The sequence below is a fragment of the Schistocerca americana genome, chromosome 3, assembly GCF_021461395.2.
Source record: "Schistocerca americana isolate TAMUIC-IGC-003095 chromosome 3, iqSchAmer2.1, whole genome shotgun sequence".
Lineage (NCBI taxonomy): Eukaryota > Metazoa > Arthropoda > Insecta > Orthoptera > Acrididae > Schistocerca > Schistocerca americana.
In genome coordinates this window covers 124,875,135-125,121,534 of record NC_060121.1, presented here as the reverse complement: position 1 = coordinate 125,121,534, position 246,400 = coordinate 124,875,135, and the positions used below count along the sequence as shown (strand labels likewise).

Sequence of the window (246,400 nt, the reverse complement as noted above, 5' to 3'; positions counted from 1 at the left end):
TCCTTCTCAACGACTGCTTCCTTTTCGTGCCCTTTCCGTACAAATTGTAAATAGCATTTTGCTCCCTGTATTTTATCCCTGCTGCCTTAAGAATTTGAAAGACAGCATTCCAATCAACATCATCAAAAGCTTTCTCTTAAGTCCGCAAATGCTATAAATGTAGGTTTGCCTTTTCTTAACCTATCTTCTAAGATAAGTTGCAGAGTCAGTACTGCCTAGCACGTTCCTACATTTGTCCAGAATTCAAACTGATCTTCCCTGAAGTCAGCTTCTACCAGATGTTTCATTTGGCTGTAAAGAAAGTGTTGGCCTGGCTGGCCCTCCCAAGGCTATCAGTAGTTCTGGATTGGAGAGTAGCTATGAAGGTGGGTCAGGGTCGGATGCACAGAAGCATGTGGATGTGTACCATGTGACTCTCAGCCAATCGCACACCAGTGACATTGTCTTTGTTCTGTGTGGGTTGCGCTGTGTACAGAAATGCTAACTGTTTATTTCATTCAGTGTTCCGTGCTGAGTGCTGACGGCCTCAATAGTGGTCATGAGTGATAGTAAGGAATCATGCCATTATAGTAAGCAATCATGCCAAGTGCTATACAAATAGGCAAGAGGAATAGTGTTCCGTATGTACCAATACTTTGAGGCAATCTTCCGCTGAATCCATGCTAGCACAAGGAGTGCGTCGCGCTGTTGTCAAATGCCAGGAGCAGCAGACAACAGAGAAGTCTGTGGTATTGGTTTGAGGACCATTCAGAGAATATCCAGTGAAGCTAAGACGTCAGTGCGTGTATGCTGAATAAGAGTATCCAACAGCAAAACTAGTTTCACATATCAAAGAAGCTGAAAATTTTAACAGAAGCAAATGGACCATGTTGAGGATACTGAAAGACGTAGGGTTCAGTTATCGGAAAATGAATGATAGTAGAAAATTATTAATGGAACGAAGCGATACTGTAGCTGCAAGAATAGTGTTTTTGAGAATAATGCAAGAGATCAGATAAGCTGGTACATCTTGAATTTATTACTTAGATGAAACTTTTGTTAATCAGAACCACGCAAGGGCTCTGTGCTGGAAAATGAGCGATGGGTATGGTTGTTCAAAAGTTGCTGATCATAAAGGCAGCAGAATTATAGTGCAGATCAGCAGATACTGGCTTTATTCCCCAGGGTAAGCAGATTTTTAAGGCATCAAAGGCTAAGTATCTTGAAGATTACCACTCTGGAATGATGTACAGTGTCTTCAAAAGGTGGTTTACTGAACAGTTATTGCCACATATTGCTTAGGCGTCATAGTCCTGGACAGTGCAAGCATCCACGCAATGCAAGTGAACGAACTCCAAAAAGGCAGACATTTTTGCATAGCTATCATCTGGCAGAATACTTCATAACTCATTGCATACCAGAGCAGAATTACTGGTTCTTGTCAACACAAGCCTACATACAGAGTTTGAGATAGATGAAATTGCAAAGCAGTATGGACACCATATTGTTATATTACCCCTATACCATTGCCTTTACAATCCAGTCGAGCTGGTGTGGGCTCGGGTGAAGGCATATATTGCGGAAAAGAACAATACATTCAAAATTGTAGACATTGAGAGACTTACACACAAGGCAATAGACAGCATCTCAACATCTGCATGGGCAGCTTGCATAAGACACACTGAAAAACTAAAAGGTGAAGATAACAACAAGGAAATTGGCAGAGACATGGTAATGGAACCATTCATCTAAATCTTGCCGAGTCTGATCCCTCTACATCGGACAGTGAAGACGATGGCATGCATTTCTTGCTGTTGAGTAAGTACCAGTTACTGCTACTAATGACTTTGTGTGACTGTGACTGACTGCAGCAGTATAACAAATTGTTAGTAGCTCAAGTTTCATCTTTGACCTCGTAATAATGACATTTTCTTCATAAAGCATATTTAGTTCAATTAAGTACACATACTATAACACTATAGCAGGTTGCACAATGAAAGAAATTAGCTTTTAGTAACACATTAAATGATCGTTATGGTCACAAATTATTAAAACTTGAAAATGCTTTAAATGTATTTGATCACTGTGGGGTGCCTAATGTAAGCAATGCAAAAATTCGTGTTTTCATCGAAACAAATCGTCATTCAAAAGATGGAACATTGACAGTATTTAAAGAAAAAATGGAGCTATGTCATGATTACTGACAAAATAGTCTTGTGTATCATCTTGAGGTTGAAGCTTTCCTGTCTGCTATACAAATAAATTAGTCTTTTGGAAGGGATCGGCCTTAAGCAAAACAAATTGTTTCTTTTTGTGCTATCACCCGGAGACGTCCCATTGAGGTTTCAGCATCATCGCTGGGCTTTCATTTGCTTTGTTATACAATAGGAAAAATATTCGTTACTTATATATAAATTAGTTTTCAAGAAAGCTTTTACAAATCTGAAAACAGCATAAAGTTTTGCATATATGCCTTGTTACACATAGTGGTTTTCCTGTTTTTTTTATGATTTTCGTTACAGCTCTTTTACTTTGTCTGTTGTCTTAAACCTTACAGAACTTAATGTAGAGAAATTATTTATTTCTATATTTTATACGATTGGGAATGTTGATTGAGTTCAACATTAATTAATTCTTTGTGGAAGGTTGTGCGAGTACACGCAAAAGGCCTCTCGTTACTAAGAATGCAGTTCTTAAAGTTCACTGTGGAACGATGTTTATGCTAGCGCACAGTCAGCCGTCTCAGTGCTTGACTTGATGGAAGGAAATTGACAGCATTGCAATGTATCTTCCCTCTCTCTGCACAGAAAGTGCAAGACACTTGCCTTCGTAGCTGCTCTCAATTCTAACAGAATGTCTGATCCTGGGTCATTGTTTCAACTCAGTTCTTAAGTGCTCTGTCAAACTCTTCATGCAGTATCATATCTCCCATCTCATCTTCATCTACACCCCCCCTTCCATTCCTACTATATTGCCCTCAAGTACATCACCCTTGTATAGACCCTATAGTACTCATTCCACCTTTCTGATTTCCCTTCTTTGTTTAGGACTGGTTTTCCATTTGAGCTCTTGATATTCACACAGGTGGTTCTTGTTCCTCCAAAGGTCTCTCTAATTTTCCTGTAGGTGACATCTATCTTACCCCCTAGTGATACACGATTCTACAGCTCTACATTTGTCCTCTAGCCATTCCCGCTTCGGCATTTTGCACTTCCTGTCGGCCTCATTTACTGCATTTTAATATGTTCTCCTTTCATCAGTTAAATTCAATATATCTTGTGTTACCCAAGGATCTACCAGTCTTATTACATACTCAATCCTCTGCTGTCTTCAGTATTTAGTCTCTCAGAACTACCCGTTCTTCTATTGTACTCCTTTCCCCTGTTCTTGTCAACCATTCCCTAATGCTCCCTCTGAAACACTCTAACCTCTGGTTCTGTTGGTTTATCCAGATCCCATCGTAAAATTCCTACCTTTTTGCAGTTTCTTAAGTTTTTATCTACAGTTCATTACAAATTGTGGTCAGAGTTCATATCTGTCCCAGAAAAGTCTTACAATGTAAAACCTGTCTCCAGATCTGTTTTGCATATACTGCCTTTCTCATGATTCTTAACCCAAGTGTTAGTGATGATCAAGTTATGCTCTGTGCAAAATTCTACCAGGCGGCTTCCTCTTTGATTCCTTACCCCCCTCCCAGTCCATATTCACCTACTACTTTTCCTTCTCTTTTGTTACTATCGAATTCTGGCCCCCCTTGACAATTAAATTGTCTGCCTCAACTATCTGAATAATTTATTTTATCTCATCATACAATTTTTCTCTCAGAACTAATTGGCATAAAAACTTGTACTTCTGTGGTAGGCATGGGCTCTGTGTTCCTGTTTTTTGATTCGTTATTAAACCTGCACCTGCGTAACCCTATTTGATTTCGTATTTATAACCCTGTATTCAACTGACCAGAAGTCCTTTTCCTCCTGCCAGCAAACTTCACTAATTCTCACTATATCTAACTTTAAACTATCCACTCCCCTTTTAAAATTTTTCAACATATCTGTCTGATTAAGGGCTCTGATATACCACACTCTAATCCATAGAATGTTGGTTTTGTTTCTCCTGAAACGTAGTCTTCCCCAGTAGTCCCCACCCGGAGATCCAAATGGGGGACTATTTTACCGAAGAGGATGCCTTCATTTAACCATACAGTAAATCCGCATGCCCTTGGGAACAATTACAGATGTAGTGTCCCCCTGCTTTCAGCCATTTGCAGTATCAGCACAGCAATGGTGGTTGATGTTACAAGAGCAGTTCAATCAATTATCCAAACTGTTGCCCCTGCAACTACAGAAAAGCCGGCTGCCCTCCTCAGGAACACCACGTTCTGGCCTCTCAACAGATAGCCCTCCATTGTGGTTGAACCTACAGTGCGGCTATTTGTATTGCTGAGGCATGCAAGCCTACCCACCAGTGGCAAGGTCCTTGGCTCATCATAAACATATGTTAATTTTAAAACGAACAGAGTATTCTTCATTGGAAACTTCCAGTCTCCTGTGTCACCTGTTAAACTGAGTGCTGGCAGTTGATCACAGATTGACAAAAAGTGCAGAGAATTAAACAGAATTATACCACAGGCTTGTAGTGCAGTATGCATGGGACAATAATTCCATGTAATGGGCATGAGTAGGTGGATGCTGCAATTATGTGTGGGTGACCTAGGTTGTGATGGATTTCAGATGTCAGTGGCAGTCAATCCCACTGACTGCTATTCTGCTTAGATGCTAAGCAATCAATCAATCAGTAGTAGAAATGCCTTATTGTTCCTAGCAGTGGAGTCTCTCATGAAAGCATCAGAGGCTTTCCCACCAGTTGTCATTTCCATAATGCTCTCTCAAATACTTTTGTATGTCCACACATGGGATCTGCAGCCTATTTTTTTTAGGTGTGGACTTTATTAAAATGCCACGAAAATATGTAAATTCAGTGTATAACTCTAGTTATATTTGTGTTGAAGTAACATGTTCATAACAGAAACTGAATCTTACAACTGTTGTGAAGACTGCCTATTGACATTATTTTGGTATGAAAGTAGGGGACCAGTATAAGCTACAGGCTCCACATAAATTGAGATGCCAAGTCGTGGTGTAGTGAAATGCACTTATACAGATGGTGGTAGTATCAAGTACACAAGGTATAAAATGATAGTGCATTAGAAGAGCTGTCATTTGTACTCAGGTGATTTGATGTGAAAAGGTGTCAAATATGGCTGGCCGTGCAATGCGAATTAAGACTTTGAATGCAGAATGGTAGCTGGAACTACACACATGGAACACTACATTTTGCGATATTGAGAGATCAACAGTGTGCTGAGTATACCAAATTTCAGGCAGCATCTCACCATGGAGAATGCAGTGGCTAACAGTCTCCACTTAATGACCGAGAGCAGCAGTGTTTGTATAGAATTGTCAATGCTAACAATAGCAGCACTGTGTGAATTAACCACAGAAATCAATGTGAGTTGTAAGACAAACATATTGGTTAGGACAATGCTGCCAAATGTGTTAAAAGGCTATGGCAGCAGATGACCAAATCAAACACCTTTGCTGACAGCAGGACATCACCTGTAGTGAGTCTTATGAGCTATTGACCCTATCGGTTGGACTGTTAGCTGGAAAACTGGTGCTTGGTAATATGTATCCTGATTGTAGTTGGTAAGAGGTGATGTGAGTGTGGTGCAGACCCTCATGAAGCTGTGGATGCAAGTTCTCAACGAAGCACTGAGCAAGCTAGTGGTGTGGGCTGTTAACATGGAATGCACTGAAACCTCTGCTCCAACTGAGCAGATCATTGACTGGAGATTGGTTATGTTCTGCTACTTGGAGGCCATTTGTAGCCATTCGTGGTCCCAATGATGTGCCATGTCACTGTGCAACAATTGTTCTTGATTGGTTTGAAAAACATTCTGGATAAGAGTGAATGATGTGGCCACCCAGATCACACAATATAAATCCTTTTATACATTCATGGGGTGTAATGGAAAGGTCAGTTCATGCAAAAAATCAGAGTGGCAACGCTTTCCGCAATTATGGATGGCTATAGAGGAACCATGGTTTAGTATTTCAACAACTTGTTGAGTTGATGCTCTACGCCAGGCAAAAGGAGGTCCAACATGATGCTGGAAGTTATCCCATGACTTGTTGCCTCTGTATGTTGTTATTGTTGTCATTATTGTCAGATAAGGAAAAGTCTTGGTTGATATAAGAACAAATACGGTAGATTGATCTTGCTTTTTTACAGAACTGTGCCAGAGTGATTTAAGGCAGTGGATTTCCACTTGGAAGGAATGGAGTTCGAATTGCCTTCCAGCCTTCCTAGTTTATTATAGCCTGACTGAAAAGGTTAAGGAGAATGCTGGTACGGTTATTATGAAACACACAGCTGATTACCATCTTCGCCCACCTAGGGCTTGTGTCCCATTAAATACAGGGTTATTACAAATGATTGAAGCGATTTCACAGCTCTACAATAACTTTATTATTTGAGATATTTTCACAATGCTTTGCACACACATACAAAAACTCAAAAAGTTTTTTTAGGCATTCACAAATGTTCGATATGTGCCCCTTTAGTGATTCGGCAGACATCAAGCCGATAATCAAGTTCCTCCCACACTCGGCGCAGCATGTCCCCATCAATGAGTTCGAAAGCATCGTTGATGCGAGCTCGCAGTTCTGGCACGTTTCTTGGTAGAGGAGGTTTAAACACTGAATCTTTCACATAACCCCACAGAAAGAAATCGCATGGGGTTAAGTCGGGAGAGCGTGGAGGCCATGACATGAATTGCTGATCACGATCTCCACCACGACCGATCCATCGGTTTTCCAATCTCCTGTTTAAGAAATGCCGAACATCATGATGGAAGTGCGGTGGAGCACCATCCTGTTGAAAGATGAAGTCGGCGCTGTCGGTCTCCAGTTGTGGCATGAGCCAATTTTCCAGCATCTCCTGATACACGTGTCCTGTAACGTTTTTTTCGCAGAAGAAAAAGGGGCCGCAAACTTTAAACCGTGAGATTGCACAAAAGAAGTTAACTTTTGGTGAATTGCGAATTTGCTGCACGAATGCGTGAGGATTCTCTACCGCCCAGATTCGCACATTGTGTCTGTTCGCTTCACCATTAAGAAAAAATGTTGCTTCATCACTGAAAACAAGTTTCGCACTGAACGCATCCTCCTCCATGAACTGTTGCAACCGCACCAAAAATTCAAAGCGTTTGACTTTGTCATCGGGTGTCAGGGCTTGTAGCAATTGTAAACGGTAAGGCTTCTGCTTTAGCCTTTTCTGCATGATTTTCCAAACCGTCGGCTGTGGTACGTTTAGCTCCCTGCTTGCTTTATTCGTCGACTTCCGCGGGCTATGCGTGAAACTTGCCCGCACGCGTTCAACTGTTTCTTCGCTCACTGCAGGCCGACCCGTTGATTTCCCCTTACAGAGGCATCCAGAAGCTTTAAACTGCGCACACCATCGCCGAATGGAGTTAGCAGTTGGTGGATCTTTGTTGAACTTCGTCCTGAAGTGTCGTTGCACTGTTATGACTGACTGATGTGAGTGCATTTCAAGCACGACACACGCTTTCTCGGCTCCTGTCGCCATTTTGTCTCACTGCGCACTCAAGCGCTCTGGCGGCAGAAACCTGAAGTGCGGCTTCAGCCGAACAAAACTTTATGAGTTTTTCTATGTATCTGTAGTGTGTCGTGACCATATGACAATGAATGGAGCTACAGTGAATTTATGAAATCGCTTCAATTATTTGTAATAGCCCTGTATATCTAGAGTGGAATGTAGTCTCCAGATTTGAAATGAACAACCATTTCGAACAGTACAGTATCTGCCTAGCTGGAAGAATCATGAAACCAATGTCGGAGAACTATGCAGGTAACAGAGCTGTAGTGCATATGCTGACCTCTGTTACAAAATATTTGTTCAAGTGAACATCTACAGCCAAAGAACACATTTATAGAATAAAAATTGTTTCAGTGGCCAGTATTTTTTTAAATTTATTCCATGACGAGTTTTGAAGCTTAAGGATTCATTTCCAGGTACCACCAAAAAATTGTTGTTGTTTTCAGTCCTGAGACTGGTTTGATGCAGCTCTCCATGCTACTCTATCCTGTGCAAGCTTCTTCATCTCCCAGTACATACTGCAACCTACATCCTTCTGAATCTGTTTAGTGTATTCATCTCTTGGTCTCCCTCTACGATTTTTACCCTCCACGCCATCAGAGGCTGCAGGAGGCCTCTAACCTGCTGCCACATACTGACAACACTGAGAAGAGAGACGGAAAAAAGGTCGGATTATCCGAAAAATCTAATATTTATTGCAAAAAATATAAAAATACATTTAGTACAAAAAAATAAACGATTTAATAACCAAAAGACATCTACAGTAATATAAAAAGATGTTTTTCACACAGTGTTAAACAATATATTAACTAAAAAATCTACACACACTATAATATGTATTGGTTTTAACAGGAAAAACGACAAATTACAGTACTGTGCTGTACTTAATAACGTATAAACCATATATATACTGTAAACTAAAAATGTGTATAGCACTGTATATAAAAAGAAATTTTTTACAAAGAAATAAACTACTGTGTGTATAAACTAAGAAATGATTATACTGTATGCATTGTTTTTACAGTATAAACGAAAACAAATTACTTGGAAAAAAGTCAGTGATAAATTTTTGTTTAGCAGATGTTATTCTAGATTTAGCTGCAGTGTCCCTCCATTTTTTATCCACAAAACGTCCATTGGATTTTGCTCGATGTATTGAAGGGCGATGTCAAAAGCGTTTTTTTTTTTTTTTTTTTTTTTTTTTTTCGTCGTTGTGTGAAATCCGGATAGGGGGGTTCGTCTTCGCCCTCAGAGTCCCCATTCACAGTTTCCTGGCTAACAGCGGCAACAATCTGGTCGTCACTGAGCCCTTCAAAAGTGTCACAGTCTTTGTCACATTCTTTGATCCACTCTTTCAACTTCATTGGCAGGGGCGTTCGGCTCCAGAGTTTGTAGATCTTTAACGATTTCCAGTGCGTCGTTGTTTTGCTCATCTTCGGTATGCTCATTTTCAGTCATAACTTGTGGCCAAAGCTTACGCCACGATTTCCGCAGTGTGTCAGGTTTCAGTTCATCCCATGCTGCAGCGACTGTGTAAATAGCATCCTTGATGTTCAGGGATGTCATTGCCTCAAATAAGTTATGACCTCCCTCAGATTTTTCCAGGATTGAGCTGATATACTTTCTGCGATAACGCCTTTTTAACCATTCGATAACGCCCTGATCCATTGGTTGGATGAGTGAGGTCACATTAGGAGGCAGAAAGAGAGCTTTTATGTCCCCTTTCACCAAATCTTCCTCGGATGGATGTGATGGTGCGCTATCCAACAGCAGTAGAGCACGTACAGGCAGATTTTCTTACTTCAAGTCTTTTTCGATCGATGGCACAAACTCTTCGAAAAACCAGGATTTAAAAAGGTTGCAGACCATCAAAGTAGATTTTTGATTGCGGTAATAAACCGTCAAGGAAGGTAAGTTTATATTTTTGAATGCCCTTGGCTGCTTAGATTTGCCACTGACGAACAAGGGGAGCTTGTGGGTACCATCTGCGTTGCTACAATGAATGACTGTTATTCTATCTTTTATAAGTTTCGTCCCCACCACGGATTCATTTGAAGCTGCGAGCGTTTTTGTTGGCAACATTTTAAAGTTCAGCCCTGTCGCGTCGATGTTATACACTTGGCAGGGTAACAGTTCATTTTCTTCTACAATTTCTTGAAACAACAGAAAACTCCTTAGCAGCTGCGGCATCGGCAGATAGTTTTTCACAGGAAATAGAAACAAATCGGACACCATGACGAGTTTTCCAACGATCAATCCAGCCTTCGCTGGCAGCAAATTTACTTTCGGCTTCCAGTTTCTTGTGCAAAACTATCGCTTTTTCTTTGTGAATTGGCCTGGATATTGGAGTTCCTTTCTTTCTTGACAAAACCACATCCACAATGCGTTATCAAGCAGTTCAAGTTTAGGCTTTTTTAATGTTTTGCGATTCTTCAGAGTGTTTTCACCATCAATCGTAACTGTATAGGATTCAATGTCTTTCCGATTCTTCCTCCAATCCTTAATTGTAGTAACAGCTACATTCAGTTCCTTTGCAATTTTTTTGGAGCGATTCTCCTTCGTCCAGTCTTTGTAGCACTGCTAATTTTTCATTTAGTGGAAGAGTTACATGTTTAAGTTTGAATCCAGACATGTTGAAAAACAGACAACTGTACACACAATGAATCTGCAGTAATAAGTACTGTAGAGAACACGGAATAAAGCAAACAACGACGTTTTTTAATCCCAAAAAAGGATAAAACTGCACAATAACGTACAGTATAACAATATGCACAGCGATAGACACCGCAACAATGGCCCGACAGGTGTCCAGTAAGTGACAAGTCGGCACAGGCTCGCAAGCCTGAGCATGGTCGGACTAACCGTAGTGACGGACCATACCAATGTCGGATTAGAGGGGTTCTACTGTACTTCAAAAAAATTTGCATCCTGAAAACAGTACAGAAAAGCTTAATATCAGGTTGGGGCCTACTTCATTCTGAATCTGGACATATGAATGTGCGTTGTAAACCGAATTATGCATTTTAGTATGGTTTACGAAATTCCGATGATCTTGGAGTATCCTATTTTATGAGTCATTTAAGACCTCTTATTACCATATACATACCAACATGCGTGATTCCTACGTCATCGTTGCTGTCCATGCGCACTAACGTCTGTTATCTGATCTCTCTGGCAACTGCTGAAACGAAGCTATTTCTAACAAGTAGCCTGGAAATGTTGCGAACGGCGCTTTGAAAAGCGCTAGCTTCAAAGTAAATTTCCTTTTACGCAAGATGAATTGTGTTACGTGTGCGAAAATGCATTGAATTTCATAAATCACAGAGCGTTTGACTCTCATTTAAAACTTAACGCATTGAGGACTAGCCACTTTGAAGAATTTCGAACTCAGAGGACCAGACACTGTTATTATTTAAAATTATACTGGCATATTTGGGTGATGTATCTTAAAGAGTAACGCACACAAAAAGACCAATATTATATGTCAAAGCATAACTTTTGTTGTAGCTTACTAATCTTAAAGGTCAATATTATATGTGAAAGCTTAACTTTTCTTGTAGCTACACTTTGTACATCAGTTTAAACCATTAACTTTTCCTATTTGTGTGTTCACACTACTTTACAGTGATGTTACTGTTGGCTGACGTCATGTATCCACTGCTCTGGATATCTGCTGTCTCTGGCTGGCGAGATCACGTGCCATGAGCTATGATTGGCTTACAAAACTGCATTTCGATCTCGAGTTCAATCCTTCGGAAACTAACGTGTTGTTCCGAATTTTTACTTTCGTAATATGAATACGAAAGCATGCAGCGTATGTAATACGAAAATATGCAACCTAAAAGTTGCTGCACATCACAGATCTATCAAAAAAAAAAAAAAAAAAAAAAAAAGAAAAAAAATTATCAAGCTTTTACGTTCTGTAAAATTTCTTGCTGGTGTATAAAATCCTTAACATTCAAAGGATTGATGTTTTTACAGCTCTGGGGAAATGTACTGTAGCTTATGTGCATTTTACATCTTGGAAGAAGCGTATTTTTACGTGAGAAAAAGTGCTTTTTTAACTGGGAAGTCCGGGAATTTTTGTTTCCTTGTCCACATACACACCTTGATTCAGATTACAGCCAGAAAGACCTATAGTTTCATGTGAACAGATAGTTACTTGTTTTAAATTACGGTACTACCCAAATTATAATCGGAGCCCTTTGTGTACATAGTAAAAAGTACAACCTAGTTTATGAAACCCTCTTGGGTAGCCATTAAGTAAGTTTGGATCCATATAATGTGCAGACAGTAAACTAATTTAACCGATAGCTAGTTTAACCAGCCAGTATCTTAAGTATTAGTGACATGAAATTACGACTATACAATAACTTGTTTCTATATTTGATTGATTGGCAGGGTGGGTTAGGTCATAATGTACATAATCCGTCGTCAAAGTTTCCGTGTTTGATCTTTGTGAGACAGTTTATTTCACTTCAAATACAAACTTAACCATATGCGACATACAATTTCTACAAAAACAATTTTTTTAGATCTTTTCTGTTACTAACTCTGCGCTCTGAAACTCATTGCTTACATATATGTCAAACTGATTTTGGAATTTTTGTGTATTGGCTGTCTCTTTTGTATAGTGAAAGGTGTATTAAACCACACAGACTGATCCTAAACTGAATTTTCCAGACACTGTCTTCCTGTTCTGAATGCGTTACAATCGTTGCTGAAAGACAATGTATCTCACGTATTCGTCCGTCATAATTAAGCTTCTAGCTATGATTACTAAACGTTAACAATTACATACCGTTTCATAGTTGTTGGACACATTATGTGCCACAATCCTATACCGCGGTAATTGGGCTTCACTGTCATCAGGTTGTTGCTCCACTATAGTATTCTATTTATTCGGCTGCGCTACAACATGCCAGCTGCTACAGTCTGTGCCAATGCGCAGTGACCAATTTCCGTCCAAACCGCTTGGCGATTTCACTCATTCGTTTGTTTGAAAGGAGAGGCCGACATTGTTTGCCTGTTTTTGTTTGGTAAGCTATGCGCTGCAAACACACAATAGAGGTAGACGCCCTACAGTCTTTCTGAAACGATTTTAGAGAAACTATTCGCTAAAAAAAATTCATTTTTGCGTTACTTATACCTTTATACGTCAGATTCATGACGACATGTCCACTATCTCGTTAATGGTCATAATTATGGTGGTATGTACATGTAGGAAAGACACTGCGCGAAATGTTGAATAGCATGCCTTTTTAGACTATTTTATTGCAGTACACTTTAGGATTTTGTAGCTCGTTTATGTAAATCGCCAAGAGGAAGTTGGTAGAAAATTGACACAGTTGGTGGTGGTTTCTTGCTGTGCACTTATTCCTCTCAACAGAAAAGTGTCACAAAATGAGTGTAAAAAATAGACTGTCACAAGGCAGTATTCCAACCATATTGGCCCGAGATGGTGAACTTGACAAATACAAGATTTACCTAAGAATAAATCAGCATAATTTCGATCCATTTGTAGGTACGTACATTTCATTTTTGTTAACACTTACAGTTGATATAAAGTATCTGGTACAATAAATTTTGCTGTAATGTTATTTTTAGAACAAGTGAAAGTGATTTCACCAGTAAAAATGCTCAGATATTTTACTACCAGGCGGAATTACGACAATTTAAAATTCACAATTAGGACTGGAACAATTTTATAAATTTATTGATGTGGCCATTAGTACACACCATCACCATACTTGAAGTGACAAAAATTCGCTACCACTTGAAAACCACGGGAAAACACAGGTTTTCTTAACATGTCGTCTCACAGAAATTCACGCATGTTTTCTCAGCCTGAGAGTCAGGATTGCCAGTTCTGAGTACTGCAGGAAATGGCCTGAAGTCGTGTATCCATTAACACACAGGCAGGACCCGTAGGTTTTCCAAAGTCCGTCAGAAATACCATGGCCTGTCGCTAAAACCCACTTGTGTGTAGCCAGCTACTGGGTTGTGAAAGTCTGAAATAGCAGTTAGGTCATACAGCCCATAGTAAACAACAAATGGCATAAAACAGTGGCGACTTGTATTGCAGCAGGACACTCTCTGCCACGACTCTTGACACAGGGAGGCTTCATCCCCTACTGATGTGGAGTTCACATACAGCACCATGCCTCCCAGTTCTTGGTGAGTAAAGATGGCCACTCTTGTTGAGGAGTCTTCAAGGTTCTCTTTTCACATCCATTCCTTCCCTAACTGGCAGCAGATGCCGTCAGTGTGTGACAGTCGATGGCAGACCAGTCCTTTGCTGCTCTGAGCACAAGCACCCAGAACATTGCCTGAGGTGCCGCCTATGGGACACCAGCTTGGTTACTCCAAAAGCCACCCTCACTTCCACAAGAAATCATCTGAGGCACTTTTTTGGTGAGTTCGACAAGCTGATGGAGAAAGTGCATTAGATTGTTTCTTGCAGTGATGAGGATGGCTTTTGGAGTATCCAATCCGTTTGGTGTACCTCAAGCAACGTTCCATGCACTTGCGCACAGAGCAGTGAAGGATTGGTCTGCCATTGATTGTCACATTCTGACGGCGTCTGCTGCCAGTGAGGGAAGAAATGAATATGAAAAGGGAACCTTGAAGATACCTCAACAAGAGAGGCCATCTTTACTTACCAAGAACTAGGAGGCATTATACCATATGTAAAGTCCACATCAATAGAGGAGAAGCCCTTTTCTGTGAAGGTTCCTGGGGGGGGGGGGGGGGGGCGACAGCAGCATCCTGTTGCAGTATATGTCGCCACCGTTTTGTGCTATTCGTTGTTTACTATGGCCTATATGACCTAACTGTTATTTCAGACTTTCGCAATTGGTCTGCTACCTCATGATGATTTTGGCTTTCTTTATGTTTCCTAGTAGTATGTTGTTTCTCCCACTTTCTTCTGAAGTACAAGATTTTAACTGTAAGTCGCAGCTCCACTCCACTGCACTGCAGTGTATCACATACTGCTAACTGTGAATTAAGAGAGGTACAAAGATGAAACAAAGGCTTGCAAGCCTCTGCACTGGAGCAGAGCATTCTTATTCTCTTACTCTATACAGCTCCCTCAAGTGGCAAGGAAGTTATTCCTTAACACATGACCTGTCATACTGTCCCTTCTCCTTGCTAGTGTCTTCCAGATGTTCCTCTTTTCGCCAATTCTATGAAGAAACTCCACATTTCTTATCTTATTAGTCTAATTTTCAACATCTTTCTGCAGCCCCACATCTCCAATACTTCAATTATCTTGTTTATCCCATGGTCCATTGTTCACTTCCACAGAACTTTGTGCTGAAAAACGTACATTCTCGGAAATGTCTTCCTTAAATTACATCAGTGTTTCATACTAGACTTCTTTTGGCTAGGAATGTCCTCTTTACCTGTATTTAGTCTGTCTTTTATTTCCTCCTCGCTTCTTTGGTCATGTGTTACTTTGCTTTCAAGGTATCAGAATGTCTTTATTTCGTCCGCTTCATGGCCCCCCAACACCGACGTTAAGTTTACCGATAACTTAATTTCTGGTGCTCCTCATTACTTTCGTCTGCCTTCAATTTTATCAGTCCAATCAACAATAGACTGTTCTCTGCATTTGACAGATACTCAGCTCTTTCCTCACTTTCACGGATTATTACAATGTAATCACCGAAATTTATCACTGGTTGCCTTTCATCCTGAATTTCAGTCCCACTCCTGAAACTTTCATTTATTTCCGTCTTTGCTTCTTCGATGGAGGCCTGTAGACTGAACAGCTTGCGTGAAAGACTGCATCATAGCATTTTTAATCTGATCACTTCGTTCTTGGTCTTACATTCTTATCATTCCCTCTTGAGTCCTGCGTACAGTAAATACACTGCTGGAAATGGAAAAAAGAACACATTGACACCGGTGTGTCAGACCCACCATACTTGCTCCGGACACTGCGAGAGGGCTGTACAAGCAATGATCACACGCACGGCACAGCGGACACACCAGGAACCGCGGTGTTGGCCGTCGAATGGCGCTAGCTGCGCAGCATTTGTGCACCGCCGCCGTCAGTGTCAGCCAGTTTGCCGTGGCATACGGAGCTCCATCGCAGTCTTCAACACTGGTAGCATGCCGCGACAGCGTGGACGTGAACCGTATGTGCAGTTGACGGACTTTGAGCGAGGGCGTATAGCGGGCATGCGGGAGGCCGGGTGGACGTACCGCCGAATTGCTCAACACGTGGGGCGTGAGGTCTCCACAGTACATCGATGTTGTCGCCAGTGGTCGGCGGAAAGTGCACGTGCCCGTCGACCTGGGACCGGACCGCAGCGACGCACGGATGCACGCCAAGACCGTAGGATCCTACGCAGTGCCGTAGGGGACCGCACCGCCACTTCCCAGCAAATTAGGGACACTGTTGCTCCTGGGGTATCGGCGAGGACCATTCGCAACCGTCTCCATGAAGCTGGGCTACGGTCCCGCACACCGTTAGGCCGTCTTCCGCTCACGCCCCAACATCGTGCAGCCCGCCTCCAGTGGCGTCGCGACAGGCGTGAATGGAGGGACGAATGGAGACGTGTCGTCTTCAGCGATGAGAGTCGCTTCTGCCTTGGTGCCAATGATGGTCGTATGCGTGTTTGGCGCCGTGCAGGCGAGCGCCACAATCAGGACTGCATACGACCGAGGCACACAGGGCCAACACCCGGCATCATGGTGTGGGGAGCGATCTCCTACACTGGCCGTACACCACTGGTGATCGTCGAGGGGACACTGAATAGTGCACTGTACATCCAAACTGTCATCGAACCCATCGTTCTACCATTCCTAGACCGGCAAGGGAACTTGCTGTTCCAACAGGACAATGCACGTCCGCATGTATCCCGTGCCACCCAACGTGCTCTAGAAGGTGTAAGTCAACTACCCTGGCCAGCAAGATCTCCGGATCTGTCCCCCATTGAGCATGTTTGGGACTGGATGAAGCGTCGTCTCACGCTGTCTGCACGTCCAGCACGAACGCTGGTCCAACTGAGGCGCCAGGTGGAAATGGCATGGCAAGCCGTTCCACAGGACTACATCCAGCATCTCTACGATCGTCTCCATGGGAGAATAGCAGCCTGCATTGCTGCGAAAGGTGGATATACACTGTACTAGTGCCGACATTGTGCATGCTCTGTTGCCTGTGTCTATGTGCCTGTGGTTCTGTCAGTGTGATCATGTGATGTATCTGACCCCAGGAATGTGTCAATAAAGTTTCCCCTTCCTGGGACAATGAATTCACGGTGTTCTTATTTCAATTTCCAGGAGTGTAATATCTGTCTTCCCTATAGCTTACACCTGTTCTCCTGAAGATTTCGAACATCTAGCACGATTTTATGTTGTTAAATGCTTTTCACTGGTTGACAAATCCTTTGAATGTGCCTTGATTTTTCTTGTCGTGTTTCCATTATCAAGTGCAGGCATCAAGGGATCACAAATTTAGCATTGGAGGGCAGCGTGGAGGGTAAAAATCGTAGAGGGATACCAAAAGATGAATACACTAAGCAGATTCAGAAGGATGTAGGTTGCAGTAAGTATTGGGAGATGAAGAAGCTTGCACAGGATAGGGTAGCATGGAGAGCTGTATCAAACCAGTCTCAGGACTGAAAACCACAACAACATAGAAACCAATAATTTCTGGTTTGTTGCTACTTTCATCAGTATACGCAGTGTGGTGCATTGAAGAAAGCGCTAAAACTGCCTTAGATTTTTTTGGAATAAGAGGCAATAGTGCAAGATCCTTAGTAAAACCATAAATACTGGAGCCCACTTCTTTCTTTGGGTTGGGAAGAAGCTCTTCTGGAATTCTCATTTGTTGGATTTTAGAGTTCCAACGTATGTCAACCTGTTTTTCAGCAGTTCCTTACACATTTCAATGGAGGGAAACCGATTGTCTCCTGTGATATTCCTGTTTGTTCTGTACATACTTCTACAAAGAGGAATCACAGACTGTGATGGCTTTTGGAACTTTTTCTCTTCCTCAGATAGTGTTGCTCTATCACTATCTTTCCCCACATAAAAGTAAGCATTATACAGAAATGAAGAATGTGCATCTGTGAGGCGCATGGATTTTGTGCCATATTTAGTAGGTTTCTTGGGCATGAATATTTTGAATCGGCATCTGCCTCTAAATGGGATTAGACTCTCATCAGCACATGCATGAGCCCCAATCGAATATACCACCTGACAATTAGAAATAACGATGTTGAAAATATTGGACACAGCTGCTGCAGGATCATCTCTTTTCCCTTGTTGGCGAGTAGATGCATCATCAAATCTGAGAGCCACCAGTGAAACTTCACATCGTTTTAGAGACATGGTTGCACGAAATATAGGACGTCATTTACAGTCATTTGCGAAAAGTGATACCAAGTTTTCACGTCCAGGCTTGAGAATGGAACATAGAACCATCGAATCAATCACTGCCTCGGTTTCGGTTTTGTCCATATCTTCATAACTGTAGGACGAAGTATTTTGTAATTTATTTCTGATCACTTGTGTGGTATCGATAGCAACGATGCCACGCAATAGTTTCTCAAGTTGGCACTACGAGAGACACAGAAGACAGCGCCCTCTAGCCGGTGCTGTCGAGGTCTACGAGCTCCGCGACTGCTTCGGCCCACTTGATCAGGTGCAGTCAGCGAGGACACTTCGCTCCAGCATCGCACCTACGTACAAAGTTATGTAATCGTTTATCACCTTGTTTCTGCACCAGTAAACCACTTTCTTGCAGTACCGACTTCTATTACCTTTCGCTACGGTCGCAGGTTCGAATCCCGCCAAGAAATGATTTAAGTTCTGCCATATCTCGCAAGAAAAATCGATTTTCCAAAGCCCTTTAATTCTTGTTGGTCTCATCAGGATTACTCGTATCATTTGTAATGTCATAGTCATGTAACAAAGGACACATTGCACTGTCTTCCAAACTGAACATATACAAACATCTGTCAACGTTTGACTGTCTAAGTCCAGTACTTTAGACAAAACTAATCAAATGTTGCACTCCATGTACCAGGAGCTTGTTTCAATCCGTTTTTTAATCTAAAAATTTGATTCCTTTGACCTGTGACACCTCGACGGATGTTTATGTAGGCATTTTCAAGTAGTTCTGCATGCAGAAAAGCATTTTTGACATCCATTTGGCGTGTGTATAGATTTTCTTCAATGAGAATGACACCAGCATTCCCAATGTAGCCAAACATGCAGTAGGAACGTACATTTCATCGTAATTACAACCCTTCCTCTGAACATAGCCTTTTATTACAAGGCTTGCCTTATATCTTGAGCTTATATGTTTCACCAACTTCATTAGGTTTAGCTTTGAAGACCTCTTTGCTGTCAATTGGCTTATTCTTGGTTAGCACTCTATCAGCTCCCATGTCTCATTAAGTTCCCGCGACTTTATTACTTCGTTGTTCGCTTCCCACCATTCGTGTTCATCATTTCTCACATGTATTTCTTCACAGTATTAAGGAACATCATCAATAAATGAGTCACCATACAAGACCAGTACTGCATAACTGTCAAATCATGTTCGCAGATGAGGCTGTAATTTACCGTCTAGTAAGGTCATCCGAAGACCAGTATCAGTTGCAAAGCGATTTAGAAAAGATTGCTGTATGGTGTGGCAGGTGGCAGTTGACGCTAAATAACGAAAAGTGTGAGATGATCCACATGAGTTCCAAAAGAAATCCGTTGGAATTCGATTACTCGATAAATAGTATAATTCTCAAGGCTGTCAATTCAACTAAGTACCTGGGTGTAAAAATTACGAACAACTTCAGTTGGAAAGACCACATAGATAATATTGTGGGGAAGGCGAGCCAAAGGTTGCATTTCATTGGCAGGACACTTAGAAGATGCAACAAGTCCACTAAAGGGACAGCTTACACTACACTCGTTCATCCTCTGTTAGAATATTGCTGCGCGGTGTGGGATCCTTACCAGGCGGGATTGACGGAGGACATCGAAAGGGTGCAAAAAAGGGCAGCTCGTTTTGTATTATCACGTAATAGGGGAGAGAGTGTGGCAGATATGATACGCGAGTTGGGATGGAAGTCATTAAAGCAAAGACGCTTTTCGTCGCAGCGAGATCTATTTACGAAATTTCATTCACCAACTTTCTCTTCCGAATGCGAAAATATTTTGTTGAGCCCAACCTACACAGGTAGGAACCATCATCAAAATAAAATAAGAGAAATCAGAGCTCGAACAGATAGGTTTAGGTGTTCGTTTTTCCCGCGCGCCGTTCGGGAGTGGAATGGTAGGGAGATAGTACGATTGTGGTTCGATGAACCCTCTGCCAAGCACTTAAATGTGAATTGCAGAGTAATCATGTAGATGTAGATGTAAATATCCTGTAAGTATCATATAAGTTTCCTGTTGATTCATCGAAGGGTTTGTACCTTTTCAGGTATATTGACCAAGTTTGGGAAGTATATTGGGTAGAGGTCTCTCATTTCAGGGCACAATGATAGGCAATCAAAGCGCTGGCGAAGGATGTGGTTCAGTTATTGAGTCCGCTGTGATACTGGGTGTTGAAGGGGACACTCCTTTGTAGCTGGTTCTTGGGAGTGGTGGGAGGAAATGGCACGGAGGATCTGTTTGCGGACCAGGTCTGGGTGATAGTGCCTGTCTGTGAAGGCCTTGGTGAGACCCTCAGCATACTGAGCAAGGGAGTTTTTGTCACTGCAGATACGACTTCCTTGGGTAGTCAGGCTATATGGGGGGGGGGGGGGGGATTTTTTGGTGTGAAAGGGATGACAGCTGTCAAAATGCAGGTACTGTTGGAGATTGAGGGGTTTAATGTGGACAAAGGTGCAGATCGAGCCGTCTGAGAGGAGGAGCTCAACATTTAGGAAGGTGGCACGCTGGGTTGGCGGAGGACCACGTGAAGCCAATGGGAGAGAAGGTGTTGAGGCTGTGAAGGAACAAAGGGTGTTTTGGCCGTGAGTCCAGATCAAGAGGATATCATGAACGAACCTGAATGAGACTAGGGGTTTGGTGTTTTGGGAGGCTAGAAAGGTTTCCTCTAGATGGTTCATAAAGTGGTTGGCATAGGAAGGTTCATGCGGGTGCCCACGGCTGTGCCGCGGATTTGTTTATTTACCTTCCTATCAAATGAGAAGTCAATTAAGTTACGTTTCCCTAGCTGCGGGATTTTCCCGCAAGGTACTGCGTAAAACGCGTGTGAGCGCTTGCTCCCCACTCACGCACTGCAAAGATGCCAGACCGTTTTCCTATGGTGCAAACAATGCAGAGCCGCTGCGGACTCTACCTGTCCCGCAGATCGCAACTATTTGCTTAGTTGGAGGAGTACAGAGAAGTCGAATTGGGCAGCTGCGGACTATTAGATGACGGCAGAGCAGTATTTGTATCGTGCACACTGGCAGTAGAACCTGAAGCTAGGTCTTCCTATCTAATTATTGATACGTGCACCAGAAATGTCGGCTGACCGCTCCTAAACCTCAGAGGATGAGCAGCTTATTGTGTTGGTTTCCGAACCGCGCATTTTGTGGAATATGGTTGGCACCGAGTTGAAAAACCAAATGAGAAATGAGTTAATTTGGGCAAAAATCGGAAGAAATAATGAATGAAACAAGTAAGAATAAACGCTTTTTACTATTTCCGGTCACTTCAATGTAACACATTTGTACATATATTTGCACTGAGCCATTAACCATACTTATAATGAGTTGAATGTTGTTGTTATTGTGAGCAGTATTATGAACGACGATTAAAATTCGACCCGTTGTAATAATCAGTGAATCCACTCCTTATACTGAATCCTTCAGTTTTGGTATAACCGCCGACACCTACCAAGGGTATCACATAGTTCTTGGGCAGTTCATTAATTACTGTTACGTTTGCAGTATAAGGCAGTGAATACAGGCATTCCATATCGTCGAGCAAATCTTTGTTTTACTGAAATACAATATAAACCTTCTTCTTCAAGATGTAAGAACGAATAGTTTGCGCTTCCTGAGTGCTCTTCCTAATAACATAGTCCTCCTCCTCTTCCCTAACTTCCATGTGCTTTCGAAGTGCCAAAATTAATAGCTTTTTAGATCGAGGGCTGCTCTGCACATCTGGCCTTTGCTGCCTCCGCTACTACTGTCGTGCCGCACTGCTCTCTCCTACCCACTGACTTGCAACAAACTGTAAAAATAAATTCAAACCTTTCCGATACTTTTTCTCGCTTTCAACCCCCCCCCCCCCCCCACCACACACACACGAAACGTAAAGGGAAAAAGTTTGTTGCTTATCACATTTCTGATATTGGCTTGATAAAAGTCCCGCGTCAGGAGTAAGATTTTAATTTATTGCTTCACAATTACTTACTTCATTGGCCAGAAAGTTTCCAGACGTTATCTACATACACTACTGACGGGAACTACAAAATAATGTTGTTGTACGACACAGGGTTTAGGAGATATTGCATGGTAAATATTGAGTAGGGCGAAAAATCAACTTTTCTTAAGCGCTTAAATATTTCTGTTTCAACAGCACAAAATTTTCACTGAATTAAAAAAAAGGTGTTAAAAGGTAGTTCACATATCACTCTGTCACGTCAAGTTGTCAAATTATAAAAAAAAAACATCGCTTTCATTTTTTACATTTTTACGCGCAGCGCGCCACATCTAGGATTACGTTTCACGCAGTGCCGGCTGGTGTGGCCGTGCGGTTCTGGGCTCTTCAGTCTGGAACCGCGTGACCGCTACGGTCGCAGGTTCGAATCCTGCCTTGGGCATGGATGTGTGTGGTGTCCTTAGGTTAGTTAGGTTTAAGTAGTTCTAAGTTCTAGGGGAATGATGACCACAGATGTTAAGTCCCATAGTGCTCAGAGCCATTTGAACCATTTTGTTTCACGCAGTGTCCTGCGGTCCACGTCGGGCAGCGGAAGATGCGAATGTATTCCGCAGCACGCTGCAATAAGTTTCCGCATCTAGGAAAACGTAGCTTAAAGGTATTTCACATTTACGGTCGCCTGCCATCAGCCACCGCGCCGAGGGTCTACACAGTTTTCTTAAATAATACTGGTCACAAATAATAGTCAGTCATCGGAGGCGTGGTTGGGAAGGGAGTGAGACAGAGTTGTAGCCTCTCCCCGATGCTATTCAATCTGTATATTGAGCAAGCAGTGAAGGAAACAAAAGAAAAATTCAGAGTAGGTATTAAAATCCATGGAGAAGAAATAAAAACTTTGGGGTTTGCCGATGACATTGTAATTCTGTCAGAGACAGAAAAGGACTTCGAAGAGTAGTTGAACGGAATGGACAGTGTCTTGAAAGGAGGGTATTAGATGAACATCAACAAAAGCAAAACGAGGATAATGGAATGTAGTCGAATTAAGTCGGGTGATGCTGAGGGAATTAGATTAGGAAATGAGACACTTAAAGAAGTAAAGGAGTTCTGATATTTGGGGAGCAAAATAACTGATGATGGTCGAATTAGAGAGGATATAAAATGTAGACTGGCAATGGCAAGGAAAGCGTTTCTGAAGAAGAGAAATTTGTTAACATTGAGTATTGATTTAAGTGTCAGGAAGTCGTTTCTGAAAGTAATTGTATGGAGTGTAGACATGTATGGAAGTGAAACCTGGACAATAAATAGCTTAGACAAGAAGAGAATAGAAGCTTTCGAAATGTGGTGCTACAGAAGAATGCTGAAGATTAGATGGGTAGGTCACATAACTAACGATGAGGTATTGAATAAAATTGGGGAGAAGAAGAGTTTGTGGCACAACTTGACTAGAAGAATGGATCAGTTGGTAGGACATGTTCTGAGGCATCATGGGATCACCAATTTAGTACTGGAGGGCAGCGTGGAGGGTAAAAATCGTAGAGGGAGACCAAGAGATGAATACACTAAACAGATTCAGAAGGATGTAGGCTGCAGTAGGTAGTGGGAGATGAAGAAGCTTGCACAGGATAGAGTAGCATGGAGAGCTGCATCAAACCAATCTCAGGACTGAAGACCACAATAACAACAACAACTACTACTACTACAACGGAGGTGTCAGATGAACATACACAATGTTGCTTGGCGGCGTCATTTCGGAGAACACCGAGTAGGGCCAGATATGGTCAAGATCTACAAACCACACAGGAAAAGATGTCCGACCAGTTGCACGTGTTGGAGCTTCTGATGAGTTCAAACAGACAGCTGCAGCCATGGCGTTCTGGTAATCCACCACCTCAGGACCGCACCCAAGTTCAAGTCAGTGCATTGGTCGTCTGTCGGTATCATAGATTGTTTGGGCTGCAGGCTACGAAATGCAGGAGGCTTTTTGATTATCTAGATGGTAAGAGCGTTCCGCAATAAGCGCCGTGGACCGCGGCTTCTCCAATCAGCGCGAACTTTGTATAAAACACCAACTAGCAGTAGTTCCCGGACCACTTGTGCTTCAGAAGACTGCAGAACCACCTGTTCTCGCAGGTCAATCGCCGGTTCAATATAAACTTGTGGGAACATGGCAACGGTTGCACATCATCGACCAATGAGTAGTATGGTAAAGCGGATCCTAGCACACTTTTGATATGAAACTGATATGCTAATTAATTAAATCTCCCTCCCCTGCCCCTGAACCTATTGTTCTGCTAAGTGGGTTATAACCGCATGAGGATTTTTATTTATGACCCCCGGGGATAAGCCACCCTTCTGAGAAATCCCCCATCTCTCACCTTCCCCACATGATGCCGTCATTCCTCAGGGAAAAGACTCGCTTGATCAGATCTCAGCCACTTTTCCCCTCCTGGGAAGCCACTGAGCCCTCCCTTCACCTACAGCCCTTCCTCCACCCTACCCCTCATACCCCTGGAAATAGGCAGGGAAAAGTCTTAGGGTGTGTTGTGGAGGAAGGATTTCATAACACAAAGTTCAAATCAGTGTTAATGATATATTGCTCATATGCTTTATTTAATCACTTTGTGGAAGATGAGGTTCCTCCCTGGTGGGAAATAACTCAATTGAGGTACCTCCACTTTTAAGTCATCACCTGGTGGATACTGGTGCTGTTCGGTCAAAATCCTTACTGCATAGATCCCACAACCCATCGGTTTCCTGGAAATATTGAGGCACTTTTGTTTGATTGCTCACGTATTTGGTGGGAAATATCTCATCAGATTGATTGACTGCGTGAAATATTGCAATTTCCGGGAAAAACACTCATCATATGTCCAAAGCCTTGCATGCACCGATGCATGATTAGACAAGCACCCTCCTCCACCATCACTACCCATATCCAGCGAAGTAAAGCTTCTGATTGCATCTTCACACCAGCCAGTGGGCAGACGTGCTGGCTACCTCACGTATGCCTGTGGATGCAAATCAGGAGAGAGCCAAGCACACAGTGCCAGCTCATACAGCTCGCAGACTAGAAGTGGCGCTAATTTCTTAACAGAGTGTCGGGTTACAGCAACCGTTTACGTTGTTGTACGGACAGGTAACAGGTGGTACGAAGCACTAGTTTTCCGCTGTCATAAACATTGGACATGATGTCCTACTCTGATTAAGTGCTACAGATTGATGGTGGGAATAACATATCACAAAAAACGTCACTAATAAAGGTATTTGTAGAACGTTTATTTCTACAAAGTTCACAAAAAACGCCACCTAACATGAATACCACAAATGGAAACTTTAAAACACACACTCACTAACAGCGCTGAGCAGATATATGGTGCTAGAAAAATAACTCCATTGCTGCACCTTGCTGGGACCGTTATGACAACACATCTGCTTCCCAGAGTGTCTGGAAGCCTTGATCCCACGACCATGGACAACTAGCAAGCGATCCAACTGCCCCAAGCGACATCGATGGGAACTACTGACTGGTGTTCACATCACAAAGAATGAAATGGCCCATCTCAATGTGTATAGACAGATGAAAGCAAATCAAGTAATTAAATTTCAGAAGCACTCGCCACATATAGGGTGTGTTATATGGAAAGATGTTTGAGAACACAAGCACCTTCCTCCATGGGTTGTCCATAACTCACACAATCACAAAGGCAACCAAATGCACACTGAGCAATAGTTAGCTATTCACCTACCCGGAGGACACCTTGAGCATCGCCACATGGACAGTCCAGTGACCACAGAGCAGAAGTCCCCAGCCTTTGATATTTGATGCCTGGGAAACCGCCTCCGCTCTCTCTATAGTGGCTACTTCCTGTTTGTGTGAGAACCAATCTGTCCAAACACACAAAGGGAGTTTTTTTCCCTCTTCAGACTACTGTATGCCGGCCAGGGTGGCCGAGCGGTTCTAGGCGCTACAGTCTGGAACCGCGCGACCGCTACGGTCGCAGGTTCGAATCCTGCCACAGGCATGGGTGTATGCGATGTCCTTAGGTTAGTTAGGCTTAAGTAGTTCTAAGTTCTAGGGGACTGATGACCTCAGAAGTTAAGTCCCATAGTGCTCAGAGCCATTTGAATACTGTATTCCTATTGGCTAACGCTGGCGACAGAGGGAGACCTCGCCCATTTGCGTTGTGAATAAATGGCGGGAAATAGTCCAGTTGCACTACCCTATCAAATTCGTTGTTTCACAATTTACAGGAATGAAATGGGTCGCTTAAAACACTCACCACCACCTCACGATGATCCTTCTTCGTAATGAAACATATTTACAACGTTTGAGAATCATACACGAACATTACGAAAATCAAGTAATTGAATGCCCGACACAAATAGATCGATGCACCAAATGTATCCAAGATCTTGTACGCACCAACGTCTGGTAACACAAGCACCTTCCTCCACCACATCGATTCCTCTAAACGTATCTGGCGATGAAAACCTTCCACACTCGCAATCGCGAAGCATGTGCCACCCGCCGACTGTCGGAGACAGTGACACAGTGGCCGCCCAGCCGTGAACCGATCAGTTGACATGTGGGGAACAGCTGTCCAGCGCTAACACTCGCCGTATTGAATCTTCTCACGCAAGGCGAACGTCCACTTCCGTCACCACTCTACCAACATACTGACTAGTTTACTGTTCAGGCTATCCAGAGGTCTGTGGGGACTTGTGCTCACTGCTATGGGCAAGAGGCGGCCAGGTGCAAATTTTCTCTGTTACTGCCGCTTGTGACAGGTTTAAGCCACGACTTCCAGTCGCCGACCCCCTCGTCACCGCTCCTTCTGGTGCCCGCGGACACTGCGAGACGAGTGGAAACAACTTAGATGTATAGTTCTAACCGCAATTCCATCCCGACATAGAAGGGATTTGCCATATTATAGCATTGCACTATAACTATCATCCCTGAAAGCTGCGTGTCTGTATCTATTTAATTTCTTGATTTATTAAATTTTCTATACCTTTTCATTATGCAAGTGTCTGTCAGAGCATCATATTCCCCACAATAACATAGCAAATGAATACAGCATGAATACCTCATGTATTGTGAGAGGCACCAACATACCTTGCTCATACTGTGGCATTAAGCAGTCAGGCCTGCAAGATGAGCGGTCTGCCAAGCGAGTGGATTTATTCTTATTTTTCGAGTAACATCAACCAGTGATTATGAGTTCTAGTACTCACTATTGAGCTACAAATTATTCTCCTGTTTGATTATTACGCAACGGAAACGGATAACGCACATCTGAATATTAGTAATTTACACAACTCTGATTGTTCACTACGCACTGGCAATACATTTTCTTTCTTACCCAATGGCTTTGATCAACACGTGACCATCGCACTGAATATGAATGGCGCACACATTATAAATTCTGGATTTCATGACTACACACTATTCGAAGAACAAGGCCACCAATCTTTTTCTTTTCACTATCTTTTTTATTCCGATAAATTCTATAACCTAAACACACCATTACATTTTATACAACAATTACACATGAGAAACTCCGCCCAGTGGGCATGGCTTTACATTGGTGATTCTCTATCTTATGGTCTCGTAATTATCTAACACTACAGAGCACCTTTTGGATAGGATGGTGGATCTTTTGCTATATCTCACACTTCGACTCTCACACCAATCATCACGAAAATTTACTCCAGACCGAGCGGTACAAAAAGGAACATGCATAACCCACTGCCTCTGAACCTATATTGCTACTCTCCCATGCAAACCACACATACTTAAATTACATGAAATACATCACACTGGCAACATATAATACATCACAAAGAATGGTCACAACGTTAGAATCCCTTCACTTTCAGCTTTCCCGCTTTAATTAGTATTCATTCCAGTTTCACACGACACTGCCCCACTTCGTAACTTTTCTTTCCTACTACGAACTCTGGAGGATATATGTACGTCTTCCTGTGCAATGTAAGCCAAGTGGCGTTGCTGGATAGACGGCTGACTCACCTTGCTTCTCTCTCAGAGCATAGAGTTTGAATCAAGCGTCACACGGAAACATAAACTAATATTAAGATCATATTCGTCACACACGCGAGTCCTCAACTGATACCTTGAACGAGTACTTCTCTTTATGCTTTGTCTCATGCACAGATTGAGACTCACACAGTACTCCCCACGTGGAAGTGCTCGTCTCTAATTTCAAGTCCTGCACATGCCATTTTTTAAATACTTCCAACTTATAGTGCACATGCCAGTAATTTAAATTAGTATTAGCACTCGCAAGTATTTCAACTTGGTACTAGCACTCGCCAGTATTTCAACTTATTGCTACATGTGGTTTCATTGTGACCATTGGTCACTTCCGAAGATTACTATGATCCCCTTAATATTACCTGCCTGTCATTTAATTCTCCCCCCCCCCCCCCCAAAAAGTTCCTGAAATAGAGAAATAATTATTCCAAACTACTCTTAAGTATTTCACATGCATACCATTCTCTCCACTCTTTTGTCTTTACGGAGCACACCTAAGACAGGTCTTACCAACACAAGATCCAGCGCCAGAGTGCTGAAACATGGCCGTTCTTCAGGTCATCTCGCACCTCCGCCTAGGTGGGGGAGCACCATGCTACCGTATCGGCCAGCCACATTTCAGGCGCTCAAAGCTCAGGTAAATTTAATCTCTTTGGTTCCACCAAAGGTGACCAAAGGACCGTTTCATAGATGATCATATATTGCACATTCACTATCTGCAGTTAGCAGATGACCACACATTCATTCATTTCACAGATCTCACCAAATTGGATGTAGGGATTTATTTTGTGGGAGTGCACATGTGACCAATTAAATAAATAAATTGTCCTTCTTTCCTACACTGGTATCCGGCTTTAGTGTATTAAGTAAAATTGAGTTATTATTACAAAAAATATGTTGTTCTGACAAGAATAATGAAGAATGTTGTACCTATTTTCAATGTCGGGTGGTACTGTACCCTTTCAATTGTCGTATTTATGTAGTTATTTAGGAAATATTTTGCTATTTTTCCAGTAACTTCATTTAAGTTCTGATTACAACTGCTATAAAGAATCATGGTACAAAAGGGGTCAGTTGCATGTGTTAGCTGACACCACCATTAAAAAAAGAATGCCTAAAGATGCTTCTGTCAAGCAGGTATAAATCATTGTTTAAAAAATATTCAGCAACAGTCGGTTGTCATTTAATGTGAGGGCACTTGTGCAAGAATATTAGCATATTTATCTATGAACAAATTTTTATTTGTAATTACTGTGAATGGTCTGAATGTGACAGAATTTTTATAACATTGAACTATTAAAATATTGTTGTAACATATTAGTTTAGTGCGGGAAGTGGTCAAAGTGAGTTAAATGGTGTCCTTACAGCTTAAGGAGGATGTAGTTTTGGTGACGACATCCTTCAGCCAGTGAAAAGCAGATAGTGCCGGAACCCCACCGGAGTCACGTGGCGACAGACACTTTTCAAGTAAAGAGCCCAAAGGAACGATTAGGGCATTTTTCGTTTAGATCTTGAAGAAGCCACTTTTACATTAGCTCTGGAAGAAGGTAGACCTGCATGTAGCAACATACATGATTCAGTCATATAGGTGACTCATTCTGGGCAGTGAACAGCCGCTATGACACTCTTTTTTGATTACATTATGGAACTGAGAATAGACAAAGTATGAGTTTCTACTTGTTATGTCACATGCGTTAATTTGTAAACCACTGTCTTGAAGTCTGAACTATTTTTAGCCGGTGAATTTTCGTGTGTTGCGATTACGAAATGGACTTAGTTTTCATGCGTCTTGGATGACTATTTAGGTTTTGGAGTCTGCTACCATTCTCATAACTCTCTCGACGCAACCTAACTGCATTTAATAAGGATATTTCTGTCTGTATTGTACTTTCCATTTATCTGAGTTTTATTATATGCAATAAATACTATTCAACATAACTCTCTGTCGTCTATATCAATTACACATGTTAGCAAAGAACACTTTTTATTAATTATTCATTTATCACTATTTATTATGTCTGTTTATTTTATTATTTCGCAATACTAGCCAATGCATAGAAAATTTTAGTGCATAATCACAGTTTCAGTGCAGCTAGTTAGGTGCTGGGCATGAAAGTACAGACGTGTGACTCGATCCTATGAGTACATCGAGCTATCCTTTTCTAAACAGGTCTATGCTTAGCCCAATTACTTAAAGTATGAGCAACATCAGGCAGTTTGGAGAGCTGCTTCTCAGCGGTAGCTATTAGGCAATGTCACACACTGCAGCTGTCAATAATTCTAGTATCAGAACGCTGGGTTGCAAGGAGCTGGTAATTCACTTCGGTTTTGCTACTCCTTTCAAGTGAACGTTTGTAGTGGCAGACCATTCCTTGCCTAGCTTAGGAGCAGATTCCCTTTCATATCTTGTGCTTTCGATGGATTTATGTAAGCCCAACACACAAGTGGATCCAACAGTGGTAAATTCAGTGGGATTTTAAACAGTTCCACAGATGTTCGGATGCATCGGGTCAGCAATATACATCAGCAATCTGGTCTACAGATACTGACGCAACTGCATAGTGTAAAGCACATATGATATCACGGCTGCCGGTTTCGCGACGCATCCCTAGAACTGCACCAGATAAAACACTACAAATTAGGGACGCTGCATTCCGATGTCATAGGGCGTAGGGATTACTGAGAATTAAATGCCAGGACCATTCCAGACAAATATCATATTCCACATATTCAAGAATTGATGTATGGTTTGGCCGACGCTGTAGTTTTTACAATCCTGGATTGCTGCAAAGTCTATAACCAGAATCAAGACAGCAGTGATCACGCCTTTCGGCCTTTCTGAGTTCTTGTGCATGCTTTTTGGACCTAAAAATGTGGCTCAGACCCATCAAAGGAGCATAGATCAAGTGCTGAAGGGATCGCCACTTTGTTTTCGGTATCGCGACAACATTTTGGTATACTCGGCTACTGCAGAATCACATGTCAAGCACGTGGCTGAGATATGGCAAAGGATACAAGTCTATGGTGTGGTATTTAACGAATGAATGGTGGATAAAAGTGAACTGACCTTTCTCGGTTGTAGAGTATCACGTGATGGAATCGCCTCAGTGCCGGAAAAGTTCGCTTTGTTGCGTAAGTTGCCACATCCGAGGAATTACCAACAACTGCATTGGCTGTTAGCCATGGGGAATTTTTACTGCTGCCATTTACCTGCAACTGCGGCTATTCGGGCATCTCTAACTGACGCTCTTGTTGACCACTGCACTAAATATTTACTGGAGTGGGCTTCAGAGACGGACAAGGCCTTCCACGCTTTACAGTACAGTCTTGAGCAAGCAGTGTCACCCGTACCAGTCACACCGTTCGCTACGGTGCTTGACGCTATTTAGCGTGCAATTTTTCAAAGAAGCCGCTACCTCAGCAAACGAATTGGAGCGCCTACGACAGGGAATTGTTGACAATTTCGAGAGCCTGAAGCACATCTGTCCTTATGACGAAGGCCGTCCAGTGACAATTTACACCAATCACAAGCCGCTTGTATCGGAATTCCAGAACGCAAGCGATAAGTGCTACCTTGACAGTTCAGGTACACCAAATTTGTGTTCGCGACAGTCCGTCGACGGATGTTCGACGTATTCAGGGTGCTGAAAACATACTGGCTGACTACCTCTTCTGTGTGCGACGTGGTTGCGATCCTGAAGTAAGACGAACTCACCAAGTTACAAGTGGCAAATCGTGAACTGAAACACTAACTGACAGATCAGTCTTCAAGCCTGCGATTCCAGCAGTTAGAAGTGCCAGGTTGTGGTGTCAAGTTATGGTGCAACTTCTCTCGGTAGGCAGCGCGCCGCTGTATCACACCACAGGTTTGAAAGGTAGTGTTCGACAATGCGCGCAGTCTGACAAACACAGTGGCGATGACCACTGTCAAGATGGTAACGGAACATTTCGTGTTGTCGTTGGTTAGGAAAGATGCTCGCAATTGGGCCCACACCATCGCATGCTGAAAGCAGTTCTCATGTGCCATCGAGAAAGTTGGCCTGAAGCGATTCCTCTACACTGTTGGTGTTATGGACGACTTACAAGGCTGATATCGGCGCCTCTGTGGCTAAGATAGTATATGGAGAGCCATCAAGAATCCCAGCAGAGTTTCTTACTTCTGCACTGCTGCCAGACCAAATGGAGGTACAGAGCATTCAGAATCACTTGGCAAAGATTGGACAAACATTGGCTGTGCATCATCGCTCACAACTTGTTTCCTTGCACGATGTGCTGATAGTCTGTACGTCATGCTGTGCACTGAGACCGTGTGGATGCCTCTTCAGCTTATAAGGGACCCTACCAGGTTTGGTGGTGAAGTAAACTCGCATTTCATACTCTGCAAAATGGGAACCCCAGCAAAGGATCAGTGGAAAGACTGAAACTAGTGTGGGAAATGCCGACTCCAGCTTCAGGCGACGAGACGAGAAACACGAGGGGCGGGGTGGCTTGGGGCAACCCTCCCAAATCATGCAGCCAATAGATGACGGACCCAGTCCTGGACAACTCTCGCCAGCCTTGCAGGCAACCACTCCACTCCCCATGTCATCGCAGTCGATGATGGTTCCCACAAGAGACAGAAGAGTTGGCAAGTTCAATTATCTCTTTATTCCCAGTGGTCTGCACTTTACGAGGACGCCTTTTCCATTACCTGCCCCTGTCGCCAAGATTTTAAAAGAAGAAGGGATAGCTACTACTTGCGTGAAAAAAAAAAAGCAAACACAAGGTAACACTTGTGGAAGACGGACATGCGGCGTCGATGCTCACGGACGCCGCCGCTCCATCTTCATGGCATCTCTTCTCGTAATGTCGTGCAGGCACCGTCATCTGTTCAATCTTCTGCGTGTGAATGTATCAAAATTACCTCTTGCCATGAACGACCCAGCCACAGGGAGGATTGTGGTAGATGCTCCGCAAGAAGTTCGAAAAGTATTGGTTGTACTTAGAGTTCTTGACAATAGGACAAAGACAATCGTTTAAATAGTTCCAAAACTCCTTGAGTCCTATGACGACACATCCAAACCAATAATAAATGGCGTGACAGCATTGTTTTTCGTCCTCCTATAACCCTTTCCACCCTGAGAGGAAATCTCTTAAAATTTTATCTGATATATACCAATTACCATACATTATTACGTGTAGAAACAGGTAAAAAAACTGAAAATATTCACATAGTGATAGTTTGTTCAAGAAGTCACCAGCATTATCGTGCTAACCAAAATTCAGACATGAATAAAACGCAAGTAGCATTTCATGGAAGTTTCCAGACACCTTACACAAGTGAAAGATTCTCAGTCTAAAATGATACAGGAATTTCCTTAAACTAATGAAATGTAGGAAAACAGAATGCATTTATCTCGGTAACGCATGGCTTTGTCTTGTCGTTGAAGTTTTAAATGACCTGTTGACCTCTAGTGGTCACAGCATGAAATAAAACAGCTGCCAAACGGAAGCTGGGAGCTCGCATCATCACTGCAGTCTGGAGTGATGCAGAAACGTGATGTAGCTGAAACACGAAAAAATTATAATCGAACCCGCACGATTGTGCGAGCCAGAGTGGAAAGGGATAATAAACAGCGTCCAGATATGGAACGGTGCGCGAATCGACATAAGCGGGCGACATTCGTAAAAAGAGAACCAAAATTTGACGCACAAAATACCATCTCTCTTCCGCCGACCCACAGTGCAGCCGGTGTTCGTCTGTGTCCTGACAGTTGCTGTTCACACATAAAGGCGAATCGGTACGATGGATCCTACAGTCTCTCTCTCGAGCAATCTTTTATTTTCTTTTCCTTTCTTGTTTTTACCGTCACCTACCAGATCGAACGTACGTCTGAACGCTTGGGCCTAGCGTTACGCGCTGACTGCGCGCCACACTACCTTGCAATGAGTGGTAGTATGTCAATTCGACGACATTAGGCGACTAGCGGAGAATTGGGGTGCGAAAGATGTCACTGGCTATTGGTAAGTGAGAAGCAGGGTGAACGTCCCATAGATAACAGATAAAATCTCCCAAAATAGAAAAACGACGCCGCTATCTCAGTAAGCGCCACCGGAGAGTCAAGGGAAGATGGTGTCAGAGCTTGAGGTGCATACCATTGCATAGAGACACTCCTCAATCATGTAGATTGACAATGCCAAGTCCGCCGCATTCTGTAGGAAGAGTGAGGGAGTCGTATCGAACCTCAAATATCATTCCCGCGCTGACAAATGAACCGAACACCGCCATGACGCTATGTGTTTAGGCAGCGGTAGTGTTTGCGCTAGATGTGGAATTCGTGATGCCTGATGGACATTAACAAGTTAGGTCCGCTGATGAAGGTCCAAAACACGGAGTCGATGATCCACACGTCCAGCACAGATACGTTGCAAGTGGCTCTGTTAATTAAGGGTCATCGCGCATTGGATGTCGTCTGTGAAGTCGATAACAAGACAGCTGATTTTATCGTCTGAATGGGGCGACGCTTGCAGGTGTCACCTAGTGCCAATATTCTCCGCCACTGGTTTGTGTATATTTATATGGCTCCTCGAGGCTTCATCATAAGCGGCTAACCAATCCTTGGTTCTGTGGGCATCATGTTCGTCGCGAAAAGGTAACATCAGGTCATCAGCATACGCAGTACACCTAAAAACGATACCACCAAGAGAAAAACCCGTGAGGTGGTGTCACAGACTGTACAACAACCGTTCTAACGCTACACCGTACAGTATCGTTTACAAAGAGCATCCCTGTCTCACAGAGAGGCGAAGGCTGCAAGGCTGTCGACTGTCTCCCGTTAGACATTTAATTATAAGGGTGATGTGTTAGTGATACGTTTTCAGTGCACCTCTGTCTTCAAACGCATGTTATCATATAAAAGAGCTAAATATGCCAAAATAAATACGGCGCTTGGCCTGTCGATTGTAGATATTGCATGTGACGTCAAAAAGACTCCACGTTTGCAGTAATTCTTGTGAGACGAGGGTAAAGGTGCGTTTACATCTGCGTGCCTTGCGCCTGTGCTTACCTGACACGCAAGTAGAGGCACGTGTCTCGTCGTCTGGTTAGTGTATTATTTGTATCCTCAAAGTTGACACTCGGCGCGGTAGCTGCTGGGAGCGACCGTAAAGGCATTTCCCATATACAACCGCTCCCGTCAGACACCGCGCTCCGAGTGTCAACTTTGTTTGCGCACTTTTCAGAGACATGCGTCACTTTGCGTCGGGCATACACCGCCTTGCGTCTTCGAGCAACGGTCGCTTGCGCCAAATGCGCAAGAGAGGTCGCACAGGTGTAAATGCGTCATCTTTCCCTTCTGTTGACAATAAAGTCGAGGTATCTTATATGTGGCTATTGTAATTACATTACATTAGTTTTTACAATAGGGAGCGAATGTAGTGCCATAAAAATCGGTACTAACTAAAATATTGCTCTACGTTTGTCTTTATTTAGACATCTATGGCCCTGGAAGGTATGAAACCATGGATATACAAAAAGAAGGAAGGTGGCATTACAGACTTACGCTGTACGTTGTTTTGAAACCAGAGTGGGTGGGGCTTGCGGCCATTTTAAGTACCCAAAACATAAGCCGACTACTGTTTACGAATGCTTCGTGTTCATTATTTCTGTCGTGTGCGCGCAACAACTGTTTTAAATTCTACAACTTATAGAGGTAACATGAATAACGTGGTATCAGGAAGGCAATTTCGAACGTTTTTCTGTTCTTGAAGGCGTATTTGCACTAGTAATACGACAGATTTGGCCTCGTTAACGAAACTTGTTTTTTTACTGCTATATTTCCGTTAATCAGAATCAGAAGGAGGCGATGTGAAAAGCACGCTTTCATAATTCATTTAACTCCACTTTTACCTTGTATCGATAGCAAATGAAACTGGAGCTCCGAAACCAATGCTTGTTTGCTTACTGGTACTGCTGCTTGTTCCTTGCATTCTCAGCTTTCAACTAGTATGCGCATCATTTTTAATGTTCATGTTTGCAAAAAACTTACCTACGAGTTCTTTGTTAGCCCATAAATGTGTGTAACGAGGAAAGAAGCAAGGGCTGCTGTCGTATCGCGTGCATGTCAACAAAGTGAATGTTTATTGAAATGTTAAAGAAACAGAACGGCATAGAGGTAATACATCCGTGCAGAATAGACTTCTTGTTTTATTAGATTGTCAGTGCCATGTTCTCACTTTGAAATCTTACCTCTGATGTGTCATTCAGTATGGCCAATGATAGCAACTTATAGGGTAAAAAAAAGATATAATTTTTTAAACATCTCCCAGCATTGTGGAATGCTGTAAAATGTGGTTAAGGGGATGGTCCCAAACGCTTAAGGCACCTTAAAATGGATATTTTGCTTTAACGTGTACGTAAGTAACGTTTTAGTAATTATAGCCTAACCTGTAGAAGATGTAGGCCTACCTTTCCAACAATAACTCTGTCATTTTTTCAGGAATAACCGAATATAGCACAATTTGAATGTGTTTCTACCTTGATCATTTGCTTGATTTTGCTTTTGAATTTCATTTTGGGGTTTTCAAAGTATATAAGTCTGTACCACGCTTTGTGATATACCAATAGTTAGTTACTTTGCTTCATGTACCTTGTATCACGTCCGCAATGATATGAGATGAGTCATACATACTGACATCAGTAGTCTTTTTAATATGCCTTCATACTGATTATTTATTAGTTTTTACGTTTTTTAATAAAAGACAGGTAGACATTGTCAGTAATTCCTACCCATCAAATTGCATTACAGTAACAGCACCTGTTTGTGACACAGACAACTTTAATGTGGCGTAATGAATGTCATATTATTCACCTCCACTGTTTTTGTTGGAGCGCAGCGGTTTATTTACAACACACTTCATGACGAAATAACTATACTGTGAAACGGATAGATTACTACTCACACGCCAAGCACAGGGCAGGCACGACGAAAAGAGTGTTCACATAAATTTTCAACCAAAGCCATCTTCAGAAAGGAAGCACAGCGCACATGGTCTCAAACGCTTAAGACCCCTTAAAACGAATATTTTGCTTTAACATGTACGAAAGTAACTTTTTAGTAATGATAGCATGATTCATACAATCATACACACGCACACATGACTGCTGTCTCCGGCTCTTCTAGCCAGGATCTTTTTTATAGGGGGAGGAAATGTGAACAATGAATAATAATCATCGGTGAGAGAATTTGGGGCACCAGATGCTGCCTCATCGACAATCAGCGCGGTTATGTAACTGTGCTGTGCGGGGACGGACCACCGATATACTGTGTGGCTCGAATGTCGGATCGTTTGCGATTTGGAAGGCAACGGAAAGCACAGAAAAGAAGAGAAAGAACAAACACTGGGTAAAGTAAGGCTAATCTAAAGTCAAGGGACAGAAATAAAACCACTACAATGAAGGTAAACAGTGCAACAATAATTCAGGTATACAAAAGAAAAACCACTGGACTCACATTTGGTAGGACGACGGTTCAAACCCGTCTCCGGCCATCCTGATTTAGGTTTTCCCCAAATCGTTTCAGGCAAATACCGGCAGGGATCCTTTGAAAGGACCGACTTCCTTCCTCATCCTTCCCTTATACGGCGGGACAGATGACCTGTCTATCTGGTCCCCTCCCCTAAAATCAATCTACCAACAAAGGAAAATATTGCTTGAATTCCTGAACTTAAGAATGAATGTGATCCCATTAAACTTTAGATTACGATCAGGTCGGTTAGTACACTCGTAAACAAAGCAAGCTGGCATGTTTGATGAAATAACTACGTCTCCACACAATCAAAGTACCCAACACGGTCGACACTGGGCAAGGGTACGGGAGGGTAACGTCATCGGGAAGTGTCACCGCCGTGAACTAAGGGGGTGTGAATTAGGTGAACCTAATTTTGGGCTAGTTAAGATGGCGGACGCCAGTATCAAGTTTGTGGCGTAATGACAACTCCCTCCTTTTTTTTACCACCATGTATGAAACGGTACATTGCAGCGCAGTTTATTCACAGTTCTCTTTCAACCTGGCAACGGCCTTGCCGCAGTGGATACACCGGTTCCCGTGAGATCACCGAAGTTAAGCGCGGTCAGGCGTGGCCGACACTTGGCATGGTGACCATCCAGGCCGCCATGCGCTGTTGCCTTTTTTCGGGGTGCACTCAGGCTCGTCATGCCAATTGAGGAGCTACTCGACCGAATAGTAGCGGCTCCGGTCAAAGAAAACCATCTTTTAACGACCGGGAGAGCGGCGTGCTGACCACACGCCCCTCGTATCCGCATCCTCACCTGAGGATGACACGGTGGTCGGATGGTCCACTTGTGGCCTGAAGACGGAGTGCTCTTGTAACCTACAGATATTTACTGAAGAATGTCACGTTACGAAAAAAAATTACTAAACAGCAGAAGGGCTGACCTTTTGCAGAAAGAAGTCACATACCTACCCAGAAACGTAAACTGTTCTTCTCTACAGTTCTAGCCAAATCAGCGAATGAGAAACATAGGAAACTTGTATGGAATGCAATATTTTGATTAATTAACGTGACAAATAAGTCACCACAACTATAGTTGGGAAAGCCACACAGACGTGATAATAAAACCTCAAAAGCAATAAAACTGTTTTCCAGCACCGAAGAAACCAGTTCCACAATTGTTGCTATATCTTAGCACAAACGCCAAGAATCTGCCACACATTCCATTTTGAAGCAAAAGTAATTACATTTAGAAACATACCCAATTAGAAAGTCGAGTGGAATGGAAGACCATACATGATATACGTAATTTGTTTACATTCTCTTTTCAGCGGAGTAAACTGCAATTATACACATAATCCAACGTATTTCTTCGTGCATGAGTAAGATTCAGCTGTTTTTGTGTTTATTACCCAATAAGTCATGTCTCTTGGTAATTTGCTAATACACGGAAAGATAAATATAATAACTGTTTTGTTAATTAAGTAGAAACATTAATCTTGAGGATTGGTTTCAGTCGCTAGGGGCGCTAGTGTCGTTCCAAATATCAGACGGTAACAACTTTCACAGCTGGAGCAGTGATCTCTATCTACAGACTATAGAGATCACTGACCTAACCAGCAAGTGCCGCAGTGCGACTACCTTGAAATCCATATACCGTGTTTGGAAAGAACCAGAATGATTCTTGAGTGTCTGATCGAGGTCTGGTCGTTCGTCCAAAATGAAAAATGAGGAAATAGCTGTTCAACATGTTTTATGCTGTATAGGTATTAGCATTTACGCAGATATACGTCGACGTTAGCCAGTACCCATCCTTATGAGTGGAAATTCCGGCATATGTAGTGTGCACCAGTGCCGCTACAAAATCCTAATATTTCTTAGGACCTATGTCAATAAATCTATTGAATAATTGATAATTTTACTTTGTTTCTAATTCAACAAACACATGAACATAAATCGCGCTCCAGTACAAATGGAATGTGTGGCAGATTCTTGGCGTTTGTGCTAAGATATAGCATTAATTATTCCAAAGACGTTTATTTGTAAAGATGTGAAGTTTGTGAGTAATAACTAGCCCTTGTGCACAGTGGAACTTCTGTTTCAGCGCGCAGATATGTCATATAATCTCTGGAATGCTGTTCCGTAAAGCGTTGTTTGTAGGTCCAAATTAGAGGCCTGTAAAAGGTATTTGCTGTTGTGGGGGGTGAAAGCAGTCGAAATAAAAAGTTGTGCAACCTTCGGGAAAGCTGAGTGAGTGTTTACTGCCGTTTTCAAATAAGGAAGGTAGTAATTTAAGGGTATTTGATAATCGATTGCATTCACCGCTTAGAAGCCATTTTAAGTTTTTGTAGTTACCGGGTGTCTTTGCTTTCGGAAATAACTCGAATAAACAAGGAAAAGCTACGTGTGTTTACAAGCGTGTAGATAAGTCTTCTTGGCGTTTCAGCATTTCGGCAGTAACAATGAGCTACAGAGAACAGGTGATGAAAGGTGATGTTCACAATATGATGATTGATCCGACAACCGTCAACTCTAGAATATTTATTGGAAATATACCGCCAACTGATGTCTCAAAGCAAGATATAGAAGAAAGGTTTGGGAAGTACGGACCAATTCTTGGTAAGTCTTGACTATTTCGTTTACTGTTGTAAAATTTATGCTTAAAATCATAGTGCTTAAGAAATAGGCCACACAATTATTGAGAACCATAGATCTGGTAGCTGTGGTTTTCTGATCGTGAGAATAAGTCGGATGTAAACTAACACAAAGGCGATGATTGGTCAGAAGCCGTGGCACACCTACACCGTGCTGTAATGCTCTTGGAAGCACGTTTTGCGGCTCTACAACCTTTTTAGCTGAAATCATATTCCTGTAGTTTTACAATGGATAACATTGCACATTAATTACGCATGTGTTGCTAGCTACGTTTTTGTGGTACTTTTCGAGGAAGGTTGTATATTTGAAGGACTGTGTATTATAGTAGGCCAGCAGTTGTAGCTGTGATGCCTACATTGTGCGAATGATGGAACTGCAGTTAGCAGAGCTACAGTCATGGACAGGGTTAGTGGGCTGTGTCATGTCACAAAGTGGTAGCAACTATTCACTGCCACTATAGCAATTTGACAGCAAATTTTATCTCCCACAGAATGGGATCAAGGCTCCAGTTTTTGCCATTAATACAATTACAATTATTTTGATGTAGTTAGTGAATTTTTAAGTGTTTTGAATATCAACCCGCCCTACCCTTATGATAGTGTATTATTAACAACAAAGACGTAATTGATAGTAGCCTATAGCCGTGGCAACTCACATTATTTTATCAGCTTAAGTTATGCATTGGGCCCCCCCTTGCCCAGAAGTCTTAGTTGTGTGACAGACTGATCTGTAGTGCACCCGAACGTCTAGGTTAGGTTGGAAGATAAGTTTGGTTGGGTTGACCGGTAGTGAAGCGTAATGTTTAGATCTGCGCAGTACTGAAAAATTCAACGGGTGTCCGATACATAATTTTTACCATATCTGTGCTTTTAACGTTGTGAAATATCCAGTAGAAAATATGAAAGTGTAGCATTTTTTAACTCAAGATATTTGGCCATTATTTATAGGGATATTGAGACAGCCAAAGAATAAGGATTTCAATATTCTCCCAGCAAAGTTAAAAATGTGCCGAAAACTATTTATAGGGGAATATAGTTTTAAATGTAAACAAACTATGATATTCCAAGAAACACCTACTATTAAAATTTCTAGTTTATCTCCATAAGAATCTTTGGGGGATTATAGACTGTTTGAAAGCGGGGTTTCCAGTTATTAAGGAAAATCTCTGTGCTGAAACTTACTGAAAGGACAGATTTTGAATTTCTTAGAGACACTTATGCAGTTTAGGGGGTACGTGTACTGATCACGAGAAAAATACCTATTTTTGAAGGAAACACGTATTTCTGAAGATATAAGCATATATTTGCACGGAATACCAAAAAAAGTACTTATTTTCATGTGGCTGCAAAGAAAAAAAAAAAAAAAAAAAACCCACAATCAGTTAACTGTGTGCTTTCACCAACTTATTCATGTTGCTGTGACAGTATGCTGCAGACACTTGAATATATTTCTTCACATAGTTCCTTACCCATAGGTAATGCTTACAGTTTCGTACACCCTAACCATGATAGCTATTGTTGGCTTTGCATAATGTTGCATATGGTACATGTCTGTGTTGCTCACAGTTACGTGTCTTGATCAGTGCGCCCAACAACCTAAATTTTCCTGTTGAGGCTGTCTGTTTTTAAGTATCGCATATTACTGTGTGTGCCAAAATGGCGAGAAATTTTCCAGAGTGACTTTGTAATGGAAGATTTATACCATGCTACGGAGAACACCCAAAGCTCTATACAATGGGCTAGGCAACAAGGTCTTTTGAAGAATGATATGGTGTGTGAAAATGGGAATTGTGTTGGGTACAACGAGATGAAGCTGACGAAAACTACAGGGAAAGATGGCGAAATTTGCCGCTGCTCCATTGGCAGGGACTGTAGAAAGAAATGTTAAATCAGGAAAATGTCATTTTTTGCTGGCAGTCATTTAGACATTTCTAAAATTTTGCAACTGTCTTACATGTGGGCTTTCGAACTCAATAAGGAAAAGTTTTTTTGCATTGTATGCGTATATCTTCAGAAATACACATTTCCTTCAAAAATAGGTACTTTTCTCGTGATCAGTGCATGTACCCACTAAACTGGTACAGAATTCAACTTTCTCAGGAGAGCAAATTTAAAGTTTTGCATCTTACTATAAATTATTTATTTTCTGAGTAAATTAGGTAGTGGCAATAACTTGTAAATTTAAACTTTCTATCACAATGTACATATACGCTGTTGAAATGTTTTGATTGCCTTTGAATTAAAACTTTCAAAATAATATTTTTAAAAGTGGGGGACTAAGCTTAAATGAAAGTCGAAAACCTATTAAAAGACACTATTGTTAACCTGTATTTATTCAATTTATTTATTCAAAGAGAAATGAAAATTGAAAAACACGAAATGAAAATTCGGACAATCTCATTATTTTGTTGCTGTCATGATTTCAATAGTCAGTGTGGATCATATTACTCAAATGAGGAGCTACGAGTAATTTTAGTACGTAGAAAAACGTTTTGATGCTGTCCTCCTAGTGACTGATGAGTGGGTAAAATATCATGAGTTGGAGGAAAGAAAAACAGTAAAAAGAGCATTAAAAAAGGAGCAGAGAAGTTATGAAGCAATTAGTTGAAAGCCATTGGTATACACTCATAGATAAAAGTGTGAAACAGAAAACAGGTAGGTGACAGGCCAACAATTTCTTAAGAGGAGGAAGAATGGACAGTGCCGGTAGTTTAGATGACAACATAGGATGTGGCTGTTCTTATGAAAGTACTTTCTAATAAGTTTTGATGCTCATAAAATTTGACTTAAATACATTTAAATTGAATATTTTAATATAACGACTAAAGATATTTTAGGGAAATTGTCAGATTTGCTCTCAATGTGAGAAGAATGATCACAAAAACAAATTTTCATGATCCATTGACATGCATAGGAAAAGTGGAAAAGTGCTTGTCTGGATGGTGATTTATGTAGTTTCTCAGCCAATATTTAACAACTAATTGTTTTACCGTTCCAGTCAATTGCTGTAACTTTTACCTACTTTACGTACATATGTGTGTTGTCTTATATGCTGGTATAAGGAGCAAGTTACTTTCTAGAAAATGGATTCTACATGTGTTTAAAACTTCAGTTTTGTTGTAATATGTAATGGCTAAAAGTGGGGAAATGAGTAACATGGCCAAAACTAGGGAAATGTCATTTCTTTCTCAATAATTTTTGTATGTGTAGAAAACTTGTTCTTCCACAGTTGTAATGTGCAGACCTTGGAGCAATAGATAGCATTTTCTGAAGTAATTTGTATACTTTTTCCCTACACTAAACACACAGGCTATTTGAATTCTTCTTGACATGGCCGTAAGTGATGTCTTGACACTTCATCATAATAATAAACCTGATATAAAGAAACACAAACACCACAATTAGTCAAAAGCTTTAGCACATGTGCTCTGACGGTGTTACGCTTTTGGAAGTAGGTCCTACCTATGTATTAGATACCTAATTACTAAGTTACATTAAATGGAACTTTTAAGATGTTCTAATGTATTAACAGCCGTCAATGTTTTTTCTTACTCGTGCTTTAACTGTGTAGTTTTTATTTAAAAAGTCATGTACAGTCACAGTCCCTGTATGTTGTGCTCTGATTGTCAGGCTGCTAATACGCAGTATAAAAATGACTGAGGCTGCTTCCTGCTTCATAGTGAAGCATGCTTGTGGAACACGATTGAAGAGTGACGAGAATAGATTGTTCTTAACATTTTTTATATAAATTTACAGAAAAAATTGCCTTTGAAGGTTTCTGATGGGACTGTATTTGATACTGTTGAGATACAAATACACATTAGATGTACAGTGGAATTGCTACCGTACTAGGTTGATAATATGGTGCACCTCATGGATTGCTGGTTCAGTTCAGATCTGGCACAGGCCTTGATCAATCTCTCCCCCCCCCCCCCCCCCCCCCCCCCCCATTTGAAATACCTAAATCTACTTGTAAAATTCATGTGCATTTTTTCGTGAATAATACACATCTTCTCATTTATAATGCATACAGAATTGCTGTTTTCGTTTCAAATGTAAATTCTTAATTATCAATATTTTATGAAAAATTATTAATAAATGTTGCTCAAATTAAGAAAATGTAGCAGTTTAATTTTTTTAGGTCAAAACTGAAAAACAAAATACTCATTATTTTGGCTATGTCCTTTGTTTTATATCATAGATGTAGTCTCACATGACCCGGAATGATAAGTGTCATAGAAACATGAAAACAATCATTTTCACAGCATCAGGCACTCCCATACAAATGCTGCATTTTTACATTTCCCGTTGTACAGTTACAGTATGAACCCAACAGAACTGATTTGGAGCCAAGTTACGAGGTTTGTCTTGAGAAATGACAAGACTGTTAAGTTGCCAGACTGGAACTAATGCACACAGGTTTTTCACATGTCACTGCTGAACGCTGATGGGATGTAGAATGGTATATCGTAAAAGAAGAGGAGAAAATACGATGCCTTGGTGGCTTCACGGATTCTGTTGTTGATCAGTTCATTATCAACGTAGCAGATGGCAGCATGGATTCTGTTGTTGATCAGCTCATTATCAATGTAGTAGATGGCAGTTCCAGAGCTGAAATGTATTTCTTGAGTTCAGAGAAGGAAGGACTGAGAGTTAGCAGACGACTGACTGTAATTAATCCCTTCAGTGGTGTCAGTATTTAACAATGCAGTGAAATCCCTGAAGTATGCTTTTGTGTCACACACAGCTGACTCAGAAAAATTACTCTATGTTTAAGTTAGCAATTTCCATCACTCTTCTTTGTAGTTAGAATACTGTTTTAGGTGAGAACAAGAGTGTTTTGTGCTTTCCGTCTGGTCACCTAAGAAGCATGAGCTAGTGTCTTCCTGAAAATAATTTCATTTTCTTTAAAAATTAAAGGATGTTTGAAGCTATATTGTTTCTCTGCTTGTCTCTTTTTACGTCTGAACTGCAACCGCTCACATCAATGCATGTTAATTTGACCAGCTAGCTGGTCCGTGCTGTCAAAATTAGATGTGCCAGTAAATCTGTTGTCCCCCATTATCGCTCAGTCTATGTGCGTGTAACACAACATAAAATGTATCCTTTTGATCATACTTGACTGTACTGGACACAGATCGGCTTCCGCTCTGTGTGAAACTAAATCCAATGAGATTCAGCAAAAGCAGAATAATACGTGGTGTAATGTTCACATCAGATTTATTCTTATGATTAACACAGTGTAACCTTAATATTTTGTACTTTGCAGTATGGCCATAGAGAGTCAGATGTGTTGCGCATAGTTCAAGGTGGGTAACAGAAGCAATAATTTCACCGAGCGAGGTGGCGCAGTGGTTAGCACACTGGACTCGCATTCGGGAGGACGACGGTTCAATCCCGTCTTCGACCATCCTGATTTAGGTTTTCCGTGATTTCCCTAAATCGTTTCAGGCAGATGTCGGGATGGTTCCTTTGAAAGGGCACGGCCGATTTCCTTCCCAATCCTTCCCTAACCCGAGCTTGCGCTCCGTCTCTAATGACCTCGTTGTCGACGGGACGTTAAACACTAACCACCACCACCAATAATTTCATTGTAATGACCGTCACCGTAGGCTCTATTCACTGACTGCTATTGGAGACAGAAATCCTCCTGAAGGCTTGAAATAGAAATCCTCCTATAGGTTTTCTTTGCTTCTATCAAATAGGCATACGACCAAAGAACCAGCAACTTTAGTGAAAATTAGTGAAGTCTGAGCACAGCTTCCTTTGCTGTTGAGCAGCAGTGTGAAATAAATATGAGCTGACGTATTTATCATTTTAGCACATGTTTACTGTTAATATATCTGTAGCGTGCAAGACAATTCACACTACAGGATGACAGATGTCGTGGGAAGCATCCGATTCTACCTGTCTGCTTTAACCTGTGGCATAGTAGTGTTGTGTGTGATGTGATATGGAATGGTGTTTTTAGTTGGTTCATGTTTGTAGACGTCGTGTTGTTTTTGATGGCGCCCTCTGGTGTTGGATGTTGACTTGTTGAGTTTAACATGTGGTATTTGGTTCATTTGAGTGGGTTTACTTAAGTCTGGGTAATCAGTGCTGTAACGTGGATTTGGAAGCTTTTGCTTTGTTTTCAGTGAATGGTTATGTCTTTTTTCTTTTGTTTGTGCATTTGATGTTTTTGTTAGGTCTGATTTACTTTTGTGGTCGTCATTTTCTCTCTCTCTCTCTCTCTCTCTCTCTCTCTCTCTCTCTCTCTCTCTCTCTCTCTCTCTGTGTGTGTGTGTGTGTGTGTGTGTGTGTGTGTGTGTGTGTGTGTATTTTTTTCTGGTATTTTGGCTGTTTTAATTGGTCTAGGGAGTATGGGGATTTTGAGGCTTTTGAGTTGTTAAGGTTTTGGTTTTGGGTGGCATTTTGTGAGTTATGTAGGTGTGTGAAGTTTGTGGTTTCTTTTATTAATATTATTTTTTTAAATTAGTAGTTTGCCACTAAGTATTGTAAGCTGCACTTGAGCTATATAGGTCAACGGAAATGTCAGATTCCACTTTTTGGGGTTGTAATTGTTGGTTTTTTGGCATCGTGGCCTTCGTTTGAGCTATATAGGTCAAGTGAAACATATAATATGTTGGTTTTGTGGCTGTAGTGTCATGTTGTAAGTTGAGATTTTGTTTGGTTGGTGCAGTGTTTCATATTTAGCTTGTTACCACCCTAAACTTCCTGCAGTTGTTCCATTGGTTTCATTTTGTTCTTGGAGTGAGAGGTTTTTGTGTTGTTTTTATTTTTATTTGTGTTTTTTGACATGAGTATGTAGTGACGGCATCATTGCGTTTTGTATGTGCTGGAAGTAGGTGTTTCCGCCATGTTGATGACATCGTAGCTCAAAGCAGACGGGTGGAATTGGAAGCTTCCCTAATGCTATAGTGTACCATGGTCAATCCATCCACAAATGATCCACGTGACTGTTGATCTGCCTGCATATAAGCTGAAATTTCTCCAGTTGGGTTACTTCTGGGTCTTCTATTAATTCTGCAGATATCTCTTAAGGTCCCAAATTGATGAGTAGTACTTTTGAATTAAATGTATGAGGTTGTCTTTTAGCCACCTATTTCTTGTATGTATTAAGTTTCTGTAGGGTTCTTCCTGTAATTCGGCCTACCAACTGCCTACCCTGCAACTAGTTTTATGTGATCATTCAGGTTGAAAGCATTCTGCAGACATACTTCTAGATTAAGTTGTTGCAACTTTCCAGTGTGTAATGAGTAGGGCCCGGATTTTAATGACAAGTCATGTTTTTTTCTGAACTATAGGGTGAATTTTAGAACAATTTATACACAAATCTAGGCATTTTAGTGTTGAAAATGTATTTTGATTGTGCATATAAAGTCATATTTCAACAAATTTTAGTAATAGGTCATATTGCGGCTAACTTTTAATGTAATAGGTCATATTTCCGACAACTTTTGCCAAAAATGCATATACCATTTTCCTCGTATTTTAAGGGACACACGAATAAGAAAATGAATATGTTGCTCACGAGACAATATTTAACATGCTATTATGGAAGATACCTACTTATTTACTTACTTACTTACTCACTCACTCACTGGTCGTACCGGACTCGGAGAGTCCATTACCGCAGCAACGTATTTTCGCCATCTGTCCCTGTCCTGGGCTATTTCCTTCCATTCACCTTCAATACATAGGCTCCTCAAATCAGCCTTCACATTGTCCTCCCATCTACGCCTCGGTCTCCCCACAGGACGTTTTCCTTCTAGGTGCCCTACCAGTACTCTGCGCGCTGCCCCGCCCTCATCCATTCGAGCTACGTGACCCGCCCATCGCAGCCTACGTGATTTAATAATACTGATTATGTCAGGGCTTGAATAGAGTTGGTGAACCTCTTTATTATGCAGTTTTCGCCACTCTCCGAAAATTTTCCTCAAAATTTTGTTTTCAAATGCTCGAAACGGCTTTTCATTTTGCACAGTGAGAGACCAAGTCTTACACCCATACAGCATAACTGGTAGAATAATAGTTTTGTATGTTCTAATCTTTAAATTCCTAGACAATATCCGTGATGAAAGTAATCTATTCAGAGAGAAGTAGCACGCATTTCCTGCCTGTAATCTCTTCATCAATTCTGATTCAATCTCATTTCTCGAAGTGATGTCCGTGCCTAGATACTTAAATGTGTTCACTTTTTCAAACTGTGTGTCTCCAACTCTTAACATTTCCTGATCTACTGCTGTTGGCATTCTAGTAGTAACCAGGTATTTAGTTTTGTCTTCACTTATCCTTAGACCTACATCTTCACTAGCCTTGATTAACGCATTCGCAGTTGCTGTTACCGATTCTTTCCTATCGCTAATGATGTTTAGATCATCTGCATACCCTAACATCTTAATATTTCCATTTAACTCTACACCCTCTGAATTATCTGCTGCCATTCGTACAATATATTCTAGGACTAAATTAAAAAGTAGCGGAGACAGGGCATCTCCCTGCTTAAGTCTGTTCTTTATTACAAATTCTTCTGACTCCAATTTCCCCATGTGTACTCTACCTTTTACGTTTTTCAAACTCGCTTCTATAAGTCTAACATACTTCTTTGGTATTCCAAGTTCCAAAAGAATTCTGTACAATTTTGACCGCAATACTGAATCATATGCTTTTGTAAAATCTATGAAAAGTAATGAACTGGTTAATTGTATTCCCAATTCTTTTCCAAAATCTGACGCAGGGTGAATATTTGGTCTATAGTTGATCTGTTCCTCCGAAAGCCGGCTTGGTAATCCCCCACAATTTCATCTGCATATGGCATAAGCCTGCTTAGCAGAATATTCGAGAAAATTTTGGAACATACTGGTAATAGCGATATCCCTCTATAATTACTACAATCCATTTTGTCACCTTTCTTAAAAATTGGGATCAGAATCGACTCCTGCCACTCTTCAGGTATCATCTCTGAGTTCCATACTTTAGTTATCACTTTGTGAACCACTTCCACCAATTTCTGTCCCCCATTTTTAACTAATTCTGCAGTTATGCAATCTGATCCTGGTGCTTTATGGTTTTTCAATTTGTTGATTGCATCTCTTACTTCCTTTAACGTTGGCTCAGGTATCTGGGGTTCTGCTGTATGTATTTCGTACACCTGCTCATTTCCTGCTTCCTGGTGTACATTTAATAGATGCTCAAAATACGCCCTCCATTTACTTAATATAGCACTGGGGTCTGTCAGTATTCCCCCAGCATCCCCTCGAAGTGCATTTGTCCTAACCTTGAAGCCCTTCCTATACCCATTTATGTCTAGGTAAAGTTCCCTAATGTTCTTTGTTTTACTGTTTGTTTCCATTTTTGTAATTTGATTGTTCAAATAATCCCTCTTCTTTGCCCGTAGCTTACGACCAACTTCCCTTCTCAAGTTCAAGAACTCCTCTCGCGTTCTGTCTCTCATTCTATCCCAATCTAATTGCGCTTTTCTCCTTTCCTCTACCAATTTCTTGCATTCCTCATCAAACCACAGTTTCCTCCTGTTCTGCTTAATTGTACCTATTGTGACTTTCGCTGCCTCTTTGATATTATTCCTCACAGTGATCCACTGTTTATTTACATCCTCGTCTTGATCTTCGTGTGTCCTGAGAGCATCAAACCTATTTGAAATTTCTATCATGTACCTTCTTCTAAAGTTTTCATCATTTAGCTTGTCAGTGTCGAACCTAACAAGTTCTGCATTGTGACACCTTGATGTTTCAGTAGATAGCCGTTGGTGAACTTTGTCAACTACAAGAAAATGATCAGAATCGCAGTCTGCTCCCCTGAAAGTCCTAACATTTTCTATACTAGTGTGCCATCTCTGATCTACAAGAACATGATCAATTTGGTTTCGGGTGTGTCCATCCGGAGAGAAACAAGTTGCTCTATGAATGCCCTTTCTTTTGAAATATGTGCTCTCAACAATCACGTCTTTTGAAACAGCAAAATTAACCACCTTTGTGCCATTATCATTCGAAATGTTATGCAAACTTTCTTTCCCAATTGTAGGCTGGAATGCTTCCTCCTTCCATATCTTCGCATTAAAATCACCTATGATTAATTTTGTATCATACGAGGAGAACTCATCCCACAGTTGATCTAGTTCTTCATAAAAGCCATCTTTAACAACCTCTTCAGTGTCCTCAGTTGGTGCATGTACATTGATTACTACTAGTCTATTCCACCTGCCGGACAACACTATAACTGATAGTCGGTCACTAATGAACCTTATATCTCTGATTGCGTGAAGCACTTTTCTCTGTACTGCGAAACCTGTTCAGAAACTGTGAGCTTCTGCACCTCCATAGAAAAATGTATAGTTACCCCTCTTTATGCTACCCTCCCTCTGCCACCGAGTTTCTTGAATAGCTGTAATGTCTACATCGTATCTATCTAATTCGTCTAATAATGTCTGGAATGTTCCTGGTCTGTTCAAATTCTTAATGTTCCGTGTTCCCAACCTGAAAGTTCCTTTCAGCCTGAATCTCTTCGAAGTAGGTTCCGCCTGGAGATCCGAATGGGAACCTAGTTTACCTCCGGAATATTTTACTTCGAAGGGACCCATGCCCATTAATGTTGCTGATTCTTGATGAATAGATTTGATAGTAAGAGAAGAAGAAACAGGGATGGCTCATCACGCCATCACCTACTCCCCACTGGCTGTCTGCGACTGCTTATTTTTTGTATTCGCAGCTACCGTTCATATCTGAAGGCAGTATCCCCTATCTGCAACCTGGGGACGCGCTGTGCCGTAGTGTAGGGGCCCATGAAGATAAACAGATAAATTAGTACACAGCTTTATTTCTCAGGACTGTAGCAGAAAATCGGTGTACCACAACAGTCGTTTTGTGAACATAAAACATTGTTGTGCAGAGTCGACAATACGCTCTCAGAGCCAACAAAGGCGGCTTTTACTGTAATAATCATCGCAGTCCCACAGGTGTTCCCAGTAACCAGTTTGAATACAGCATTTGCCTTGTTCAACGTGCCTAAAGCAAAGTGCTCCGACAGCATGAAGTTGCGAGGATATGTTCGAGAATTTGAAGAGAAGTTCTTTAGTACTGATGGGAAAATATTATTTTGTAAACTGTGTGAAGTTAAAGTTAGTGCAGAAAAGTGCTTTAATGTGCAACAACACTGTAATACCGCTAAATACAACAGCTGTGCGAAACAAAGTGCTGAAAATAACAGCAGGCAAACGCTATTATTTGAACAAACAGGTCAATCGTCAACCGTGCAACATTCTGCAAGGATTTGTGTGAGATGATGGTGTCCTGCAACATCCCATTGGAAAAGTTGATGAATCCACACTTCGGACGGTTCAGGGAGAAGTACACAACACATCCAGTTCCAGATGAATCTACACTGAGAAAGAACTATTTATCTGTATGCTACAATGATATGCTCAACAAAATACGAATTACTATTGCTGAGCAAAAGATCTGGCTGTCGATAGATGAAACTACGGATATTAGTGGGTGATATATTGCATGTTGTTGGTGGTGTTCTAAAAGTTGATGGCCCTGGAGATATGTTCCTACTAACGTGTGAAGCTCTTGATAGAGTAAACAATTTGACAATTGCTATTTTGTTTGACAACTCCCTGAAGCTACTGTGGCCGGATGGTGTGAAAAGAGACAATGTTCTGCTGCTTGTAACAGATGCTTCTTCATATACTGCTAAAGCAGCCAAAGGGCTTCAGATTCTTTACCCCAGTATGGTGTACGCCACTTGCCTTGCACATGCATTGCACAGAGTTGCCGAAGAGGTGCGATCAAATTACCCTGACGTGGACGAATTAATTTCCTGTGGCAAGAAAATCTATGTGAAGGCTCCGCTACGGGTGCAGAAATTCAAGGAACAAGCACCTCAACGCCCCTCCCACCTAAACCTGTTCTTACATGATAGGGTTCTTGGCTTAATGCTGCTGAGTATTACTGCACGAACTACACCCAAATAAAGACAATCTTCTATGAGCTTGATAGCGATGAATCAAATGCTATCAAAATTGCGAAAGAAGTTTTTATAGATACAGTGTCTCGAAACTTGGCATACATCAACGCCAATTTGTCAGTGATATTAAAAGCCATCAAATGACTGGAAGCTGTTGGCACTCAGCTATGTGAGGCCATGAGTATTGTGCAACATGTGCAGAGTGAGTTGGGTCGAGCTCGTGATCATGTGGCTGACAAAGTGAAAACCAAGTTGCAATGGATATTCTACACTGTGCTAAATTAGTGACAGTCTTTCAGGGAATGCTACAACATTTGAAGATACTGAAACAGAGCTGAACTCCAGTGACCTGGCTGCCTTCAAATACGTAATGGAAAACCTGAAAATGCACCTTGTGATCCAGTGCAACTTTGCAGATACTGAATATTGACATACGGTATTAAATAATGTGAAACGCTTTAAATACTATGTAGAAATAAAAACATTGTTTTACTGTTTCGATAGACGATCTTTTCACTGTACTTTGTGTTTAGAAAATAAAACATTCAGACATTCAAAAAATAGGTGCAAACTAGCCACAAACCCTACAGAAAAAAAGAACTATACTTACATTATTTTGAGAAGTGAATTTTGTATTACTTTATGGTGAATAAAAACTTAAATAAACAAACAAGAATGCTTTAAATAAACTTCTATTAAGTCAAACAATGGAAAATCCAGGATGGAATGTAACAATATGAGAGAAGGAAAGTTGCTACTCACCATATAACAGAGATGCAGAGTCGCGATAGGCACAAGAAAAACATTCACACAGTCCTAGCTTTCGGCCATTAAGGCCTTTGTCAGCTGTAGACACACACACACACACACACACACACACACACACACACACACACACACACTCAGGCAAGCACAACTTGCACACACGTCTGCAGTCTCAGAGAGCTGAAACTACACTGGGAACAGCAGCACCAGTGCATGATGGGAGTGGTGACTGGGTTGGGGTAAGGAGGAGGCTGGGACGGGGAGGGGGAAGGATAGCATGGTAGGAGCGGCGGACAGTGAAATGTTGCAGTTTAGACGGAGGATAGGAGAGAAGGTGCGGAGCGTCGAGGGGGGTAAGTAGCGGAAAGGAGAGAAATAAAAATAAATTAAAAGACTGGGTGTGGCGGTGAAATGACGGCTGTGTAGTGCTGGAATGGGAACAGGGAGAGGGCTGGATGGGTTTGGACAGTGACTAACGAAGGTTGAGGCCAGGAGGGTTATGGGAACATAGGATGTATTGCAGGGAAAGTTCCCACCTGTGTAATTCAGAAAAGCTGGTGTTGGTGGGAAGGATCCATATGGCACAGGCTGTGAAGCAGTCATTGAGATGAGGGGTATCATGTTTGGCAGCGTGTTCAGCTACAGGGTGGTCCACTTGTTTGCCACAGTTTCTCGGTGGGCTGTTCATGCGGACAGACAGCTTGTTGGTTGTCATGCCTACTTAGAATGCAGCACAGTGGTTGCAGCTTAGCTTGTAAATCACATGACTGGTTTCACAGGTAGCCCTGCCTTTGATGGGATAGGTGATATTAGTGTCCGGACTGGAGTAGGTGGTGGTAGGAGGATGTATGGGACAGGTCTTGCATCTAGGTCTATTACAGGGGTATGAGCCATATTTTATTTTATTTTTTAAGGTCATATTTATGTAAGTTTCAGGTCATAAATGCTTGCATATTTCACTGTTTTTTAGGTAATTAAAATCCGGGCCCTAGTAATGAGACAATAATAATAGGCCTTTCCACTTATTTCTGAGCAGTATTTTATGTTTGCTTATGTTGTGTCGACAGCATGTTCATGTGGTCCCTCTGTGTGTCTTGATGCATTTTACCTTAATTCATTTACAGAAAATCTGTTGGTAATTTTCAAGAAAATTTTATGTATATTTTAAAATTTCTTTATAGTATTAGTTATTACCATAATACCATTGTTGGGCACTGCCGGCAGCCCATTCTACTCCCGCCAACTATAGCGAGCAAGACCTCACTGTGTCAGTGTTGATAGTCCACTCCCTGTTGTGAGATCCTTAACCAGTCATAGCTGGCAGCTGATGTGTCATTGCTGTAGTGCCATGCCCCGAGTGGTTAACTCGTATTTCCCTCTTTTTATAGGGTTGGATCTTGTCCAACAATTCTGTTAACAGAACAAATGGTGTAATTTGTAATAGCAGCCACATAGGTAGCAGGACAAATTTCTGCTGTAAGCACGATCATCTATCTGTTGACAGCTAAATCATTAAATATCTTGGAACAGGAATAATGTTAGTTACCACACTTGTGGCCTAAGGGCCTCATATGTCAAATATCAAGCATTTTTATTTGGATTGTAGCAACGGTTTCCGTGTAATCAGAGGTATAACAAGAGTGCAGCCAATATTGGTCCCTGTGGTACACAAGTAGTGGTTATTCTCTATTTTGAAAATGCTGTTTCATTGTGTTATCTCCTCGTATTTTGTTAATGCTACTCTCTGCATTCTTTTAGCTATGTGGGATGGAAACCAGTTACCAACGGCAACTCTGATACCACATTATTTGGGCTTTTCTGTGACAATACTGTGCATTTGCATAATCCTGTCCTCTCCTCATGACGCATATGTCAGTTTTCATATGTCAGTATATGTGACTTTCTACTTGTATTACAAGCAGATCCTGTAGCATTGAAAATGTCTTGGACAAATAAATTACTGGTACTGTTACTTGGTCATTCCATTATTATGTGTTTGGGTCTGATAATGTAGGATTTGTTGGATGTGAGTAGTTTGTGATTCTTTGGCAAAGCTTTATTCGAACAGTATCTGATGTTTTCACCTGTTTCTGCATAGTGCATTACTTTCGTGTGTATTGCTGCTAGTCTCTGTACTGTGTCTTTCAGGGTTTTGCTAACGGATGTCAACACAAAGAAACCAACCAGAATGAAAATTTGGTGTGGGAATGCATGTGAGTCAAATAGCAAAAGATGTGTGAAAATGGTGTTGAATGCTGAATTTAAAAGACATATTTTGATAAATGTAAAGAATAATGCCAGGCTGTCTGATACATATGAAACTGTTCACAGTATGTTCAGTACATAGCTCTGGTGTCAACACTACATTGTATTTATTTAATTTGTTGGCTCTTTTTTTATTTGTTGTTAATATAATAGAAGAATACTGTTGGAATAGAAATCACATACACTTAATTTATCAGTAGGAAGATAAGTCGGAGAGTGAAGTAATGTGAACAATGATAGGATTATTCACATAAGAATTAGCAGTGAACCAAGCCAAAAACAGTAGTTCAAGTATACAAGCTGAAGTTGTGAGCAGAGGCTGAATACAGAGGGAAAGTGTGTGACATTGAATGAATGGGTAACTCAATGTGTAAATAGAGAAGAAAATCTGATAATCATCGGGAATTAAAATGCTGTTCGTAGGGGAAGGAACAGAAGACAGAGTTACGGGAGAATATGCGTTTGGTAATAAGAATGAAAGAAGAGAAGACTTATTGAGTTGTGCATTAATTTCAAGCAAATACTGTTCAAGAATTACAAGAGGAAAAGGTAAACTTGGGAAAGGGCCAGATATACAGAAATATATATTGCAATATGATGAGAGAGACAACAAAGTCAGACATCTTATTCTAAGGTGTATGCCGGAGCAGAGTGATTCAAATCACATTTTAGCAGTGTTGAAGAGTGGGTTGTGTTTTAAGAGAATTGATAGGAAAAGTCAAAGTGTGAAACACTGGAATTCTGAGGTTTTGAGGAATGATGATGTGCTTTGGAAGTTCTCTGCGGCTGTGAATAATGTGATAATGAATACTACGGTAGGCGGTTCAGTTGAAGAGGGAAGAACATTTCTAAAAAGTGCAGTCAGAAGTTGGATAGACCAATATAGGCACAACTGTGAAGAAAACTTTTGTAATGGAAGAAATACTGTAACTGCTAATGAAAGTAGTACAGAAATATTCAGGAAATGACAGGAATACAGTGATAAAAGGTATTAAATAAATATGAAGTGCAGGGAAACCAAGTGAAATGGCTGCATAAAAAATGTGAAGAAATCAAAATGTGGATGGTCATTGGAAGGATTGATGATGCCATAAAGAAGTTAAAACAGCTTCAGTGAAATTAAAAAAAAAAAAAAAAAAAAATACCATCAAAGCACAACCAAAATTTCATCGTTAGCAGAGAGGAGGAGGGGGGGGGGGGGGGGAGAGAGAGAGAGAGAGAGAGAGAGAGAGAGAGAGAGAGAGAGAGAGAGAGAGAGAGCGCAGATGGGTGGAACGAATACGTTGAATGGCAAGGAACTATCTGATAACATGATAGAAGAAGCCATGGGAGTCAATTTTGAAGACAAAGCAGGCCCAATATTGGAGTAACAGTTTGAAAAAGCTTTGGAAGACTTTCTAATAAACTAGGCAGATGGAATAGGTGACGTTCTTTTGGAATTTCTAGTCATTGGATAAAGTGGCAACCAAATTACTGTTCATGTTGGTGTGTAGAATCTGTGAGATTGAGGGCACACCATCTGGGTTTTGCACACATACCTCATGTAGACACTTCTGAAGATAGCAAGGGCAGACAAATGTAAGTATTGTCGCACAATCAGCTCAACAGCTGAGGCATTCAAGTTGCTGACAACAATTACGTACAGAAGTCTGGATCGAAAAAATTGGGGATCTGTTAGATGGTGAACAGGTTGACTTCAGGAAAGATAAAGGCACTAGAGTTGGTTAGTATGTTCTGCTTGACAATGGAAGCAAGACCTGTTGTCCTAAGATCCCAAACAGGAAACCTTCTGTGTCATTGAACAAATTTTCTTCTATTGCTGTGCCCTGTATTGCTTTAGCATGGGTGTATTTACTGTTGTTGATATTGTTGTCATAGAAAACCATGATGATGATTGTCGAACTCGGTGTTAAAATTTAAAATTCTTCTTTCGTAATTTATATGAAGTTAACGTTTCTTGTGTATGTCAGCTGATCCATAGAACTGCACCATGTCTCTACTCAGACGTTTTCTCTGTTGTTGACGTCAGTTCTCCAGAGCAACTACACATTTTTGCACTTTCTGACCCGAAAAGTTTTCTCAAAAACTTGTTCCAATTATTGTTCTCTTCCATCAACACCTTCATGTCATGGTCACTGAATGAAATGAAACGTGGTCAAGGAAGTGTGATTTGTGAAAATTGTGTCACCTGCATGGCCTCGATGATGACATACACTAATGAACATTTTGACGGTCACCTACGTTGATGTCTTTTTGTTTCAGACTGGCAGAGCAAGGCCAAATAACTCTGTTCCTGCCGTTTATGAACTTTGTCTCTTATTGATTTGTTTGGGTGCTGAAAGACTTCCAGACTATCTAAATAATGCAGAAGAATTCAATTTTGAACTCCTGTATTAACTGTTCTTAATAGAAAAACTCAATATTTCTGTTCACAGTAACTTTCACTGTTATAAAAAATATGTTGTTACAACTGACTGATCTGTGCATCATCCTAGTTCAGACAAGATACAATGGACACTTCTTTAGATTTTTACTTGTCACACCTCTTACATTGTTGTCGTGATAACCCTTTTCTCTGTAGCTGCAAAACACCTCCAAGCCGCAACATGAAGGACCAAGTGCCTGCACAGCAGATGGAGATGCTAACTCGCTGTCCCACCTTTTAGATTTGATGCTCTCATGTTTTTCATCACACCTGCACGTACCAAAAACCTCTTCAAATCTTACAAGCATCATTCATCATTGTGAAGGCTCACAAGATGTGATATATTCTTTTTATCAAAACTGACGTGTCACATCTCAAGCTGTAGGGAAAGGTGAATAATATGCCAAGTGTCCAAGAACCAAAAGGAAACCGTAAGACTTGGAAGGCCAAGAATGAAGAATTCTGATTAAAAGTGCTTTGAGACAAGGACACAGCCTTTCTACCAGACTATTCAGCCTGCACATTGTAGAAGCAATGGTGGAAGTAAAAGAAGGGTTCAAGAGTGGAATTAAAATTCGGGGTGAAAAGGTATTGGTGATAAGAATCACTGATGGGTGTGTGATCCCAGTAAAAGCAAGGAGAAATTACAGGATGTGTTGAATGGAGTGAACAGTCTAATGAGTCCCCCCAGGGGGTCCACAACTCTTTTGTGGATATGTGCGTAGCGAGCACGGGGCCCCGAGCTAATGTGGCCCTCCTTCCTTTCCGGCTGCATACCCTCCCTTTCCGCATCCTTCCCCATCCCCCATCTTTGCCCCCCCCCCCCCCCCCCCTCACCACTGGCTCTTTCCTTCCCTTTCTCCCCCTCTAGGAGTATGGTTTGTGCCTACGTCCGGAGACGGACACTCGAAACTGTTACAAATTCCTCGCTTTCTACACTTGCAAGTCTTTGTCCTTCCTCTGTCCTTCTCTTTTCCTTCCCTCTTCTCTTTGCCCTTTTCTCCGCTGCGGCGTTTGAGACCCCTCTTCTTTCCTTTCCCTTTCTCTTTTTTCCTCCCTGTGCATGTCTGAAGGCCAACCCACGAACTTCCATGCGTAGCCGGTGATGGGGTAACGCGTAATTCCCCGCCCCGGGTAGACAGGTAGGACACGTACGTACCCCCTGGTAACGGCCAGGCCCAGGGAGGGGTGATTACCCGAGCTGATACCTTCCGAAATTGCCGATTGGTCCCTCCGTCCGTTTGTCGGGAGGTGTGAACAATCTCCTAAGGCAGGAGTGCCCTCAGAGAGGGCCCCCACAAGGGAGGAGCGCGCCATCGGAGACGCCGGTAATCATGGGGGGATTCTTCCGCAATGGTTTCCTCACCTTCCACTATGTCTGCTCACAAGCGTAAGTTCACTGAGTCTCAGCCACAGACAGTTCGTCCATTGTTGCCACAGTTCCTTGTTGTTTCTCGGTCTGACGAAGGTCACGACTTCTCCACGGTCAACCGTTTCATTATTCAGAAAGGTGTCGACGCAATTGCAGGTCCTGTAAAGTCTTGTTCCAGATTACGGAATGGCACCCTGTTGTTAGAAACAGTCAGTGCCCTCCAGGCACAAAAATTGCTGCGTACCTCACTACTACACACCTTCCCTGTCCGGGTGGAACCGCACCGTACTTTAAATTCCTCGCGTGGAGTCGTTTATACACGCTCCCTCGATGGATTGTCTGACGAAGAAATTCAGCACTACCTGTCTGACCAGGGCGTAACGGCTGTTCGTAGAGTTATGAAAAGGGTTGACACGAACATCATTCCAACCCGCACTGTCTTCTTGACATTTGACAAAGTTCAACTCCCATCGAAAATCAAAGCAGGCTATGAGATAATTTCCGTTCGCCCTTACGTCCCAAACCCTACGCGTTGCTATCGGTGTCAGCGGTTCAATCACACCAGCCAGTCCTGTTCCAATCCGGCCAAATGTGTTACGTGTGGCAAGGATGCCCATGAGGGTGCTTGTCCACTTCCATCCCCTCGCTGCATCAACTGTATGAGTGACCACGCTGCTTCCTCTCGAGATTGCCCCGTTTTTAAGGACGAAAAGCTCATCCAGGAAATCAGAGTGAAGGATAATGTGTCAACCTTTGCTGCTCGAAAATTATTCGCCAGTCGACAGCCCACCGTGCCTCAGACAGGAAAATACAGCACTGTCCTTGCTTCTCCTCGGCCAACAAAGGAGCCGGCCACGCAGACTTGCGACCTCACCTTTAGTGCCACGGTCGTCAGATTGGCCAGCGCAAAGATCGCCCGTTCAACCTCACCACTTTCGCCTGCCCACTCTCTGGCTCACCCTTCGTCGGGTTCTGCTAAATCTCGAGCCCAAAAGTCAGACACCAAGACTTCGAAAAAAGAGCATACTTGTGAAGAGTTTTTACGTACCACAACCTCCCAACCATCGGTTCCTCCTTCATTTAAACATCATACTTCCAAGAAGGCTACAAAGAAACCCAGTTCCTCTCCTTCTCCGCCAAGGCGTGTCCCATCTACGGCACCACCTGGCGGAAATCGCCCTCGGCCGTCTTCTGTGTCGCCGAGGCGCACTGCTGGCGGCCGATCAACCGGCCGATCGCTGGTGGCAGGAGCTACTCCTGAACAACCTATGGATCAGGATCTTCTGCCTTCGGCTGAATGCCATTCCATGCTGTCGGTCGCAAGCTCTGAGCAGTTGTTGAGTTGACAGCAACCTTGGTCACATTTCTCCATTTTCTGTTCACCCTATGTCCGTAATCCACTGGAATATCCGCGGTATTCGAGCCAATCAGGATGAATTGTCGATCCTCTTATGATCCTACTCGCCAGTCATCTTCTCTCTTCAGGGAACAAAGCTGCGTCCCCATGACCGCTTTGTTCTCCCTCATTTTCAGTCCGTCCGATATGATCTCCCCTCTGTTGAAGGCACTCCAGCACGTGGAGGACTCAAGATTCTTCTCCATGATACTATCCATTATCACCCAATCCACTTAAACACTTCCTTCCAAGCTGTCGCTGTCCGTCTTTCCCTTTCCGGATACATGTTCTCTCTTTGTGCTGTATACATTCCATCGTCCACACCAATGGCATGAGCTGATCTCCTTCATCTTCTTGGTCAGCTTCCACCCCCGTATTTGCTGGTTGGGGACTTCAATGCCCACCACCCGCTTTGGGGATCTCCACATCCATGTCCATGTGGGTCACTATTGCTAGACGTCTTCCACGAAGCGGATCTAGTTTGCCTCAACACTGGGGTCCCTACATTTTTGTCTGCCTCCACGACAAATTTATCTCATTTGGACGTTGCGGTTGGCACTGTTCCGCTAGCTCAGCACTTCGAATGGTTCGCCCTTGATGATACACACTCGAGTGACCACTTTCCATGTGTCCTTAGACTGCAGCCTCAACTGCCATATATGCGCCCACGACGCTGGAAGTTTGCCCAAGCTGATTGGACACTTTTTTCGTCTCTAGCGACATTCGATGACCGTCACTTTCCCAGCGTCGACGATGAGGTCACACATATTACCAACGTTATTCTTACAGCTGCGGAACGTTCAATACCATGCACCTCCGAATTGCCCCGGCGCCCCCCAGTTCCTTGGTGGAACGAGGCATGCCGTGATGCACTACATGAGCGGCGACGTGCTCTCCGCGTTTTCCGCCACCATCCTACTTTGGCCAACTGTATCCGCTATAAGCAGTTCCGTGCGCGATGCCGTCATGTCATCCGCGATAGCAAGAAGGCAAGCTGGAAATTCTTTATTAGCTCGTTTAACACCTTCACTCCCTCCTCGGAAGTTTGGAGTCGGCTTCGACGGTTCTCAGGCGCGCCTAGTTTCTCCCCGGTCTCTGGGCTCACTGTCGCGCATGATACATTAGTGGACCCCGTCGCAATTTCTAACTCGTTGGGTCAGCACTTTGCTGAGATTTCGAGCTCTTCAAATTACCCGCCAGCGTTTCTTCCGAAGAAACGTACAGCGGAAGTGCGACCTCTTGCTTTCTCCTCTCAAAATCGCGAAAGCTACAACACTGTTTTCTCCATGCGGGAACTCCAACATGCACTCTCTTCTTCTCGCTCCTCCGCCCCAGGACCGGATGGTATCCACGTCCAAATGTTGCTGGATTTATCAACCCATAGTCTGCGTTACCTCCTTTGCCTTTATAATCGAATTTGGACCGACAGTACTTTTCCCAGACGATGGAGGGAAGCTATCGTCGTTCCTGTTTCGAAACCTGGAAAGGACAAACATCTCCCCTCTAGCTATCGCCCCATTTCTCTCACGAGTAGTGTCTGTAAGGTTTTGGAGCGTATGGTGAATTACCGTTTAGCGTGGTTGCTGGAATCCCGCAGTCTTGTAACACCTGCCCAATGCGGATTCCGAAAGCATCGTTCTGCAGTTGACCATCTTGTTGCTCTCTCCACTTATATCATGAACAATTTTCTCCGGAAACGCCAAACAGTAGCAATATTTTATTATCTGGAGAGAGCATACGATACCTGTTGGAGGACAGGCATCCTCCGCACACTGTTCTCTTGGGGCTTTCGAGGTCGGCTGCCCCTTTTTCTTCGTGAATTTATGGCAGAGCGCACATTTAGGGTGCGGGTGAACACTGCTCTGTCCCGTACTTTCTCCCAAGAAAACGGGGTACCCCAGGGCTCCGTGCTGAGTGTTGTACTGTTTGCCATTGCCATAAATCCAATTATGGATTGTCTCCTTCCTGATGTCTCGGGCTCCCTCTTTGTGGACGTTTTTGCGATCTACTACAGCTCTCAACGGACCAGCCTTCTTGAACGACGTCTTCAAGGATGTCTCGATCGCCTCCACTCTTGGAGCATCGAAACCGGCTTCCGTTTTTCTCCCAGTAAGACCGTTTGTGTTAATTTTTGGCGACGTAAGGAGTTTCTTCCGCCCTCCTTACATCTAGGTCCTGTCAACCTTCCGTTTTCAGACGTTGCTAAATTCTTGGGTCTTATGTTTGACAGAAAACTGTGCTGGTCCTCCCACATTTCCTATCTTTCGGCTCGCTGTTTGCGATCCCTCAACACCCTCCGTGTCCTGAATAGTACCTCCTGGGGAGCGGACCGAGTGGTCCTTCTCCGCCTCTATCGCGCCTTAGTGCGCTCGAAATTGGACTATGGAAGCATAGTCTACTCCTCTGCTCGGCCGTCTATTCTTCGGCGTCTCGACTCTATCCACCACCGTGGATTACGTTTAGTGTCTGGAGCTTTTTACACCAGCCCTGTGGAAAGCCTTTATGCTGAGACTGCTGAACCTCCGCTGTCCAATCGGCGAGCAGACCTTCTGAGTCGTTATGCTAGCCATCTGTCTTCCATGCCTGCTAATCCAGCCCATGACCTTTTTTTCGACACCTCCTTTGATGTAGGGTATGCAGGCCGCCCCTCCTCCCTACTACCACCGGGAGTCCGCTTCCGTCAACTGCTCCATTCTCTTTCCTTCCGCTTTCCTAAAACCTTCTTGACAACTTAGGGTACAGCACCGCCTTGGCTCCGTCCCCGGATCTGCCTGCTCCGTGGCCTTTGTTGATTTCCCAAGGATGGTACCCCTTCACTTGTTTATTGTCGGGCATTTGCTGCTCTATGTGCACAAATGACGGACGCCACATTTATTTACACCGACGGCTCGAAAACATCGTTAGGTGTAGGGAGTGCCTATATTGTTGGCGACACCCCAAATCACTTTCGGCTTCCCGACCAGTGTTCGGTTTATACTGCGGAGCTTTACGCTGTTCTCCAGGCTGTCCACTACATCTGCCGCCATCAGCAGATACAGTATGTTATCTGCTCAGATTCTCTCAGCTCTCTCCTCAGTCTCCAAGCTCTTTATCCTGTGCACCCTCTGGTCCACTGGATTCAGGACTGTCTGTGCTTGCTCCACCTGGGGGGCGTCTCGGTGGCGTTCCTCTGGCTGCCGGGACACGTTGGTATCTGTGGAAATGAGGCGGCCGATATTGCAGCCAAGGCTGCAGTCTCTCTTCTTCGGCCAGCTATTCAATTGATTCCCTTCACTGATCTACGGAGCGTTTTATGTCGTCGTGTTGTTCATTTATGGCACGCACATTGGTCGACACTTCCCCATAATAAATTGCGGAACGTGAAAGCTCTTACTTGTGCTTGGACCTCTTCCTCCCGAACGCGTCGTCGGGAGGAGGTAATTTTAACTAGACTCCGGATAGGGCACTGTCTTTTTAGCCATCGACATCTTTTAAGCGGCGATCCTCCCCCACTCTGTCCCCACTGCTCTCAGCTGTGGACGGTAAGACACCTTTTAATTGAGTGCCCCTATTTTAATCAGTTACGCTCCCGTCTACAGCTATCGCCTGATATATCGTCGATTTTAGCAGATGACACGCGCTCAGCCGACCGCGTTCTCAAGTTTATTAGTGCCAGTGAAATGACGTTAGTCATTTGAAGCTTTTTTTGGGGACAACCAACCGCTTTCTGTAGTGGATTTTTAAGCCTTCCTTCTGCTTTTAGTTTCTTCAATTTTATGACTTTCGTTAACATTGCTGCTGGTTTCCATTTTCGGTTTTTTACTGTTTCCTAAGTCACGGACCGGGCGCTAATGACCATAGCAGTTTTGCGCCCTAAAACCAAAACAAAAAAAAAAGTCTAATGAGTACAGAATATGGATTGGGAGTAAATAAAGACAACAGTAGTGATTAACAGAAATGTGATGGGCTATAAACTAAACATAAAAATTGGGGTCATGAAGTAGACAAACATAAAAACTGAGGTAATGAAGTAGACGAAGTGAAGGAATTCTGTTACCTTCAAAGCAAAATTATGCACGACAAACAGAGCAAGAAAGTTATACAAAGCAGACTCCGAAAGAGAACTTTCCTTTCTAAAAGAATATTACTAGTATCAAACATAGGGCTTAGTTTGATGATGATGATTTGTGGCATCCTCAGCTGCATGAGAGTCAGCGCCCGTACAAAGAAGCAATCTTTAGACGGTCCAGCCGTGCCACTTATTTCGAATAATGATAAAATGAGGAGGACAAAAACAAACACTCAGTCGCTGGGTGGAGAAAATCCCTGACCTGGCCGGGAATTGAACTCGGGACCCCATGATCAAGAGGCAGCAATGCTAGCCACTACACCATGAGCTGCGGACTCCTTAGTTTGAGGAAGAAATGTCTGAGAACGTATGTATGTAGTGAGTGCAGGGCTGTGGGGAAAACTGCAAAACATCTACATTCATACTCAGCAAACCATCTGATGGTGTGTGGCGGAGGGTACCTTGAGTACCTCTATCGGTTCTCCCTTCTATTCCAGTCTCGTATTGTTCATGGAAAGGAGGATTGTCGGTATGCCTGTGTGTGGGCTCTAATCTCTCTGATTTTATCCTCATGGTCTCTTCGCAAGATATATACGTAGGAGGGCGCAATATACTGCTTGACTCCTCGGTGAAGGTATGTTCTCAAAACTTCAACAAAAGCCCGTATCGAGCTGCTGAGCGTCTCTCCTGCAGAGTCTTCCACTGGAGTTTATCTATCATCTCCGTAATGCTTTCGTGATTACTAAATGATCCTGTAACGAAGAGCGCTGTTCTCCGTTGGATCTTCTCTCTTTCTTCTATCAACCCTGTCTGGTACGGGTCCCACACTGCTGAGCAGTATTCAAGCAGTGGGCGAACAAGTGTACTGTAACCTACTTCCTTTGTTTCCGGATTGCATTTCCTTAGGATTCTTCCAATGAATCTCAGTCTGGCATCTGCTTTACCGACAATCAACTTTATTTGATCATTCCATTTTAAATCACTCCTAATGCATACTCCCAGATAATTTATGGAATTAACTGCTTCTAATTGCTGACCTGCTATATTGTAGCTAAATGATATGGGATCTTTCTTTCTATGTATTCACAGCACATTACACTTGTCTACATTGAGATTCAATTGCCATTCACTGCACCATGCGTCAATTCGCTGCAGATCCTCCTGCATTTCAGTACAATTTTCCATTGTTACAACCTCTCGATATACCACAGCATCATCCGCAAAAAGCCTCAGTGAACTTCCGACGTCATCCACAAGGTCATTTATGTATATTGTGAATAGCAACGGTCCTACGACACTCCCCTGCGGCACACCTGAAATCACTCATACTTTGGAAGACTTCTCTCCATAGAGAATGACATGCTGTGTTCTGTTATCTAGGAACTCTTCAATCCAATCACACAAATGGTCTGATAGTCCATAAGCTCTTACTTTGTTCATTAAACGACTGTGGGGAACTGAAGAGGATCAAAGCATTTATGATGTGATGCTGTAGAAGGATGTTGGAAATTAGTTATATAAGATAGGGAATGATGAAGAAATTGATGAAATGTATGACGAGATAAAAGAAATTATTCAGGTAGTGAAGGGAGAGGAAAATTTAATAGTCATGGGTGACTGGAATTCGTCAGTAGGAAAAGGGAGAGAAGGAAACATAGTAGGTGATAATGGATTGGGGGGAAGAAATGAAAGAGGAAGCCGCTTTGTAGAATTTTGCACAGAGCATAACTTAATCATAGCTAACACTTGGTTCAAGAATCATGAAAGAAGGTTGTATACCTGGAAGAATCCTGGAGATACTAAAAGGTATCAGATAGATTACATAATGGTAAGACAGAGATTTAGGAACCAGGTTTTAAATTGTAAGACATTTCCAGGGGCAGATGTGGATTCTGACATCAATCTATTGGTTATGAACTGCAGATTGAAACTGAAGAAACTGCAAAAAGGCAGGAATTTAAGGAGATGAGACCGGGATAAACTGAAAGAACCAGAGGTTGTAGAGAGTTTGAGGGAGAGCATAAGGGAACAATTGAAAGGAATGCGAGAAAGAAATACAGTAGAAGAAGAATGGGTAGCTCTGAGGGATGAAGTAGTGAAGGCAGCAGACGATCAAGTAGGTAAAAAGACAAGGGCTAATAGAAATCCTTGGGTAACAGAAGAAATACTGAATTTAATTGATGAAAGGAGAAAATATAAAAATGCAGTAAATGAAGCAGGCAAAAAGGAATACAAACGTCTCAAAAATGAGATCGACAGGAAGTGCAAAATGGCTAAGCAGGGATGGCTAGAGGACAAATGTAAGGATGTAGAGGCTTGTCTCACTAGGGGTAAGATAGATACTGCCTACAGGAAAATTAAAGAGACCTTTGGAGAGAAGAGAACCACTTGTATGAATATCAAGAGCTCAGATGGCAACCTAGTTCTAAGCAAAGAAGGGAAGGCAGAAAGGTGGAAGGAGTATATAGAGGGTTTATACAAGGGCGATGTACTTGAGGATAATATTATGGAAATGGAAGAGGATGTAGATGAAGATGAAATGGGAGATAAGATACTGCGTGAAGAGTTTGACAGAGCACTGAAAGACCTGAGTCAAAACAAGGCCCTGGGAGTGGACAACATTCCATTAGAACTACTGATGGCCTTGGGAGAGTCAGTCATGACAAAACTATACTATCTGGTGAGCAAGATGTATGAGACAGGCGAAATACCCACAGACTTCAAGAAGAATATAATAATTCCAATCCCAAAGCAAGCAGGTGTTGACAGATGTGAAAATTACTGAACTATCAGTTTAATAAGTCACAGCTGCAAAATACTAACGCGAATTCCTTACGGACGAATGGAAAAACTGGTAGAAGCGGACCTCGGGGAAGATCAGTTTGGATTCCGTAGAAATGTTGGAACACGTGAGGCAATACTAACCTTACGACTTATCTTAGAAGAAAGAATAAGAAAAGGCAAACCTACGTTTCTAGCATTTGTAGACTTAGAGAAAGCTTTTGACAATGTTAACTGGAATACTCTCTTTCAAATTCTGAAGGTGGCAGGGGTAAAATACAGGGAGCGAAAGGCTATTTACAATTTGTACAGAAACCAGATGGCAGTTATAAGAGTCGAGGGACATGAAAGGGAAGCAGTGGTTGGGAAAGGAGTGAGACAGGGTTGTAGCCTCTCCCCGATGTTATTCAATCTGTATATTGAGCAAGCAGTAAAAGAAACAAAAGAAAAATTGGGAGTAGGTATTAAAATCCATGGAGAAGAAATAAAAACTTTGAGGTTCGCTGATGACATTGTAATTCTGTCAGAGACAGCAAAGGACTTGGAAGAGCAGTTGAACGGAATGGACAGTGTCTTGAAAGGAGGATATAAGATGAACATCAACAGAAGCAAAACGAGGATAATGGAATGTAGTCAAATTAAATCGGGTGATGCTGAGGGGATTAGATTGGGAAATGAGACACTTAAAGTAGTAAAGGAGTTTTGCTATTTAGGGAGTAAAATAACTGATGATGGTCGAAGTAGAGAGGATATAAAATGTAGACTGGCAATGGCAAGGAAATCGTTTCTGAAGAAGAGAAATTTGTTAACATCGAGTATAGATTTAAGTGTCAGGAAGTCGTTTCTGAAAGTATTTGTATGGAGTGTAGCCATGTATGGAAGTGAAACATGGATGATAACCAGTTTGGACAAGAAGAGAATAGAAGCTTTCGAAATGTGGTACTACAGAAGAATGCTGAAGATAAGGTGGGTAGATCACGTAACTAATGAGGAGGTATTGAATAGGATTGGGGATAAGAGAAGTTTGTGGCACAACTTGACTAGAAGAAGGGATCGGTTGGTAGGACATGTTTTGAGGCATCAAGGGATCACAAATTTAGCATTGGAGGGCAGCGTGGAGGGTAAAAATCGTAGAGGGAGACCAAGAGATCAATACACTAAGCAGATTCAGAAGGATGTAGGTTGCAGTAGGTACTGGGAGATATATGTGTGGATGGATATGTGTGTGTGTGCGAGTGTATACCCGTCCTTTTTTCCCCCTAAGGTAAGTCTTTCCGCTCCCGGGATTGGAATGACTCCTTACCCTCTCCCTTAAAACCCACTTCCTTTCGTCTTTCCCTCTCCTTCCCTCTTTCCTGATGAGGCAACAGTTTGTTGCGAAAGCTTGAATTTTGTGTGTATGTTTGTGTTTGTTTGTGTGTCTGTCGACCTGCCAGCACTTTCATTTGGTAAGTCACATCATCTTTGTTATATATATATACCTGTCCCTTTTTCCCCCTGAGGTAAGTCTTTCCGTTCCGGGATTGGAATGACTCCTTACCCTCTCCCTTAAAACCCACATCCTTTCGTCTTTCCCTCTCCTTCCTTCTTTCCTGATGAAGCAACCGTGGGTTGCGAAAGCTTGAAATTTGTGTGAGTGTTTGTATATTTTTTATTGTGTCTATCTACCAGCGCTTTCTCGTTTGGTAAGTCATAGCATCTTTTTTAATATATTTTTCCCATGTGGAATGTTTATATATAGTGCTGGTATGTTGATAGACACAATAAAATAAAAAACGCACCAACACACACACACACACACACACACACACACACACACACACACAAATATTCAAGCTTTCGCAACCCATGGTTGCTTCATCAGGAAAGAGGGGAAAGAGAGGGAAAGACGAAAGGATGCGAGTTTTAAGGGAGAGGGTAAGGAGTCATTCCAATCCCGGGAGCGGAAAGACTTACCTTAGGGGGGAAAAAAGGACAGGTATACACTCGCGTGCACACACGCACACACACATCCATCCGCACATATACAGACTCTCTGCCCAACCTCTTTGCATTTACACATCTCTGCCTGTGTCTGTATATGTGCGTGTGTGCGTGTGTGCGTGTGTGTGTGTGTGTGTGTGAAAACTCTACTCTCGCGCGTGCGCGTGCGAGTGTATACCTGTCCCTTTTCCCTCCTAAGGTAAGTCTTTCCGCTCCCGAGATTGGAATGTCTCCCCTCTGCCTTAAAACCCACATCTTTTCGACTTTCCCTCTCCTTTCCTCTTTCCTGATGAAGCAACCATGGGTTGCGAAAGCTTGAATATTTGTGTGTGTGTTTGTCTGTTTTTTTAAATGCAGAAACTGAGTGTGTTGTTATCACTTAGGAAAACAAATGAAACTCTGTATTAAAGAGATGGCAGTTACAGTGATGTGTAACGTAAACAGTGAACTGTAAGATGTCCACTTGGTTGCCAGATGATAAAAAGCAGTTTACTTGGATGCGGTGAATTAGTAGTTACCTGTAACTACCTTTCCATTTCATAAAAAAAGGTTAAGGAACTGTTTTTAAATCTATAACCTAGATGTGAAACCATAACCTATGTGTAAAAATGGACAAATCATGTAATATTTCAGGACACCCACTGAAGATGCCTTGTAAAAAAGGCAAAACGTGTCTGGGTGCATAAATAAAAATAAAAATTTCGATTTGCAGCATGGAAAAAAGGCATTTTCTTTGAAACAACTGCAATTTATTATACACTGTGCTCATAACACATTTCTTGTCAAAAGGTACAGAAAATCAACAGTTAAAGATGGCAGCACAATAATTTAAAAGGCAACAATAAAAATGGGGGAATTAACCAAAAGTCAATGGATGTTTGGGATACAATATCAGACAATACCACTTGACAAATCGGTGTTGGACATACAGAAAATTCTACCTACCGCATGGTTAACAATAGGTAAAGTGTTGAATGTTGGAAGGTTATGTATCTGGAGTGAAATATAACAACCAATGAAGACAAAGAACAAGAAAACGCTTATTTCTGTTGAAACGCGTGAAAAAGGTGGTTTTGAATTTCAAAGAAAGAAATAAAGACTTCAATGTTTGTTGATGACATGAGAACTTGGAAAAGCAATTGAATGGAATAGACAGTGTCTTGTAGGAGTACATACAATGAGATTAAAGTGGAATAAGGGTAATGGAATGTAATTGAATTAAATCACGCTATGCTGAGGGAATCTGATTATGAAATGAAACACTAAAATTTGTAAAAGAGTTTTACTAATGGGCAACAAAAAACTGGTGTTGACCGAAGTAGAGAGGATATAAAATTGTGCTGACTGGCTATAGAAAGCAAAGCATTTTTGAAAAATAGCTGTTTATTAATGTGTAGTATAAACTTAAGTTTTAGGAAATTTTTTCTAAAGGTGTTTATTTGAAGTGTAATGTTACATGGAAGTAAAATGTGAACAATAAGGTGTTCCGACAGGAAGCGAATAGAAGCTTTTGAACTGTGGTGCTGCAGAGGAATGCTGAAGATGAGGTGGTGAGGTTATGTAACTAATTGGGATGTACTGCAGAGAATTGGGGAGAGAGAAAATTTGTGTCACACCTTGAACGGACACATTCTGAGACATTGAGAATTTGTTCATTTTATTTGAAGGAAGTGTCGTGTGTGAAAATTGTAGAGGGAGACCAATAGATGAATACAGTAAACAGGTTCAAATGGATATAGGTTGTAGTAACTATTCAGAGATGAAGAAACTTTCACACAATGACTAGTTGTCGAGCTGCATTGAACCAATCTTCCGACTGAAGATGATTACAGCAACAAGAGGTTATTTTGCTGAAATTTCAATAATTTCAGTACTCATTTGTACAGTGAATCTTAAAGCAACATTACACCAGTTTTTTCACTGCAAAGCTTTTCATGTGGAGTTTAATATGAGAATGTTAAAATAGTTAGTATCGTGTTCCCTGAACCATTTTGCATTATAGATTGTAGTGATGTGGAATGAGTCATTATACAGTCACATTGCAAATTAATTTGTATGTATGGTTACATTCTGAACATTCTTAAATTATTATATCTTTATTTTATTTATTTTTGCGAAATGAAAAAAGATGTTAGTAGTTCCCACCCACCACTTTTTACAAATTACAATAATAGTAATTCTTCTACAGAATAGGAGTTGTCAAGGAGAAACTTTTTCAGAGTGTTACCAAACTTTACTTTGCTGTTTGTCAGACATTTTATATCACTGGGTAAATGATTAAAAAAATTTGTTGCAGCATTGTGAATCCTCTTTTATGCTAAAGGCAACCTTAATGTGGAGTAATGAATGTCATTGTTGCTAATTTATTTTCTCTGCAAAGGCGTAATTATATGAAATTTCTCACACTCATGTTTTATGTTGCTGGTCATAGTTTCTCTATCTGTGATGTTTAAAAGACATTTTATTGTATTTTTTAATTATCCAGTGACCGTCACACAATTGTATAGGATTTGTAATCACAATAAAACAAAAATAGATGGTTCAAATATACATAAAATACAACAGCAATTTATTAAGTGAATGAGACTGGTGTTCAGTTTTGGACATGCGGAAGGAACCTGTACCGGCATGAAATGACTGAGGAAAACCTAGATCAAGATGTCCAGACAGAGCAAACTTCATCCTCCTGAATATGAGATCACTCACTGTCTTAAATAACTGTAGTGCCACATTTGAGTGGCAGAAACGGGAAAGAGGGTGTAATGTCCCTTTGACGATGAGGTTGTTAGAGATGGTGCACAAGCTCAGATTTGGGAGAGGAAATTTGGAGTTCTTTTTTAAAGGAACCTTCCTTTCATTTTAAGTGATGTACAGACCCCTCGGAAGACCTAAATCAATGTGATGAGATGGGGTTTGAACAGCAGTTTTCCCGAATGAGAGGCCATTGTGCTAACCACTACACCGCCTTGCTTGGTAAGATAGAAAGGGAAGAGGCTTGCTAGCAACACACACACACACACACACACACACACACACACACACACACACACACCATCGTGATGACCAGATAGCTATAACACAGTCAGTCAAGAAATAGAAAGCGTGCTTTGTGGGCAGTAAAATGCCCATATAGTGACTTTTCCATCATGTATTTTTCACTCTGTAGCAGAGTGAATGCTGATTGAAATGTTAAAAGGTTGGATTCCTACTGGAGGTCATAATATTCCTAATTCAATAGTAGGTACTACTTGTCTGCTGCGCTGATGTTCTTAGCAGATTAAAACGTTGTGCCAGATCAGGACTCGAATGTGTGATCTTCGCCTTTTGCATGAATGTGCTCTACAAACTGAGCTACCCCAGCATGACTCAAGACTTGTCCTTGCAGCTTTACTTGTGCCAGTATCTCATCTTCCACTATCCAAACTTCATAGAAGTTCTGTGAAACTTGTGAGATTAGCAGTCCTGAAAGAAAGGACATTGCAGAGACATGGCTCAGCCATAGCCTGGGGGGGGGGGGGGGGGGATAATTTCCAGAACAGAATTTTTCACTCTGCAGTGGAGTGTATGCTGATATGAAACCTCCTTGCAGACTAAAACTGTATGTCAAACTGCGACTTGGACCCGGAATGTTTGCTGGATTTGAGTTCTGGTCTGGCGCACAGTTTTAATTTGCCAGGAAGTTTCAAGGACTTTTTGAACTGAATTTATACAACCACTTTGCCCAGGAGGTGTAGATGTTGCAAATGAAAACGAAGATATCCTGTAACTTTTTTACTAAATACCTCCAATGCATAATGACTTTAGGATCCTAAAGGTTTGAGATGCCACTGGTACAAGACTTTATGGAGATAAATCTGTATAAACGATTCCTGTTTCCTGTAAACTCTTGTGCTAGGAAAAAAAAAAGGAAAAGAAAAATGTAAGGCAAGACATGAGTAACTTTTGCAAATATTATTGAAACATTTTACATATATTTTAAGAAACTGTAAAAAACTTGTATTCACAGTTAAAAGAAATACTTGTTCATTATTGCTTGCATTGTTTTTCTATATGGTTTTCTTAAATGGCTTAAGGCAAATGTCAAGTTGATTCCCTTTCAAGGACAGTCAAATTCCATCTCTCCTTACCCAGTCTGAGCTTTTGCTGTCCCCAGTGACCTGGTCATTGACAGCAAACTAAACTCTTCCTTGATTTTTCTATAATACTGCAACTGCAGAGCAGTATACCATATTTCTGCAGGAATGTGGAACAGATACATATCTGACAAATAATTATTGGATGGTGAATTCTGCATGTGGCTGCTGAAAATAATAAAGTGATTTCAGTTTCGAGATTCTGTCATTTTCAGACACACTGAAAGCAAAGTCTCCAAATAAAAGATATCAAAGTTAGAATATCAGAACTTAAAACTGAAATCATAAGGGTAATTACATGTGATGTTATTGACTTCTCTAACATGCTGGAACATAGTTCCAAGCAGTCTGTATCCAAATAATTACGATTGTATTAATATATTCACTCTTTCACACACATTGTGAGCACAAGCCATGTTACAAGCACAATAATAGCAAACAGCTTACATAGAAATAAAAATTTCAACTGCTGTACGTGGCAAAATGAATTGGTCGTGTAGCTTATGTCGTATCACAATTGCACTAAAATGACAAGAATGTAAACACACATGGAGCATGGGAAGGAAAAATGCTTGAACACTCCTTTTTTTGGATTAGATTACCACTCTATCTTCATGTGTAATTGAGGCTGTGTGACAATCTTCCACTAAGTGTTTGCATATTATTCATTTGAACACTTTTGCTACCTTCACTTTTGCTGCATAAACACAGTAAGATTTGCTGTAGACACAGGATTGCCTGCTTTGTCTGTAGGTTAAATCGATAACATTTTTTTGCCAGGTAATGTTGAATATACTTTTAAAGCTGTTGGAGATAGACATATAAAGCATATGTTGACTGAACCACAAATGCTACATTATTTGTATTAGATAATGTAGCATCTACAGCTCATCAGTTTTCAACACTCGCTGTACTGTTAGAGGTGGGCTTTCCTTCCAGCCGTCATCCAAACACAACTTGTGAAGTGCCTGTTCATGGATACTTGCAATGGCCTTTGTATTCAACAGAATTACTCAGTTATGTGAATTCATTGATGCAGTGAAAGATCATACCCAAGGAATGAGAAGCGCTAAAATGAAATCACTCTGTTCACTAGTTTATACTCAGATCCAGTTTGAAAATGTAAAGTAACCTACATGTTGGGGTATTCACTTCAACTAGCTTTCTGACAACAACTCAGTACATTGTGGTGTGCACATTGGATTCGTGTTTAGTGCTTCTGTAGTCAGTACTTTTATAATTAAAGAAAATATTCAGTACAGCCGTAATTTATTATTTTTTGACGTTACAACAATAAGCAATTCTCAAAGAAACTTTCAGAGTGATCTGTATGTCTGGTATTCTTACCTGTTAAGTTAGGACTTTCTAAATATTTCTGAGCTTTTTCAAAGATGCAGTTAAGTTATTTTATAATGCATGCATGCTTTCTGCCTTAATGTTATTGAGCAGTTGTGTATTAGTTGCTGTGTGGTCCTCTTTCTCCATTTGGTGTATATATGCTTTAAAAGTTTGTGGCAGTGGTACTGGACAGCAATAAACATAATTTACTGAAAATTGTTCTTGGTATATATAAAACATTAGCTATACCTGCAGAATTTATATCAACTTATGCTGTAGCTACAGAAGAGATGACAGAGAAACAAACATAAAGTTAACATTAATTCAACATGGGTGCTAACAATATCATTTCTAAGCATATTTTGGAACAAAACTATATGTGATTATTTTCAAGTTAATTACACTTGCATTACAGTCTAGCTAATGAAAAACTCGTATGTTCAATTACTGGAGGTGACATGACATATAGCCAGTATTTCATGGTTTACCACTGTAGTTTTAAATTTAGAACTGGCGTCCATATTCCTTGTGCATGTGTAACTATCCCACAAGGCTCTCTCAGTAGTAAAATTTTGTAACATATAATTCAAATATGTAAATGTTCATATATCTCCAGAAGTGTGTGTGTGTGTGTGTGTGTGTGTGTGTGTGTCCTCTTCAGATATTCACACACACTTCCCTTCAAACCCAAATTCTGAACTTTCTGCATGCTACACATGGTGTTGACTGCCCATTATCATCATTCCTCACAGCTTTACCTGATTCCTGCAAGATTTCAGACATACGGTGCAGCCACACTGAAGTTGTTATTAAAATCATGGCACATATACATTACTAGCTGTTCCCAGCCTTGCATTGCTATGACTAGTCTCAGTAAATGGAAAAGAAATTAAAGAGAGAGAACACATTTCTAATATGTGCGGAAATTGGATATACTATCTCCCTCCTCCTCCCCCACCCCTCTTTTTATCCAGCTCCTCATCCTTCCCCCTCTTTCTGTCCACTACCATCTCTCTCTCTCTCTCTCTCTCTCTCTCTCTCTCTCTCTCTCTCTGTCTGTCTGTCTCACCTCCTCTCCCTTTCCTGTGTCCATCTTCTCCTTCCCCTCTCTCTGCCCAACTTCTTCCACCTCCTCTCTCTATCATCTTCTCTCCACATCCTATCTCCATTCCCTCCAACCTCTGTCCATTTCTTCTTTGCCCTCTCCGTGACCTTGAACCTTATTTATTGTTAATGCACATTCAGATTTTGTAGTGGTATTCTAAACATAAGCCAATAAGGCATATATAAACCTACATGTTTGCTAACAGTGTTTTACTATGCCCATCTGAACGTTAATTGGAGCATTCTGTAAAAATTTAATGTAAATCAGTCAAGAACTTTTGAAGATTTTTGATAATAATGTTTCCCCTTTATATATCACACATGTATTTAAGAAAAAAAAGGTGCAACATTGTCAAAATTTAAAGCAATCGGTGAAGAACATAGAGATTTCAGATTTCTAACACACACATTCACATTTTTGTTGGAATAGATGTTAATGTTCATTTGAACAAAGTCAATAAATCTCAAAGTTTTTCACAGAATGCTTTGCAATTTTGACAAGGTTGCATTTGAATATGTGTGTTTTTATATATCTCCTGAATTACCATATTGTGTGTGTGTGTGTGTGTGGGGGGGGGGGGGGGGGTGTTTGCTTCCCTTATATCAAGTGATTTTATTTTTTTTGTATAAATTGTGACTAAAAATTTTAGTTGCTACCAGGAATTTAACATAAGGACTTTTTGTTAGCAAGATTGTAATATAAATGTAGGTGTTTTGATAGTCATCTGCTATTTTTTATTTTAAATATGCTTGGAAATAGTTGGTATCCATGTTGAATTAATGTTAACCTTATATTTGTTTACTTGTCTGTTCTTCATAGCTATTGCCGAAGAACAGCTCATAGCTCCACTCAGGAAATTTTTTACGCTGTATCTGAATTCCATGGAGATTCCTTAGAAAAGACGAAGGCTGATACCATATCCTGGATTGTCCAATATTAGATTGACTTTCTTTTTTGTTGTGCTCTGTGTTGATTGGATTTCAATTTTGCATTGGCATTTTAGATGTCAGAGGTGGTCTTTGCTCTGGAGAAAACCATGTGCTGCAGTCTACAGGTTTAAAATGACTAGTGAAAACTGCCTGTTAATCATTGTAGCTTATCACTTCAATGGAACTTTCATGAACTGATGACCTGATGGGACTGCAGTATCTCAAGTTTGTAGATGACTCCATTAATAATGTTGGCTTTTCCTTTTGTTATTATTATGAAGGACAAACAGCCACATGCTACCAAGTGAATTAAAACTGGGCACGGCAAGAAAGGAAGTTGTTGTGTAGTTAAAGATGATGGGAAAATATTAATTAGGAAGCCTCATAGGGATTTGAACCTAGTTTCCTGAAGAATAAGTTTAGTGTCTTGAGCAGTGTATCACCTCACACTGTGAGTATGTTGATCATGTTAGCTTTATGTTGGCACTGTTTTTGTTGGAAATTGAAGTACGCTGTGCACATTGACTGTTGGGTTTAGTTCAGCCAGGATAAAAGAAGAAAGTGGTAGTTTTTTCTTCATTTTGGCTTTATGATTATTGGGTGCAAAATGTTTGCATTTATTAGTAAAGAATGACAGGTTTTTGGGGATAGGTTAAGGTGATGTAATGTAGCCGGGAATTTCTGAGGGAGCAAGCTCTCAGTAATAGATTCCTTCATGGCTTTAGAATAATTGGAAACAGAGTGGAAGAGATAAGACATTGATTATAAGGAAGGGGCTGTGGGATGTGGATAGTGGAGGATGAGTATGGTGTTAGGTAAATGTGAAAGGCAAATGACATAAAAGCAATTGACATAAAAGCAATTGAGAGGAAAGAATTGTGAATGGATTATTGGTTGGGATATAAGACAAAGATGAAATTAGAAGAAATTCTCATCAGGTGCAAAAATATTGAAAGGGTAAGAAAACTAGGCATAATGGAAAGTTCACAATGAGCAATTGCATTTTTCCCAAGTTGCCCATGTTAAATATATTTCTTGTAAATAACAAAATATACCCAGTTTTATATTTTCATTTTTACATATATGTTGGTATGTTTTCAGGAATCTCTGTTAACAGGAAGTTTGGCTTTGTGCAATTTGAAAGAGACAGTAGTGCAGCCGAAGCAATCAGAAATGAAAACGGATCATTATTCCGAGGCAGAAAAATTGGTATGCAAGTTTTGATATGCCTCCGGTACTACAGGTAGACGATGTAGTAATATTCAGTAAACTGATACGATGTGATTTTTGTGTATGGTGTGTGGTGTGTGGTGTGTGTAGTATTCTGTCTCACTCCTTTGTCAGCACATGTAGTGTGTGTGTGTGTGTGTGTGTGTGTGTGTGTGTGTGTGTGTGGGCGCGCGCGCGCGAGTGCGTGTGTGCACGTTCGAGCAAAGATCTGGAATGCCTCTAATAATTTCATGCAGAGTTGGGTAAGACATTCCTTGCACCTGTGGGATGCAGAATGGAATAACATTTTAAAATAGTGTAAAATGGTTTATTAGGTCATTAAGTTTTATATACTCTTGGATCAGTCAGTAATCAAGTTTCATTTTCACTTACTTGGCTTAATAATTTTTTGCTTTATAAGCTGAGGCTTAAAACATGTTGCAACATATTTTTGTCCACATAGCTTAAAGCAAAGCTTAATTAGTGACAAAGTGTAGCCTCATGTTATTTATCATCATAGCTTAAAGCAGAGAATAATTGGTAACTGATACTGGAGAGCATAAATTCAATAAAAAATTTTATCATGCAGTCACAGACCCTCAATTGTCAAAAGATGAAAAAAGAATTTAATTGAAAACGGCTGCTGTTAGTGTTAAATCTTAGCTTTTGGTGTTGCTAGTCTGATTAAAGAGAGTTCCAATAGCATTTCGTCCCTAATATTTGGGCAGATTGGGGAGAGTGTGCTGTAAAATTTTTATCATTCGCTAGAGTCACTTAATCTGGTTCTGTTACTACAGTGTTGTCTGTCACATGAAGTGAGTACAATTATTTTTCTCAGAACCTGGACCAAACAAATCTTTTCACATAGCACATCAATAACATTAAGCTGCATGACAAGATGCTATGAAATGTGATTGAAATTACTCTGTTATTTTAAATTACTATATTACCAGTAAAAGAAGAAGGCGAAACAGTTCATTTCCGATGGGTAGCTCTGGTTCCATGCACCTCTCTTTTAACTTGAAGACATTGCAATTTCAGTGAGACTCTAGTTCTCGATAAAAGATTCTCTGGAGCAGTCTATTCATTTGAATTCAGATTGCCACATTACTCACATGGACAGCAGTTACTCAATTGTAGTTTGGCAATTTGATTACTCAGTCGTGGTTTCACCTAAATATTTATTCATTATTATGTGAGAGAAATTAAAAGTCTTTATGATCAAGTTTTGTGTGAAATTAATATGATGATATATTGTACTCATACCTCTAAAAACACTTTTAAACAAGACTACTTTGTTATTAAAAAAAGGATGAGAAACTTGTAACCAACATTAATGAAAACCTCCAACTGTTGGGTGAGTTCCTTAAACAGCCAGTGACACACACTGAACTGAAAACGAGCTTGCAGCAGAAAGAATAAATCCAAACACTGATCATGAGACACAGTCAGAAACAACAGTCTGATTACAAAGCTTATTTGTGGAAATATGGAGGTCTACATAAGCTCAGCAACCTACAGCACTTGTTGCAAGAAATTTGGAACATGGGCAAAATTTGCTGTGACTGGGAAAGCATAATGAAACATTTGCTAAATAAAAAAGGGAAACAGAACTTGTTAAATAACTTTAGAGGCATCTTACTGTAGCAGGGCCATACAAGGTCCTTTCAGTGACACTAGTTTCTGCTGGAGGACCGAGGGGATTGTGCTGGTTTCTGAAAAGGATGATCCTGTGTAGAACAAAAACAGAGCTTCCAGCAACAAGAAGTACATATAATAAAGATTAAGCAAGAAGCTCCCTGACAGCTTGCAATGCTGTTGCCAGCTTTTAACTGTGAAGCACCAACTGCTGCAGGTGAAAAGAGTTGCTGTCTACAGAGCTCTGACAACACTGAGGCATTGTCATACAGACTTTTACAAGATCACATTATGTTGACTGAGGTAAGCTCACAAAGCTGTCTCACCCAGCCCACTGCAACTGTAAGCGATCAGCTTACACTGACTCAATTACAGCTGTATTTATTAATTTCAGGCAGCATATTTTCGTCTTCGTAGGATCACACATTGACATACTTTTAACAAATACTACCTTAAAAGTTAATTTTGTGGGTCAGATTTGGGAAACATTTTAAGAGTGGAAATGAGAGTAAGATAAAGGGTTGGTCCAACTTTTCAATGTGACTTTGTCAAGTTCTTGTGAAGATGTGGAAATGTGAAAGATTGGCAACACTAATATTTAAGTGCAATACAATGCAAGATGTCTGCAATGTTCTGTATTGGTTGTCTGGAATTTAAGCGTGCATTGCAGTATCCAAATTCTTGAAATAAATATGATTCTTTCCTGCTCTCATGACGCCATTGTGATTGTCATGGCCATTTTTCTTCCATGCCTGGCCTCATGTTTCCCAAGGCAGAACTCGATGACGCAGACTAGACCACGCAACCAGCAGATACCATGAACACAGTAAGATTGCTATCGTCTATCTGGCTTGCAGCTATACTGTGACTGTCCACTCCACAATAAATATACATAGATAAAACAAACTTTTAAACAGCAGGCTATACCAACTGATTAATTTAATAAACTTATTATGGCAATTATCATAATTCGTTGATTCAGTAATGCTTGTGGAACATGCCACGTCACCAAAGCGATATGTCGCACTACATTCCTCTTGGAATGTCTCGTGTATGCAACAAAATAGGAGGTGAAGGTCTTGTTTGAGAGCTGTAGAGAAGTAACAAAAAAATTGTAAATCTGATTAGCTGTTTAGCTCCTAATCTTTCTACCAATACACTAATCCAAGTCAGAACTTATATTTGAAATGAAAAGCCCTGAATGTTTTCTAGAACAAATATGTACACTACCAACTGAAGATAAAATGGCCACTCTATATTGTTTTCAGTAGTATTAATGCTTACTGCATCCAGTAATGATCCATAAACAATATTATCTTATAATATGGTGAGAAATGGTGATGGCTTTCGGAGTGCATGCCACTAGTCCCCCCTACTACTATCATAAGCTCAAGAAAGTATTTGGTAATTACTCTTATGCACTGCAATGTAACAGTCTGTTACAGAAAGCAAGGATTTTGTCTTCATTGCAAGGAGCTTGAGGATGGCAATCTCTTATAAAGTTTTGCACTTGCAAATTATTTTTTTTAAATTGCAAACCTCTTTATCAGTCTCTTATACCACAAGAAATCACTACCTGCAACCGTCTGTGTAATGATGGTAAAAGTAAACCTGTGTTCTTTATTCATTTCAACAATGTGTGCTGTGTCTTCAATGGTGAATGAATAATGTGGATTGTGTACACTGTTCAGTCTGTCAACATAAGTCAGATTTGTTTAAAGATTAACCCATGCATGCATTGCCAGTTTATAGTAAGAAGGGTTGTCATCGTGGAAAATACCCTAATGAATTGGCGATACCATGGCAATGAACATTCAGCTATTATCACGAAGTGCATAATGCTGAAAATCTGCCTTGTAGTGATCACCTGTGGTCAGCAGCACTGGAAAATGTAACGACTACCTACAAATTATGGATTGTAGATACTGTGAGGAGAATACACTAGTACTGTGTGCTGCCTTTTTAGAGATAACTGGGAAGGTTGTGTCTACACAGATATTACACATCTGTCTCCGCATAATCAATTCAGCCTCTAGGCACCTATTACATAGTTAGTTGGAACGATTCTTTTATCGAAATGTGGTACAAGTCAGTTCACAAGATATTTATGCGGGATCAGTGTTAACAATAAAAAAAGTTTAAATCCCCCCCCCCCCCCCCATATCAGTTTTTAAATAGAAATTTGTAACTGGAGTAGGAGGAGTTGTCTGGGAGAAATATCTTTAAGTTGGATTTAAAACTTGCTTTCCTACATGTCAGGTGTTTTATGTTGTGATTGAAAATTTTTGTTGCTGCATACTGAACTACTTTCGGAGCCACTGACAGCTTTAATTATTGGTAATGTAGCTCATGTTTCCCTCTAGTGTGGTAGGTATGGACATCACTGCTCTTATCAAATTGTGATGGATTATTTATGACAAATTTCGTTAGTGAATGTATATATTGTGATGATGCAGCTAAAATGCCTAGCTCCTGGAAGAGATACCCACATGATGTCAGTGGGTGATCACTACTTATTATTCTTACTGCTCACTTTTGTGCAATCAGTACTTTCTTTCTAAGTGACGAGTTAACCCAGAAAATTATTCCACGGTACATTATTGTGTGGAAATACGCAGAATGTGTCAGGAGGTTGATTTGTTGTGTCCAAGATTACTAATTATGCGAAGAACAAAAGTAGGTGAACTTAATTGTTGTTAGAAGCTCAGTAATATGCTTCTTCCAGTTGAAGTTTTCATTGATATGTGCAAACAGCACAAAGCACTCCGCTACACATTGTGTGAAGGTGGCTTGCAACAGAACACTTGGAAGGGAACATGGTTATTGGTATTGGGTTCCCATTGCCAATGAGTTCCGAATTTGTATGATGCTTGATGATCATTGTGGAAGAGAGTGGAGGTAGCCAGGTAGCAATACATATCTTAAGTATGCAGTTCCTTTGGTTCAGAAAAGGCACAGGGCAGTCATGTTTTGGTCTGGAATTGTTTAGGAATGTAAAACACCTCTCATCACTACTGAGGATAGTTTGAGGGCTGTGTAGTATCAGAAAAGGGCCCTTAAATCTATTCTTCAATCCTGCATTCAAAATTTCAGCCGTAGGTTCCTTTCAGGACAATAATGCATGAGTACCCGATGCTTAACTTTTGAACTCCTTCCTACAGGAGGCAGAAATGAATGAAATGGAATGGCCAGCTGTCTCTGCCGGTGTGGACCTGATTGAACATTGAAACTTGTTGTGCATTGTTGTAAGAACCTTCCTCACAAACTGAATAATTTCTGAAAGTTGGCCATCGAAGAGTGGGACGCACTTTAGCAGTAGCACCTCAACTATCATGTAGACAGCATGTTCAGGAGGGTCCAAGTTTGTCACAGTACATGACGTGGAGTGATACAGTCTTGAATGTTACCTAGCAGCTAATTTTAATTCCATAGGTGTGCAAAAAATATGCAGTTCCAAACAATTTCATTTTGTTAATTTTGTTTTCATTTCACAGTAAAGTTATTCTTTCATTCCCTGCTCCTCTTGAACGTATAACTATACGTATTCTCAGGTATGCAGATAGAGCTGCTGCTTCCCCCTCCCCCAATTAAAAATAAATTAACTTTCAGGTGACCTACGTGCAGTGGTTGTGGATTGGAGTGAGGAGGAGGGGAATTGATAGAGATCATGCAGTGCACTTGGTGCTGTCCAGTTGTTTTAGGCTTACTCAAAAATGTGGGGATTGTTAGATTTATTTTCTAAAACCCACCCACATCAAAGTGTTATGTTAATGGTGTTGGATCAGCTGTGGAGGAAATTGGAAAAACCTAAAGGTGAAGAAGCTTTTTTTATAAGTGATGTGTTCCAATCCACACGTGTTAACCTTCACCATCAACTTAAAAGCAGTCTCAGTTTAAGAAAATTTGAATTGTATGGTAACGATGCTTTCCCCTTTGTGAGGCGTAACCGTACAGAGCCTCATTGACTTTACCACTTAGCTGCCCTTTCTTTTTCTCCTCTCTGGGAATTTAAATGCAAACCATGTTGAAGCAGGAATCTGCTACCAACTGCTGCAGGAGTGCAGCTGATAGAGGCTCCTGTCTCAGAGGATCTTGTTCTGGTGACAAAGTGCATGCATAGCACTGCTGTTGGCCCATTTTCACCATTGATCTTTTGCTATAGCCTCTTGGCCGCATGCCCAGTCCTTGGCAGGGTCATTCCATACCAACTGATCTAGAGTCCCCACCTAAACATCACAGATTTTCTTGAAATTTGATGTGTTTATTCCAATACTTACCAAATGTAATTGTGCAGTTTCTTAGAAACTATATTTGAGGTGTTGCACTCATTGAAGTGAGGATGATTAAAACATTGTGTGTGTCATTGCAGATCTTTATAATTTTTTTACAAATGATTACGTATTAGATCAGACTGTTCTCTCTGTGAAACTTGCTGCATCAACTCACTGCCAAGTGTAAAAACACACCTCTAAATTGCAGGATTAAATGTTGAATAGTCTGGTTACTATGGCCATTCAAAGTTGAGAAAAATTTTGTCTGCTCAAATATTTTCTGAAGTTCGGCCATTAATTTTTCATAAACAAATAGCTTTAGGAATGTCTCCTTTTGTAAGAATGTAAAGTATTTTATGACAGAGTCATGAAGTCCTGGGCATTACAGTTATTTAGTTTGGAGATATTCTAAGGTAAAGAGTATTCCTAAAAATGCTTCCACCGTATTTTACTCTTTTTTGAAGTCCTGTATCTTCAATTTTTACCGTTAACTGCCATTTGAAACAGCTCCCTTCTTTATGAAAATGTGACCACTTGTCTGTCTGGCTCCATCAATTGAAAAGAACTGTGCTAAAAAAGGATGCTAAAAAGGTGGGTGGTCAGCTAAGTAAATGGTATAAAGTGCTGTCACCTGTTTGCAATAAAATACCAGGAAAATTAGCGTGAAGGATTATGCTTCTGACACATGTATCTGTAGTTAAGGTTACCAGCTGTGCAGAATTTGAAGTGCTGACAAGCTGCAGAGAAGCTCACAGCCATTTGGATAGTGAAGTATAAGTGGCACTGTATTGGTAAAAAGAGCAAAAAAGGCCATGGCAGAAAGTCTACTAAGAGTGGAATTGCGTGTTAGGTGATAACTGGGAAACATGAAGAGAGTGTGCCTTCCATGGAATATCTGAGGGGGGCTCTGAAAAACAAAAGAGCATCAAAGGGTGTAGTGGGCATAGAGGATAGAATTCAGCTATAAATGGCAGTGTGAGACCAACAATAGTTCCCAGTTTGGTTGGAGTCCAGGTGGCGGGTGCACCTAACTGCAAACCCACAGCATCTGAAGAAGACAACTAGGTTGGTCTTCGAAATTGTGTATAAAATGGAAACAACAACTCAACAGAACACTTGAAGCACACCATTAATCAGTCACACTAATAATACCTGCGAGATCACATTGGAAAAGTTGTTTAAAATTTTTGACAAATAAAGATGTAGTTCTGACCAGGGTGCAGAACCACTGCTTTGCCCTTTAAGGGTAGTGCTTTTACTGACTGAGATGTCCATTTCCAAACTCTTCAAAGACTCTTGTGCACCTTGTTGACCTAATATCCTAAGGAGAATGGGTAATGTGTTAGGTTTTGTCTCATGACAATGTGTTAGGTTTTGTCTCATGAAGGATCTTTCTGCATTGGAGTATATCCTATTATGGAGTTTCATGCCACATTAAAAGGTGTAGTAGATTGGGATTCAACCTGTCCTCGTTTCTTTAATGTGCTCAGATGCTTCATTGATAACAGCCCTGATAGTAGGCTTGTGTCTTGCTTTCTTATATGACCATTCATTGATAGTAAATCGAATGCTGATGTGAAACACATGTTAGACTGTCATATGTGACATAAAGATTACTGTTAACAATTGCTTTACCAGAATTAATAACAGAAAAGTTATGTATGTAAAACTTTTTTACCAAATAAAATAATACATTAAACTAGTGAACCTAAAATAATACATTAAACTAGTGAACCTTAAAGGTTGATTAGGCTTTGTTGGACACCAGTTTATATTTGCATGAAAAATAATATGTTTCAGAGGTGAATCCTGCAAGAGTGTATGGCAAAAGACCACGCCCAAATGATGGACCAGGTCCAAGAAGAGCAGATTCGGCAGATCGCGCAGACTCTTTCCGGGACCGATCACCTGTTGATGACAGGTCTCGCGGTGACAGGCCCGACTGGAGGGACCGGGAGAGAGACAGAGACCGCGATCGTGAACGTGACCTGGAGAGGGAGCATGAAAGGTATCAGTTTGTTCTGGTCTGTAGTCGGTGCTGGTGAGGCTGTTGGTGATTGCTGCACTGTAGATGCAGTACATACCAGGCAAAGTTTCCACTAGTTTTGTTTTCAAGTGGCTGAATGAAATTGGTAAAATTTGGTGCTTCTTTAATTGGTTGAAAAAAAAATGCCAAAAATACACTCCCCACCCCATCTCATCTCATACTCAAACCTCCACATCATCCCCACCTGTATTGTTTAAGAGCTATGGAAAAGTCTCTTCTTAATGTTATATAGGGAAGTTGTCAGTTTACTGTTATGAAAGTCCTTCAAAAGTTCACCACATTACTTTATTCCTTGTATATGCTGTCCTGCAGCCTTAACAATTTGTATGAAATGCTTGCTGCTGTAATAATAATTCACCAGAACTGCTTTTTAGGGTTCCATACCTCAGTCTGTAAAAACAGAACTCTTATAGGATCACTTTGTTTGTCAGTCAATCTGTCCAACTCTTAAAGACCTCTTTTTCTCTGGAACAGATAGATAAGTTGAAATTTATGCTATGTACTAGGGTCTATGGTCCCTTGGCAGCATGGAAAATTTAAGCTTCCAAGGCAGTCAATGGAATCAAAAGATAAGGCCATTATGCCACATATTTTGATATTCACAATCACACTCACTTATCTTTAACCTAGAATCATGAAATTTACCAAGGAGTCAAAATTCACACCACAGGTATGGGAAAAATCCGAAAATTGTTAATTTGTAGTTACATCACAGGAAACAATTCTCATTTGTTATCTGTCTGCCTGTCTAGACCACTTTTTTCGGGAATGGGTAGACATGTTAATTGAAATTTGTCATATACTAAAATCTACAATCCCTTTGCCAGATATCATCACAGATCCTCTTGTTCTTTCCTCTTGTGCCGCACTACTTCCTGAAACCTAAGGAGACACTTTTAAATTTGGTGTTTTTTGGTGAGATGCCCAGAGCAGATGGGTCTGGTAGTAGCTAATGCCAGTCCAGGTTGGGAGTCTATTGCATTTGTATGTCGTAATCTAAAAGTTGCTGTGACAGATAGATCATGTAACAGAGATTGCTTAAATAACCCGAGCACTGCAGACAACCATTGTGAGTGTGTAAACTTTGGTCCCATTGATTACTGCGCAGAGCTTGCCACAATGTCTACTTAATGTTGCCACAGAATGCGTAGACATCGCAGTATACTATTACAGTAGCAACAGTTATATTTCTTGTCTGATTAGAGTATTAAATTTCAACATGGATTTTAAAACCAAACCCCAAAATGCAACTTTTCTATATTTGTCTTGGAAAGTAAAGTTACCACTAATAAGCCAAGGCACTATAAGAGGTATGAAGCAGTGTTATCAATTTTCTTTTAGTTATCACTTACAAATCTGGTTCAAATAATCATTTGAATTTAATTTTTGATTTTCATACAAACTAATAAACCCGCATTTGACCCCAATTTCACCTGATTATAGGTGAGGATAACACCGAAGAAGCTATGGTGGCGTAAATACGTAATCGCTCTCGCCTTATAGATACCAGTGTTGTAGTTATTCATTTTGTTGTTCTCTCTCTCTCTCTCTCTCTCTCTCTCTCTAAAACACACACACACACACACACACACACACACACACACACACACACACTCGAAATATTTATTAGTAAACTTTTAGTTTTGATGGAAATTTAAGTCCCCGGGTAAAGTTCTGAAATTCATTTTGGTTTGAAGAGGAATATCAGATTTCAGTATCTATTAGCAATTTTCTCTCATAATTACATAACTTTAGTCATTATAATTTAAAAATTTAAATGATGCCTGAGTGTAATTATCACGAAAAATTGCAATCGCCAATCTTCAAACTTTTGTTCAGCTAACTCGAACATTATTGGTCTTGCTGATTAGCATATCATGTTAATATAACCCCAGAATTAGTAGCATAAATGAAAAATTGCAATACCAAATGCCGGTTGGGGGAGGAAAAAAAAAACAACACTCAAAACAGTCTCGAAACTCTTTGAATTCTTAGGACCGATATCTTGCCAGTACCGAATTGTCGAATACTCTATTCCTGGTAAAACATAACTATCCCAGTTCATCAAACCATTTAAAACGTAACCAGGTTAAGAAGCCCAGCTCCAATGTCAAATCTAATGTAACTTCTCACATCAGCTCCATTCGCCAAATCTGACGTAGCAATCCCATCAATTCAGGTTTAACATAGTACGGCTGATCGTACCATGTTTTACATTTTCAGAGTTGATAACTGTGCTGCAGAAAGTCTTGGGCACTACCAGACGTACACCAATTAATCTGTTGACAACATTTGTTTATTTCCAAACATATATACAACAGCTGACTGTCCCAACTTCACAGGATCCGGAACACACCAGCTAATACTCCAACTGCACTACTCAAAGGCTTTGGACAAGGGGTACTTATACATCTTTCAACAATTACGTTCTCTGACATTTTTATGTTTTTCATGTTTGATGTTACAATTGCTATAAGTTAATCCAGCAAACTGACATAAGAGCTCTAGTGAAAATTAAAACGAGAACAATGATAATGCATATTTCCGAAATTAACAGTCTTTTACAAGTGCAATTTTGAAACATACATATAGTTAACAATTAAGTTCTTATTATTCAGTCCAGAACATTCTCAAATATCTTTACATAATTTAATTAATTATGCGATTTTGTGAAACAATTTTGAGCTGGTAATATTTCTACATCATCAGAATTACAAATCGAACATTCAAAATGACCTTTTACGACATTTGAAGGCTAAAATGAGGAATAATTACATACATCACAAAATCTTTAAATCATGTTACAAAAAATTGATGAATCGTTCTTCTAACATTATTTATGATACAAATTGTCTTTCTGAATTAAGTTATGTCTCCAGTTTAAACAAATCGTTTCTAGTTTTCGTAATATGTGGACATTGCACTGAATTTCTAATTGCAGATTTTTAGTTGGTGATTTCCGTAAGAATATGTTGTCCTGACTTGCAAAGATACATAAATGTTAAGCTTTTTAAAAATTAATGGTTTACACAGTTAATTTGCATTATGGTAAACAATGAATGTTTCTAATTGAATTATAATTATAAAACTGAATGAAGGTTACTGACATTTATGCACTATTAACACTGATTCCAGAACTTGATCTCTCTCTTGAAAACATCCCGAAATTCATATCAAAGTGATAATGACTTCTCCTAACTGTACATTACTTTACTTTATTAAGAACATACATTAACTGGTCTGTGACACAATGTAACATTTTCATTATAACTATATCACACTGTTGCACTAAGTGACCTTATTCACGAAGTCCCCTTATACACTACCCACATCTATTTTAGTGTGTATCGCATACTATTAAATATACTGTATCGGGAACTCCACACGACCCAGTACAGCCTGTTTCGTTACACCGGGATGTATTAACTGTCTATACATGTAATTGAGTTTGTACGGAACCCTTAGATTGCAAGTCTTTCTCACACTTGGCTAGCTTCTTTTTTAGATACTACCAGTATTGAGCATTTTCAAGCAGTACATAGATACAATCCACATATTGTTAGTATGTAGCGACTGAGTTGTATTGCTCTCTCAGTGCAGTGCAGTGCAGTGCAGTGCAGTGCAGTGTCGGTTGTGTTGTAGCTGTCAAACAACTTTCTGCACCAGCCACCAGGGGTGCTGATATCGATGGCGAATTACTCTGAGGCGTCTTGGAGCTTTTATATTGAGATGTGTGTTCTCTTGTGTGTTATTTCGTAACTACCATTAAATAGTTTCACACTACAGGGTACATTTTGTCTTTTGAGTAGACTGTTTATCACAAAGTTATTTACTATAGTTTCCAGCAAGGAACTCTAGTCGTTATGAAACATAATGAAGCGACAGATCACACCCTTTAATATTCAATTCTGCAAACCTCAGGCTAGATGACAGATAAGTCCACAATGATTAACTTAGTATGACCGCAATGGTCAGTGGTGACTCTGATGTGATCTAGCGTGGGAAACAACAGGTGTGTGTCACTAAATCAGATCTGATAATATGGAATCATCAGAGACGATAATGCCATCCATTTGACAGCTTGCATTGCGTCTATCCATGCTTTGTCAACACAACCCAGGATTTTGGGTCACACTAGTGGAAGCCAATGTCCTCTGTGTGGATATTACAACCAGCTCCACCAAATTCACTTTGGTCATTAGCCAGCTTGGAGCAGTGTTACGCCACTGAGTGGAAGGCATAATTGCACTCCCCCCCCCCCCCCCCTCTCTCCCTGCCGTGGCCAAAGTGTATGAAAAAAAGGAAGATCTAGGGGACTAGAAACCTTCCCATTACTTACAGCATTTGCACTATAAGGTGGACACTGAAACAGTGGCAGACAACCTGCTTGACACATTGCTGAGTAGTTGTCTGTTGCCACCAGTGAAAGCCATAGGAGGTGTCTCTGAAACAGGTGACAGAGCTGACCGACAGAATTGCGGATGCTATTTTTCCTCCCCAATTAGTGTGTTGGTCACTTTATGCAGTAAGGTCTCGATAAAGCAGAGTAATCCAGTTCCTTTGACTATGTTCTCCACCTCAGTTGGCGCACTGTCACATTGTAGCTCAGTAGTGGTCACATGGGCAGCTTATGACAGTCTGACAGCTAATGTTGAGAGGCCCTTACAAAGAGGACTGACGAGTTACTATCCTGGTGAGGTAGCAGCAGCAACAGAAGCTGGTAGCACAGCAGATCTAGTAGATGTTCCTCGGCTACTTCGTCAACTTCTATCCGTGAATAACACACCATTTGCTGGCACTGTAAGAGATTCAGGGACCAGGCACACAAGTGTGCATTGCCTTGTGCGTATCCAAATGCTTGAGGCAGTTGGTTGTAGGTGATGCCTCTAATTGACAAGTGACATCCCAGTGCCTCTTTGTCAGTGACTGGAAGCTGGGCTACAAATATCTGTTGGATACTGGTTTAGGCATGTACATCTTTCCCTGGAGACTGCTTTGCTGTCGTAGGCCAGTGAACTATCTTCTGTCTATCTGCTGTGAACAACTGTTTGATACTGATCTATGGCGACAATCGGATGGAACGAGATCTGCGGCTGTTCGTATGGGATTTCACAATCACAGATGTCACAGAACCCATTATTGGTGCTGATATGTTAGCATACTACCACCTGTTACTGAACATTGAAAAAGCACGATTGGTTGACGGCATACAAACAAATGATTGATTGACGGCATAACCAGTCTGTTGATATCTGACTTCCATCACTGTACAACAGAGTAGTTACCCAATGTTGTGTAGGTGAATGTTGGGGAGTATGTGCAACTACCATAATGACTCCCGGCTTTGACGTTACCCCTAGGAGCACCAAAAGAGGAATGTCATGATACTGTTCATCACATCAAGACTGAGGATGGCCCACCAGTCTCCTGTCAACCATGACATATGGCTCCAGAGTGATGATAAAGCAAAGCCAGAATTTGATGCCATGCAGAGAGAGGGAATTACATGTCAATCCAGTAGCCCATGGTCCTCCTCTTTGCATCTTGTGCTAAAGAGAAACAATGGAGATTACCATGTCCTAAATGTCTAGACAGTGCCGGATCAGTATCCCATTCCTTTACTTCGAGATTGCAACTACATGGTACATGGTGCGACAATTTTTAGTGTACCAGACTGTGCTAAGGCACATACTGATATACCCATAGCAGAAGATGATGATCCAAAAACTGTAGTCATTAGCCCATTAGGTTTACTGTAGAGTCTGTGTATGACATTTGGATTCCGAAATGCTGCACGAATGTGGCATTGGTTTAAAATTAGTTTTGCAAGGACTGCTCTTCTTTTTTGCATATTTGGATATAATCCTCATCTTCATGTCAGCTGTGAGACAGCTTGAGCAACATTTGATGCAAGTTGTGGAATGGCTAAATAAATATGGTGTAGTGCTAAATATAGTCAAGTGTGTTTTTGAACAGCCACAGAACGTCTTTTTAGGACGCCAGATGTAATCCGAAGGCTTGCTTCCTCTGCCTGATAAAGTAAAAGCCATTTTGCAGATAGCACACTCACACGCATGCCATTTAGGAGTTACTATGGCATTTTTTCATAATATTAATTTGTAACATCGGCATTTGCCGAACTTGGCAGCATTACAGGCTCGTCGGTCCAAAAATCAAAGGGGGCTTCACCAGTCCATGGACTGACACCATGATTTCGCCTCTTGAAGCGGCAAGGCTTAGAAGTACCCCTCACACCAGTAGTTGACATAAGCCAAACAGCGATTTAAACAATGATGAGGGCTGTTTGGCAACAATTACATGAAGGTATGTGGCAACCTTTGGCTTTCTACTGCCATAAAATGTCAACATTTCAACACAAGTGGAGTTCATACTGTCTGGAACTCCTTGCAATATGAGAGGCAATAACATACTTCTGCCAGCAACTGGAAGCAAGGAAGTTCACAACTTTATGGGCCATAAGCCACTTATGTATGCATTTTGGCAGAATAACAACTACTGCTTAGCTTGCCAACACAACCAACTCATTTTTGTAGCACAATTCAGCATGGACGTCTTGCATGTATCGGGTATTGACTACTTGGTGGCCAACTGTCTGTGTTGCATTTAGGGCGTTTCAAACAGCTCCAGCACTATTGATTTCACAGTGTTCTGGAGGTGGAGAGATCTGACCAAGAGCTTTGACACTATCTCATCTGTCTTTCAACAGCTTTGAAATTAAGATAAGTCAGTGTGTCTGGGGCCGACCAGTAAACCAAGCCAATTCTTACCAGTAGAGTTTTGCAAGCTCACCTTTGATAGCATGTACAATTTAAGTCACTTGGCCATCAAGTCAAACAGTTTGCCTGCTCTCCCTGACTCGTGTGGCCAAAAACTGAAAAAAACTGTTGGGAATGCTCCCACATGCGTGTCAAATCCCAGTGGAGCAAGATCAACTGTCATATACGCGCACCAGTTGGGAACTTTCCAATCACTAACACACAGTTTGCACACTTTCACGTTGACATCATGGGACTATTACCTTCTTCCTATGGACAATGATACCTCCTTACCATGATTGATTGTTGTACATGTTGGCCTGAAGGAACACTGGTGGATAACCTATCTGCAGAAACTCTTGCATCCACTTCACAGCAAGTTGGATTTCCCACTGTGGCTGCCTGCTACACATGATGACAGATAACGGCCGCCAATTCGAGTCAGACCTGTGCTCCCAACTAACTAAGTTCTGTGGCGCAGTGCACCACCAGTTACAACCCAGCCAGCAATGCTGTGACTGAGTGCTGGCGTTGCCACTGAAAATGGCAATTGTGATTCAAGATTCAGATTGGACGTCAGCACTGCCAGTGAATTGCTGGGCTTCTGGATAACATATAAACCTGATTTAGATGCTTCATCTGCAGAACTTATTTATAGCGAAACCTTGCTGGAGTTACCTACCTGAAGAGTTTGTAGAATTACAACCATTGCAATCACTAGTCCCAATACCAGTGACTTTGCACTTTGGCCAAGAGAACATGTTGCCTGAATTTGCACTTCAAGGCAAGACACCCCACCACCTAAATGCCACAGGAACTGCAGACATGCACCCACATCATGTGCCGCACAGACGGAATCGGACCTTCACTGCAACCACTGTACACTGGCCTCCACAAGGTGTTGCAGTGAGGGATGCACACCTTCAAGATGCTGACGAATGGCAAGCCTAGTACAGTCTCTGTAAACAGAGTAAAACCAGCGTATGTTCCACATGATGAGCGACCACCCAACATTCAACGAGAAAACCAGTCTGTACTGGCACCAGCACTGCCACCACCTGTCACAACTGCTGTTGACAGGCATGAGATCTTGACTGTGCGTGCACTTGGCACAGTACCTGGGCGGCACTCCGCTTCCCCCGAGGCAGCTGATAAAGCAACTGAACCATGCTTCTCTCTCAGTGCAGAGTTGTGGAATAGTGCAGTGTTGTGGAATGTCGGTTGTGTTGTGTGCGTGCATGTGTTAATTGGAGTTACAGTGCAGGTGTCAAACTGCTATCCACACCAGCCGACTGGGGAGCTAACATCGATGGCGATTTACTCTGAGCCGTCATGGAGTTTTTATATTGAAATGTGTCTTCTGTTGTGTATTCTTTCCTAACTACCATTAAATAGTTTCAAGTTGAAGGATGCGGTTTGTCTTTTGAGTAGATTGTGCATTGCCAAGCTATTTACTATAGTTCCTAGCAAGGAATTCCAGTCCTTAAGGAACATAACAAAAAGACAGTTCACTCCCATGAATATTCAGTTCTATGGACCTTAGGCCAGACGAAAGATCGGTCAGCGACGACTGCAAGTATATGCTATATGAGCAAAAGTATCCAGAGACCTATTAGTGGATATTAATATGGAGTGTGTCCGCCCTTCACTTTTATGATGGCTGGAACTTTGCTGGAACACTTTCGGTGGGGTGTCTGAATGTTTGTGGAGGAATGGCAACCCATTCTTCCTCAAGAGCCAAAGCCAGAGTGGGTAGTGATGTTGGGCATTAAGGTCTGGAATGAAGTTAACATTTTGACTCATCTGGAAGGTGTTCCATTGAGTTCAGGTCAGGGCTCTCCTGACGCCATCCATTTCAGAAATTTTATTGTCTACGTACCATTGTGTCATAGATGATGCTTTATGGCAGGGTGCTCCTTCATGCTGATGTAAACAGTCAAGTTCTCTGAATTGTACGCAGTGAACAATGCTGTAAAATGTGTTCGTGTCCATTTGCATTAATTTTTCTCGTAAGTGCAATTAGAGAATCACACTCCAATCACTATAAACACCTCCATACCATAATTTAGCATTGGTTACAGAAATGTGTGGCTTACAAGGAGCTGCTCAACCATTGTACCCAATTCTTCTTAACTCCCCAGTCAGTCGTGCTAGCTGGACTGCTAGCAGAACTTTGATACTTACAAGTAGTGCCTTCTGCTGATTTTGTGTGACCCTTTTTTCCACCCTTCACAGTTCTTGATGGTCCCTGTCTGCCAGTACGTGAGGTCTGTAGCTATGAGTGTTTCTTTGCACTTCTACTTCACAGTCACATCACCATCAGTCTATGTGAGAAGCTTTAGAAGTATTGAAATGTTCCTGATGCATTTGATACTCAGAGAGATGGAGCCTATAGCTTGAATGTACAAGTTTTGGTTGTACTTGTAATTTTTACATACATTATAAAATGGTTCTTTCAGTTATGATGTACTTTGTTCTGTCATATTTGTGCCTGACTCATTATAACAGTTTGTGTCTCAGAGATATGGTTAGTTAAAATTTATGTATGTCTTGGATGAAAATTGATTAATACCATACATAAAATTTAGGATTGTCTTAATTGTAAATTATCCATAACTGATAAAAATTTCATCGAAGTTCTCAGTGTATGATGTATTAAATCCATAATTGCCTACAATAAAATAGCATATTGACAAAACGAATTTCACACTAGAGTAATATGGGACTGCTCTTTTGAAAGGGTATGTAAAACTCTGCTTTAATCATTTTATTTGTAACATGAAACAAGTCGATGCTTTCTGTTGCCACTGAATGTTGCATGAAATGGGGTGAGAAGTATTTGTTTTTGCTGATTCCAGTTACACGCTGTGAAAATAAAATTACAAATATCTGCCAAAACACCAGAGAAAATGCATCTGACAACTCGTAAGAGATAACACGATGTATTCATGTTATATCTTGATTGTGCCTAGGACCCACCTGAGAATGAGCTAACACTCAAAACCAGTAGTAGTAAATAAAATATTTCAAAAGCAGCTCTAGTGGGTTATTACTACAGTGATATGTATTTCATATAATGTTTAAAATTTTTATAGCCCTTACGGAGTATAGGTGTTTCTTTTAAGTGGCAGTTGAGCATGTGTGAAATAAAATGTATTGCTCATTATTATGTGCATATCATCCACTAGGGTGTAAATGCCCCAGGATATACAGGAAATCTTGGAAAAACCTGGGAAGTTTTTCATCTGGGAAAAAAACTGGAAAAACCTAAGACTTTCTAGAGTTCAGGGAATTATTTGTTGCATTAGTTTTCTGTTAATTTTTTGTAATTTTGACTGGTGAGAACTAATACTCTAACAAAGAATTTTACTTTAGCCTGCTACTGCAGAATAATCCTGCAACAATAAAACATGAAATAGAGAATGACTCCCAAAATAAAACTTCTGTTGCAAAGAAAATTCGCCATTTACAACAGCAAAACACAGTGCAGACACAAGCCTTACTGACAGCAAAATGTCTCAAAGGCTCTAGGACAAAGACTGTGCAATACTTTATAACAACAAACTGCGTTCGATAAATGTGATGCCACAACTGTTTACAATTTTAGATTTGTTTAAACTACTGGCAGCGGGCTGGCCCAAATGCGCAGATCTAAAGTTGCGTATGTGCAGTGCCTTCTCCTGCTTCTGGCTGCTTGAAGTGTGACTGATAGCTGTATGAGCAATAGTAGCAAGCAGCCAGATGTGTCCCAGAAAAATTTTCCTGGCGCGCCCAAGCTGTCACATTTGCGCATGCGCAGAGCAGTCTGTGATACGGGGGTGGGGGATAATCTCCATGGGACTCTTGTTTGTTTGCTATAGAAATCTGGTTTTTATTAATCTTTTCTGCAGAGGCAATCAATTTATTTGAAATGAAGTGTTTCATTCCACACTGTTAGCTAGTTTCAACTGTCCACTGAATTTCAGTTGCACCTTTATATTTTGTTTCACCTATGGCATTATGCCGTAATAGAGATCCAAACATGAGACAATACAGTACTGATACTCCAAAAAGAATTAACAATCTGAAATCCACATTGTAAAGCTTAATACCAGGTAGGGGCCTATGTCACTGTGAATCTGGACATATGAATGTAAACTTTAAGATGAGTTATGCATTGTGGTTTACGAAATTCCAATGCTCTTGGAGTAATCTCTGATCCCGTTTCTTTTATGACATACCGGTACTGTAAGATCTCTGAATGCTGTATATGTATGATCATACGTAAATGTTCACTTTAAGATGACTAAGCAAGCAAATTTAGTCAGTAGTATTGAATAAAATGTTTTGTTTCAAATATATTGACGGCTTTAGTAGAATTTTACAAATCTGCCTTTTGTGAAACAAAATGCTTTTTGATCACAAGACACATTTCAACACCTACTCTATGCTTGACTTTATTTCTTAATTTTTGTGTTTACATCATAAATTTACAGAAAGCTATTGTTGATAAATTATAGACTCGCAGCACAACGTGTTTTATCACTCTAACTCCACACATGGCTTTATATTTATTCCTGGCATAGAATATAAACTGTCATCAGTACAGTTTCTTAGCTTCTCAGATAACCTTATTAATTTTTTACTGTTTGAAACTGTAATGAAAAACTTATTGTAACTTGCTGTCCTAAGTTCTGGTGTATACAAACAACTGTTCTTTTTTACTTTTGCAAGAAATTTGTATTCATTTTTATTAGCTTTTTGTAGTGCTATGTGGATGTTAACCTGATTGAAAATGCTAAATAATAGTGTTGCAGCGTGTGAGTAAAAATAATCTAAGTTAAAGTCACCACATGGCAAAAAATTAGGGTACTTTGAGTTGTAGAGTTTAATTTTGCCAAAGACTGCTTTCTTATTTTGCATTCAGTATCTGGATAGGACGTGATAAAACAATTTCTCTGAGTACAGTAACTTTGTATGTTCTCTCTGAACAACATGCCACATTGCTGCATGTGGTCACATGATGCACCAGTACACACAAAATTCCAAACAGAAATGCGGCAAACGGTATGTGAACAAAGCGAACACCAAACACGGGCTTCCTAAGTAACCATAGCTGCATATGTGCAGTAATGTGTGCTCTCTGACATCTGCTCAAATGGACCTATTTCTAACAGGTTTCAGGAAAACATTGCAAATGGTGGTTTGAGAATAATTCCATGCCAAAACAGACCAATATTATATGTGTGTGTATATGTGCACACGCACCCACACACACACACACACACACACACACACACACACACACACACACACACACACACATTTTATGGCCTTCATTGGACCACTTTTTTTGTAACTGTACTGTATGGATTTTAATTTAAACAATTAACTTTTCCCATATGTTTGTTTGCACTACTTGAAAGTCATGTTGCTATTATCTGACTACATCACGTGTCCTATGCTTAAAGAGTCTGCTGTCACTGACTGGCGAGATTGTGTGACATGAGCTATGATTGGCTGACAAATTCGCATCGCTATCTTTATATCAGTGCTTCAGAAATTATCGTACTGTGATTGGTGGAATTCGTATTTATAGTTTCGTAATATGAAAGTGTGCAGTGCACATGTTGCCGCACATCGAAGATCTTTTCAAAACATGTTTTTTGCTCTGTTTCATTTCCTAATGTACTGGGAAGTTCCATGCTGGTTTATAAAATCCTTACCGTTCAAAGAATTGACAAGTTTTACAGCTCCAAGGAAAAAGTGTATTTTCACCCAGAAAAATGTTTATTTGAAACCGGGATAGCCAGGAAAAATCCGGGCCTTTTTTTTTTTTTTTCTTGTCTGTGCATATACCCTGCCCACTTTTTTATCTCTGTAAGAGTCATTTACCGTGCTAAATCTTGAAATTCCTCGAACTGTGGTTTCTCATTTAAATTACCTGGGGGCTAGGCTGATAAGAGCATTCTGTAAAAGAAACAAAGGAGAAATTTGGGAAAGAAATTAAAGTTCAGTGAGCAGAAAGAAAAAAGTGAGGTTTACCAATGACATTGTTATTCTGCCAGAGATGGCGAGGAGCTTGGAGAACCAGTTAAATGGAGGTGGTAATGTCCTGGAAAGAGATTATAGGATGAACATCAATAAGAGTAAAGCAAAGGTAATAGAATGTAGTCAAATCAAGTGGTGCTGAGGAAATGAGATTAGAAAATGATACATACAGTTTTTTAAAATCTTTCCTCATTTCCTTGAAACTAAAATATCAGATATTTTCAAATTGGCTATCTGCTCTCCACACTTTATTTTTGTTTTCCTGGCAAACTTGTAACATGTGGGATTAACAGTAGTTAATCTTTAAGTAATGTAGGCAGCGCAAAACTTTTTTCCAACTCATCACTGTATTGAGCAACATCATATACAAAATCTTCTCACCACAACTGTCAGCAGAGCATGAGGACTTGACATTTTTGTTTTCCTCCTTTCATTATTGACAAATGAAAGTGAGTCACCAGCAGGAATATATTTGCTCAAATGAGTGCCTAAGCAATATCAAAGAACCATGAACAAAAAAATAATAAAGCAGATAGTACATTGCAACCACAAAACTTAAACGGATTGTGTTATCTCACAACCAGGGAAGGTGTAAAACTCTACACCTTGAAGTGCAGGTACTTGTCTTTTTTGTTTTTGGATCCTGAAAACAGCTTGACACTCATTTTCTGTTTAAAAGACATAATAATCACATCGAAAACAGAATCAGTTAAGGAAAAAAATTAACAAAACAAACATGTATTATTCACTGCCCTGCTTAACGCCGCCTTACTTTTACTTGACACCACATTATTTGGCACTGCAAATGATTTGACCCTTTGCTCTAGTTCAGTTGCACTGGTAGATAGTTGGTGTGTGGTGTTTGAGTGCTCTTAACTTGAGGGAACTGATACAGTTCAAAGACGTGGGCATATTTTTATTAATTCATCATATGGCATAAACACTTGGACATATGTGATATATGGGGCAGGTTTATATGATACATGGGGCATTTAAATCAGAAAATATAAATTGTGAAAAGATACACTAAAATGAACGGTAAGATCAGCAGTATGTTGTAATAAAAAATAAATAAATGTTATTAAATATATATATCTAAAAACAAAGATGATGTGACTTACCAAACGAAAGTGCTGGCAGGTTGATAGACACACAAACATACACACAAAATTCAAGCTTTCGCAACCAACGGTTGCTTCATCAGGAAAGAGGGAAGGAAAGGGAAAGACGAAAGGATGTGGGTTTTAAAGGAGAGGGTAAGGAGTCATTCCAATCCCGGGAGCAGAAAGACTTACCTTCGGGGGAAAAAAGGACAGGTATACACTCGCGCGCGCGTGCTCACACACACACACATACACACACACACACACACACACACACACACACACACATATCCATCCGCACATACACAGACACAAGCAGACATTTGTAAAGGCAAAGAGTTTGGGCAGAGATGTCAGTCAAGGCAGAAGTACAGAGGCAAAGATGTTGTTGAATGACAGGTGAGGTACGAGGGGCGGCAACTTGAAATTAGCGGAGGTTGAGGCCTGGCGGATAACGAGAAGAGAGGATATACTGAAGGGCAAGTTCCCATCTCCGGAGTTCTGACAGGTTGGTGTTTGTGGGAAGTATCCAGATAACCCGGACGGTGTAACACTGTGCGAAGATGTGCTGGCCGTGCACCAAGGCATGTTTAGCCACAGGGTGATCCTCATTACCAACAAACACTGTCTGCCTGTGTCCATTCGTGCGAATGGACAGTTTGTTGCTGGTCAGCCCCACATAGAAAGCTTCACAGTGTAGGCAGGTCAGTTGGTAAATCACGTAGGTGCTTTCACACGTGGCTCTGCCTTTGATCGTGTAGACCTTCCGGGTTACAGGACTGGAGTAGGTGGTGGTGGGAAGGTGCATGGAACAGGTTTTACACAGGGAGCGGTTACAAGGGTAGGAGCCAGAGGGTAGGGAAGGTGGTTTGGGGATTTCATAGGGATGAACTAAGAGGTTACGAAGGTTAGGTGGACGGTGGAAAGACACTCTTGGTGGAGTGGGGAGAATTTCATGAAGGATAGATCTCATTTCAGGGCAGGATTTGAGGAAGTCGTATCGCTGCTGGAGAGCCACATTCAGAGTCTGATCCAGTCCTGGAAAGAACCTCCCACAGAAGAACCCCAAAAGTGCCCCACTTGTGACAGGATACTTTCCGGGACTGGATCAGACTGTGAATGTGGCTCTCCAGCAGGGATACGACTTCCTCAAATCCTGCATCTTGCTCTGTTAATTCACCAAATTCCTCTAAACCTTGTGGTAACATGGGCAAGGCATCTGCAATAAGATTCTGACTTCCTTTAATACACTCCTGGAAATTGAAATAAGAACACCGTGAATTCATTGTCCCAGGAAGGGGAAACTTTATTGACACATTCCTGGGGTCAGATACATCACATGATCACACTGACAGAACCACAGGCACATAGACACAGGCAACAGAGCATGCACAATGTCGGCACTAGTACAGTGTATATCCACCTTTCGCAGCAATGCAGGCTGCTATTCTCCCATGGAGACGATCGTAGAGATGCTGGATGTAGTCCTGTGGAACGGCTTGCCATGCCATTTCCACCTGGCGCCTCAGCTGGACCAGCGTTCGTGCTGGACGTGCAGACCGCGTGAGACGACGCTTTATCCAGTCCCAAACATGCTCAATGGGGGACAGATCCGGAGATCTTGCTGGCCAGGGTAGTTGACTTACACCTTCTAGAGCACGTTGGGTGGCACGGGATACATGCAGACGTGCATTGTCCTGTTGGAACAGCAAGTTCCCTTGCCGGTCTAGGAATGGTAGAACGATGGGTTCGATGACGGTTTGGATGTACCGTGCACTATTCAGTGTCCCCTCGACGATCACCAGTGGTGTACGGCCAGTGTAGGAGATCGCTCCCCACACCATGATGCCGGGTGTTGGCCCTGTGTGCCTCGGTCGTATGCAGTCCTGATTGTGGCGCTCACCTGCACGGCGCCAAACACGCATACGACCATCATTGGCACCAAGGCAGAAGCGACTCTCATCGCTGAAGACGACACGTCTCCATTCGTCCCTCCATTCACGCCTGTCGCGACACCACTGGAGGCAGGCTGCACGATGTTGGGGCGTGAGCGGAAGACGGCCTAACGGTGTGCGGGACCGTAACCCAGCTTCATGGAGATGGTTGCGAATGGTCCTCACCGATACCCCAGGAGCAACAGTGTCCCTAAATTGCTGGGAAGTGGCGGTGTGGTCCCCTACGGCACTGCGTAGGATCCTACGGTCTTGGCGTGCATCCGTGCGTCGCTGCGGACCGGTCCCAGGTCGACGGGCACGTGCACCTTCCGCCGACCACTGGCGACAACATCGATGTACTGTGAAGACCTCACGCCCCACGTGTTGAGCAATTCGGCGGTACGTCCACCCGGCCTCCCGCATGCCCACTATACGCCCTTGCTTAAAGTCCGTCAACTGCACATACGGTTCACGTCCACGCTGTCGCGGCATGCTACCAGTGTTAAAGACTGCGATGGAGCTCCGTATGCCACGGCAAACTGGCTGACACTGACGGCGGCGGTGCACAAATGCTGCGCAGCTAGCGCCATTCGACGGCCAACACCGCGGTTCCTGGTGTGTCCGCTGTGCCGTGCGTGTGATCATTGCTTGTACAGCCCTCTCGCAGTGTCCGGAGCAAGTATGGTGGGTCTGACACACCGGTGTCAATGTGTTCTTTTTTCCATTTCCAGGAGTGTATAAATGATCTCAAAATTGATTTCTTGTTAATATGGAAACCACCTAGCTAATCTACGGTGCAATAGTTTACATGTTAAAATAAATGACAGTGACCGATGGTCATAGTAAACGTTGCTGTTCTTGCCCCACAAAAAATATTCAAACTTTTTAAATACTCATATTACAGATAAACTTTCCAATTCTGACACAGAGTAAGATCTTTCTGCTTCTGATAATGTGCGACTAGCAAAACTGATGACCTTGGGTACTTCTTTACCTTTCTTTTCTCACATCTGGAACAAGTATGCCCCCAGCACTTGAGATGAGACATCTGTGCATAGACAAAAATCCTTGGACATATCAGGGTGGCTAAGAATGTTTGCATTGACTAATGCCTGCTTAATGTTATTAAAGTCCTCTTGACACTTATTGTCCCATAACCAAGGCCTATGTTTTCGTAACAAGTGAGCAATGCCTCACTGTTCACCAGTTGCTGTGGTACGAATTTACAAAAAAAAAAAAAAAAAAAAAAGATGCTTGTCCTAAAAAAGCTTTTAGTTGTTTTTTATTCCTGGGAGCGGGACAGTTGCGTATGGCGTCACGTTTTTTCGGATTGGGTAATATACCTTGTTCGCACACATGTCCTAAGAATTTGACTTGATCCTTACCAAAACTAGACTTTTTAAAATTTTCTGTTACTCCATAATCTGCAAATCGTTGAAGCACCTGTTCAATGAGCCTGATATGTTCTATCCAAATAGGTGTGGCTATTAGCAGGTCCTCTACATAGACAGTGGCTTTGATAAGCAATTCTGGTCCGAAAACCTTGTCCAATGCAGGTATAATCACACTTGCGCTAATGTTCATTCGAAAAGATAGAACACAGAATTCATAACTTCTGCACCACACAAACAAATGCTGTATATTTTCAACTTTCTTCGTTGTTCTTTATTTGCCAGTAGGATGTCTTGAGACCGTGTATACTGAAGTACTTTGTATTATAAAACTTTAGAAGCTGTTCGTCCAAGTTGTCTGGTCTTATGTCTACTGGCACTATAATCTTATTAACACCTCTACCATCAAGAGCTAATCTTACAGAGCCATCTGGTTTGCTTACTGGTAATATAGGACTAAAATAGAGTGAAAATGAAGGTTGTATAATTCCCCATATAATCATATGATAGATGTGTCTCATTTTTCCCATGGAATAGGATATGACATTACACAAAATATTTCATGTGGGTAGACTTCAAATTTATATTCATAGTCTTTGATTACTCCTGGCTTCTTACTGAGAACATTTGCATACTTAAATAACAAGCTAGAAAGTTCTTGTCATTGCATATCATTTAGTGTCTGTGATTCACAAATTTTTTGCTCTACCATTTCGTAACTAACCTCAGTGTTTGCTTCTTGTTCAGCATAAAATTTTTTTGTGAAATATACAGCTGGAACGGAATGTTGTACTATTACATTGACTCTGGATTTGTTTTTGTTACTCTCATCAGGTGTTTTGACTAAGTCAATAGAAGAAACCTTATCCTTTACGTAAAAGTGGCATTTACCATTACCTATGTCAATCTATTTTTGTATGTTCAAAATGTGTCCATGCCGGTAAGACAATTAACTATAAGTTTGTCAATTATAAGAAAATTACACTTCACTGTAAAATGTTCAATTTGTAATGGAATAAATGCCTGATGTTTAAGCAAATATTCTTAATGCCTGTAGCAGTTTACACCTTTCAATTTTGGACAGGAAAGCTTGGGAATTTGCCTCTCTCCGTCAATTCACAGAAAAATGCATTTGACATTAGGTTGTTAGTTGAAACTGTATCTAAAATTATCTGTGTGTCAATATTAAATATTCTCACTTTAATGATTGCTTGTATTTGTTCCTCCTGGACCTCATCTGTTGCATCTAACTCATGCTGATACAAATCATCCTTGATGTCACTTTGTTTGTCAAACCTTATAAAACATGTTTGTAGTTTTGCTTTGCCCCCACTCCCAGGGAGGTCAATAGTCTGGGGCTTAGCTACAACCAGTTGGTGTTTTCTGATGGTGTAGTGTGACTTAATTCATTACCTGGAGTAATTTTAGTTAGTTGCACTGTGTGGGTACTTCACCAGTTTGTGTCGTTGGCTGTTGTGCTGTTATTTTGCTGCCCAAAGGTCGGCTGCGATACAGCGTAAGGCATAGTATTGTTGCCACGTGTCGGCCACTGCTGCAGCAGACTGTTTCTGTTCGTGTTCAGCATAGAGCCATGTGATGGTGTATTTTAATTCACTCGTGCGTTGAAGTTACTCCTGTTGTTTTGAAAACTTCTTTTAAATAGTTTGTTTTTTCTATTCCCATTACCATATTTGCTACCTCTGGGTATGTAACTTTGCTGTTGTGTGTACCATCCTTGCTGTGTGTTTAGATAATGTTTTACTGACTGATTTACATATCTATGTTGTTGTTGTGCCTGACACTCTGTTGCTTTATTGGGTACACGTCTTTCCTTATAGATTAAGCTGATAGAATCAAGCACTGACAGAAAATATACAGTGTTGTGCTCTGGCATTGTGACTAATTTTTCTGGAATGTGCAATGGTAAATGACTTTTCAAAATTTTTAACACGTCTACCTGTGATGTCAGGTTCATCCAGTAGCATGTCTTGTTCAGTTATTTCTCAAAGTATCCATGTAGAGTACCTTATTTGCCATTGAATGGTGCGGGGTTGAAAACCTTGCCTCTGAGTCTTTCTTGCACTGCCTCAGACCAGTATTTGTTGAGGAAAATGGAAATGAATCCCGTGCTTCTTGACAGAGCACAGGGGAACGATGCTGGAGGCCCGCATCGCCGTACTAGGCAAGGTCCTAATGGTGGTGGGATGTCATTACCTTCCTCCGACCGTAATGGGGATGAATGGTGATGATGAAGATGACACAACAACACCCAGTCATTTCAGGACAGGTGAAAATCCCTGAACCTGCCGGGAATCGGAACCCGGGGCCCCGGCTCGGGAAGCGAGAATGCTAGTGCGAGACCACAAGTGGCGGACTGTCAAGGAAAGCTCTTTAAAATTGGATATAAGTCGTGCAATGTTCGGCCACTTCAGTTGCCCATAAAAGAACGTCACATCGCGTATATCCCACGACAAATCTGATATTTTTGTACTTCCGTCCAGTTGTGTTGAAATATGAGGAAAAGCACTGATTAATACTACGGAATTCATTCTTTTGCCTTCGGTAGTGAATGCAGGAAACTGTCAATGTCTCCGCAAACCTTTGTCTGCAAAAATAGTAGATAGATACATGGCATTTTCGATTGTATTTATGTTGTTGTTGTAGTTACCTGTAATTCTAGTTGGTAATTGCTGAGGTATTGGAGTTGTGGGTATGTTTACAGTTTGCACTCTACAACTGTCACTGATATCTGCTGTGGGACTTGTGACAATTTGTGGATAAATACTGACAGGTTGCAGTTTGTTGACTGTAGCCTGTGTATTATTTATGTGTGTATTTTGAGATCCGATAATATTTTCTTCTTAAAGATTGCGGATCCTATCTTCCACGGCTTGCAGGTTAATGTTTACCTTGTTCACTAATTCATTTTCTTTTTTCTGAATAGCCTTTTCTACTACATCTGTGTGTAAATTGCAATCGGTTGCTAACTTCTCTGCAATGTTATTACCCTTATCTAATGTACTTGCTTTAGCTTGACTAATGATATCACTCAGATTTTTATTCATCTCTCTCTCCTTTTCAGCACATGCTGAGTCAACTTCTAATGTTGCTACCCTTATAGTAAGCTTTTCTACAGCTAGAGGTACACCTTCATAGTCTTCATATAGTTTGTTAACGACCGTGGTTACCTTTTCTACTGTCGAACACAACTGGTTTTGTGTGGCTTCCATGCTTGTGTTTCCATCTGTGATTTTTCTTTATCTGTTGCTCTACGCTATCATGATGGTTGTCAAAAGAATCTACTTTCTGTTTTAACTCTGTAATGTTACTGTTAACTTCAGAAAGTACTTCTTGCTTGCTTGTTTTTTCATATCATTCAATTTTTCGTCGATTTCAGTGCGAAAATTTTTAGCTAATTCATTGAATTTCTGAGAGATTTCTTGCAAATCCTCGAATACTTGTTTTTGTTCTTGTTTCATTATATTTAGATCTTTCGTGACAGTGTTCTGATTGTGTGTCAAATTATCAGTTTTGGTATTCATATGCTGTTTCATATCACTGAAATTGGTGTTCATATTGTGTTTCATGTAACTGAGTTGGTGTTCATATTATCAAATTTCATGTTTATGTTAGACAATAACTGCCATAGCAGTGCATCAGTTGTACTACTGTGGTTGCTTTCAGCTGTAATTTCCAAGCTAATGTTTGTGTTGTGGAAAAGTGATGTTTGTAACGTGTTGCCAAGATTCATTGGATCACTCTCCAATGTTTCATTCATGAGCGGTATGTCTTTGGAAGATGCGTTACATTGTCTCGTCAGTTGTAAACATTGTGTCATTAAGGTTATTCTGCTGTGGAGCACTCATCTCTGACCTACTTAAACCTTCTGCAGTAGGCATGCATGGCGCCTGAACTTCAGTTTTTTGACCATGCAATTCTACACCCTCTTGGCTGGTTGCGTTTTTGCTATTGCTGTCAACAATGCACATATATTTTTCTGCCAGGAAGAATTTGCAAAAAAAAAACCCAGAAATTTTGAAATTTTACGTGCCAATTATTACACTTCACAATTTTACTTTACACGATATCAAAGCCTGTTTTACGTCTTATTAAGATACGCAAACTATTGTGTCACAGTTCTTTACATTTTACTGCCAATGCGTATCACACTGAAAGAATCCTGTAAATTTTCCACCATACAATTCAGGGAAGGGAATAATGAGGACAAGGTTTCTATCTACACCAAAATAGGTGCTACCAAGTGCAACAATGCAAGTAACTTTCGTAACTGTCCTACTTTTGCTGCACCGGACAAAACAGCTTTTTATGGAAAATTTTATGTAACCTGCTACCGGTTCTTATTCCTTTCCAAAATTTTCTCCTCAGTTTTTGCTTTATTGCATTGCTTGCTCCCCATTGCAAACAGAAAATACAAGAAATTGGTTTTATGATTCGTAACAATGTCATAGAAATTTCTTACTATGACGATAGTGAACAAACCCTACTCACAACCGGTGCCCTGAAGTCCTGGCACCAAGTCGACAGTTGTGTTGTAATTAAAAATAAATAAATAATAATTATTAAATTTATACATATGCATTTTAAAACACATTTCAAAGGAAATAATACGATTGCGTTATTAAAAATGTTCAGTCCTTGTACAAATTTTTAGGCTATCTGACTACTTCTTACATTTCAGTTGCAGTTGCAGGCAGCGGACTTCAAGTACACCAGTGGCTGTCATAAATAAGAATATCCTCCTTACTTGGTTTCACTTGAATAAAAAATACTTAATACTGGTATCAAATTTTTTCTTATTTCGAAACATGTATGATACAAAACACTCGTAGCCCTTCTTCCTGCGCACAGCACTTCTTTACTGAACTTCTACATACAAGAGAGTGAGAAACAAAATCATGTACCAAAAAAAAAGGAATGAACATTCTTTCATTTGTTTGCACCTTACCACGCATTCATAATTAACATCTTTGCCAACACTTATGATTGATCGGTGTTTCATTTTTTGTTTTTAATAAATTTTAACTTTACAATATTCTGGATGTCTTTCATCATGTACCTACACAACAGTTGAATTGACATTAAAATCAGCAGTAAAAAGAACATTAAAATGAACAGTTGAATGAGTAATGAAAAGGTGAACAGTGGGTTTGGGAAGATGGACAGCAAGCATAATTCTTAAATATTAATGTCATAGCCGTCCAGCCAGGAAACCAGCATCCTTCTGTTCATATAGATCCATTGTTGGTCTTGATATGTTCTGATGGTGCATTCACTCCTAGAATGATCCATTATCTGATGCAGGGCACTACAGTCACATGGAATACTTGAGGTTTTGTCTTGTTTGTACAGAAGGTCCTGACAAAATCCATGTGATGTTTGAATCCTGTTAAGAGCTTTCCAGTGTTGGCGGGGAAGTACAAATCCAGTAGATCTTTTGTGTGTGGTTGGAAGTGGGCCAGTGTCTCTTCAAATTATTGGTGTTCCAATCTGTCAACCATTGTGTATTGATGTTCATATCTGTGTCCAGTGGTTGCTGTGTTAAGACGTGTGTGGTTTTCCTGAACAAACAAGTAGCAAGTAATTTTAATTAAATAGTATTCAAGGGCTCCGTACAAATTCTGCTGATGCTTGCCTGTGGCACTGAAGGATAAGCATCACTGTGATAAAAGTCCGCCCCCGGTAGCTGAGTGGTCAGCACAACGGAATGTCAATCCTAAGAGCCCGGGTTCGATTCCCGGCTAGGTCGGAGATTTTCTCTGCTGAGGGACTGGGTGTTGTGTTGTCCTAATCATCATTATTTTCATGCAGGGCATTAAGGTCCTCCACCAGGGATGGAGTAGGGGATCTCCCTGGCTACTACAAAGGCCAAGATTACTTCTTGATCTGGCTGCTTACCAGAAGTATTGTACCCCGGACCACCTTTTTAAAATTAAATTTACTGAGATTTTAGACCGCCATTCAGATTTTATTACTGTTTACACGGATGGGTTTAAACAGGGGGATTTTATTGGCTGCTCTGCTGTGTTTCCCAATACTGTCCGTAGGATAGGGCTCCCAGAGCAGTTCCCAGTTTACTATGCAAAACTGTTTACAATTCTGCAAGCATTAGAGCATATGCGACGACGACATGGCACGAAATTCATCATCTGCTCCGATTCCCAAAGTGCTCTACACGCTCTTGAACAGATGTGCCCAGCAGATCGGATGGTGCACGAAGTGCAGGATGCACTCCTGCTCTTGCAAAAGCAGGGTAAGGATGTAATATTCTGCTGGGTTCCAGGGCACATAGGGATTCCTGGAAATGAACTTGCAGACGCGGCTGCCAAGGAGGCTTGCTCCATCCCACCTCCTGCTCGCTGTTCCGTCCCCCTGCAGGCAATGACATCATTCGTGACTCGGAAGGTCATGCGTTGGTGGGAGGCTCAGTGGCTGGAAGTGAGGGATAATAAGTTGCGAGCGGTGAAGGATTCTGTCCGACCGTGGCTCACCTCCTTCCCACGACGACGAGCTGAGAAAGTAGCCCTTACACGGATTAGAATAGGACATTGTCCGTTGACAAATGGTTTTCTGTTACGTCGTGAGGAGCCGCCAATGTGTCGGACATGTGGGACATAGTTGTCGATATGACATATTTTAACTTGAGTGTGTTTTATATGCAGGTTTGAGGGAAGATTTCAGTTTCCCAACAGACCTGCCCTCTATTTTAACTAATAATGAGGCGAGTGTTGCTAGAGTTTTATGTTTTTGTGTGATGTCTGGACTTCTTCCCAAAATATTGGGATTGAGATCTTAATGTGCTGTAAATTGGTTTGGTCACCTATTATTTGTACGTGGTCACTCAGCCACCGTTAATTATTTTTACTTGTTTTGTACTGCTATTTTATTTTTAGTTTTATCTACCTGTTTTGATGTGCTGTGTCCAATCTTGCAATTTGAACATTTACAATTCTCGCAAAGATCGGCTCTGAATTGATCCTTGTTTTTAACAGATCTTGGCTGCACTCGTCAACATTTCTTTTGGGAACGGGCGCTGATAACCTCGTTGTTGTGCACCCTAAAACACTAATCACCATCATCATTTCATCCCCATTGATGCGCAAGTTGCCAAAGTGGCGTCAAATCGAAAGACTTGCACCAGGCGTATAGTCTACCCGCCGGGAGGCCGTAGTCACACGACATTATTATGTTACTGTGATAGAAGATACAGTAATAAGTTTGACTAATACCTAGTTTCTGGGTACCCTGTACTATGCAGGAAAAAGTGTGCACATACTCTTTTTGTGAGAGAGAGGAGATAATGATGACTCTCCTCCTCCTCCTCCTCCTCCTCCTCCTCCTCCTCCCCCCCCCCTCCCCGCTCCCCTCCTCTGCACAGAAGTGTGACTCTTGGGATTTGAACCAGACTAGAATGATGTTTTGACCCAGTTACCACCTAGAGTTCTGTCATTTAGACAAGATGAATGCCAGTGGATGGACATACACTGTTTTTACATGGTTTTACGAAAAGCTTGTTTCAGCATTTGTACCATTCTCAAGTGTCCCTCTAGATAGTGACATCCATAAAACATCTTGGACCGTAATTTCTTTTATGTACTATGTTGTTAATATAGGCCAAGTACAGGGCATTTCAAAAATAATATACATATTACAAAGTATTATTTTGTCTAAGCTATTGATTGCTTTGCCTCACCTCGACTATTGGCAAATCGAATACATAGTCTAGTCTTTATTAATAGCCACTAGATGTCAGTTGTCTTCTGTTTTGCTTGGTAACCGTCATATGTTTAAAATGGCTACTTCACAACAGAAATAATTTTGTGTTCTTGAGTTTGCGAAGTGCAATTCCATGATTACAGTGCAAAGACGTTTCAGGTTGAGGTACCAAATTGATCCTCCAAATGAGTGGAACATTTGCTGATGGTGTCGACAGTTTCTAGATACAGGATGTGTATGTAAAGGAAAGAGTCCTGCCCTCGTGTTCGACAGTTTCTAGATACAGGATGTGTATGTAAAGGAAAGAGTCCTGCCCTCGTGTTCCTGAAGAAAATGTTGCACAAATTTAAACTGCTTTCCAAAATAGTCCTTCAAAATCGACTCCTCATGCCAGTCAGGAGTTGCAAATGCCTACAACATCAATTTGGCATGTTTCGAGACATTGTTTGGTTATGAAGCTGCACGAGTTACAGCTGTTACAAGCTCTGCGTACTGATGACAAATGCAAATGTGTGGCATTTTGTAATGAGATTATTGATGCTATTGACAATGATAACACTTTTGCACAACACATCATGTTCAGTGATGAAGCGACTTTCCATGTTAGTAGTCAGGTAAACAAACGCAGTGTTCGAATTTGGGGCCTACAGAAACCACATGCATCCATTGAACATGTACAAGATTCACCCAAAGTCAATGTGTCTCGTGTGATATCCGAATCATCTGTTTACGGCCCAGTCTTCTTTGATGGAAACACCATAACGGTCAGCAGTATCTCGCTATGTTACAAAACTGCTTGTTTCCAAGGCTGCAGGAAGACAACTTCATTTTTCAACAAGGTGGGGCACCCTCTCACTGGAGTCGCCAAGTGCATGAATATCTGAAAGAAACTCTGCCGAACCATTGGATTGGTCGCCAAGGAGCTGGTGACTTAGCATGTCTCAGCTGGGCTCCACAGTCACCGGATCTGACACCCTCTGACTTCTTCCTTTGGGGTTTCGTTACGGACAACGTTAATGTATCACCACTCCCACAGAACCTGGAGGAGTTGAAGAACCAAATCTGTACTGCCATAACAACAGTGACAAAGGACATGCTAGCCTGAGTATGGGTGGAATTTGAGTATCGATGTGGTATTGTTCTTGTCGCTGATGGAGGACATATTGAACATGGCCATAATCTGAACTTGAGAGGTTTGTAAATATGTCCGTAAAGTTTCATATTCGTATGTCTTAAAGTTTAGTAAATATATGCATTCAAAATACGTATATGCTTTTTTAAACACCCTGTATTTACCTTCAATAGAAATGTCTTGTAACTTTTGGATAGTTGTCAAATGACAGATGATTCCATTGATGCATTATGTTAATCTGTATTTTACTGTGTTGAACCAAGCTAATTTCATTTCTCAGATTTCCACATTTTCATTTCTAAATAATAACATCTCTGTTTTGAAAGTGCTTGACTTAATGCATTAGATTATATTTTGGTCCCAAAATATAATTGACGTGGTTGTACAGATTTTCAGAATGAATCCTTCACTCCGCAGCAGTGTGTGTGCTATTTTGAAACTTCATGGCAGATTAAAACTGTGTGCCAGAAAGGTTCTTGTTTGTATAGGTTGGATCCGTACCAGATAGGGTTGATAGAAGAGATACAGAAGATCCAACGGAGCAGCGCGCTTCGTTACAGGATCATTTAGTAATCACGAAAGCATTACGGAGATGATAGATAAACTCCACTGGAAGACTGCAGGAGAGACGCTCAGTAGCTCGGTACGGGCTTTTGTTGAAGTTTCGAGAATATACCTTCACCGAAGAGTCAAGCAGTATATTGCTCCCTCCTATGTATATATCTCGTGAAGAGACCATGAGGATAAAATCAGAGAGATTAGAGCCCACACAGAAGCATACCGACAATCCTTCTTTCCACTAACAATACGAGACTGGAATAGAAGGGAGAACCGATAGAGGTACTCAAGGTACCCTCCGCCACACACCGTCAGGTAGCTTGCGGAGGATGGATGTAGATGCAGATGTAGATATATGTTTTGACATGGTTCAGCTTTTATGACTTTGAATGGTGCCACCACATTGATTGCTGTACAGGCTGCACGTAGTTCTAAGAAATTTGTGTTCCGTCAGTGGTCCTAGTGTGAATTATTGTATTGAAAAATTCGATCACTTATTCTAATTTATGTGTAGCAATATTATTTTATTTTTATGACAGTTTTAGTAGCTCTAATACATAAAGAAATTAATGACAATTTGATGGATACAACTGCAGAGGATCTTTGCGTACTACTGTGAAACTGCAAGCTGCTCACAATACAGGGCGGGCCATACCTCAGCCATCAAAAATTTGTTTGGTGCAATAATACTAAACAAATGCAAATACAAATTTATCATCAACACAGAAATATATGAAGTGTTAAAAAATGTTTAAAGTGGTTTCTGTTGTTCTAACCACATCTTGCTGCACCTTTTCTACACAGATTTACAGAGTTTGTCACAAACCTTCCATGACTGTAGGTTTCCAGACTCTGCTTGAATTCATTCTTTGCAATTCTCAGCATCATAAATCTTGACAGAATTAACTAATATTTTAAATAATGGAAAATCCAGGATGGAATAATGATGGTATTATAAGAAGGATAAATTGCTACGCAACATATGGTGAAGGTGTTGGGTCGCAGACAGGCACAACAAAAAGACTGCTAAACATGTAAGATTTCGATCAAAAGGATGCCTTATAAAGTGTGTTGCCTACTTTATAAGAAGGTCTTTTGACCAGAGCTCACATGTTTAGCAGTGCGTCTGTTGTGCTTGTCTGCGCATCATCTCCTGTACATGATGAGTAGCAATCTAGCCTTCTCATAGAATCGCATCCTAATATTTTAGTGTATTCCAAACTGAACGATCCATGGGTGTGATGTCTGGGGATCATGGAGGCCATTCTACAGTACCTCATTTGCTAATTCATTCATCAATGTTATCTTTTAGAAAGTATCTCACAATAACACCACATTGCAGAGTGCTGCATCTTGTTACCATATCAACTTTTTTTTAACTAGGTGCAGATGTTAAAAAAGGGGACTCATTTCCAGTTCTAACAACATTTCTTGAAGCATATATGTGTAATTTACAGAACTGAAATTACCTTTAAAAAAGTAAGGCCCGATTAGCCCATCGCTGATAATCCCTGTCCATATATTCACACCAGGAAAGTTTAACTCTGTCTCAGTCGCCACTTTGGCATTCATAGGATCAGTTGTATCTGTTTGCTCTATCATTCACCTTTAAAAGTTGCTTCTCCAAAGAATGCTTTTGTATAACTGAGGTGGGCTTCTTGTCAGGTTGTGTACAACTCTCAGAATTCCATACTTCATCTTCTTCTAGGGCTTCAATCAAAGTAGGCCTTTATGGTCTTCACATCACCTTTTCCTGAATTGTTAAGGCATGTTCTTGCTATTCCATACTCAAACACTTTTTTTGAGATATAGTCAGTGATTGCACAAAACATTGTATGACAACATTGAGACACTCTTCAATAGTAACAGACTTTGGTCTTGCCTGAATGAGGAAGCTCTGCAAATGACCCATCTCTTCAAATCTTCAATTTAATTTCAGAATACCTTGTCAAGACGGAGATTGGATGTTAGAGAAATGTTCCACAAACAAAAGACAAAAATCACTGTAGTTATTGTCACGTTTCACTCATGTTTGCAGATCAAATACACGCTGCTCTGTAGTTAAGTTTCTATTCATTTTTCTCCAGATAACAACAAGCAACATAACTTCAACTACTAGTGTCAACTGACTTATTGGTAATACTCTCTATTGAAGTTTACAGCTGACTTTCACTATGCTAGGCAAAACAAAATCTAAAGATTGCTAGGGGCAACTGAGTTATGGTCTATCCTATAGAAGGTAATATTTTCTAGCCATTCAGTCTTCATGTACAGATGTTCCTGAAATAAACAAAACATCTACATTCTGGAACAATATGGTATTTTGAGTTAGTGACGGTTTCATAATTTATGTAAAGATTAATAGTTGATTTGGTAGATATTGAATTTAGGTGCACTTCCAGGTCTCCAGCCAACATCCAGCTATGTAATTTTTTAAGGGGAGTTAGAACAGAAATTTTTTTATGTTTTCAGATTTGTACCCCATTGTAAAATTTACAGTTTTCTTAATAAAATGATACATAAATCACATATAAATTCGAATGGCACATATTTTATTTGTTTCTTTTTAAATATTGTTTGCACCTGTATAAAAAGTTAAAAAATTTACATGAATTACTTAAAGCTCAAATAAAATTACTAACTTTTTATGTAGAGGACTGTGGATTGCAGTATTACAGAGGCAAAATTATGTTGATTCTATCTGTAGCACCGTAGCAAACAGAACGGTAGCTTTTCATAATATAAACCCATGTAGTACGTAGAAGTTCCAAGAATTCTGTTGGGGTGATCAGTGCGGATACTGGAAAGGTACTAGAGTTTTAGATTCTGACAAAACGTTATAAGTGAAAATCAGTGAACCAAGTAGAACATATCTGTGAAAGCAACTATAGAGGAACATGTAGTGGAAGGATGGCTTCTGCAGCTTTTGAAATTTTCAGTCAATCCATGAATGAAACAGGTGTGTGCTATTCTGAATTCTTATGTGATGGAGATTCAAAAGCATACAATAATGTTGTAGCAGCTCAGCCTTATGATGATAAGATTATCACAAAACAGGAACGTGTGCATCACGTCCAAAAGAGAATGGGCACCATGCTGAGGACATCGAAACTAAGTTTGAGAAACAAGAAACTTTCTGGTCATAAAACCGTAAAGGGTAGGCTAGCAGACAAAATTGATGAATTACAATTAAAATATGGGACAGCCTTTAGGAATCACACTGATGGTTTGTTGAGAATGCTTTAGGCAGTATGGGTTACCTTCTTCCACAAACTGTCAACAGATGGCAAAGCATTACATCAACTCTGACTCCCAGACCAGATTCGTAGTGCAAATGACGTGACACCCAATACTCAATACTTCATACAGCCAGAAACAGAAACATTTCATCCCAGCAGTAGTCATAAAACCCATTTACAGAGACATGGCACATCCTGAGTTGTTGAGTGTCTACGTGGGCAGACTCAGAATCCAAATGAGTCTTTCAACAACCTCGTATGGACTTGCAAACCAAAAAGTGCTTTTGTTTGGAAAAAGACATTAAAACGGGGGTCTGTGATTCTGTTATTGCTGTTAATGGTGGTAACATTAGTACAGTGAAAGTGCTACAGCATATCGGATTTACTTTTGGAGTAAGTTGCATCAGAAAATTTCAGCAGATGGATAAGGTTCTCATTGATAGAGTGCAATATGCAGCAGAAATCGTGTCAAGCTGATGGTCTCTGCCATGTTTTATTTGACACAACATCGCTGTGTGACTTTTGATATTGTAACAAGCATGTACAACTAATAATGTTACAAGATCTGATGATGACAGTGTAGAACTGTCGAAACCGATCAAAGTAATAAAAAGAATTGCTAGCGATCTTGGATAACTTGATTCTTCAAGAATAGTATAACTTCCAGATCGCCCCCCACCCAAAGCAGATGCAATGTCAAACTTAGATAATTGCACCTTGGTTCCATGGAGCCAACCAGTGTATGTACACTTCACCTTCTTGTTTTTCCAATTTTCAGTTTTTCCCTATTTCTTGGTGAAATAATTTTTGGAAGTTGAGGTTATGTAGAATACATGCTATTGTTTGCATGTTCAGAAATATGTATCACCCAGATCAATAACACAGTGGTGTTTGCAGTATTTATTTTCTCTAAGAATAGCTCATTATCTAATGTTGATAAGTTATTTGTATTATGCTGACTAGTTCCCAAAGCCAAGGCACGAGAGAACAGTTTATTTCATTTTTTGTTCGTATTTGGAAGCTCTTCAGAGTCCTGTTTGTTTCTTAAAAAAATATTCCTCATATTTTATGGAATTACGTTTATTTGATTTGACTAAAATTGGACCTGACCATCATTGAAACTATTGCCAATCACCCTAGTGACACTGATAACTAATTTGACAGTTCTGTATGATTTTTTTAATTATTTTGTTATTTCAACATATTCCTGTCTTTGGGGCTTTCATAATTACTGCAGCTGTCACCAAATAACCTTGCTACCATGACAATTATTGGTTAACACTACCAGATGTTTTTTTGCATTTCATCCATTCCTCATGCCATGAGTTTGGGTGAAGTAACTTCAGGCATTCCAGTGTGAAAACATTAGTGTGTGCGTGTGTGCACGCACGTGCACACCCAAAATAGTTGCAAATAGTTTAACCATTTCTCTCTGTATTTTGACTGTTAAATTACAAGAGATGTGTTTTTACTGTTTCTTAGGTTTGAGAGTTACCCAAATAAAGGTGGAACAGATCGTGATCGCAGTTATTATGGTGGGCGAGACACTGGTTTTGGGAATGATGGTGTCTTTCCAAACACAGATAAGTTCATGCCCGGTCCAACAAGAGACGACAGAATTGGCAGTTTTGGGTAAGAAATGCAATTGATATTATGTTTTCTGTACTTATCCAATAAACTGGTGAAATAACTGTTATTCTGTTACTAATGTGTCAAAACAATGAATAATTGTTAGGTGTTAAGATATTAATGCAGTCAGTGTATGGGGACTGATTTAGTTTGTTTTGTTATTGGTAGGAAGTGCATGGCCATTTCAAGTAAAGTGTCAGCTACATCTGTCAGGTCAGTTCTTGACAGCAGTTTGTACATCAGATTGTAACTTCCACTCCGTCCCCCTACTTTACAACCTTCTCCTCGTGTCTAATCTAGTCTGTTAGAAGAGAAACCTGACTTCTTGAAATGGAAGCTTGTGCTACATAATAGTATAACAGATACATCTCACACATCAGATGAGGTTTCTCCAAACTCTGTTAAAATTACTTTTGATATGATTTTATAGATTATGTATTTGTTTACTGTGTGGAAAAGAAAGAAAAAGGATGTTAAATAACTTGGCAAATTACTGAAAATTATCATCTTATTTTTGTTATAATTGTACTGTTGATTTTATTGTTAGTGATAATTACATAATCCTTTGTGCAACAAATACTCTGATGGGCCAAAACATAATCACCTGCTTAATAGTTGTTGTCTACTTTTGGAACACAGTACGCAGCAATTCTGAATTGCATGGATTCGAAAAGTTCGTGGTAGATTTCCGGAGGTATGTGTCACAAGGTGTCTACCCACAGGTCATGCAGTTCCTGTGAATTATGGGATTATGGTTTGTGGGTGCGGAGCTGGAGCCTGATAGCATCCCACATGTGTTCCATCAGGTTCAGATCTGATGAATTTGGACATCAACGTCAGTCCACCATCATTCTCCTCAAGCCACTGTAACAAGATTCTGGCTTTGTGACATGGACTGTTATCCTGCAGGAAGATGCCATTGCCATCAGGGAAGACATCAGGCTTGAAGGAATGCAGGTGATCTGTAATAATGTTCTTGTAGTTCACAGTTTTCATGGTTGGTGCCTTCAGTTACTACCACAGATCCCATGGAAGCCCAGATGAATGTCCCTCATTGCGTAGTACTGTCCCCACCAGCCTGTACACATGGCAGCTGCATGGTTCAAGCAGCCATTTGCTTGGGTGACAGAGTAGTGTAAGAAGAAATACAATTTATCTGGCAAGGCAACATGTTTCCATTGATCCAAAGTCGAGTCTCGATGATCCTATTCCCATTGCAGTTGTAAAAAATATTGTTGGGTCAACATGGAAACATATAGAGATCACCTGCTGGGGAGCCCCAGGTTCAAGAAAGTGCACTAAACAGTGTGCGCTGAAAGACTTGTTCCTGCTCCAGCATTTACACTGTTAACGGATCTGCCACAGAGCACCACCTATCCTTCTTTTCAGTGCAGTGCAGCAAGCCTCCACCTTCCATGTTCTGTGATGAGATATGGATGTCGAACACTTTGTCACCTATTTGTGGTTTCACCGTCATTCAACCGCTTTTCATAGATGCTCATGACAGCGAGCAAGCAGCTGATCAGCTTTGCCATTTCCGAGATGATTATTCCCAGTGGGCATAACAATCTACCCATTCTTGCTTATGTGGATTTCCCTTTCGGGTCCCTGTGCTGTTGCTAGAAGGATTCCTAGTTAGTCTCTGCTCTGCTTATATACTTCCTTTACCACGTCACTTACCTGCAGTGTCACCATGTGCCATTCAAACTTGTGGTGGGCAGTGATCATAATGTTTTGGCGCATCATTGTAGGTACATAGAATATTGAGCCATGTGTTCATAGAATATTGAGCCATGTGTTTGTTTCTCATATGGAAAGCACAGTCAGCAAAGTTTGGTGTTGCTCTTGCTTTATATAGATGTTTTACATTATCTTCTTTCATTCTGTAATACTATTGGATGATTACGTACCAAGTGGTTTAGAGGTTCCTGCATAAACATAACATACTTTGATGGAATTTTGTGTGAACATTTACACATATTCCCAAAAAACGTTGGTATAGTGTCGTGGGTGTCAGTTTGATATTTGTGTAGGTTCAGTCATTTGCTTGACCCCTATAATGGAGCTTTCGACAGTGTATCCCAGAGTTTTTGGCAACTTTGAGGCATAATATGTCTGGCAATATTTTCTTAAAAGAAACAGAACTAGGCCATCCTGTACAACTTCTTGCATTCTCTTAAGTGAAATGATATCAAAAAAGATTAAATGAACAATTTCCATGTAGATAATTTGAAGCAAAGTCATCCAAAAAATAACTGCTTGAAAAAAATGTGAAGTTTAACTTTTTATATCTATGGAAGGAAGCGCATGATAAACCTATGTTGCATGTGATAACTTACCAACAAAAGGTCTTCGAATATGAAATTTTATTTCCCTACTGCTTTCCAAGAGTTCACAAATTGAGGAAAAAGCTGATGATTTTTGTTAAAATGCAAAAAATGGGAGCCCAGTTTTAAGTGTCTGTGTGTGTGTGTGTGTCTGTGTGTGTGTGTGTGTGTGTGTGTGTGTGTGTGTGTGCGCGCAAGCTCTTTTAAACAAATTTCATTGGGAAGGCTGTAATCTAAGCCACGTGAAAACTAACTTCCAAGGTGCACAAAGAACACACACCTCTGAAGACCAATAGTGAGTAAAATAGCAATGCCAACGTGCCATCTTGTGAAACACTTGATGTTAGTTTTGAGTCCGTTGGTTGGCACATTCGAGCACCACAAGAACTTGGTCCAGTTTGTGGAACGTCACCGAAAACTCAGATGACAAACTCATATCTCATGGTCAGTTTCAGTGTTGTCACTTTTCACCAGAGTTCCACTCAAGGAATCACTGGAACTTATTGAAAAGTAATTTGGGTCCTCATTCACCAAACTTTTTAGTTTTGGGCTTACATCCACATATTTTCTTTTTGATGGACAGACTGATGGCCTGCCTCTGGGTAGTCCTCTGTCACCTGTGGTGACCAAAATGTACATGTGGAAGACTTTGAGGATGAGGCACTAGACTCAGCACCATTAAAACCAACAGTCTTTTACAGGTATGTTGATGATGCATTATCATTTGGCCCCATGGGAAAGATGGGCTTCAATTTTCTTTCAACACCTGAACTCTATCCACAACCAAATTCAGTTCACCATGAAGATGGAGCAAAGCAGTCAGCTGCCATTCTTGATTTTTCCGGTACGAGGATAACTTGACAGAACACTGGGACACAATGTCTATAGGAAGAAAACCCACACTGACCATTCACTCTACCTATTATAACCCATCGCAAAGGGAAGGATTGCTCAACACACTGGTCCACAGAGCTCATGTTATCTGCAATGAAGAAAGTATAAAACTGGAACTGGACCACCTCAGGGATGTATTCTAGAAAAATGGCTATAGCGAACACCAAATTCAGTGTGCCTTCAACCAAAAGATCTAACCACAGCCAATACCCTACAAACGCCAGCCGAAAAAGATAGCTTACATTCCAGATGCAGGCAAGTTATCTGGAAAGATCAACAGAAATTTACAATAAAATATCAGATGTGTGTACCGCCCACTGGCAAAGACGAAGTCCCTTTTAAGGACTGACCTGGGTCTCCAGAAATGTGGAGTGTGTTACATACCACACGAGCACAAGAATGTAAATGTTGGACAAAGCATTTGCACAAACGAAGAAAAGTGTGTGGAGCGTAAAATGTACACAGACTTCCATCAGCCCACAAGATCAGCAATTGCTGGACATGGCCTTGAAACCTACTGCAAAATGAAATACGAAGATACAAAAATTATGCACAACACATTCCACTATTGGAACTATTTATGCAAGAACGCTATCAAAATCCAGCTACTGAGGACAGTGTATTTCAACGTAGTCAACTGTGGGCTCTGGCACTGAAAATTTTCCAAACGCAGTGGAAACAGAACACAGAGCATGGCAAAGGTGGAGCACAGACTGAGGACTGCCACTCGACTCCGGAGTGCAAGCTACCCCCACAACTGCAGCGAGCACATTGCATGGTCCATACCTGGGGAACCTGATGACAGCACGTTACACCATCAAAAATTCATTCTACAATGACCAAACAATCCGACTGCATACCTGAGAGACTTTCAAGCAGCAATATTGGCCTGACAGACTCCAAAGTTTTTCTCATAATTCTTCATTAAATTCATCTACCACCATTTGCTTTGTGTCCAGAGTGACCTGATTGTTGTGGTTATAATGCTGATACACAGTAATATCTGTGGATCATGCTGTATGAAATAGCAGCAGCTGCAGATGATGGAGCTTCTGGTCCAGGACACTTTTCACAGATTGCAAACAGCCATGCTGAGAAACTCAAGTGACTACCTCAAATTATTCGAGACACAAAAGAGAGAAATCTTAGATTATTAATTACCTTTCACTTTTTATAAAAAGAATCCTATAGAGCTGAACATGTTAGATATGTTCAAAAATAAAAAAGACAACTTTTTTGCAATTTTTCATTTTCTGATTCAATCTCACTTCCTCCTCATTAGGACATGTGCTGCTACTTTCTTTAGATACTACAAAACAATTGTAAAAAATAAGAAATGTCATATTTGAGTACCAGCAGAATATGGACACATTTTCATTGCACCGTCACCTTGTCATTATTTTTTAGGATGTTTGGAATGAGAATGGTTTAAAAGTGTTTGCAGAAAACACTTTGTCATTAATGACAGGGTGGGCTGAAAGTACCCATTTTTGGCATTTTTACAAAAAAAAAATCTTCAAATTTAACTTGAGTTTGAAAATTATTGGAAGGCAGTAGGAGAATAATATTTTATAGTTGAAGACTTTGAGTATCACATGAAAAGTTTCAGATGCTTCATGCACGTATCCATACCATATAAAAAGCTAAACTTAACATCTTTTCAAGGCAGACATTTTTTTGGCTGATTTTGCTTCAAATTGTCTATGTGAAAATTGCTCACAAAGTCTTTTTAATTATTATTTCATGCAACAGAATGTACAAAGTTGTACAGGATGGCATAATTTTGTTTCTCAAAATTGTCGAAAACTCAGGGGGATGCACTGTTGAAAGGTGCGCTATAGGGTCAAACAAATGACTAATCTCTACAAGCATTAAATTGCTGAAAGTAAAATTGTACCAATGTTCATTGAGAACAAGTGTGAACATTAACATAAAATTTCATCAAAATCTGTGATGGCCTTGGGGAACTTTTTCCCAAATTACACTACTTATCACACAGTTTGATATTGACTGTTACCGAACTTACATCAGCTAATCTATTAATCGATTAGTCAACCAGTCAGTCATTCTGCCAGTCTGAGCAAAATAAAGTTGAAATTGCTGTGAACAAGCTACGTATTATACTGGTTTTACTGCACAGCTGTAAAAAAAATTAATGAAAAATGCAATCGGGTAACACTGGGGTAAAGTAAGTGCAAAGTAGTACCACTGAGAGTATACTAGGCGCCAAAAGTGTAAAAATATATTAATTAAGTTTTAAACTTGAAGCGTTGTTTATTCTTTATCACATTTATTGTGCAAACAGTTACAAATGTACTTTCAGTGTGGATACCTGAATTGCTCTGAAACAGACAGACAGCTTCTCTATTTGATTTCGTCTATACATCTCTGAGTATACATTCTTCCTTAGCCATTCTCAACACCACCTACTCTGAAGTGTCCCTTCAGCGATCCATGCTGTGTTGGAAGCTCCACAGCATATTTGTAATGTAAGGGTGTCTTCTGGTAAAGTCCAGGAATCGCACACTGTCCAGGGAGTACCTCAAACAAATAACAGTACAACACAAACAAATATTTTCACTAACATATAATACCACATTCAAAAATACAGCCCTGTGTGTTACTTGAAAAAAAACCTTTAACATGACACAAATAACCAACACAATTACCCTTTTATACATGGAAATGAAGGTACAGGAAACTTCTCACCCATGACTCAAGGGAAAAAATTGTGAATTCAACTACACAAAAAACTTCACCATCACCACTGGCAATGCTTACCTGACAAAAACACATGTTAAGTATAGTTACAGAAAGGTGGTAATGATAGCAACTTATCATTATCTTTATATTTTCTTGAATTACTATACTTCAGCTTTCATCCTCTAAAACAACTTGGTGAGAGTTCCAAATTCTCTCTTTAGGAAATGTCTTCAGATATTTGTTGAAGATACACACAGTTATCTCAAGAGATTCAGAAGGATGACCACAGACAGTTCCTCTCACTTTGAGGAAGGAAAAAATCTTACCTGGTGCTGCTTCTGGATAGTACTGTAGATATGAAGTGTCTTGTTTTGGGACACTTCAAGAAATACATAGGTCTGTTAAGAGCGGCATTGCCAATTAAAGCACTTGTGGATTTAGAGACAGCTTTGGACATTAATGATTGGAGTACATTCTTTTGAAATTCTGAATTAGCGGGAACAAAATACAGAAAGCAAAAAGTTATTTGTATCATGTATGAGGGTGGTTTGATAAGTCAGATAAAAAAAATTGTTTTGTAAGCAACTCTCCTTACTTCTTGACACAGTCATAGAGATATACACTTGGTCAGTGATCCTCCAGCTTTTTCATACTATTACAAAAATTGATTCTGTGAAACTCTGCAAAATACTTGGTGACCGCAACTATCATATTCTCATTTTATGGAAATTTGTTCCCAGCAAGCCAAAGTTTCGAGTTAGGGAACTGGAAAGTCACTCAGGTCTAAGTCTAGTGAATATGGTGGATGAGGAACCAATTCAAAGCGCAGTTCATGTACTTTTGCCATTGTTACCACTGATGTGTGGGATGGTGCATTATCCAGGTGAAAGTGCACTTTTTTGGTGTGAATCTTGCTCATTTTTCAACCAACGCAAATTTCAAATGATCCCATAATGAAACATAATAGGTTCCAGTTATAGTCGTGTCTTTTTCCAAGTAATATATGAGGGTAACTCCTCAAGAATCCCAAGAAACAGTGGCCATCACCTTGCTAACTGACAAAATGGTCTTTGCTGAAATGTGGCCGATGCACTTTTGGTCGACTGTGAACAATAGTGGCACCCACCTTGCTCACAGCTTCTACATAGCAAATTCTCCACACAGGATACTATGCACTCACATAGTTGAGATGCCTACAGTCTCAGCATTCTCATGAACTTTTATATTGTGGTCTTGCATTACTGTATCATAGATTTTGTCAATAGTTTCCTTAATGGTGACCTCAGTCGGATGGCTGGAGCAAGCTTCATTTTCAGAGCTTGCCTGATTATGTTTAAATTTGTTAATCCAAAAGTAAATGGTCTTCAGTGATGGTGCAGAGTCCGCATGTTCTTCATCCAATTCTGTTTTGATTTGTGTGGGAGTCCAACCCTTCAAATGAAAATGTTTAATAACAGCATGGAACTTGGATTACTCCATTTTGAATTACAGTTGAAACACTGACCAATTAAGATGGCTGTCAACAAGGAACTGTGCATTGTACATTGTTGAAATTCTATGTGTGATGATTGGAATAGTCAAACTTACAAACCATGAAGGTATAACAAAAATATTCTATTCTTCCAGAGAAATTTGCCAGATTTATCAAATCACTCTCCTGCAAAAATGAGATTGCAGTTATTTGATTCTAAGGACATGTAAGAGAGATAGTAGCAGAAGAAAGATTGAGACAGCATTGCAGCCTGCCTTCTGTATGTAGAACAAGCAGTAAAGGAAACAATGGAGAATACAAACTTATAGTTTTCTGCTGACATTGTAAGTTCAGTGAAATTTCACATAGTAAAATGGGAGCGTCCAGTAGGTTTTTAAAAATACTTTTCTATTCCTAAATGTGTTAATTGCATTTGGTGGTCTTATGACAGTTTAGACTCTAATGAGGCATCATCAGAACAAAGAATCCAAAAAATACAAAAATGCAAAATTGCTATTAAATAATAACGGTTATAGAAATATTACAAAGTGCAAGGTAAAGAGAAGAAAATAAATATACTGTTGCAGAAGTGAATCATCAGAGGCCATCTAATGCTCCTTGTGGTCATTTAAAATCAGCTGCTGTGCCTCCTGATGCATCATACTTTAAAAGTGGAACAATTATATTCATAGTGTGCCCTTGTGCATTCTTGGGTTACATGTGCAATAAATACAACTTAAGAAGTTATTTATGTTGAAAACTATGACTTAATCATTGTCTTTCATTATTTGAAATATAATCAACCGCAGTTTAGAATATCCAATGGTGATTTGGATAAATAAGGACAACTCCTCTGATAAAATGAAGTCACCATATTTGCTCACTACTGCGATGGGATGCATATAAATGTATAAAAAGCAAAGAAACTGAGCCACATAAGTAACACAATAATTGTTAAAGACACAGGATTTGGCCAGCTAAGTGTGTGTGTGTGTGTGTGTGTGTGTGTGTGTGTGTGTGTCATCTTCCCCCCCCCCCCCCCCCCCCCCCCCCCCCCCTTTATTGCTGTGTGACAACATTGTCTAAGATCTAGGTTGTCCTGGAGGAACGGCTCAGCCACATGCTGCACACCTGTAGAATGTGTAGACAAGTAGGAACACCTATGTCAGCCCTTGTTCATTGAAAGCACATAATAGCTACCATATTCTTCAGCCACACTACATCAGATCATCCGGCAAACATACTGGGCACAAGATATCATCAGAAAATTTACTTTTTAAAAATATTAAAAATTTTTGTTCCATTTTTAATGTACAACATAAAAGCAAACGTGCCATTTGATTTTAAATGACCACAGTGGGTGCTAGATGACACTTGGCTTGTTACTTTTGAAACAGTATACTGGGTATAGTTTTCCCTCTATCTTGTACTTTTTAATGTAGTAACAACTGTTTATATTTCATAGTAATTTTGCATTTTTTTCTGTATTTTTACTTGTGATGATGATAATTAGAGCCAAAACCATTTAACTATCATAAACCCATCAGGCACAATCAGTAAAACTGTGAATAAAAAAGGCATTGTAAGTCTGGTGGCTGTGGCAGAGGACTTAGAAGAGCAGTTGAACAAAATGAGTAGTGCCTTGGAAAGAGTGTTTTAAGACAAACATCAACAAAAGTTAAAGAAGGGTGCAGGAGTGTAGATGAATTAAATTGAGTGGTGCTGAGGGAATTAGATTAGGAGATGCCAGATAAGTTTTACTATTTGACCAAGAAAATAACTAATTACAAACAAAGATGCAATGGAATACCAAGAAGAGCTTTCTTGAGCAAGATAAATATGTTTACATGGAATGTACATTTACATGTTAGAAGTCTCACCTGAAAGTATTTTTCTGGCGTGTGGCGTGTGGTTGTGTATGAAAGCGAAACTGGATGACATTTGGGTCATTCCACACCAAGTGGTCTAAAACTGAAAAAAGTTCCCACCATCATGGTCTCCAATTTTCGTCAAATTTTAACTGTAGCTTTAGTCAAGTGTTGAAGTAAGTTTCCCAAGATTTCAGGCCTCTAGCTGCAATAGCTGCTGATCTAGACCCCCTTGTCTGAAGTGTACTTAGTCCGTGTGCATGCAACATAAAAAAAATGTCATATTTGGAGTCTAATAAAATCGAAACTAATTCATAAGAATGGTTAGTAAGATGCGACCCTGTACAGTTTTTTTTGCTGATTCCAACGAAATTATGTATAACATTACTCATGCAAACCCCGGTCAAATAACTCGACTCAAAGTATACTTCAAAATTTGTCGTGACACAACGCGACAAATTTTGACCAATATTAAGACTGCAATGATTTCCTTGCAGTTGAAGATATGGACTTGAACTTTTGGCCAAGCTTCATGCTTGTGCTAGACATAATGCAGCCGGATTTGCAATGATCCAGGCCATATGGTCGCCCTGCAGTATCTCTTCAAATTAGGCAGTGTCAGCACAAACGGTAAAATTTACCAAAGTTTCAAGCCAATTACTAAAAAATAGTTGGCCTGAATCTGCTTGTGAATAGTATCACCTAAAAGAGAAACTCTTGCTCTACAAGACTGACATTTGTTTTTTTTGCAACGCGACCATTAAGTACTCATTAACTCACATCAAAGTTGTTATATTTTGTATGCGCGATGCACTAATTTTTCTTCATTTCTAGGAATTTGAATCTTAATAGTCGCTTAGAATTACTGATATAATTGGATATTTCATTCGTGTTTTATTCAGTGATTGGCCAGTGAGAGATGTCAGAAGTTAATGAAGAAGAAGAATCGTTGGCCCCCTGTTCAATTGGAAAAGATGCTGCTGCATCGAAGTGCCATGTTATCTTCTATGCTAAGAAGACTGGATTCAAAGCGTTTAGTGATTTCACAGAATGTGACCAGAAATTGCTTGTTTCGCGTTCAGAAGCCAAACTTGACGAAAATTCCATCATTTGCTTCCACCATGAAGCCCTCTTCCTACATGAATATCAAGCGATGCAAAAGAAATGTTGCAATCCATTCAAGAAGAGGAATCACAATGTAAAAGCTGGACTTAGACTGCTTGATAATGAAACAGCTGCCAAACTTTGCCTGTTAAAGAAAAAAGAAGTGATTGATATAAAACCTGGTCAGAAGCTTTGCCCTCGCTGCATGTCGGCACTGAACCAAAAGCTAGAAGATTCATCATCACTATCAACCCAATCTGAACAAGATTTCACAACGGATGAAACTGAACCAGCCATCAACAAAAGTTTATCATTTATTGGTGCTTCACCATTGAAAAGAAGACAACTAAGTAAAAGAGATAAGCAAAGCTATGCAAAAAGAAAGATCTTGGATGCACAAAGTTTAATTGGGAATCAAATTGCTGCTGCTGTAGGAATCAATTACGATGAACAGCCAAGTTCAAGTAAAAGTCGCCCATGCAATAATTGTGCAGATCTTGATAATCTTATAGAAGAGTTGAAAGAAAAATGTAAAGTGTCAAATCGTAGGACAAAAGTTCAAATATTGACCTTGGTTCCAAGAAGCTGGACAATTAAAGATACGACAACAGCATTTAATGTATCAGAAAGAATGGTAAAGCAAGCGAGAAAACTGAAGAATGAGCAAGGTGTTCTAGCTTTTCCAGCAAATCGGCAAGGAAGGAAGCTTTCAGATGAAGTTGTTCAGAAAGTACATGACTTTTTTCAAGATGACGAATTCAGCAGACTTTGTCCAGGGAAGAAAGACTGTGTGCCTGTGAGAATTTCAGGAACAAAGGTGTACAAGCAAAAGCGGTTGTTGCTTTGCAATTTGAAGGAAATGTACGTGTCTTATCAGAAGCAAAATGGACCAGAAATTGGCTTCTCAAAGTTTTGCGAGCTTAGACCAAAATGGTGTGTTACAGTTGGCTCTGCTGGAATGCACTCAGTTTGTGTCTGTACAATACACCAAAATGTCAAGCTTATGCTCACTGGTGCATCAATCAATGAAGACTACAAGGAAATTCTTAGCAAAGCTGTTTGCAGCTTGGAAAACAAGGATTGTATGCTTCATCGTTGTGAAAACTGCCCTGGTCCAGAAGGTGTAGAAGCAGTTATTGCAACATATTTTGAAGATAATGACCCTGAAGAACTGATTGAGTACAAACAATGGATTCATACCGACAGGGATACTTTAGAAACAAAGCAGCTTTCAACAGAAGAGTATGTTGAAGATATTGCAGCAAAAATTTGGAACCTGTCTTGTCATCACTACATTGCCAAGCATCAAAGCCAGCACCTGAAAGCTCTCAAAACTGATTTGAAAGAAGGCGAATTCATAATACTAATGGATTTTGCTGAAAACTATTCATTTATTGTTCAAGATGCAGTGCAAGGCTTTCACTGGGAAAACAGTCAAGCAACAGTTCATCCATTTGTAGTCTACTACTGTGAAAACGAAGAGGTGCAATGTGTGAATCTTTGTGTTATTAGTGACTGCCTTCGACACGATACGATTACTGTCCATGTTTACATTGGAAAAGTAATCAATTACCTGAAGATGCAATTTTCCAAAATAAGACACATCCACTACTTCAGTGATGGTTCAGCTGCACAATATAAGAATTTCAAGAATTTTCTCAACTTATGCTATCACAAAGAAGATTTTGAAATAACAGCAGAATGGAATTTCTTTGGAACAAGCCATGGAAAGTCGCCTTGTGATGGCATTGGAGGCACAACAAAACGGTTGGCAGCAAGAGCAAGTTTGCAACGTCCATATGAAAACCAGATTCTAACACCCAAAGATCTTTTCAACTTCTGCAATGATAATATCAATGGAATCAAATTCTTTTTCATCAGCAAAGAGGAAGTTGAAGAAGAAAAAGCTTCTCAAGAAGAAAGATTCCTGCAAGGGCACACTCTAGCTGGCACAAGAGAAAACCACCATTTTTTGCCCATTGATATGACGACAATTAAGGTCAGTAGAGTTTCTAATGATGCGACATCTTTTTTGGCCAAAATTAGTGCTGCTGAAGTAGTAGTTCAAGTCATGGATCTTCAGCCTGGGCAGTATGTTGCTTGCATTTATGAAAAGAAATGGTGGATTGGAAACATCGTTGAAATCTCAGTCGAACAGAAAGATGCTTTCATAAGCTTTATGCATCCTCATGGTCCTGCAAGTTCATTTTATTGGCCCTTAAGACGTGATACTTGCTGGATTCCAGAACAACTTATCATTGGTGTTATTCCAGCTCCATCAGTGACATCATGGACCAACGCAGGGCACTGCGCACACAAATATAAGATACTTTGACCTGAGTAAATAAGCACTTAATGGAAGCGTTGCAAAAGAAAAATATATCCATCTCGTAGAGCAAGAGTTTCTCTTTCAGATGATACTATTCACAATTAAATCCAGGCTGACTATTTTGTAGTAATGGGCTTTGAACTTTGGTAAATAAAGCCATTTGCGCTGACACTGCCAAATTTGAAGAGATTTTGCAAGGCGACTATAAAGCCTGGGTAGTTGGAAATCCAGCTGTATTATGTCCAGCACAAAGATAAGACTTGGTAAAAAGTTCAAGTCCATATCTTTATCTGCAAGGAAATTATTGCAGTCTGAATATTGGTCAAAATTTGTCGCATTAAGTCACGACAGAATTAGGGGTACACTTTGAGTCGACTTGTTTGACCGGATTTTGCATCAATAATCTTATAATTAATTTCGTTTGAATCAGCACAAAAAACTGTACAGGGTCTCATCTTACTAACCATTCTTATGAATTGGTTTCAATTTTATGAGACCCCAAAAATGGCATTTTGTCTGATGTCGCGCGCATGCGAACTTACTACCCTTCAGACAAGGGGGTGTAGATCAGCAAGTATTGCAGCTAGAGGCTTGAAATCTTGAGAAACTTAATTTAGCACTTGACTAGTGCTACAGATAAAATTTGAAGAAAATTGGAGACATGATGGTGGGAAGGTTTAGACCACTTGGCATGGAATGACCCATTTGGATAAATAAGGACAACTCCTCTGATAAAATGAAGTCACCATATTTGCTCACTACTGCGATGGGATGCATATAAATGTATAAAAAGCAAAGAAACTGAGCCACGTAAGTAACACAATAATTGTTAAAGACACAGGATTTGGCCAGCTAAGTGTGTGTGTGTGTGTGTGTGTGTGTGTGTGTGTGTGTGTGTGTGTGTGTGTGTGTCATCTTCCCCCCCCCCCTCCCCCCCTCCCCCCCCCCCCCCCCCGCCCCACCCTCCTTATTGCTGTGTGACAACATTATCTAAGATCTAGGTTGTCCTGGAGGAACGGCTCAGCCACATGCTGCACACCTGTAGAATGTGTAGACAAGTAGGAACACCTATGTCAGCCCTTGTTCATTGAAAGCACATAATAGCTACCATATTCTTCAGCCACACTACATCAGATCATCCGGCAAACATACTGGGCACAAGATATCATCAGAAAATTTACTTTTTAAAAATATTAAAAATTTTTGTTCCATTTTTAATGTACAACATAAAAGCAAACGTGCCATTTGATTTTAAATGACCACAGTGGGTGCTAGATGACACTTGGCTTGTTACTTTTGAAACAGTATACTGGGTATAGTTTTCCCTCTATCTTGTACTTTTTAATGTAGTAACAACTGTTTATATTTCATAGTAATTTTGCATTTTTTTCTGTATTTTTACTTGTGATGATGATAATTAGAGCCAAAACCATTTAACTATCATAAACCCATCAGGCACAATCAGTAAAACTGTGAATAAAAAAGGCATTGTAAGTCTGGTGGCTGTGGCAGAGGACTTAGAAGAGCAGTTGAACAAAATGAGTAGTGCCTTGGAAAGAGTGTTTTAAGACAAACATCAACAAAAGTTAAAGAAGGGTGCAGGAGTGTAGATGAATTAAATTGAGTGGTGCTGAGGGAATTAGATTAGGAGATGCCAGATAAGTTTTACTATTTGACCAAGAAAATAACTAATTACAAACAAAGATGCAATGGAATACCAAGAAGAGCTTTCTTGAGCAAGATAAATATGTTTACATTGAATGTACATTTACATGTTAGAAGTCTCACCTGAAAGTATTTTTCTGGCGTGTGGCGTGTGGTTGTGTATGAAAGCGAAACTGGATGACATTTGGATAAATAAGGACAACTCCTCTGATAAAATGAAGTCACCATATTTGCTCACTACTGCGATGGGATGCATATAAATGTATAAAAAGCAAAGAAACTGAGCCACGTAAGTAACACAATAATTGTTAAAGACACAGGATTTGGCCAGCTAAGTGTGTGTGTGTGTGTGTGTGTGTGTGTGTGTGTGTGTGTGTGTGATCTTCCCCCCCCCTCCCCCCCCCCCCTGCCCCACCCTCCTTATTGCTGTGTGACAACATTATCTAAGATCTAGGTTGTCCTGGAGGAACGGCTCAGCCACATGCTGCACACCTGTAGAATGTGTAGACAAGTAGGAACACCTATGCCAGTGTATAGGAGAATAAGAAGCTTCTGATAAATGGTTTTGTAGAAGAATGGTGTAGATTGGATGGGCAGAGATTGATTAAAGATACTAAATTGAGTTGGAGAGATTAGTGCTCTGGTAAAACTTTAGAAGGGATCAGTTGATAGGACACATCCTGAGGTATGAAGGAATAGTTAATTTGCTTATGTAGGAAGTGTGGGTCCTAAATGTTAGAGGTAGGTCAATGTTTGATACAGTAAGCTGGTTCAGGTGAATGTAGGTTACAGAAGTGGGTACCGAAATGGAGATGCACAAGGTAGACTACCCAGTAACATAGAGGGATACATCAAATCAGTCTTCCGATGGAAGACACCACATACTGCTACTGCATACCATCGTGGCGTGTATGCAAATTAATTTTTAAATTTTTTTGTGTCTTAAACCAACACGTTCGGATGTAGCTTATTAAAGTGATCATGTGGCTAGGTATCTATTTTGCAGCAAATAAAGTGTATGTCATTGTTTTCTCCTCATTTATATATAGCTCACATTTTTTTAGAGCTGACTGTTATTTGAAAAAGTTGCAACACTTGTTTGCTTCTTTGCTGACTAAATTAACTTTTTAAGCATGCAAAACTTCTATAGATTTACACTTTGTGCCAAGCCTGGATGCAAACCTGGAATCGTATTTTTCATGGCAAGTGGTCTTACCAACAAGATTTGCAGATACTACTTATGACCCATTCAAGTCCCAAATGAACACAATTTTCACCTAAAAGAAAGTTTTGAAACAGCATGTGCACACACTGCTGTCTAGTGACTCACTTTAGTACTCTCAAGCATGTATTGATGTAATCTGTAGGCTGTGGCTTTAGTTTCTGATTGTGAAGACTCAAATTTGGTTTTAGAAGAGGTCTCCGTCTAGTGGTAAGAGTTGACTGAATGTACTGACAGGTACTGTGTAAATACTCTTCAATTAATCTGTGGGCAGATAGTGAGTCTTCTTTCGTAGCAGCTGTTGTTGAATGCACAGATTAACTTAAATCTTCAAGATTATTATTTGATGTTGGAGTCCATTGACATATTGGAAGGTAACAGCCATAGAAAGAGGACAATTCTCAAGTACAATCACACAAGCAACTGACACTCATAAAATACCGGTGGTAAACAGGGGGAGAGGAGTAGTCAGAAATGCTCACATTTGACCTATTTGTCAGTGATAGAATACTGTGCTGAGCATAGCAGAGGAGGACTGCCTTCCTTCAGTCACACATTGTTAAAATTAACAGCTAATTCAATATCTCTCTGCCTTCTGGGTGTACATCTGTAATAACAGGCCAAAAAAGAATTTTTTTGGATTGATCAGCTGAAACATGAGTGTTATTGTAGGAAATTTTGTGTGAGAAAATTCTGTGAAAACTATGAAATGGCGCAAAAAGGGGGGGGGGGGTGTAGTTACAGGAAATTTTGGCATCTTGAGTTAAGCTGATTTTACAAAAGATAGTAAAAGTCCAATATACTGGGGATTTGGATTATATGTTGTATAGATCTTATTACAATCTGCATATTGCATGTTTGTAGTATCATTTATCCCTGCAACCTTCAAGCCTTGAAAACAATAACCAAGAGAGATAGGTGTAACTAAATTCAGCTTTGGATTTATCTTATTATATCATTGCTTTGAAATGTGAATACACACCTCACAGTAGTTGTTATCGCCGTCTGCAAAATTACTAACAATTCTTGACAATAATTGAACTGAGCAGAGCCATAATGCACATCTACATCTACATCACTACTCTGCAGATCACACTTAAGTGCCTGGCAGAGGGTTCATCGAATCACCTTCACAATATTCACAATAATTCTCTATCATTCCACTCTTGTACAGCGTGTGGAAAAAAACAAATACCTATATCTTTCCAGGTGACCTCTGGTTTCCCATATTTTATTATGACGATCATTTCTCCATGTGTAGGTTGTCGTCAACTAAATAATTGCACATTCAGAGCAGGAAGTTGGTATTTGGAATTTCGTGAAAAGTCCTGCCGTAGCGAGAAATGCCTTAGTTTTAATGAAGTCCATCCCAAAGCCCATATCATGTCTGTGACTGTCTCTCTCCTATTTCTCAATAATACAGAATGTTCTTCTCTTATTTGAACATTCTCGATGTACTCCGTTAATCCCATCTGGTTAGGATCCCACACCACCCAGCAGTACTCCAAAACAGAATATGCAAGCCTAGTATAGGCAGTCTCTTTAGTAGCCCTGTTGCAACATCTAAGTGTTCTGCCAAGAAAACAATTATTTGGTTTACCTTTCCAACAACATTTTCTGTGTGTTTTTTGCACTTTAAGCTGTTTGTAATTGTAATTCCTAGATATTTAATTGAATTTACAGCCTTTGATTTTATCATGTAACTGAAGTTTAATGGATTCCTTTTAACAGTCATGTGGATGACCACACACTTTTCTCTTAAGTCAAAGTCTAGATTTGGACATACTTATCACAATCTCATAGAAACAAAAAGCATTTTCTGTTAACAGTGAACTAAAAATTATTGATCACGTGAAGAATGATGCAAAAACAAGCTTAACATGTGAGTGTGTTGTATCTGACAGAACAATCAGTGTGTGGATAAAAGAATGAATTAAACTTAGAAGTTTTGCAAACACAGTTGAAAATGGTGTGGTAATGGACATAAACAGGACAGGACTATGAAAAGACAGTGAATGTGGCAAATACTTTATGAATACTTTTAATAAAGTAAAGTGAAGGTGTGCCACTTTCTGAGCCAATTATTAAATCCCAAGTTGCAAAATTTCGCCTCCAATTTAGCCAGCAACAAAGACTTTTTTGCTGCCAACGAATGGTGAATATACTTCACATTGTCCTTAGATTCTACTCAGAGCCATGGTATGTGTAAATTTAAGTGCTCAAGTGTATAATTGTTATGAAATGGCACTTGCTTCCATGTAAAGTGTCCAGGAAATGAGATGGGTTGAAAACAAAGACAGAGTTATGTCATCCAAATGATTCAGGTAGCATAAGCTGAAACCTAAACAAATAAAGACAGAATTAATCACATCCAAATGATATATGTAGCATAAGCTGAAACCTCTTTGTATAGGCTAGATTATAAGCCCGAGATGTTTGAAGCATGTAATCCCATCATCAATACAAAATTGGCTTCACCTAAAAACACATTAATTCAGCTGATGGTTTGTCATATGAGCATGCAAGGCTTATCACCGTGAATGGCTCACTTCACCAGTAAATTTAGATGAGATTGAAACGTCCTTGAAATCTGTAAATCTGAAGACTGTTACATATTCAGTACACCTGGCGAAACAAAAGCACCAGTCTGGCCACAAATGTTCCATTCAACCATATTCAACAGATGAAGAAAACAAAGTGACACAGGTTTCAGCAGCAGTGACATCTTGCCTGTGTATGATGTTCTATAATGCATTATTGATCTTGAACTGCCAGGCAGTTGTTGAGAACAAAAAACTTACTTCAGGATCACACATGGACATTATTGATTGTATACAAAATGAGCATGTTAAAGTGATCGAATATAAGGTTGAAGGTGAAGAAAGCATTAGCATTGACAATATTCCTAGTACACGTGCAATGTGACTAACAAAAACAAAGCTGTTATCAGAATTGGGAGACTAAGTGAAAGAAACCACATTCAGTTGTTGCACATGAACAATATAAAACACTAAACACAAAAGGAAATGCACAAAATGACCCAATAAAACAAGCTGACTGCTTAGAGCAGTGGAAAGCTGAACCTACAGTTGTTTACTGAGTATACTGTTGCAGCCAGTTCTGCTACTCTTCATTGCTCACTTTGAAACCGTGAACAGAGCTTGTTTTTGGAGTACTAGCTGTAACAGCTTACATATTTGTAGCAGCTCCAAATTTTTGACATTTCTAGCTGTGTTTGATGCAAGGAAACAGTGGTAAACTGTGATGAACTACCACGTAACAGACTTTTCACAGCACAGTTTCATTAATGTTTTTGTTTTTTAATATCTTGCCTCTCAACTGAATGATAACAGATGATTACATAAAAAAGAAATGTTCACAGCAAGACAGATGGTCTATTATTCTGGCACCCATCTCTGTAATACCTTGTGGTTCTCTGGATCCTTAGTGATCTGCCTCCTTACTGATTTGCCTCCCTTGTCCCACTTCCCTCAATTGTTTCTTTTTCTCTTCCAAATGTTAGGAATATAATTTTTTACTTCTTCATATGCTTTTTGTTAGCTGTACAGGACGTAGTGCCTCATAAATAGTGGCTATGAATATATGTAATTGTATATAATTGTAGTTCATGATATTTTGATACATCTCTTTAGGGTAAATAAACAGGGTCAGTGTTGTATTATGTTCACTTTTTTAATAATTATGTATGCCAGAAATTTTATGTTTTTGAACTTTTTTCATTTTATTGTATAATCTTGTCGTGTTTTAGTAGGAAACGACCTGATTTTTGTCCATTCAGGAAGGAGCAACCTCCATTTGGTGGTGCACCTTTCAGACCAGGAATGGCAGAACCAAGGAACATTCCACCTAAAGATGTCCGACCACCAAGTAATATTCCGCCAATGGACCGGACAAATGATTGTGAAATAATTGTCTGTAACAAGAGTCAGAGGTGAGTCTACATTTCTCACGCAGGGTTTTCTGCTTGTTTGGATTTTAGGCTCATTGTGTCTGCTTACCTCATCAGGATGAACACTAATAAAGGAATCAGTATTTTTATGGCATAGCTCGTTCAGTTTTTTTCCATTTGGGTTCATTTTGTTATTTTTGTGGTTTCAATAAAAACTAAACAAGACAATATTCGGTCAAGGTGTGTGTGTGTGTGTGTGTGTGTGTGTGTGTGTGTGTGTGTGTGTGTGTGTGTGTGTGTGTGTGTGTGTGTGTGGGGGGGGGGGGGGGGTTGGGTCAGCATTAATAGAAATTAAGCTTGATTTAGTTTTACACAGTTTGATGAAAGCAACCAGTGTCTTATCAGGAAAGTTTTATTATTATTATTATTATATTATTAGGAAGTCACTAGATCAGAAAAAGTTTCATATACCAATACAAAGTTTCACACTGCTCATAGCAGTGCACAGTGCTCAGAATGCATTAAACAGCTGCCAGTGAAAAATTACAGAGAATGGCTCCACTTTAATCGTACTGTGCTAACATATGCATGGTTAACATTCCTTATGTTTTGATGCTAAATTCTGGGGGCATAAACCTTGTCTTCATTTTTAGCATATTTATGTGGATTTTAAGGGAATTATTTCCTCGCACTTTCTAGTGTAACACTTGCTCTCGAATTCAGTCAATGGTGCAACCCTTCTGCTGTTATGTGATGCCAAGTGAATTCATCAGTGGTGCAATCGTTCTGCTGTTATGCCATCACAGTTTTGAATGTTGTAGTGAAAGTATGTTTTAAGTTGATTCCAATTTACGAGGCATTACATTTAATCTTGCGGGTACCACAGAATGATTGTTACCTACATCCGTAACTGTATAAAAGCATATATTTACTGCAATTATTTAAATATGAATTGCACTATATTGCTGAAAGTGACATTACCCTTGCTGCAGGTAGAAGTATTGTGACTGATAGAAAAGTAATGCTTGAAGTTTCTACTAGTCAGCTGCCTTGTAACATTTCTCTCTCTCTCTCTCTCTCTCTCTCTCTCTCTCTCTCTCTCTCTCTCTCTCTCTCTCTCTCAACTTTGGGAACTTTATAGTCACTGTAGAATGAAACTGATTTGTTTATCAAACCTTTTGGATGTTATAAAAAATCGTAGTTTTGCTGGCATAATGTACATTGTATAGTTGCTTGGATGGAGTTTGTTGATGCATACTAGCCTTGTGTCAAGAGACTGGTTTTTCAGCCTACTCTACATGCTGCATACAAGCAACTCAAGACCTGAAAAAGAACGTAAACAAGAGCCTTTGTGACTAATGCTCAGACAGTTTTGCTGTAGACCAACTCTATTAATGCCTTTGAATGAGCTTAGAAGTGTGCATGAGGTGTGTAGAATATTCCTCAACCTGGCAGGGAGTTGGCACTTACCAATATAAGTTTTTGTTGTGTTTGTGATATGTGGTAATGTAAGTCAAGTGTCCAGTTGATTTCTGGAATAGTTTCGTTCACTTGTCTTTTTAAAAGTAGTTTTGATGTGTGTATATTTCATTCAGTGGATAAACTTAACTTAGGACAGTTTATCAGCAACACAAATTCATCCAAAGCTTTGAGCAAAATATGAGCCTCATTTTGTTTTGGTCCCTAGACCCTTTTTCAACTGAGAAACAAGAGTCTGGTTTCTCTGCAAAGGATAGGTTACTGAATGGCGTGAACAGGTACTTCAATGGGAGACTCTAACTTGTTGTTTGCATGTTGTTGTGGTCTTCAGTCCTGAGACTGGTTTGATGCAGCTCTCCATGCTACTCTATACTGTGCAAGCTTCTTCATCTCCCAGTACCTACTGCAACCTACATCCTTCTGAATCTGCTTAGTGTATTCGTCTCTTGGTCTCCTTCTACGGTTTTTACCCTCCACGCTGCCCTCCAATGCTAAATTTGTGATCCCTTGATGCCTCAAAACATGTCCTACCAACCGATCCGTGAGTTGTACACGGATAGCCAAATGGTAAGGTCACTGCTCGTGGTAAGCGGGAAACCCGGGTTCAAGTCTCGGTCCAGCACAGATTTTCACTGTCGTCATTCCATTCTACAGCTGATGGTAGTCATTATTCGCAATTGCAAAATCGTCTAATATGACAGTATTAGTTTGGAGATAGTGTCCTTGTAACTAGTGCATGCACGGTATCAGTATGTTGCAGAAAGCTGTGTGCAAAAATATGATTTTTCAGAGAATTGTATCTTGTGTTTTATTGATCACAGAGATAAAGAGGTCAAATGATTTGGATAGCCATTGGCCTAGTGACCATTTTTACACCTATCGGAGTAGCTATCCTGCAGTACAAGGTCAAAATTTGAACACTACACACTTCCTCCAACCCAGGCAAATTGAACAAATCTATCAGTTCTTTTGCATTATATGTGATGTAAGGTGGACTTAGGTGACTCTCAAAAGCACCATTCATTCGTGAGCAGTTCATTATAAAACCCTAAAAAAACAATCATATGTGGGTATTAAATCATACTGTACCAGCTGTGAGGCTGGCCACTTCTGTAATTTCTGTTCATGGCAGATTGTCAAAAATTTTTCCGTATGTTCTTAAATTGATGTTCTTGGATAACTTCATTCAGTATTATTATCTGTTACTGAGATCCAAAGCTTTGAAGTTACATATCTGATCTGAGGCATAAATGTAGTTTTAACTAAAATAGTGAATGCATGGCAAGGATACTAGGGTCATCACAAGGGTCCTGAGGTTGGCCAACAAAGTTTTTAATCAGCATTTATTTACCAGTAGAACTTGGCGATGCACTTTCTCTGTATAATGGGCAATTAACTCCTATACAAATATGCCCAAAGGGGTACTGCAGCGGTAAAAAAAATGGCCTAAAAAGGGTCATAATGCGCCTAAAAAGAACTTAAGATGATTGCCAAAATCTGTTCAAAACTGGAAAGTCTGCCAATTTAATAAAATATTTCTAATAACATTTTTACTTTCTTAAGATACAAATCATAAGGCTGGCATTTTCGATGAATTGCGATTGATTAGCAAAGTATCCAGAAGAAGTGTAAACCAAATGATTTTGTGTTAACCTTGTCTAATGCATACTTATTTTCTGTTCTTATTTGTCAAAGTATATAAATGCATTAAAGTACGTAAATAATCTGTCAAAACTTTACTGAACATAAAAGGCAAATACACTCCTCTTTAAAAGACTGTCAGAAAAGCGGGGAACCTGCTGTCTCATTCCACCTTCTTCACCAAAAATTTTGGCATGCAAACATATTCGTGCTTTTTTTGTGCTGATAGAAATTAGCAGAGAGAGAGTGATTGTGGAAGAGAGAAGAAATAGTGCCTGTGTGTGTGTGTGTGTGTGTGTGTGTGTGTGTGTGTGTGTGTGTGTGTGTGTGTGTGGGGAGGGGGGGGGGGAGAGAGAGAGAGAGAGAGAGAGAGAGAGAGAGAGAGAGAGAGAGAGAGAGAGGGAGGGAGAAAGTGGCTGTGAAAGAGAGTGGGAATGAAAAAGAGAGGCGAATTCGAATTGAGACTATACATAGGCTTGGGGTGTCCTCCCAGATCAGCGAACTTTAACGCACAGGTGAACGCATTTTGAACTGAAATTTTAAACGTGTGAGTACATTGGAAAAAATAAGTTGGTTCCTCAGAATTTTTGTACTGCTGAGGTATGGTGCAGACGGTGGCATTGGGGAAGAAAGGCAGAAGAAGACAGTGTAAATGAAAGAGGACACAGTGATTGTGGGATATCTGGTAAATCAAGTGGAGAAAGAAAGAGACATTGGGAGAGAGAGACATGTAGGCAGTGGCAGTAGGTACGAATGCATAACCATGAAGAGAGACTGGCTAAAAGGAAGGAAGAGTGCGAATATGTTCACATGCCAAAAGTTTTTGGCGGGGAAGGCAGAATGAGGTTTGAGGCAGCTGGCTCGCAACTTTTCTGTCAGTCATTTAGAGAAATTGCCACTGGTTGAAAATTGTTTGTGCTGTCGCATTGTTGTTCCACGCAGCCGACTTGCAAAGGTGTATGCAGTAAACTTCCACATTGTCCTGCTTCGAAGAAATTTGGCAGATAGTATCATAGTGGGGAGTTCTATGTGTATATGCTTTAAAAGGCACTGGGGGCAAACAACAACATTTGGAGGGCTTGTGGTTGAAATGCTCTTGATTGGTCACAGTGCTGTCTTTCCATTCTAATGGTCAACAGAAGTGTACTTAGGTAGGAGAGTTTAAAACTTTGTAGGTGGTTGAGAAAGTGTACTGGGAGGTGTAGGTGGTTGAGAAAGTGTTCTAGGAGATATCTGACTTGAGTAAAGGATGTGGAAAAGAACTTCAGTGCAGTATATGCCACAAATGCACCTGAAATTACAGGTGTGGCTCAATATTGGTAATTCCATAACCCAGGCTGTGTAAGGTTGAGTTTCTTTCCCTGTGTTGGAGGGGTTCTAGTCCAGCAGCTGCCATATACATGTTCTGATGCAGAATGATCAGTTAGCAGTGTACATATTCTGCCTGATGAGAGGATGACAGATACTGTCTAATGAAATGGTTGAAGGCTCTTAATGAATCAAATATCTGCACTACATGATACAAAGAAACGTATGTTGACTTGCCTCCATGAAGTGTCATCCACCTATGGGAGATGCTCATTGTCTTTTTGCTTGGTCAAACAGCAGAAACACCGGGGTGGCAGGACTTGATGCCATTGATGAGTTTTATGCAATGGTTCTTGAAAGTGCTGTGCTGTTGCTGTCTGCTGCTGAAGTTGTTACATTAACTGTTGAGTGGTTTCCGTGCTTCCCAACACTTCATAGTTCAAAAATAACATCATGGTTGTGCTATCTCACAATCATGTCATCACCATATTTGCAGACAGCAATTGACATTTATTTCTACATAAAACTTGATACAGTTACATGAAAGAAATGTGGCATCATAAACATGGGAACAGATAACTTCATCGTTTGCTGAGCCAGGCAGGTCACAAGATGAAACCCTTTCCTATTCCCGGCCCAAGCAATAGTGCAGCAGCAGTAGCAGCAGCAGCAGCAGCTGACAGGCAAAGTCCAAATGGGAAACCAAACACAATGCAAAGAAACACCCAGTTCACCATGTAAGTCACATAGAGATCACTGTAGGATGGTAGCAAAGGCCAACAATGAACCAGCTTATATAATCAGCTTTATTTGTGCAATAGAATTCTTTGATCTATTTCATTTGTGCTTCTCCTCTGCATGTGGTTTAATACAATATCTTTTCTGTCCCATGATATCATGCTGTTGCAGTATTTATAGAATACTATAGCTTCATCAGGCCATAAAGACCTTGTGCTTTGAACTCCCATGCTCCCTCGTTGGCAGCAGTTGTGTGCTTCGGCATGTTTACAATTACAAAAACTGTATCTGGGAATTTGATCAAAATAAACAGTGACAAAGCACAAGAATACATTGTCAGTACTGCACTATTTGGACAAGTATGTGAAACATAACAACCGCCCTACATAGCAAAAGATCTTGCAGTGGGATGAATTTTGACTTTATAAATACAATTGTAAATAATTCGCTTTCAGCACAGAAACTGTTCAAACTACTTTTGATACCAGTGTCAACGCAATCCAGTCGCTGTTAAATGACATTATACAGGGTGGTCCCGAATTCATGGTACAAACTTTAATGGTAGGTACAGGACATTGTAACAAGGATTTATTGTATAGGAATGTATAGTCGCAGGTGACGCGGTGAGGCGTAAACAGGGGAAAGAGAAATGGAGTGATCGGTTGGTGTCACTGCCGGTAGAGGGCAGTAGATGAACATGATGTATCGCAGTAGGGACAAGCGCCATTCACAATTGTGCTGCCGTAGACGATGGGTGACTTTACGTATGCAGAAAAAGCAGACATGCATTACATGTACGGCCGTGCAAATGGTAACGCCAGAGCTGCGTTACGAATGTATCGCGCGGAGTATCCTAATCGACGAATGCCGGATCATAGAATTTTTCAACGGTTACATCGTCAACTTTGTGAAACAGGTACGTTCGACGTCAACAGACATGACGCTGGTCGATTAAGAGCTGTACGCACTCCAAGACTGGAAGAACGCATCTTGAACATAGTGGCTGATAGACCCGAGTCAAGCACAAGAACTGTTGCGTGTGACGTACATGTGAGTCATCAGACTGTATGCAGAGTGTTAAATGAAAATCGCTTACACCCCTTCCATTTTCAAAAAGTACAAGCATTGAATCCGGCAGATTATCCTCTTCGCGTGAACTTCTGCCAGTGGTTGTTGCAGCAATGTGCGTTGCAGCCGGATTTCGTAGGTCATGTGCTATTTACAGATGAAGCGACATTTTCACGCGAGGGTGTCTTTAATGCGCACAATTCCCATGTGTGGGCAACAGATAATCCACATGCAACGCGTCCACATGCGTATCAACAACGTTTCGGTATTAATGTGTGGGCTGGTATTGTGAACGACTTTTTGATTGGGCCATACTTACTACCCACGCGACTCTGTGGCGAAAGCTATCTTATTTTTCTGCAAGAAGTGTTACCAGAACTGCTGCAAGATCTTCCGCTTGCCATTCGTAACCGCATGTGGTTTCAGCACGATGGAGCGCCAGCACACTTCAGCACTGCTGTACGGAATTACCTGAATGCCACGTTTGGTGCTAGATGGATTGGGCGTGGTGGACCAGTCCCTTGGCCACCCCGATCTCCTGATTTCTCTTGCCTCGATTACTTTTTATGGGGACATCTTAAGAGTCTTGTTTATGAGACTCCAGTTGACTCAGATGAGGATCTCGTTGCTCGCATATCTGTAGCTGCTGCAGGTGTGCGTGAAATACCAGGCATCTTTGAACGTGTACGCCAATCGCTGCACCGACGCTGTCAAGCATGTATCGCTCATGGTGGACGCAATTTTGAACACTTACTGTAAACATGACACTTGTCAACAACGATTTCAATAAAATCTTTCGTTTTCCTTTCGGCCGTTATTTCCCCTGTTTACTCCTCACCGCGTCACCTGGGACTATACATTCCTATACAATATATCCTTGTTACAATGTCCTGCACCTACCATTAAAGTTTGTACCATGAATTCGGGACCACCCTGTATATATGTTATAAGCTGAGTTTACATTAGCTTTCATACTCCAGGTAATCTCAAAGAGGTACACTCTGTCCCTTTGGTCTTGCATGAGACACTTTAAGTGACTTATTAGGACATCAGTTGTGCTCTTGGTCAGGGGTTTGCTGCAAAACGCCAGACAAGAGAAATGTTTCATTCTTTGCATGCGTACATCGTCGACAATTCTTCTTGGTGAATTAAAACCATGTGTCAGACCAGCACTCAGAATTTCAAATCAGCAAACACACTGCTGCAGAGGGAATATACATTCTGGAAACAATCCCACAGGCTGTCACTAAGCCATGTCTCTGTAGTATCCTTTCTTCCAGGAGTGCAAGTTATGCAGGAGAACTTGTAAAGTTTGGAAGGTACAAAATGAGGTATTGGTGGAAGTAAAGCTGTGGGGATGGGTCATGGGTTGTGTTTGGGTAGCTCAGTCAGTAGAGCACTTGCCCACAGAAAGCAGAGGTACCAGGTTTGAATCCTGGTCTGGCATACAGCTTTAATCATTCCACTGCAGAGTGAAAATTCATTCTGGAGAAAATGATTGTTTGTCTTCAGTGCTGGAACATTGAAGTTATGTTGTAACATTGAAAAGGTAGAACTTACAGAACTGAATTGACCACAGTTCCCCAGACACGAAATCAACGAGCTAGAAAAAACATACAGATATACATTTACTAGGATGTCACCTTATCACTGCCATTTCAACCCAAACAATGGAACCTTGAAGTTACTCCTATCATTACCATTTACCCACGTATTATGTCAATTTTTTGTCCCAGCCCCAACTGCATTAAATGGATGTTAAAACGACTCATTTATAAATTTTCCCTTCCTCCTTAGTGCTTTCAGAGTTGATGGTATTGTAAGCTGGAGTGAATCGGGTTTTTAATATCATTCATTTACTGTAGTGATATTGCAATACAAATTTGAAGTGTTAACTGTACAACCTTGATGATGGTACATTCACGTGTTAATTTTTTATTCATAATTGCGCTTATTATTTTAATTGTTGACTGGTTTCACCTCACAAGGTGAGGTGAATTTTTATTTATTTTGTATGTACAAACCAAATTGGAATCTGATCACTATTTTGAAGCTTAAAAAAATATATTGGTATATTCACAACAACGTATTACATTTTCTATCCAAAACAAGTTTTTGTAGGTTAATTAAATTCAAAATTACTGCTTCAAAAACACTTGCATTCAGGAAAATTTACAAGCAAATATCAGTTTCAGTAAGTATATGACATTATCAACATGAAACATATTTACTCAATAATAAAATCATCTATTCCATCAAGTATATATTTACCTTGCCTTCATTTTAATTTGACTCTTGATGTTCTGTATCACTGTTAGGTGTTCTGGAGGTAGAATCAGAATCATATGATAGGGACTCCTTGCTTTCAGCACTGTAAGTATCATTTTCATTGCAGTCCCTTATAGCAGTACCTATTTGTGGGGTTAACATGAAGTGCTTTGCTTGCCGTGACTTTCCTTTTGTTAGATTAAAGCGAACCTATTTCAGTGGCATTTTGAAGGCTGTTGTCCAAGAAACGTCTTGTTATTCAGTATCATATGTATCTGTGTCTTCTGGAATCTGTCATCGGGGCAATAAGGAAAAATTCCTGCTTTTCCAAATCCACGGTCTGTTGTGTGGAATGAAAATTATTTGCATCCTTACTTCCATCAGAAAGCTCAAGTCCTTAACCCAGAAAAGTTTCCGTGCCACATTGACTTCTGCCTGTACTTTTTGTGGAAGTGTGCCATTCCACCTGAATTCACACACTTTGTACTTTTTACAGATGAGGCATCCATCGTTCACAAGGGAAGGTATCTTCAACAACCACAATCAACATTTGTGCACAAGGAAAAATCCGCTAGCTGCCTTTGTTTGTGGTCACCAAGAGCACTTCACCATCATCATTTGGGCTGGTTTGATAGGCAGTAACATGATTGCTCCATGGATGCTCCCCCAACGACTGAATGCAGATACTTAAAATTTGTCAGGGAAACACTGCCTGAGTTGTTGGAACATGCTCCACTCACCTGTGGCAGCATATATGGTATTGGCATGATGGTGCATCTGCTGACTTCTCTCATGGGGTGCGATATCATTTGGATGGTATTGGATAGGGTGCAGTGGACCGTTGGCATGGCTTGCATGTTCCGTCGATGCTTGATGCCCCTTGATTTTTTGTTTTGTTTTGGTACACCTGAAATCTGTTGCTTATGAAATATCTGTCAAGACAGATGAAGAGTTAATAGTGTGAATTATGCCAGCTTCTGATGTAATCCCCACTTTGCCAGGTGTGTTTGAAAGGGTGTGATAATCACTTGGATGTTGTTTTCTGGAATGCATTCAAGCAGAATGATGTAATTTTGAGCAGTTTTTATTACTGTTTTCAAATAAAGGTCACAAAACATGTGCCCCATCTTCTTTTGCCTCAGTGTCTCTGAGAAAATCAAAACGTTGACCTGCTACCATGTCAACTCGGATGACGCATTATATGCTACCTTCCTGGCAGTGCTTAACACTGTTAAATGATGCCTGGTGCTGAAAGTTAAGAGTTGTGGGTATGGGTTGTTATGCGAAAGTTGCTTGTTATGACCCACTCTACCAGCCCTCTCATTTTTTACATTTATTTTAGAAATATCCAGTAGTTTCACAAATATGGGTAAAGAAAATGCTGCCTGTCAATCCAGTAGTGAAACAGTATAGTCAGCCAAGTTTGTTTCTATTTTGGTTTTTGCCTGCTGTGTAAGTACATTTGCAATGCTTTGTCTGGTTTCAGGGAATATGCCGAATATATTGAACACTGGTTGAAAGGAGTTGGTCTTACTGTTGATTTATTATTCCCAAATGAGGAAGTGCCCCTAAGTAGGGTACTAGCAAATATAGCAAGCCGTGGAACATTGTATGCAATAGTGGTTATGCCACAGAATGAAGAGCATCGCAGTCTCACGTTAAACATTCTTCATGGCTTGCCACAAGGTATTTCTGTTTCATGTTTGAATGTAGATTGAATTCGTATTTAAATTTCCTTGGTGTTGTGACTTTTAAGTTCATCAGAATATTTCAAATATTTATAGAGTATGTCTATAGACTGAAGCAGTGAGTGAAAATTTTTACCAAGGCTGGGAATCAAACTGGGGTCTTGTGCTTATTAGGCAGGTCTGTTAGCCATGAAGGTTCAATGCTGAGGTGTTATTCCACAACATGGAGAGCCTCAGCAATTCTGCTTGTATGTAAGGGGGAATTTAAAGTAGACTGTGGCGGCAGTGAGAATTTGGATCAAGGAGGGAGGTGTGCCAGGGTAATCCGTGCAGTTGTGTGGACCACTGTACCAAGGTGGCTTAGTGGCTAATGCACCTGCCTGGTAAGCAGGAGATCCAGGTTCGGTTCCCGGACTTGGTACAAATTTTCGCTCACCGCTTCAGTCTATATTCATAAAATTATATCTGTATGAGTCCAGCTAAGTCTCTGAAAGTGTGTAATTTCATTCTGTAACTATAGAGTAACCATAGTGTAGGGACTGTTTTAATTTTTACAATTACTATTTACTGGTGTGTAATGATATTTATCAAATTCATCATTTAAAAAATACATTCTGTAACACAGATATTCAATTAATAGTCATTGTTATTTTAATTTGAAATTTAGTTACATTTCCTGTCATTCTTATCTTAGCATATATATGGCAGTAACAGTCTTAAAAGTAACTGCAGTGTTTAATTAGCTTTCATTCTCAGAGTTGTAATGACAGTAAATTTTGGCGATCAACAATATATGCAAATCGTAGCCAAGGCTTTATTGTGGTAACTGGGTCTAAGAGTTCGCAAATGATTTGCATAGACCATTCAATGCTAACATTTGAGTTAATAGTCATTAATGAAGCAAAGCCTATAAACAAGTTCATGGCAGTATGAAAATTCACTGACAATGAAGTGAATGTTTGTATGAAGTAAGTACAAGATGAAGAATGTGTTTAAAAGGATACTAGTTCTACATGATATGTTGAGTTGCAGACAGGCACAACAAAAAGACTGCTAAACAAGTAAGCAAGCTTTCGGCCAAAAAGCCGCCTTCTTCTTCTCCTCTCTCTCTCTCTCTCTCTCTCTCTCTCTCTCTCTCTCTCATACATACATACACACACACACACACACACACACACACACACACACACACACACACACAGCAACTCTCACACATGATGATGTCATTATTCCATCCTGGATTTTCCATTGTTTTAGTTCTTCACAAAAATTTTTCTGGGACTCCAGAAGGTAAGATTTTGTGCCCTGAAGCAGTTATTTGTGATGTATGTGCAGGAGAAACTCAATGCAGGCTTCCCCATTAACCGAGAAGTTATCGAAATAAAGGTGGCATTTCCTTTAAAATAAATATGGTCTTATGTGTGTGAGGATGATGAAAATGGCTAAACTTGAAATGAAAGATAATGGCAATAATTATGATGTGATCACGCAGACTGGTAGCATTAGATGGTAGGGGTGGGGGGGTCATGTTTTGAAAGTAAATATCCTTGTAACTTATTAGTTTTTATTTGCTTTTTTAATGCTGCAATTTAAGCAACCAGTAATTTTCAGAAATGTATAACTGATAATGTTGGCTTTTTTGTTAGATTTGAAGATATTTTTTGTCAATAACACAACTTGTAATTTCGATAAGGCAGTATTTGGTAAAAATAAGAAAAAAATATAAAAGTATCTTCAAAAACCTGAGTTCATCTATATTAAGGGGCCCATTATCATAGGGTAAATATGATCGATTTTGTTACATGAAAAGACTACAGAAATTGATCTAAAACATACTGCACCTACAATATCAGGGATGTCTACAAAAAGGCATTCTTTTAGTGATGAAATATTATCACTTCAGTCATATGCCATCTGAATAATGTTTTCTGCAGAGTTGAAAATCCTAACCAGAATAAACATATCACCAAAAAATATATTTACATTATGCACGAGTATTATGACGCAGAGCGTCGTTATATCGAAAGAAAAGTACAGATTTCTAAATTCTTACCCAAGGCAGAGATATTGCCATATTCACTATGTGATCAAAAGTATCCGGACACCTGGCTGAAAATTACTTAAAAGTTCGTGGCGCCCTCCACCGGTAATGCTGGAATTCAGTATGGTGTTGGCCCACCCTTAGCCTTGATGACAGCTTCCACTCTTGCAGGCATACATTGAATCAGGTGCTGGAAGGGTTCTTGGGTAATGGCAGCCCATTCTTCGCGAAGTGCTGCACTGTGGAGAGGTATCGATGTCGGTCGGTGAGGCCTGGCACAAAGTTGGCGTTCCAAAACATCCCAAAGGTGTTCTATAGGATTCAGGTCAGGACTCTGTGCAGGCCAGCCCATTACAGCGATGTTATTGACGTGTAACCACTTCATCACAGGCCATGCATTATGAACAGGTGCTCAGTTGTGTTGAAAGATGCAATCGCCATCCCCGAATTGCTCTTCAGCAGTGGGAAGCAAGAAGGTGCTTAAAACATCAATGTAGGCCTGTGGTGTGATAGTGCCATGCAAAACAATAAGGGGTGCAAATCCCCTCCATGAAAAACTCAACCACGCCATAACACCACCACCACCTCTGAATTTTACTGTTGGCACTACACACTCTGGCAGATGACGTTCACCACGCATTTGCCATACCCACACCCTGTTGTCGGATCACTACATTGTGTACTGTGATTCGTCACTCTACATAATGTTTTTCCACTGTTCAGTTGTCCAGTGTTTACACTCCTTACACCAAGTGGGGCGTCGTTTGGCATTTACCAACGTGATGTGTGGCTTATGAGCAGCCTCTCGATCATGAAATCTAAGTTTATTCACCTCCTGTCTAACTGTCATATAACTGTCATACTACTTGCAGTGGATCCCGATGCAGTTTGTAATTCCTGTGTTATGGCCTGGGGATAGATGTTGGCTTATTACATATTACACCCCTCTTCAATATAATAAAATGTAAAATATTTGAAACTAACAGTAATAACATTTGTTTCACATATGATTCTGTCTCGTATACAGACGTACGACTCAAGTGACACCCAATCACCTGACCATGTTTGAAGTCAGTGAGTTCCATGGAGCAGCCAATTCTGCTCTCATGATGTCTAATGACTACTGAGGTTGCTTATACGGAGTGCCTGGCAGTAGGTGGCAGCTCAATGCACCTAATATGAAAAAGTATGCTTTTGGGGGTGTCAGGATACTTTCAATCACATAGTGTAGTACCAGATAATTTCCATATGGCAGAATGAGGTCGCAATTAACACACTACTTTACTGTAGTGACATAGCATTAGAAAACAATACATAATTGTGTCTCAATTATATGAGGAGGTTACATCCACTGTGCAGGTATTACATTACATAGGCTTCACATGAAAAGTGTTAACAACACAGTTTATAGAATGAGTAGCACCAATGAACAACATGGAAAATGTCCATATCACTGCAGGCAGGTCAGTAAACGATGTTTTGCATCAGGGCTTACAAGAAGGCAACTTGTGCCTGATGGTACTACTGGTAGAATATTCATTGAAGCAGAAAAGCTACTGAACAATTTACAAATTGTAGTAAAAGAAACAAAAATTATTGCAATAACAAGAGACAATATGAAATCTTCGTACAATTAAAAATCTATTTTGTAGTTGCCACACAGTGGTGTATAAAATATTTGAAACTAACAGTAATATATAATTCTATGCAACAGCGTATAAGTAAGCAAAAAAAAATTCCAGTACAGAATCGTATGAAAATGTAAAGTTAACGTGAACCCCAAGTAACTTGTTCAATAGTAAAAAGATACCACATGAGTTCAGAAGTGTGGTGTGGTTTTTCTATCGCCATTCTTAGCCACAGTGTCCTGTGAGGAACATTTTGTAAATAACTCGTAAACTGGCTGGCAATTAATAACGAAAAGACATGTGAATTAGAACCTAGCGAACAACTGCAGCAAGGACCAGTCTTACAAGTAGAATGTCCTCATATCTACATGTGACAGAAAATACTATACATTAATACATATGTTTATAAGATGTAGCCCAGTGTTCATGTAAATGGTAGTTGAAAAAATTGTATAAGTGTAATGAGGTAGAGACTAAAAGCAGTATATAGAAATCATAACTGTCATATTAGCCAACAATTCACAACCAGTTGAACTGCTACATTGTTACTATTAAGTTTATTATTATCAAAGACATTAAGCTACTTTTCATAAGGAATGCATGTATGACAATGAATAATAACATAATACTTTTGGTATTTAATTTATGTCATTTTAATTGGAGGGCACATGGCATTGCTTTCTGGTATGATTACCTTTATACATTCTAGACTTTTTACATACACATAGATCTTGGGCTACATGCGACATAAAAATTTGGGTAAATTACGTCTACCAGCAGTTTGCGTTTAATATGACATTGATAATTTCTGCTGTGCTGTTGTTAATCTGAACCTTCTTACACTTATACAGTGGTTATGTCTACCATTTACATAGACATTATTTGGACTAATGTATAGTGCTTTCTGTCATATGAATATAACAGGATCTTACTTCCTACTTCTGACTGTTTTCTTACAAAGTTCTGAGTCATGTCTCTTCCCTATATTAGTTGCCAAGTATGCAATTTGATTGTAAGATACAAAACTGATTTGTATCTTACAATCAAATTGCATACAAGTGACAAGAAGCTTGCCATTATGCATAAGTGCATGGTTTCAACGATGTGTGGTTCTTCACATATTCTTTATACATATATATACACACACCATGTATAATAAAAACTTTCATTATTTTCATTCCAGTATCAATTTTAAGTGTATGTTGTTGACATATAATAGTCAGTTGAATGCTTTGTTGGCGTGTTGTTTACTTAAGTGATATACTATTTATAAAATGTGAACAAATTGCATAAGGTTTACAAGAGCAATTATCTAAAAAAATGTTAATTTTTGGACACTGTCACTAACAATGCTGGGGGGGGGGGGGGGGGTTGTCTTACTATGAGACTGTTATAACATAAAGTTTAACACATATATTTCAGAACGACACAACGCATATGAGTCACAGAGTAAGTTGACAACCAAGACATGTGTACACGTTAGCATTCGAATGAGCACTGAGTCCCAGTCTAGCGGCCGCTGCTCGGCTGGCCGCTTAGGTGGCGCAGCTGCTGCATGGCTGGCAGACAGCACTGCACGAAGAGGACGCGCGTAATTGCGCGGCAGCACTTCGAATGATCAGCGAGTCACAACACTTTTCCCCCCCTTTGAAATTGTTGCACTGGTCTTGATGGAGGTGTCCTGGAGATGGCAACGTCCATGGGCGTTGTTTGACTCGCCGTAAAGTCTCGAGGAGGAGGCTTCCCGTATGGACGGAAGTGTCCCCGATGATAACGGGTCGAGATGACAGGAGACGTATGGGTCGAATCTGCTGGGGCCCCATGCACCAATCTGCCCGTTGCGGCAAGTCCAGTTGATATGACAAGAGACATGGGCGATGTGTCGTTGTCCTTTGGAGGAGGAGGCAAGTAGATTTGCTCTGACAGAGGATGGTCATCTGGTTCCTGCATGGGCACGTCTCTTGGTGGCGTTCGTTCTTGTGCTGGCATCGCGATGACGGTGAGAAGGCTGCGTAGCGAGTATTGAGAGATGCGAAGTTCCCGAGCGTCAGGTAGAGCTGAAGGTGGTGTAGCAGCATTCGGAACAGGCGTTGCCGGCACACGAGGCCGAAGCTGGTCCGAATGATGCACTGCAACATCCGTGTCCGTCTGGATTTCATTCAGGCGTCTGCCCCGGTGTCGTAAGATGCGGCCCGGGCTCCATGTTGGCCGCCTGCCTTATCCCCGTACCCAGACGAGGTTGTCGGCGGTGAACCGGCCAAGTGAAGGCACCCGCGGCTGTGAGATGGAAGGCCGCAGAAGATGAAGTAGCGTGCGGGACTGTCGGCCATGTAAGAGCTCAGCCGGGCTGTGGTCGCCCATGGGGGTGAAATGGTAAGACGCCAAAAACTGGAGAAGCGCATCATCAGCAGCAGAAGAGGTCAGAAGTTTCCGCATCTGAGCCTTAAATGTGCGGACCAGTCGTTCAGCCTCACCGTTGGGTTGTGGATGGAATGGCGGAGCCGTGACATGCATAACGCCGTGACGAGCACAAAAATCCTCAAATTCGGAAGAGGCAAATTGCGAACCATTATCAGTAACAAGAGTAGAGGGGAGGCCTTCCAAAGAAAAAATGCGGGCGAGAGCACTGGTGGTTGCCGTGGTGGTAGGCGTCGTGCAACGGACAATGAAAGGAAAGTTAGAGTAGGCGTCAATTACGAGGAGCCAATAAGTACCTAAAAAGGGTCCCACAAAGTCAGCATGAATGCGCTCCCTGGGCTTCGCAGGCGAAGGCCACGGTGACAAAGATGACTTCGGGGCAGCGGCCTGTGACGCACAAGGGCCGCAGGCAGCGACCATGTGTGCTATTTCAGAGTCGGTGCCAGGCCAGTACACATGACAGCGCGCCAGAGATTTTGTGCGAGACACCCCGGTGCCCTTGGTGAAGGAGGCGCAAGACCGAAGCATGCAAAGACGCAGGTACCACAACACGCGGCGAAGCATTGTCAGTGGAGAGGAGGATAACACCATCCCTAGCCGTGAGGTGGTAGCGCAAAGCGTAGTAGTTCCGCAACGGATCAGAAGTCGTAGCGGATGGACAATCTGCCCAACCCTTCTGATACAGCATAAAACCTGGGAGAGGGTAGGGTCAGAACCCGTAGCAGCCGCCAGCCAGTCCCCGGTGATAGGGAACCCGTCCACAACCCGCTGCTTGGCAACATCCAGGTGGAAACACAAAAGTTCGTCCCTATTGAATGCCTGATCAGGACCCATGGGAAGGCGAGACAGAGCATCAGCATTTGCATGCTGAGCCGTTGGCCAGAAATGAATCTCATAATTGAAACGAGGCAAGTAAAGAGCCCAACGCGGAGGCGGTCTGCAGCCTTGTCGGGAAGTGACGTTGATGGATGAAACAAGGAAACAAGTGGTTTGTGATCCGTAACAAGGTGAAATTTTGAGCCATAGAGAAAAACACCAAACTTATGAAGAGCATAAATAATGACCAAAGCTTCTTTCTCAATTTGAGAATACTTTTGTTGGCCATCCATGAGCGTTTTGGAGGCATAAGCAATGGGTTGTTCCAAACCGTCAGAAAAACGGTGCGCAAGGACTGCACCAACCCCGCATTGAGAGGCGTCTGTGGCAAGAACAAGATGTTGGCCAGGTCGATAAGTAGCCAGGCACGGGGCCTGTTTCAGCATAGTCTTCAATTTCTGGAAAGCCATGTCGCATGACGCGGGCCAGTGAAAAGGCACTTTTTTATGCAACAGGCGATGCAACGGCTGAGCCACCGAAGCCGCAGACAGTAAAAACTTGTGATAGTATGCTATTTTCCCAAAGAAGGCCTGCAGTTCCTTAACAGATGTAGGGCGAGGAAGGGCATCGATCGCAGCGACAGTTTGCTGAAGCGGACGAATACCATCCCGAGAGAGTTGAAAACCGAAGTACGTGATAGATGCCTGAAAAAATTGTGATTTCTGAAGATTACACTGAAGACCGGCAGTCTGTAAGACATGAAAAAGTGTGCCGAGATTTTGAAGATGTTCTTCAGTGGTGGAGCCAGTGACAACAATGTCGTCCATGTAATTGATACACCCAGGGACAGGGAGCAATAATTGTTCCAAGAATCGCTGAAAGAGAGCAGGGGCGCTAGCAACTCTGAATGGCAAGCGTTGGTATTGATAGAGGCCGAAAGGCGTGTTAAGGACTAGAAACTGCCGGGAAGCAGCGTCGAGAGGAAGTTGATGATAAGCTTCTGACAGGTCAATTTTAGAAAAATACTGGCCTCCAGCAAGTTTAGTGAACAGTTCTTCAGGACGGGGCGTAGGATAAGTGTCGATGAGGCATTGAGCATTTATAGTGGCTTTGAAATCGCCACAGAGACGAATATCACCATTTGGCTTAGCAATGACAACGACAGGAGAGGTCCACTCACTGGAAGTGGCAGGAAGCAAGACCCCTGAAGTAGTGAGACGATCCAACTCCCGTTTTACCCGATCACGAAGGGCCACAGGAATGGGCCGAGCCTGAAAAAACTTAGGCCGAGCAGTGGGTTTGAGCGTGATATGAGCTTCAAAGTCGTTTGCATGGCCTAACCCAGGAGAAAAAAGGTACGAAAATGTCGTCAACAAGGAATCCAGTTGAGCGTAAGGAATAGCATCAGAGACAATATTGACAGAGTCATCTATGGAGAACCCAAAACGCGAAAGGCATCGAAACCAAAAAGATTTTCTGTGTTGCTCTGGTCGACCACAAATATGGGAACAGTGCGAACAACGGATTTGTAAGATACCTCAGCATTAAACTGTCCCAAGAGAGAAATCTTCTGTTTATTGTACGTCCGTAATTGCCAAGTGACAGGTGACAGGAGTGGAGAACCCAACTGAAGATACGTCTGAGAATTAATTATAGTGGCAGCAGAACCGGTATCCACTTGCATGCGAACATCTCGACCAAGGATTTGGACAGTGAGGAATAACTTCCCTGAAAGGGAAGAAGTGCAATTGACAGACAACACAGAATCAGAATCAGCGTTATGTTCATGAACATGTATGCAGTCGGATTTGCAAACGGAAGACACATGACCTTTCTTTTTGCAATTGTGACACACAGCCCAACGTTGGGGACAATCCTCGCGCGAATGTTTCCTAAAACACCGCGGACATGAAGGAAGTTGCCGGGGGTTTTGCTGCAGTTTCTTAGCGGGTTGTTTACGGCTAGGCCGAAGCTGCGCGTGGGAGCGCACTGCGGCCACGTCGGCCGGCGGGGACGGGCCGCACACGTCGTCAACAGCGCACAGAGGTTGTATTTCCCCGACATCACCCCACACCTCTATTTGCGTCCCAGCGGCGCGAGAAATTTCAAAAGACTGCGCAATGGAGAGAACTTCATCGAGAGTGGGATTCTCCAACTGATGGGCACGTTGCCGAACTTCTTTGTCGGGCGCCGACCGGATAATAGCATCCCGTACCATGGAATCGGCATAGGATTCTTTGTGAACGTCAGTAACAAATTGACACTTTCGACTGAGGCCGTGAAGTTCAGCAGCCCATGCACGATAGGATTGATCTGGCTGTTTTTGACAACGATAAAAGGCAACACGAGAGGCTACCACATGCGTTTGCTTTTGAAAATAGACAGACAGAAGTGAGCACATTTCAGCAAAGGACAAAGACGCAGGATCCTTCAAAGGAGCCGATTGCGACAACAACTGATACATTTGAGGTGAAATCCAGGAAAGGAACAGAGACTTACATGGTTGTTCGTCCGTGACATGAAATGCCAAGAAATGCTGTCGAAGACGTTTTTCATAATCAGACCAGTCTTCCGCTGTCTCGTCGTAAGGAGGAAAAGGAGGTAAAGCCAACGACAAGAAACGCCCCTCATTTGACGCCGCGACGAAGTCGCGAATCGCCGCTGTTAAAAGCGTTTGCTGTTCAAGGAGATTTTGCAATAGTTGCTCGACAGTAGCCATGGAACCCTGTGGGTCAACAGTGAAAGGAAAAATCCACTATCTCGTCGCCAATTGTTACAACGTCAAGTTTAACACACATATTTCAGAATGACACAACACATATGAGTCACAGAGTAAGTTGACAAGCAAGACATGTGTACACGTTAGCATTCGAATGAGCACCGAGTCCCAGTCTAGCGGCTGCTGCTCGGCTGGCTGCTTAGGTGGCGCAGCTGCTGCATGGCTGGCAGACAGCGCCGCATGTAGAGGACGCATGTAATTGGGCGGCGGCGCTTTGAATGATCGGCGAGTCACAACAGAGACAAGTTACTTGAGGCTAATGTTAATTTTACAATTTCATATGATTGTGTGTTTTACTTGAATATTTTTGCTTTCTTATACTCTGTTATTTTGTGTCATAGATGAAACAAATGTTATTACTGCTAGTTTCAAACATATTTATATACCACTATGTGGAAGTTAGGGAATTGATTTTTAGTTGTATGAAGGTTTCATATCGTCCATTGTTATTGAAATAGTTTTTATTTCCTGTTGTTATAATTTGTAATTTGTTCAATAGATTTTCTGCTTCAGTGAATACTTTACCAGTAATGCCTTCTGCCAGGACATTGTTCTCTTGTGAGTCCTGAACACCGTTTAGTGCCCTGCCTGCTATAATATGGGCATTTTCCTTCTTGTTCACTGATGCTATGTGTTATAAGGTAATTCATTCTATAAGCTGCTGTTGTTCATGATTCATATGTGGAGTCTATGTAATACAGGGTGTATAAACTCCGGGACAACCTGGAAATCTGGGAGAAACCCGATTCTTTTTATCCGGGAAAAACCTGGGACTTTTTTTAGAATTCTGGAAATTTTTCATTGCTTCAGGCTTCAGTTAAATTTTTGTAATTTTGGCCGGCAAGAACTGATAGTCAACCAAAAACTTTTACTGTATCTCAGTATTGCTGAATAATACTACAGCAATAAAACATAAACTACAGAATAAAACCAAAATAAGATTTGTTGCGAAGGAAATGCGCCATTTACAGCAACACAACACAGTGCACAAAGTGCATGCCAAAAGCAAGATGTGTCAAAGGGTTTAGGAGGAAGGCTATGGAATACTTCATAACAGCAAACTGCTTCCAATGAGCGCGACATCACAACTGTTTACATTAACTCCGTTTTGAGTAGTTGCCAGCAGGTTCATGCGCGTGTGCAGTTGGGTTATGTATAAGCAGTGCTTTCTCTTGCTTCTGGCTACTTGAAGTGTGGCTGCAACAATAGCAAGAAGCAGTCTAGGAGAGCCTGGGCTCTTCCATTGGAACGATTGTTGCTTTGTCTCTGGGTCATAACTGTAAATCCAGCTCTCGTCACCAGTGATAAGCTGTGGCAAGAAGGTTGGATCATCAATGCGGTCTGACGAAGGTCCATGCTCACTTCAACATGCTGTGCCTTCTGATTGGCACTCAAGCAAACACAGTGTGTTACGGAAATCACTGTGGACATGCAACACATCCTCCCAGTTGAATGCCATTCCGCACACTGACTCATCAGATATGCAGATCTCACCACATAGTGGTTCAAAGATCTACTACTACTACCTGGATGGCAGCACCAGCCCCGAAAATTTTGGATTCCACCTCGTATAGTGGGTCTGTACAAGGGCAGTGTACTCGACAGAAGTATTATGGAAATGGAAGAGTACGTAGATGAAGAAGAGATGGGAGATATGATACTGCGTGAAGAGTTTGACAGAGCACTGAAAAACCTAATTGAAATAAGGCAGTGGACTTCTCTAAAATGAGCAGTCACAGAATCTAGAAAGAAAAACTTAGGTGCAAAGAAACACTGGGTAACAGAAGAAATACATCAGAAGATTGATGAAAGAAGGAAGTAGAAAAATGTTCAGGGAAAGTCAGAAATGCAAAAATGAAAGCCACCTTGGAATGAAGTAAACAGGAATTACAGGCAAGCTAAAGCAAAATGGCTGCACAAAAAAGCGAAGAAATTGAAAAAGAAATGGTTGTTGGAAGGACTGATTCAGCATGTAGAACAGTCAAAACAGCTTTTGGTGAAATTAAAAGCAAGGGTGATAACATTAAGAGTGTAATGGGAATTCCACTGTTAAATGCAGAGAGGAAAGCAAATACATGGAAACAGTACTTGAAGCTCTCTGTGATGGAGAAGACTTGTCTGATGATGTGATGGAAGAAGAAACAGGAGTCAGTATGGAAAAGAGAGGGGAGACAATGTTAGAATCAGAATTTACAAAAGCTTTGGAAGACTTAAGTTTAAATAAGACAGAAAGGACAGATAACATTCCATCAGAATTTCTAAAATCATTGAAGGGATGTGGCAACAAAACAACTATTCACATTGGTGTGTAGAATGTATGAGACTGGCAATGTACCATCAGACTTTCAGAAAAACATCAACTACATAATTCCTAAGATTGCAAGAGCCAACAAGTGTAAAAATTACTGCACAATCAGCTTAATAGCTCATGCATCCAAGCTGCTGACAAGCGTAATGTACAGAAGAATGGAAAAGAAAGTTGAGGATGTGTTACAAAATGATCAGTTTGGCATATGGTAGGTACTGTCACCAAAGAGGCAGTTCTGGTGTTGAGGTTGATAATGTAAGGAAGACTTAAAAAAACATTCATAGGATTTGTTGACGTGAAAAAAGTGGTTGACAGTGTCAAATGGCCCAACATGTTCGAAATTCTGAGAAAAATAGGGCTAAACTATAAGGAATGATAGGTAATGTACAATATTTACAAGGCCAAGAGGGGCCAATAAAAGTTTGAGACCATGCACTAAGTGCCAGGATTAAAAAGAGTGTAAGACAGGGGGGATGTAGTCTTTTGCTCGTACAGTTCAATCTAATTGAAGAAGTAATTAGAAAAATACGAGGGCTATTCAAAAAGTAGGAAACGTTGTGCCATAAAAAAAAAAAAAAAACCACTAAGTATAAGAAAAACATTTTATTATATACATCTGAAAGGGCGGCTGACATACTACTTTTCCACATAGTCACCAAACACATTGAGGCACTTATAGCGGTGGACAAACTTTGAAAGACCTTCGTCATAAAATTCTGCCACCTGAGACTTCAGCCAGTGAGTCACGCCAGCCTGGGATTCCACGTCGTCATCAAAGCACTGCGTTGCAAGCCAGTTCTTCATCTTGAGAAACAAGTGGAAGTCACTTGGAGCAAGATCAGGGCTGTAGGGCGGATGAGGGAAAATTTCCCATTTGAATGAATTAAGGAGTTCTTTAGTGCAGTTTGCTGTGTGAGGTCGGGCATTCCCGTGCAAAAACAAAATTTCGGACTTCAGCTTTCCTCGGTGTTTGATTTGAACTGCTCTTCTAAGGCTGTGCAAAGTTTGACAGTACCGGGCAGAATTTATGGCTGCTCCATGTTCATGAAAATCAATAAGAAGCACACCTTGCCTATCCCAAAACACTGTCGCCAGCAGCTTCCTTGCTAACAAGGTTTGCAAACATTTTCTTGGTTTTTGGGGGGGACCTTGTCTGCCCCCACTCCATGGATTGTAATTTTGTCTCGCAATTGACGTGTTTCACCCGTCTCATCACCAGTTAAGATTCAATCCAGTAATGAATCACCCTGTTTGTGATAGGCCTCCAGAGATGTCAATGTTGTCCCCATTTGCTGTTCTTTGTGGTGCTCTGTAAGCATTTTGGGCACCCATCGTGCACAAAATTTGTGGTAGCCTAGCTTTTGAGTGACAGTTTCAAATAACAAAGTCCGTGAAACTTGTGTGTGTGTGTGTGTGTGTGTGTGTGTGTGTGTGGGGGGGGGGGGGGGGGGGGGGCCTCCGTTATTGTGAAGCGACAGTTTTCACGAATCGTTTCATCGACTTTAGTGACAAGATTGTGACGCAATGCTCGGGCGTCCACTCTTCTCTTCATCATGAATGTTGGTTCGGCCATTTTTAACCGAATGCACCATTTCCAGACAGAACATGCACTCATTACATTGTTTCTGTACACTTCGCACAGTTCATGATAAATTTCTACAGATTTTAGGTTTTTTGCCAACAAAAACTGTATCACAGACCACACCTCACAAGTGGCGGGATTTTTTATTACAGCGCACATTTCAAATTCGAATATCGAAAAAACCAGATGTGCAGAGACGTTCCTGCTGTCATGGGTGGATGCCAACTGAACTGCCGAGCACGCACATACCAAAATATACACGATAAGTGTGCACCTAGCGGCATCAGGTGGAAACTTTCCATACTTTCTGAATAGCCTTCGTAAAGAAAGATTTAGGGGTGGAATTGAAACTCAAAGAGAAATTATATTAATGATAAGATTCGCTGATGACATTGCTATCCTCAGTAAAGTGAAAACAAATTGTAGGATGGAATGCACATTCAAATGAGCACAGAATACGGATTTAGTGTAAATTGAAGAAACACAAAAATGAGGAGTAGGAGAATTGGTGTAGTTTCCCCTTACTTTCAGCTGTTCGCAGTACCAGCATAGCATGGCCATATTGGTTAATGTTACAAGACCAGATCAGTCAGTTATCCAGACTGTTGCCCCTGCAACTACTGAAATGGCTGCTGCCTCTCTTCAGGAACCACACGTTTGTCTGGCCTCTCAACAGATAACCCTCCATTGTGGATGCACCTATGGTACAGCTATCTGTATCGCTGAGGTACGCAAGCCTCCCAACCAGCGGCAAGCAATAATACGGTCACCAGGGTGTATACGACCCAGGACAACCAGGAGATCCGGGAAAAACCCGGGAATATTTTCATCCGGGAAAAACCCAGGAATTTTTTAGAATTATGGGAATTTTTCATTGTTTTAGTTTTCAGTTAAATGTTTGTAATTTTGACTGGTAAGAACCGATACTCTACCAAATGACATTACTGTATCCCCGTACTGCAGAATAACACTTCAATAATAAAACATAAACGAGAAAAAAAAAACGAAAATAAATTACAAAGGAAATGTGCCATATACAACAACACCACACAGTGCTCTGCCAACATCAAAATGTGTCAAAGGCTTTAGGAAGACTATGCAGTGCTTCATAACAACAAATTGCCTCCGATGAGTATGAAGTCACAACTGTTTGCATTAGATTCGTTTTAGCAGTTACGAGTATGCTCATGCGCATGCACAGTTGAGTCGCATTTGAGTAGTAGATTCTCCCACTTCTGGCTACAGGAATGTGGCTGTTGGCTGTGCAAGCAGTCACAGCAAGCAGCCAGATGCTACCAGGAAAAGGGGGCGCCAAACTCATCTTCTCGAGGGGGGAAAAAAATTTGTTTCACAAAGCGCCTAGCATCCAGCGCACGTTGGTATATCGATTGTTCATTTGATTTTGAAACGCATCCCAGAATGTTTTTGAACACATTTTAAGTTGATTTCTGAATGAATCATAAGTTGATTTTTCAATGCGTGCATAGTGTATGTGATGTCTCTGTCAGGAGAATCCTCACCGCATCTAGACAAAAGGGGATGGGGCTATGCGAGCTGTTCGGAGTAAAGCCGAACGGATGAACGCCAATCGCTGTCCGATTATGTGGTTGATTGGGTTGGCGAATGATCAGCATTGTTATAATTACTAGCGAAATCCATAGATTCAGACTACCAGAGTGGAAACAAACGACTAACAGGAATAACAGGTGAGAAAGATTACGTATTATCTTTTTGGTGTATCCAAGAAAGTGAAATTCTGACAGAAAATTTTTGAACAGATCACTACACTAGTAAGGACCAGTTGTACAGTCCCTGGCTAGCAGCCACTTAAGTTCTATTCTGGAAGTAACGTGGAAAACGTGTTGTACGAATATGTAACTACGCCTAACCGGAGAATAATCGTGGGATAACTAAACCTGTGATTCTTGCAAGATTAGTGAAGTTAATTGGCGAACAAATTTTGACAATGGCAGGAATAGCTACAGAATTCTTGATGACAAGATTGTTTGTTAGAACAAGGAAGGATTATCGAAGAATAAGATGATTCCAAATTTATAAAAAATTGCGTAATACTCCTTTTCGATCTTGTGCTTGAGAAACTGGTACATATGAATGAAATCTGAAACTATTATCTAACATAAAGCTTTTTGCTTGTAGTAGGCCTTATACGCATTTGATATTGGTACTTCATGAATTATATTCTGTTGTGTTATAAAAATGACCATTTGTGCCAAAACAGTCTCGTTTATTTGGTGTATGTTACAAAATTGCTGCAATATTAGAAAGGCCTATTTTGTTTTATCTAGCAGACAGTGACAAAATAGACGTAATCAAATCGAGAAACCACACCAGTATTGAGTATTATTTGTATTAACAGCTTTATCAGTATTAGATAACGGCATTTCGATTTTTATTGTAGCAAAACGTTTGGCGAACTTTGATGAGGTAATAGATTCTTTCGCAGAAAGGAAAGCACGCCATGTAAAGCTGTAGCAAGATTAGAGAGAAAAAAATGCTAGGAGCTAAGGATTGAAGAAATGTGTACTTTCTTGCTTGTCTCTTGTCTTTATTGGTTTTATGTACCCTATATTTAATTTTATATCATACAAAACAGCAAGTTATTAGCTAATAGACAATAAAGAGTGCAAATTTTCTGAAGAGTTCTTGTTCTCCCGATTACAAATAATCCCATTCAGTATCAATTGCGAGGTTTTTTTTTATTAAAAAAGAAGAAGAAGAAGGAGAGACAGGGGCGGCTGACAAATGGGCCGACTGGGAGCAGGAGAGGCACCACATGACATTTCAATTTCCACTGTCCTGTGTAGGTTTACAAAATGTACGCGTTTCAATTCCACGGAGTGAAATACAGTTACATGCTATAGAAGAATGCTGTACGAAGAGGCGTGGCACTGCACTTGGGTGTAGTTAAGACCAAACAATTTGTCTTACATATCCTCAAACACATATGTTTTATGTTTCAGACTTTTCAGAAAGATGTGCGCTACAAGATGAACATATTTTTGAAAATTCGTTTTTTTTTTTTTACCGGTTTGCAAGTATTTTAGATCCCGGGCTGATGCGCAGAGCGGTCTGAGCTATAGTGGGTAGTTTCCATGTGACCCGTGTGTACATTTAGTGATTTTGCTGTTTCCCCTTCATTTACTCTCACGTCAAATGAAAACAAAATGTATATCTGTGGCCGAGAACTATCAAGTGAATTAAAATACATTCACATAATTATGGAAGGCTAAAATGTGTTATTAGTATCAGATTTTATTTTATTTCCACATTTTTGAGTAAAGCATTAATCACCTCGCAGAACATTGAAGTTATTTTGTCTGTTTGCTAAAGAAATTTGACTTACATTAACCTTTTCTGCAGAGGCAGTCGATGTATTTCAAATGAAATGTTTAATTCCACAGTACTGGCTAGTTTCAACTGTTTGCTGCATTTCAAGTGCACGTTTTCATTTTCTAGCACCTATGGCATTATGCCTCAGTAAAGAACCAAACATGATATAATACAGTACTGGTGCTCCAAGAAAATTTACATCCCGAAAACCACACTGAAAAGCTTAATATCAGGTCGAGGTCTACTTCATTGGCTATCTGGACATAAGAATGTGCACTTTAAGTATACACTTTAAATGTGCACGTTTTAGTATGGTTCATGAAATTCTGATGCTCTTGCAGTATCCTCTGATGTCTTGTGTCTTTTGTGACATAATGTATGATCTTTTAATGTTTTATGTGTGCGTACATACGGGCTTCGTACGCCATGGTAGCTGCCCAAGCACGGTGTCGCCTGTTATCTGTGCTCTCTGGCAACTGCTGAAGCGAACCTATTTCTAATAGGTCGTGGGAAAATATTGCAAATGGTGGTTTGAAATATCCTTTTACATAAGTTGAATTATGTGCTAGAATGTACCATGAATTTCTTAAATGAAAGAGCATTTGACTCTCATTTAAAAATCAGCTCTTTGATGATGAGCCATTTAGAAGAATTTCGAACCCTGAAGATCGGACATTTATGTCATTATTAAAAATTTTGCTGGCTCATTTGTGTGATATATCTTAAAGTGTAACATGCGCAAAAAAGATCAACATTATATGTGAAAGCTTAGCTTCTCTTGCAGCTTATTAACCTTAGAGACTAATTTTATATGTGAAAGCTTTGCTTTCCTTGTAACAACACTATGTATATTAATTTAAACTATTAACTTTCCCCATTTGTGTGTTCGTGCTACATGACAGTGATGTTGCTGTTAGCTGACTACATCACGTGTCCTATGCTCCGAATATCTGCTCTCATCGCCTGGCGAGATCATGTGACATGAGCTATGACTGGCTTACAAAAGCACATTGCAATCTCGATTTCAATGATTCGCAAAGTGTGGTGTTTGGTGGAATTCCATTGTATACTTTCATAATGCAAAAATACCCAGCGTACATGTTGCTGCACATCAAAGACATTTGCAAAATGTGTCTTTTTTCCCCCAAGTTTCATTTTCTAAAGTACCGGGAAATTCTATGCCCGTGTTAAAACCATAACCATTCAAAGGATTGATAAGTTTTGCAGCTCCGAGGGAAAATATACTGTCACTTAACACGGAAAAAGTGTGTTTTCACCCAGGAGAAAGTGTATTTTTAACCAGGAAATTTGGGGAATTTTTTTTTTTTTACTTGTCCGTGTATACATCCTGGTCACGAAGTGTAAACAGTAGGCGCCTACCATATTATGTTAAAGTATCCAAGCAATGATATGGTAGGCGCCTACTGTTCATTCTTTGTGACCATTAAATAAATATTATTTTTTGCCTGTCCTTCAATTTGTGGGCACCATTGAGAGGTGGCTGTAGATACACACTTAAATAGATCAGTGTGACTGTCAACTCCTAAGTAGCCAGTATGAGCTAGTGCTGCTATTTTCAAGCCCTGAATTGTTTTTACCAAGTTCTTTTCACCTTTACCTTTTGCATCGAAACTGTGTAAAAGTAAACAGCATTTGATTATTTTTGTAGGACCAGTAACATATCGCTTACAGATTGTACTTTGCAATGTTACATGTTCGTATGCTTACATGTTCATATCAGTAAGCTGCAGCTTATACGAAGTAAACCAATCATTAACATGGAGCATGGTTTAGTACTTCACAAGACATTTAGCAATTGGAGGTACTATCCTCATGCTTTCCTCCTATATATAAACTACCTTATCCAGATAATCACACAAGTATTTACTTGTAACACAGGATCCAAATTGTGTTCCCACCACATTACCAGAAGGAAAAAATCAATTTATTTTGCTGCATGTAACTGTAGCTTTGTTCCAAGGAGTAAATGTGATTCCCCAAGCAGTTAGAAATGACTGACATGTTTCATATCACCGGAGTCTTTGCAGAATTGCTATTTGCACAAAGTCATTACATTACATATTCAGCTTTTCTGTAGAATGTTATGCACTTTTGTGTCGATTAAATTGTATCACATCTTCGTGAGAAAGCAACGATATTAAAAACAGTACTGTGATTTTTTGCCCTATTTCTCTCTGATCTCAGATGTATTTCATCCTTTATTTCTCTTTCATTTACTTGTTTTAGGTTTCTATTCGTATAGGCATCTGAATGTTGTACATGTGATTCTCATATTTTTTGTTCTATTTGATATTATTCTATGGTTAAGCAAATATATTATCAGCTAAAAATGCCACTGTCAGAGCACAAGAAAGGGGAATATGTTCCACCTTAAAAGACTGTCGTAAAATTGGGGAACCAGTTTCCTCAGTCTGGCTTTCTCAACGAAATGTTTGGTGTGCAAACATATTCACGTTCTTTTAAGAAAGAACAATCTAAATCCCTTTATGCAGACTCTCTCTGTAGTGGAGCCATTATACTTACCATCTTCCTCTCACTGCCACTATCTGTATATGTCTCTCTCCCACTATCTTCTTTATCTCGAATTGTCACTTTCTCCTGTCTGTCTCTCCCATTGTCACTGTCTTCACCTCTTTCTCTCGCTCTTCTTCACCACTGTCTCCTCCTTTGCCACATTCACTGTCTTTTTTCCTCACAGCCATTATCCCATTCCTTTCTCCTGCATTGCTGCTGTCTCTTACTTTCTCATTTACAATCTGCTGTCTCTATTCACCCACCATTGCCACAACTCCACACGTCCTTCGGGATTGTTTGCTTGTGCTTTGGACCCCTATGCTGGGAAACTTTTTAACACTTGGATGTAGGGAATGGGGGAAAGTGGGCAAATTTTTTCGTGTTGCAACATACATCCTTCTGAATCTGCTTACTGTATTCATCTCTTGGTCTCCCTCTATTATTTGTACCCTTCACACTTCCCTCCACTACTAAATTAGTGATCCCTTGATGCCTCAGAATATATCCTACCAACCGATCCCTTTTTCTAGTCAAGTTGTGCCACAAATTCCTCATCTCCCCAATTAATTATGTGATCTACTCATCTAATCTTCAGCATTCTTCTGTAGCACCACATTTAGAACGCTTCTATTCTCTTCGTGTCTAAACTATTTGTCATCCATGTTCCACTTCCATACGTGGCTACACTCCATACAAATACTTTCAGAAAAGACTTCTTGATGCTTAAATCTACACTCAATGTTAACAAATTTCTCTTCTTCAGAAATGCTTTCCTTGACATTGCCAGTCTACATTTTGCATTCTGTCTACTTCGACCATCATCAGTAATTTTGATCCCAAAATAGCAAAACTCGTCTACTACTTCAAGTATCTCATTTCCTAATCTAATTCCCACAGCATCACCCGATTTAATTCGACTACATTCCATTATCCCCGTTTTGCTTTTGTTGGTGTTCATCTTATATCCTCCTTTCAAGACATTGTCCATTCCATTCAGCTGCTCTCGCAGGTCCTTTGCTGTGTCTGACAGAATTACAATATCATCAGCAAACCTCAAAGTTTTTATTTCTTCTCCGTGTATTTTAATTCCTCCTCCAAATTTAGTTTTCCTTTACTACTTGCTCAGTGTACAGATTGAATAACATCGGGGATAGGCTGTAACCATGTCCCACTCCCTTACCAACCTGCTTCCTTTTCTTGCTCCTTGACTTTTATAACTGCCATCTGGTTTCTGTACAAATTGTAAATAGTCTTTCACCCTGCATTTTACCCTTGCCACCTTTTTTAGAATTTGAAAGAGAGAATTCCAGTCAACATTGTCAAAAGCTTTCTCTAGGTCTGCAAATGCTAGAAACGTTGGTTTTCCTTTCCTTAACCTATCTTCTGTGAGAAGTTGTAGGGTTAGTATAGCATCGTGTGTTCCTAGATTTCTCCGGAATGCAAATTGATGTTCTCCGAGAGCAGCTTCTACCAGTTTTTCCATTCATGTGTAAAAAGGTTCGTTTTAGTATTTTCCAACCATGACTTATTAAACTGATAGTTCGGTAATTTTCATACCCCGTGGCGCCTGCTTTCTTTGGAATTGATATTATAATATTCTTCTTGAAGTATGAGAGTATTTTGCCTGTCTTGTACATCTTGCTTACCAGATGGAAGAGTTTTGTTGTGGCTGGCTCTCCCAAGGCTATCAGTAGTTGTGACAGAATGTTGTCTATTCCCGGAGCCTTATTTTGACTTAGGTCTTTCAGTACTCAGTGCTCTTTCAAATTCTTCTCATAGTATCATATCTCCTTTCTCATCTTTATCTACGTCCTCTTCCATTTCTATAATATTGCCCCGAAGTACATCTCCCTCATACAGACGCCTATGTAATCCTTCCACCTTTCTGGTTTCCCTTATTCGCTTAGGACTGGTTTTTGCATCTGAGCTCTTGATATTCATACAGGTGGTTCTCTCTTCTCCAAAGGTCTGTCTAATTTTCCTGTAGGCGGCTTCTGTCTTACCATTAGTGATACCTGCTTCTAGATCCTTACATTGTCCTCTAGCCATTCATTCTTAGCCATTTTGAAGTTCCTATCAATCTCATTTTTGAGACGTTTGTATTTTCATTTGCCTGATTCATTTCTGCATTTTTATATTTCCTCCTTTCATCAATTAAATACAATATATCTTGTGTTACTCAAGGATTTCTACTAGCCCTCGTCTTTTTGCCTACTTGATCCTCTGCTGCCTTCGGTGCTTCATCCCTCAAAGCTACCCATTCTTCTTCTACTGTATTTCTGTCCCCCATTCTGTCAATTGTTCCCTTATGCTCGTCCTGGAACTCTCTACAGCCTCTGGTTCTTTCAGTTTATCCAGGTCCCATCTCCTTGAATTCCTACCTTTTTGCAGTTTCTTCAGTTTTAATTGGCAGTTCATAACCAATAAATTGTGGTCAGAGTCCACATGTGCTCCTGGAAATGTCTTACAATTTAAATTTAAAACCTGGTTTCTATATCTCTGTCTTACCATTATATTGTCACGTAGAAGAAGGTGTAATTAGATGAATGACGAACACTAACTTCACTTAACGAAGGTTTATTCAGCGCTTGCATAATACAAGAGCGCGGAGCGAACTGCCTCCGGCCAGAACACATACAGTATATATACAGCTACAGAACATTCCAGTACAGTGATGGTTGACGTTTGTGGGTGCTTCCAGAATGTACTCGAACCTAATATAGAAATTAAAATTGTACAGTCCAGGTGAGTTTTGAAGTCTCGACCCTCCATGCAACAGTTTAGTTTCATAACCACTTCAACACTGTACTACTGAGCTTCTTCTGCAACATTGCTCCCTCCTTAAGAGAACAGCATCTCGGTATTACGTCCTCCTAGTCCAGGAACGCGTCATCGGTCCTGCATACTCCGACTCCCGATGACTGATTCTTGCCCTGTTGGTGATTTCTTATAACTTCTTTTGCCGCTAAGCTCGTTGTTACCTTTCTGCTTGTTGCCTGTTGCTGCAGTTTCGAATTTACCCTGAGTTGCAGGATCCTTATAGGGCTTCATTCGAAGGACGTGGGCCGTATCTCTGATCTTTCGTCGTCTTGTGTCAGGGTCAAAATCTTTAACTTCATAAGTAACATCAGACAACCATCTTACAACTTTATAAGGTCCAAAGTAGCACCTGAGGAGCTTCTCAGAGAGACCAACCTTCCGAACAGGAGTGAATATCCAGACGAGGTCACCAGGCTGGTAGACAACAGGGCGGTGGCTCGTGTCATACCTTTGGTGATCATTTTCTTGAGCCTGCAGCGTGTGGAATCGAGCTAATTGCCTAGCTTCCTCAGATCTGGTTAACATGCGGCCGATGTAGTCGTTGTCCATGTCATCAGGATGTAACAGAAACAGTGTCCATCATCGCCATCGCCTCACACCCATACACCAGGAAAAATGGCGTAAATCCTGTGGTGTCTTATTTGGTGGTGTTGTAGGCAAACGTCACGAAAGGTAGCACCTCATCCCAGTTGATCTGCTCGACACTGACGAACATTGATAGCATGCCGGCCAAGGTCTAAGGCATTCAGGAAGCCTGTTAGTTTGCAGATGGTAGGCAGTCATCATGTGATGAGTAATGTTGCACCAACGGTTTATCTCTGTCACAAGATTAGATTGAAAAACTTTCCCTCGATCCGTAATTAACAACCTTGGGGCACCCTGTTTTAATGCAATGTCTTCCACGATGAATCTGGCTGCATTGGATGCTTCGGCTGTTTTCATGGCTTTTGTAATGGCATAGCATGTTAGATAATTAGTGCAAACAATAATCCATCTATTGCCACTAGCAGACTTTGGTAATCGTCCGAGGAGGTCAATCCCAACATGCTGGTAAGGCGTTTCAGCTGGTGGAATTGGTATGAGTCGGCGAGGTGGTTTCTGAGGAACTGCCTTTCTCCTCTGGCACTCTCAACAGTGCGACACATAGTGACAGGCACTCCTTAATAAACCTGGCCAGAAAAATCTCTTGCAGATTCTATCGTATGTCTTAATAAATCCTAAATGTCTGGCCTCAGGTGTGTCGTGGAATTTCTGTAGAACATCTAAGCGCTTGTGTTTAGGAATCACTGGTAGCCACCTCTTTCCAAACGGATCAAAGGTTTTCTTGCAAAGTAATCCATTAACTACCTTAAATTGTCCTTGCACATTCTCTGACCGATTTAAGGCAAGCATAATTTGAGATATCTTGGCATCGTCCTTCTGCTCAGCAGAAAGATCCTGGAGTGCAGTGAGACAGCCAATATCTTCATCAAAGTTTTGATGGTCTTGTACAGGGCTTCTTGAGAGACAGTCAGCATCTTGGTGTTTTCTTCCACTTTTGTACAATATGGTAATGTCATACTCTTGAAGACGTAGTGCCCACCTGGCAACTCGTCCTGTTGGATCCTTTCGACCTGTCAACCAACAAAGTGAGTGATAGTCTGTGACAACTGTGAATGGCCTTCCATAAAGATACTGTCGAAATTTGCACATGGCCCAGATCACAGCAAGACATTCTCTTTCTGTAGTTGAGTAGTTTCTCTCAGCTTTTGTAAGTGTCCCAGAAGCAGAGGCTGTAACTTTCTCTTTCCCATCCGAAATTTGCACCAGAATAGCGCCGATTCCATACCTGCTGGAATCTGTGTGAAGTTCTGTAAGTGCTCTCTCATCAACTACAGGGTCAGTCATCAGAGCTTCTCGCAGCACTTTGAAAGAATCTTGTTGAGCACCACCCAGATAAATTTAGAATCAGCTTCTCACAGCTCTTGGAGTGGCCTGGCTTTGATACAAAAATCTTTGATAAAGTGACAGTAATAAGAACATAATCCGAGGGAGCTTCTCATATATCTAATACTTTTAGGAATACGAAAATCCATTATAGATCTCACCTTTCCTGGGTCTGGCCGTACACCTTCGTTTGACACAAGGTGTCCAAGTATTTTTATTTCTTTTGCTCCAAAGAGGCACTTTGTTGGATTAAGTTTCAGTCCGTCTTGTCGGAGACACTTACGAATGGCCCTCAGTCTTTTTATATGTTCATCAAATGTCTCTGAGAACACTATAATGTCATCTAAATAACAAAGACACATCGTCCACTTCAGGTGCCTTAGAAGATTATCCATCATCCGTTCAAAAGTTGCTGGTGCATTACACAAACCAAACGGCATTACCTCAAATTCATACATGGCCTCAGGGGTGATGAATGCAGTTAGCCCCCTTCAGACAATCTAGTGTGTCATCAGTTCGTGGAAGAGGGTAAACATCCATTTTAGTAGCCTTTTTAAGCTTCCTGTAATCAACACAAAAGCACCATCTGCCATCCTTCTTCCTGATGTGTACCACTGGTGATGACCATGGGCTCTGCAAAGGCTGAATGATGTCATTCTTCATCATTTTCTCTACCTCGTCGCGAATTATTCTGTTGCTGACAAACGGTATGCTCTCTGGCTTATTGGTTGATGTTCTCCATTGCTAATCCGGTGCTTTGTCATTGATTTGTCTAATTTGCTCTTCACCTGTGGATTGCAGCATTCAGAGAACTCAATAAGAATGGCAAGTAGCTTTGTCTGTTGTTCCTTAGTGAGATTTGGTGATAGTCGAGCTAAAAGATCTTGTCTCGTAGTGGTGGTGCTAATTTCACCCACAGACTCAGCATCAGAGGTTTCTGTGACGCTCAGCTGTTCTTCAATTAACGGCTCAGCGTTTGCTACGTCCACGCATCTTGGAAGGATCTGCGGTTCTCGCCGGCAGTTAACTATCCACAATTCACGGAATCTGTTCTTAAACGAGATGACAGAGGCTGGGATGACCAAGTTATTCTTCAGTAGTATGCTTATCATCCAGCACACATAGTCTCCACACACTCGGATGCGCATCTTCCTGTCTACAGTATCTTATCTCGTCTAGCATAATCTTCGAACGACCACAATCTATAATTGCCTGAGAAGCTTTCAAAAAGTCCCATCTGAGAATGACGTCATGACTACACTCCTGTAAGACAATGAATTTTATGGGCTGTGTATGGCCATCTTCCTATAGGTTTTACATATTTCCCATTAGCCACCTTCAGCAGAGATGTTTTGTTGTCGACGAATACGGTTTTCTGCAACTGGGCACGGTACTTCTCTGAAATCACTGAATATGATGCTCCAGAGTCCACAGGAGCTTGGCTGGTTGGCCATCCATGAGGATATCAATGTAGTTTCCTATCATTTTAGTAGTGAACAACAGCGGAGGAATTTTTGCTTTGGTGGCATCACCTCCAAGGAAGGTCGCACCCTTTAGTTTTCCAGGTGGCTAGGTGATCGGCTGGAGCTTCTAGACGACGATGGAGACCTTGATCGGCGTGTTGGAGAGAGTCCTCTCCAGCGGCTAGCTTGCGGCGTACATCGTCCTGCACCCACATCTTCTTGTTCATCTTCGTCGTCCCGGAGTTGGCATCGGCTAAGATCTAACTGCTGTCTTCTGGCGCGGGCCTCATCAAATATCCGCCATCTTTCTCGACAATGGCGCACCACTTGTCCCGGTCATCCACAGTGGAAACATACTGGTTGGTTATCCTGGGTCCTCCAGAAGTCAGTATTCCTTGGTGCCCAAACAGGTTCCTCATGCGGCATTGTAGGAACGTAACTCCAACTTTTTCACCGTTTTAAAGGGAAATGAAGGACGAGAGATTGGGTTCAATGTCTGTTCCACTTCTTCCCTTATGACCTCTTGAAGCATCTCGGTTTTTTGCTCGCTGTGCAATCCAAGTACCTTCTGAACTTCCTCTCTCACTATCTGACGAAGAACACTTGTGAAATCAGTTGCTGCTTCTATCACAGACATTGATACGACATTTGGAAGCTGCTCAAACTTCTTGCGTGTATAATTTATTTTTTTCATTTTTTTAATTTATTATTTTATTCTTTTTTTTAATGCATTGTCTCGATATACTGGCACCATTTTATGAGGTTGTCTGTTGTCGAAACCTCCTTCAGGAATAGGGCTTCATACATGTCCTCAGCAACACCCTTCATGAGATGTGCAACCGTATCTTCCTACTTCATTCTCGGATCCACAGTTTTACACAGCTCCAAGACATCTTGAATGTAGGATGCTGTAGTTTCTCCTGGACGATGTGCCCTGCACTTTAATTTATCTTCAGCCTTGTACTTCTGTCATTGTGTGTTGCCTAAATACTTGCGCGGTTCCACCTGGAATACTTCCCAGCTTGTGAACTTCTCCTTGTTGTTCTCATATCATTGCTTGACAGTGCCCTCCAAGTAGAAAAATATGTTAGCCAAACACACGGTGTCATCCCATTTGTTAAATTTGGCTATACACTCATGTACCTTCAGCCACCTGTTTAGATCTTGGCCGTCATCACCAGAGAACCTGGAAGGATGTCTCATGTGGTGACACACAGTTGCTGTCATCGTAATGTCCTCTTCTTCTTCTTCTTCTGTCTCTGATAGATTGTGATCTGTTGAATATGGCTCGAACTCAGGTTTCTCGCCACGTAAACAGCGGCTCTGCCATGGCCTGATGGGAGCCACAGTGTCACTGATAATGCGCACTGTCACTGATAATGCGCGCTATCGCAAGTTCCAATACCCAGTGTCTCCACCAGAATAATGTCACGTAGAAGAAGGTGTAATTAGATGAGTGACGAACACTAACTTCACTTAATGAAGGTTTATTCAGCACTTGCACATACAAGAGCACGGAGCGAACTGCCTCCGGCCAGAACACATACAGTACACATGCAGCTACAGAACATTCCAGTTCAATGATTCTTGACATTTGTGGAGACTTCTAGAATGTACTCGAACCTAATATAGAAATTAAAATTGTACTGTCCAGGTGAGTTTTGAACTCGCTCACCCTCCATGCGATAGTTCAGCATCATAACCACTGCACCACGGTGCTACTCAGCTTCTTCTGCGACAATATAATCAGTCTGAAATCTTCCGGTGTCTCCAGCTCTCTTCCATGTATACAGCCTTTGTTTATGATTCGTAAACCATGCTCTGTGCAACATTCTACCAGTCGGCTTGCTCTTTCATTCCTTTCCCCCCGCTCATATTCACCTAAGACTTTTCCTTCTTTTCCTTTCCTACTATCAAATTCCAGCCCCCATGACTGTTAAATTTTCAGCTGTCTTAACTATCTGAATAATTTCTGTTATCATCCTGCATTACCCCTATTTGATTTTGTATTTATAGCTCTGTATTCACCTGACCAGAAATCCTGTTTCTCCTGTCACCGAACTTCACTAATTCCTACTATATCTAACTTATAGCTGTCCATTTCCATTTTTAATTTTCTAGCCTACCTGCCGGATTAAGGAATCTGACATCACGATCCAGTCTGTAGAATGCCAGTTTTGTTTCTCTGATAACAGCCAGTTCTGATAACAAAGTCCTCCTGAGTAGTCCCTGCCTGGAGATCCGCATGGGGGACTATTTTACCTCCAGAATGTTTTACTTAAGAGGATACCATCATCATTTAACAATACAGTAGAGCTGCATGCCCTCGGGAAAATACAGCTGTAGTTTCCCCTTAACGTCAGCTGTTTGCAGCACCAGTACAGCAAATCCATTTTGGTTGGTGTTACAAGGCCAGTTTAGCCAGTCATTCAGACTGTTGCTCCTGCAACTACAGAAAAAACTGCTGCCCTCTTCAAAAATCATACGTATGTCTGGTCTCTCAACAGGTACCCGTCTGTAGTGATTGCAACTATCATGCGCGTGTGTGTGTGTGTGTGTGTGTGTGTGTGTGTGTGTGTGTGTGTGTGTGGTTTTTTTTTTTTTTTCTCTCATTGACCATCAATATCTCTTTTATCTCCCACTGTTATTGTCTTCATCCACCTCTGTTTTTCTTTCACTGCCACTTTCTCCATCCTATTGTCAGTTTCCTCTGCCTTTCCCTCCCACTGGCACTGTCTCCTCTCTCTTGCGCTGACCCTGTTTCTGTGCTACTCTTTTTCAGCACAAAAAAGGTGCATATGTGATTGAATCCCCAAATTTTTGGTGAGGAAGGTGGAATGAGGATTGAGGAAGCTAGTCCCCAATTTTTCTGTCAGTCTTTTAAAGAAGGCCACATTCACTTTTTTTGTGCTCTGACAGGATCATTTTTCAGCTGGATCCCTTCCTTTCCCATGTTATGGCAGCGTGTGCTCCTTACATAAAACAAATTCTGTAGATCAGTAGAGTTTTGACAGTTTTCTTAGGTACTTCAATATTTCTGCACACTTTCAAACAGTGGAAACTCCAGGTTGGAATATCTACAGACTTTGACACATATAAAGATCAAATAAGAAAACATGATATAAGGTTAACACAAAATCGTCTCCCATCAAATGCACATTCACTTTACACTACTTTACATAAAAATACACAACATTTTAGGCTACACCTACAGTACCAAAAAACGCATTGTTTGGTTTTCATGTTCAAGGAATTTTGTATGGAAAGATAGTTTTTTGTAAGCTGCTTACGCCACCAGATGTCAGTGTTGAACAATTTCCTGGTCATGACAGGATGTATAGCCGTGAAGTGCCCATTATAGAGACAGTGCATTGTAATATTTTATTGGTGGAAAAAATTGCTACTTAAAACATAGTTTGGTGACCTCAGAACCCTTTGCCATGTGTTAACTATATCAGTTAAAACTAAATTTACACCTCATTTCGGATATTATGTGCACATTGTATGTGCATAAATAGAGTAACTTCGAACCTCTGGATCTCTGTCACATAGAATGATGATAAAAAAAAGTTATTCTCCAAGAACATAATTTTACGAGCATATGATAAAAATTTTGACGATTTGCTGTGAGTAGAAATTATAGAAATGGCAATCACCAGAGTTGGTACCTTTTGTATACAAAAAGTATGTTTTTTTTTTTTTTGTTTTTTTTTAAACCGTCCATGAACGAATGGTGCTTTTATAAGCTACCTAAGGCCTGCTGTAGAACACAACTACTGTAAAAGAATCAATCAATTTGCTCAATTTGTCTAGGCTGGAGGAATTGGGCAATGTTTAAATTTTCACCGGGGTCATTCCATATCAAATCACCCAATAAAAAATAAATTTTACACCCACCTCCTTAGATTTTCGTGAAATTTGGCTCAAATGGTTCTAATACCATCCTGACAACACCTGCAATTTTTTTTTACTGTATCTCTTACAGTTTTTTTTATAAATTTTTAAAGTTTTTATGTTTTGCATTTTCTGAACCTTCGGAAATGGTCAGTTTAATTTGTATTCAAAACTTTAAATTTGCTTATCTTAAAAACTCTTTTAGATAACATCATGAATTTTTGCAGCAAGTTTATTTATTATACATATTTGAAGATAAAAATGATGCTATTAAAATATATTAATATTTTCTATGAAAAAAATATATATATGTATTTTTTTCTTTCTTTCTTTCTTTTTTTTTTTTTTTTTTTTTTTTTTTTTTTTAACGGATGTTTTGTTGTATAAGAATTGCAATATCTCGAGTCTCAGACCTGATAGAATGCTCAAATTTGTTTTAATTTACTCTTAAACATATAGGCTACTTGATAAAACAAAAATAATGATGGCTTTTTAACATGTTTATTAATTATAGTAGATTACATTAGAATTATGTACAAAGATAGTTTGCTTATGGCACTTATGTATAACCCAACTGATTGCTTGAAACATTGAATTTTTTGAGTAATTTTGTCTTTTTAATAAACATTAATGCTGATTCAAACTGTTTTTCCACTTCATCCAAGAGCTTTCAGTTCTTTTGATACAGTCTTTTTTGAAGTAATACATTCTCCCAGTGCCGCTTGATTGAGGTGCGTCTACTACACAGACTGTGTGCTCCAAAGGCACTATGCAGGAATCTTCTCTTTCAGGCCAATAAAATGATGCAGCGGGTCCTGAAGGATGTAGAAATAGAATTTCTGCATCTTCTTCATCATTGAATATTGTTTTTACCAGTCCTAAGTACCAGTTACCATCATAATTTGCAGCCACATAGCAATTTATGGATGGTTCAACACGAACCCAATCAGAAGAAGAATGGGAAGAAAAGACTAAAGAGGGTTTTACACTATCTGTAGTCCTTCTAATTTCAAGGTTGTTTGTTGGAAGTGGTTTGAAGTTATGAAAACTTCTAGTTCCAGGAATGGTTTGGGTTGCTGAAAAACGTTTTTCTAGTTTTAACCGTAGCAAATCAGCTTCTTTTTTGTCAATAAAGTGAAAATGAATGTTTTCAATACTTTTTTCACAAAACTTATACACATCGATTGCTGTCATTATTTGTTCTTTGTCTGAATGCTGTAGACTGGGGTTCCTTAAAATTCTTTTAATAGTTCCTACTAGGCCATCACAAATTGACTTCCCATGACTTGTTGCAAAAAAAAGAGTGTTGGGCCTTCAAATTAAAGTCTCTCAAGTGTTCAGTCAAATTTTTAAAACTGTTTCTATTTTTGTACTGCCCAGCACAACCATCTGTAAAGTAGTGAACTGAGTCAATGTCAGTATGATGTAATGACAGCCACTTTGTAATTTCTTTTTGTACAAAGTTAACAAAACCAGTGTCATGTTCTTGGTCATCACTAATAAAACAGTGGTTGGAAACAAAAACATTGTTTTCCTCATTTCTTAGAAAAACTCCAACTGGGTGTAGAGTACAACCACCTCTATTCCAGTGGTAACTTTGGATCTCATTTTGTATAACAAAGGAATAATTTTCACTGAAATCCATCACAATAATTGCTGTTTTGGGTGGTGGGTCTTCTTTCAATCTTTTAAAGGCTGCTGATTGGGATTTTGCTATAAACGAGTGTGGGGTGAGCTTTTCCAATGACCTAACCAATAAAAAAATGTAGTCTTCAACACTGATAGACTGGTCATTTCTGCCCTGTCTGTGTTAACCCACTGACTGATTACAATTTCTTCTTCTAAATCATAATCTTCACTTAGTTTTTCAGTTAAGCACTCTGTTAGTGCAGTATTTGCAGGACAGCTGTTGCAATGATGTAGCATGCAATTTTGGTTTTGTGTGTTGCACACAAGCATCTTAATTAGGTCTTTATAAGATTCTTCAATTTTCACAGCATCCAGTAATAGTTTAACATTCTGGTGGATACTGCATACACATACAGTGTGTGTGCCTGCAGCACCAGCAAGGATACACCATTTAGGTCTCAAGAAACAAAATTTTGAAAATCCTACTTCTACCTCAGGATTCTCCCATTTGAAAGAATAATAGAGTTCTCTCAGGTTACACAAAATGAGTCTTTTTTGCATGTACACATTTTTTTGAACACTTACTTTGTCTTTTGTTCCAGGTAGCACTCTGGAACTTTCATCCTTTTCATAAAAATCTGTTACCAGTCTTACTGTATTTTCAGAGAGTTTTACCTTTTTTTGGACCAGGAGTTTCCAAAATACCCTTTTCAGATTTTAGCTTTCTAGCTTGTCGCACCATGTACTCACTTACATTAAATTCTTTCATCACTTTATTTCGAGTCCAAGAATCTGGAGCCAAGGTCAGAATCTGGAGCCAAGGTCAGAATCTGGATTTTTCTAGACCTCCCAACAGATGAAATCTTCTCTTTCATAAGAGAAATCATTACATCAAAATCCTTTGCTTTCTCAACCACACTTTTATCTTCTTCGTCATCATCAGAACTTGGTGCATCATATTTTAATGCTTTTGAAACCGCCTTTTTTGCAGTCTTTTCAATACTGCTAACCTTCCTTTTAAAATAAGACCCTTTACTTTGTTCTGACAAGCCATGAAGCTTTATCGGTGTTAAACCTAAATAATCAAGAGCAATGTTTGTTTGTACGCGGGATTCATTTCTGGATTCCAATGATTCTAATTCAACCATGACTTCTTCATCTGTTTCACTTTCATTGACTTCAACTCTTAATTTTTCCTCACAAAAGTTACGGCATGTTGAGCAAAGCTTTTGTTCAGGTTTTATGCTAATATTTTTTGTCAGTAATTGTTTAGAAAGATCCAAGCCTACACTTCTCAACGATTTTTTGATGGGCTTTTTGTGTTTTTTTAGTGGGTCTACACATGTTGTTTGATACTTTTCAAAAACATTTAAAAAGTAGTAGCTGTGGTGTGAATATATATTCTTAAATTCACACAGATTAATTCCAGATCGTAAGTGGATCAAATCTTTTTCTTCCTCACTCAATTCTGATACCGGTTGTAACTTTTTTGAAGGTGTGTAGGTTGTTTGGAAACAGTCAGATTTTTTTAAATAACCCTACACTACAGGTTTGAATATCTGACATACTGATTTCACTTTTGGTCTGATTACTGTTCTGGTTACTTTTGTAGGATATTGGAAAAGAATCTCTGTAAACTAAGCAACAGTACTTACTGAGAGTTTGAATAAACTTAATAAAATACTATCCAAGCACTATTTAACACTGTAATAATTTTTTACTTCAAAACACAGGAGTAACAATACAAAATCCAAGTGTACATTGTTACTCCAAGAAGACAAAAACTTATTTTCGGTGTCTAAGTCACTTGGCATTTTTTTATTTTTAAAATATAATTAATATTATTTTAAAAATTAGATAACTACTAAACAGGTTAAAAAGCCAACATAATTTTTCTTTTATCTAATAGCCTATACAATTAAGAGTATTTTAAAACAAATTTGAGCTTTCTATCAGGTCTGAGACTCTAGATATTGCAGTTTTTGTAAAACTAAACATCCGTTAGCTTAAAAAAAAACAACAACAACAACAACAACTTATAAATTTTTTTTCATTTGGAAGAATTTAATATATCTTTATGGTAATTTTTTCTAACATTTAGATATAATACACAAACTTATTCCAAAATTTCAAACTGATATCTTGAGTATTCTTTAATATACAAATTTTTTTAGTTGTGAGGACACATTTAAGTTACAATTTCCTACTGCTGAAACAAAGCCAAATCTAAAAACTTTAAAAATTTATAAAAAAAACTATAAGAGATAGAGCAAAAAAAAATTTACAAGTGCTTTCAGGATGATAAAAGAAGTAATTGTACCAAGTTTCATCAAAATCTGACATGGTTGGTGTCAAGGCCTGGGTGACTTGACATGGAATGACCCACCGTGTACTATATGAAAACTATGCGGAAAGAAGGGGTTAAGTCCAAATTTCACGAAAATGAGTTAAGTGGTATCATTATGAAGTTCATCAGATGTACTTTCAGTTGGGTGAACTTAAATGAATGTGATGGGTATAGTCATGGAGTTGCAGCCAGATTGAAATGTGATACAAATGGAGAAAATAGGTCGAGACCATCCAATACATGGACAGAAAGGGTGAAGACCAGCAGGTGTGGGTTTCTGAGCTGTATTGATTTTTTTTTTTTTTTTTTTATGTTTCATTGTTGACATTTTTAAATGCAATGTCGTTGTTGAGCTTTCTTATGTTCCCTCTGCCACACACTGTCAGGTGGCTTGCAGAGTATGGATATAGATGTAGATCTATTATTGAAGCTAACAAGCAGCAGATTTGACATAAGTTTCTTTGCTTTGTGCTGTTGTGGAGCTGAATTTCATGCCGTGATTTGTGCTAAGGCAGAGCAGCTTTGACAATCGCGCCAGCACTTTGTGCTGTGGCAGATAGAATTGAGTTTTGTGTAAAATCCAATTGAGGTTGGTGTTCCAACTGGTGATGGAATATCCAGAGTCAAGCTGCAGTGGTAAGTCTAGAAAAAGACAGAGCTATGGTAGTCAATCTGAAGTATCTAAAAAGCTAAGAACAATGTCATGTGAAATAGGTGAGCATTATAACTGCAAGAAGAATTATACTGATTTGCTAACTGATGCAGAAAAGTCTACATTAATATCTAATTTCAATTTGCTGAAGGACTGGAATGAGCAAAGTTGTCACCTGACAGGACTGATTTCTGTTGACAATGTACCGTGCCGAATGACCTGCAGAGATGAGACAGTAGCTGCTTTACGTGATTATACATTTCATTATAAGGTCAGAATAATGAGAGAGAGTACTGTGACAGATTTGTCTGTTTGTCAAATGGCCTTTATATCATTGCATGGCATTTAAAAAACTGTCAGGAATTCCTTAAAAAATGAAGGCATGATGCGGCAGTTGATAAATGAGGGAAACACGGAAACCAGATTCATAAACTTTCAATACAAACAGAGCAGAACATCTGCGCTCGCATCAAGTCATTTAAAGGATGGTCGTGTCATTACAGCACAAATAAAACACAGAAACTGTATTTGCCTGAAGAACTCAAAATCAAGATGATGTTAAAGATGTTTCAAGAGACACATTCTACTTGTTCCGTGTCATATGAAACTTATCGCAAAATATTTAATACAAAATTTAATATCTCATTCGGTTTCCCTCGAAGTGATACATCCCATTTTCTCTAACTTTCAAAGGAGGCACAACTTGCACATGCAACAGATGGAAAAGAAAGAGCACACGTTCAAAGTAATATTAAGAGAGAGAAGATCGAATATGAACTGCACCGCCGTATTGTTGATGCATTCTATCAGCATAATAGACAGTCTCAACAGAGAAGCAGAAAGTTTACAAACACAGAATCGGTTTTTATGGATTTACAATGAAATCTTCTATTTCCAAACATCAGCACCAACATTGTCTATTATAAGTGACAGCTTTCTCTTTATCTATTTAATAAACATTGACTCTCAGACAGTAATGCAGTGTTTTACATTTATACTGAAACTATAGGGGAAGAAAGGTTTAAATGAAGTAGTTTCTTTCCTGCATCATTGTTGCTTCATGTCTGGATCGTGAGGTTAAAAATTTGGAAATCTTCTGTGACTTGTTTGGTTTTCAAAACAACTACTACAACCTTTTCAAGTTCATCCATTATCTTGTCCATCATGCAAAGCGATCTGAATCAATTCATGTGACATTCCCAGTAAGAGGACATTCATACCTGGAAAGTGACAAAGACATGGGCCTCATCAGATGTAAAACAAAAGCTGAACTCCCAAAGGACTGGACAGACATAATTAAAGATGCACATGCAAAACTCATTCCTTCTCAGGTTATTGAAGTTGATGGCTCAATGCTGCATGACTGGACTGATTTCTTGCAACCAAGATACTGACCAAAATGTTCATTCCCACCACGATTTATTAAGGAGATGAAGATAGATCGTCACTATCCAAGGCTTATCATACATCATGACGCTTACAATGAGTCTTGGATCACATCAGTTGTTATAGCTCTTGCTGGACGAATTGAAGAGGAACCAGAACTTGAAGGAGGAGAGATTTTGTTCCCTTCACCCTGTTACAAAGGTAGGCTGGTAAAGACTTAAGTCACAGTAATTAAATGAAACTAGATCATATCAGTGTGTGAAATAGCAAGTCCTGCTTTATTACAATTAACCTATTGAGATACTACGCTAATAAGAGGTCACATGTCCAATGTTATAGGACTACTAACTATCGCCAAGGAAAAGTATTGTGATCTGCAAGAACTGAAGAAGGTGTTCTGTGACACAGGGGCCAAAGAGTACTGTACAAATATTCCTTTCCAGCAGTCAATTTACAAACACGTTTTGTGTTTTTTGTTTGTAATACATAAAAAGTGAGAGAAATGAAGACTCTGGGTTATAAAAGCTGTGGTTTATGCTGATAACTGAAATTACCTCCTATTAACTATATTTTAATGTATATGTTGTAACCATTTATTGAATAATTGTTGGTAGTTTTATACCAGGTGATTTAAAGATACTAAAGTTGAGAAATGGGTTTATTAATCATTATAATTTACATGAGTTCAATTAAAATAAAAACAGAATATCGATAAACAGTATTGTTCCTAAAACCTGATCAGTTGTGAACGTCCTGTACAATAATTACTAGATTCAGATACTAATAGAACTTTCAAGAGAGTTGCAGGGAAGTTTTATAGTGAAGTGTCATCCCAATATCACATTACATTCTGACTTTCACAATCAGATTAGTGCATTACACAAAGAAATTAAAAAACAGACTTTCGAATAAAAAGACATACAGGGTCCAATTTTTAATAATATTTTTTTCCATTTTTAAGGAATCCTAACGAATGTACTGTATAAATTACAAAAGCATATTTCAATAACCAATGAAACTGTAAAGTTTTAAACTTCAAAATTGCTCTCCTGCAAAATCTATAAAGTGGACTTAACCCCTTCTTTCTGTGTGGTGTTCATATGATAATACAGCACGCCTCTTGCTTCGGTTGGTATACAAATGATTTCTAGGCCAAGGGCTATCCAAAACACTTGACACCATATCTTTGTGATCATTAGAACTCAAGATATGAATTCTTGAAAAATTCTGTTTTTGCATGCATTGTTTTGGAACACATTGGTACTGTGCACTGTCTATGCAAAGGATTACCGTAATTTACGAACTATAAGGTGCACTTTTTCCTTCGAAAAATTGCCTTCAAAATTTAGGTGCGTCTTATACTCGATATTAATATAAAAATGTACAATGTTTGGTTTAAAATTCCCATCAGACTTAAAGATAGCCGTATATTCAGTGCCACGGGAAACCTATCTCTATGTGGAAACAATGGATTCAACTGGCTGATGAACACGAATTGTAGGAATTCACAAGCTTGCTAACACTGTCTCATCCTGCCCCACCATCACAAACCCAGAACACTGTCTAGCCTATGATGCATCATTGCAGTTTACAGTGCCAGTGAATTTCAATTGAAAGTGATTTGTGTTATCAGTAACGACAACATTTTTGTTAGTAACTAGTTTTGTAATGGAAAAAAATAAAAAGTATTTGTATGGTGCGGGCCATAAATTGAAAGTAAAAGCCTATGCAGAAGAACATGGAAACAGAGCAGCTGAGCAGCATTTCTGACCTCCACCAACAGAAAAAACTATTCGCAATTGGCGGGCTAGTAAAGAAGAACTGAGGGGGGGGGGGGGGGGGGGGAAAAAAAATGTTGTTGTTGTGGTCTTCAGTCCTGAGACTGGTTTGATGCAGCTCTCCATGCTACTCTATCCTGTGCAAGCTTCTTCATCTCCCTGTACCTACTGCAACCTACATCCTTCTGAATCCTTATCATTCGATTTCACAAAAACTATTTGTCCCAAAAATTTGATTTATACACATCTTCTTGACTGATACCTTCCCCCATAAATGACTTAATTTTGTGTCAATGTTCAACACAGTTATTGTGCAGCATTAGATGTAGTATACCATTGCACGAAATTTTTGAAGAGTTTGCAGAGGTAAAAGTCCATAGCGTATACTTTCCATATTACATTCAAATGAATAAAATTTGATATTGCTTTTAAATGAAGAAAATATTAAGCACCAAACAAGGTTTGAACTCGGGACCTTTTCCTTTGCAGCCAAACACCTTAACCATTACGCTAACGCAGCTCGTCGTTCATTAGCTCTCACGGAGCACTTTAAAATGTCACGCAAAATACCGACAAACACTGTTGGTACGACTATGAATTACTCACGTTTCGCCGAAGTACAATAGGAAATAAACAATTACCGCTGTTCTTTATTGCGAAAAAGCGGTTAGTGAGAATGATACAAACCCCTATCCTTGCTAGTGCCGGAATTAGGAGGCTTATTGCTTGTTTGGTTTAATTAATTAATAGAATATAAAACAATTGGTATAAAGAATGCTTTTTCCAAACTTTCTATAAAAGAAAGTCTGCTATCAAGACATTGCTTTTGTTCAATTACTTTATTTATCACTGAACGTTTCTAAAACTGGAGACACTCGTCCGTGCTCTGCACTGCAGTCGAGCTCTGGCAACGTCGTTCTCTGTTGATTGGCTTACTGTGTTTTGTGACGTCAGATGCGCAGAACGAACCTAAACTCGGCCGCCGTCGTAAATGACGTGCACTTAGTCACCTTTTTTTGCCATTTGTTGTACTGTACTGAAACAAATCTTCAGTGTTTCAATTTAAAATGATTTGGTGTGTTAAAAATATAGATAATTGTTGTGTTGTGTGTGTCAGCTGTTTTACCTTTTTCGTACTGTGTGTCATGGTATCATGTTTATTTCTAGAACATCGAAATATGCCATTGGAGGATGCTATCCCAATGATAGAACATGACTTCAAGGCACACATGCGTGGTGAGAAACCAGCTGGTCCACCAGTTCCGGGACCAACTCAAGGACCAACAGCTCCTGTGAGTGCAGGGCCGAGTGTGCCAGCTCCTATATCAGTGGTACCTGCAGCTCCATCTGTTGGCCCTTCGCTGTCTGACAGGCATCCAGAAGCTATCCAGGTGTTGTTAAACCTGTTAGCAGACAACAGACAGCTGACTGTGCTTCAGTATGATCGCATCATTCGTTATCTTCAGGACAAAAGAGAACTCCAGCTGAAGCTTGAACTTGGTGACGCTAAGGACATGCCACCAGCTAAAGGTAATTCTGTCAGACTCTCTCATGTTTGCTTGGATCAACCTGAACTGATGACTATATCCCTAAGTGCTGGTTGGAATGAAATGGTTTTCACTTCTCAGACTACCTTTTTCATAATTGCTCAAGCTCAGTAAGGAAGGTGAACAGTGACACCAGCTTGGCTGAGGGTTAGGATAATTGCCGGGAGGGGAGCAGTGAGTGAGCAGCAAATTCTGTTGTATTGCTAACCATGGGAATCTATATCATGTACTTTAGCTTTTTATGAACATCTACCACCTTCAAACAGCAGTTTGCCTGAATTTATTTGTAGTCAGAATCTAACTGACTTCAAAATTGGACAGATACTTAACAGTAGTATTGTTTCCTGCAGGAAGTGGGAAATTTCTAGATAGGGGCTAGTGGTGTACTTACATTTCTTGTTGCAATATTGTCTACACTCACCATGACGTATAACGGGAATGAAAGATGGTGTGTCAGCTGGCTCTACACGGCCAATGAGAGTCCAGCAGGTAGGCTATGTTTTAAATTTTTGTTTGACAATTACCATTAAAAAAGATTCACATCTTGTAATAAAAAATACATTTTTACAAATACTGTTGTTTAGTCAATATTAATAAATTAGGTTGCACAACTATTTTCAGTTAAAAATTAATAAACGAACTTTTTTTTCGATAGTTCTGCAGCTTCTTAAAAACATGTTAGCACCAATGAAGAGTAAAAGATGTAAATAAAACACTAAGGTAAGGTTCCCTACCTTTTTCCCTGCAATAGTGAAATATTGCAAACACGGTGGTATACAGTTGACTTAAGAAAACTAGGTGAATCTTAGGGTTGTTGTAACTTTAAGTTTCTGTAATACGAGAATGTGGTGCAACAGAGAAACACTAAACATAGGAACCTCTATAATAGAGAAAGATGCAGAATAACAGCTGTGTGAAACAGTTAGTGAGTTAAAGAAAGTTTGAATACTTATTTCTCAGTGTAATAGAGAGACAGTTTTCTATACCACCAAGAAGCCATTTTCGAGTAAATAATATTTTTATTGATAATAGTAACAACTATGATTTAAATAATACTGTTACTAAAAATAATAATTGTTTGAACATTAACAGCATTTAAAAAGTGATAAAAACTACAGTCTTTCTGCCAAGAATCTGATTTGGAGAAAAAAATATAAATAACGACAATATTACTAATAGACAAGCCTACAAGTGTATAAATTCCACTATGAATTGTCTAGCCTTTGTGGATGATCTAGTGATAATTTCAGGCTCTGGAGATATGGCAACAAAATAGCTTAACCAATTGAAGACACAGTTAACAAATCCTGGGCTTCAAATCTCATTTGAGAGGACACACTTTATGACAACCATAAAATCATCACCAAGAGAACTGGAGGTTGGACAAGGAAAGACTAAGCATGCAGAAACATTTAAATACCTATGTGAATGGATACAGCATAACCTATTTGAGAAAGAAGCCTTTGTATTGCTCATTAACAAAATGAAAATAGCCTAACAATTGACTAAAGGTATCTACAATAAGAGATCAATTTCATTAAGTGCCAAAATTAGACAATACCTACCCTGTTATTATACCGTAGGCCTTATATGTGGCAGAGACTGTTACAAAGAAAGGTTTAATGTAGAAACATGAGGCCAAAGAAAGGAAGATTTTTCAAACAATCCTGGTCCCATCAAAGGAGGCATTACAACTGTGAACTATACTAACACATGGAGAAGATAGTGACATGTTTCAGAAAAGAAATATTGCCTTTCATGTCCATCCCATGAGTGAGCCCTGGAAGTATATTAACGTACTTTCAAGATAAGAAAACAAAGGCGTATGGTTCACAGAAATGAAGTCGGAAAAGGTCATTGAGAACTAAAATTTCTTCTTAAAGTGTCCATGAGCATGATCTGCTCCAGGAAACATGAATGCACAGATGTTTCCAGGAACAGCCGAAGCTGAATACAGGAAGACATGAACCCATGAGAGAAAAGAAAAACACCAAAAATGAAGGCAGGAGCATTGGGCGGCAGTTACAGCTCAGGGAAAGAAGCAGTTGACTTGACATGGTCTCTAGTTGACCAGGATGAAGAAGGAAAAATATTAATAAATATGGAAAAGATTTTGTGGTGTTTGATATCTACACTCATTGTTTTGTGTTTGGAAGCAGACAATATTTTTCACTGTGTAAATGTGTAACATAATAATAATAATAATAATAATAATAATATGTAAGTAATATTCACTTTCCTTTCAAATGGTACATAATTTGTTTACATAATAGGGTTAATAAATGTAAGTGAAAAAATGAATCAAAACTTTAAAAAGTGATTAATGTGTTTGTTATAATAGTACAATTTAATTTATCATATAATTTAAAATAGAGTGTTCAAGTATTATACTTTTTCAGAAAATGGTACATCAGAAGTAGCAGTATTGAAATCTGATACTGAGTAATTTCGTCATTATTTTCCCTGTCGGTACAATGTAAAATTTTATTAACTTGTAAAGGCTCTTGGCTTTAAATAGCCATCCATGTACCATTTGCAAGATTCAGCATGAAAACTGCTCATTTTCTTTCTTCACTGAATCATTCATTTGGAAAATATGAAATCTTTGATTGTTAACGAGTGTACACTGCTTTATGTCATACATAGAGCATTAAGCTCTTGAACCATCTAAGTTTTTTCATCAATGAAAATGTCGACATCATCTGTTTGTGATGACGCAAAATTACTTTTGTAGGTTTCGTTTTTTGAAAAAAAATTTAGGTCTGACTTTTCCTTTAGTGTACAAAGCATCAGCATGATCAGCCTGTAAACACCTAAAATTCTGATAGACTTAACATAATGAGGATCTCTACTTTGGTGCTAATTCTGTGCAATTGATACAGTTAATATCATTATTATTTTTGTCCTAATTGGTGAACATGCCAACTAAATTTCTAATTCAGAAACATTATACATATTGATCAGATAATTATTAAAACATCAGTGTAGGAGGCTTTTACTAAATGTGTCAAGTTGGTTAATTTTGCTAATACAAAACATAAATCGCATATTCACTTCTTCGTGTTGACATTCATGATCATTTTTTTTTTCAGTTCTTACGTGAGTTGCCTTCCGTTGAAAAGAGTAGCACTTACTCCCAAAGGTTATAAAGACTTACTTCATTTGCAAAGTTGATACCAAATGGTCAATCGCCCAATAATATTGTGAGACCTTTACCCAAAGCTTCCTTAAAATGATAATTCCTAGGACTTAACAAAAATTTGTATGTCTCGGTTGTGGAGGTCCTGTAATCATATATGGAATATCAAACCATTGTCAACTTTGTTGTTCAGAATCCTTGATTGAAAACATTGAAGAGCTGTGAAATATAATATGTGCTTCTACAGCTTTACTTGAACAAAGTCTAATGAGAAGCGATTCAGCTATTGTATCAAAGATTTATGGAAGGAAATGCGATCTGGTGTAAGAAGTAAAATCCATCTACTATTTCAACATAGGTTTGCGTTGGCTATACTGTGTGGACTTGAGATTTCAGTGTCGGCTAATGTGGACTTGCCTGCTTAAACATTTCACCGGTACACCAAGGAGGAGAGGGCGGCATTGCTGCTAGAGGCAATGTCAGTGTCCACCCTCCCCTCTCTCCCTCTCCATCTCCATCATCTCCCTCCCTCTCTCTCTCTCTCCCTCCCTCCCTCCATCTCCCTCTCCCCCCCCCCCCCCCTCTCTCTCTCTCTCTCTCTCTCTCTCTCTCTCTCTCTCTCTCTCTCTCTCTCTCTCACACACACACACACACACACACACACACACACACACACACACACACACACACAAAATCCGTTGAGAGTAGTGGATCGGAGATGTCTCGTTCCATTGTTACCAATGCTTGTTTTAATAATTTTAATAATACTGTGAGGAAGTTAGTTACTGAACTGAACAGAATAGCTACATTGTTACACAGCTTCGCCATCACTGGTGGAGAAAGAAAATCATGATGACCCTAAGATTTGCTTATTTTTCCTAAGACAACCCTATTCACAATAAAATTACCAGCATTTTATTTATGATTATATAAGGAAACTTGGAGATGGTAATTTACTCTCACAGGCTTACCTATTTTCATCTGGCAACCTTTCTCTATTGCGTGGAAAAATGTAGGCAACCTTACTGTGACATTTTATTTATTTCTTTTACTCTTGATTGGTGCTAAATTTTATAATAAACTGCATGAGAATAGCTATCAAAAATTCTTTAATTAATTTTTAATTAATAATAGTTGTATAGGGATACAGGACAGCAACCCTGGCACATTTTATCCATATGTAGATCGCGTTGTATAGAATATACATTTTACTAGGAAAGTCAATGTGGGAAGGTTGAGTTAAAGTCAGGGTCTTAGACTAGACTAGTACCCTATCCATTACACCACGCAACCAGTCAGTAAAATACCACTTTTTAATGCTGTTGATCATCGCTATTAAGAAACCCCTCACTTGCAGAGGCGCACCAGGATGAGTTGCGGCAGGGTGTGGTGCGTGGGATCTTAACCTACATCACTGTATGGTTTCAAAAAGTCAATCCCACTGCTGGGGACCTCTCCTTGTGCAGTAATAGTGCACTCAAATTGTTACAGTGCTTATGGTGAGACTGCTCCACCTTGATCCAATTTGAGTGATGGATAATTTGCAAGTAGGGGCATTCAACATGTTGTCATGGCACAAGGTTTGGTATTGAGGTGGATTATTTAGGTACAGAGAACACTGCCTTGTGGTATCATTGTAGTAAATATTTGGATGGGCAATGTGAGCATGTGGAAACTAAGCAGTAAGTTGGCTTTTACACTAAATTGATGTCCTCAACACTGCCTGATTTAATTACATTATATTCCACTACACTGGCTTTACTTTTGTTAATGTTTTTCTTATATAACCTCTTCACAAGACATCTAGTATGTTGAACTGCTCTTCCAAGTCCTTTCTGTCTTTGACAGAATTATAATCTCACTGGCAGGCCTCAGACTTTTTATTTCTTCTCCTTGAATTGTAATCCCTCTTCCAAATTGATGCTTAGTTTCCTTCACAGCTTGCTTAATATACAGATAAAATAATGTTGGAGATAGACTACAACTATCACTCACTCCCTTCTGTCTTCTAAGATGAATCATATCAGCATTATTACTGTGCTTGTTCGTACATTTCTCTTGGACACACACTGATCTCTCCCCAGGTCAGCTTCTATCAGTATTCTGTTATTCTGTAAGTAATTGCAACCATGATAATAAATTATGGTCAGACACCTCTGCCCCTGTAAATGTTTTACATTTTAAAATATGATTTTGAAGTCTCTTGTCATATTATTATTCAGTCTATCTGAAACCTTTCAGTGTCTCTAGTTCTTGTCAAGCTTCTTTCCTGATTCTTAAAGTGAGAGCTGGCAGTGACGGAATTATGCCGTGTGGAAAAGTCCTCCAGCTGTCACCACCTTACATCTCTTTCTCTCAGCCCATGATCACTTACAACTTTTACTTCTCTTCTTTTTCATAATAAGATGTTCCAGTTCTTCAATACTAATAAACTTTTGTCTTGCTTAGCTATCTGATAATTTCTTTTATCTCATAAATTTTGGTTGTCCACCCAGGTCACATTGTAAGTTCTGCATGATATTTCAGCAAACAGATTCATTCCCATTTTCAGTTGATTTCTGATGGGTATTTCTCTGTTTGTGTTGGCGCCCTATATTTATAGCTGTTCCCCATCCCCATAACTGTGCAGTGGGTAGTAGTGGTAGTAGGTGTAAAGCTGTTCAGCTGCAAATGACAGTCTGCAGTCTGTGCTATCGCCTGGTGTGTGGGCCTCACTGTACAAGAACACTTCGCTTCTGCCCCCTCACCCCACTCGCCCCTCTCCCCCCTCAGCCTAGTTCGGGGTTCGATGCCTAACTCAGGTTGTTCATGGTGGCTCTCTTCTACCATGCATACAGTTCCCTAGTGTATGCCTAGATGCATTGGCAGTTGACCAACATGACCCAGGTTAACACCCGAGAAATCTAAAAGCCAGAAATACCCCAGGGAAACTTCACATCACAATTTTTTTTATCTCATCGTACATTCTTTCAATCTCTCATCTGTTGAATAGCTTTCTCATTTTTCTGTGCTTATTTTACCAAGCTGATAGAAGGCCACTTTTTCCTTCTTTCTGTTACGATATTTGTTGCTGTTTAATCACCACCACTTCTTCCTCCTTGCCCCCTGACTCAATCTACCCTTTCTTGATACATGAAAATGTTGAAACATTATTTTGAGTAACTTATTTTAGGGCATTATGACAGTAAATGCTCATTATAGGTAAAGAAAGTATAAGAAAGTATAAGTTGAGCAAATATCTTGGACAACTTCATGTGAAAAGAAAGAGGTTATTTCGGTCACAGGTGTATGATGGACAGCATTATGCATACTATTTTAAGGATTAAAAGCTGATTCTCGAAATCAATTGTGCTGTAAACAATTTTACATAAATGAAAAGAAATGAAAGCATTTTAATGTAGATAAGCTGGAACTGAAATAATGTTGGCAAATTAATTTCATACATGTGAATAGTATGTAATGCAGTTTCAGTTTCATTTCTTTTTCTTCTTTTACAGAGCCACCAGCAAAGCAGCAAGTGGATTTACAACATCGTATTCTGAACATTTTGAACAATTCAAACAGTGGCACTCCTGGCCACCCCAGCGGCGCTATTGGCAATATGAGTCACCCCAGCGGCGCTATTGGCAATATGAGTCACCCCAGCGGCGCTATTGGCAATTTGAGCCACCCCAGTGCTGGTATTGGCAGTATGAGCCACCCCAGTGCTGGTATTGGCAATATGAGCCACCCCAGCAGTGGTATTGGCAGTATGAGCCACCCCAGCAGCGGTATAGGCAGTATGAGCAGTATAACTGGTTTGAGTAATCTCAACAACATGAGTAACCTGGCCCCTGTTCCTCCGCCCACACCGGTGTCAGCACCAGCACCATCCAGCTGGTCAAGTGGCTCTCAACCAAGCACTCCTGCACCTCTCCTGAATGATCCGGCTGTACAAAAGGCACTTGACAGCTTAATGCAAGGCAACCTGCTCCACAAAATTACACCCACCTCTGCTTCTGGCCAAAGTGTCACTGTATCTACTTCGTCCACTCTCAGTACGCCACCAGCACAACCACTGTTTGGGGCATTTGCCTCATCTGGTCGACGATTCTAGATTTATATGTCAGTTGTATCCTCTTGTTCCCCGCATACCTTTGTAGGTATAAAGTAGATAGGAATGACAGTGTATATTTTTATTATAATTATTTTAGATCATGGTGTTCATGGATTCAGTGTAGGACACTCATTATAAGTTAAGTCATATTTGCATCTTTTTAACAAAATGTTTGATGGACTATTGATGTGGCCAATAGTATTTTCCTTTTTTTTAGCTATGCTGAGAAGAAAAAAAGCCATTTAGCAGGGAAAGTGCACACATACGTAAATAAACAGAGGGAGAGAGTGGATAGGTGTTTGATTGATGCATGTGGTTTGTGTGTGTTGACTTGCATACATAAATTCTCATGTAAAAGTGACATACTGAAATTCATATCTTGAGACAGAACATGCAAACATACAGATATTTGTAATCAGTCCAAGTAATGTTTTTAATTAAATTAATGGTAGTTGTGCTGACCCCAGTACTGTAGAAACTGTTTTGTTTGAAAGGAAAAAAAAAAAACAAAACAACAGAAGACTTGTTTTCCTATGGACAATTGTTTCTTTTGTGGGTTTTTTTTGTTTTTTTTTGTACCCCCCCCACTCCCCCCCCCCCCCCCCCTCCCCCCTTCATAGTGAATTTTCATAAACAGCTTCAGTGTCAGTATGAATGTTGGCACAAAAATGATTACATAGCTGCACAAAGCTGCAGGCATATGAAACATGGATAATCTTAACAAATAATTAACTTTCAATTGTCATGTAAAATATCTTGACTTAGTAGCTGACCACAGTAAAGTACAAATTTCTTTAAAATTTTTATACTGTGTGTGACTGAAAATGCTGACATACTCACAGAAGGTACTGTGTACAGATCTGTGGTTTTGTCATCGTCAGCTGTGCAAAATTTAATTGCATATTCCTGTGAGTGAATGCTTGATATCTCAGATCAAAATGTCATGACATAAAATTAAATTTGAATCCAGTGTTAAATTTTATTTGCTGGATGTTACTTGTGGAATATTTCATTGTATAGAATGAAGAAATAAATGTAATTTTTTTTCTATGTTTATCATTTTTCAATTGCAAATAAATGACTTCTTTCTTTCCACCATACATTTTCCAGGCACATAAACTGTTACAAGAATTAATAATTAAACAATCTGTTACAAGAATTAATAATTTTCAGGACTGTGTTAAATGCTGCATAGAGCACCTTTTTTTATAGAAGAGAGAATGTTGTTCCACATGCCTTCTCAGATAGACATTGATATTGTGTGTGTGTGTGTGTGTGTGTGTGTGTGTGTGTGTGTCAAGTGCAATAGGATATATAACACATTCCATTTAATGGGAAAACAGTGTGTTTACATCCCAGTCTGGATAATGGAAACACCCCAAGAAATTTACCATTAAATGTGTTTTCCCCTATGCTTGCCTTTTTATTTGACATATAATGTGCACATTCCTTCCTGCAGCATATTTGATATTACTTTCTCTTCTCGCAAAACACAGATCCATCATGTGAATGTTGTACTTTAAATGCGAATAGTTTTGTATAATACAATATTTATATTTGTTTTTTTCATTTGTATTATTTTATGATTATTTTAAATCTGATGTTATGCCAGTGTCTGGTCTGTGTGTCACCATATAAAAATGATAAAAATAAAAGAAAATGAATATGTAATCTGGAAATATTTTTTACTACATTACATTGCCTTACACATAGTTTCTACTTACAAAGGCATTTCTGTACTTGTCTGGATTATTTAAAAGTTTGCGTGCTTCCAGTTTTTGTGTAAGATATATTGTGATGGAAGCCCTTTTTTTTTTTTTTTTTTACTCTGGGCCTTGTATGGAAATGTCTGTTGAAGCTAAGCTATTCAAACAAACATAATCCATATGTCATTAAAAGAAATTTAATTGAAGTTCAAGATGGAATGGGTGTATCCGCAGAGGAAATTAATGTACGGAGGTAATGAAATGAAGAAATAAAACTTAGCTGTTTGTGACTGGATATTATGACTTGCCAAGTGGGAAAGATTACTGTGATGGGACACTTTTATAAGAAGCTCAAAAGCATTGTAATGTTGTTACCAATACAACAAATCATTGTGTTACAAAAACCTTAAATAAATTTACAAAAATGTATGAGGTTTTGATAAAGCTATTCAAAACCGTGAAACGTAATACGTCAAAAATCTTGTGTGCATACTGCCGGTGGACATAGTGTTATTTAGTGAAGTACTTAAGATTACTGTCAAATGACCTCAGCTGACAGATCTCCGATGTTCTGAAGAACTACCTTGTTACATTAAATACGTTAAAACTGGACAGCTCTATAAAAATGAAGATTGTACTGAACAGAGATGAAAAAGTGAATAATGTTGGTGGTGTGTGAAGTCCTTGTAAATCAACAACAGAGAATATTTGCAAAAAATAAATAAAGTAACAAAAATGAGGTATGTGACAAACTTCAATGTTGATTACCTCCTCTAATAATCTGATAAGCTTTGACTAGTATCTGTGACTTATTAGTAGTAATATTTACATTATCAGTGTAATATGTTGTCATAACTAAATTAATAAATGGTTTTATCTCTTTTGTAACCATATACTGAAGTATAGTTAGTATTTTATTAGATAATTAAAAATAAAATATGTAATATATTCTTTTTTTTGCACATTAATCTTGATGCTCTTGTGCCCATTAATTAATTAGTTTTTTATGGTTAGACATTGTTGATTTGTTGTGCGTGTGTGTGTGTGGGGGGGGGGGGGGGGCAGTGTCTATAATCTGTAATACTAATGGTTCGTTGATGCTGTGGGTATGCTTCAAAGGCACTGCATTGTTGTCATCAGGCTAGTGTATTCATCCATTTTTCCTAACTATTTCCACTCTTAATACAAGTCAGTTTACTGGTGTTTTAGCTTTCTCATGTGTAGTATCCATTTCATTATGATTGACCCCTTGCTTCAGGATTCTCTTGTGGTTTCACAGTGTGATGCAATTAATGTTGTAGCATCACCCCAAAGTATTGAATGTCTCTGGTTTCATTTGATGTGTAAGTGTTAAGGTTGTGAAGGGATGGAATTCATGGACATATTATTGATAAAGTTTGGTTTCCAACCTTTTTGCAAATTGTCATAAAATCTCTTGTTTAATTGACATTTTCTTGCACTGTATGCTCTCAGATGCTGTGTTGTCAACTCCTTGTCCTGGAAGTTGCAATCGACTCTCGTCATGGTGATCTGTGAAGAGGAAATATATTTTAGTATTTCTGCAGACAGAAAAGAAGTATACCTTATCTACTGGCCACTTACAGATTTGAGTGCCCTGCATACTGAAAACATTGGCAAAATCCTGATCAATTAATTGTGTGCACAGTTAACATATCTTCAATGTAAATATCTACATAAATTATGTTTTTACTACAATTTCCTTGTTATTGCACTGCAACAACAGCACAATGCTACTGTGCTCAATTGCAGTCCTGCATGGATTGCTGTAAAGAAAGAATGATTTTGCAAGTCAGCAAGGTATGACATATTGATTTTCATTATGCACTTGATTGATGAAATGAGAGTTCATTTCTTACAAAATGGATATTGGTTCAGGAGGAGTAATGTTCTGTTGCCACATACAGACTGACTTATATTTTGCTGATGCACAATAGACACACACTAGTAGTATTTATGTTACGTTTAATTTTACTAAATTATTTTACATGTATTCAAAAGATGATTTGGTACGGGTCATCATACTCTCCTCTGTGTCCAAGGAGGATTGGATCTGATTTAGAAAGTCTAATGTTGCAAAGACAGTATGAATTAGCGTAGACTTACTCACCATCTAGAGGGGGCATTGAGCAGCAAAAGTTCTTAACAGTGTAATTGACTGCTTTTCTGCGAATGGTATCATGTTGTTGTTGTTGTTGTTGTTGTTGTCTTCAGTCCTGAGACTGGTTTGATGCAGCTCTCCACGCTACTCTATCCTGTGCAAGCTTCTTCATCTCCCAGTACGTACTGCAGCCTACTTCCCTCTGAATCTGCTTAGTGTATTCATCTCTTGGTCTCCCTCTACAATTTTTACCTTCCACGCTGCCCTCCAGTACTAAATTGGTGATCCCTTCATGCCTCAGAACATGTCCTACCAACCGATCCCTCCCCCTGCGGGTTCGGGGGTTAGAATAGGCCCGCGGTATTCCTGCCTGTCGTAAGAGGCAACTAAAAGGAGTCTCAAACGTTTCGGCCTTATGTGACGGTCCCCTGTCGGGTTTGACCTCCATATCTCAAAATTTTTCCGAAGAGCGAGCCGATTGGGGAAGGGCGCCTTACTTGGTGCATTGTGTCCGTGTTGTGTTGAGAACTTTCGCCATCTTATTCGTCGTTTCATTGCAGTCTTGCCCGCTCTCCATCTCTTGGGCATCGATGCGCCCCTGCGTGCACTTTCTGCCAAGCACTGTGCGGGGCCATTTTCTGCACTGACGACGCCCATGGACCACATGTCACCTAACATCCAGCACGGTAGCCAGTCCGTTGTGGTGGGGCCGCCATGTACCCTCTTGGTTGTAGCCCCCTGACAACACAGGGGTCGCTCTACTGATGCCTGCGCCGTTCACTCCCCACGTATGCCAAGGAGTAGATGCCCATCTCCCTGGGGCATCAGGACTCCCGGCAATGGCCATCCTGCCAGGTGGCTATTGCTGTGGCTGGGTGGCGCCCGTGGGGAGGGCCCTTGGTCGGAGTAGGTGGCATCAGGGCGGATGACCCGCAATGAAGCGTGGTACATCATCTCTCGCTGGCGGCCAGCCGCCAGCAGTCTCTAAGCGTTTTTGGGCTCAATTTAATGCTCAGAAGTACGATCCGAAAACGTTCCCCTCCCTGGCCACGCCGTGGGAAGAGCGTAAGTCTCAGGATGGAGGTAACAGTTATTCGCCCCGATTCTTAGTTTGCACGAGAGCTGATGGGGAGTCGTTTCTCTCCACAAAGCCTCAGTTCTTCGTCGAGCATTTAGAGGACAAGTTTGGGGAGGTGGAGGGCTTGTCTAAAATGCGCTCTGGGTCAGTACTGATACAAACGGCATCCTCCGCCCAGTCCCGCAGGTTACTTGCTTGTGACAAGTTGGGGGATGTTAACGTTTCTATTACACCACATAAGCGTTTAAATATGGTCCAGGGTGTTATTTTCCATAGGGATCTCCTTTTGCAGTCTGATGACGAGCTGCGCGCCAACTTAGAACGTAGAGGTGTTCATTTCATCCGGCACGTTCATCGGGGTCCGAGGGACAATCAGGTTGCTACCGGTGCCCTCATCTTGGCCTTCGAGGGTGATACGTTACCGGAAAAGGTCAAGGTGATGGTCTACCGATGTGACGTCAAGCCCTATATCCCTCCCCCGATGCGGTGCTTCAAGTGCTGGAAGTTCGGCCATATGTCTTCCTGCTGCACTTCCAGCCTCACATGTCGCGATTGCGGACGCCCATCTCATCCCGATACTCCATGTGCCCCGCCTCCCATCTGCGTTAACTGCGGGGAGCACCATTCACCTTGCTCGCCTGACTGCAAAGTCTTTCAGAAAGAGCGCAAAATCATGGAATATAAGACCCTGGACCGGCTGACCTATACTGAGGCCAAACGGAAATATGACAGACTCCATCCTGTGAGAATGACATCTACTTATGCAGCTGCTACAACAACTGTGCTAGCTCCATCAGTTTCGAGACTTCCAGCCAGCTCGATAAGCAGTAAGATTCCTCCTGCCCCCTTGCCCGTGCGGGGCTCTACCCAACCGGTTGCTCCTGCACTACCTACCTCAGGAGCAACCTCCTCCCACCCGTCGGGGACGTCCGCCCCCGCTTCTCAGCCGGAGAAGCGTCTAACTTCTTCGACTACTCTCGCCCGTAAGAGTTCCCTTGGGACCCTCCCTTCCCAGGGTTCCACCAGCGGGAAGGATGACGGCCACCAGTGGCATAAGTCCTCACCAGCGGCCGGGCGTAGGGCTTCACGATCCTCCTCTGTCCCGGAGACTGAATCGGTGAAGCCTTCCCAGCCGGTGAAACCCAAGATTCAGCGAGAGAAGTCCAAGAGGAAGACCTCTAAGGCCAAAGAACTTGCGGTGGCACCAACCCCACCGCACCTTTCGCGCTCTGCGTCTGAGGATGAAGTCGAGATTCTAGCGTCCGCTGAGGACCTTGATCTCGCTGGTCCCTCAAACGCCATGGATGCCTCTCGTACGGGTACTGAATCGGTGGCAGTGAGTGAACAAGCGGCGTAAATTGCCTTCCCAGTCCTTTCACGCCTTTCTCAGCCATGGACAATACCATCCTCCAGTGGAACTGCGGCGGTTTTTTCCACCATTTAGCTGAGCTCCGCCAACTTCTCAGCCTTCGCCCTTTCTTCTGCATTGCTCTCCAGGAAACTTGGTTTCCAGCGATGCGAACCCCCGCCCTCCGTGGCTATTGGGGTTATTACAAGAACCGGGCAGCTTATGAAAGGGTGTCTGGTGGCGTCTGCATATATGTCCTTCACACTCTGCACAGCGAGTCTGTCCCTCTCCAGACGCCTTTAGAGGCTGTCGCTGTACGCGTATGGACGCCACAGGCTATTACCGTCTGCAGTCTTTACATTCCACCGGATGGTGATGTCTCGCAGCATGTCCTGGCTGCACTGGTCGCCCAATTGCCGCCACCTTTCTTGCTATTGGGCGACTTCAACGCCCATAACCCTCTGTGGGGTGGGTCAGTGGCCACAGGTCGAGGCGCCATCGTTGAACATTTGTTGTCGCAGCTCGATCTCTCGCTGTTAAATGATGGCGCCTTCACACACTTCAGTGTGGCGCATGGCACCTACTCCGCCATTGACCTTTCCATCTGTAGCCCTAGCCTCTTACCGTCTGTCCAATGGAGTGTGCATGACGACCTGTGTGGTAGTGACCACTTTCCGCTCTTTTTGTCACTACCACAGCGTCACTCTTCTGAACGCCCTAGCCGATGGGCTATGAATAAGGCTGACTGGGATTTGTTCTCCTCCACTGCAGCTTTTGAGCCTCTCTCTACTGATGACATTGATGCGGTGGTTCAATCTGTCACCACCGGCATCGTTACTGCCGCCGAATCTGCCATTCCCCGTTCTTCTGGGTCCGCTCGGCGGAAGGCTGTGCCTTGGTGGTCGCCTGAGATCGCTGAAGTGATTAAAGATCGCCGGCGGGCGCTCCAGCGTCACAAGCGACATCCCTCCTTAGCCCACCTTATCGCCTTCAAACGGCTGCGTGCGCGGGCCCGCCTCCTTATCCGCCAAGGCAAGAAGGAGTGCTGGGAGCGGTATGTGTCCACCATTGGCCTCCATGTCACTCCCTCGCAGGTCTGGGCGAAGATTCGACGCGTCTACGGCTATCGGACCCCTGCCAGCGTCCCTGCGCTCTCACTGAATGGAGCCGTTTGTACCGACTCCGACGTCATTGCAAATCGCTTAGCAGAGCATTTTGCTATGAGTTCCGCTTCTGCGAATTACCCCCAGGCCTTCCGCTCCATTAAAGAGCGGCTGGAATGTCGGAGCCTTTCGTTTCGCACCAACCACCCGGAATTTTACAATGCTCCATTCAGTGAGTGGGAATTTCGCAGTGCCCTAGCTGCTTGCCCTGATACCGCTCCTGGGCCAGATGGCATCCACTGTCAGATGCTGAAACACCTTTCAGTGGACTGCCAGCGGCGCCTTCTCGATCTTTACAACCGTCTTTGGGTCGAGGGGGAGTTTAGTCGCAATGGCGGGAAGGCATTGTCATCCCCGTTTTGAAACCTGGGAAGACCCCTCTGGAGGTGGACAGCTACCGTCCCATTAGCCTCACCAACGTTCTTTGTAAGTTGCTTGAACGGATGGTGAGCCGGCGCTTGCATTGGGTACTGGAGTCTCGGGGACTTCTGGCTCCATCTCAGGGTGGGTTCCGTAAAGGCCGCTCCGCCACCGACAATCTGGTGAGCCTGGAGTCGGCCATCCGTACTGCCTTTTCCCGCCGTCAGCACCTGGTCGCTGTCTTTTTCGACATGCGGAAGGCGTACGATACGACATGGCGTCATCACATTCTTTCTACGCTTCATGGATGGGGTCTTCGGGGTCCTCTGCCGATTTTTATCCGCAATTTTCTGTCGTGTCGTACCTTCCGCGTGCAAGGAGAACGGTGTGCCACAGGGCTCTGTTTTAAGTGTCTGTCTGTTTTTAATCGCCATTAACGGGCTTGCTGCGGCCGTGGGAAATTCTGTCTCCGCTTCCCTGTATGCTGACGACTTCTGCCTTTATTACAGCTCTACTGGCATTGCAGCTGTTGAACGTCAGCTACAGGGCGCTATCCGTAAGGCGCAGTCTTGGGCTGTAGCGCATGGGTTTCAGTTTTCGGCAGCCAAGACCTGCGTTATGCATTTCTGCCGGTGCCGAACAGTCCATCCTGAGCCGCGGCTTTATCTTGCCGACGAACTCCTTGCTGTGGTGGAGACCCACAGGTTTTTGGGGGTGGTTTTCGATGCCCGGTTGACTTGGCTGCCTCATATCCGGCAGCTGAAACAGACGTGTTGGCGGCATCTAAACGCTCTGAGATGCTTGAGCAACACCCACTGGGGCGCCGACCGCTCTACACTGTTGCGGCTCTACCAGGCGTTAATCCAGTCCCGTCTGGATTATGGGAGCCTGGCTTATGGCTCAGCATCCCCATCTGCGTTACGGGTGCTGGACCCGATTCTCCACAGCGGGATACGCCTTGCCACTGGTGCTTTCCGCACCAGCCCTGTGGACAGCGTACTAGTGGAGGCAGGTGTACCTCCACTGCGGTTCCGACGCCAACGTTTGCTGGCCGCTTATGCTGCCCATGTTCTAAGCTCGCCCGGGCATCCAAACTATCGTCTCCTGTTCCCGCGGTCGGTCGTCCGTATGCCAGAACGTCGGCCCCGGTCTGGTTGTACAATAGCGGTCCGCGTCAAGGAGCTTCTCTCTGGGCTCCAGGGTTTCACTGTTCCACCTCCTTTCCGGGCTACTTTGCATACACCCCCATGGTGTGTTCGTCGCCCTAGCCTTCGGCTCGACTTGGCACAGGGCCCTAAGGACTCAGTCCCTCAAGCGGCCTTCCGCCGCCGCTTTTATTCCATCCTGGCCACGTATCAGGGCTCTGGTGTTGTTTACACTGACGGTTCGATGGTTGCTGGTCGTGTCGGATATGCGCTCACTCTAGGGGACCTTTCCGAACAACGTTCCTTGCCGGATGGCTGCAGCGTTTACACTGCTGAACTGGTCGCCATCTTTCGTGCCCTAGAGTATATCCGCTCCTGCTCAGGTGAGTCCTTCGTTATCTGTAGCGATTCCCTGAGCGGTTTACGAGCTCTCGACCAGTGTTTCCCTCGTTCTCGTTTGGTGATGGCTATCCACGAGTCTCTGCATACTCTCGCCTGTTGCGGCCGCTCTATGGTCTTTGTGTGGACCCCCGGTCATGTCGGTATCCCGGGTAACGAACATGTTGACCGCCTGGCGAAAGAGGCCACCAGTAAGCCATCTCTGGACGTTGGCCTCCCAGAGACTGATTTGCGGGCAGTCTTCCGCCGCAAAATCTTGGCGCTATGGGACGATGAATGGCGCGAACTGCCAATGAGCAATAAACTCCGTGCTGTCAAGGAGACGACGCCTGTGTGGCGGTCATCCCTGCGAGCCACTCGCAGGGACTCAGTAGTTCTTTGCCGGCTCCGCATTGGCCACTCCCGGCTGACACACAGTTATTTACTGCGCCGGGAGGACCCTCCTCTATGTCGCTGTGGGGCAGCTTTGACAGTGGCCCACATTTTGCTGGCCTGCCCCCTTTTAGCAGTGGTCAGGCAGACATTTGCGCTGCCTGCTACGCTCCCTGCCCTTTTAACAGACGACTCCACTATGGCTGACTTAGTTTTACGTTTTATTCGGGCAGGGAGATTTTATCATTTACTCTGAGTGTTTCTGTTTTATTTTATTGTTTTGTGTTGACTCTGGCCTTTGGCCTATGATTTTCCACTGGTTTTTTAATGTGTTTCTAAGTGGTTGGCTTTTCCTTATTTATTTCTATGGTCGGCCAACCACCGTCACACTCTGTGTGGTTTTAGTTCGTTTTGTCTTGTCCTTGTCTCCGTTTCTCTTGTTCTGTATCGTCTGTGATCTCTTCTGTTCCTTGTTTTTATTCTCTGTGGGTGTTCTTTGTCTTTGGAAAAAGGGACCGATGACCGTTGCAGTCTGGTCCCTTTAATCCCTCCAAACCAACCAACCAACCAACCAACCGATCCCTTCTTCTTGTCAAGTTGTGCCACAAACTCCTCTTCTCCCCAATTCTACTCAATAGCTCCTCATTATTTATGTGATCTACCCATATAATCTTCAGCATTCTTCTGTATAACTACATTTCGAAAGCTTCTATTCTCTTCTTGTCCAAACTAGTTATCGTCCATGTTTCACTTCCATACGTGGCTACACTCCATACATAAACTTTCAGAAACGACTTCCTGACACTTAAATCTATACTCGATGTTAACAAATTTCTCTTCTTCAGAAACACTTTCCTTGCCATTTCCAGTCTACATTTTATATCCTCTCTACTTTGATCATCATCAGTTATTTTGCTCCCAAAATAGCAAAACTCCTTTACTACTTTAAGTGTCTCATTTCCTAATCTAATTCCCTCAGCATCACCCGACTTAATTTGACTACATTCCATTATCCTTGTTTTGCTTTTGTTGATGTTCATCTTATATCCTCCTTTCAAGACACTGTCCATTCCGTTCAGCTGCTCTTCCAAGTCCTTTGCTGTCTCTGACAGAATTACAACGTCATCGGTGAACCTCAAAGTTTTTATTTCTTCTCCGTGGATTTTAATACCTATTCCGAATTTTTTTTTTGTTTCCTTTACTGCTTGCTCAATTTACAGATTGAACAACATCGGGGAGAGGCTACAACCCTGTCTCACTCCCTTCCCAACCATTGCTTCCCTTTCATGTCCCTCGACTCTTATAACTGCCATCTGGTTTCTGTGCAAATTATAAAGAGCCTTTCGCTCCCTGTATTTTACCCCTGCCACCTTCAGAATTTGAAAGAGAGTATTCCAGTCAACATTGTCAAAAGCTTTCTCTAAGTTTAAAAATGCTAGAAATGTTGGTTTGCCTTTTCTTAATCCAGCTTCTAAAATTAGTCGTAGGGTCAGTATTGCCTCACGTGTTCCCATATTTCTACGGAATCCAAACTGATTTTCCCCGAGGTTGGGTTCTATCAGTCTTTCCATTCGTCTGTAAAGAATTCGCATTAGTATTTTGCAGCCGTGACTTATTAAACTGATAGTTCGGTAATTTTCACATCTGTCAATGCCTGCTTTCTTTGGGATTGGAATTATTATATTCTTCTTGAAGTCTGAGGGTATTTCGCATGTCTCATACATCTTGCTCACCAGATGCTAGAATTTTCTCAGGACTGGCTCTCCCAAGGCTGTCAGTAGTTCTAATGGAATGTTGTCCACTCCCGGGGCCTTGTTTCTGATCAGTTCTTTCAGTGCTCTATCAAACTCTTCACGCAGTATCATATCTCCCATTTCATCTTCATCTACATCCTCTTCCATTCCCATAACATTGTCCTCAAGTACATCGCCCTTGTGTAGACCCCCTATATACTCCTTCCACCTTTCTGCTTTTCCTTTTTTTGCTTAGAACTGGGTTCCCATACGAGCTCTTGATATTCATACAAGTTGTTCTCTTTTCTCCAAAGGTCTCTTTAATTCCTGTAGGCAGTATTTGTCTTACTCCTCTACATTCTTACATTTGTCCTCTAGCCATGCCTGCTTAGCCATTTTGCACTTCCTGTCGATCTCATTTTTGAGGCGTTTGTATTCCTTTTTGCCTGCTTCATTTACTGCATTTTTATATTTTCTCCTTTCGTCAATTAAATTCAGTATTTCTTCTGTCACCCAAGGATTTCTAGGTGCCCTCGTCTTTCTACCTACTTGATCCTCTGCTGCCTTCACTACTTCATCCCTCAAAGCTACCCATTCTTCTTCTTTATTTCTTTCCCCCATTCTTGTCAATTGTTCCTTTATGCTCTCCCTGAAACTCTGTACAACCTCTGGTTTGGTCAGTTTATCCAGGTCCCATCTCCTTAAATTCCCACCTTTTTGCAGTTTCTTTAGTTTTAATCTACAGTTCATAACCAATATATTGTGGTCAGAGTCCACATCTGCCCCTGGAAATGTCTTACAATTTAAAACCTGGTTCCTAAATCTCTGTCTTACCATTATATAATCTATCTGATACATTTCAGTATCTCCAGGCTTCTTCCGTGTATACAACCCTCTTTTATGATTCTTGAACCAAGTGTTAGCTATGATTAAGTTGTGCTCTGTGCAAAATTCCACCAGGCGGCTTCCTTTTTCGTTTCTTACCCCCAATCCATATTCACCTACTACGTTTCCTCTTCTCCCTTTTCCTACTACCAAATTCCAGTCACCCATCACTTAAATTTTCATCTCCCTTCACTATTTGAATAATTTCTTTTATTTGATCATACATTTCTTCAATTTCTTCGTCATCTGCAGAGGTAGTTGGCATATAGACTTGTACTACTGTCGTAGGCGTGGGCTTCGTGTCTATCTTGGCCGCAACAATGCGTGCACTGTGCTATTTGTAGTAGCTTACCTGCATTCCTATTGTTTTATTCATTATTAAACCTACTCCTGCATTACCCCTATTTGATTTTGTATTTATAACCCTGTATTCACCTGACCAAAAGTCTTGTTCCTCCTGCCACCGAACTTCACTAATTCCTACTATATCCAACTTTAACCTATATCCATTTCCATTTCTACATTTTCTAACCTACCTGCCCAATTAGGGATCTGACATTCCACGCTCCGATCTGTAGAACGCCAGTTTTCTTTCTCCTGATAACGACGTCCTCCTGAGTAGTCACCGTCCGGAGATCCGAATGAGGGACTATTTTACCTCCAGAATATTTTACCCAAGAGGATGCCATCATCATTTATCCATACAGTAGAGCTGCATGCCCTCGGGAAAAATTACCGCCGTAGTTTCCTCTTGCTTTCAGCCGTTCGCAGTACCAGCACAGCAAGGTTGTTTTGGTTAATGTTGCAAGGCCAGATCAGTCAATCATCCAGACTGTTGCCCCTGCGACTACTGAAAATGCTGCTCCCCTCTTCAGGAACCATACATTTGTCTGGCCTCTCAACAGATACCCCTCCGTTGTGGTTGCACCTACGGTACGGCTATCTGTATCGCTGAGGCACGCAAGCCTCCCCACCAATGGCAAGGTCTATGGTTCATGGTTCATGGTCAATTTTAAATTGACGCAACATATTCAGTTCTGCACATCTTCAGCTACTGCACCAGTGAGAAGTGTAAAACGTGGTGAAATAATAAATAGGATGGAAACTTCAAAATTTTAGGTGTCTGTATTAAAAGCTGAGAATTTAAACTGGATAGAGCACAGTTTGTAACTCCTAAAACAACTTAGTTCAGTCACATTTGCACTTGACATATTTAGCATATTTTCATTCAATAATGTCATGTGGAGTAATGTTCAAGGGCAATTCATCTTTATGAAAGTAAGTCATTATTGCTGAAAAATCTGCTGTGGGAATAATATGCGGTGTTCATTTTGTAGACATCTGTTTAAAAAGTTGGGAATTTTGACTACTGCTTCATGGTACATTTATTACCACATGAAGTATGTTGTATGTACCCAATTACAAACCTAGAAGGAAAACATGTCATTATTTCGCATTAACCCTTAACTACTATTGACCGTCTGTCAGACCGCTACAAATTTTTGTGTCGAGATATTTCTCACACCCCTGCAAAGCCAAATGGACTCTTCCGGGTACCTTCTTACTGGCTGTCAAGCTACACGTGCCAGCATTCTTGCATTGTTGCTGCTCTTTGTTTCATAATTATTAGCCTTGAGACGTCTCACAGACATATCATAGGGTTTGCGTGCTGCGTTTTTGTTGCATGGTACTGTTTCTCCATGGCAGGGAGAGCTGGGCCTTCTATGCAGCGTGTGTTATGTGAGGCAGATGTGGACGTTCAAGATTGCCCCGTTGAATCTTCGGATGAAGACTTTGATGACAGCGATAATGACCCTGGTTTTGAGATATTTAGTGATCACGACACTAATTCAGAGCAGGAAACTGAAAGTCATGAAGATGTGACAACTGATGACGATGGAGCTTACTTCTTCGGTAAAAACAGATGTTTTCAATGGAGAAAAAAGCAGCCAGCAGCTAACGTAAGAACAAGGCAACACAACATCGTCTTGCAGCTTCCTGGACTGCGACCGATGGCGAAAAGTCTTGGAGAAAACCCTGCTGTTTTGGAGGTATGGAAACTTTTCTTTACACCAGACATTCTAGACAAAATCATTCAATGGACACATCTGAAAATATCTAAGCTTAGAGCACAGTATGCTAATGATCGCTTATCCTATCTACAAGATGGTGTTATTGAATTGAAGGCTCTAATTGGTCTATTAGTGTATTCAGCCATTTTCAAGTCGGGGGAACGAGTCTGTTTAAAGCTTGTTTGCAACCGATGGAACAGGCAGAGATGTTTTCAGATGCACTGTTAACAAAGAAAGATTTCTGTTTTTATTGTCTGCATTACGATTTGACAATCCAGATGATCGGGTGGAAAGAAAGAAAATAGACAAATCAGCAGCAACTTCACAAATCTTTTTGCGTTTCACCGAAAACAGCCAACTTAGCTACTCTGTAGGTGCAACAGTGTGTGTCAATGAAATGCTTGTTCCTTTTCATAGAAGGTGTGGGTTTAGAATGTACATGCCATACAAACCGGCAAAGTATGACCTGAAAGTTCAGTGTTTGACTGACGCTCGTACAAATTACTTGTACAATGCACACATTTATTCTGGAAAAGGCAGCGACGGTCACACCCTTCCCAGCCATGAGAAGGGTCACAGTGTTCCCATACAGGCTGTTCTTCGATTGGTGAAACCCATTGAAAACACAAGGCGAAATGTTGCAGGTGATAGCTGGTACTCATCAGTAGAACTAGTCAATGAACTTTCAAAAAAAAGGTCTCACATATGTTGGTACACTGAAAAAGAACAAAAAGGAGATCCCACAGAACTTCTTACCTAACAAGAAACGTGGTGTGAAGACATCTCTTGTACGGTTTTACAGAAGAAATGACACTGGTTTCCTTCGTGCCCGAGAAGTCCAAAGCTGCAATACTGATCTCTTCTATGCACCATTCAGTAAACAATGATCCTGAATCAGGAAAACCTGAGATCATCGTGTTTTATAACACAACAAAAGGTGGTGTGGACTGTCTCGTCCAAAGGTGTGCAGCTTATTCGTCAAGTCGCTGGACAAGAAAATGGCCTTTGGCCGTTTTCTTCACATTAGTGGATGTTGCTTGCGGTGTAAATTGTTACGTGGTACATTAAGCTTTTCCAAAGGCGGAGGTAATGACGAGATTGAGCTTCATGAAGACTCTAGCAAGAGACCTTGTTGAACCTCATATGAAGCGTAGAATTTCTATTGGACGCTTGCCACAAGAGTTGAGTGGCACCATCAGAAGAATACTTCACTTACAAGATGAGCCTCAGACACCGAAAGAAGAATTTGAAAAACGTGTGCCTTTTGCCCTCCTTGTCTGAAGAGGAAAACAAGGTATCCTTGTCAACAGTGTGGTGTTCTGATTTGTTTGGAGTGTTTCAGGAAGGTCTGTGTGAAGTGTTTGCAGGTGGAAATTGACTAAAGTATGATTCATTGGCACATGAGAAAAAGTATTTAGTTTTTACTTGAAATTTTAGAAGTAAAATGTGACAAAGTTTCTCCATTCATAGACTTATGGACTGAAATATTCGCTCTACATTGCAAAAATGAGTCGTAAACTGAAAGCAGAGTTCGCACACAATTTATCGTATGTCAAGTTGGATTTTTTCACCTAGTTGTATTGCCAATTTGTAATATAATCCCTCTGATGGAAATCTGTGTGTGAGTAGAGAGCTAACAACTTGCTGTTATTTTCGTAACTCATAAAATAAAAATATACTCCAGATTTCACTTTGTTTTAATTGTTGAAGGGTTTAAAATACTGAATGGTTTTAAAAAAGTCAATTTTCTACAAAGGCCACCTCTAAGAAGTGTAATGAATGACAGGAAGTCAATAAAGTATATATATTCTGCAAAATTCTCATTTGATATATATAAAATATAAAAATGCGGTCTGAGAGACCTCTCCACAGTAATTGTGTTCCTGTGAATGACCATAGTAGTTAAGGGTTAAGGTTGTTTTCAGCACAAAAATAGTGCATAATACTGCAACCAAAATTTTGATGACTTACCCCATGATATACAATGTCTGACAGATAGCAAAGTACAATTTGAAAATAAACTGAAAAAATCTCTTCTTGACAAATTATTCTAGAATTTCTGTTATTGTATTGTGTAAAAAATGGGTAGCAATTACTAACTCACATCTGTATATTTAATAATTAAAAAAAGCCTTATAAATGTTCAGCATGTTGCCACATTTACAAATTTGTGATGTAAATGTAAAATGACTTGTTTCACTTCATTAAGATTTATTGTGCAAATGTTCTGTGGAAAATAGAGGCATGAAACCAACTATCACACACACACACACACACACACACACACACACACACACACACACACCTGCGGCCAAGGAGGGGCGACAGTCGGGCCTATGTTGGGAGTTGTTTGTATGTGGCTACTGTCCATATTCCATCTTTCCCATTGTTTTAATATTATGAAGGGTCATTATTGAGTTGGTGATTGATGTCACATTTTTGAGAGTGTACAACTGAATTACCAGTTATATTTCAAGGGAACAGTTTCTGGCCCTGAGTAAGCTGAAATTTTTAAACACCATGAACTGTACTTAAAATGTTTATTAGCCATCATAAAGAATTAATAACTGATGCACATAACTGTTATAGAGATACATATGTAGGAGACTTTGTTTCTGCTTTTATGTACAGTCGTTAGTTCCTCTGTATCAGATGCCGCTAAACAAAAAAATGTAGTTGAGAGAGAAAACACAGACTCATGTTACAAACCCCACAGTAAAACTGACTATAGATGCCATGGTTGGCAAATTATGTAGCATAATTGCAATTTTATTAAAATATATATCAAAAGGAAAATTACATAAGAGAATGTAAAATAAGACATTAATCACGTGCTTTAACTTGGCCCCTATCTGATCGGTGAAAGTTGACTGACTTCATGGCTCTCTTGAATGTTGAATGTTCACTCTCGTTGCTAGCCTTAGCATGGACATATCAGTGGAAGGGATTCATAAGTTTTTCCTGTTATGTATCAACTTCTAGATTTCATACATAATAGTTATTTCGTAGCAATAAGATACAGTTTTCGATTACTCTCATGTCACTCCTGCAACACATTAACCCAATACATGTTTGTTTCTTACATAAGCTGTAGGCTGTCTGTCCTAGGAAGAGGAGGAAGCCAATGTGCTACAAGCTGATAGTAACCTTTCGCTCCCAGCATTCTCCGCGAAGGGACCAAGATGAAGTGTACAGTTAGTAATGTATGTGGTTTGTAGGCAAAGTAGTGCAAACACATAACAAATCTAAAAGTACACTGTCTTCAGCTGCCAGAGGCAGTTGAGCAACAGATTTTCACTTCTTGCAGCCAGGTTTGGCTACAGTGCAGCAACACATGAACATCTACATGCCATATGGAAACCAGTCTCATTGGGTTAGCTGTAGTGGTTTACATGATGTACAACCAAAGATTAAAGTTCAACCTGGAGTCTCATTACCCAAAGTAGAACAACCGAAACGTCTGTTTTTCAGAGCAAAAAACATCACAGGCATTAGAATCAACATTCTGGTTTGTCTCCCTTTGTCCATTAATGATTTGTGTTAGTGAATTCTCCCTTTTTACTAACGATTTCAGTTCATTTTAACACGCCCAGCAGCCTCCCTTTCAGTCCATCCATAGGGCATGGGTACATTGTCATGCCATAATTTTTGTAATTTTGCACTTTCCCTTTGTTTGTTGTTGTTGTCTTCAGTCCTGAGACTGGTTTGATGTAGCTCTCCATGCTACTCTATCCTGTGCAAGCTTGTTCATCTCGGAGTACTTACTGCAACCTACATCCTTCTGAATCTGCTTAGTGTATTCATCTCTTGGTCTCCATCTACGATTTTTACCCTCCACGCTGCCCTCCAATGCTAAATTTGTGATCCCTTGATGCCTCAGAACATATCCTACCAACCGGTCCCTTCTTCTTGTCAAGTTGAGCCACAAACTCCTCTTCTCCCCAATTCTATTCAATACCTCCTCATTAGTTATGTGATCTACCCATCTAATCTTCAGCATTCTTCTGTAGCACCTCATTTCGAAAGCTTCTATTCTCTTCTTGTCAAAACTAGTTATCATCCATGTTTCACTTCCATACATGGTTACACTCCATACAAATACTTTCAGAAACGACTTCCTGACACTTAAATCTATACTCGATGTTAACAAATTTCTCTTCTTCAAAAACACTTTCCTTGCCATTTCCAGTCTACATTTTATATCCTCTCTACTTCGACCATCATCAGTTATTTTGCTCCCCAAATAGCAAAACTCCTTTACTACTTTGTCTCATTTCCTAATCTAATTCCCTCAGCATCACCCGACTTAATTTGACTACATTCCATTATCCTCGTTTTGCTTTTGTTGATGTTCATCTTATATCCTTCTTTCAAGACACTGCCCATTCCGTTCAACAGCTCTTCCAAGTCCTTTGCTGTCTCTGACAGAATTACAGTGTCATCGGCGAATTGTGTGATCAAGACAAACATTGAGGCACCACGTTTCCTCCCGTGATAGTATGGGACAGAAATGCATGCCTTTCTTTGTGGTGTCACAGCAGATTTCTCAGACCTGACGCCATTCTATCCACTTTCTGTCCCTCTGTCAAGTGATGCGGCACCCACTGCACGCAAATTTTGTGGTATTGCAAGTGGTCTGTGATGATGGCATGCACAGAGCAATGGCTAATGCCAACCTGTACATGATTTCATTCTCCACAGTTTGTCAGTTTATACAGACGAGTTTTTCAGTCCACCCCCATCACATTAGGGATAATGGCTTGTGGGCCTGTCCTGGACACAGATCATCTTGCAGTGACGTGCACCCTTCCCAGAACTGCACTACTTTGCTTGCCTCCATCTTAACACTTGGATGAACCCACTAGAAGGTCAGTGAAATTCGGATGGTATCTCTGCACACGCCTGTTTTTAATGTGTAATTGCTGATAATTTCATTGTTGTATGTCTGTTAGTTATTGTTCAGTGCTGTGTTGAGTAGAACATTGTGTCACACAGTTTGCGAATTTTGAGATGGAGTTAAGAGGAGCAATGCGTCTGCATTAAATTTTGCATGCAACTTAAGAAAACCTTTACAGAGATGCACCAAATTATGCAGGAAGTCTACGGTGATGAGTGCTTGAGCTGTTCTTTGTAATGTTGGGACCAAGGTTCAGTCTTCACAGTGGGTGGGGAAATGTTCTCAAAGACAAAAAAAAAAACGCTCGTCAGGTCAGGTCAGGTCAAATATCAAAGCCACGCTGATAATTTTCTTTGACTTCAAGAGGCATACCAAGACTGCTTTCGGAAGTGGAATTGGCATTGGGAGCAGTGTATCAGTTGTGGAGGAGAGTATTTCGAAGAGACCGTGCACAATAAGTAATAGGTAAGTGTAGCAAAATTTTGTGGAGAAAGTTCTGGAATGTTTTGAACAGACCTCGTAGACCATTTACCAGCAATCAAGGTCATAACCCAACAACTGTGTGCACCTGTGATGTGGCACTATGCCATTCCCGTACCACATTGTTGACAGTATCGAAATGTAAAAACAGAGGGCACGTGTCTCGTGGACTGTGTATTATGACAGGTATTTGGTTTTCGTTCTACTTCTCTTTATAGATGCATTGCTTGTCAGTTCAAAGGATACAGTTCGCCTAGGGAAAAGGAGGAGAGACAAATGGTGGTCTGCAGAAGTAGACAAACCAATTGAAGAGTGTTGTAAAATGTAACTTGATTGCTATTCTCAGGAGGCACCAGAATGTGTAGAAAACTTCCAAGGCCTAAGGAAAAACATTGTCAAAACTATGAGGAATCGCAAGAGAAAATATGAGAGAGAACACTTTACTGAAATAGAAATGGACTTCTGAAAGAACAATATGCCAGACTTTAGTAGGACATTCAAGACTAAGTAGATATGATTCCCAAACCTCATCTTTAAGAACAAGGAAGGAGAGACAGTATGTGATGATATACGCAAAACAGCTGGATCTTGGCCAGATACTTCTGTACAGCTCATGAACTGTGAAGTGCTGTCTGAGATATTCAGTGATAACCAGAAAATACCAAATCTCTACTCAGAACCACAAACTACAAAAGAAGTGAGGAGCATCATAAATATCTTAAACAACAAAACAGCTTTTTATAGAAGATATAATCACTGCTGAACTTATGAAGTATTCTAACGAGAATACAATTATCAAACTGCTACATAAGTACAAGTAAGAGCAGTTTCCAGAAGGGTAGGCATCGGCAATAATACATCCGACACACATTGAAGAAGTTAAGTTGGATTGTAGGAATACAGAAAAATACTGTTGATACCAGTGACCTATAGGATATTCTTGAAAGCATTGCTGAATGGAGCAGAAAAGGACTAAATCTACAAATTGGTGAATACCAAAGAGACTTAGTGCAGGTAATGGGCAGAACAGATTGTGAATCTGAAAAATCACATTTCAGAAGCAGGAGCAAAAGTTTTGTGTTCTCATTCATGGACTTGAAGAAAACCTGTCCAAACTTTGGAGGAGATGAGTTTGAATAGAATATATAGTGCACTGATTAAACAGACATTAAGCAACACAACATCCAACGTCGAGTTGAGAGACCTTAAAGATCAGAACCAGTCAGACAGGGAAGTACTCTATCCCCTTTCCTCTTTCACTGTTAACTGGTAAGCTGATCAGGGAATGGTGATGGGAAGTGAAAGGAGTGGGTGCTAGAAAAAAGAAATACAGGTAAACTGGCATTTGCAGACAATATTGTTGGGTTCATTAGAAGAAGCAGTTATCAAACCATGCAACTACGGATATAAGCAGCTGCAGTAAGCCTACAGGCCTCTTCCTAGTAGAGACCGTGTATGACATGCAGCAAGGTAGCTAGGATTATTAATTTGAATTTGTCTTAGTTGTCACACTGCTGCCTCCCGGTGTCTGGTTGCTTGCTATAATCTGGTTTTGAACAAAGTTTGAAATGATGGATGCAACACTGAATTATTTAGCTTGACACCTTTTCACATTTATTGCCACATATCATCGTGATGATCAGCTTGTCAGCAAGAATTCGTAAAGTGATTTAATCACAGGTTAGCACGTCTCCTACACTAAGAAGTTGTGACAGTGGCAACCCGTTTTTGTTAGATCTTCTCCCTAGAGATATTACTGACACACAACAGAAAGTTGGATTTATATACAAATTAATGTCACATAAAAAGTGTTCAATTTTCACTATTTATATATTATACTATTAACGAAACAACTAAAGTGACTGATATTCGCGCTAGCTATTGGCCATTGTCTCATGTTGACACTGAGATGTTCATAGGTTGGTGCCTGTGCTTCAACTGCTTGTGATGTTGCCCATTACTGACATTGATAGACACATGTAAGAATAAATTTCAAAATAATTGAGATACATGTTGATTATTGACAAAAGAAAGCACATTTAAAGGATGCCAATTTACACCAAGCAAAATAGTGTGTTCAACTATAGGCTGGATAATGAGAAAATTAACAAAATAGTAGCAACTATGTTGCGAATATAATGTACGCTCCTGAGAGGATTCATGGTGCCCAGTTTAAGTGTACAGACTCCAATTCCCTGTCTGTGTCGAGTCAAATTCGTTTGCGGTCAATGACACTGTAGTATAACCAATGCTGGTTCCCATGCCTTGCTGAGTTGAAATACCGTCTCTCTGTTAATCAGGTTATTACTTGTACATATTTTGACTGCTTCTTTAATGATGAAGTCCCAGTTCGTGGACTTCTTTTAAGGAATGGAGCACTTTCCTTTCTTCAGTGTTGATGTTCTGCTTGGGTGTGGCCATCCTAGTTATGGCCCTGAAAGTCTCTGACCTTATTTCATCAGCAGTCTAACAAGAAAGGTAAGATACCTTGCTCAGTGGTGCTGATAAAATCCTTCATAGGCAAGGTATTTGTAGTGGACGCAAATGGTGATTTTACCTGCAGACAAGAGAAATGATACTTTTCATTTGCCTGAAACATCTTACTTCGTCAAAACGATGGATTTACTGCAGGACTCAGCATATTGCTGTCTCCAGGAGGCTCCAGCGGATGCCGTACAATGGAAGACATCTGTGCTCCTCAAATCCAGCCAGTTTCCTGAAAAATCTGAAAAAGAGCTTAAGAGTACAAGCGCCAGTTCCACCGTAACATTATGGGGCTGCCTACGATTCATAAGGAAGGGATTCTGCTTCACCCTATTGTGAGAAATATAGGAGCCCCATCATATTACCTAGCAAAATATCAGGCTTCTTTTCTGACCCCGTTGTTAGGAAAATGTTAACATCACATTTGAATCTCGATCGATTTTAAACGACTGCTGAAGCCTCTCAAACCAGCTGACGTATTAGTGAGTTCTGATGTGTCTTTGTTCACATAAGTGGATCTGGCAGATTAATTACAACTAATGGAGCTAAGTTGGAGGAGGACATCTTACATCTTTGAAAACATGTACTTACCTCTACTTACTTTTTGTTTAATGAACAGTATTTTGAACAAATTGACGGTGTTGCAATGGGTAGCCTGTTGTCTCCCATGGTGGCTAACCTTTTTATGGAAGCACTAAGTCACCAATGTTGAAACCTAAATGTTTCTGGAGATATGAAGACAACACCTTTGTAGTTTGGCCACATGTGGCAGCAATCATTCCTGCATTTCTGGAACACCTTAACTCCCTTCATCTGAGCATTAGCTTCACCATGGAAGTGGAGAAAAATGGAGAGTTCCTGTTCTTAGATGTCTTGGTCCACAGAAAAGAAGACATTTCTCTGGGTCACAGCGTGCTTCATAAAACAACTGCTGCTGACTTGTATCTATGAGCTGCCATCACCCAATTGATGCAGTGGTATATTATGGCTCTCTTTTATAGGTCAAGTGTTACCTCAGATGCAGAGGGACTATCAGCAGAGCTCAATCATCTTCACTCTGTGTTCTTACAAAGCATTTACTCTGGTAAACCGATTTGTAATGCATTTCAACCTGCATACACTAAAGCTGAAGAACAGCCAGAAGAAACTGAGAACTCCACGAGGACGGTTTTTCTACCCTATGTTGATGGTGTGTTCTTTAATATCGGCAGGCTGTTCAAGAAACATCAAATACTACATATCTTCTGCCCTCCAATGCGAATGCAAACAGTGCTGGTTTCTGTTAAAGACAGCCTACATCTAAGGAAACCAGGGATATAAAATAGCCTGTGCCAGTGTGGAAATCATACACTGACACACGTCTCACTGTTAAAACAAGGATGCATTGAACATAGACGTCACGCCAGAAAAGTTTGCTGGGGCTGAACATCGTCTTGACACGGGAGGTAGCATGAACTACTGAGAGACAAAGATCCTTTTGTTTGCTTCCATGTACTGGGGCTCAGCATTAAAGAAGCATTCAACATATGTACAAATAACGACCTGATTAACAGAGACATAGGATTTCAGCTCAGTAACACAAGGAAACCAGCATTGGTGGTACTAAGGCAGTGTCGGCTGCAAATGAATTTGAAGCAACATAGACAAGGAATCAGACGCTGCATACATAAAGGCGCTACAGTCTGGAACCGCACGACCGCTACGGTCGCAGGTTCGAATCCTGCCTCGGGCATGGATGTGTGTGATGTCCTTAGGTTAGTTAGGTTTAAGTAGTTCTGAGTTCTAGGGGGCTTATGACCACAGCAGTTGAGTCCCATAGTGCTCAGAGCCATTTGAACCATTTTTTTGCATACATAAACTAGGTGCCAACACCCTGCCCATGCTCACACTGGGTCACAATTTGCAGCCGCAGAAGATGGCAAGCAGCTGTCTTGTTGAAATATTGTGCAACTTCCAGGACATTATCCATGCAACACCTTTGAACCAATGAAGCTACCATCTATTTGCTCTTTGTAAATCTGTATTCCACACATTCTGTAGATGTAGAAAATTTTGAATATCTTATAACAATTAATTTAAAAGATTAAACTAATTATTCCATTATAAATTCTGAAATTACACAGTGAGGAATTAAGTTCTCTGAAATAAGTCGTGTCACATAACTATAGCAAGTTTACTGCACACATAATGGGAAAAAAAGTGTTTAAGAAGTGCAATTGCAGCAAGTGGAGCCACCCTCCACATTGCTACTCCTCAAGTTCCTAGATGGATGACAATAGGAGGGGGGCGGGGGGGAATTCAGAAGATGGAGTGATTTGAATATCTAGGAGATTGGATAGAAACTGTTCTGGCAGAAAAAGAAGCACTGGGAGCAAGAGTAAACAAAATGAATCTAGCATAAGGCGAACTATTAACATGTACAATATGAAGACTTGTTTCAACCAATGTAGAAATGAGACATTACTAGGCAGTGAGCTGTCCTGAAGTCATATCCATCAGAAAATCTGAACCTAGTAAGAACAGGAGTACATAAGAGACTAGAACTTGTAGAATGGAGGATATTGGGACCTCAAAGTACAAGAAATGGTGAATATAGAAGACAAGTGAAGAAAGAGCTACACTGTAGTAGCAAGTCATGGGATACTTCCCGATTTTGTGTCAGACTTCCTCCTGCTAAAGTGCGCGTCATTTATGACGGCGGCCGAGTTTAGGTTCGTTCTGCGCCTCTGACGTCACAATACACAGTCAGCTAATGAACAGAGAACGACGTTGCCAGAGCTCGACCGCAGTGCAGAGCACGGACGAGTGTCTTCAGTTTTAGAAACGTTCACTCATAAATTAAGTAATTGAACAAAAGCAATGTCTTGATAGCAGACTTTCTTTTATAGAAAGTTTGGAAAAAGCATTCTTTATACCAATTGCTTCATACTCTATTAATTAATTAAATCAAACAAGGAATAAGCCTCCTAATTCAGGGGATAGCAAGGAAAGGTGTTTGTATCATTCTCACTAACCGCTTTTTCGCAATAAAGAACAACAGTAATTGTTTATTTCCTATTGTACTTCGACGAAACGTGAGTAATTCATAATCATACCAACAGTGTTTGTCGGTATTAGACGTGATATATGAAAGTCCTCCGGGAGAAATATTGAATGATGAGCTGAGTTAGTGTAATGGTCAGTGTGTGTGTGGCTGCTAAGCGCAAGGTTCTGAGTTCAAACCTTAATCGGTGATTAATATTTTCTTTATTTTAAAAACAATATCGAAGTGTCTTACTTCATGAATTTTATTCATTTGTAATTTTTTGAAATTTCTAGTGGCAACTAATATCGACCATTCGGAAAGTATACGCTATGGACTTTAACCTCTGCAAACTCTTCAAAATTTCGTGCAATGGTTTACTACATCTAATGCTGCACAATAACTGCGTTGAACATCGAAACAAAATTATGTCATTTATGGGGGAGAAGGTAACAGTCAATAAGATGTGTAAAGATCAAATTTTTGGGCCAAATAGTTTTTGTGAAATCGAGTGTCAAAGCAGTCGAAACATCGTGTGTCTGCACAGGCGAGCAGTGCAATGATGACAAAATCGCGCACATCGCGGAATGCTGGGAGCACGTCTCTGTAGCAGCGAAAGGGTTAATGCAGCCATGGTGGATTTACTTCATAAACTGCGCGCTCCCCCCTAAACGTAAGTTTGCGAACTATGCTATGGCGCTGCTTCTCTTGGCGCGTACAACTGGCAACACAGCAATCTCCCGCGTCTGGGCGGGCATGCGCGAACCGCCAAGATAAAAGAATTGCAGCACATTACTTGGCAAGGACTGAACAAGTTGTTGGAATACTGAGCCATGCTTCTCCTATAACTGTCCATAATTGTGAAAGTGTTGCTGGTGCAGAATTTTGAGCACGAACTCACGTCTCTGTTATGTCCCATAAATATTCAATAGGATTCATGTCGGGTGATTTGGGTGACCAAATCGATCACTCGAGTTGTCAAGAATGTTCTTCAAACTAGTTGCGAACAATTGCGGTCTGGTGGCATGGCATTTTGTCATCCATAAAAACTCCAACATTATTTGGAAGCCGGCCGGGTTCTAGGCGCTACAGTCTGGAACTGCACAACCTCTACGGTCGCAGGGTCGAATCCTGCCTTGGGTATGGATGTGTGTGATGTCCTTAGGTTAGTTAGGTTTAAGTAGTTCTAAGTTCTAGGGGACTGATGACCTCTGAAGTTAAGTCCCATAGTGCTCAGACCCATTTGAACCATTTTATTTGGAAACATGAAGTCAAGAATGGTTGAAAATGGTATCCAAGTAGCTGAACATAACCATTTACAGTCAGTGATCGGTTCAGTTTGACCAGAGGACCCAATCCATTCCATGTAAGCACAGCCTATTCCATTATACAGGAACTATCAACCTGCATAGTGCCTTGTTCACAACTTGGGTCCATGGCTTCGTGAAATCTGCACCACACTCAAATCCTACCATCAACTGTTATCAACAGAAATAAGGACTTATCTGACCGAGCCACGGTTTTCCAGTCATACAGAATCCAACTGAAATGCTCATGAACCCAGGAGAGGTACTGTGAGTGATGAGCTGTTAGCAAAGGAACTTGGGTCAGTCGTCTGCTGCCATAGCCCATAGCGTTTTGCTGCACTGTCCTAATGGACACATGTGACATATGTCCTACATTGATTTCTGTGGTTATTTCGCACAGCGTTACTTGTCTCTCAGCACTGACAACTCTACGCAAACACCACTGCTCAGTTATTAAGAGAAGACCATCAGCCACTGCGTTTTCTGTGGTGAGAGGTAATTCCTGAAATTTGGTTTTCTTGACATCCTCCTAATACTGTGGCGATCTGAATATTGAATTCCCTAACGATTTCCAAATGGAATGTTCCATGCATCTAGCTCCAACTAACATTCCGCATTCTAAGACTATTAATTCCTATCATGTGGTTGTAATCACGTTGGAAACATCTTCACATGAATTACCTGTGTGCTAATGGCGCTCTGCCAGCACATTGACCTTTTATATCTTATGTACATGATACTGCTGCCGTGACTTCTGTCGCATCAGTACATGTAGCCAGATAAAGAGGATCTTGGACACTATCAGGAAAATAAGGATCATGTTCTTTGGATATATCCGTAGAAGAGACCAGGGGAGACTGATGTATCAGACAGCAGATTCTTGTGAAAAAGAGAACCAGAATATGTGGTATCCAAGAGAAGGGATGTTGCAAGTCTTGCTGTGCATAAGGCTTGCAGCTAAATTTCATGGTCTTGTTGTGGAGGAAACGCATTGACAGGGCTCCTACATTCAGTGCATTTCATTTTCATAATTAGTGCTTCGAAATTACAGGAATCACAAGAAACATGAAAATATAGTCAACATAGCTGGAGGAAACAATTCATTGACACACTGAGAGCAAGAGTATCAGTAAGTGGTAACAGAATAATCTAAAATATAACACCCAAAACGATGGAACGTCTGTGCAATGCAGCAAGGAATAAACACATCAGTGCTCCTAGCAGTGTGTGTGTGAACTCAGTTGACACATAGTAAGCAGCCAGCCAATTGCCTGATGGTAGCTGCATGACCACTTGTCACCCCACAGTCCCTACCCTATGGGGAAGTGGAGCATCGTCTTCATTAGTTGCCTCAGGCGCCGGGCTTGAGTTGTATAGCATGTGCATCAGGTGTCTCGGCTACGTCTGACATTGCATCTGCATACAGGGATTGCGAGAGGTGACTGTCTGCTGTTGGACAATAGTGTTGATCGGTGTAGGGGCAAGTGATCATCTTAGATTAGCACTGGTTTCATTCAGTCAATAGACCCAGTGTATCTCTTGCTCTTAACCAAAATATCCATTGTCTTGTATTGTCTCACTGCTACACGATATGGTCCAATATATTGTGGCATGAGTACAGGTTTGACACCATCTTTTCGCAGCATGATGTGTGTGCCGCACTTCAACTCTATATGGATGGACGTTTGCTGCATGCCATGTTGTGACGTTGGTTGCAGTTGCATATGCGAGATCCATTCTCTCAAATGTGCTATGAACTGCAGTGATTGTGATATGTCCCATTTCAAGGCACCTTGATTGACAAACTCAATTGGCAGCCACAGCGTTCCCCCACAGACCAATTGAGCAGATGATGCGTTGAGGTCTGACTTGCTTGTGGGGCATAGGCCAAGCAGAACTAATGGTAGAGGCATCGTCCACTTAGATTCATGACACACGAGGGTGGCTTTCAGGGACCGGCGCCACTGCTCAGCCATGACATTACTGGCTGGATGATAACTCATTATGTAATGTGATCCACTGCAAAACTTGCTGAGTTGTGTAAACAAATCGGTCTCAAATTAGTGTCCTCTGTCAGGTGTTTTATGTAGTGGACATCCAAAGCAAGTTACCCAGTTGGACATAAATGCAGCTGGTAGCACCTTGGTGGAGATGTTATCTGCAGGGATAACTCCTGACCAGCATGTGAATCTATCAACAATGGTTAGCAAATTTTGTTGACCTTCTGATGGTAGTAGCGGTCCCATGGCATCAGTTTGTATGTGGCCAAACCTCTCAGTCATGTACAAGATTTGCCTACTGGCAGTAAACATGATGTGAAACTTTGCTGTGTTGACAATTCACGCACGCACAAGACCACTGATGGCAATCCTTTTTTATCCCAAGTCATATGTAATGGTTAGAGCATCATTGCTGTTACTCAGGGTTGATCAAAAATGGGCGGGCTGTGAAATAATCATTTGTGCAGTTCTGCTGGAACAAACAGGTGAGTTTTTCCGTTGGAGGGGGAGGAGGAGGAGATAAGTGTTTAACGTCCCATTAACAATGGGGTCATTAGAGATGGAGCACAAGCTCAGATTAGGGAAGGATGGGGAAGGAAATTGGCCATGCCCTTTCAAAGGAACCATCCCAGCATTTGCCTGATGTGAAGATGGTAGCCATGCGATATTTGTGTAGCTTGTTCCATGACAGAACTCTGAGATCAGATCCTGTATCTATCAAAACCATTTGCCTTGAGCTCTATATTAATTGGTGTACAGAAGGATGAACTGGTGTAGCTACCTCTGACAAGTTTCTGTTATTCAATGCGATGTTCTTGATGCTTGTAAATCGTATTCTGGACCACAAATAACGACGAGGTCACCACTATGACAAATCTTGCTGTGCGCGAGACTTGCGGCTAAATTTCATGTTTTTGTTGTGGAAGAATGGCGTTCAGGTGGCTCCTACATTCAGTACACTTTATTTCCGTAATTAGAATGCTTCCAAATTACAGGAACAACAAGAACCATGAAAATAGGATTAACTTAACTGGAGGAAACAATTCATTGACATACGCTAAGAGCAAGAGTCTCAATAAGCAGTCAACAACAGGATAATCTAAAACGTAACACTCTAAACAATGGAATGTCTGCACGCCATGGCAAGGAGTAACCACATGTCAGTGCTCCTAGTGGCCACCATATGAACTCAGTTGACACGTAGTAATGCCATGGATGTAAAAAAAGAAGGGAGGTGACATTATATGACAAACTTGAAACCGATGTCCGCCATCTTAACTATCCCAAAACATTATGTTCGCCGCATTCATTCCTCCATGATTCGCCACTTTCATTCTTCCTGGGACATCACTCTGATGTGCCTGTACCCAGTTTCGACCGTTTGGATGCTCTGATTGTGTGAAAACGTTGTTGTTTCATCAAAAATGTCAGCTTGCGTTGTTTACAGATGTACTAATTGATCCTTTCATAATCTAAAGTTTAAAGAAACCACATTTCGTTCGTGAGCGGAGCAATTAAAGCAATATTTTCTTTTGTATACGTGAATCATTGTTACACAGTTTACTTTTATTGTAATGCTTTCATTTCTATCATTTGACTTTAGATTTGTCTTGCTTTACCCAGCGTCTCTTCTTTCCTGTTTTTTTCGTTGCCTTTCAACTCTCAAATGCTCCGACATCCGAGTCACACTGGTCTTGCCCCTCACAACACACGGCTACGTTAGCACGCTGATTGTTGAGGCAGCATTGATGCCCTAAATTTCTCTCGCCAATAGTAATTATTCATTGTTGACATTTTCTCCCCCTTTTTAAAAATATCCTGGTTAGAACAGCTGGAGACAGCAGTGATGTGTGCGTGAGTTTTCTGTGTACGATTGTATGAGCATGTTTGTGTGCTGTAATCCCTTTCTCAAGAAGGCTTTGGTTGAAAATTTATGTGAACTCTCTTTTCGTCGTGCCTGCCTTGTGTTTGGCGTGTGAGTAGCAATCTATCCATTTCACAGTATAGTTATTCTGTCATGAAGTGGGTTGTAAATAATCCACTGGACTCCAACAGGATCAATGATTTACATAATTACAATACTAGAAGAAAATAATGACATTCATCATGACACACAGCTTTTGTCTAGAGCACAAACAGGGTTCACAATTCTGGAACTAAAAGTTTTTTTCACTTGCCTGACACACACAGCAAAGTAAAATTTGAAACTAAATTGAAAACTTTGATAACTCCTCCTATTCCTCAGAAGATTATCTATTGCTGTAATGAGTAAATAAAAAAAAAATTACTAAAATGTCTGTCTTTAATTAAAAAATGTAAAAACTAATAAATGATCACCAAAGAGGCATATTTACAAAAAAAAGTAATCCATGTCATTATATAATAACTTGTTCCATACCATTATGACTTCTTGTGTAAATGATATATGGAACATTTAACTAAGTAACTAATTATTGGTATACCACAAAGCATGGTATAGACTTATATACTTTGAAAACCTCAAAATGAAATTCAAAAGTAAAATCAAGCAGATGATCAAAGTTAGACGTGCATTCCAATTCTGTTATGTTTGGTTATTCCTGAAAAACTGACAGAGCTACTGCCGAGAAATATTCTGGGAAACAAAGCAAATAGGCTGCTGTTGGAAATGTAGGCCCAAATACTACACAGGTTAGGCTGTCATTACTAATAAGTTATTCTCTTACACGTTAAAGTCAAATGTCCGAGACCATTCCCTTAACTACATTTATAGCATTCCACAATGCTAGAAGATGTTTAAAAGAATTCATAGTTTTCTTTTTACCCTATAAGCTGCTATTATTGGCACCATACTGAATGGCGCATAGATAAGATTTCAAAGTGAGACTACTACATTGAGAATCTAACAAAACAAGAGCAGTTGTGTTTCTTTGACATTTCAATAATCATCCACTTTGTTGACATGCACAAGATACGATAGCATGCCTTGCTTCTTTCCTCATTGCACACGTCTGTAGCAAAGAGCATGTAGGTAAGTTTTTTTTTGCAAACATTAACACTAAAAATGTTGTGCATACAAGTTGAAAGCTGGAAATTTAATTAAGAAAACAAAATTTTAAACATGGGTGCAGCAGCAACTGTTAAAATTCTTCACAATAAAGGATGGCAGTATGTATTTCACTGCCTACGTTACGCGAGACTCTCGCGCGTACAGTAGTGCCCTCTCTCGTTAGATGTTCCAAGCGCAAGCTTTATCCGTTTGACACTAGGACACAGGTAAATTTGGTTCTATATTTCTAGTTTACATAAATGTCTTTAATTGGCGTGATACGCTTTATTTATTAAGACAAAGTTTGAATTAACACAACCGTTAATAATTTTGATGCGCTTATGTATGTATTTATGGATTGTAATATGCGCGAGTCTGGCACATGCAAGTGCCCTCTCTCGGCGAAACAATCTACCTTAGTGCCTTCACACTCGTGTCTCAACAGTTCATAGGCGAAGTAACATTGTTAAACTGTTCGCTTTGATCCTGTACCCATTACACATGTTGTACAAATGGAGATGATATTTTAATTACTGACGACGCCTTTAGGCATAATTGTTTCATTATTCTCCAGTGCATGATGTAATTTTAGTAAGTACTAAAGATTGTGTGCCTGTATTACTTTAGCAATTTCACCGTTATTTAAGCTTCTGTTTCTCACTTTCGTTGATATGGCTTTTCTAATGAATGTGTCTTTCTATTCAGAAAATGTACTTCTGATGAAGGTATATTTATATGTACCGAAACCTTGGTCAAGAATTTTAATAAAAAAATTCTATCCTGCAACTGTTTTTGGCTGCCATCCTTTATTGTTAAGAAAACAAACATTGGTTTCACAGTTCCCGTTTCACTTCCTATCGATTCAAATATAGTAAAGTGGAATTAAATAGATTACTAAAGCATGCTTTACACATCACTTCCTTCTGTTTCTGTTTGTCCGAAATACAGCAGCAAAAACAATTTATGTCAATGAGGCAGAATGTGGCGTACCGTATTACTAGGGCAAATAAGCATTTAAGAACAGAAAAATTTTCGAAATTGCCTTCGTGGGACGGTATTCATATAAGCTCTATAGCTTCTACTTTTTAAAACAGTTGTTGCGCGCACGCATCAGAAATAATGAACAAGTAGCAATTGTGAACAGTAGTCGGCTAACATTTCAGATGCTTAAAATGGCGGCAGGCACCGCCCTTTCTCGCTTCAAAATAAAATGCGACATAGATTGGTGGAGATCTACAGCAGGGTTGCCAACCATAAAATTTTTTCCTCGTACATAAACAATTAAAAATCTTGTATTTTGGTTTTCAAACCTTGTACATTAATCAAGCATTTAAAATGTTATAAAACAAAGAAAGACATTAAATGAGTGTGAATTTAGTAGGCATTTGTTAATTTAAAAATTCTTAATTAAGCAAATAAAATGTTACAGTGGCCATATTTTCTAGACCCAAATTCTGGACACATTACTCGTGTCGGCTGTTTGGGCCATGGAGTGGTTGGGGGGGGGGGATGATGAGACAAGACAAGATTTACTGGAATGTATGAATGCTTAATACCGATTAACAACTATGATATAATTTTGTTCCCCTCTCGGAAGTAACAAGCACATTACACATTGAGGTTTGCCCATTAATAAATAATTTCAGCACAAGATATAACAATTAGGTGATAATTTATTAGTTTATAAAATTACACAGGTACATGATATATACACTCCTGGAAATGGAAAAAAGAACACATTGACACCGGTGTGTCAGACCCACCATACTTGCTCCGGACACTGCGAGAGGGCTGTACAAGCAATGATCACACGCACGGCACAGCGGACACACCAGGAACCGTGGTGTTGGCCGTCGAATGGCGCTAGCTGCGCAGCATTTGCGCACCGCCTCCGTCAGTGTCAGCCAGTTTGCCGTGGCATACGGAGCTCCATCGCAGTCTTTAACACTGGTAGCATGCCGCGACAGCGTGGACGTGAACCGTATGTGCAGTTGACGGACTTTAAGCAAGGGCGTATAGTGGGCATGCGGGAGGCCGGGTGGACGTACCGCCGAATTGCTCAACACGTGGGGCGTGAGGTCTCCACAGTACATCGATGTTGTCGCCAGTGGTCGGCGGAAGGTGCACGTGCCCGTCGACCTGGGACCGGACCGCAGCGACGCACGGATGCACGCCAAGACCGTAGGATTCTACGCAGTGCCGTAGGGGACCGCACCGCCACTTCCCAGCAATTTAGGGACACTGTTGCTCCTGGGGTATCGGCGAGGACCATTCGCAACCGTCTCCATGAAGCTGGGCTACGGTCCCGCACACCGTTAGGCCGTCTTCCGCTCACGCCCCAACATCGTGCAGCCCGCCTCCAGTGGTGTCGCAACAGGCGTGAATGGAGGGACGAATGGAGACGTGTCATCTTCAGCGATGAGAGTCGCTTCTGCCTTGGTGCCAATGATGGTCGTATGCGTGCTTGGCGCCGTGCAGGTGAGCGCCACAATCAGGACTGCATACGACCGAGGCACACAGGGCCAACACCCGGCATCATGGTGTGGGGAGCGATCTCCTACACTGGCCGTACACCACTGGTGATCGTCGAGGGGACACTGAATAGTTCACAGTACATCCAAACCGTCATCGAACCCATCGTTCTACCATTCCTAGACCGGCAAGGGAACTTGCTGTTCCAATAGGACAATGCACGTCCGCATGTATCCCGTGCCACCCAACGTGCTCTAGAAGGTGTAAGTCAACTACCCTGGCCAGTAAGATCTCCGGATCTGTCCCCCATTGAGCATGTTTGGGACTGGATGAAGCGTCGTCTCACGCGGTCTGCACGTCCAGCACGGACGCTGGTCCAACTGAGGCGCCAGGTGGAAATGGCATGGCAAGCCGTTCCACAGGACTACATCCAGCATCTCTACGATCGTCTCCATGGGAGAATAGCAGCCTGCATTGCTGCGAAAGGTGGATATACACTGTACTAGTGCCGACATTGTGCATGCTCTGTTGCCTGTGTCTATGTGCCTGTGGTTCTGTCAGTGTGATCATGTGATGTATCTGACCCCAGGAATGTGTCAATAAAGTTTCCCCTTCCTGGGACAATGAATTCACGGTGTTCTTATTTCAATTTCCAGGAGTGTATATATGATTATTATTTAGACGATCTTTAAGGCACTTTAGTTAACTTTGTTGTTAGCTGACGGGAATATGTTCCCCTCTCGCTGGCGGGAAAAACCTCTTAGTTGCTTTGGGAAATGTTTGGTGACGAAACGTTTTTCGTTCCTGGTCTGCCATTAGAAGTGCGGCTTAGGCTAGATCACTCAACTGTGGCGCCATCTAACCTACATTTGCATACAACTATGAATACTTTTGTGGTATTTTCTAGTTTTAGTTTATGTCTCCAATTATAATAGCAGGTACATCCGCAGCCTCACTAACATCGTTCTTATTTATGTTACCATATAATTTTTCCCTAGTCATACGGCTGTACATGTGTTTTGTCGGTTCAAAATTGACGCAATTTCCAGTACGTGCTGGTTTTTCTATGCTCTCTGCAGCAAGAAGTGTCCCATTCACACTTTCCACAGTTAGCCGATATCTGATGTCTGTTTTTATCAAATTAACCTTACTGAAAACACGTTCGCAGTCAGCATTTGTATGAGGTAGGGACAGTGCAGTTAGAGTGAAAAGAGCCAGCACAGAAAAATCTTCAGTTTTCAGTAAAAGATCCCAAAACTTATCTGGCTCATAATTTAATTCAATTCTTCGGGACACTGAGCTTGTGCATTTGGCAGCTGTTTCCATTGATAGTCTATTATTTGTTTTTTGTGTGATCATCTGGTGCAATTATAAGCGGAACCAAATAAACAAGAGGCATTAGTGTTGGGAAACGGCTCCTGAATTTGTGAGAGAGCGATGAGTCTGGTTTGAAAACTTATAACTCTGACAGGATAGGGTCCTCCATGTTATATCCTTTTTTTTTATTTCTGTGGCAGCAATTTTCTAGAAATGTTTGCAACATGAGAATTGTTCAATATCTGCAAGGTGCCTGATCACATCTGGATGTTTTAGGAGCTTGTACACTTTGATGCGAAGATACAGTCCAGTGTTATGTAGTTGATGTCGGTGACTTTCGGGGTCTCATGGCATATTCATGTTGTAAATAACGCAAAAGGATTTCCTGGTAGAGTTCACGTATTTTCTCAAGTAGATTGTGAATAACTGCTTTCTCGTTTTTAATTCCAGGTTGACTTTATTAAATAAAGAGAGGGTCCTTTCAAGGAAACAAAAATAAAGTTTGTAGAATCGGTTGCTGAGTTTTTCAGAAATAAATACGGTCAGATTTCGCACATCGGCTCTGGGTTTATGTACACGATTTGTAGCGAAATCGATAAAAAATACACGTAGGACTTACAACTGCTCTAATATTCTTTCAGCCACTGCTGACAATGAAAGCCATCTTGTCTGAAATAGCTTACGAATTTTGTGGGGTTCCACTTCAACAAATGACTGGAAGTTACGAAAATGAAACTGGCGTTTATAACTGTGTTTAAAAAAGTTACAAATATCACGAGCTAGTTGCTCTACACTTTCAGGTAACTGATTACATGCCTCGCTGGCACACAAATGGGTTGAATGACAAACATATTTCAATATTGCGATTCCTTTAAAACCACGTTGTAATCTAGTTTTTACGGACTCGTTTTCGCCCATTATGACGTTACACCCATCTGAGCCAAAGCCTATAACACTTTCCGCTGGGACTTTGTAGTTAGTGAATGAATCGATAAGAGATCTGTAGAAAATCAAGGCACTGGCTGTGGGAATATCATCAGGATCAGTTCTTTTCTTAAAACTTTGTGCAACTCCCAAAATGTGCTACACATTGTTTGAGCTTCTTGATCAAAATAGCGTACCACAACACAAGCAGTTTGACCGTTGAAATGCCGGCTGTCTCGTCCGTCATGACCGAAAATTTATTTTTTTGTAGTTTTTGGGCTAATTCTGCTTTATGACCTTCTCCAAGAACGTTCTTTACCATTGCTGTTACTTCAATTTGTTTAAGCTCTATTTCCTTAATTAATTTAGAATCCGTCACATCTTTTAATATAGGTATCAAATGGTCAGCACCCGAAAATGCAATGTTATGCTCTGCAAAAAAAGTAGCGAGTTTAATTTCTGCACGTGATTTTTCTTTATTTTGTGTAGTTACACTTTTTTTGGAATTTAATGTTTGCGTTTTTACACAAGAACAGGTTTGTTATGTTTTTTGGTACTAACGTGAGTCTTCAAATTAGATACTTCAGCTACCATCGATGTTCCCCGGCAAAATGCACGCTTACTTTTAGTTGAATCATTGGTGTCTGGCAAAAGCCAGTCTTTAAAGCCGGATCCTTTAACCACTGATGTCTAAAATTTTGAGAACGGTGATGCGATGATGGTGTTAACTTCCTTTTTTCTTGTCAAGCCGCCCTTTTTGGGTATTCATCTTGGTGGAGTAAGAATACACGAACGGTTACTGTCTTCCTCACAATCACACATAATTATAGGTAAATATGTAGCACAAACAACTACACAAGAGAGACAATACTACACGTAAAGAACAGAGAAAAGTAGATCTACATATGGCGAGGCGGGCTATTGTCAGTGCAGGAAACACACCTGCGCTGAACTATTGGTGCAGTGTGAGCTCAGAGCGCTGTAACGATCGCCTGATTTCGTTAAAGACCGTTGCATATGTGTTCACGCTCAAATGTGTGGGTATGTCATTGTGAAATACCTACTGAAATAATACCGCCGCGCCGGCCGGTGTGGCCGTGCGGTTCTAGACGCTTCAGTCTGGAACTGCGTGACCGCTACGGTCGCAGGTTCGAATCCTGCCTCGGGCATGAATGTGCGTGATGTCCTTAGGTTAGTTAGGTTTAAGTAGTTATAAGTTCTAGGGGACTGATGACCACAGATGTTAAGTCCCATAGTGCTCAGACCCATTTGAACCATAATACCATCGCACGCATTGTTAGACTGCATATGTTGGCAGCGCTACGATTTCAGTTCAGCAATTGTCGGTAAGCGTACTTTCACTTTTGTGATAGACAACAAATACGTAGAACGGAATTTGTTCCTCGCGGATTCCCGGCTAACTAACCATAGAGTAGACTGCTTTTTCGTTTAAGTGATGACATATTTATTTAGGGATAGCTTAGACTAGCTTTTAGTATATGATTGCCAGTGTTACGTTAATTTTTGTGTGACTGAAGCCCACTGAAACGAAAATTATTATCAATGAGAAAAAATTATTTTATTTCCATTGTATTTTCTCGTGCTGATTGTCACGTAATCGAGTGTTCAAAACTCGAAACTTAGTTAAACTGAATTCCAGTGGTAGGCTTTATCAACTAATTATTGTTTTATGAATTGCAAATAAATAAAGACTGGTTAAAGTCATTATTACAATAAAACATTTAATTTCTTTAGTAATAGGAAAATCACAGGCATGTTGCGTTTGTATCAGAATTTTAGAAATTTGAATTTTTAACTGAAAAGTACAAAACGGTACCAACAGAAGCGCTAATTTTAGAGAACCTGCGCCATATTGAGGAAATGAACGAGTGTAATGTAATACCGTGGAGAATAGATCTATTCTCCGTGAGTATCACATTTAACAGTTTTTGAATTGCTGAGTAACACTCTGTTGCGCATATGTCATTTCCATGCAAATTAGAAGTATGGGCATGGGTCACTATTCCGTGTAAAGTTCTTCTAGTTTCCTGGGATGAGGGGAAAGCGCGGCAAGTAGGAACGAAAGCAAAAGCCAACGAGAAACAGCGGAATGGCTTCTTCACAAAATTGCCAACGGGCACGCAGTCCTCGCTTATTGTGGTGTAAACAGCGCGAAAGTAAACACATTTGCTGAAGAAGCGTATTTGTGCAAGTTTATATTAAGTTACCGTACTTTTTCTATATCATTATATATGAAATATAGAAAAAATTAAATCATGATATGACAGTTATTCAATGATTGATACATGAATTACATTGAAATCCATGTAAAAATTTATTTTAATACTCGGAAAGGATACATTCAGTCGCAGACACTGCATTCTTCTGGACTCTAGATTTCAGTATCATCATCATCACCAACATCATTATCATTGACACTATCGCGTCCACTGCACACTGAACTTCTTTCATTGTAGTGCCGCACATTGAAAATCGCATTCGTTCACAGCAGTGCGTAAGACTACGGAAAGTTCCGGACTCTGCCGACGAGCTCCGAAGAAAACTGAGGGAGCTAAGGTATCAAGGAAAACTTGAAAAGATACATTAAAATAAAAAAAAAGAAATCCGCGAATATGCTCAATGCGTCTACTTTTCATGTAGCACACCTATGGTATCCAAAGTCCAAAGAACCATTAACGCTATAAATTGTTTCCCACAACAAAAAATCATGTTATAAAATTTCCTGTGTCGGAATCTCGTACATAACTGTACGAGCTTCTCCGTGTCCTCGTACCTCGTACAGCATACCACAAATCTCATACGTTTCGCAGCCATGATCTACAGGAACCAACCGCTGCTCTGTCGTCTCCAGAAGTAACCAGAATGCATGTTGCTAAAAATAATGGAACTCAATTTTCTAGAGGATGCGGTTCAGTGATATACAAGGTACGTACGATTATTACGCACAGGAAGAATATCTCACCTGTAAGAAGCATTTCCTCTCACCACATGACGTTCGGTTGGAGGAAACTTGGATAAATATTTGTCAGTCCAGAGCGACTGTGGGGACTGATAACACTACACGAGAGACAGTGAAAGGTCCAGTTCGAAAAGGCAGTTGGCTTTTTTTTTTTCGCATGCAGGAACAATCGGTGGGTTTGTGCCTAAAGCTTTGTTCTTGCTTATATCAAAGAAATCGGGGGCTTCTAAGGGGATATCAAAGAAATCGGGGGCTTCTAAGGGGAAATGCTGGCAACGAAACTTCAGTAGTTGTTTGTACACTCTTTGCTTCGGAAAATAGAAATGAACTCCTGTATAATATTCGATTATGCACTATATCACGCCGTCCAAACAGTTCCTACATGCAGACGCAGGAAGAGTAGTGATTCATTTGATAGAGAAATTAAAAGAACAAAGTTGCTGAGCATCCTGAAAGAGCATAAACCACGTAAAATGACTCAGGACACTGACAAAATTGCAGAAAAAATGGTCGTAGTGTGTTGGACCTTCCACAATATCATTACCATTTCAGTGCAATAGAGATCGTGTAGGCTCAGGTGATATCATCTGTTGTGGACAGAAATAGAACTCTTAAATTGAAAGAAGTCGAAATTTAAATGCGTTAACCAAGGGTTACAGGTGTCGGTAGTAGTACACCGATAACAAGGAACAATATTGTCCTAGGATACAATGGCAGAACTGAAGACAGTGATCGTAACACATGCATTGAAAGAGATATTGAAATAATGAAACATCGTTACTTTATCTCAACATATACACCCAAATATTATCTTTTTAATTAGTAGGAAGTATGTTTGAATCTTGTTGGCCAAGTCAAAGTTGGGCAAGCACGAAGACAAGTGACGGAAACCCTCGCCGTGCCTGGCCGAGTGACGTGATATTGACTTGCTCAATTTGTGAAGATCTTTCTTTTGAATCAATCATCCAGTTTTTTCTAAAATTGTAATCTTTTGATTGTCTCTATATGAACATTTCATCTACCGATTTCCGTCCCATTCGGATTATTCCTTTCATTTTTGTCTTAAGAACGTAATACTAGCGATACGAGCGCTGCTGCCATTGGTAATTATATTATTATTATTTTCGGTTATTCCCTTTTGAGAGAGCGATTGAACTTGAGTAGTCATGATTTCTTTTCTTTCTTCGTTGTTCCCAAACTCTCGTCATACGTTCACTGTGTTCTCTCTTGCGTTCTTCCGACCATCTTTTTCCCGTTCTGTTCTCCATATGTTCTTGTTTATGTGTGTGTCTTTATGATGGTTCTAAACTGTTCTCTGTTGTTTATGTTGTCTTGTGTGATCCCCAGTTCTTTAATGTCTTCTGCTTCAGTGATCCACTTTGTCTTGTTTTTGTTCTTGTTTACTATCTCAAAGATTTGTCTTATGAGGCCTGCTTTTATTCATCCTGCTGATATGCCCATAAAATTTCACCCTTCTCTTTCTAGTGGTGTCTGTTACTGTTTCTATGTCTTTGTAAATCTCTCTAGTTGGCCTCTTCATCCAAATTCCTTCCGGAAACAGTGGTCCATATATTTTCCCCAGAATTTTACTTTTCTGCTTTTTAATCTCTCTGATCTTCGTATGACCACGAATCACTGTAGTTTCTGCAGCATAAAGTGCTTCTTGTAGGACTACTGTGTTGTAACGCCTTAGTTTCGCATTGACAGAAATAGATTTCTTGTTATAGTGATTCCAAGTGAGCTTATATGCTTTTTGTAATCTGGAGATTCTATCTTCATTGGCTATTGAGTTTAGTCCTGATGGTTGGATTATCTCTCCCAGATATCTGAAGTGGGCAACTTGTGCCACTTTCCCGTACTGAATAGTAATGGGGAGATTATCTACAGGTTTGTTTTCCATATACCGTCTTTTCTCGTAGGAGATTTGTAGCCCAGTTTCCTGTGAGATTTCGTGTAGTTTTTCCAATGCAAGTTTGGCTTCCTCTCTATTGTTAGTTAGAATGGCAAGATCGTCCGCGAAAGCCAGACACTTCACCCTAATTCTCTGCTCTTTTTTAATCCCAAGCTGAATTCCTTTTATTTCCTTTTCCCATCTCCTCACAATTTTTTTTTCAGAACCATGTTAAACAGAAGGGGGGACATTCCATCTCCTTGTCGAACACCAGTATGGATATGAAATGCTTCTGATGTTTCTCCCATGAATTTAGCTTTGGAGGTTGTATCTGTTAATGCCTGTTGAATAATTGATCTTGTTTTCCTGTCAATCCTGAACTCCTTTAAAGTGTGAAATAATGTTTGTCTATCTATTGAATCGTAAGCCTTTTTAAATCGACAAAAGTTACCACAGTATTTCTACATCTTCTTATTTGCAAAATCGTTTTTAAGTTCCATATCTGTTCGATGAAAGATCGACCTTTGCGAAACCCTGCCTGATACTCCCCTATTAACTGGTCCGCTTGTTCTTCTAGTCTGTTTAACAGGGCTTTTGAAAGGAAGAGGGAGCAGTGAAATTCCCGTGTAATTATTTGGATCGGTTTTTGCACCTTTTTTGTGGAGAGAATGAATTAATGCACATATCAACTCTGCAGGTATTTGTTCAGTTTCCCAAATATTTCATATAATTCTGTGGGTTGCTTGTATGAGATTATTGTCATTTAATTTCCATACTTCTGCTATGATTCCGTCTTCCCCTGGAGACTTGTTGTTCTTCAAAGAACTGAGTTTTTCGCTTACTTCTATAAGTGATGGTGGATTTGAATCGCCATTGAATGTGTGTTTTCAAAATCTAATTGTTCTGTCGGAGGCTCGCATTTGAGAAGTGAGTGAAAATATTTAGCTAAAATTTGACAGTTTTTTCAGGGATGGTTTCCAGTGATCCATCGGGCCAGCGAAGGTTCAGATTATGTGGTTAATACCGTGCTAGGTTTTCTTTGAAATTTTGTAAAAATTTCTGGTGTTGTTCTTGATAAATTCTTGTTCAATTTCTTTAAGCCAGCTCATGTCATATCTACGTTTTTCTCTTCGTATTGCCTTGGATGATCTCTTCTGTATTCTCAAAAATTCCTACCATTTTTCTGTAGTTTTGTTGCTACTGAAAGTTTTCCAAGCTTCTATTCTTTCTTCTGTTGGTTCATCACATGCACTGTTCCATCATCTGTGTTTTCTCTTTTTTGGGGTTTGCCAAATTTTATAGTGTTTTTCAGTACTTCTGCAAGTTCCTTCCAGCTCGTTGCGTTTGATTGCTCAGTTTTCTGGAGAGTCTCCCCCTTGTTAAGTTTAAGGTATTCTGGATCAATTCTAACTGTTTTGTTCACTGGTGGTTTCTTTCTGTTAGGTTGAAATCTAATCTTTATTTGCAGCAGATGGTGGACTGACTTAAAAAAAATCCCTTTCTGGTCCGTACATTGAGTATTTCTTTGGTATTATTATTAGATATGGCAACATGGTCTATCTGAAATTCACCCAAAGTTGAATTTGGTGATTTCCATGTTGTAAGTTTGTTTACAGGTTTAAGGAATTGTGTAGACATGATTTTAAGATCAAAATTTTCGCAGAAGTTTATCAGTCTCTCGCCGTTCCCGTTGTTTTCCTGAATTTTTTCTCTTTGCCGAGTTGTCCATTGAAATCTCCTAACATAATTTTCACGTGATGAGTAGGGATTTTATTTGAGGTTTCCTCCAGTAGTTCCCAGAAGTAATCTGTTGCCTGTGGATCTTTTCTATTGTAATCATTTGTGGGGGCATGTGCATTTATCAGTGTGTATGCCTTGTTTCCAGATTTTACTGAGATTGTCGAGATTCTTTCTGATGTTGAATGGAAATTTATTATTGAGTCTATAATTGATTTGTGCACAACAAAAGCTGTGCCAAATTGTTTGGGCCCTTGTTCAGCTGGACTGCAGGTTTTCCTGTGTAGATTCTGAAGTTTCCTGAATCAAAATGATTTTCTTCAGTAAATCGTGTTTCTTGAATCGCAAGGATTTTTATGTTTTCCATAGTATTTGTGAGTTGTTTGAGTTTACATACTTTGGAGAGTGTGTTTCTGTTGAGAGTTCCTATGAAGTTTTTCTGTTTTGGTCTTAGAGATTTTGAGAAGCTCCGACTCTTCTGTGCATGACGTTCCTGGTCCCCCAGAATTGGATGACCAGGAAGATTCAGTCTAGGCTGATGCCTGGGGTAATGGATTTCTTTCCTTTTGTTCCATCATGATCTTCTATGAAGGTCACATGTTTCCGACTTGATTGTTGAGATCGAGAAGAGCATCGAGCAGCCGCACCAACTAGGTGAACAGACGCTGACCGCTACCTGCTGGATTCCAAAACAGACTCTAGTGGGTTTGGGCTGCCTCTTCCGCAGTTCCTCCTTACCGATGATCTTCATCTCCGCCTTCACTGCCGTTGAGGTCTTCAACGTATCCATGGCAAGGGGCCCTCACAAGGTATTGTCATCTGGGCCAGGTGAACCAAGGTGTTTTGACGAGGTGTTACTCCTACCTCTCCTCCTTTTTCAACCGGGCTTGGGACCGGCTTTGGCGGAGTTATTGATAATTATATACCATACGATAATCGAAATATAGGTAAATTCATTATTTGGAACAGTAATTTTGAATTTCTCAATTAAAAGTTGAATGGTTTCCCAAAACAAGTTACAGAATTTGGACTTAGAATTTGTCACAGTCTTTTAAGAATAATTAACATACAGAGTTATGTATCTAGAGATAGAAAAACTACGTGACCATATGGGTCAGATGAAGGTACAATTAATGTTGTCTCCAGTCTGCAAAGTAAGTTAAGATTCGATGACATTTAATGTACGTAATATACCAATAAAACCTCAATTTTTTAGGGCTCCATAAAAATGGTTAATACTACAGGGTGTCCCACTCAAACCTCCCTGATTTCAAGGATCCAGACGAGAAAAACCACAGTAGATACTACAATGCAAAATGCACCACATTTTAGAGTATCTCAAAGAATTTATATTCGCGTGTCAGAAGTGTCAAGCATCTTCGCTAGAGTGCAGCACGGTCACATCAAGTGAAAATGGCGACTCCACAGCAGCACACGCAACCAGTAGTGTGGTTTGCAGAAACAAAATCGCCGATTACTGTGCAAAGAAATTATCGTGGTTGTGAAAACAATTAAGGAATGGTATAGGAAGTTTCTGGCAACAGGAAGCGTTCTGAAACATTCTGGTGGTGCAAGTTACAGAGTTTCAGAAGAAACAGTGGAGGACATCAGACCAACGTTTCCCACATAAGTCAATTCGTCAAGCATCTAGGAAACTTGAAGTACCTCGATCAACATTGCATCGTGAAGTTCACCAGCATCTTCGTATGTGTGCAAATTCTGCAACATCTGACGCCTAATGACAAACCATACTGACAACAAATGATGTGGATATGCTGCAGCATCTTGATATGGATGCCAGCTTCCTGGAAAGATGTTTATTCTCAGATGAGGCAACCTTCCATCTATCAGAAAGGATTAATAGGCATAATGTTCGGATTTGGGGTTCGAAAAATCCGCACGTTGTCATTGAACATGTTCGTGATAACCCTAAACTAAATGTGTGGTGTGGGCTAATGCACGACAAGATTGTTGGACCATTCTTCTTTGTGGAACAAACAGTGAATGGGTCAGTATATCTGGACATGTAGGAGCAGTTTGTGTACTCTCAGATACAAGACTTGCAACCCAACATCATCTTTCAACAAAATAGAGCTCCACCGCATTGGTCAATGGCTGTTTACAAGTTCCTGCATAGGAACCCGGAGGACCCATAGCCTGACTACCATGTAAGTAGAGGGACTAGGCACACACCAGTGGATTTTGTTAGTGTGGGTTGCCTACATCAAGGGCAGGTATAGACTCAGGGGCAAACCTATTGTTCTCCTTTCATTGACAGGTACATAACCTATTGTTCTGCTAAAAGAATCCTTCCTTTTGATTGACAGGCAGTTAACCTATTGTTCCCCGCAACCCCTCCCACTCCCACAACCCCCACCCCCCTCGCTGCTACAGGTACTCTTGCAGGTCTGAGTTACTGGAATATGCTCCCCTCTCACTCTTTTCAATTAATTAAATTGATCAATTAATTAACCTCTCCTCCTCTGATAATCCTCCCTCCCCTCCCACCCTCCCTCCCGGAAATTGGCGGGAAAAAGACTCAGTTGATCGGCCATTTTGAGGGAACTCGATTGCTGTGTGTGGGAAATGGTTCAAATGGCTCTGAGCACTATGCGACTTAACTTTTGAGGTCATCAGTCGCCTAGAACTTAGAACTAATTAAACCTAAGGACATCACACACATCCATGCCCGAGGCAGGATTCGAACCTGCGACCATAGCGGTCGCTCGGTTCCAGACTGTAGTGCCTAGAACCGCACGGCCACTCTGGCCGGCCTGTGTGTGGAATACTGTTTATTTCATCAATTTAGAGGATTCAAGGCAGTTTATGGAATATATGGGAATTGGTGGAGGGGAAGGATCTCATAACAGGAAATTCAGTGGTATATTGTTTATTTATAAAAATTTCAGTTTGTGGGGGTTGGATTTCTCTTGTTCATCATTCTCTGCTGTTTGGAAACATGTAAGCCTTGCAAGAAGCAATTATATGGGGCAAACATGCTGCATAACCTAATGTTTGGCACTGTACTCTGGGTGTCTTAACCTAATGTTTGGTCATTTGTCAGCACTTAACCTATTGATCTGTTAAATGGTTTCCCATGTCACCCCCATTTCCGTAAACTATTGTACCACCTTCGATACCTCCCACCATTTTCTATTACACTTTTCGAATTTTGCATGCTTTTGAACGCCATAACTCGCGCATTCTTCTTTGTCACCCACACCCTTAAATTATTGTACAGCGTTTTACATAAAAATTATGCAAATTAGCGTAGTGTTCTGCACTTAACCTGCTGTTCTGCTCCATGTCACCCACTCACGCAAACCCTCCCATTAACTATTGTACCGCTAACACCACGTTGATGTTAAAAAAATATGCAAATTAATTAAATCGATATTCTTCACATGTATGGGATAGTTTTTTTTTTGTTTTTTTTTTTTTAATTCAGAGCATCCTATCAGTCAGTCAAATCGATGGAATATAGTTTAAACAAAGATCACTAATAAAAAAAAGGGCACCAATGCACGCGTACACTGCCCTGTGCCCCCTGTCCACTGGACTACACAGGACGCTACCGCACACGCTCCCAGAAGTCGGGATGCACCGGCAGCTGCCAAGCTACGCAGAGGTGCCCGTTCGCGTCACACAGGCATCAGGTGGCAACATCCCTTTCATACTTGACACCTGAGAAATTCCTGTTGAAACACGTGTTCACCTAGGCACCATAGCTGGTGCAATGATGCATAGCTGCAGTGCAGGTCCAGATGTTCCAAGACTTCCCAGAAGAGCACAGGGTGCAATGTTCCTAGCGATCCTAATGGGACAGCCCATTCGTCACTGAATTTACCCATGAAACTGCTCCTGCTGCTGGTGTGGGAGCACTGTCCACCACTATTTTCTGCAGACAAGACTTTCAGTGGCAAAATTATTTTGCACAGATCGCTTAATTACACTGACAGTTAAATCCTGCAAAAGTTGTCTGTTGTTGTTGTGGTCTTCAGTCCTGAGACTGGTTTGATGCAGCTCTCCATGCCACTCTATCCTGTGCAAGCTTCTTCATCTCCCAGTACCTACTGCAACCTACATCCTTCTGATATCTGCTTAGTGTATTCATCTCTTGGTCTTCCTCTACGATTTTTACCCTCCACGCTGCCCTCCAATGCTAAATTGGTGATCCCTTGATGCCTCAACACATGTCCTACCAACCGATCCCTTCTTCTAGTCAAGTTGTGCCAGAAACTTCTCTTCTCCCAAATTCTATTCAATATTTTCTCATTAGTTATGTGAAGTACCCATCTAATCTTCAGCATTCTTCTGTAGCACCACATTTCAAAAGCTTCTATTCTCTTCTTGTCAAAACTAATTATCGTCCATGTTTCACTTCCATACATGGCTACGCTCCATACAAATACTTTCAGAAACGACTTCCTGACACTTAAATCTATACTCGATGTTAACAAATTTCTCTTCTTCAGAAACACTTTCCTTGCCATTGCCAGTCTACATTTTATATCCTCTCTACTTTGATCATCATCAGTTATTTTGCTCCCCAAATGGCAACATTCCTTTACTACTTTAAGTGTCTCATTTCCTAATCTAATTCCCTCAGCATCATCCGACTTAATTCGACTACATTCCATTATCCTCGTTTTGCTTTTGTTAATGTTCATCTTATACCCTCCTTTCAAGACACTATCCATTCCATTCAACTGCTCTTCCAAGTCCTTTACTGTCTCTGACAGAATTACAATGTCATCGGTGAACCTCAAAGTTTTTATTTGTTCTCCCTGGATTTTAATACCTACACCGAATTTTTCTTTTGTTTCCTTCACTGCTTGCTCAATATACAGATTGAATAACATCGGGGAGAGACTACAACCCTGTCTCACTCCCTTCCCAACCACTGCTTCCCTTTCATGCCCCTCCACTCTTATAACTGCTATCTGGTTTCTGTACAAATTGTAAATAGCCTTTCGCTCCCTATATTTTACCCCTGCCCCCTTAAGAATTTGAAAGAGCGTATTTCAGTCAACATTGTCAAATGCTTTCTCTAAGTCTACAAATGTTAGAAACGTAGGTGTGCCTTTTCTTAATCTTTCTTCTAAGATAAGTCGTAGGGTCAGTATTGCCTCACGTGTCCCAACATTTCTACGGAATCCAAACTGATCTTCCCCGAGGTCAGCTTCTACTAGTTTTTCCATTCGTCTGTAAATAATCCGCGTTAGTATTTTGCAGCCGTGACTTATTAAACTGATAGTTCGGTAAAATCAGCAAATACATACAAGACTCACAAGAATATTGGGAGCCAGGAACATGTTTACCAGTGTAACTACAATTAAATATTACGATTGCTGCTGCAGTCTGATACCAATCGATTTACAGGTTATGTCTCCTCTTGATGGCTGTGGTTCTAGAATGAATCTCAGTATCTATAGGGCACATAATTTTCCATGCAAAAAAATCTCTCTCATACCCTCACGGTTATCGATGTGCTGAATCTATACATCCCTCACAATAGGACACACTCTCGTCTTCTCTGGCTATGCCACAACATAAGTCATATTAACTTTACACTACAATATATACACATTTTACACAAACAGTGCAGTTATCTCTTATATCTGTATAGCACCCGAAAAAATTATGGTATGCCTACACTCACACCGGCTATATGTCTCGATTCGCCCAAGTCCTAGGAAATTATCTGACAAAGTCTTCGAATCAGTGCGTCTAGAAGATGCTGCATTCTGCCAAGATTCTCTCAAACAAGTGTTATGAAGGACAGGCATCCGGCACTATGTGTGACAATGAATACCGCACCCGCAGACATAATGCCTGGAAAGACATCACCAACGTGAGTTGGTGTGCTGTAATCAACATCACTATCGATTGAACAACAAGGAAAATGCGAGGGTACGCTTAGGGTTGCCGATGAGGGGACGTATTGTTACAGCCGTATTGTCCATCCTGTTTCTACACTATAGCAGGTCCAGTTGAACGCTTGCATTGCTATACTGTGCAGCTGTTACGAAATGAATCTATCACCACTCACGTGCAGATATACTTCTCAGTGCGTTGAAATCACAATTCACTTCGTCCATTACGACTAGACATACTCAATATTTTTTTGTTTTTACATGAATGGTAGTTTGATTACTTCCCACAAACGTATATCAGAACATAAGACACAGTACCTTCACGTTCAAGCAGCAGCACAACATTTCTGACTATCATTTATAGGTATATAAAAAATTTATTATACGTCCAGACTTGCACCAGCTGGGTGTCGTTTTCGCACTGCAAGAAAGTCTCCTGCCATTACGTATTTGTCGATGAATAAAGAATATAATTACAATTTAAAAAGCCTTAGAGTCTTTTCTGTTTATCGATTTCACCATTTCCATGAAACCTTTTCATATTTTCGATACTTGTAAGTCCAGCCAGTACACAGTGGCGTCTTTTGTATATATTCAAACAACCAAGTCGGGGTTTGTATCAGTGCGTTCCATGCATAGCTTCCACCACACACAATTTTCCCCTGACTAAGAAATCATTATGAGTGCAAAATATACTAGACTACGTTCATTCGGAGTTAATTTTCTTTTTGTTTGTCTCTTTCAGCGCATTAGCTTTATGTAACTGAATAATCAAATGGTTCAAATGGCTCTGAGCGCTATGGGAATTAACTTCTGAGGTCATCAGTCCCCTAGAACTACTTAAACCTAACTAAGCTAAGAACAACACACACATTCATGCCCGAGGCAGGACTGGAACCTGCGACCGTAGCGGTCGCGCCGTTCCAGACTGCAGCGTCTAGAACCGCTCGGTCACTCCTACTGAATAATCACTATGATTCCATCGTCATTCAGTTATTCAACTTCAAATGTGTCCTGGATGTCTGTGAATAAGGTAATGCAGTAGTTCTGACGAGCGTTAGTGTATGTGGTGTGCAAATTATGGTCATGCCTTAGTTATCGCTATTAAAGGCAGATTGTGACTGCGCGGCTCTGCTTGTTCAACAACAGAGCTGTAGCCACACACTAGAAAAGATATTCCACAGCTTTTACTTCCTTAATATGTTACTACAATGAACCTTGATAACTATAGATTCAGCATATATCCAGCGGGTAATTGATGAATCTGAGTGGCAACAGCAGCTGCAGTGGCAGCAACAACAGGGGTTGCAGCTGCACCTGCAGCAGCAACAACATCAGTGGCTGCAGCAGCTGCAGCAACAGCAACAGCAGTGCCATCAGATGCACCAGGAGTGGCATGAACTGCACCAGCAGCAGCAATATCATCTAAGCAGTATATATGTCTTTCATTGTATATGTAATGTGTTGTGACCAACGAGTCTGAGATTGTTGTACATGATTTGTAAGGACCAAAATCGATAACTGTTACATTTTCAAGTTCGTATAGTACTGTGTATACATAATTAAACTGCATCGTATACATAATATGGTGTATATTCTTTGTTGTTGTAGCTGATTTCCTGACATACAAAGAAGGGAGACAGGGAGGGGTATGTGCTGGAGATATCCAGGAAGCATCACATATATATATATATATATATATATATATATATATATATATATATATATATATATATATATATATCGGGTGTTACAAAAAGGTACGGCCAAGCTTTCAGGAAACATTCCTCACACACAAAGAAAGAAAATATGTTGTTTGGACATGTGTCCGGAAACGCTTACTTTCCCTGTTAGAGCTCATTTTATTACTTCTCTTCAAATCACATTAATCATGGAATGGAAACACACAGCAACAGAACGTACCAGCGTGACTTCAAACACTTTGTTAAAGGAAATGTTCAAAATGTCCTCCGTTAGCGAGGATACATACGTCCACCCTCCGTCGCATGGAATCCCTGATGTGCTGATGCAGCCCTGGAGAATGGCGTATTGTATCACAGCCGTTCACAATATGAGCACGAAGAGTCTCTACATTTGGTACCGAGGTTGCGTAGACAAGAGCTTTCAAATGCCCCCATAAATGAAAGTCAAGAGGATTGAGGTCAGGAGGAGGTGAAGGCCATGGAATTGGTCCGCCTCTACCAATCCATCGGTCACTGAATCTGTTCTTGAGAAGCGTACGAACACTTCGACTGAAATGTGCAGGAGCTCCATCGTGCATGAACCACATGTTGTGTCGTACTTGTAAAGGCACATGTTCTAGCAGCACACGTAGAGTATCCCGTATGAAATCATGGTAACGTGCTCCATTGAGCGTAGGTCGAAGAACATGGGGCGCAATCAAGGCATCACCAACAATGCCTGCCCAACCGTTCACAGAAAATCTGTGTTGATGACATGATTGCACAATTGCGTGCACATTCTCGTCAGCCCACACACGCTGATTGTAAAAATTTTCAATTTGATCACGTTGGAATGAAGCCTCATCCGTAAAGAGAACATTTGCACTGAAATGAGGATTGACACATTGTTGGATGAACCATTCGCAGAAGTGTACCCGTGGCGGCCAATCAGCTGCTGATAGTGCCTGCACTCGCTGTACACGGTACGGAAACAACTGGTTCTCCCGTAGCACACTCTATACAGTGACGTGGTTAACGTTACACCTTGTACAGCAGCAACTTCTCTGACGCTGACATTAGGGTTATCGTCAACTGCACAAAGAATTGCCTCGTCCATTGCAGGTGTCCTCGTCTTTCCAGGTCTTCTCCAGTAGCGAGTCATAGGCTGGAATGTTCCGTGCTCCCTAAGACGCCGATCAATTGCTTGGAACGTCTTCCTGTCGGGACACCTTCGTTCTGGAAATCTGTCTCGATACAAACGTACCGCGCCACGGCTATTGCCCCATGCTAATCCATACATAAAATGGGCATCTGCCAACTCCGCATTTGTAAACATTGCACTGACTGCAAAACCACGTTCATGATGAACACTAATCTGTTGATGCTACGTACTGATGTGCTTGATGCTAGTACTGTAGAGTAATGAGTCGCATGTCAACACAAGCACCGAAGTCAACATTACCTTCCTTCAATCGGGCCAACTGGCGGTGAATCGAGGAAGTACAGTACATACTAACGAAACTAAAATGAGCTCTAACATGGAAATTAAGCGTTTCCGGACACATGTCCACATAACATCTTTTCTTTATTTGTGTGTGAGGAATGTTTCCTGATATATATATATATATATATATATATATATATATATATATATATATATATATAGTTTCCCCATAGTTTGTGCGTGTGTGTGTGTGTGTGTGTATGTTTTGTTATTATTACATCATTACGTTGCAGGTGATATAGGGGGAATGAATGACGCGAAGATGAAATGCCACAGTGGGTGGAGGAGATGGAGAGAGACATTCATCGGTGTGAGGAGTTGAGGGAGCTGTCAAGGAGCTAGAGCGAGACAGGTAGTACATATACTCACACTGCTTACAAATAATCAGCATCGTTTCTTTCCTAACATAACATCTAAACGAGGTCCTGTGAGGCGTGCTTCGGCGGCAAGAGCACCGCTAGTCGCCGCCCCCGCCGCCCCCACCGCCGCCCCCACCGCCGCCACCTCCACCATCGTCGCTGTCGCCCCCGGCCCCCGCCGCAGCATCGCTCTGGCGCCCATGGGCCGCCCTCCCTGAGGCTAGCGGGTCAGGGCTGCGGCAACCAGGCTGCTCGCAGCAGCTGGATTCTGCAGCGTTTCTTTCCCCGCCGTCACGTCCTCGCCGATCACGTAAGGTACGGCACACACCCCTGTCCGCCTCGCCAAATACATCGACTAGTTGTAGTTATAGTGATAGTAATAGAGAAGATCCTGTGGCTAGTGGCAGTTCCTTCTCCTGTCCTTTTAGTGAAGGACATCAGGTCAGTGGTACCATACTGCAGTTAGACTACTCGGTGATTGCAGACGCCTTTGAGGAATGAATCTCGTTCACGAGGATCGAGAACCCGGCAGGAGGGTACTGCAAACCTGTTGGTTTTCTAAGGGCGTGCCTTGCTGTCGTGGTAGCGGAGCTCCTCAAGGTAGTCAATGAACCGCAGTGTCCCACCATCAAATGCAGTGCGGTGCTTTGCATTGAATTATTGACCCCTCCCCCCTCCCCAAAGTTGCGTCTGGTGTTGAAGAGAAGAGTCTTCATTATCTTTGGGGGAAAATGGCGTGATAACACGGAGCATATCAATTGCCGAGTGGTTTCGTAAATCCACCTTGAGTGCTGTACTGGGATGATTTTCTGAAATGGAAGTGAGAGGCTCA

General features: G+C 40.7%; 1 protein-coding gene across 3 annotated transcripts; it reads left to right on the top strand.

The window, feature by feature from the left end:
* Window positions 1-39,649: 39,649 nt before the first annotated feature.
* Window positions 39,650-193,762, top strand: LOC124605317 (nuclear receptor coactivator 5). Of its 3 annotated transcripts, none has more exons than XM_047136903.1 (9): window positions 39,650-39,787; window positions 39,984-40,156; window positions 77,821-77,928; window positions 85,638-85,845; window positions 117,264-117,413; window positions 136,793-136,945; window positions 146,892-147,091; window positions 185,614-185,976; window positions 192,630-193,762. In XM_047136903.1, the coding sequence occupies exons 2-9, from the start codon at window positions 40,000-40,002 to the stop codon at window positions 193,226-193,228; spliced, it is 1,938 nt and encodes a 645-aa protein (XP_046992859.1). In that variant the 5' UTR covers window positions 39,650-39,787; window positions 39,984-39,999; the 3' UTR covers window positions 193,229-193,762. The 3 variants fall into 3 exon arrangements, with proteins under 3 accessions (XP_046992859.1, XP_046992861.1, XP_046992860.1); XM_047136904.1 differs by having other exon boundaries at window positions 39,654-39,820; XM_047136905.1 differs by lacking the exon at window positions 77,821-77,928.
* The last annotated feature ends 52,638 nt before the right edge of the window (window positions 193,763-246,400 follow it).

Bases quoted from the DNA above. Each gene is read 5' to 3' on its own strand.
- LOC124605317 (XM_047136903.1), top strand. From the start codon at position 40,000: ATGAGCTACAGAGAACAGGTGATGAAAGGTGATGTTCACAATATGATG. The intron at 136,946-146,891 runs GTGAGTCTACAT...GTCTGGTTTCAG, and splicing joins GTCTGTAACAAGAGTCAGAG to GGAATATGCCGAATATATTG. The intron at 185,977-192,629 runs GTAATTCTGTCA...CTTCTTTTACAG, and splicing joins GGACATGCCACCAGCTAAAG to AGCCACCAGCAAAGCAGCAA.